This window comes from Bufo bufo, chromosome 1 (assembly GCF_905171765.1).
Source record: "Bufo bufo chromosome 1, aBufBuf1.1, whole genome shotgun sequence".
Classification (NCBI taxonomy): Eukaryota; Metazoa; Chordata; class Amphibia; order Anura; family Bufonidae; genus Bufo; species Bufo bufo.
This window is the reverse complement of record NC_053389.1, coordinates 518091040-518379397: the sequence shown is the minus strand read 5'-3', so window position 1 is coordinate 518379397 and position 288358 is coordinate 518091040. Positions and strand designations below refer to the sequence as shown.

Here is a 288358-nt window from a genome sequence, read left to right as displayed (position 1 = left end):
GCCCAGTATCGAAAAAACGGAAATCCCGGTATCGTATCGATACCGGGACAAAAGTATCGATTGGGTATCGAAATTTCGATACCCGCAACAACCCTAGAAAGAACACGGATGCACACAAGATTGGTGTCCGTGATCCGTGGCCGTAGGTTAGTTTTTATACAGACGGATCCGAAGATCCGTCTGCATAAAAGCTTTTTCATAGCTGAGTTTTCACTTCGTGAAAACTCAGAACCGACAGTATATTCTAACACAGAGGCGTTCCCATGGTGATGGGGACGCTTCAGGTTAGAATATACTAACAGAACTGTGTACATGACTGCCCCCTGCTGCCTGGAAGGTGATGCCAGGCAGCAGGGGGCAGCCCCCCGCCCCCCGTAGTTAACACATTGGTGGCCAGTGTGGCCGCCCCCCCCCCCCCCTCCCTCCCCTGTAGTTAACTCATTGGTGGCCAGTGCGGCCGGCCCTCCCCTCCCCTGTAGTTAACTCATTGGTGGCCAGTGCGGCCGGCCCCCCCCCCCTCCCCTGTAGTTAACTCATTGGTGGCCAGTGGGCCCCCCCCATCCCCTGTAGTTAACTCATTGGTGGCCAGTGGGCCCCCCCCCTCCCCTGTAGTTAACTCATTGGTGGCCAGTGCGGCCGCCCCCCCTCCCTCCCCTGTAGTTAACTCGTTGGTGGCCAGTGGGCCTTCTCCCCTCCCTCCCCCTCCTAATTAAAATCTCCCCCCTATCATTGGTGGCAGCGGAGTGTACCGATCGGAGTCTCAGTTTAATCGCTGGGGCTCCGATCGGTAACCATGGCGACCAGGACGCTACTGCAGTCCCGGTTGCCATGGTTACTTAGCAATTTGTAGAACCATTATACTTACCTGCGAGCTGCGATGTCTGCGTCCGGTCGGGAGCTCCTCCTACTGGTATGTGACAGGTCCGGCCGGGAGCTCCTCCTACTGGTAAGTAGGAGGAGGAGGGAGGGGAGAAGGCCCACTGGCCACCAACGAGTTAACTACAGGGGAGGGGCGGGGGCTGGCCACACTGGCCACCAATGTGTTAACTACGGGGGGGGGGGGGGCTGCCCCCTGCTGCCTGGCAGCACCTGCCAGTCATGTACACAGTTCTTTTAGTATATTCTAACCTGAAGCGTCCCCATCACCATGGGAACGCCTCTGTGTTAGAATATACTGTCGGATTTGAGTTTCACGATGTAACTCAAATCCGACAGTATATTCTAACATAGAGGCGTTCCCATGGTGATGGGGACGCTTCAAGTTAAAATATACCATCGGATTGGAGAAAACTCCGATCCGATGGTATATTAACTCCTGACTTTACATTGAAAGTCAATAGGGGACGGATCCGTTTGAAATTGCACCATATTGTGTCAACGTCAAACGGATCCGTCCCCATTGACTTGCATTGTAATTCAGGACGGATCCTCCAAAAATCAAGGAAGACCCACGGACGAAAAAACGGTCACGGATCACGGAAAAACGGAACCTTGTTTTGCGGACCGCAAAAAAATACGGTCGTGTGCATGAGGCCTAAGTGATCAGTGGTGGTCTGTCTCTCGGCTATTTGTTGAGCTGTCTCTTCCTAGGCCAGCGACATCGTGTTTATTGTTACAGATATATTTAGTGTGTGCAGCTGAAGAAATGATCTGCTCTGTTTAGTCTTGGGCAGAATACCGGTGTTCACTATATACCGCGGTATTAAGAAACGGCAATATGACGACATCACTGTATGGAATACCTCTGTATTTTAGTGACATCACTTGCGCTGACCACTTCTAAAACGTCTGCGCACATTACCAGTCAGCCCCCTCTTCACTCCTACTTCACCAGGACTCCGCCCACCGGCCCGATAGCTGCGACTCGTCAGCCAGTCTGATGTGCTCTGACATACACAGCCAGGGCGACGTTAGCAGCCAATGAGAGAGGCGAAAAGACGGTGGCATCCTCACAGGCCAGTATCATTGTCCACGGCGGACTGTAGACGTCAGTACCAAGGTTCTGAGGAAAAAACTTGTGGTAACACTATCTCCTATTAACATCTGTTACCAGGCTCATCGTTTTTTCAGTGGCCCCTGCACATGGCAGTGCCATCTCTAACATTGGCCAATAGCAGCTACTTACAAAAGTGACACTCTAAATGGAATATACTACTTACTGCCCCCCCATATACATTAACTACCACCCTCCCTGTATACAGTGTACAACACCCGACCGACTCCCCCTGTATATAGTGTGCACTTGACCCCCCCCCCTCCCCTATACAGTGTATAGTGCACATAGATGTGGGGGATGTACTAGATCCTAGGGGGTTACACAGGTCATGAGTCCCATCAGTATAACACCCATACAGGAACAACAAGGAGACATTACTGTATACTGTCTGCGAGGCATTATACTTTATGGTGTACTCAATACAGTATAATGTTTCCTAGTGACTCCTCATACAGTATAATGTCTCCTTGTGGCCCCCCCATACAGTATAATGTCTCCTTGTGGCCCCCCCATACAGTATAATGTCTCCTTGTGGCCCCCCATACAGTATAATGTCTCCTTATGGCCCCAATTGTTTTTTCTTCTAAATGGGTATTTATTGTGATATATATCGTTATTGCGATAAATTTCTTCATATTTTTGTTGAGGGAATATTTTTTTATTTGGCCCAACCCTAGTTCTGTTGGGTGCTGGGGCCACAAGTACATAGGAGGACTGTGAAGTGTGACGGTCCCACAGCTGTCACTCAGAGAAGAGGGCCTGTGATGCATCTGAATGCAGAGAGTACTTCACAGTGAAGACAAGGATATCAATCAGTAATGGCCAAACTCTGCGTCTCATCATTATGCAAAATTCACAAATCGCCAATGAGCCGGCGCCAGGTCAAAACTTCGCTTAGGTCCAAAACGATTAAAAGTCCATATATCATGAATGAATCCAAGAGCACAATTGTATGTGAAGAGCACTCGCTAAAAAAAAGCTCCATCATGTGATCTGAAACGCGTTGCTGTGGAGCGTTTTTTTTTTTTTTTTTCAGTGAGTGCCCTTCATATACAATTGTGCTCTTGGATCCATTCATGCTGTATGGACTTACTTTTGGAATAAAATGAGGTTTTAATGTGGCGCTGCCTCACCGGTTATTTATGGACCTCAGTGAAACCCCACCTCGTGGGCACTTGCAGCCCCAGCGCCTGTCAGATATCATTCACTCTGCTGCACTTCATACTATAGCTGCTTGTATGTGTGTATAGAACAGTATATACATTTAATATACTTGATTGTAGTTTTCCCTTCTATCTTCTAAGGGTACTTTCACACTTGCGGCAGAGGATTCCGGCAATCCGGACGCAAAGAGATGCATTTGTGAGACGTATCCAGAGGCAATACCGGATACGTCTCTCCAGTGTCATCCGGAAAAATGGATCCAGTATTAATTTTTTTGCATTTTTAAAGGTCTGTGCAAACCGGATCCGTTTTGCTGGAACACTTAATGCTGGATCCGGCACGAATACACTTCAAAGTAAATTAATGCCGGATCCGGCATTCCGGCGAGTGATCAGTATTTTTGGCCGGATAGAAAACTGCAGCATGCTGCGGTATTTTCTCCGTCCAAAAAACGTAAGAGGCACTGAACTGATGCATCCTGAATGGATTGCTCTAAATTCAGAATGCATTAGGATAAAACTGATCAGTTCTCCGGTATTGAGCCCCTAGGGCAGAACTCAATACCGGAAAAGTTTAACGCAAGTGTGAAAGTACCCTAAGTCTTCAGAAGTATACAAGTATGAATCGCCATTTTCATAAGCAAATTCAGCTTTTCCACATTTTTTATGTGTGTGTGTGTATATGTATGTATGTATATGTATGTATATATATATATATATATAATTATAATATATAAAAAAAAATTAACAAATGTCAGCCATGTGGAGACAAGCCTGTAATTGCTTGCATCTTGTTTGTTAACTAAACTTCCCTTGCTTATTTTTCTTGGTTTGCACATGTCTTTTGGAGCTCTAGATCCAATCCTCCTCTCTTTGCACATGCACGTTACAGCATTTTTCTTTAAAGTGAAAAGCCTTATTCAGACCTCCAAGTAATGTGCAGTCTAAATACCTGCACTTTGTGTTCTACCTCGCTCGTGCTGAACAACAAATGTCTGACAGGGCTGAGCAGAGCAAACCAAGGTGGTGGAGATCTAGAGTCCACTTACTGCTTCATCTTGGTTCTCCACAAACCTGCAGTATCTTAGGTTTGATATCAAGCACTTCATAACATTTCTAATAAACTATATGGAAAATAAATGGGGGAGGATTTAGATGTGGCGGTTTTGTTTAGTAGCGTGGATTCCGCATAGCACACCTACAGAAAATTCCAGTAAACCTACCGTTTCACCACTTGGTTGTATAGCTGGGAAATTGGCAGGGACTCCATATGACATGCAGATTTTGTTGTGAAATTGCTGCCAATTAGCCTCACGCTTAGTGAGGCTCAAAGATGATCCCAGATATACTTATTACATAGAGTGTATAAAGCCCCTGCATTTCTATCCAACATAGGTCTGCGGACTGACTCAGACTGTCCCCGTTGTGAGGGGACGGACGCTTCCTTGCTGCACATGTTCTGGGGGAGTACTGGAGATTATTTCTAAAATAATTAGGTCTGTATATTAGGTCTCTTAAAGGGGTTGGCCGAGTTATATAAATATAGGGCCAATCAGCATTATAACATCTACTATTACCTTTGTAAATCACTCTCTTTATCTATAATGTCTTGTTTCTTCTGTGCTGATCTGGGTCATGTGACCCGCGACGTCATCCAGCAAGCTCCCTGTGCTGATGTTGTGTACAGGCTTATCCCTGCCTTAGGGAGTGGCCTGGCTCTGTACACGAAACGTCAGAGCCTTGTGTGGCCGCCCCCTCCCTCTGCGTCTGGCTGCCGCGGCTCCTGTGACGGATCACGCATGCGCGATCCTTACCAGTGTCGGCAGCCTTGTGAAAAGATTCACTGGACTGGTGTGCCCGTTTCCCTGCCTGTGATTCATCGGTGTGCCCGTTCCCCTGCGTCTGGCTGCCGGCCGGCTCCTGCGCAATCATTACCAGTGCCGGCAGCCTTATCAAATTAGCATTGCCCTATTCCACTGGCCATCAGAACTAAAAGCCACCCCCAGGAACAAAACAAAGTATAGCTAAGATATTCTTATATATTAGATATAGAGCTATATCTAAGCTGTACCTAAGCTATATCTAAGCTATACCTAAATTGACTGAACTCCACGGCACTTCCAAAATCAAACGTGTGTTCCCCAAGTGACAGCGACGTTATGGTCCGCTCAATGGAACATTTCTCAAGTAGTGATGACGATAAACTAGTGCTCAGTGCAGGTATGTCCACATTAGGGATCGACCAATATTGATTTTTTTTAGGGCCGATACCGATAATTTGTGAACTTTCAGGCCAATAGCCGATAATTTATACCGATATTCTGGGAATTTCCATTTTTGAAAGAAAAAAAAATTCCTACACGAATCTGCTGAAAATTAATATGTTTATTGTTAACGTGTATTTTTTTTATTTTTTTTTTGTAAATCTTTCTTTTTCATTTTATACTTAATATTTTTTTTTTTTTTTAATTTATCTTTTTTTTTACTAACTTTTAGCCCCCTTAGGGACTAGAACCCTTGATCTCTATCAGGGTGAATAGGATCTCACACTGTCCCTGCTGCTCTGTGCTTTGTGCACACAGCAGCATGGAGCTGAACATGGCAGCCAGGAAGACACGGCTTCCTTCTCCCCTGTGCTGCTGAGGGAACATGGAGAGCGCTGAGAGCAGCGCGTTCTGTGTTCCCAATACGTTATCGTTATATCGGCAAAATAAATCCTGTATATCGGCCGATAATATCGGTAAAACCGATAATCGGTCGATCCCTAGTCCACATGATCATAAGTATCATGATCATAAGTAATTAAGACCAATTGATCAATAATTGTGTACAAAGTATCTAAATATCCAAAAAACATCAATACAATTCATATTGTGTATAGCCATCTATTATAAAAAGATAAAAGTGCATCCATAAATATACAAAAAATTCATAAAATCAAAGTGAATCCTAGAGTTTTGAAATATACCTAGACAAACAATAACACTGGGCAGCACAGCAGTTTCAATGTGTAGATGTGGAGTGCCAGCAGCTGATATATATTAGTATATATAGATATATATATGTATATAGAGACATAGATCGATCTGCAATTTGACAGGAAGATCTTCTGCCTGTGTGAGCTAGGAGATGATCATGTGACTGTGTTTGTATGCTAGGTTAGGTTGTGCAGTGCAGGGGGCGGGGAAGGGCAGATTATATATTCATGATCCACAAATATTCATGAGGGAGAGCTCAGGCATTATTGTTACACGCCCCCACAGCTTTGCTGCAGCATGTAAACAAAGCAAGAATGACAATCATCCAAAGGTGTAAGTATGGGTTTTTCTCTTAAGAAATCAGGCTTAACTAATGTATATGTATGTCCTGCTGAGTTTTAGAAGTTTTTTTTTTTTTTATATATTTTTCCATCACTTGGATAACCCCTTTTAAATTCACCGGGTATAGATGATAAACTATCCCTGTATATTCAAAGATTGCTTTTCCAGACCAGATTGTTGAAAGCCAAACATTGGACACTTTGAAACCCGCCTACCAGGCAGGAGTTCGTGCATCGTCTGAACAGTGTACTTGGATTTGAAAGAGGGAAGTATTTGAAAGAGGGAAGTTCCCTGCTAAATTTATGGCAATATGGCAGGGATGGTTTTACGGTCCCTGGATTGTCGTCTGACTAGCGATTGTGAGAGAGGACAGATGTCCATGTTGGGGCAAGTGACCTGAGTCCTTGGTGTTCCTCAGTGGACCTTGTCCTGATGCAATTGACACGCCTGATTGCATATTTCTTCTACACCCTAGCATAAAGCTTACTCTTACAACGTGCTTGTCATGAAACAATGCACTGCGAGCGTGTCTGTCTGCAGAATTATTATTTTGTGGGGGGAAGGGGGTTGTATTTTGTATATGCACTGTAAGACTTGTGTAACCTACTTCTTATATGGATATTACTGTAGAAATTAATCTAAAAAACTTTATTTCAATTTAAAAAATTGAAAAAAAAAAATTCCTGCCAATTTGTGGTGAAATTTATTAGCAGAGAAATCCTGCCACATGTTGAGCTGGCCTGTCTTTTAGAAACTAATGGGGGGTATAGTTGGGGGAAATAATTAACCATTAGCTGAAAGCCCCTAGCCTGCATCGCCTGTTGTAAGATTCATACTTATCTGTACGCTGGCTCCCGTCCCTCCATTTTCCTGTCCATAGCTTCTTTTCTTCCTGCTAGGGCATGGACATGATCACCCGAATGACATGTTACCATTGAAGCCAGTTATTGGCTACATGTCACGCGGGGTAGGATACAAGATACAAAAACACACAGAAAACCACAAAACAAGCGTCTAGGCCAGAAGCTGGGAATAAAGGTCACCTCCTGACAATTCCCTACCAGCTCTCTCTGGACTTCTGTGCCCACGTTCAGACCCTAAAGGTGAGAATTAACATGCCCCAGTGCCTAAGGCTGTAGATTCCCTAAGATGGGGGAAAGAGGCAACCTGCTTCCTCAGGACCTGGAGGAGGCAGGTGTCTCTCTAACAGCCTAGACAGAACACACAAAAAGGAAAACAAAAACCAACTTATCTTGTAGCTGAGCAGAAACAGCAAATCCACCTTTCCTCAGAGCAAGATAGAAGCTATAACCAGCACACGACACTGGGAAGGGGCGTAATTTTAACTCACACAAACGACCCCACCCAGTGCACCTGAAGGGAGGCGGATACAGCTCAACTCCAAACAGAAAACAAAAACACTACACACGTGCTGCTAACCTGGCAGACCTCCGGACATAACCTGAGCAGGGCATGACAGTCGTCGTCGTCGTCCCCCCCCCCTTTTATGGGTGACCTCCGGACACCCAGGCCCAACTTTATCCGGGTGGGCCCTGTGAAAGGCCCTCAATAGTCGGCTGGCACTAACATCCCCAACCGCAACCCACATCCTCTCCACGGGGCTGTATCCCCTCCAGTGTACCAGATACTGTAGGGAACCCTGAAGAACACGTGATTCGAGAACCCTAGAGATCTCGAACTCTAAATTGCCATCAACCAGAACAGGGGGAGGAGGCAATGGCGATGGTTCCACCGGTTTCACATATTTCTTCAGTAAAGACCTGTGGAACACATCATGGATCCTCCAGGTCTGCGGAAGATCCAGATGAAACGCCACTGGATTGACAACCGCAGATATTTTGTAAGGTCCAATAAATCTTGCACCCAGTTTCCAAGATGGTTCTCTGAGTTTAATATTTTTAGTAGATAACCACACCAGATCACCCACACACAGGTGCGGACCAGTTATACGTCTCCTGTCAGCCATTCGCTTATACCTCTCACCTATCTTCTCCAAATTCACTTGGATCCTCCGCCAAATAGAAGACAAGGCAGAAGAAAATCTCTCCTCCTCTGGCATCCCAGAAGAACCAGTCCCAGAAAAGGTACCAAACTGAGGATGAAAACCGTATGCGCCAAAAAATTGCAACTTCCCCGTGGTCTCCTGCCTACGGTTATTCAAAGGAAACTCTGCAAGGGATAAGAATGAGGACCAGTCCTCCTGATTCTCAGCCGCAAAACACCTCAAGTAGGTCTCCAGCTTTTGGTTAGTACGCTCTGTCTGCCCATTCGACTGCGGATGAAAAGCCGAAGAGAACGAAAGTTGAATACCAAGACGAGAGCAGAACGCCCTCCAAAACCTGGAAACAAACTGCGTGCCTCTATCAGAAACCACATCCGAGGGTATGCCATGTCATTTCACGATGTTATCAACAAAAACCTGAGCAAGAGTCTTAGCATTGGGCAGACTAGCTAACGATACAAAGTGAGCCATTTTACTAAAACGGTCCACAACCACCAAAATCACAGTTTTCCCGGAGGAACTCGGCAGATCAGTAACAAAGTCCATAGACAAGTGCGTCCAAGGACGAGATGGAATAGACAAAGGAAGAAGTGAACCAGAAGGTCGAATGTGAGCAACCTTTGACCGTGCACAGGTCTCAAAAGCTGCTACGTAATCCTCAACACTTTTACGTAACCCGGGCCACCAGAACCTCCGGGGAATAAGATCAAAGGTGGACCTGCCACCAGGATGTCCAGCAAGGACAGTATCGTGATGTTCCTTGAATACCTTGTATCGCAGTCCAGCAGGAACAAACAACCTCCCTGGGGGAGAAGAATCAGGAGCCCCCTCCTGGGCTCCCAACACCTCCATCTCCAACTCGGGGTGGTGGTCTTGGCTCTGTACCCAATCAGCCAAAATTGGAGCAGGATCCTCTGAATCACTTCCCCCAGGAAAACTACGAGACAATGCTTCTCCCTTGACGTTTTTAACCCCTGGGCGAAAAGTAACCACAAAATTGAACCTAGTAAAGAACAGTGACCATCTAGCATGTCTAGGATTCAGACGCTTGGCAGATTGCAGGTAAGCGAAATTCTTATGATCAGTATATACCGTAACGGGATGAGACGCCCCCTCCAACCAGTGACGCCATTCCTCAAAGGCCAATTTGATGGCCAGCAATTCCCTATCTCCTACATCATAATTCCTCTCGTCGACCGAGATCTTCTTGGGAAAAAAAAGCACACCGACGCCATTTGCCAGGAGATGAACCCTGCAACAACACTGCACCAACCACCACCACCTCTGATGCATCCACCTCCACTATAAATGGCTGAGACACATCGGACTGCATCAGAATGGGAGCAGACGCAAAACATTCCTTAATAGCCGAAAAGGCCTGCAATGCCTTATCCGACCAGACAGAGAAGTCGACTCCTTTCCTAGTCATATCGGTCAAAGGTTTTACAATGGTAGAGTAGTTCAAGATAAATTTTCTATAATAATTGGTAAACCCCAAAAACCGCATCAAAGCTTTCTGATTCTCCGGTCGGTCCCATTCCAGAACCGCTCGGACCTTTTCTGGGTCCATACGTAAACCAGAGTCACAAAGCAGATATCCCAGAAACTGAAGCTCCTGAACAGAAAACACACATTTCTCCAATTTACCATATAATTTATTCTCCCGAAGGATCGACAAAACCTGTCTCACTTGATCCTGATGGGTCTTCAGATCAGGAGAGTAAATTAGTATGTCATCCAAGTAAATTACAATGAACCTTCCCACAATATGATGGAAAATGTCATTGACAAATCGCTGAAACGCCGCTGGCGCGTTAGTTAACCCAAAAGGCATAACCAGATTCTCAAAATGACCCTCGTGCGTGTTGAAGGCCGTTTTCCACTCATCCCCCTCCTTGATTCTGATCAGATTGTAGGCCCCGCCTAAATCTAACTTGGAGAACACCTTGGCTCCAACAATTTGATCAAAAAGGTCAGAAATCAAAGGAAGGGGATATGGATCACGGACCGTAATGCGGTTCAATTCCCGGAAATCCAGACAGGGTCTAAGCGATCAATCCTTTTTCTTTACAAAGAAATAACCAACTGCGACTGGAGACTTAGATGGCCTAATATGACCCTTTGCCAAACTCTCGGCAATATACTTCCGCATGACCTCTCTTTCGGGTTGAGAAAGATTGTATAGCCAAGACTTTGGCAACTTAGCCCCTGGGATGAGATTAACCGGACAATTATATTTATGATGAGGAGGCAACTTCTGAGCCCCACCCTCCGAAAAGACATCCGCAAAATCTGGGAGATACTGAGGTAGAACCGTAGTAGACACACTTGAGAGAGACGCACTAAGACAATTATCCGAACAAAGTTCACTCCAACCAATGATCTGCCTTGCCTGCCAATCTATAGTTGGGTTATGTTTTATCAACCACGGTAAACCTAAGACCATAGGAGCGGGCAAGTCCTTCATGACAAAACAAGAAATGATCTCAACATGTGAATCACCCCCCCCTAACTGAATACCATGAGCAATATGAGTGAGACTCCTTTGAGAAAGAGGGGAAGAATCAATTGCGAACACCGGAATCTCTCTTTCTAAAGTGCAAGTACTTAAGCCCAAATTTTGAAGAAAAAGAAAATCAATAAGATTTACCCCAGCACCACAGTCAATGAATACTTCAAAATTTAATTTTCCTGAGTCTAGTGCCACCATAGCTGGAAGGAGAAAACGAGTATTGCAGGGAGATTGCATACCTGTTGCTCTGACGCCCCATTCACACTACCAAGAGTCAGGGATTTTTTTTTCTTCTTTTATGTAAACCTCTTTGTGGTTCTTTATCATCAACATGCGGTTTAACAAAAGGACAAGCATAAACAAAATGACCACTTTCTCCACAGTAATAACATAGCTTATGCAACCTCCTAAAGTTCCTATTACCAGAACGGAAAGACACCTGACCTAGCTGCATGGGTTCCTCCCCTACCCCAGAATTACATGTCATATTACCCTGGGGAACCAGTGAGACGGATCCACTAACAGAAGGGATCCCTCGCGCGGAAGGAACCTTTCACCTCTCTCTAATGCGTATTTAACCGTACAGCTAAAGACATAGCATTCTCCAACGTATCAGGATACTCATGAATAGCGAGGGCATCTTTCAATCTCTCAGACAACCTCTGACAAAACTGACTACGTAGCGTGGGGTCATTCCACTCAGACTCCGTAGCCCATCTCCTAAACTCAACGCAGTACGCCTCTGCAGTATATTCTCCTTGTAATAAATTAGGCAACTTAGATTCTGCCATCGAGACCCGATCTGGGTCATCATAAATTAATCCCAAGGCTTTAAAAAATTCATCCACCAACCGGAGAGCCAGAGAACCGGTCGGCAGAGAAAAGGCCCAGGACTGCGCGTCCCCTTTAAGCAGGGATATGATTATCTCTACTCTCTGATTCTCATCACCAGATGAAGACGGCCGCAGCCGAAAAAAAGCTTGCATGTCTCTCTAAAGCGGATAAAGTCATCAACACCCCCTGAAAATCTATCAGGGAGCGCGACTCTAGGCTCCCCATAAATTTGACTTCCTCCTATCGCACCTGATGCCAGAGCATTCTGACACCGTGCGACAGAATTACGCAAATCAGCAACCTCTAGGGATAATCCCTGCATGCGATCAACTAATGCATCAATTGACTCCATCTTAAAGCAGCTGAGAAATGGCAGTCTAGGTATTGGCGGGTTATAATGTCACGCTGGGTAGGATACAAGATACAAAAACACACAGAAAACCACAAAACAAGCGTCTAGGCCAGAAGCTGGGAATAAAGATCACCTCCTGACAATTCCCTACCAGCTCTCCCTGGACTTCTGTGCCCATGTTCAGACCCTAAAGGTGGGAATCAAAGTGCCCCCGTGCCTAAGGCTGTAGATTCCCTAAAGTCCCTAAGATGGTGGAAAGGGAGAAAGAGGCAACCTGCTTCCTCAGGACCTGGAGGAGGCAGGTGTCTCTCAAACAGCCTAGACAGAACACACAAAAAGGAAAACAAAAACCAACTTATCTTGTAGCTGAGCAGAAACAACAAATCCACCTTTCCTCAGAGCAAGATAGAAGCTATAACCCGCACAGGACACTGGGAAGGGGCGTAATTTAAACTCACACAAACGACCCCACCCAGTGCACCTGAATACAGCCCAACTCCAAACCCAAAACAAAAAACTACACACGTGCTGCTAACCTGGCAGACCTCCGCACATAACCTGAGCAGGGCATGACACTACAAGTGGCCATACCCTGGCCAGAGGAAAACAAGCCGGGGACCAAAAGATGGAGGAATGGGAGCCATTGTGCAGGACCGCAGTGGCAGGGAGCAGATAAGTATGACTTGTTCAATAGACAATGCAGACTAGGTCCTTCAGTTAAAGGGATTGTCCCACCAAAAATTTTCTACAGTTCTCAAATCAGCACCTGAATTTGAATACTTTTGTAATTGCAAGTAATAAAAATTTTTGTATAGCTGCTGATTTGTTCAATAAAATGTTCCTCTAAAGCGCCACCTGCAGTTTTGTAATTTATCTTATTTCCTGCTCACTGAGAAGGCCGCACATGCTCAGTTTCATCCTTCAACTGCCTCCTGAGCTGTGATAGGGAGAGCTGAGACACGCCCCCTTAGCTGCAGTAGAAAAGACCCTCCCATTGACCTGTCAGCTTGATATAAATCTAGCAGAGCAATGAATGGGGAGATCTCTGGATCCATGTGAGGTACAGGTCTGGTTCTATCCTTGTTAATAAGGCATGGTCATGTACTATTTTATGTCCGATTTTTCATTTTTTACGTAATAGTTGATTATTCCCAGAAAATCCCTTCGTTACAGTGCCCTCTGGTTACAGTATTTGCTTTTTACAATGTTTTTTCCCAGGCCATTCTAATTAAAACCACATTCTTCTAAAGCTCTGCTCACATCCGTGTCATGGTTTCTGTTTTTATAATGCGAACTAGAAGCTGTGTCAGATCAGTTTTCCAAATGGGACATTGGTAGACTCCACAGATTTTATTGCGACTTCTGTTTTTCCGTATCACTGTGGACTGTGAGATTCTTGATGGAAACCCAAATGTGAATGTGATCAATCCCTTACAAGGCTACAGACAAGGTGTGGAAATCTTTCCTTGAAAAGGCTGTCCAGCCTAGGAGCCAACAACTATAGTGGTCGTAACCTGTCCCCAATAAAAATAAAAACTCCTTTAACCACAGTCCTGCAGTTCCAAGGCACTTCCAGTCCCTGACGGTCTTCAAGGATTCTTGGTCCCATGACCACTGTGGCCAATCGCAGGCCTTAGCAGTCATGTACAAGAATAACCTCTACAGAGGAAACTTTTTAATTGAGACTTTCTGTATGTTCAAGCTTAAAGGGTTTCTGTCACCCCATTAAACCGTTTTTTTTTTTTTTCCTTTACTAATAATCCCTATAGTGCGATCTCATGATACATAAGCAAATTAATCATTTTGGTTCAGTAGAATTTGCTAAAAATCGATTTTTAAAATATGCTAATTACCTTGCTACCAGCAAGTAGGGCGGCTACTTGCTGGTAGCAGCCGCATCCTCCGATGGTAATGACGCCCCCTCGGCATGCTGATTGACAGGGCCAGGGAAGGGAATCGTTCTCTGCTGGCGCTGTTAGAATTTGAAATCTCGCGCCTGCGCCGTACCTGTCTTCAATCGGCGCAGGCGCACTGAGAGGTGGCCGCTCTCTCGACCGCTCCATCCTCAATGCGCCTGCGTCGATGACGTCATCAAGTACACCCGGAAGAGAAGACGCCGGCATCACTGGAAGGAGGCGGAGAGTCTGGTGACGTCGCTGGATGCTCGAATCAGGTAAGTATGTACATAATAAGCATGCTGCCACAAAAACCACCAACGAAATGGGAATAAATAATTTTATAAAAATGACAGTTATTAACACTATACCACCAACGATTATTAATAACAAATCTCTTCCGGGTGTACTTGATGATGTCATCGACGCAGGCGCATTGAGGATGGAGCGGTCGAGAGAGCGGCCGCCTCTCAGTGCGCCTGTGCCGATTGAAATCTCGTGCCTGCGCCGTACCTGTCTTCAAATTCTAACAGCGCCAGCAGAGAACGATTCCCTTCCCTGGCCCTGTCAATCAGCATGCCAAGGGGGCGTCATTACCATCGGAGGATGCGGCTGCTACCAGCAAGTAGCCGCACTACTTGCTGGTAGCAAGGTAATTAGCATATTTTAAAAATCGATTTTTAGCAAATTCTACTGAACCAAAATGATTAATTTGCTTATGTATCATGAGATCGCACTATAGGGAATATTAGTAAAGAAAAAAAAAAAAACGGTTTAATGGGGTGACAGAAACCCTTTAAATCATGCTTCCCCCATTGATTAAACAGGATTTAATTCTACATTACTAAATAGTTCCTATTTTGGAGATTGTCATGTATATTTTTGTGAAATGCGTCAGCGAGATGTAAGGCCTGGTTTGTACCCATCATTTTGTAGCTTCTTTTTAACAGGGAAGAAATAAAACTGAATGGATTTTACCAACAGCGGTGGCTGGAAATCGTTTACATTTGTCGCATGTGACCACTGCAGCTAATCGCTGGCAGCCGTGGTGACCTGCTCCCCTCGCGTCACATGCACATTTGCGGTGACACAAGAGGAGCATGTCGCCGCTGTGACAGTGTACGAATGAGATGAAGAGCCGGCAGCTAGCAACAGAGAATGAACCCAGCGGGGGGACTAGGTAAGTCACCACCATGTGTCGGTGACTCTGTGCGGTCTGATATAATGTTGGATACCCCTTTTAAGAACTTATCTGGACCGTTTGGCTCATGTACTATTATGGCAAATGTAGATTAGTAGATAACCATTACAATTCGAATGCTATTAATTCATGTTAGACGATAATCGTGTAATGGGAATGTATGTAGCGATCTGGTGGGTGGTGTGTTTGGGTTCATTATCATGTTGGAATACTGCCCTGCGACCCAGTTTCTGAAGGGAGGAGAGAATGCTCTGCTTCAGTATGTCACAGGACATGTTGGCATTCATGGTTCCCTCAATGAACCGGAACTCCCCACAGCCTTCAGCACTTATCAGACCCCAAACCATGACACTCCCACCACTATGCTTGACTGTAGGCAAGACACACTTCACTTTGTACTCCTCACCTGGCTGCCACCTCACGCTTGACACCATCTGAACCAATTAAGTTTATCTTGGTCTTATCAGACCACAGGACATGGTTCCAGTAATCCATGTCCCTAGTCCTCTTGTCTTCAGCAAACTGTTTGTGGGCTTTCTTGTGCATCATCTTTAGAAGAGGCTTCCTGCCTGTGCCTGTTTTACTATGCAAGCAGTAGCCCGCTCCGCTCAGCTAATCCTGGCATAGTACATGGTTACAGGGTACCCATGTGCTATGCCAGCATTTAGTAAACCTCTGGGGGGGAACGGGCAGGAGCAGCAATGTGCGCTCCTGCCTGTACTCCCTGCGCTGTATGTGTACTCCGTACACCGTTGAGCAGTCAGTAGATTTTAAGCACACAGGGGATGGTAAAGTGTATTAAAAAAATACAAAAAACATTAATAAACTATATTACAAAAACTGTTATTAGGGACATGTTCACAAAAATGTATACAAATTTTTAGTTACTCTTTAATGGCTGTGTTGAGTTATTTTGAGGGCACACCAAATTTACAATGTTATACAAGCTGTACACTGACTACTTTAGGGTACTTTTACACTTGCGTTGTTTGATTCCGGCCAGTTGATCAGTCTGACAAATGCATTGTAATACCGGATCCGTTTTACTGATACACTTGATACCGGATCCAACATTAATACATTTCAATGGAAATTAATGCCTGGTCCGGCATTCAGACACGTGTTCCGGAATTTTGGCCGGAGAATATACCGCAGCATGCTGCAATATTATCTCCGTCCTGAAAAGGCAAAAAGACTGAACTGAAGACATCCTGATGCATCCTGAACAGATTTTTCTCCATTCAGAATGCATTAGGATAAAACTGATCAGTTCTTTTCTGGTATTGAGCCCTCAATACCGGAAAAGAAAAGCGCTAGTGTGAAAGTACCCTTACATTGTATCAAAGTGTCATATAGGGTTGCAGTATAGCCAATTTTTGTAATTGAGTATTCTATCGATTAATCCAACAGTTAATCAAGTACTCTAATAACAAAAAACTAAATAAAAGAATGTTTGCCATCAGGCTCCCTCCCCAGTGCCATCAGCTGCCCCCTCAGTGCCAAGATACCAGATGTAGCAGGATTAGCACTGAAACTCTTAACACGATGATTTAAGAAACTTGAGTTATCTTGAAACAAAAGCCATTGGAACGCAATTTAAAGGTGTTTGCTTAGTTTAGATAACACATCTCAGAAATCTCAGCATGAGTGTTAACTCTACTACATCCGTATAATAAAATATTACAAAAATATGAGGGGTGTACTCACTTTTGTACATTACAAAATCTATTAGATCCGTGTGTAAAGCTCACGCTCGCTACACAGAAATCCAGCCCCTACTCCGTGATAGGGCCAGGGCAGGACAGGCACGTTTGTCGGTATTTCATTGTGGTAATGTAACGGTGCCTTGTGGGATCTTTCAGCAAAGCGGGCGTGCTACCAATTATCCTCTGCTACTACCCATGTCTGAATTCAGTCAACAATCATCGTTTATGCGAGTAAACAATCGAACGATAATCCTTGCATGGAAATGCTTGTCTGTCATTGACGTTAAATTGGTAATGGCGATCCTGTCATTAATCGCCTAAACGATTATCCACCCGTCTAAATCCGCCTTTATGATCTGTCTCGGAGTCGTTGAAAGTCAGGAAACCTGCATAGCTTTCTTGGCGACAATAATAGCCCCCATTTTTGTTCTGTGCTTGACCACTTTTTCAAGTCATTTGGGTGAGACATTTACTATTTAGGGTTTTTTGTGATTCCAAAATCGTTAGAGGAAAGTTCTGTGTATAAATGTTTTACCTGTTTACTGGATGTCAGAATGGCAAATAGACCTTTTTACCGTTAGTTTAGCACAATTCAGTCCAGATGATATGGCATCAAGGGGATCGGTGACTAAAAGGATGTAGCACAGGATGTGTTGAAATTACACGTGGCTAACTGTTGGTGTGCTTCCTGCTTGCTGACGCTTCGAAGCATCTGTGCTTGCTTATTTGCCTTCACTCCTGTAGTAAACATGCAGTTCTCAGGCAAAATATAGGAAATGATGGTTTAAAAGGAATTTGGAATGGATCTGCTTTTTTACTTTTAAATAATGGGTGAAATCTGGCATTAAGAAGAATGTATGCTTTAATTTCAGCGTTCTTTTTTTAAATTACTTTTTATTGCTACCTTAATTGGTATCTTTAGGGTACGGCCACAGATAGAGGAATTTTTACCGCGAAAGGTGAGATCCTCAGAAGGATAGCGGCATCATAAATTGACATGCAGCGGATTTAAAATCCGCACTTTGTTAGTTTACGTTGCAATTTTCTTTTTATGAAACAGAAATACAGAAGATATTGGTTGCTCCCTTCCGTCGCTGGATGTTTTGATCTGTGCGACGGGGAGATGCAAGGATCCGGAGCGACGCAGGTGCCGGGAAGCATGTATGTATAATGTATACTAGGGACCTGGGCATTGGGGGGGATATTTTAGAATTCAGATAATCTTTTTAAGTGTCACAACTTGTGGGAGCCTAGGTCTGAGCCAGTGTCTAAAAACACAGATGCAATCTATTTAAATATATGTAGAGGCGCACAGAAGTTGTTCTGGCCATCAGACTCGCCAGCACAGTATGGCGGTAGCGGTCATTTAAGCTGGTATCCACCAGAGGGTTCACCACTATTCAGAGTGCACCTACGCTACCAGTATATGCATAACCTATCTGAATTCATAATTAACCCTTAGACTTCCAGCGCTGTACATGTACAGCACTGGGAGGGTCTTTTAAATACCTCACTCTTGAGTGTGGGGGTGCCATAGCAAATTGCGGATCCGCAAAACACAGAAGCCGCCTGTGTGCCTTCCGCAGTTTGCGGAACGGAACAGGCGGCCCATTGTAGAAATGCCTATTCTTGTCCGCAAAACGGACAAGAATAGGACATGTTATATTTTTTTTGCGGGGCCATGGAATGGAGCAACGGATGCGGACAGCACATCTTTTGCAGCCCCATTGAAGTGAATGGGTCCGCACCCGAGCCGCAAAAACTGCGGCTCGGATGCGGACAAGAACAACGGTCGTGTGCATGAGGCCTAAATCACTTGTTTAGAAAGAACATAATTTTTAAAGAGGACATGTCACCGCTCCTGACATATATGTTTTAGGCTACATTCACACGACCGTATGTGTTTTGCGGATCCGCAAAACACGGATACTGGCTGTGTGAATGTAGCCGGCCCCATGATAGAAATGCCTATTCTTGTCCGGACAAGAATAGTACATGCTCTTCTTTTTTTTTTTTTTTTTTGCGGGGCCGCGGAACGGATCTACAGATGCGGACAGCACATTGTGTGCTGTCTGCATCTTTTGCGGCTCCATTGAAATGAATGGGTCCGCACCCGTTCCGCAAAATTGCGGAATGGATGCGGAGCCAAAAATGCGGTCGTGTGAATATACCCTTGGAAACTGTTTGCACCCCCTTGTAAGCACAATTCTGGAGCATGGAATAGGCCGTGCATCTATTATTCCTATTAAAAGTTTGTCAGTCTGCAATAAACCCCCCCCTTTCTCTTCCTTTCCCCAACTGGTAACTGTAGACTGCTGGCAAACCATTTATAACTATACTATACTATACTACTTCAGAGAACCCGCTAATTTTCATGTTTTAGTTTTTTCCTCCCCACCTTCCAAGAGCTATTACTTTTCTGTTCACATAGCATGATGTTTTTTAGTGGGGCAAGTTGTATTTTTTTTTTATGACACTAGTTAATTTACAATATAGTTTATTGAAAATAGGAAATAAAATTCTTTTTGGGGTGAAATTGAAAAAAAATTCTGTAGGTCAGTATGATTATGGCAATACAAAAAGCTCTGAAAAAATCCAGATTTTATTTGTATCACCCATATCTTTTTATATTTCCATCTACAGAGCTTTGTGAGGGCTTGTTTTTTTGGGATACATACAACTTTTTGATCACTTTTATATTACGGTATGTTTTTTTCAGCGGGTAAAGTAACCAAGTAAACAGTGATTCAAACTTATTGATTTTTTTTTTTGCTATTATGGTTTTCAACTTGCAGGATAAATAATTTAGTATTTTAAGAGTGTAGATGTTTTTGGATGTGGCAGTATCAATTATGTTTATTTTTTATCGGTGAAATTGAGAGAGGGGGTGATATAAGTTATTCGTTTTTTAGTTGTGTTTTTTTTTTCCATATATTTTTCCAATCGGAAGTTAAAGGGAGACCCCTGTCTTTGATTAACCTCTTAGGTACTATTGACTGTGGCTGACCAGGAGTTCTCTTCAATCCTGGTCATTGCCTGCAGGTGTCGGCTGTATTATACAGATGGCAGCTGTCATGTATCAAGCAGGTTTAGCTCATGAGCTCGCTGCATACACCCCTCACACACCTCATGCATTATGCGTCAATTGTAATTCGCATGCAACAAGTATGACCCAGAACAATGTAGGCAAGACAAGAATAGGACATGTTCTATATTTTTTACTAGGCCACGGAACAGACATACAGATGCAGACAGCACACGGTGTGCTGTCTGCATCTTTTGCAGCCCCATTGAAATCCGCTAAATGCGGACCCGTTCATACGGTCCTGTGAATGAGCCCTAACTGTGCTTTAAGCTGCCAGCTCAGGGTGGGCCTGAAATCGGCTGCTCTTGGGGCTTGAGTCAATAGGAGCCAAAGAGTCTAAGAGGAACATTTATCATCCCCTCTGCGCCACAAAGTCGCAAACTGCGTGCAAAATCTTGCGACTTGTTAGTACCATATCTATAGTATGTTGTAAACTATAGATATGGTAGATTTCCAGTTGAGCATTTTATTGCCGGTGAGATAAGGCATGTACACAAGCTGACACAAATCTTGACGTAGTCACATATTTTTTAAAGTACATATGTAAACCGTTGGACTTCTCCATTCTTGTGTGAGTACTGGCCAAGTGTAAGGGTTGGTCCAGAGTTCCCATGCAGATATCCATAGTCATAGAATATATGGATAATGCTGTGGCTTCCACACCCTTTCAGGCTTCTTCTAGACTAGCCTTAAATGCAATAAAATCTGCAGATTGACATATAGTTTATGGGAAAAGATTAATTAAACTTATTTATTTATTTAAATGTCTGCTTTGTCTGAGTTCATTTGTACAGGGGGCCGTCGCTGTATACTCACTTAACCATGTTTTAGACTGCTAGATTGTCTGCCAGATCATTGCTAATGAGCGTCTGTATGACTGCTCGTTAGTGATGATCTGGCAGTGTAATACTTAGATTTACACGCCCCTTGGAAGAAGCCGTGTGGCGAAACGCGCGTCGGGGAGTCACAGGTGGCAGCACCACTTGCGGTATATATTTCCTGATCTCCTTTCTATTATGTACTCTTGTTGGCCTGCTGTCGTATGCATTGCATTTATGTCATTCTATGGATTTCCTGAATTATTTATAGACATAAGACTGGGGTTTTGGGAGTGTACAGGATTATTTCAGGGATAATGTACCGCATGTGAGTGTTCCCACCACGTGTTGTTAGCGTGGGGTCCTTTATAACCGCATTGACATTGTGTATATTTAGGTAATTTTGCTCATAAAGTTTATTGATTTTCTATGAATTATTGGTGCGTTTGGTTATATTGGTGTTGTGTGGCTCATGTTCCACGCACTTTTTCCATACTCTTATGAGTATAGGTGTATTATTAGTGTAATACTGCCACTGATTACCCGGTGAACGAGCAAATGGTCATTCGTCGGGCAATCCCAATCTTTCCACAGGTTTAAAAATCATTGTTTGCCATGGGCAGATCTTGCTGTTTAATCATGATCTGCTGCGGGCAAACAATGATTCAGTATGGGGATGAGCGATGGAATAATGATCGCTGCTCCCTATACTGAGGACGACACCACTGCATGTAATACTGTAGCAGCGTTCTCCTCCACTAGCGAGCAGGCAATTGCCGGGAAGGAACGCTTCCCTCCCTACAATCGCCTGCATAATCTGCTGGACCGCAAGTCACTTTCTGTATACATTCCTATGAGACTCTTAACCCCTTCACGACCGCAATCTGTATATATATGTGATAGCTGCACATGCCCTGTGCAGCTACCACGTGTATAGATGTCATGGCAGCTCTGTAATCCAAGCGCTGCAAAGCGCTTGGATTAAAGCTTCTGCCCCTGACCTGCTGCTGTCACGGACAGCATACAGTTCAGTAATGCCGGCTAGGGACCAATCAGAGTGGCCCCTTGCCGACAATCGATCCGATTGGTTAGTCTGTGCAGACTAACCAATCGGATCGCGGCAGTGAAAAAATGCCGGTTTCAGGCTCTGATCTGCGCTCTGCAGATCAGAGCCTGAAATCAGGTAATGTGTCCTCGTCCCGTCCCCCCCCGATCTGTGCCCCCCATCTGTGCCCCTCCAAGCCCCCCCTTGTGTTCGCCTGCCGCTGAAGCGCTTCTCGTCCTGCCTCCTGCCCTGATGCGGTCCGCCACCTCCCCGCCCCATACATTCCTCCTGCCCCCTCAATGCTGGCCGTGACACCCCCCTGCCTTCCAGCGCTGCCCCCGATGCGGTTCGGTCCCCCTGCTGTGTGTGATGGCGCCGACATCAGCAGAGAGTGTCAGCTGATGGCGCTGCAATCGCAGCGCAGCAGCCCCGATGGTGGAGAGAGGGAGCCCCCTCCATCTATTGACCCCATGGATGCGGCAGCGGCATCCATGGGGTCAGTAGAGGGAGGGGGCTCCCTCTCTCCACCATCGGGGCTGCTGCGCTGCGATTGCAGCACCCGACGGTTGCCATGGCAACCGGACGCTTTGCAAAAGCGTCCGCTGTTGCCACCTTCAGGGCATCTGATTGTATTATACTTTGCAATGCAAGAGCATTGCAAAGTTTAGTACAGCCATCAGCCCCACTGGATCTTCAAGATCCAAGAGGGACTTGATAAAAAAAAAAAGTGAAAATAATAAAAGTAAAAATAAATAAATAAAAATGTAAAATTAAAAAAAGAAATTGCTACACATATTGGGTATCACCGCGTCCGTAACGACCGTCTCTATAAATATATCACATGATAGACCCCGTCCGATAAACACCATAAAAAAAAAAAAAAAACTGTGTAAAAAAAGCCATTTTTGGCACCTTACATCACAAAAAGTGCAACAGCAAGCAATCAAAAAGGCTTATGACGCCCAAAATAGTACCAATCAAACCGTTACCCCATCCTGCAAAAAATGATACCCTATTTAAGACAATCGCCCAAAAAATAAAAAAGCTATAGCTCTCAGACTATGGAGACACTAAAACATAATTTTTTTGGTTTCAGAAATGCTATTATTGTGTAAAACTTAAATAAATAAGAAAAAGTATACATATTAGGTATTGCTCTATAAAACTGTCACATGACCTAACCCCTCAGATAAACGCTGTAAAAATAAATAAATAAAAACTGTTCCAAAGAAGCCAATTTATTGGTCACCTTGCCCCATAACGTGTAATAATGAATGATCAAAAAATCCTATGTACCCAAAAATGGTACCAATAAAAACCTCAACTCTTTCTGCAAAAAACGAGCCCCTGCACAAGACGATCGGCAGAAAAATAAAAAACATCAGAAAATGGACACACAAACATAATTTCTTTTTCAAAATTGCTTTATTATGTAAAACTGAAACAAACAAAGAAAGTAGACATATTTGATATCATTGCGTCCGTAACAACCTGCTCTATAAAAATAGCACATGATATAACCTGTCAGATGAATCTTGTAAAAAAAAAAAAAAAACGGTGCCAAAACAGCCATTTTTCAGTTACCTTGCCTCACAAAAAACTTAATATAGAGCAATTAAAAATCAATAAAACTGGCACCTTATCCCCTAGTTTCCAAAATAGGGTCACTTTTTGGGAGTTTCTACTGTATGTGTGCATCAGGGGGGCTTTAAATGGGACATGGCATCTAAAACCAGTTTAGCAAAATCTGCCTTCCAAAAACCATACGGCGTTCCTTTCCTTCTGCGCCCTGCCGTGCGCCCTTACATCAGTTTACGACCACATGTGGGGTGTTTCTGTAAACCGCAGAATCGGGGTAATAAATGTTGAGTTTTGTTTGGCTGTTAACCCTCAATGTGTTAAAGAAAAAAATTTAATAAAATGGAAAATCTGCCAAAAAAGTGAAATTTAGAAATTTAATTTCCATTTTCCTTTAATTCTTGTGGAACACCTAAAGGGTTAACAAAGTTTGTAAAATCAGTTTTCAGTAACTTGAGGGGTGTAGTTTCTACAATGGGGTCATTTATGGGGGGTTTCCACTATGTAAGCCCCACAAAGTGACTTCAGACCTGAACTGGTCCTTTAAAAAGTGGGTTTTGGAAATTTTCTTAAAAATTTGAAGAATTGCTTCTAAACTTCTAAGCCTTCTAACGTCCTAAAAAAATTAAATGACATTTCCAAAACAATGCCAACATAAAGTAGACATATGGGGAATGTTAAATAATAAATATTTTATTAGGTATGACTTTCTGTTTTAGAAGCAGAGAAATTGAAATTTTGAAAATTGTGAATTTTTCTATTTTTTTTTTTATAAATTTGGGATTTTTTCATAAATAAAGGTGAAATATATTGACTCAAATTTATGACTATTATGAAGTACAATATGTCACGAGAAAACAGTCTCAGAATGGCTTGGATAAATAAAAGTGTTCCAAAGCAATTACCACATAAAGTGACGCATGTCAGATTTGTAAATTTTGACCTGGACATTGGGGCATCAATGACCCTTGGTCATGAAAGGGTTAATGTGAGTGTCATAGGAATGTATAGAGACTTCTGGTCCAGCCAGGAACACTGTAAGCGATTCGGAGTGCCGATCCCGTGGTGCAGAAGGGGCAGATACAGTAGGTGTTTGTGATATTGTGCTTTTAGCACGACAGCGTCGCGCTGATACTCGGCGACATGGTGCCGAGATCTCGCACTCACTGGAATAGTGACAGCACATCCCAGCAAGCGCGTCATAGAAGCGACGGGAGATCCGACTTGGATTCCCGCCAATTCTACACGTGTGCGGCGTTTGTTATGAATCCTGAGGGGGAAGTCCCCGCCGGATTTTAAATAAAAATCCGGCATGGGTCCCCCCCTCAGGAGCATACCGGGCCCTTAGGTCTGTTATGGGTTGTAAGGAGAGCACCCCCTACGCCGAAAAAAACGGCGTAGGGGGTCCCCCTACAATCCATACCAGACCCGTATCCAAAGCACGCTACCCGGCCAGCCAGGAAGGGAGTGGCCAGCCAGGATGAGGACAGGGCCCCTTCCCGACAACCCTGGCCGTTGGTTGTCGGGGTATGCGGGCGGGAGGCTTATCGGAATCTGGGAGCCCCCTTTAATAAGGGGGCCCCCAGATACCGGCCCCCCACCCTAAGTGAATGAGTATGGGGTACATCGTACCCCTACCCATTCACCTGCAAGAAAAGTGGTAAAAACACAAATAAACCACACAGTGTATTAAAATATTTTATTTTTCTGCTCCGGAGGCCGCCCCCTGTCTTCTTTATTAGCTCTTTTACCAGGGGGGGCTCTTCTTCTTCCGCTATCCCGACGGGTCTTCTCCGCTATCCGGGGGGTCTTCTCAACTCTCCGGGGTTCTCCTTCTGTCTTCGCCGCTCTCCGTTGTTGACTCGGCGCACCCCGGTTCTTCGTCTCGCGAGATCTCGGATTTTAAATAAAAATTTAGCGAGACGAAGAACCGGGGTGCGCCGAGTCAACAACGGAGAGCGGCGAAGACAGAAGGAGAACCCCGGAGAGTTGAGAAGGCCCCCCGGATAGCGGAGAAGACCCGTCGGGATAGCGGAAGAAGAAGAGCCCCCCCTGGTAAAAGAGCTAATAAAGAAGACAGGGGGCGGCCTCCGGAGCAGAAAAATAAAATATTTTAATACACTGTGTGGTTTATTTGTGTTTTTACCACTTTTCTTGCAGGTGAATGGGTAGGGGTACGATGTACCCCATACTCATTCACTTAGGGTGGGGGAGCCGGTATCTGGGGGCCCCCTTATTAAAGGGGGCTCCCAGATTCCGATAAGCCTCCCGCCCGCATACCCCGACAACCAACGGCCAGGGTTGTCGGGAAGGGGCCCTGTCCTCATCAACATGGGGACAGGGTGCTCTGAGGTGGGGGGGCCGCAGTGCGCCCCCTGCCCCAGAGCACCCAACCCCCCCATGTTGAGGGCATGCAGCCTGGTACGGCTCAGGAGGGGGGGGGGGGCGCTCGCTCGTCCCCACTCCCTTCCTGGCTGGCCGGGTAGCGTGCTTTGGATACGTTTTTTTCGGCGTAGGGGGGGCTCTCCTTACAACCCATAACAGACCTAAGGGCCGGGTATGCTCCTGAGGGGGGGGACCCATGCCGGATTTTTATTTAAAATCCGGCGGGGACTTCCCCCTCAGGATTCATAACAAACGCCGCACACGTGTAGAATTGGCGGGAATCCAAGTCGGATCTCCCGTCGCTTCTATGACGGCTCTGTCTCCATCGCGGCAAGCCAGCTCGGCGCTGGCTCCCGCGATGGGGCTCGTAGGTGCTCAATCTCGCCGAGAAAGAGAGCGAGATTGACACAAAATCGGGTTCACCTACTGTAAAGGTTCCAGCAAAAACAATTATTTACCCCGCCATCTTACTATCCGGAAGGCGTTTTTTGGGAGTCCCTTATAGAGGTCTGCAGCTTTTCTATATTGAGAGTAGGTTCTATTTTTTCTTTGAGTGTATTTGATGTATTTTGACTACTATGTTCCATAGTAATGTACAGTTTCTATTGTCCATGTACATTTTATTCTGCTTGTTTGCAGGAAGAAAATGACTGCGGTTATGCTTGCTGCTTGTGAAGGTCACACAAAAGTAGTTACACAACTGGTTGCCCATGGTGCAGATATAAATGCACAGGATGAGAATGGCTTTACAGTAAGATGAGCTTTTATTTACTTCACTATAGCCAAGTTTTATGTAGAACTGCCCGTGGATATGCCCGTGATCTGGAGTGCGATTATGGGAATGAAGGCCCTCTCTGCTCCACAGCTTCTTCGACTTTTCCAGGCACAGTGGGAGTCATAAAATAGTCACAAAGAACATTTTTGGGACTATTGTAACATCCTTTCGACAAAACACCAAGTGTCACAGTTTGGCGGGATGGCGGCTAGATGGTCATAGTCCCCCCGATGGGGCCAGGCATAGAAGAGCTAGTCTGCCCATCTGTTCCCCAAAAACCTAATTATCGTAAAAGTAAAATGCCTCAAAAATGGAGCAACGGATTGCTACAACACAGGGACATTTTGTAGTATGCATGTTTTAGTCATGCATCAAAAATACTCTTTAAATCTGGTTTTAATACTAGCCGGGTCTTCGACTTTTCCAGGCACAGTGGGAGTCATAAAATATTCACAAAGGACATTTTTGGGACTATTGTAACTTCCTTTCGACAAAACCCCAAGTGTCGGGATGGCGGCTGTGCTGGAGCGAAAAAGTAAACTAAAAACTACAGCTGCCAGGGGCTGGCATAGTCTTTCTGACAGGCGCATGGATTGCCATACATGTGCCTAAATTATGAGGAGGAGGCATAAATTAGCCATGTACTACAGCAGCGCAGGGGGGACAGCTAGGACTGGCGTAAAAAGGCATCTTAGTAAATGTCCCCCAATATGTCTGACATCAAAGCTCGGCTCCATTGATGTGAAATAGCTGCTGTACCAGGCACAGTGACCTATGAGTAGCGTTGTGTCTGGTCTGAGCACTGCAGCACTTTTAGGTTTTACAGGTACCAAGGCCCCGTTAATTTTGTTGACTGAGTTTCCCATTGGTCATAGTCCCACCGATAGGGTCAGGCATAGATGGTCATAGTCCCACTGATAGGGCCAGGCATAGATGGTCATAGTCCCACTGATAGGGCCAGGCATAGATGGTCATAGTCCCACTGATAGGGCCAGGCATAGATGGTCATAGTCCCACTGATAGGGCCAGGCATAGATGGTCATAGTCCCACCGATAGGGCCAGGCATAGATGGTCATAGTCCCACCGATAGGGCCAGGCATAGATGGTCATAGTCCCACCGATAGGGCCAGGCATAGATGGTCATAGTCCCACCGATAGGGCCAGGCATAGATGGTCATGGTCCCACCGATAGGGCCAGGCATAGATGGTCATAGTCCCACCGATGGGGCCAGGCATAGATGGTCATAGTCCCCCTGATGGGGCCAGGCATAGATAGTCATAGTCCCCCTGTTGGGGCCAGGCATAGATGGTCATAGTCCCACCGATAGGGCCAGGCATGGATGGTCATAGTCCCCCCGATGGGGCCAGGCATAGAAGAGCTAGTCTGCCCCTCTGTTCCCCAAAAACCTAATTATCGTAAAAGTAAAATGCCTCAGAAATGGAGCAACGGATTGCTACAACACAGGGACATTTTGTAGTATGCATGTTTTAGTCATGCATCAAAAATACTCTTTAAATCTGGTTTTAATACTAGCCGGGTCTGGACACTCAGTCTGGGATCTTTTAACTCCTGTGCCTGGTGTATATGGACAATTTTTACATGCTTAACATGCAAAAATAAAACCTGAATTAGAAAATTAGAAAAATCATATTTTGGGTCCACGTCTGATCTGCATTTTTGTAGATCACATGCAGACCCTTTAATTTCTGTGAGTCCACAAAAAATGTGGACAGTGCAGGGATGTCATCTGTGTGCTGTCCGCATCCTTCTGGCCTTTCCGCAAATTATAGAACATGTCCTATTCTTCTCCATTTTGCGGACAAGAATAAGCATTTGCAGCATGCATATGGCTGGTATCTCTATTTTGTGGATTCTCGATTTTTGGACCACAAAATGGATACGGTCGTGTGCTGAGGTTTAAATTAATAAATTATAAAAAGTTATGGCTGTGAGAATATGGTGAGGCGAAAATCTGCCTGCTGACCTTATAAAATAGCAATTTTGGAGCATCTTTTCTTACAGCTACTGAGGGTTGTTACTAGGGATGAGCGGATTTCATATTTTGAAGTTCGTGTGCGGGTTTGTGTTGTGGCATTTACTGAATTGCGTTATGGATTCCGTTACCAGGGACCATAACGCAATTCCATGAAGGCATTCCGTTATTCATTCCATCCTAATAGAAGTCTATGGGCTGCATAACAGATCGGTCCGGTTTACGTTATGCTGGAGTTCTCTCCTGCAGGCCATAGACTTCTATTATGACGGAATGCCTCTAAAGGCATTCCGTTATGCATTCTGTCATGGAATTGCATTATGGTCCGTGGTAACTGAATCCATAACGCAATTCAGTAAATACCACAACACGAACCCGCACACAAACTTCAAAATATGAAATTTGCTTATCCCTAGTTGTCACGATACCAAAATTTTGATTCGATTTCGATACCATAAAAAAGTATTGCGATACTCAATACTATTTGATACCACACGAAAAAAAATAAAACACCAAAAAATCCGCGTACATTCCGCATTTTATGGAATGTTCCGCCCATAATAGAACTATCCTATATTATTTTTGGGGGGGGAAAGGTGACTAAAAAATTGCAAATTATTTTTTTTCTGTTAAGGTGTTACGGTATTTTAATAGTTTGGACTTTTTCGGACGTGGCCATATGTAATAGGTTTATTTTTTTATTATTGTTTTTATATGTAAAATTGAGAAAGGGGATGATATAAACTTTTAATATTTTGGTGTTTTTTAAAGCCATCAGAACAATAAAGGTTTATGCTTACCATCCTGAACCCCCTCTGTGCCAATCACTGGCTTCATTGTTCTGGGTATATACGGGCATGTCTCTGCTGCAGCTAAAAACTTTCACCAAGGCTGCATTGATGGGAGAACAGGAGTGGTAGCGCAGTACCGGAAGGGGCTCAGGGAGGTAAGTATAACATAAACCGTATTATTCTGAAAGCATCACTTCCTTTTGGATAAAAATTAATACATTGGACAACCGCTTACAAAAAAATCTGTTCCGGAACAGCCTGCTGGATCTCTCTGCATTCTGGCATCGACGTCCGTCCCCATACACTATAATGGGTACCAGCGGAGATCCAATCGCAACCCAGAAAATATGTCGAGAACGCAGCGTTTTCTGTCTGTCTGGTTCTCGGCATGTTTGCCAGGTTGAAGCCGCATGTCCACCAGTCCCCATTACAGTGAATAGAGCCGGTGGGAGTCGGTTAACGTCTGGCAGTGCCTGATCCAGACATCTCCGGTCTGGATCAGGCACAGATATCTATATTCCCCATTATGGCTGGTGCTGGAGGGGCACAAGGTGTCATACAGTTGTGTATAAAGCCTCATCCTTAAGGGATTAGGACATACGTGTATCCGTGTGCTCTCCATTATGGTTGGCTCTAGGGTTACTCTCTCAAGGGCTCATTTGTCTGCGTTAATACCAATGCCACTTTGTTGCAATGAATTGTTAAGTCGTTGTGGTTGCTTATTTAGAGGTGCTCATTAGAGATGAGCGAATTTCAGGTTATGAAGTTCGTTCACGCTTCGTATGTTGGTAAAAGCAGAATTGCAATATGGATTCCGTTACCCAATACCCTAATGCAATTCTATGATGGAATACATAACAGGATGCCTTTAGAGGCATTCTGTTATTCATTCCGTCATAATAGAAGTCTATGGGATCCGTCCCATTTCCGTTATGCAGGGGAGTCCTCCTTATGCATTCCGTCATAGAATTGCGTTATGGTCCGTGGTAACAGAATCCATAACGCAGTTCTGCTTTTACCACCAAATAACACGAAATTCGCTCATCTGTAGTGCTCATGATCTGGGGTACAATGAGGCATTCATTACCTTCTTTATGTTGACCTTATGTTAATAAGGTATGTGTCGTAAATCTGAGAAATGTCTTCTCTTGAACCTGGTGCCTGTAGTTGACACTGCTTTTTAAGATGAATGACGCACATTAATATAAAGCTCTTATCAGACCTGCCATACAGTAAATAACTTTTCTGACGATCTGTGAAATATGGAAGCTCTTTGTTTCCTGTCTGCAATGAATTTGCGCTTACAGCCCCATGTCATAGATTGTTAATCACTGCACCTTTCTATGCAAATATTGCAGACAGTTTAGTATGTAGTGGGAATGGACTGAGGCTAATTTGCAACACACTAATGGAGACCTATAGTTACCAGTTCACAGAACTCCCAGTAAATGGCTCCACTTGGACACTGATGTAGTCAAATTTACAGTACATTGCTTATGGGTCCAAATTTTCATTTGTAGCTTGAACTTTAAGAGGACTTGTCACCTCTCCTGACATGACTGTTTTAGTAATTATTTGCATTCTCCAAGTAATGACTATTCTGGAACATCTATTCTTATGAGTTATGAATTGCTCGAAGTTTGCAATGAAGGTCCAGATGAGTGTTACCAGTTAAGGTTTGTCCCTTCACAGTCTGACACTAGCAGCACTGATTGGATAGTGTCAGAGTGTACAGGGTAACACCCTCTGGACCTAATTGCAAACTGCTATTAACTCATTCAGAACTTCTAGAAGGATTAATAAAGGAATCGCATAACATATAGCCATGTTCCTGAATAGTCATTACGTGGAGAATGCAAGTAGTTACTTCAACAGACTTGTCAGGAGAGGTGACAGGTCATCTTCAAAATGGTTGTTTGAAACCTGCAGTAAAGGCAGGCAATGGTATAGAGCAGGGATGGCCAACCTGCGGCTTTCCATCTGTTGCAAAACTACAACTCCCAGCATGCCCAGACAGCCTACAGCAGGGCATGGTGGGAATTGTAGTTTTACAACAGCTGGAGAGCCGCAGGTTCGCCAGCCCTGGTATAGAGCTATGATGGCTAACCTCTGGCACTCCAGCTGTGGTAAAACTACAACTCCCAAGATGCACACTTATTGGCTGTTCTCAGAACTCCATACCAATGAATGGAGCATGCTGGGAGTTGTAGTTTCACCAGAAGTTAGCCATCACTGGTATAGAATAACAAAAGAAGCATTTTTCTTTGATTCCCCCAGTGACCTCACAGTACCCCACTGCCTTAACAGTGACCTCACAGTACCCCGCTGGCCCTTTAACCCCTTAGTGACCAAGCCTGTTTGGGCCTTTATGACCAAGCGTTTTTCTTCCTTTTTTTATGGTCTCGTTCCAAGAGCTATAACTTTTTTATTTTTTCATCTATATAGCTTTATGAGGGCTTGTTTTTTACGGGACAAGTTGTAGTTTTTAATGGCGCCATTTTGGGGTACACATAACTTTCTGATTAACTTTTATTAACTCTTTCTGGGAGGGAGATGGGGAAAAATAGCAATACTGCCACTGCGTTTTTACATTATACATTTTTTGGCGTTCATTTTTCGGTACAAATAACATAATATCTTTATTCTCTGGGTCAGTACGATTACAGTGATACTAAATACTTATAATTTTGTTTACGTTTTACTACTTTTTTTGCAATAAAACACCTTTTATTAACCCAAAAAATTATTTTGCATTGCCACTTCACAAGACCCATAACTTTTTTTTATTTTTTTATATGGAATTGTGTGAGGGCTTGATTTTTGAAAGACGACTTGTATTTTTCATGGGTATGATTTTGGAGTAAATGCCGCTTTTTGATCGCTTGTTATTACGGTTTTTTTCGGTGGAAACTAAGAATAAATTCGAAATTCTGTCTTTTTTTATTTTTTATTTTTTACGGCGTTCACCATAGGGGATAATTTATGTAATATTTATGTAGTCCCGGTCGTTAGGGACGCGGCAATACCAAACATATGGGGGATATTTTCTTTTTGCAATTTTTTTAATTGAAAAGCGTATTTTCAATGGAAAAAAAGGCATATTTTTTTATTTTATGGAATTTTTTTTATTTAATAAATGTGTATTTTTTTTCTATTTTTTTTACTACTTAATAGTCCCACAAGGGGACTATAATATACAGTATTTTGATTGCTTTTAAAATGTAATGCATTATCTCTATAATGCATTGCATTTCAATAGCAATGCTATTCGAACATTGACCAGCAGGCTGCGCCAGAGAGGCACAGCCTGCTGGAAGTAACTGAAGACAGGCTCGGGCCCTCATCGGAAGCAAGGTAAGCTTCCCAGCACATCAGCACCCCGCGATCGCATTTTCGGGGTGCTGATGGGAGACAGAGGGAGTCCGCTCCCTCTATCACCACTTTACATGCAGCGGGCGCCATTGCGCCCGGCATGTAAAGGGTTAAACAGCCCGGATCGGCACTCCTGCCGTTCCGGGCTGTTAGAGCAGGGACCCAGCTCTCATGTGAGAGCCAGGTCCGCACTCCCCGCTGCACGGGGGAGCCGCGCGGCGCTTAAACTGGGCCTAAGGCCCCTTAGTGACCGCCGTAAAAACACGTATGGGTGGTCACTAAGGGGTTAATAGTGGCCTCCACAGTCCCCTCTTCCCTTTACAGTGACCTCCACAGCAGTCGGCCCTTTATTTGTGACCTCCGCAGTACCCCGTATCGTTAACAGTGATTTCCACAATAACCGGCCCCCTTAACAGTGACCTCCACAGAGCACCGTTACCTTAAAATTTTACCTCCACAGCACCCTCCCCCTTAACACTGACCTCCATAGCGGACCATCCCCTTAACTGTGACCCCCACCATTCCCTGTCCCATTAACAGAGACCTCCACAGCGCCCGCCCTTTTATTAGTGACCTCCACAGTACCCTATCTCAGTGATTTCCACAACACTGCGCTCTCTTAACAGTGGCCTCTACAGCAATCTGCCCCTTAACACTGACCTCCATAGCAGACCGTCCCCTTAACTGTCACTTCCACAGCAGGCTGCCCCCTTAACTGTGACCTCCACAGCACTCCGCTCCCTTAACAGTGTCATCCACAGCGCCCTGCCTCTTTAAAGCTGACCTACAGCAGTGAAGACAAAAAGCTGGATTGTCTGTGACGGTTCTCATTTATCCAGGTCATGGTATATCTGTAAAGAATAAATCAAGGCAACTGGACTTACTGTAGATTTCTTGAAAACGTTTCACTCGTTCTTCCAACAAGCTTTCTCAATTCTGAGTGACTGTACAAGAATTCTCTGGGAATAAATATGAAACTGAATCAACATCTGGTAATTATACCCAGCATGGGGTCAGAGGTCATTATAACCAGCATGGGGTCAAAGGTGTTGATTCCATTATCCTAATTGGAGTCAGTAGGTGACAATGACCTCCCAGAAAAAGGTGTCAAGACAGCATTGTATGTGGCAGACAATAGATGTCTAACCCCTCCGCCTCTATTCAAGCTTGGCTTCTCCATTTTTACGTAGATGGCCTCCTTCACACCTCGTTTGTACCAATCGGCCTCCTTATCCAAAACACGTACTTGACTGTCTTCAAAGGTGTGACCTGTTTCTTTTAGATGTAAGTACACGGCTGAATCTTGACCAGAGGTTTTGGCTCTTCTATGCTGAGCCATACGCTGATGTAGTTGTTGTTTTGTTTCGCCGATATACAGTTCTGAGCATTCCTCATTGCACTGGACTGCGTACACAATGTTGTCCATCTTGTGTTTAGGCGTTGGATCTTTTGGGTGAACCAGTTGTTGCCTCAGTGTGTTGCTGGGTTTAAAGCAGACAGGGATGTGATGTTTATTAAAAATCCTTTTGAGTTTCTCAGACAACCCAGCTACATATGGGATAACCATATTCTTGCGTCTGTCATGCTTCTCGCCCTCACTGGTAGTCTTAGTGCTCTTTCTTCTCATTCCTTCTGTTTTGACAAAAGCCCAATCTGGATACCCACAAGTTTTAAGTGCCCCTCTGAGGTGTTTGAATTCCTTCGCCTTGGCCTCTGTGCTGGTGGGGATTTTCTCTGCCCGGTGGTGTAGAGTTTGGATGACTCCCAGTTTGTGGTCTAGAGAATGGTGGGAATCAAATAGCAGGTACTGGTCTGTGTGTGTTGGTTTTCGATAGACCTCTATTCCCAGCTTCCTTTCCTCTTCCACTGTTATAAGACAGTCCAGAAACGCCAGTTTGTTGTTCTGCATATCTTCCCGTGTGAAATTGATGTTATGATCCACTGAGTTGATGTGGTCGGTGAAAGCCTGTAACTCTTGTTTATGAATTTTAACCCAAGTGTCATCCACATATCTGAACCAATGACTCTGTGTAATTCCCATGAAAGTGGTCAGGGCTTTCCTTTCTACTTCCTCCATATACTTGTCTCTGTAGTGGGTATGCAGGTGAAGAGGGATGTAACATCATAGGAGACCATTGTTTCTTCCGTGCCCAATACCAAGTTCTGGATTTTGGTGGTGAAACCCTGAGTTCTGTATGTGATGTGTGTTTCCAGCCAAGGGTGCTAGTATTCTGGCTAAGTATTTTGCCACATTGTAGGTCACAGAGTTGATGCTGCTGACAATTGGCCTGAGAGGGGTCCCATCCTTATGTATCTTAGAAAGTCCATAAATACATGGAGGGGCTTCCCCAGGGTAGAGGCGATGATACATGGCCCGATCAATGATTTTGTCCTTTTCTAGTTGTAGTAGTTCTATAACCTTCTTCTTGTAGCCACTGGTTGGGTCTTGTCTTAGGACCTCATAATTAGGATAATGGAATCAACACCTTTGACCCCATGCTGGGTATAATGACCTCTGACCACATGCTGGGTAAATTTACCAGATGTTGATTCTGTTACATATTCCAAGAGAATTCTTGTACAGTCACTCAGAATTGAGAAAGCTCGTTGGAAGAACGAGTGAAACGTTTTCAAGAAATCTACAGTAAGTCCAGTTGCCTTGATTTATTCTTTACAGATAAAAAGCTGGGTTGTTATAGAAACCTGATGTAAAACTGTGTGTATGGGGAGACTACGGGCCTGCGAGCTTCTATTGGCTGATAAGGGACATGTGACCATGTGTATGGCAGTTGGGATATGAGGAGAAAGACCTGCAGACTTCTATTGGCTAATGCATTTTTGGGCAATATCTTAGGAACTGTATGTCCTAGAGAGCTGAGACCCGGTCTAAAACCTGTGTGATGTACCTGTGTGCCAAATTTTGTGATTGTAAATGCGACGGTGCGGATTCCTTTAGCGGACATACACACATACATACACTCAGCTTTATATATTAGATTTGATACTATGTGCCTGGTTTCCAGCAGGTGGCATAGGTCTGGCAGAGTCCTCGAGACAAGAATGGAACTAACCATTCCATTCTTTTTCACCCTTTGGGCAGAAGTGGGCTGTCCTGTTTCCTACCAAGGGAGGGCTTTTTCAGGAAGACGTAGTTAGTTCAAGTTGGAGTCCTAAGGGACAAGACATGGCGCAGCGATGGGATGCGTTTCCCCCCTTTTCTGCTTCAGACTGAACTATAGACTTTATTTACTTGAGAGGGAAAACTGACCAGAGACACCCTACTCATTGAACAGAAAACAGACTTAAGCTAGATAGGAAGGAAAGAGAAGCATTTGGACCAACTGCCGCCATCTTGCGCCCTGCTGGTACCAAGTGGAGTGAATTCCATACAAGTAAAGAAACATTTTTGTATTACCAAGTTCATTCAGTAAATTACGTTCAAGTTTTCCGGTCTGGACTACTTTGTCTACTTCAGCTCAATTATTGCAGGGAACCACCCCCAGGCAGTGATGGCCTGAGGCAGGACCATCGTGACACGAGCACTCTACACTAGACCATGTTATACCACTTCTTGCAGACCTCAACACTAATATACTGAGGCTCCCTGGGGCCTGTCAACTCTATCACCCTTCTTTAAAAAAAAAAAATATGAAAAAAAATCTATTGGTTTACATGTTTTAAGAATTCACATCTATCTACCTTCTTTTCTTGCATAGGGAATGACATGGGCTGCCCATACTGGACATAAGAACACAGTTTTAAAGATGTTGGAACTGGGAGCTGACATAAGGCTATCAACTAAAGGTGGAAATACAGCAGCTGATATAGCTAGGCAAAACAACCATTTAGAGGTATGTTGTAAGATGTAATTCCTGTTGTTTGCTATACAAAATATTAAATTCTTGTGTAAGTTTATTTACCCCTTCAAGACCAGGCCATTTTCAGTTTTTTCATTGTTTTCTACTCGCAGCCTTCCCAGAACCATAACATAGCCATATGAGGGCTTGTTTTTTGCAGGACAAGTTGTACTTTCTAATGGCACCATTTACTGTTGTATACAATGTAGTGGGAAGCTGGAAAAACATTTCACGTGGGGTGGAATTATAAAAAAAAATGCTCAATTCTGCCACAGTTTTGTTTATTTTTACAGCATTTCATATGTGGTAAAACTGACTTGTTCTGTAATTTCTCCGGGTCAGTATGATTAAGACAGTACCACATTTATATAGTTTTGTGTTTTTAAAAAAAAAAAATGTTTTCTTTGCATCGCCATATTATTCGATCTGTAGTTTTCATTGATAACATTTTGGAGTGTGTATTACTTTTTGATCTCATTTTATTAAATTTTCTCGCCCATTTTCATTGGGTGACACAGGAACCGTGGGTATAGCTATGTCCTCTAGGAGCCGTTGACACTAGTAACAGCTGTTAGCTCCTCCCCTGGCAGCTATACCCCCTAAAGCCTGGGGAGAGAGCTTCAGTTGTTTCTAGTTTCAATAGGAGGCAAGACCTCCCTGAAGATGTTTTTATAAAAAAAATATTATTTTTATTTTTTTCAGGTGGGAAACAGTGGTCGCATCGCCTCCCTGTTCTCCCGGGGGAGCATGCAAACTTTGGTCCACCACGTTGCCTCCTCCCCCACAAAAAGACAAGGTGGACCAGGGCAGCATCGCTCCCCTGCATCCCGCCAGCAGAAGGGTCACCCATTCAAGTCCCTCTTCCAGCGTCCTGCCACTACGGTGCCAGTAGCTGAAGGGGTGATCCTGTTGGTGAAGAGGAAGGGTGAAGATGGCGGCTGGACAGAAGGGAGGATGAAAATGAGGTGAGTACACTGGACTAGGCAAGTATTACCCTCTTTCCCCTCCCTCCCTCTTGGCATAGTTTTCAAGGGTTAACTGAGGGGGACACAGCAAGGCACAAGGCTGCCTGGGGCATTTATTTATTGTACACAAGACCCCTAAGGCAGTACCTCTCATCCCCTCCCCACCCCCCAGGCCAACGGCTTCCAGGCTCATAGGGGTTAATAGTTATGGCCTCTGGGGAGAATCTTCCTCCTTTAGGCGGACTGCTCACTCCGCGGGGGAGAGAGGAGTGCAGCGGCTTCTGCCCCCCGCTACCCAGCACCATATTCCGCCCCTTTCGTGAGCGGGCGCCAAGCGCGCTGCTCCGAAAGGGTTAAATGCCGGCACGACCATATCGCGGATGCCTCGTGCGCCGCTGAGAGTTTTTAGGGCATGGGGGACTCCGGCTGCGGGGTGGCTACCTTTGCCCGACTCCGGGTTCCAGCGGCAGGCGGCAGCATCTGTTTCTTCCCGGGGGCGGGCACCCCCGGCCGGTGTGGGCGGTTCGTGCGGAAGCAGGATGCTCCATTCCAGGCCCCTTTTTTTCCCCCGGCCGTCCGACAGTGTTTCCCAGGTGGGGGCGCTCTTTTCCCAGTCGGCCGTGTATTAACTTAGGCCCGGCTTTGCGGCATACTAGGCCGCACCTTCACCCCCTGGTTCGGGGGGGGGCGGCGGGCTGGCGCGAATTCTTCCCGCCTAGCTGTCCCCTCCCCCAGAAGCCAGCCGAGTACCGCCCCTGGTCTTAGGCACTTTTAACCCTTCCTGGCCACCCATTTCTTATTAGGATGGCACAGGGTTATCAAGGGGTTAGATAAACAGTACAGTTCTTATTATTCAAGGATTAACCCTTCCACCACTTATTCAGTCATATAAAAAAAAAAAAATTTGAACATTTAATTCGGGCCCCCGCCCCCCCTCAGCACACATCATAACCGTGCGGTACCAGACTGGGCCTGTGCCCTATCCCGGTCACAGGAGGACCTCTCATAGTCCCAGTCCGCCCTACACGGCCGCTTGGTTGATAATTCTGCATGCACCTTCGCAATACAGGGACCCCTGAAGGATTCCCAATACGCCCTCCGGGGCCGTTGGCTGACAATCCTCCACCTGCGCAATCAAGGAGGATCTCTGACATTCCCAATCCCCTCTCCTGGGTCGTTGGTTGTTGATTCTCGACCTGCGCAATCCAGTGGAGAACCTTTGGAACTTCCCAATCCACCCTCCGGGGTTGTTTGGTTGATAAGTCCCCACCTGCGCAGTCCGTAACAGTCAGGGGCGAGATTCAGAGGGGTAGATCTGCGCGCAAGCGGATCACAGCAGGACATCTTTCTCCTCGAATATCTCTGCACTTCCTCCCTGGGTCACACTCAGACACACCCTCCCTCCCAGAGAGCGTCAGTCTGATTGGGGGGGGGGGAATCACTGATTCAGGCCCTGACATGAATCTGAAGCAGTCTCCCAGGATTGCGTCTAGGGTGGCCAGCAGTACTTGTCGTATGCATTGCCCCCTTCCATGGACAGAGTAATCACACCTCTTCGGGATGCAGTTCTTGCCCTATACATTGTCTCCTACCAAGGTGGACTAAGTACAATAACACTGGTTTCGGTGCCGGGCGTATACATGCCCCCTTCTGTAAGTGGCGGAATTGCATCTCCACTGGGTTCAGTACCTGCCGTATGCATTAGCCCCTTCCTTAGGTGGCACAATGACATTTTCACTGTTACATTGTGTGCGGTATGCATTACCCCCTTACTTTGGTGCAATAATTGCACTCCCACGGGGTACAGGACTCGCCATATGCACTATTCCCGCTGTGGGCATTAACCCCCCTTCATAGGTGGAGTATTTCCCTACCACTAAGTACTTGCCGTATGCATTCCACCTTCCATAGATAGAGTAATTGCACTACCATTGCATATGGTCCCGACTGTCGCACTATCCCTTTCCATGGGCGGAGTGTTGCACTTCACCGTGCTTCCTGTTGCATTAACGGCTTCCGCAAGTGATCCACTAGCGGGGAATAACTAGACATCTTGGGATGCTGCAATTCAACTACGCCACGGCTCTAGGTGTCTTCCCTATTTCACAAGGGTGCGTGGCAACTGTTGGTACCCGCGGGTGCCAGGTACTCTTACTCTAGTGGTATACGGGTGCCGACAGTGGATACGTGGCTATCCTTCTTTCTTTTGACACTGTTTTTGGACATGCTTATAACATCCTGTCTTCTCAGGGGGTTGCCTAGCATCACTTATGTGTCCCAGAGACCCCCCATATCCATGGGCCTCCACCATTCCTGTCAGTCATCATATTGTCCGCTTCAATGCGTAGTGCGTACACCTTTGCACATATATGGTGAGTATGTTCCAGCGAGTCGAGTGTTTCACTGCCTCTGTATTCTCTACCCACCACTCCTCCTTCTCTAGGAAGTGCCTATGCTGGCACTCTCCACAGGTGCAGCTTTGTTGCTAATGCTTGAGTTCGTAGTCGCTGCAGTGGGACTTCCCCCCTCAAGTAGGGGTCCTACCCTGGCGCTGGCTGGGCAGTTGCTCCTGTTCAGCGCTCTTCCAGGTAGAGTTTTTAAGTTGGCTCTACTTCTCTGGGGCAGTATGGTACGTGGCTTCTACGGATAGTCTTAGGCCCCCCCCCTCAGTTTTGCGCTGACGGGGCAATCGCTGGCTACTATTGTGGGAGTGGTAATTGCGTTACCACTACATACTTCGGTTCTTCTGTACAGCTCATTCGTCAGGTGGTGGACTCTTCTAGCACTGAATTCGGTGGCCTCTGCGGGTGGCCCCCTCCTCTGCTGTGGTATGGGGCTAGCGATACAGTGTGACTCCCTTTGCCTGACTTCCTCCTCAGGCGGAGTTTTTTTGCACAGCCACTTAATCCTTGGCTACTTCTGTATAGCGCCGGTCTCAAATGGGGAATGGGCTTTAGACCTAGCCTATTCTTCTCCTGTCTTTTCCTCCTCTGGCTCATGGTTCATAGCCACCTCGCAAGCCTTGGTAGCTCCTACGTTACTACCTTTCTGTCATTTGCATTTTGTGGTGCTCCGGTCCCGACTGGTGGGCTGTGGTGCCCACCACATCCCTCCTTCTACAGGGATTCCTTCCATTGGTCCCGGGTGTGCTAACGGTATCTACACGAAAGTTTCCCACCTTCTCTCCCGAGCAAGAGATCCAGAGGCACGCAGTGTGGACACCCTGATATCTTCTTCATGGGAGTTCTCCCTCCTTACGTGTTCCACCCCCCGCTCCTACCCAGGAGGGCATTCCGACAATCCTAATTGCTCCGGATTGTCCCTGTCACGTGTGGTACGCTGACCTCGTTCTCCTTCTAGGAGACGTCCCTTGGTCACTGCCACTCAGAGACTACCTTCTTTCTCAGGGTCCGGTCTTACATCAGCATTTACGGTCTTTTCGTTTAACGGCGTGGCTTTTGAATCCGCCATTCTGACTCAGAGAGGGTTTTCGACGGACGTCATCCGCACTATGATTCAGGCCAGGAAGCCTGCATCGTACAGGATCTATTATAGGACCTAGAGGTCCTTCCTGGGCTTCTGTGGAAGACGGGACATCCTCTCACTCAGTTTTTTCTCTCCCCACGGTCCTATCCTTTCTACAATCAGGGTTGGACCTTGGTTTAGCCCTTAGTTCCTTGATGGGTCAGGTGTTGGCGCTTCTATCCTAGGGGACACAGCTTTCCAGCGTCCCCTGGCTCCCCTGGTGCCATGAAAACTTTCCTTCAGGGAGTGGCACATACGGTTCCTCCGTACCGTCCTCCTCTACCGCCTTGGGATCTGAATATAGTCCTCTCAGCGCTACAGACTTCTTCCTTTGAGCCCTTGCTGGAGATCTCTTTCCGACTCCTGTCCTAGAAGGTACGGGCACTCGGCAGGGTGCAGAAGGAAAGGAATGACATACAATTTTGCTGGACTGGTATTTTGACACCATGTCCCATTTGAAGCCCCCCTGATGCACCCCTAGAGTAGAAACTCCAAAAAAGTCTGATCAGACTTCTGCCGGTTGCCATGGTAACCACCACTCGCTGCCACAACAGAGCAGCGGGTGATGGGGAGGAAGGGGGGCCGCTTCCCTCTCCCATCGGGGGCTGAAAAGGCACAGCAGCCCCCGATGGGAGAGGGAGGGAGCTCCCTCCCTGTTAACTCCTTCCATACAGCGGTTCCTACGGACCGCGGCATGGAAGGGGTTAAACGGCTGACATCACAGCACAGATGTCAGCCGTTTCAAGCAGAGTGTCAGCAATGTGCTGACACTCTGCTTGATAACCGCTCGACCATCCTGAAAATGAGAGGTGGCGGGCAGGATGATCCACCGCCCGCACCAATCGCCGATACGGGTCCCAGAGTGCCTGCCTGCGCGGCGGTGATAGGTAATACATCAGGGCGTACCTGTATGCCCTGTGTCCTTAAGAGGTTAAATCAGCAGGCACCTACTACTTTCACAAGCGGGTGCCATATTTAAATACCTGACTTCCGCTGTAAATGTATGGTGGGTGGTCGGGAAGGTGTTATTTGCACAGTAATTAGGCTAGTGTCTAGCATACTGTTTCAATCTCTTGCCACTTTCACATGTTTAACCTCTTAAGGACACATGACGTACCGGTACGTCATAATGTCCTGGTACTTAAGGACACATGACGTACCGGTACATCATGTGTTGTTCCGATCACTGCCGCCCGGCCGGCGGTGATCGGAACAAGGTGCCTGCTCAAATCATTGAACAGGCACCTAGGCTAAATGCGCGGGGGGGTCCCGTGACCCCCCCATGTCGGCGATCACAACAAACCGCAGGTCAATTCAGACCTGCGGTTTGATGCGCTTTTTGCAGTTTCTGATCGGACCTCGGGGATCAGAAACTTTATAATGCCCAAAATATATATGTTTCACCCCCCCCCCCCACCCCCTGCACCCCTGAATGTTTTTATGGCGGCGGGAGGTGCAGGGGGAGAGTTGCGGGCGGTGCGGGTCGTTGTTGGTTAGTGGGTACACCAGGGTGCCAGCACATTGCTGAAACCCGGATATATACGGCTGACATCGGTGATGCGATGTCAGCTGTTTAACCCTTTCCATACAGCGGTTCGCTGTATGAAAAAGGTTAACAGCTCAGGGAGCTCCCTCCCTCTCCGATCGGGGGGCTGCTGTGCCTTTGCAGCCCCCCGATGGGAGAGGGAGAGAGCTCCCAGACAGCCCCCCGACAGCCCCGTCCTTACCCTTCCCCGTCTGCGCAGCCCCGTCCTTACCCTTCCCTTCTCAGGCATCCTGCCGTCCATGGTGCTGAACAGATCTGTGCTAAAGGCATAGATCTGTTCAAAGTGTAAGTAAAATACAGACATCAGACTCACTGGATCTTCAAGAACCAAGTGGGTCTGGGTAAAAAAAAAAGTGAAAAAAAAGTAAAAATCAAAAAACACATTTATCACTGATTTTAAAAATGAAAAAAAAAAATAAATTCCCTACACATGTTTGGTATCGCCGCGTCCGTAACGACCTGATCCATAAAACGGTCATGTTACTTTACCCGAACGGTGAACGCCATAAAAATAAAAAATAAAAAACTATGATGAAATTGAAATTTTGCCCACCTTACTTCCCAAAAAAGGTAATAAAAGTGATCAAAAAAGTCGCATGTACGCCAAAATTGTAGCAATCAAACCGTCATCTCATCCTGCAAAAATCATACCCTACCTAAGATAATCGCCCCAAAACTGAAAAAACTATGGCTCTTAGACTATGGAAACACTAAAACATGATTTTTTTTTGTTTCAAAAATGAAATCATTGTGTAAAACTTACATAAATTAAAAAAAAGTATACATATTAGGTATCGCCGCGTCCGTATCGACCGGCTCTATAAAAATATCACATGATCTAACCCCTCAGGTGACCACCGTAAAAAAATTTAAACGGTGTAAAAAAGCCATTTTTTGTCATCTTACGTCACAAAAAGTGTAATAGCAAGCGATCAAAAAGTCATATGCACCCCAAAATAGTGTCAATCAAACCGTCATTTCATCCCGCTAAAATTGAGACCCTACTTAAGATAATCGCCCAAAAACTGAAAAAACTATGGCTCTTAGACTATGGAGACACTAAAACCTTTTTTTTGTTTTCAAAATGAAATCATTGTGTAAAACTTACATAAATAAAAAAAAAAAGCATACATATTAGGTATCGCTGCGTCCGTGACAACCTGCTCTATAAAATTACCACATGATCTAACCTGTCAGATGAATGTTGTAAATAACAACAAAAAACGGTGCAAAAAAAGCTATTTTTTGTTACCTTGCCTCACAAAAAGTGTAATATAGAGCAACCAAAAATCATATGTACCCTAAACTAGTACCAACAAAACTGCCACCCTATCCCGTAGTTTCTAAAATGGGGTCACTTTTTTGGAGTTTCTACTCTAGGGGTGCATCAGGGGGGCTTCAAATGGGACATTGTGTCAAAAAAAAAACAGTCCAGCAAAATCTGCCTTCCAAAAACCGAATAGCATTCCTTTCCTTCTGCGCCCTGCCGTGTGCCCGTACAGCAGTTTACGACCACATATGGGGTGTTTCTGTAAACTACAGAATCAGGGCCATAAATAATGCGTTTTGTTTGGCTGTTAACCCTTTCTTTGTAACTGGAAAAAAAATATTAAAATGGAAAATCTGCCAAAAAAGTGAAATTCTTAAATTATATCTCTATTTTCCATTAAATCTTGTGCAACACCTAAAGGGTTAACAAAGTTTGTAAAATCTGTTTTGAATACCTTGAGGGGTGTAGTTTCTTAGATGGGGTCACTTTTATGGAGTTTCTACTTTAGGGGTGCTTCAAATGGGACATGGTGTAAATAAACCAGTCCAGCAAAATCTGTCTTCCAAAAACCAAACGGCGCACCTTTCACTCTACGCCCCGCTGTGTGGCCGTACAGTAGTTTACGGCCACATATGGGGTGTTTCTGTAAACGGCAGAGTCAGGGCAATAAAGATACAGTCTTGTTTGGCTGTTAACCCTTGCTTTGTTAGTGGAAAAAATGGGTTAAAATGGAAAATTAAGCAAAAAAATGAAATTCTCAAATTTCATCCCCATTTGCCAATAACTCTTGTGCAACACCTAAAGGGTAAGGGCTCTTTCACACCTGCGTTCTTTTCTTCCGGCATAGAGTTCCGTCGTCGGGGCTCTATGCCGGAAGAATCCTGATCATCCCAATGCATTCTGAATGGAGTGAAATCCGTTCAGGATGCATCAGGATGTCTTCAGTTCCGGAACGGAACGTTTTTTGGCCGGAGAAAATACCGCAGCATGCTGCGCTTTTTGCTCCGGCCAAAAATCCGGAACACTTGCCGCAAGGCCGGATCCGGAATTAATGCCCATTGAAAGGCATTGATCCGGATCCGGCCTTAAGCTAAACGTCGTTTCGGCGCATTGCCGGATCCGACATTTAGATTTTTCAGAGTGGTTACCATGGCTGCCGGGACGCTAAAGTCCTGGCAGCCATGGTAAAGTGTAGCGGGGAGCGGGGGAGCAGCATACTTACCGTCCGTGCGGCTCCCGGGGCGCTCCAGAGTGACGTCAGGGCGCCGCAAGCGCATGGATCATGTGATCGCATTGGACACATCATCCATGCGCATGGGGCGCTCTGACGTCATTCTGGAGCGCCCCGGGAGCCGCACGGACTGTAAGTATACCGATCCCCGCTCCTACTATGGCAACCAGGACCTTAATAGCGTCCTGGCTGCCATAGTAACACTGAAAGCATTTTGAAGACGGTTCCGTCTTCAAATGCTTTCAGTACACTTGCGTTTTTCCGGATCCGGAGTGTAATTCTGGCAAGTGGAGTGCACGCCGGATCCGGACAACGCAAGTGTGAAAGAGCCCTTAACGAAGTTTGTAAAATCAGTTTTGAATACCTTGAGGGGTGTAGTTTATAGAAAGGGGTCATTTTTGGGTGGTTTCTATTATGTAAGCCTTGCAAAGTGACTTCAGACCTGTAGTGGTCCCTAAAAATTAGATTTCTGAAAAATTTCAAGATTTGCTTCTAAACTTCTAAGCCTTGTAACATCCCCAAAAAATAAAATATCATTCCCAAAATAATTCAAACATGAAGTAGACATATGGGGAATGTAAAGTCATCACAATGTTTGGGGGTATTACTATGTATTACAGAAGTAGAGAAACTGAAACTTTGAAATTTGCAAATTTTTCCCAATTTTTGGTAAATTAGGTATTTTTTATGCAAAAAAAAAATTGTTTTTTTACTTCATTTTTCAAGTGTCATGAAGTACAATATGTGACGAAAAAACTTTCTCAGAACGGCCTGGATAAGTCAAAGCGTTTTAAAGTTATCACCACTTAAAGTGACACTGGTCAGATTTGCAAAAAATGGCCAAGTCCTTAAGGTGAAATAAGGCTTTGTCCCTATGAGGTTAAAACCCATTGTAATTAAGGTTGATTTGGTCGTTAAGTTGTTTACTTGATCTGAGCTATATGACCTACTCTCTTTTTCTGCAGGTCCTGGGCTCACCTTGGGTCATTCTTTCCCCAGGTCCTTCCTTCCCCTTGTTTTTCCCTTTCCTAGCCCTTGCCCCCAGGCCCCTGGTCACTTCATCTTCCTCAGCCTCCTTACTAATTTAGTCCCTGGCTTCTCCACCTTTTCCTGTCTGTTCCCGAGCCCCGGGACCCCCTCTTGCCCCCTGGGGGTCTCTTCTCCCAGGGTGGCTCCGCATCTAGTTATTTTTCTTCTGGAGGTCCCTTGTTTTACCGCGACATCACGTAATTTCTACTTGCCAGGAAAGAAGCACCAATAGGCCAGCGTTCGAATTGAGGCCCTGACATGTCTGTTTAGGTAAATAAATGGGTTCCACATGAAATGACAATTCTGGGGCATTTATGTTGTCTCTATGACTTTATTGTGCTATTCTCCCCTTTATTGCTGCTCAATAGTAACAGAAGAGGTGTGGGTGAGACTCAGCCCACGTGACGCTAACACTTCTTTTTGCACAATTTTATGACCACGGGATTAATAAGATTATCTTTTTATTTCTAAGAGATGACAATGCGTTTGAGAGCAACAGAGCTCCTTTTTCAAGTCTTTAAGCCAGGCAGGAGAATGAGCAATGCAGCTACAAGAAGTTTATGGATAATGGTACAGATGGGTGTTACCAGTTGGGGTGTTTGTGCCTGCACTGTTTCACATTGTCCATTGGGAGCTGGCAGTGGCAGACTGAGGGACACACACCCAACTGATAACTCCCATCTTTACCTTTATCCATAAACTTCTAGCAGGAAGAACAGAAGAGCAGCACAACATAGAGTTAGAAGAATAGATACCCTAGAATTGTTATTACGTGGATAATGCAAGTGGTTACCAAAACAATCCTGTCTGGAGAGGTGATGAGTCCTCTTTAAAGAGGACCTGTCACCACAAAGTACAGCAGCCAAATACATGTTATAGAGCAGGAGGAGGTGAGCAGATTGAGATATAGTTTGTGGGGAAAAAATGTAATTTATATCTCCTTTTTCTAACTTAAGATCACCCCTGTGAACAGCTCTCGGTACAAAGGGGAGGTGTTATCAGTGACTGATAGTTATCTACAGAGGATTATCTCCTTAATACATGAGTAGTACTGCAGATATGGAGTCCAGATCACTATTTATTTTTTTCCTATCGCCCCCCATTCCCCCACTGTCTGTGTTTAGATCTGCATTGAAATATATTGTCAGGACTTCCGTCTGCAGGAGTCCTCTCTATTAGAAGAGCACAGGCGACTGGACTTTGTATTTTCAGTGCAGGATGAGTGCTGTCAGTTAGTGAATGGTGGACAGTAGGAAAATAAAAAAATAATGATCGGGACTCCTTATCTGCAGTAGTACACATGTTACTCTAGATAGTAGTCCAAAATCGGGGTGACTCCCTTTAAAAGGGTTTTCCGAGATAATAAAATCCTCAGGATAGGTCATCAGTATCTGTACGGTGGGGGGTCTGACACCCGGGACCTCCACCGATCAGCTGTTTGAGAAGGCAGCGGCACACCTGTGAGCTTACGGCTGTGCTTGGTATTGTGCTCAGCTCCATTTACACAAATGCTCCTGGGCCACGTGACACGTGAACGTGATGTCATTGGCCTAGGAAAAGCAGAGAGAGGGCCGTGGTGCTCACAAGAGCACCAGTGCCTTCTCAAACAGCTTGTCGGCTGCGGTCCCCCACCGGTAAGATATTGATTACCAATCCTGAGGATAGGTCATCAGTATAAAAATCTGGGAAAACACCTTTCTCGTGCATGGCATTGGGGGACACAGCACCATGGGTATATGTCCAACTACCACTAGGAGGCACTAGACACAAAAAGTGTTGGCTCCTCCCCGTTGGGCTATACCCTCTCCGCAGGCACAAGGCTATTCAGTTTTTGTCTAGTGTCCGTAGGAGGCAGACCTGTCCTGCTTTTTTGCAGGTCCTGCTGTTTATTTTTTATTTTATTTTTTATTCTTTTTTTCTCTCTTCTGCAGGTCTCGGTGATCTCCACCGTTATACCTGCTGCAGGCTGGGGCTCCATCGTGTTCCACTTTAGTTGCCCCCCCTGCGGGCGCGTACTTCTGTACCATCGCCGGTCACCCAGTCCCCACAGACTGCATCCGCAGTGGCTTGCCGGCATTCCCACGGTTCCCGTGTTGAGTCTGCCGAAGGGGTGACCCTGTGGCGCCCGAAGACATCAGATGGTGAGTATAGTGAGTATATAGGAGACCTGCTCCCTTCTCCCCTGTCCCTGCCCCAGGGTTAGGTTCCCTCCTGTGGCCAGGGGGGTGGGATCCACCTTAGCTGGGGGTCCTGGGAAGCTTCCATATTCCTCCACCTTTCTCTTCCCCCTTGGTTGGTCTTTTCTCTCCTCCCTGGCCACACAGTCCAGGCGTCGCTTCTTCTGGGCCTTCCCCGCTACTTTAGTCCCCGGTTTTTGCAGGGACTAGGCCTCATCTTCCATGGCCCGTTCCCGGCTCCCAGGTGCTCTGTTTGCCCTGTTCCGCCCACCCCCAGGCGTCGCTCCCCCCCCCCACCCTCCTCACCTAGTTTTGTGGGTCCGGAGGCCCCTCGGTCGGCCGCGATTCGTCCCGCCCCCCTCGCTCCATTCCCGGCCGCCTCATAAATCGAGGCCCCGGCTTTTGGGCCTGCTAGGCCGCGATCTTCCCGGCCCCTCCTCCTTGCTTCCCGGGCTTTTCAGACCCCGCCCGGCCCTCGGGAGGGGCTATCTCTCTCCTCCCTTTACTGGATCTAACGTGGGTTATCTATCCAGTGGATAGATCCTCAGTTTAAAAGAACTGCAGACCCCCTTTAGGTCATTGTCCTATGTACTTGTGAAGGCAGCTAATGCTGTACATAGGGATCACTCAAGTCGTCCCCCCCCCACCCCTCCTCAATTGCTTCATTTCTCCTGCAGCCTCTATAGCTGCTGCAGCACCTCTTTGGGGAACATGGCATCCGGGTCCAGATATGACAGCCTCTGCTGGCTGCTCTATGAGGGTCTCCTCTCCCAGCCTCTCCTCGGATCGCCACGTCTTTTCACGTGCGTCCGCTGTCTACGAAGGCTGCCATGCTGTCGGCCTGTCCCTGCTTGTGTGCAGTACCTCTTTCCAGACCCCATTGTGTCCCCTGACCAAATCCTTTTGTGTAGGTCCCTTCTGAATGGTCTCCCTCTTTGTCAAAGCCATGGGAACCTTGTCCGACTCTCCCAATCCCTGGCGGAGTCGCTGGACCGCTACCTATCCAATTGCGGCCACCTATGCCCTCCCAGGGTCCTCCCTGCAGATGAGGCATGCTCAGATACCGGGTCTGGCAAGGGGTAGCTCACAGTACAACCTCGGGTGGTCTCAACAGGATTCCACCCCTCCTCGGGTCCTCCCCAGGACAGGCCTGAGGCTGGTGACGAATCCTTTCCCGTCACCCCATCCGTTGCCTCGGGGGACACCTCTGCACCGATTCCCTCGGAACAGAGCATCAGGCGGTCTTCCTCCATACAGAAGCCTCTGGGAGGTCAAGACTAACGTGCACGGAGGAACCTCTCCTACCCAGGGTTGGTATCCCCTCTAGTGGATTTTCGGATGGCGCTCCCCTGACTGCACAGGTATTCAACCGCACAGGTAAGGCAGCCGCCCCCGTGTTTAGCATAATGAGTCACCTACTTGGTGTCTCTGGTACGTACGCCTTCTCCTTAACAGGGGGGTACCTGCACCACTGCCATAGGCTGTACCTGACAAGCCTTCCTGGTTCCCCTATACCAGGGGCTATGCTCTACACATTTGAGAGTGTTTCCACCGGGTCCCCATTCTGGTGCTGGTGTTCGCCACTCTACCTCATAACGGGGGTCCCTGTTCTTGGCAAGCGCCTCCTGTTGGTTGGTAAGGAAAAGCAATTATATATGGCTGTTTCCATCCGCCTTGCTCTTTTTCATAGGTAGAGTACCTACACCTACTCCAGATGCTGAAGCCATTACTCCTGGCTGGCTCTATGGTGTTCCATGCGGCACTATTTCTCCCTTTCGGGCGAGATACACAGGCCGCCTTCAATTGCCTTGGCAATTGCACCTGTCTGTTCCCAGCCACTTTGCTCCTTTCATAGGTAGAGTACCTACACCATCTCCTGAGGCTGTAGCCGATACCTCTGGCTGGCTCTATGGTGTTCCATGCGGCACTATTTTTCCCTTCAAGGGCGGGATATACAGGCCGCCTTCAATTGCCGTTGCAATTGCTCCTGTCTGTCCCCAGACTTTTTATACTTTTTTTTTTTTTTTTGCTCCCTTTCATAGGTAGAGTACCTACACCATCTCCGATGCTGTAGCCAATACCCCTGGCGGGCTCTATTGTGTTCTATGCGGCAACATTTCTCCCTACGGGCGAGATATAGAGGCCACTTTCAATTGCCGTAGAATTGCCTCTGTCTGGTTCTAGTCGGCACCAAGCTGCCACCTTGGTCCCTTCATAGGTAGAGTACCTACACCATCTCCTGATGCTGTAGCTGTTGCTCCTGTGTGGCTTTATGGTGTACCATGTGGCATTTTCTCTCCCTTACCGGACGAGATATTGAGGCCTCCTCCAATTGCCGTGGTCATTGCACCTACCTCATCATAGTGTGCACCAAACAGCCATCTTACTCCCTTCATAGGTAGAGTTCCTGCACCGTCTCTGATGCTGCAGCCGTTACACCTGTCTGGCTCTATGGTGTACTATGCGGCCCTGTTTCCCTTTTTTTCAGGCGAAATAGAGGGCCTCCTTCAGTTGCCATTTCACCTACCTGATTGTAGTGTGCACCTGTCTTGTTCTTTGTGGTACCGTGCGGCCCTATTTTCCCCTTCCCGGGCGGAATATAGGTACCATTGCTAACGCGGTAGACGTTGCACCTCTCTGGTTCTAGGGTGCACCATGTGGCCACATTGCTCCGATCTTAAAGGTAGTACCTCTACCATCTCCAGATGCTGTACCCATTACACCTTTCTGGTCGTTTTCTGCACTACGCAGCCATATTTCTACTTTACAGGTTGAGTACCTGTACCCTCCAAATGCAGTAGCATTCCCAGATTCTGTGGCTATGTTTCCACTCTCCTTAGACATGCAGCCACTTTCCCTATATTTTAAGCGTGTGGTTGTATTACTCAAGGTGCTGGGCCCTATGGTGCAATCTGTGGCCCATACAGTTTCTGTATTACTGGGTGCTTTCTGCCCCCAGGTTCTAATCTGTGCTGCGGATGTTGGTTTCACCCTTTTGGTTCTTCCATACATCTCCACTCCGTTTCTGTCGTACTCAATGGTCTCCTTGTACTTCTCAGGGCACTGTCTACAACAGGCCATCCTGGTTCTGCATGTGCATGGTTTCCATATCTGGCAGGGGTGGGCCAGCCCAACCCCCACCTTGTCGGTCTAGTGCTACTTATTGTAGCTCCAGTATATGGCTGATCTGTTCTGATCTGGCGGGTGGTCCACATTCAACCATGCTCCCTACACCATGGCCAGGTGGTTGTTGGCCTTTGTGCTAGGGTTGCTCTTGCCATCTCTATAAGGTACTACGGTTTGCTGCGCTTCGCGTTACCCCATGTTATAGAGGAGTACTCGCGTTGTTTCCTATTACAGAGTGGCCCATTCCTGGTGGAGTACAGGGATCTCCACTGGATCTTCTACCTTGTTGGGGCACGTAGCTGGTGTGCATCGGCCGCTGCAGCAGTTTTCGGTCATCGCTGGATGTCCTCTGCCACATGGAATCCTTCTGGGGTCATCAGCATTTTTCATCACTGGACGTCCTCCCTGACGGGTCAGGGACAGGACCACTGAGCGCCACACACCTGCCTGGTAGGTAATTTTTCAGCTGGTTGCTCTGGCATCGGACAGGGTCCCGTAGTTCCTTCTGGGTCCAGGTGTTCTCTGTATTCCCTTATATTCTCTGCTTAGTTGTACTACATGACAGAGGGGCAGTCCCCTTGGACCTTGCCGTCGTTTGCACCTGTCAGGTACTTTCTCCCCCCTGGGAGTTTTCAGTACGCCGGTCGCGACTGGTTTCTACATTTCTGTGTAGTCTCACCCGGCTTTTTCATGGCGACTTCTGCATTCCTTATGCATATGGATGTCTGTCAATTTAGTGGTACATCCCGAGCTGCTGTACTTGTCCTCTCTGGGACAATGTATACAGTTTGCTAGTCACTGTTCTTGGAACGGGTAGTTGTCCATGGCCAATGTCCCTTCCCCTATGGTAGTTTCATCTCTCCTTTCCTGGATATTCTGGCTTGCGTTGTCTTCTGGTGGTTCAGCTCCTGGTTCCTTGTGAGCCCATCCCGGGTACTCCTTCTGGAGTCCCTGGTCCCCGTTTATTTGACCACTCAGGTTCTGCATGGCAATCGTTTTTTTGGGGGGATCGGGGCCTGGGTTGATTGTTCCCTTTATGGGTTCCAATAGCCTTGTGGTCTTCTTGGGATTCGTGTCTCTTTTCCCATCCTCCCACGTCAAGTACCTTGTATTGAGTGGTTTAGCACAACGGTTTGCAATTCCGCCGTATGGTCTCCTTCGGGAGGGACCTCCTCCTGTTGTAGAACCTTTCCTCCTTCGGCGGTTGGAGTACTCTCCTTCTACTTCCATGTCTTTCAGTCCAGTGTGTCCTGCTGAGATTTCCTGGGCCTGTATCTGGTTCCTTTTTTCCCCTGATGCTTCACATGCCCAGAGTTTCCTCTGGTCTTACGCTTCACAGTGATATCTTGTTTTCCGAGGCTCGGGCCTCATCTCCTGTTTTTGGGACGCAGGTCTTACTCTTTTTTCCTGGCTTTTACCTACAACCCCCTCCTTCTCCAAGGGTTGGCGGTTTCCTCTAGCAGCCTTGGGTTTTCGCCTTTTAAATAGGGCGCATAACTTCATCATCTGCCTTGCGGTGAGGGGAGACCTGCTCCCTTCACATGTGAGCCTTGCTACGGCTTCACTCACTCGTTTGGCTTACAGTACTTCCTTGTTTCCTTTCTCCCCTGGCCTGTCAGGGGTTGACCACAGGTTTTTTCGCTCTTTGGGTCTGTGACAATTTAGAGCGTTAGGTAGTCTCAACACGCGGTGCTGTCCTAATTTTTTCTCCAGCCCTTGGCTGAGCTCGGTGTTCCCTTTTGCCGCCTTCTTGCATTTGGGATTTTCTTCCAGGCATTTTTCCTGGGGTGCTGACAGTCTTCTCTGATTCTTCCTTGAGGCTTCTTCCTTGTTATGGAACCTCTTGCCCATTCCGTGTTTTCTACTGTTGGGTCACATGGTTCTCCTGCACCTGTATACCCAACCGGTGGCATGGCTGTTCTTTTCCCACCCTCGGGGACTGCTTTGGGACGTCCCATGGTGCTGTGTCCCCCAATGCCATGCACGAGAAAATTGGATTTTTTGTACTCACCGTAAAATCCTTTTCTCGTAGTAGGCATTGGGGGACACAGATCCCACCCTATGTTTTTACTTCCGATTTTCCGGGCTGGTCTCTTGATCTTTCCCGGTACGGGAGTTGTTGGTTCCTTGCTTTTTTTCTCTCTCCTACTGCTTTTTGTACAAACTGAATAGCCTTGTGCCTGTGGAGAGGGTATAGCCCAACGGGGAGGAGCCAACACTTTTTGTGTCTAGTGCCTCCTAGTGGTAGTTGGACATATACCCATGGTGCTGTGTCCCCCAATGCCTACTACGAGAAAAGGATTTTACGGTGAGTACAAAAAATCCAATTTTTAAGTTAGAAAAAGCACAAAACTATATAACGCCCGCCCCCCTGCTTCTCCGGCTATGTAACTGTGCCGCCTGCAGATGGCACTGCATTTTGTGCTGCCTGGTTCTCTTTCAAAAATAAAGAGCTATAGTTTGAAAAAATGACTTTTTAAAAACGTTTTGCAGTTTTCCCAAATAAAACTAAAAAAGTTTAAAAAAACATTATAAAACCCTATGTGTCACTTTTTAAAAAGTCTGCAAAATAATTTGGGTAGTCCAACAAATAAAGTTACAACTGTTAAGCCATCACTAGCTGATCGGCGGAGATCCAACACCCTGCACCTCCTCTCCTCCAATCAGCTGGTCTGCTTAGCTGCAGGAGCTCACTACTACAACGCTGCTCCATTGACTTCAATGCTGTAGTAGTGAGCTCTTACTGCTACAGTGTTGCTAGTGATGGCTCAGGATAGGCCATCACTTAAACCCTGGACAGCTCCTTTAAATGTCATTGGGATACCCCTTTGAATGAAACAGTTGCTTTGTTCAGGGGTACAAATTATTAGCGTGGGCCATTACTTGCAAGTCACAAATATCATGTCATAATGTCATTGCAAATTGAAATATATAAAAGCAGGTAAAACAGATTTCAGAGGCTCTACTGGCAGCAAATCACAGATAGGTGCTCTCTCCACAGTGGCAGTACCAATTGCCAGAAATGGGTATATTGTATAAAGACAGAGGGTGGAGGGCACTCAAATGGATGGGTGTATATATAAAAGGAGTCAGTAGTAATAGATATCCATAAATTTATTTAACATTGCACAGAATTGAGTGACTCAATCGTTGTGGTTGGTCACAATTATATCCTTCTATATTAAAAGGGTTAAAATTATTCACAGAATTAAACTTACACAGAGTTCTAAAAATTATTATGCGGATTGATAAGGTACCTACTAATGCAGGTGATCAGTCTGCATGTAGGCAATAAGACAGTGTACACTGTAATAGAAGTCAATAAAAGAAGTAAGATTTGCACTGGGTGCAGTTGGTGTTTGTCCCAAGGAGCGGTTATGGACAGGAGGATGAAAAAAGTCAGGTAGTCTTACCCCGTGTAGCCGGATTCCGAGTGGCTATTGTAGGGGAATACCTCTCTTAGGCAGCACTCCGATCCTGTGTATCGTCGGTGCGCACGTGTTCCTCGGCGTTCTCGAAGTCCTCGGCGTCCTCGGCGTGTTCCTCTGTAACCGGAAGTGACGGTGTAACCGGAAGTGACGATGTATTGGTCCGGTCAGCTGACTGTTGCGTCAGTAAGATGAAAAAATGAAGAATCGCCTATAATGTCTTTCTGTATGGGCGATCTTTGTTAGGTCCAGGATCCATGTACTATACCAAACGCGTTTCGGTGCACTCTTGCACCTTCATCTCCACTGATGAAGGTGCAAGAGTGCACCGAAACGCGTTTGGTATAGTACATGGATCCTGGACCTAACAAAGATCGCCCATACAGAAAGACATTATAGGCGATTCTTCATTTTTTCATCTTACTGACGCAACAGTCAGCTGACCGGACCAATACATCGTCACTTCCGGTTACACCGTCACTTCCGGTTACAGAGGAACACGCCGAGGACTTCGAGAACGCCGAGGAACACGTGCGCACCGACGATACACAGGATCGGAGTGCTGCCTAAGAGAGGTATTCCCCTACAATAGCCACTCGGAATCTGGCTACACGGGGTAAGACTACCTGACTTTTTTCATCCTCCTGTCCATAACCGCTCCTTGGGACAAACACCAACTGCACCCAGTGCAAATCTTACTTCTTTTATTGACTTCTATTACAGTGTACACTGTCTTATTGCCTACATGCAGACTGATCACCTGCATTAGTAGGTACCTTATCAATCCGCATAATAATTTTTAGAACTCTGTGTAAGTTTAATTCTGTGAATAATTTTAACCCTTTTAATATAGAAGGATATAATTGTGACCAACCACAACGATTGAGTCACTCAATTCTGTGCAATGTTAAATAAATTTATGGATATCTATTACTACTGACTCCTTTTATATATACACCCATCCATTTGAGTGCCCTCCACCCTCTGTCTTTATGCAAATTGAAATATATATTCTATTTTTCTGTCATTGGCAGTGTGCAAAGTTTTTTTGTTTTTCAATGAATAAATCTTAAAGATTATTGGGGTAATTTACTAAATCTGGAGTTTTAGACGCCAGTCTTAATACCCCTTTAGCTGGCGGTGGATCCTCCTGCTTATCAGAGGGGAAGAATGTCATTGTGTTCTCAGCTTCTCCTCTGCAAAGGAACACATATTCTGCAGAATCAGTGGGCAGGTATCCCTTCGCATCACTGGTAAGACTGAGCGGAGAGCTGAGAAACTTGTATGCCTGTCCATCTTAGGCGTTTCACTAAACTGGAAGCAATAATGGGTGTAATGCTTAAACAGTTGGTGGTGATCTAATAATTGTATCTCTAGAATTGGTTTGTGCAGTGCCAGGTTATTAATGAGCTGTCATCAATATCAGATTGGCGAGGATCCGACTCCCGGCACCCCCACAATTAGCGCTGCGTCCTCTTCACTGTATAACTGCATGTCGTCTCCCTTGTAGCGGCGGTGCAGTGTAATTACAGCTTCCTCTCCTATTGATTTGATGAACAGTTGTAATTGCACTGCTACAAGGGAGACAGCATGCAGCTAAACAGTGAAGAGGACTCTGCCCTCCAACGAGTCACTACTCCTCAGACCGCTGATCGGCTGCTGTCAGGTGTCGGACCACCACCGATCTTATAATGGTGACTTATCCTGAGGATAGGACATCAGTATTAGAGATGAGCGAATTTCATGTAAATTGAATGAATGTGAAATGAAATTCGTTCACGCTTCGTTTGGTGGTAAAAGCAGAATTCCGTTACCACGGACCATAACGCAATTCTATGGCGGAATGCCTTTAGAGGCATTCTATTATTCATTCTGTCATAATAGAAGTCTATGGCCTGCATAACGGATCCGTCCCGTTTCCGTTATGGAGGAGAGGACTCCCCTGCATAATAGAAACGAGACAGATTCGTTATGCAGGCCATAGACTTCCATTATGACGGAATGAATAACGGAATGCCTGTAAAGGCATTCCGTCATAGAATTGGCGTTATGGTCCGTGGTAAAGGAATCCATAACGCAATTCTGCTTTTACCACCAAACGAAGCGTGAGCAAATTTCTAAATATGAAATTCGCTCATCTCTAGTCAGTATCGTAGCACTGCACAAACCTTTTAAATACAAAATACGATTTTGTGAATTATTTAATGAACAGCATTTTGTGAGATAACCCCTTTTACACGTTTTTTATAACGTTAGTTGGCCTTGAGAGTTTTGTGCACAATTGAGAGTCCATGTTCTATCTGAATGATAACTCTTTCCTTTTTTAAGATTTTTAACATCCTTTCATTTTCTGGAAATCTAAGTAATGGAAAATTAAACTTGAGTAAAGAGGAGACGATGGGTAGATATCTGAGAGAACAACCCAAGACCTCAGTGAACATTAGGCAAGTGTTCTTATGTTCTTCTATGAAATCTACTGTAGAATGGCTTTTAGAAATGTGAAATGCAGCCATTATCTTACATTGTGAGGCCGCCTGCAGATTTTTCCATGGCAAATCTCATGGCAGATTTTACTGTAAATGTGCACTAAAACCTGTATCTATGCAGTTTTTGGTGATTTTAGTTTACTCCTTCTCTATTAGAGGGGTGAAATTGGCTGGGAATGTCCACAGAAAAACCGGCATAATGCCAATTTTAAAATCCTCAATATGTCAATTTCCAATCTCTACAGCCTGTGGATAAGGTGCTTTGATATCTTATCTACGTGGCTGGTTCTGTTTGAAAATGCACAGCAAATATGTTACATGTGCCATTTGTCTCTGCATCCGTTCCACCATTTTGCAGAACAGATGTGGACCCATTCATTTCAGTGGGGCTGACCGCATCAGTACTTCTGTTCCATGGCGCCACAAAAAGGCGAATAGGCATTTCTATCATAGGGCTGACTGTTCTGTTTTACAAAATGCGGAACACGCACGGCTGGATCTGCAATTTGCAGACCGCAAAAACGGATACGGTTATCTGAATGAACCCTTATTATGAGAACATGAAATGTTGGGTGCAACGAAGGTCACACAGTTCATACGTAGAAATCAGTGTAAGTTGTGGCTCCTCTGTTCTTCAGTTCTAAAATCACATTTGTCCTTTCTATTAACTTGTTTTCTATTTCTTTTAACAAAACATATATACTTTCCTAGAATTATTTTTATACTCTTATGACGTTAGAAAGGCTAGTGAGGCACAGTAGGAAATGGTGTGTATTTGACTTGACAGTAAAGTATATGCCTACCTCCACCATTAACATTCCACCTCTAGGTGGCAATAGTACTCTCTAAATATGGTACGTGTGATGCTGGTGCACAGTGTGATGTGTTACATGTATACTTCCTTGCTGTAATCTTATAGATTGCGTATGTGCTAGATGTATCCTACTTCTAGGTTCCTTAGAGTTCCTTTGGAATACAAGTTTAAAATAAAGTGTTCGCTGAGGGGGACTAGAAAAGTGTTGTAAGACATTGCAGAATAACAATTTGTTTTATACAACAGGTGATGATTTTTAATTTTCTAAATGTCAAAAAATGTGTGTATTCACAAAAAAAAAAGATGAAAACAGATATATAGTAGTGAAGAAATGAATATCAGTATGTGTATATGAATATCTCCAAAATAAATATATCAAATTAAATTGACACCCTGACAAGCAGTCAGTCTTATGACAAAAAAAATACATATCTTTCTTAAACTCATTCAAAAATGTAGAATTGGACAAAAATAGACTCTCACACCCAACTCACTCAAGTGCAACAGAGAGATATACAGTAGAGCAGGGTTTAGCAACCTCCGGCACGCCAGGTGTTGTGAAACTACATCTCCTATCATGCACACTTGCTTGGCTGCTCTCTGAACTCCCACAGAAGTGAAAGGAGCATGCTGGGAGTTGTAGTTTCACAACAGCTGGAGTGCCGAAGGTTGCTGATCCCTGTAATAGAGGGTGCACCTTGTTGAGTTAACAAAGAGCAAGATGACCCCAGTAAGTGGTCGGGCAAATAACCTTATATATTCACATTTTGCTGCTAGGGTAAAAAATACCCAGTTATCAATTTACTTTAATATTGTGTTCAAAAGTTTGTGAAGATTTAACCCCCTAGTGACCAGCCTGTTTTGGACCATACTGACCAAGCGTTTTTTTTTTTTTTTTTTTTTTTTTCATTGTATCCTTCCAAGAGCTATAACATTTTTATTTTTCCGTCTATGTAGCGGTATGAGAGCTTATTTTTTGCAGGACAAGTTGTAGTTTTTAATGGTGCCATTTTGGGGTGCACATAATTTACTGATTAAGTTTTATTAACTTTTCGGGATAGTTGAGAAAAAACAGCAATGCTCCCTTAAGTTTTTACATTATAATGACACAATAACTTTATTCTCTGGGTCAGTACGATTACAGCGATACCAAATACATAATTTTTTATGATTTACTACTTTTGCACAATAAAAACTCTAACTTTTTTTTCTTTTCAGAGTTTTGTATGCGTTTTCATTGGTATCATTTTGGGGTATATAACACTTTTGATAGCTTTTTATTCCATTTCTTTGGCAGCAACTAAGCAAAAAGCAAATCTGGCAATTTTTTTAAACTTTTTTTTAACCATTTAACCACAAGGGGACTATAGCAGGCAATCTTTTGATAGCTTCCAAAATACAATACACTATTCCTATAGTGCAGTGGTGGTGAACCTATGGCACGTGTGCCAGAGGGGCACTCAGAGCCCTCTCTGTGAGCACGTGCGCCGGGCCCGGTTGTAGAAAGACACTCTGCTGCGCTTCTGGCTCCACACTTCCCCCCCCTTCCCCGCAGTCTCAGCACGCGGTGGACTCCCATACAGTTTGGGACCCCCAAGTCAACGTAGGTAGGCCTCAGGACTGTATATAGATTCCATATTATGGAGGTCATCCATTGGAGGATGTATTTAAGGAGATGATGAGCTATGTATTATACTGTATAACACTGTATAACAAGGATATATGTATTATACTGCCATGTATATGGAATGCATTTACAGAGCAATGTAATACATAGATCATCATCGTGGCACAAAACGCTGTGTAGCCATTTTATGTTTGTGGGCTGGTGAGGTTTTTTGCAGCCCACTTTTAAGTCCTGTCCTGCCCATGTTCATGTATGAGTTGTTTTTTTTGTAAACTAAAACCTCAGTATTCAGGTTAAATTGCCGTGTTGGCACTTTGCAATAAATTTGTGGGTTTTGGGTTGCAGTTTGGGCACTTGCTTCTAAAAGGTTCACCATCACTGCTATAGTGCATTGTATTTTAATGTCAATGATGTACTGACATTGACCAGCAGACTGTGCCAGAGAGGCGCAGTCTGCTGGGGAACACTCAAGGCAGGCTTGGGGCTTATGCTAGGTCCTGGCCTGCATATACACTCATCGGCACCCCGCAATCTCACTTTTGCCATTTCCAATGGCATGTAAGAGATTATGCAGAAAAAGAGAGAGAGTTTGAGGGTTAACAGGGATCCAAATGGAACGGGTGTCCAGGGGACCCGAGGTAACTGGAGGCGCCAGGGGATGATTGAGGGGGGGGGGGGGGTGAGGGTGAGGGGGGGGGGGCGACCCTGCAGGAGAGTCCGCAGGTAAATGTAGATAAAAAAGGTGGCAGGGGGGTAGGGTGTGTGTACACTCCCAGTCCCTCTCCAAGTGGACCCTGGAAATAGCGCCAATCCAAATAACGGGTGATGGAAAAATGGGAGGTGGGGGGTAGGCTAGGTCACAGATGGTGGCAGGATGGGTTGTGGACATTAAAGGGCAATGTCCACAACCCATCCTGCCACCATCTGTGACCTAGCCTACCCCCCACCTCCCTTTTTTCCATCACCCGCTATTTGGATTGGTGCTATTTCCAGGGTCCACTTGGAGAGGAACTGGGAGTGTACACACACCCTACCCCCCTCACACCTTTTTTATGTAAGAGATTAAACAGCCTGGATCGGCGCTCCTGCAGGTACAAGCTCTTATAGCCAGAGCACAGCTCTCATTTGAGAGCCGAGCCCCCGCTGTCCGCTGCACAGGAGACCCGTGCAGTGCTTAGACTGGGCCGCTGTAAAAAAAAAGTTTGGCTGCCCAGCCTAAAATGCATATTGGTAGTCACTAATGGGTTAAAATAAACTTTTTGGTATTCCACTAAAAGCGGTTTTCCTCAGTCACCAATATCAGATTCTGCCAAAAGGTGATCAATGGGGGGGGGTCCAACTTTTTATGACACCTCCCAAGTACTCTGGTGCTGGAAGTCAGGGCTGGAATTCCACTGGTCTGTCCTTTTGTGTACTGATGGTTTTTGCAATGCTGTTCCCATTCACATGAACTCTGCGCAGGAGCCATAGCAGAACAGTTGATCGATGGTGGTGTGGAGTGTTAAACCCCTGACAATCAGATTTCGATGGCCTGTCCTGAGGATCGGCCATTGCTAGTAAAGTCCGGGAAAAACCCTTGAAAGTCAGTAAGAGATAATAAAAGCCAAGCTGTGCTTGCTCAGCTCTCTCTGTAACTTCAGTGGTCACCTGTGAAAGTAAGCTGGATAGCTTGGACAACTCTGGAGTATACGTGAATCTAGAGGGTTGGCATCATTTCTCTTCTAAGGATTTTTTGAGAAAGTACTGCCATTCGTATGATTGATATTTATATTGTGTGTGTGTGTATGTATATATATATATATATATATATATATGTATGTGTGTATATATATATATATATATATATATATGTGTACACATACACTTTACTACTCACAAAAAGTTAGGGATATTTGGCTTGTGGGTGAAATTTCAGGATGAACCTAAAATGCACTCAAACCTTTACAGGAGAACTTAATGTGCTCTTCTCTAAACTTTTGAATGCACATGTCCAATTGTTCAATGTTTCAGTACTTTTTACAAAACTTGCTGTTGCTCTAACAAGGAGCTTAACGGCAAAATTCACAACAGGTGTTTGATACGTGAACAGGGGAGGGCTGGCAGCCTTAGTCCTGGGGGGCAAATCCAGTCAAGTGGCCCATTTTTAGCCCCGCCCATTATTAGAAGCCCCTCCTACATATAATAGGCCACTCCCAACACACACTGTACAGCTGACATTCTATAGTTGCGGCCTGTCTCTACACATCATACGGAGAGGGGAGGGTCTGTCCTGGCTGCACTGCCTGCTTATACAACAAGCTACAGCCAGGAAGCTCCTCCGCTCTCCTCCCTCCCAGATCCTGCTCAAGGCCTGTGGTTCCCCCCCAACATCTGCCACCCGCCCGTGGCCTGCTGCCCCCTTTCGTCGTCCTCACCCAGCTCTGAATCCTCCTTCTGCAAATGGCAGGGGGAGGAGCCAGAGCATCTCCTCTCCTACATAGGGCCCCCTACCTCTTACATCCAGTGATGTCACCTTTGTTGTAGACGTTCTCTTTCCTCATCTTCTCCATTCAGACCAGACTGCCATGATGATTTTTCTGCCATCTCCCGTCTCTGCAGAGATTGAGAAACAGACATTAGTTTCCTGCCACCCCCAATACTATACTGCAGAAACAGTACCCCTGGGAATACTACTACCACACAGATAGTGCCCCCTTAAACAATTATTGGCATACAGTGCTCTAAAAAATAACTGCGCTCAGACACTAATAGTATAAAGATAATGTCCCCCAAAAATAATTGTGCTAAGCTGATACTATGCCAGGGTGCCCCCAAAGTAACAGTGCCCCCAAAGTAACAGTGCCCCCGAAAATCCCACCAATAGAAATAATTCTCTGCCAGAGCACACTTAGTAGTAATAATGCCCCTATAGTGCCCTAGTAATCATGTTCCTCATAGCCCCCCAGTAGTAGTAAAGCTCCCCATAATACCTCCTAGTAGTACTAATTTTCCCTATAATATGACAGTACATGAAATACCCCCGCTTAGTGCCTGCAGTTGAGCTAATGTCCCCATAATGTATGCCAGTATAAAATACCCCTATATAGTGCCCCAGTAAATGCACTCATACTGCTCCTCTCCCCCTTCCCCATAGTGTCCCCCATAATATGCCAGTAAAAAAATGCCCCTTAGTGCCCCCAGCAGATGCCCCTATAGTGCTCCTCTCCCCCACAATGTGCCAGTAAAAAAATTCCCCTTCTTAGTGCCACCATATGCCCCAATAGTGCCCCCAAATAATGCCCCATAGTGCCGCTCTCCCCTATAGTGCCTGCCATAATGTGCCAGTAAAAAATGCCCCCTTAGTGCTACCAAATGCCATAGTGCCCCCCATAATGTTCCAATACAAAAGGCCCCTTTAGAGCCCCCACTTCCCCATAGTGCCCCCAAATAATGCCCCTATAGTAACACCAGATGCCCCATAGTGCTGCTCTCCCCTATAGTGCCCCCCAGAATGTGCCAATAATAAAAAAAAAAGCCCCTTTAGAGCCCCTAGATACCCCCATAGTGCTCCTCTCCCCCATGGGGCCCCCCATAATGTGCCAGCAAGAAATGCCCCCATAGTGCCAGCTCCTCCAATAGTGCCAGCTCCCCCCATAGTGCCAGCTCCCCCCCCATAGTGCCAGCTCCCCCCCCATAGTGCCAGCTCCCCCCCCATAGTGCCAGCTCCCCCCCCATAGTGCCAGCTCCCCCCCCATAGTGCCAGCTCCCCCATAGTGCCAGCTCCCCCATAGTGCCAGCTCCCCCATAGTGCTAGCTCCCCCATAGTGCTAGCTCCCCCATAGTGCCAGCCCCCCATAGTGCCAGCCCCCCATAGTGCCAGCCCCCCATAGTGCCAGCCCCCCCATAGTGCCAGCTCCCCCCATAGTGCCAGCCCCCCCATAGTTCCAGCTCCCCCTATAGTGCCCCCCCCATAATGCTAGCTCCCCCATAGTGCCAGCTCCCCCATAGTGCCAGATCCCCCCCTATAGTGCCAGATCCCCCTATAGTGCAAGCCCCCCCCCCCCCCATAGTGCCAGATCCCCCCCAAAGTGCCAGCTCCCCCAAAGTGCCAAATCCCCCCCATAGTGCCAGCCCCCCTATAGTGCCAGCTCCCCCTATAGTGCAAGCCCCCCCCATAGTGCCAGATCCCCCCCCCCATAGTGCCAGATCCCCCTATAGTGCAAGCCCCCCTATAGTGCCAGATCCCCCACATAGTGCCAGATCCCCCTATAGTGCAAGCCCCCCTATAGTGCCAGATCCCCCACATAGTGCCAGATCCCCCCCCATAGTGCCAGATCCCCCCCCCATAGTGCCAGATCCCCCCCCCATAGTGCCAGATCCCCCCCCCCCATAGTGCCAGATCCCCCCCCCATAGTGCCAGATCCCCCCCATAGTGCCAGCTCCCCCCCATAGTGCCAGCTCCCCCCCATAGTGCCAGCTCCCCCCCATAGTGCCAGATCTCCCCCTATAGTGCCAGATCCCCCCCCATAGTGCCAGCCCCCCTATAGTGCCAGCCCCCCTATAGTGCCAGATCCCCCCCATAGTGCTAGATCCCCCCCCATAGTGCCAGCCCCCCCTATAGTGCAAGCCCCCCTATAGTGCCAGATCCCCCCCCCATAGTGCCAGACCCCCCCCATAGTGCTAGCTCCCCCAAAGTGCCAGATCCCCCCCATAGTGCCAAATCCCCCCCCATAGTGCCAGATCCCCCCTATAATGCCAGATCCCCCCCCTATAATGCCAGATCCCCCCCATAATGCCAGATCCCCCCCATAGTGCCAGCCCACCCCCATAGTGCCAGCCCCCCCTATAGTGCCAGACCCCCCCCCCCCCCCATAGTGCCAGCCCCCCGCAAAGAAGAAAAAAAAACACTAATACTTACCTCCATCAGCAGCGATGCAAGCCTCTTCTGGCCTGTGTCCCTGCTGTGTGCTGCCGGGCTCAGGCGTCGCGATGATAATGACGTCATCGCTCTGCCTGAGCCGGCCTCTGATAGGCTGCAGGCATTAGTGCCTGCGGCCTATCAGAAGAACAGGGGAGGGACACGCCTCTCCCTCCCCTGCCCCACAGCACACACACAGCACGGCCGCAATGACATCCAGGGCCGCGCCGCCTGTGGTGATGATCGGCGGTGCGGCCCTGAAGAAAAATAAAAAATAAAAAAAAATAAAATTATTTTTTTTTAAGACGGGCGGCCCAGCGGCCGTTTATTTAGGGCGGCCTGGGGGGCAATTGCCTCCCTGCCCCCCGGCCCAGCCCGCCCCTGTACGTGAATCGCCCAATAAATTTCTTGGTTCAATTAGAATTGGCATTTAAACAGTCCTCCTCATCACTTTGATATCATGAGACCAAGACAACACCTAACAATTGATCAACAGTACCTCACCATTGCTAGGCTTCAAGCAGGATGTTCTCAGAAGGAAGTGACCACTGAGCTTAGAGTGTCACAGAGCGTCATCAGCAGGTTGCAACAGAGAACAGAGAGACTGGAAGAGTCACAGAAAGGCATAGAAGTAACCGTCCCTTGGCCACATCCCACACTGATACATTGTGAACAATGCCCTGGGGAAGCGGATGATGAATGCCACACAACTCCAGGCACAATTAAGGGAGGTGAAAGGCACCCAAGTGTAACGTCAGACCATTCAAAACCGTATACATCAGCGTAGTCTGCGTACTAGACGGCCTGCAAGGGTACCTGACCACACCACCAGGCACAGGCAAGGCGTCAGTCGATTTCACGCTGTGCAGAAATGATGGCCACCAACGATGTTTAAGACATCAAGGAGAGCGCTATGCCACTTTTCTCCAGACAAGTCTTTGGTAGTGGTGGTGTTACAGTGTGGGTAGGTGTGTCTAATCAATACAGAACTGCCCTACACTTTGTGAAAGGTACAATGACAAGCCCATACTACTTGAATAACCTCAATAATCCAGTGATTGTGCCTCTGCATGAACAACACGGGCCTAATTTCATCTTCATGGACGACAATGCACCAGCTCAACGAGGTCACATCATTAGGGAACAGCTGCTGGAGACTGGGGTACCTCAAATGGGGTGGACTGCACTTTCTCCACACCTGAATCCTATAGGATCAGCTGAGTCGCCAGAACTTTGACACTTCAAGAAGTGTGGGATGCCATGTCTTAGCAGACAAGAAGTCGACTTGTGAACAGCATGAAACGTTGTTGTCAGGCTGTAATTGATGCTCAAGGCCATTGAGACAATGACATTTTTGTGGGGGTATACCCACTAGTGTTGTTGGCTTTTGTTTCAATAAGTTGTTTGAGATGAGGAAATCACCATTGCATGCTTCTACTTAAAAGCCTTACTTTCATGATATAATATCACTGTAGCATGAACTTTTTACATTTTCCATAAATTTCACTTGAAAGCCAAATATCCCTAACTTTTTGTGAGTAGTGTATGTTTGATGGTTTCCCCAACATACTCTACATGAGACGGCAGAGATATTTCAACAGATACACTACAAGTTAAGATATATATATAAAATCTCTTATTGAAAAATAAGTTATAAAATCACACTTGAATACTGTCCGCATCCTAAACAACGTGCCAAACCATAATGTTTTGAAGAATTGCGTGCAGCTGAAATAAGACTGCCCACATCCTTCTTTACCAATTGGTCACTGATATTGATCACTTGATAAAGGAGGAAATTTAAACTTCTCTACCTCTGGATAAAACTGGCCTCATGTTTATTTGATCTTCGCTTTGGGACTTGCCCTGATTTTGTAATAGCCCACATTCATTGTTTAGCAAAGGGTGGAGGTATCCCCTACATAGTTTGAATGTGAACTTGGGAAAGTTCTCAACAGCTTGGGGGTGAGCACTGCTGATATACAATGAACTGTTCTGGTCAGTGGGTTTATTGCGCAAATCAAACGTAAATGATGACAGTGTCTCACACAGTGTGCGTTACATACTCTTGTCTGATGCCTGAGCCTTTCAGTAGACTAGGTATTGTACTGGCTATGTCACTCCATCTGTTGGCTGCATATTCCTCCAACAGCCTTGCCATAGCAGCTTGAAACTGGTGGGCAGTCACATCACTCTGGTAAAATTGAAGCCAATGTTATTGCTAGAAAAGATATTGGACTACTTTGCCTTAATAATGATTTTTCACATGCTTTTGTTGTTACTTAAACTGCATTTCCACTTCTTTATGTGAATTTTAATAAGCAATCAATGCTATTTATCTGGTTTTAGTTACTCGGCCTCCACTGATCTAGAACTGTTTTTGCATGGCGTGGGCTTGGAGCACCTGGCAGAATTACTGAAGGTAAATATATTTGCTTAAAAGATCGCAATACAAAATGTACAAAAATAAATATTCCATCTCTTCCTCCTTCAGTCCTCCTCCTCGCCTTTCATCCTGTTTTGTCTCTTGTTACAAATAATACAGAGAAATATATAAAGGATAGTTCAGTGTCCCTGGAGATCAGCCACTTCAACAATTGTTGGCTGAACCTGCTGTTTGTGACGGGATCGGCCGACAATCTACTATGTATGGGGAGCTCCAAACTCTCCCCCAACAGATGATGGGGAAGAGAAGGATCGGGAATATTGAATTTGAATATCCAATCCTTTTGTTCTAAAGGAACATAAGCTGCTACCAGAGGTGTCCAGCAGCTATTTTCTCCTCTCGCCCAATTGTAAACACATACGTGCTTGACCGAGCATTTTATGTGTATGGTGAAGTCGAGAGATATAGCTGTAGCCTTGCAACTGTTGAAGGGATTGTGGACACCTTTGGACAGTTGACTGGAGTAGGAGCCTACTTCTCATGCCCTGCCTTCAGTACATCAATAGATTGTTAGTTCATTATCCAGGCAGTAATGGAGCAGAAGATGAGACACAGTGTTCTGTGCAGGATTTCAACAAGACTGTTACTTTGCAGGCTTTCTTCCTGTTTCTGAAACAGTGTGGGGCAAGATTATATCTCATTTTCTTTTATCATTCAATCTAGGTTTAGTGTTTAATTTTTAAAAATGATGTGATCACTTAGGCCAAAATATTAGTTTTAATGTAAAATATTTCACCATTAAAATCCACAAAATGCTGAGTAACTTTGGAAGTACTGTAAATGTACTTAGGCCAGGTTCACACCACGTCTTTTTACTGTACTTGCACTAAGGTACCATTTAAAAGGTTGTGCAAAATGATCCTGTTGCTGTAGACTTCTATTTTATTGAACAGAGGATCCGTCTGGGTCCTGATCTTCATCAAGACAGAAAAAAGCCTACATCATTCTTGTATCTTTATACATCCAATTTTCACAGCAAATTTAACCACTTCACATCTGGGCCATTTGCCCCCCTTCCTGACCAGGGCTAATTTTGCAAATCTGACATATCTCACTTTATGTGGTAATAACTTATCCAAGTCATTCAGAGATTGTTTTCTCGTGACACATTGTACTTCATGCTAGTCATAAATTTGAGTCCATATATTTCACCTTTATTTATGAAGAAATCCCAAATTTACCCCAAATTTAGAAAAATTAGCAATTTCATAAATTTTAATTTCTCTGATTTTAAAACAGAAAGTGATACCTCATAAAATATTTATTACTTAACATTCCCCATATGTCTACTTTATGTTGTCATCATTTTGAAAATGTCATTTTATTTTTTTAGGACTTAGAAAGCTTAAAAGTTTGGAAGCAATTCTTAAAATTTTTAAGAAAATTGCCAAAACCCACTTTTTAAGGACCAGTTCAGGTCTGAAGTCACTTTGTGGGGCCTACATAGTGGATACCCCCATAAATGACCACATTGGGGGGGCGTGGCCGAGCCAGCATGGAGTGAGGAAGCAGGATTGCAGTGCTCCTACAAAATCCTGTGAAATATCCTTTATACACCTGGCATAATCAGGGTTTTTTGAGCGCATTCACTATATGTTGGAACCCTTCATACTTGGGGACACTCTGCCCGGAGCTGGATTGCTGAGTTTTGGCTGTGGTGCTGTGGATGCCGACGGATTGAGGGAGAGGAGCAGAGGGACGCAAACTGAGGAGAGTGTGGAGTGAGGCCGGGACACGATCTGCCGCAAGGTACACAGTGCAGGTACGGCTTGCTGAAAGTTGCTAACAACTTACCTTGGACTGCTGCCGATACCTGCTGGAATCTTGAGCCGAAGACCGAGGCGGGAAGAAGCCGCGCGGTGGGCGCCATCTTGCCGTTAAGTGTATGTGCAGCGGCGCTCCTCTCTGCCCCAGCAAACGGAGTGGATCGGTGAAACGCTCTGTATCTCCCTACTTCCACTATTATCCTGAAGTCCTGCAGTGGTAATCCTGTTAGGAGTCCTTATATATGAAAGCTGCAGAGTTCACCACAGTTTATATGAAAGTTTAGTGGTGGTGCTGGTGTACTTATCCCCCTCCCCCCTGAGGAATGTAAAGATATCTGGCAGTCTACTTGGCTGTGTGGCAGGACTTGCTGAATTTAATAAAGCCTCATCTTGATTTGCTGCATGAGTGACAAACCCCAGCAGATCTTTAATGTGTCTGTGGACTATTTCTATGGGCCGCAAAACTTCTTCTGTGGCTCCATCATCTGTTAAACGATTCATGGACGCCATGAGTCAAACTGAACAGGAAAGTGAGGGGTCTCCTGTCCCTGGTTCCTCTGCTGAAGCCTCTCAAATTATGAAAGCTATAGCTGCCTGTCAAGCTGCTCTTACATCAAAGATAGACCATTTACAGTCTGACCTTAGCTGTTTGCGACACGATTTTGACAAAATACGTGAAAGAACATCTGCAGTGGAGCAAAGAGTGAGTGATGTGGAAGATGCGTCCAGAGCAGCTGGAAATGACACCAGGCAGCTGCTGCAACAGGTACAGATGCTGCAAGCCAGGGCGGAGGACGCTGAGAACCGCAATAGACGTAACAACGTCCGTATCCTGGGCTTACCGGAGCGAGCAGAAGGGTCTACCCCAGAAATTTTTGCGGAACAGCTCATAAAAGAAGTGTTACATCCCATCTCACTTTCCAGTTGCTTTGTTATAGAAAGGGCACATCGGATTCCAACCAGGCCCTTACCGCCGGGATCCCCTGCTAGACCTTTCATCATGAAGATCCTAAACTACAGGGACAGAGACGCTATTTTGCTAGCTGCTCGGCAGAAGGGGAATGTCAGCTATGAGAATGTCCGTTTGTCCTTTTACCCGGACTTTACTGCAGAGGTCCAGAAGAAAAGGAAGCGGTTTACTGAGGTCCGAGCGCGGCTGAGGGACAAAAATGTGAAATATGCCATGATCTACCCTTCTCGCTTGAGGGTGCAAGATGGTGAAACAGTCCGTTTTTTTTAGTACTCCTGAAGAGGCTACTGAATGGATTGAAAGAAATCTAAATGCAAGGCCTCACCGCTGATGGTTTATACTATAGTGTTGGCAGCTGAAGCATATAATACTTGATTAAATGTTAAATTGTTTTGCTGACAAGATGGTTGGGGGAGGGGGGGAGTATCTGGTTTAAATGCACCATTATTACTCCTGTTAGATTCCCTGTTCTTTGTCTATTGATCAGATGTTTAACCCCATATTGGTATGCTGGGTGGCAACACCCTGTATGACTATGCACTGTTGTGGGTAGACGTATATACTTGCTTCCTATCACCAACGTACCTATATGGTATATATGTTCTAATGAGTTAGGGTAGGTTATCGTACCCAGGAGTTGCTAGTTTGGGGTGTCAGGCTCAACCATGTTAGGAAGGTTTGGGCAGGGTGGGTTAGGGAGGTTGAGAATGGGTGGGTTGGAGAGGGTTTCTCTGTTGAGGGGTTCTTTGATGTGGATTGTATGTGTGCGTGAATGTGCCTTCATTGGTCGGAAACTATGGAGATGTTATCTTTGGAAGAATAAATGGCGGTAATTAAGCTACTTTCGTGGAATGTTCGGGGTCTGAATGATAAGATTAAACGGTCTTTAGTGTTCAATTATCTGAAGAGGTATAACCCTGACATAATGTTATTGCAAGAAACGCACCTGCAGGGCCAGAAAGTACTAGCTTTGCGGCGCCCATGGATAGGCCCCACATATCATGCGGTTTACTCAAACCACGCTAGAGGCGTGTCTATTTTAATTGCTAAAAGTCTTCCATTTCAAATACTATCTGTGCAGCTAGACCCATATGGTAGGTATGTGATTTTACATGCTTGTGTCAGAGGCCTGCAGTACCTATTTGTGGGACTATATATTCCTCCGTCATTCCGCAGAGAGGTCCTAGACTTAATTACAGCTAAAATAGCAGGATTTCCAGCAATACCTTATATTATTATGGGTGACTATAATGCCACTTTAGATCCTATACGGGACAGAAGGGTTCCCCAGGCCTCACACAACAATGTCCTATCACATTGGGCTAATACTTATGATTTAGTAGAGGCGTGGCGCTATTTCCACCCCACAGATGCGCAATTCTCTTGCTATTCAGCTTCTACTGGCTCACTCTCTCGTATAGATCTGGCCTTTGTCAGCAGAGACTTATCCCCCTATATCAAGTCTAGTGATTATCTACCGAGAGGAGTTTCAGACCATGCCCCCCTCCTTCTGATACTGTCACAGCCGCTGGCTTCAACTGATAAGCAGTGGCGGTTAAACCCTATGTGGCTCGAGGTATTACCTGTGGTGAGCGAGAGTCTAGATGCAATGGGGAACTACTGGGCAGAAAATGAAGGGTCTACGAATCCTCTGGTAGAATCGGATGCTTTCAAATCAGTAATGAGAGGGGCATTGATTGCTGCTATTGCAACTCATAGAAAGGAACTGAATATCAAACGGATAAAACTAGAGACGGAACTAGCTGATAAGGAGAGGTTATATATACTAGATCCGTGCCCTGAGAAGCAGACTTTGTGGCTTGAGGCGCAGCGTAGGTTTACTTTGCATTTAACTGATTATACTGAGAAGAAACTTTTAAATCAGAGGCAAACTATTTTTTCAGATGGTGATAAGTGTGGCAGGGCCTTGGCGTACTTGACTAGATCTGAGACACAGCAAACGGTGGTGGCGGGAGTTCTGAATGACCAAGGGATCTTATTGAGGGAGCCTAGAGATGTCTGCCGACAGTTTGCCTCCTATTATGAGACATTGTATGCCCCCAAGATCACGTGTACTTCGGAGGAAATTGTCAATTTCTTAGCAGGTATTAATATTCCTTCTTTGGACAGAGATGACAGGGGAGCCCTGGCGGCAGACATATCTGACCTGGAGATTGAAACGGCCATTAGTTCCTTAGCAACCAAGAAAACCCCGGGACCCGATGGATTTCCTGCTGAATGGTATAAGCGATTTTCTAAAGACCTGGTTAGTAGATTTGGGAAGCTGTTGAGGTATGCACTGGAAAGTTGTTCGTTGCCACCGTCCTTTCTGGAGGCAACGATAGTAGTGATTCACAAGTCGGGGAAACCATCTGACCAGTGTAGCTCTTATCGACCTATCTCACTTCTGAATCTTGACGTCAAAATCTTTGCGAAGGTACTGGCGTTAAGATTGCGGGGGGTAATTCTCTCCTTGGTTGGGGTAGATCAATCGGGTTTTATGCCAGGGAAAACCACAGATATTAATTTAAGGCGATTGTTCACTAATCTTCAGGTCAAACATGATAACAGAGGTATGAGGGCTCTTGCGTCCTTAGACAATGAAAAAGCATTTGATTCAGTAGAATGGGAATTTATGTGGGCAGTGCTGACTCAAATGGGCTTTCTGGAGAAATTTTTGTGCTGGTTACAAATGCTTTATAGATCCCCTTCGGCTAGAGTCAGGGTGAATGGGTACACATCGGACTCCTTCCCCTTGAGTAGAGGCACTAGACAGGGCTGCCCTCTCTCCCCCCTGTTATTTGCATTAATTATGGAACCTTTGTCGATACTCATATCCTCTAATTCAGGTATAGAAGGCTGGGAAATAGCTGGAATATCAGAAAAGCTTTCATTATATGCTGATGACATGCTGGTTTACCTAGCAGATTCAGGGAAATCCTTGGATACCCTTTTAGGTGTTGTTGATCAATTTGGGGGTTTCTCGGGTCTCCGTGTGAACTGGGCTAAGTCTAGTCTATGTCTGGTTGATGATGTTGACCCAGCTCGCATTTCGGTGAACAATAAGCTTCAGATTGTGGAGCAATTTACATATTTGGGGATTATTGTTCATAAAGAAGTGGCAAAATTTTATGATTTGAATGTTGCTCCTACAATGCAATCCATTACTCGAAAGCTAGAGGCTTGGGAAAACCTTCCTTTAACTCTGATTGGGCGTATCAATGTGGTAAAAATGATTCTTCTCCCAAAATTGCTATACTTATATAGGGCTGCCCCAGTGTTACTCCCCAAGAGACATTTTGCTACTTTGGATAGAATAATCGCTCCCTTTCTATGGAATAAGTCTTCTCCCAGAATAGCGAGATCCACCCTCCAGGCGTCTTACCTGCGGGGGGGTCTTGCCTTGCCAAACCTGTACATGTACTATGTAGCGGTGCAGCTGAGCTATGTGGCGTGGTGGGTACGGGCTGACTCAGGTAACCCGGCGGTAGTGTTGGAGGCAGCTTTATTGGGGTCCTATGAGGCACTTACGAACTTGGCGTATAGGAGGGGGGCTAGGTCTACAATACACTACACCCAATCGATGGCTGCTGCAGTACAGATGTGGGTCAAATGGGGTCAGAAATGTAACCCTGATGAGAATGATATTACTTGGTCGCCATATTTGCCTTTGTGGAGAAACAGAGTGCTTCCGGAGCTGTTCTCATTACTGGAGTTTGAATTTTGGCCTCAGAGGGGGGTGCGTTACCTTACCCAACTATATGATAAGGGCCTATTTAGAACCTTTAATAGTTTGAAACAGGAGTTTAATTCGCCCCAGCGTTGTTTGTATAGATATCTTCAACTCAGGCATGCCTGTCAGGCTCGGTTTGGTAGAGAACCTTTAAAGCTGGAGTGTGGTACAGTTGAGGCAGCGATTAGGAGGGTTCCGTTGGTCAAACCAGTGTCGACCCTGTATGCGTCGTTGATGGCGTTGCAGGACTCCCCCCTAGACAGGGCATTTGTTAGGTGGAAAAGGGACATTGAAGGTTTGGAAGATGTTCATGTTAAAGAATCTAGCTGTACATGGAGATCTACAGTGGTAAGTGCTAGGGATCAGTTGATTCAAGTTAAATGGCTTCATAGGATTTATTATACTCCTGTGAGACTATTTAAAATGGGTAAATTGCCGAACCCTCATTGTACAAGATGTGGACATGAAAACGGTTGTCTTATACACATGGTTTGGCAGTGTCCGATTATTCATGGATTCTGGGAAGAGATCCATAAATATTTTAATGACAAACTAGGCTTTCCTAACGTCTGTACTGAACTCACTAGTCTGTTGGGAGTAGCCAACGAGATTGTTCCCACCAAATTTGGCAGGAAGCTGTATAGAATACTCTTATATTATGCTAGGAAAACTATCCTTCTCAACTGGAAACCTCCTAAGAATCCTACTGTGCAACAATGGGTACATCTAGTTAATGCTGATCTTGAATTATACAAGTTTGTGTATGAGAGAAGAGGGACCCCTGATCGCTTCATGAAGATATGGGACCCCTGGATTGGAGCCCAGACTCTAGTACCATAGATGACTGAAAGACTGTTCTGACCAATGAAGGCGTGTGTGAATGTGTGTGTGTGTGTGCAGTACTTTTAATCTTCCTTAGGATTGATATGTTGGGTACTGTTCATCCTGAAAGTGATATCTTTTTCTTCTGTCCCAAACTTGGGTCATGAGGAACTGTTATGATTGATCCCATGTATTTGATTTGTACTGGACTCAATTGATTGTCTGTATTTGATCTGTTTGTTATGCTTTTTGCTAAATTAATAAATAAAAAGATACTATTAAAATAAATGACCACATTGTAGAAACTACACCCCTCAAGTTACTTAAAACCGACTTTTTTTGACAGTTTTTATTTTTTACGGTGTTCACCCGAGGGGTTAGGTCATGTGATATTTTTATAGAGCTGGTTGTTATGGACGCGGCGATACCTAATATGTATACTTTTTTAAATTTATTTCACTTTAACACAATAATAGCATTTTTGAAACCAAAAAAAACTGTTTTAGTGTCTCCATGTTCTGGTGACTGTTTTATTGGTACCACTTTGTGAGACATACGCCTTTTTGATCACTTGGTGTTACACTTTTTGTGCCCGGTCTCAGAGGGCATACGGTCATGTGCAAGGGCCCTAAAAAGCACTTTTCTCGCCCATATTCATTGAGGGACACAGGAACCGTGGGTATAGCTATGTCCTCTAGGAGGCGTTGACACTAGGCAAAAGCTGTTAGCCCCTCCTATGGCAGCTATACCCCCTCCAGCCTGGAGAGAGAGCTTCAGTTTTTTCTAGTGTTGATAGGAGGCAAGACCTCCCTGCTCCGCAGGGTGGCTCCTTGAAAATATATTTTTATTTTTTTTATTTTATTTTTCCTTTTTCAGGTGGGAAACCTGGTGAACCCGCCAGTTCACGGCAATCACATAAGCGTCCTAGAGCAGGACATATTTCCTCCTCAGACGCATTTCCCTCTCCACCCCGTGTAAGGTCTCACTCAGGTTTTTCTTCCCCTGGGGACCTGCCATCTGAAGGGGAGGTAGAGAATTCTGATTTGAACATGGATACGGAGCAGCCTTCCAAAAATACTGGCCCCTCTTCTCACCCTGCTCCATTCCAGAGGCATCTTCCTTATGCCTTATCTGGATGACATCCTCATCAAGGCGCCTTCTTTCACTCAAGCGTCGAGCAGCGTGGAGATCACGCTGGAAGCCCTTGCACTCTTCGGGTGGCTGGTCAATCTTCAGAAATCATCTCTGACTCCCTCCAGACAACTTATGTTTCTGGGCATGCTTCTGGACACGGAAGCTGCACATATTCGCCTTCCTTCAGACAAGCGCCTGGCTTTACACCGTTCCGTGAGATTTCTTCTCAACTGCAGGCTTCCATCCATTCGCCTCTGCATGAAGACGTTGGGGAAGATGGTCGCCTGTTTCAAGGCGATTCCCTTTGCCCAGTTCCACTCTCGCACGTTCCAGAGAGCGATCCTGTCCTCCTGGGACAAATCGTCCGAGAGTCTGGACTGTCCCATCCGCCTCACTCCTCAGGTGAGGTGGTTCCTCTGTTGGTGGCTGTCAGTTCCAGTTCTGGGAAGGTCCTTCCTTCCAATGTCCTGGACGGTTGTTACCACTGATGCCAGTCTGCAAGGTTGGTGAGGATTTTTCCCTCCCAGGACAGTCCAAGGCACATAGTCTCGGTCAGAGTCCAAGCTTCCGATCAATATCCTGGAACTCTGGGTGATTCTTCTATCCCTCCGGCACTTGACCCATCTTGTAAGGGGTTGCCCGGTCAGAGTCCAGTCGGACAACACTACGGCGGTGGCGTACATCAACCACCAGGGGGAAACGCGCAGCTTCACGGAGATGCAGGAATCTGCCAAGATCTTGCGGTGGGCGGAGGCCCACATACTGGCACTTTCAGCAATCTACATCCCGGGTGTGGAGAACTGGACTACGAACTTCCTCAGCAGGATGACAATAGATCCGTGCGAGTGGTCCCTGCACCCGGAGGTGTTTGAGGCGATCTGTCTGCGTTGTGGTCGCGCGGACGTGGACTTGATGGCCTCGAGACTCAATCGGAAGTTTCCCACCTTTCTCTCCCGAGCAAGAGATCTGGAAGCTTGCGGCGTGGCCGCCCTGATCTCCCCTTGGCAGGGGTTCTCCCTCCTTTACGTGTTTCCCCCTTCCCCCTCCTACCCAGGGTTCTATGGAAGATCAGGATGGAGGGCATTCCGACAATCCTAGTCGCCCCGGATTGGCCCCGTCGCGCATGGTACGCCGACTTCGTTCTCCTTCTAGGAGACGTCCCTTGGTCACTGCCACTCAGAGACAACCTTCTTTCGCAGGGTCCGGTCTTCCATCAGCATTTAAGGTCTCTTCATTTGACGCGTGGCTATTGAAACCGCCAATCTGACGCGAAGAGTGTTTTCGGCAGATGTTATCCGCACTATGATTCAGGCCAGGAAGCCTGCATAGTCCAGGATCTATTACAGGACCTGGAGGTCCTTCCTGGGCTTCTGTGAAAGCCGGAACATCCCCCCCACTTTGTTTTTCTCTCCCTACGGTCCTATCCTTTCTACAATCAGGACCTTGGTCTAGCCCTTAGTTCTTTGAAGGGTCAGGTGTCGGCGCTTTCGACCCTTTTCCAGCGCCCTCTGGCCCCCCTGGGGCCTGTAAAAACCTTCCTTCAGGGAGTGACACATATGGTTCCTCCGTACCGTCCTCCTTTTACCGCCTTGGGATCCGAATTTAGTCCTCTGAGCGCTCCAGGCTTCTCCCTTTGAGCCCTTGCGGGAGATTTCACTCCGAATCCTGTCCTGGAAGGTAGTTTTTCTTTTAGCCATCACATCTATCAGTTGAGTGTCCGAGTTGGCGGCGCTCTCTTGTAGAGAACGCTTCCTGGTTCTTCATAAGGATAAAGTGGTTCTCCGGCCCGTTCCTTCCTTTCTCCCAAAGATGGTCACTGATTTCCATATCAACGAAGAAATTGTCCTTCCCTTACTGTGTCCCTCTCCTGCACACCCTAAGAAAAGGGAGTTACACCATTTGGATGTTGTTAGGGCTCTGAAGATTTATTTCGCAGCCTCCAGTTCCTTCCGTCGCACAGACTCCCTTTTTGTCATTCCGGAGGGTCCTCGAAAGGGATTGGCGACCTCCAATGTGGCAATCGCACGTTGCATTCGGTCTGCAGTTGCTGAAGCATACCGCTCCTGGGGCAGGGTTCCGCCCTTAGGTGTCACGGCTCACTCCACCAGAGCGGTGGGCGCATCTTGGGCTCGGAGGAATCGCGCTTTGGCTGCGCAGTTGTGTAAGGCGGCTACTTGGTCCTCCTTACACACATTCACAAAATTTTACCAGGTGCATACTTATGCATCGGCGGATGCTGCCTTGGGCCGCATGGTCTTGCAGGCGGCAGTTTCTTAGATGCCTGCAGGGACGCTTGCTTCCATGAGTCTGTGTCCCCCAATGAATAGGGGCGAGAAAACTAGATTTTTGTAAAACATACCAGTAAAATATTTCTCGCTCTTCATTTTGGGACACAGCACCCACCCAGTGTTGTTGTTCGGCCACAGTTGCGGCAATTGCTGGTTAGAACCCCGTTGGGTCCTTTGGCATTGTTGGTGTTCCACGTTTTTTTCGTTGGTTGACTTGCTTCTCCTACTGCTTGTGCACAAACTGAAGCTCTCTCTCCAGGCTGGAGGGGGTATAGCTGCCATGGGAGGGGCTAACAGCTTTTGCCTAGTGTCAACGCCTCCTAGAGGACATAGCTATACCCACGGTTCCCGTGTCCCCCAATGAAGAGCGAGAAAGAGATTTTACTTGTAAGTTTAACAAAAATCGTGTTTTTTCTCGTATGCTAATGATGCCAGTGAGCTGTCCAGTTCACATAGGACAGGCCCTAGATGCTCGCTGCACCTTTTGTTCCAACCCTTGGACAAGAAACCCTCCGTTCCTTTGGTGAATAACAGGGCCAGGTGTCTGAATTCTGCTCTCACCTGGCCCCATAATCTCATGCCTGTGCCATGCCCCACAGTTTTGGCACACACTCAGGACAGCATCTGGTTCCTGCCTGGGAGAGAACAGTGATATATTTCAATATTTCAGATTCTGAGATATTTTCTTCTTTTTTGAAATTGTGAACCTCAGTGTTATATGGTACTATATGACATGGATCCATTTCTGTATATGCTTATATTTTCTTAGTTTGGTTTCCCACTTATCATAAAATATAAAGGAAAACATCTACCGTATTTTTCCGACTATAAGACACACCAGACTGTAAGATGCACCTAGGATTTGGAGGAGGGAAATAACAAAACTAAATATTTTCCATCAGACCTTAGAGCAGACCCCCCATTCTTCCTAAAACTCCCAAGCTTCATCAGCCTCAGATCAGCGTCCCATCAGACTCCCCCAGCCTCAAATTGGACCCCCTTCCAGCCTCCATTAGCCTCAGATCAGACCCCCCCTCCCAAGTCCCATCAGACAGATCAAACCTCCCAGTCAGCCTCAGATTGGACCCCCACAGCCCCCAATCAGACCTTATCATCCTCTGATCTGACCCACTCAGCCTCTGATCTGACTCATTCAACCTCAGATCGCACATCCCATCAGACCTCACATAAGACATTTCAAAAATAAACTAACTTACCTGCTTCATGGCTTCTTATGGGTCCCACTGTGTACTGTGATCTGACAGTGAACAGCGTCAGGTCATAGTGTGTGTCTATGTGCGCTACGACCCCCAATCAGCCCCCATTTCCTATCATTAGCCCCCCATTACCTCTTGTTAGCCCCCAGCAGCCTCATATCAGCCCCATTGCCTCTCACCAGCCCCCAGCCATGTTATATTAGCCCCATTGCCTCTCACCAGCCCCCCAGCCATGTTATACCAGCCCCCCGGCCATGTTATACCAGCCCCCCGGCCATGTTATACCAGCCCCCCGGCCATGTTATACCAGCCCCCCGGCCATGTTATATCAGGAGCCTCTCCTCCAGCGCGATCCTCTTCCTCCTGCTGTTGGCTGTGCTGTGAACTGGTGCGCACAGCGTGAGGTCACAGAGCGCCCTCACGCTGTGCGCAGCCACTGCACTGCCGACAGCTGAGGACCAGGAAGCGGTGAGTACAGAGCTTTCACCGCTTCCTGGTCCTCCGGTATTAATGAGTAGGGTTGTTTCGATACCAAAATTTGGATTCGGTTTCGATACCATAAAAAAGTATTGCGATAATCGATACCATTCGATACCACGCGGAAAAAAACGCCAAAAAAAGCCGCGTGCATTTGCATTTTATGGAACGTCTGGGCCATAATTGAACAGTCCTATCCTATTTTTTGGGGGGACAAGGTGACATAAATAAATAATGTCGAATCGTTCAGTTTTTTCTTTTATTTTCTTTTACAGTGTTTACCGCATAAGAAAGATATGTAATATTTTATTTATTTATTGTTTATATATTTTATATGTTAAATTGGGAAAGGGGTGATTTATACTATTTTTTGGTTTATTTTAACTTTTTTTTTTACCGTTTATTTAATAACTATTTTCCCCCTTAGGGGCTCGAACCTGGGATCTTTTAATCCCTTGTCCTATTCACCATAATAGAGCTCTGGGGCGAAAAATACGGTACTTCCATAATGGAGGTGGTCACTAGCATTCTGACTATAAGAGGCACTGTCACTTTTCCCCCATTTTTTGGGGGGGAAAAGTGTATCTTATAGTCTGAAAATATAGTATATGGAAAGATTCCTGTAAGATAATCCTTTAACCTCCTAACAGTCACTTTAAAATTGGAAAAACCCTCACAAAAATGTCACTTTTTTAATACGTGTCTGCAGTAAATCTTGTTGGTGCACAGCTCAGGGGACACAATTGCATTTTTAGCCTCTTAGTGACATCATTAATTTTAGCCTGAAAAACCAATAATCTTTTCCCACTTTGTGTTCTAGCAGTCATACCTTTTTTTATTTTTAGTTAACTACATTTCCCATTGCCCGAGCTGGACTCGGGCAAAACAGTTAGGTGTTTAATCGCCATCCTATTGTATGATACTGTTTATGCTACCATCCAATCTACAATTGGTTTTGTCTTTAGAATGCTGTAGCTGTTTTCTTGACCTATTGTCATTAATATGCTAACCAAAAAATTCTCTAAAAAGGACAAAGCAGCATGTTTCACAGGCTCATAAACTAAATTCCCTATCTGAAGCATGCACACAGGCTTATTTCCTAGCATGCCAGTTTAGCATACCACTATGTTTGTTTGTAATGAGTGTGGAAGAGCACTGGAGGACACTTAGTAAAAAATTGTCTCTTAAGCTATTTATACAACATTTTCAATGCATTTGTTTTTTTTAGGAAAATGATTTGACTTTGAGGCAACTTTTGTGTTTGGAAGAAAGAGAGCTTAAACAATTGGTATGTATGCCTTATATGTATCAGATACTTTAGAGTAGACGGTTTTAAAATGTTTGTACATTTTTGAATAACCATTATTAAAACCTGTTCTAAATATGAATTTTGGTAATATACAAATTTTCCTTGCGAAATAGGCACCTGGAGTTCAGGTGCGTATAACGCTTTGGAATCTACACTCGTACACTGCTGACATGTTAGCGGTGTACAGATATCTCTGTGGGGCCGCAATGTACAGGCAGGAGCATACATTGTTGCTCCTGCCTGTGTCTGAGATGCTCTCTAAAAGCTCTGCTATGTCAGTGTTCAGTGGGGCGTGTGCAGGCAGGCACAGCAGTGTGCTATGTGAGCTCCTACTCTCGCTCCGCTAAAAGTCTGTTGTGGTATGCAAGGTACAGTAAAGCCTGACACAGCACATTCAATATGTTATCCTAGGCTTTAGCAAACGCGGGGCTGGCAAGGGCAGGAACAGCGATTCGTTTTCATTGTCTATTTTGCAAAAAAATAAAGAGTAACTAAACTTTTGAATACATTTTTGTTAACATATCCCTAATGCCCTAATAACAGTTTCTGTAATATACTTTATTAATGTATTTTATAGTTTTAATACATTTTTCCCTTCCGAAAGGGCACCTTTCCCTGAGCACTTATAATGGACTTTTCAGTACACTGTTGATTTCTCAGCGGTGCACGGAGTACACATTTTCTCAATGGGGCCACAGCGTATAAAGTACAGATAGGAGCGCACATTGCTGTTCCTGCCCCCTGGAGTTTTACTAACTCCTGGAATAGCATATTGGTACCCTGTAACCATGTGCCATGCCAGGATGAGCAGAGCGAGCTCCTGCTTCGGTAAGCTAAGAGCTGACATGCAGGACTATCGGCTGTTCTGCAGTAGCCCCAGGGCCATCCATTGTGTGTAGTGGATGAAGCTGGTTCACTTTGATGGGAGCAGCTCTGCAGTAACCAACTCCCTCCACTACATACAGTGCACTGTGTGGTACTTCTAGAGCCACTGCAGAACAGTTTACCAGCAGTGGTACAGGGTGTCAGACCCCCGACAGTTGGATAATTAAGGCCTGTTCTGAGAATAGATAATCAGTATAAAAAGACCTGAAACCCCCTTTAATCATGAGCACTCTATTACCGCTGTTTACTTATTTTTCCATTTATTTTACTTTATACAATCAATATCTGTTGGTACCTCAAAGCTACTTTTTGCTATGGCCTCATTGCTCTTATTTGTGCTATGGGTTATATATATTTCAGTATCCAGAGCGCCGAGCATTTTCCTTTTTGATTTACTTGTCGTTTTTATACTGTAAGTGGCTTATGCAACACTTCACAGTATGTGTGTGTGTATATATATATATATATATATATATATATTATATAGTCTTTAGAGAATTTGATGTTTGGTTCATGTATTTTATTTGGCTATAGTTAGATACATTCTAGCCATTTTTCATGACAATCACCAGCTCTGTAAATAATCAAGGGATATAATAATCATTTATCATGAGCACTCATACTTTCTTAAAATAATTGATGTGGTACACGCTCAATGCAAATATTTTACTATGTCAGGCTTTGACTATAAAATTGCTAAAACTTCTGCCAATTTTTAGTGCAATTTTTACAGTACAAATGCATAAATCAAATTTTCAAAATGTGCTAAATTAGCTAAAACTTATTTCAGCAGGGATGTTCTGTTTTGTGTAATACTCTTCTTGTGATGCAAATACTTCATAGCTATTGAATTATTTCATTGTCATTTTCAATAACTTGACACATTTTGGGTTTTAAGACATTCTTATTACATTACGGGGAGCCCCCTACCTCCATAAAGTCACTAAAATGCTTTTGTCACTATTCACCATGGATAAGGTGGGATTGGAGTGACTTCTGAACCCAGTCTTTGTAGAGGGATAGTAGCTGTAACAATATGTATGCCATAAATGGTCACAAGTTTGCATAAATTATTAGTACAGGTGAATACAAAAAACTTTGTAATATCTTATCAGAGAAACATTTCTCACTCACTTATCAGCTCTTTTACTCTGCTTTTTAACTAACATTTTCCAAGAAAAAGAGATTGTCAGCTCACTCCCCCCATAGGCTTTTATGAACAGCATGTAATCTGAGCATTTAGCAGGCTGACCGTTCTCTCCATCTCAGATCATGTTAGCTTAGGAGGGGGAAGTAAATGAGCTGATAAGTGGTGAAAGAGGTATTTTGTCTGATATTACAAAGTTGGTTTTATTCACCTGTACTATTTATTGTTTTGTGGAAAATTGTGTGAAAAGTACATGTACCGTAAGTAAAAAAAAAAAAAAAGTTTAAAATGAATTGTTGAAATCTTCGGCTGCGTTCACATCTCTGGTACAGATCATCCGTGCTGGCTGCACAAAAAAAACGCTGCATGCAGCGGTTTTTGTCTGGCCAAAACTTAGCAATTATGCCAGAAAACGGCTGGATCCCATTAAAGTCAATAGGGATCCGTAGGTGATCTGTTGAATCCAACAGTACCGGATCCGGTGAACGTCGGCAGGCTGTTCTCTGCTGGAAACGTTCACTGGAGATGTGAACATAGCCTAACTCGCGATGTGAAACTCCCCATTCATCGGCGTGGAGGAGAGTCTGTGCTTGTGTGGCCATGTCTTCACTGAAAATAACACCAAGAGTTGATTTTGAGCTGCCACTCTCAGTTACTTATGAAATCATTATGGGAAGACCCCTTTGAAAGCTTGTTTAGTCCTAGTAATTATTGTAAAGATCCAATTGATGGATGTTCAAATTATACCCAAAAGGTCCGTAATTAACTATAAAAATGTAACTAATCGTTATCTCTCTGCTGGATGCAAGAAAAAGCAGATTTCAGTTTAGAAATGAGCCATAAGATCTATGTCCTGAAGTTTGTTCCTGAAACATTTACATATGTGTGACTGACTTATTTTATTAGTCTCCACTTAAAGCTGTAGTATAGCCTAGGTATATTGATCATTGCTTGTCTTAACACAGGCAGAAATTACAGATGAAGACTGTAAAAAAATTATGGCGGCAATGAAAGAAGTTCATGCTGAAGAGAGAAAACTTGAAAAGTTGCCATCACTTTCAAAATTGGAATCAAGGTATTCCCTCATAAAGCTTCCTGACATGTTGAGTTGTATAGCCAGAACAGATTCAGCTGAATCATTCTTTACCACAAAAGTTTGCTTGATTTTCTTACATTTCTAACCAAATCAATTCAGATAATTAGTGGGTAGGACAACTTAGGACCTTAACTTGGAAACCCAGCCAAGACTGTTCTGGCATGTCATTGATGTCTCCTAAGAGTCTATTTAGGCATCCACCGATTTACATACAGCAATACTGCACATGTCATAAGGTACCGCATGAGGCATCAGTAGAGATGAGCGAATTTCATATTTTAAAATTTGTGTATTCTTCGTTTGGTGGTAAAAGCAGAATTGCGTTATGGATTCTGTTACCACGGACCATAACGCAATTCTATGACGGAATGCCTTTAGAGGCATTCCGTTATTCATTCCGTCATAATAGAAGTCTATGGGCTGCAAAACGGATCTGTCCCGTTTCCATTATGCTGGGGAATCCCCTCCTGACGGATCCGTTATGCAGGCCATAGACTTGTATTATGACGGAATGAATAACGGAATGCCTCTAAAGGCATTCCGTCATAGAATTGCGTTATGGTCCGTGGTAACAGAATCCATAACGCAATTCTGCTTTTACCACCAAACGAAGCGTGAACGATTTTCATAACCTGAAATTCGCTCCATCTCTAGTCATCAGGTTAAAGTAAAAAATTAAATCCCAATGATATATTATACATATTATTATATGTATCCAATTATAGTGATTGCTATTTGTAATGACCTGTGTAATAAGGGGCAGCACGGTGGCTCAATGGTTAGAACTGGTGCCTTACAACACTGGGGTCCTAGGTTTGAATCCGACCAAGGACAACATCTGCATGGAGTTTGTATGTACTCCCTGTGTTTGGAGTGTGGGAGGAAACCCACACAAAGGGCTCATGCACACAAACGTTTTTTGTGTTCAGTATATTGGCCGTTTTTAGAGTTCAGTATGCGTTACTTATACTGAACCATTTATTTCAATGGGTCAGCAAAAAATACTGAAGTGTCTCCGTGTGCATTCCATTTCCGTTTTTTCCGTTCCGTTCAAAGATAATGTCCTATTATAGCCCGCAAATCACATTCCGTGGCTCCATTCAAGTCAATGGGTCCGCAAAAAAAAAACGGAACACATACGGAATCTACTCTGTATGTCTTCCGTATCCATTCCGTTTTTGCGGAACCATCTATTGAAAATGTTATGCCCAGACCAATTTTTCCTATGTAATTACTGTATATGGCATACAGAAAAACGGAACTGAACCGAAAACACTGCTGAAACAAAAAACGGAAAACGGATCCATTAAAAACTGCCCGCAAAACACTGAAAACGCCATACGGTCGTGTGCATGAGCCCGAAGACATACTGATAGAGAACTTTTAGCTTGTGAGCCACATTGGGGACAGCTTGATGCTAATGTCTGTAAAGCGCTGCGGAGTGTTGTAGCACTATATAAGTGCATAAAATAAAGTTACAATTATTTTTATACTGCATGGTCATTGACTTAAAATGCCTTCATACAGTTACTTCTATGGAGAAATAAAACTAGTTGATGATGTGGGGAAAATTGTCAAGAAGCAAGGTGTGATGGACATGTTCAGATGTGGCGCATATGCTGCAGCTTTGTGGTGTGGATTCTGCACTACAGATCTGCAGCAATTGACAGTACAAGACAAACATGAAGATGACGTGTCACTCCAACAAATAGTGTAGATTTATGTAGCTATGTTCACTGGCAAGCTTTAAACCCCTCATTGGAGCCATTTTCAAGCTTGTGTTCTTTTTTGTTTGTTTTTTACACCATGTTTTTTTTTCTACATGTTATACCTGCAGTAGTACTATATATATCTGAGTTTTTATTTTATTCCAAAAAGAAAATGCCACTCCACCAAACTCCAGATAAAGATCAAATGTCCACTTCATTCCATATACAGTAGATACACATACAGTGAAAGCAACATTTCAGCCATAAAGTGACCTTTCAAGCCATTTGGCTTTTTGTTTTGTTTTTGAAGGGGTTTTGAAGAGATTTTTATTATGTTTTATTGAACTTAAGATGAGTCTGTCCCAAGTTTTATAGTGTGTTCTCTGAAGGCAGCATAATTTGGTGAATTAACCAAGTTATTTTGCTAAAATCTTGTATTGTGACATTCTTGTATTGTGATTCCTCATATTCAGGAGTTTGCAGCTCTTCCACCCCCTGACTCTGACATTTGTTTTCCTATTGCAATCATATGTGTGGGGCGAGTGAGGAGCTCATGAATATTAGGACTCACTTGTGCAGAGTGTTGAGTGGACTTCAGCAGTCAAGTTGCACTGGAGACGCTCAGTGCAAAACGACTGGGTCACTTAGGGCCCTGGCACGCAGCACTGTTTTGACATGCATTCAGGATGCAGTTTTTTATTATAGCAAACTGAAATTAATTAAATCATTCCCACTATGCAGAACACCAGGGTTTAACGAGGCTGCCAAAATGGCTGAATTGAAAACTGCACCCTGAATGCATGTCAGAACTGCACTGTGTACCAGCTCCCTTTAAAGAAGCACTCCCACAAATGTTTTATTCTCTGACCTGTTAGAAAGGTGCATGATGTAATCTGTAGTGAAGGTAATCTTCTTACCAGTGACTGTATTTGTGAGTTATAACCTCCCTTCTGATCCATAGCTATCTCACATGACCAACGCTCTGTATTTTGTGTGGACAGGAAGTCAGTTTCTCTATGGATTCCTATGGGAGCCTCAATGTCAGTCTCATAGGAATGAATAGAGAAATTGACTTCCTGTCCTGTGTCAATTGGAAAGGCAGAGTAGTGGTCACGTAGCACAACTAAGCATCAGTAGACAGGTTATAACTCACAAATACAGTCACTGGTAAGAAAATTACCTTTACTACACTTTACATCATGGTCAGAGAATAATATTTTTTGTGAGAGTGCTTCTTTAAAGTAAAGTGGCCCAGCATTTTGCTCAGGGTCTCTGTCACCAGTTTATGTTGCCGTCTGGTGGCATATTCTCTTTAATTTCACTTCCTCTTTTTTGTCCCACTAGGGGACTAGAAGTTACTATCACTTAGATAATGCTTTGCCTATTGTATGTTCTAATCGGCCTCTGGTACACATGGGGGCGTTTGGATGCCCATCGTCACTTTGCAATTTTGTTGTGGGGCACTGACAGAGAGAATTCTGTGTCACATTCCTTAGATGCTGCATATACTCCTTAAGGGGGAATAAATGGCTGAGAACGGAGATAACCTCCCAGCTGTTGCTGCAGAATATTGGTTGTGGTAATTAGGGTTCAATAGTACGTCCATATTTGGGAAAGGGTTAAAGAGCTCTTCATAAGTATAAGGTTTACCATACAAGAAAGGCAAGTGTTCAGATGCAGAACTGGAAAAAACATAGGTGCAGCAGAACTCCATTGGCACTGACATATGCTTGTATTAAATATTCAAAGCCGGACATTCCGAACGGTCCACACACACCCTTCTCTCTAGACCTACTGAACCGGGGAACCACCTCTATCCTGCACTTATTAAAACCAGCCTGGGACAGATGGATAGACTAGTGGTCAGGGCTCTCCTCCTCTGTAGCACCCAGTTAGGTCATGCTTATTGTACTTGTTTATGTATGTAAACGTTTTTTCATATGTATAAATAAGTGCGACCATGTGTGTTTCTGATGACGTCTAAAATTAGCTTTTTTTTTTGTTTTATTTATTTTTTTATTCCCCAAAATCCAAACTGCGTTACATCACTGTTTGTTTCCTTTTTTTTTTTTTTTCCCATGACAGTGATGAGCTGTTCACATTTCTCTTAAAGCTGAATCGTCAGTGTAATGCTATAACTCAAGCAGTGGTAACTGTAAGCAACCAAATGCCTTCGAATCCTCAAAAGGTAAATACGTTGTTCTGATAGAAGCGCATGTAGCCTTGGGTGGTCCCTATAAACAGCGGACTAAATGAAATGTGTAAGGGAGGGAATTTTTGTTTTCCATTAAAATGTCTCTAGAGCTCACACAAACATTTTTGAAATCTTTTTTGAGATGCAAGTTGTCATTATCAGTTTTGCAATCTTTTAAATAGCTGTTGTTTTTTTTTTTTTGTATTTTTGCTTTCCAGAAATGGCAGTTTTAGTTTACGTTGTTTGAGTGGCTTTCCATGTCGGGGCAGTATCACATTGTATTAGTCATAGCGGCATGCCGCAGTAATTGTGCATATGCCGTCTGGCCATATTAGAAGTAAAAGAAAATATGTACACGTTGTTACAAAAACATAAAAATTACATTTCACAATATTAGATGACATTTTACGATACAGTAAAATATACATACCATTTTCATCAGGATATAGCATAAGAAAATTGCGATAGAATTGTATGTTTTCTGGAGCACTCCCATTTACTGAATATGAATAATCTTGACAACAATATAAAAAGTTTAGTTTTTTTTAACAAAAACTGCTCCTGGATGCAATTTTTAATGATGACATCTGTTTATCTCCTGTCTATTTATCTCCTGTCTGTTTCTCTCTTCGTATCTGTCTGTTTTTTTATTTTTTATTATTATTATTTAAACTATTAATTTTCTGCACACTTTTCATCATTAGGAAGTCTTGGAGTGGGATTCTTCTCTAAATTTTTGTACTGTTTGTGAAGACATTCTCACAAGCGTTACTGAGCTGAATAAAGAGATCAGCAGACTTCAGGATCTTTTAAATAAGGTTTGTGTGTGTCCTTTGTCCTGTGGGCCTTTTTTCTTTTGGAGAAAAGTGAAGGTGCATACTGCAGTGTATGATAAAGTAAGATTTTTTTAGAAGAAACATGACAGAGGAAGAAGGTGGGAAAGTTAAGATTTGGTGTTAGCACCAAATCATTCACTTACAAACCAACAACACAGTGACAAGCTCTTGTCTAGAAGGTCACTTTGAGTAATGGGCTGGAGGGGAAAAAGTGACAGGATAGGATTCACTAAATTGAACTCTAGTGTCACCGAGGAATTTGTTGCTGAATGATGCCATGTGGAAGTTAGAAAGCAAAAAGATTTTACAACACAGGATTCTGTAATTCTGGAATTGAAGAGAGTATAAAAATACGTCAGGGACAGCCAGAGGTTATAAATATTGTGCTGCAAAAGAGACGTACTTGTGACCTTAAGAAAATATATAGTATGTATTAGGTAAGCCCACACAGGCTGTAACGGAAGACGTTGTCATCTCTTTCTTAGGAAATGTAAACTGCAAAGCTAAACTAACATTTCCCAAAAAATAATAAAACTGGGGAATCTAATTCATATTCCCAGATCTTGATTTATGTAATCTTGTACTGGACACACTTAAGGATTCCTGGCTGCGTAGAATGTGTGTTCAGATTCTATAGATCTTATGGAGCATCTGGCAACTGTTTTGTAGGGTTGATCCTGCTGATAAAGCCTATACCTACCTTCGTAAAATCTGTGGCCCCTTCATAAGAATCGTAAATAACTATTTGAAAGTACCCTTATGGGAATAAATTCCTCAGTGGGTGTTTCTGGGGGGAAAAAAGAGAGAGGGGGAAGGAGGAAAAAATGAGCGCCAATATTCTATGTAAAGCTATATGAGTGAGAGTGTAGGACTATACATCTATGACGGTGAATTCATATTGTATTTTGAATACCCTCATAGCCCAATGGTATACTTCAAATAAATTCCCGGATTCATGTGTAAGTTGTGTAATTAAAATATATCTTGTATAGCTAAAAATTAAAACATTAGGAATAAATAATAAGTATCAACTCACTTTACCGGGGAGGAGGCCTGAAGGATAAACTCAAGACACCAACAGGTTGCATCCTCCCCCAACGAGATCGCTTGTAAGGTATTAGAAATCAATGTCAGCCTCAAGTATTAGCATCTTCATCAATGACCTTTAATAAATCAGCTCAACGTGTTTCGGTGGTTACAATCTCCCCCTTCAGGAGCAATACAGCAATAGTAAAACATATATATGTTATATATAGCTTTACATGGAATATTGGTGCTCGTTTTTTTCCTCCTTCTCTTTCTTTTTCCCCCTCCCACCCCAGAAACACCTACTGAGGAATTTATTCCCATAAGGGTACTTTTAAATAGTTATTTATGATTACCCATGGACACCAATTCCATGTAACTGAGCAGCCTCTGCCTATTCTATCCTTTTCTTATACATTTGCTACACCACAACTGTAATATACCTACATTTTATGCTAACTCCACCTTGATCTAATTTCCATCTAGAGGTCCATCTAATCACATTTCCCCCCCTCCCCCCCATTGGCGCCTTTCCTTTCTTCCATTTTGGGAAAATTTATTTCCCAAAATACTGAATTATAACCCTCTAATTTTTATTTTTTATTCTATACCCATTCATGAGAAATCGGCCATTTAATAATTATGTTAATGAGGTATTCAGTGCACCAGAGAGTGGACCCTAGTTCCTTGGAGCACCTGAGCTCCTCCACTTTCTGCCCTTAGACATTCACTCCCCCCCCCCCCCCCCCCCCCCCCCCTTGACTGAAAAGGCCAGGCATCCTAACTGTCCTCTTGCCTGGCCCTGTAATCCCACGTGTGCCCCGCTAAATCTTCTTTCAGCACATGCGTAGTACATCTTTGTTGGCTTTCCACGATACTGAGATACTAATTGCACATGCACTGATTGTAGATTCAATGCAGTATGCATAAGAGAGGATAGTCAAGGGAAGGGGAAGTCAATAAGGGTGGAAAGACAATGGGCTGCAGTGCTCCAAGGAGCTAGGGCCACCCCTCTGTACTATAGCCATCATTAGCATAATTAAGAAGTAGCTTATTTCTCAAGTGCGGGGCCATGGTTTTTAATGAGAGGTATAATTTTAATCAGCAGGATTGACCCTATTACACAGTATACCTAATTTAATAGGGTTGATCATGTTGACAGATGCTCTTTGAAGGGGCATGCACTTAAATGGTTTCTGTCAGCAGGAAAATGGTTGTTAACCTGGCTGACATTATTGATGTACTAATGTCAGCTGAACATAACTATATTAGTGCCATCTCACTGCCTGAAGCCTTTATTGAGAAAAAATAACTTTTATAATATGCAAATGAGCCTCTAGCTGTCATAGCGGTCAATGCAGTTTTACACAGTAGTCACAGACTACTCCGATCAGACATTTAATCCCACAGATGCTGTAGTCAGTTACAGCCAATGCATTTTAGAGGTCATTTGATGGGAGAGGACTCTACAGTTGCAAGAAAAAGTATGTGAACCCTTTGGAATTATAGGGATTTCTGCAGAAATTGGTCATAAAATGTGATCTGATTTTCATCTAAGTCACAACAATAGACAATCACAGTCTGCTTAAACTAATAACACACAAAGAATTACATGTTACCATGTTTTTATTGAACACACCATGTAAACATTCACAGTGCAGGTGGAAAAAGTATGTGAACCCTTGAATTTAATAACTGGTTGAACCTCCTTTGGCAGCAATAACTTCAACCAAACGTTTCTAGTAGTTGCAGATCAGACGTGCACAACGGTCAGGAGTAATTCTTGACTATTCCTCTTTACAGAACTGTTTCAGTTTAGCAATATTCTTGGGATGTCTGGTGTGAATCGCTTTCTTGAGGTCATGCCACAGCATCTCAATCGGGTTGAGGTCAGGACTCTGACTGGGCCACTCCAGAAGGCGTATTTTCTTCTGTTTAAGCCATTCTGTTGTTGATTTACTTCTATGCTTTGGGTCGTTGTCCTGTTGCAACACCCATCTTCTGTTGAGCTTCAGCTGGTGGACAGATGGCCTTAAGTTCTCGTGCAAAATGTCTTGATAAACTTTGGAATTCATTTTTCCTTCGATGATAGCAATCCGTCCAGGCCCTGATACAGCAAAGCAGCCCCAAACCATGGTCCCCCCACCACCATACTTCACAGTTGGGATGAGGTTTTGATGTTGGTGTGCTGTGCCTCTTTTTCTCCACACATAGTGTTGTGTGTTTCTTCCAAACAACTCAACTTTGGTTTCATCTGTCCACAGAATATTTTGGCAGTACTGCTGTGGAACATCCAGGTGCTCTTGTGCAAACTGTAAACATGCAGCAATGTTTTATTGGACAGCAGTGGGTTCCTCTGTGGTATCCTCCCATGAAATCCATTCTTGTTTAGTGTTTTACGTATCGTAGATTTGCTAACAGGGATGTTAGCATATGCCAGAGACTTTTGTAAGTCTTTAGCTGACACTCTAGGATTCTTCTTCACCTCATTGAGCAGTCTGCGCTGTGCTCTTGCAGTCATCTTTACAGGACGGCCACTCCTAGGGAGAGTAGCAGCAGTGCTGAACTTTCTCCATTTATAGACTATTTGTCTTACCGTGGACTGATGAACAGCAAGCTTTTGGAGATACTTTTATAACCCTTTCCAGCTTTATGCAAGTCAACAATTCTTAATCGTCGGTCTTCTGAGAGCTCTTTTGTGCGAGGCATCATTCACATCAGGCAATGCTTCTTGTGAAAAGCAAACCCAGAACTGGTGTGTGTTTCTTTTAGGGCAGGGCAGCTGTAACCAACACCTCCAATCTCATTTCATTGATTGGACTCCAGTTGGCGGACACCTCACTCCAATTAGCTCTTGGAGATGTCATTAGTCTAGGGGTTCATATACTTTTTCCACCTGCACTGTGAATGTTTACATGGTGTGTTCAATAAAAACATGGTAACATTTAATTATTTGTGTGTTATTAGTTTAAGCAGACTGTGATTGTCTATTGTTGTGACTTAGATGAAGATCAGATCACATTTTATGACCAATTTGTGCAGAAATCTATATCATTCCAAAGGGTTCACATACTTTTTCTTGCAACTGTATATGGTGATTGAATGGACCCCCTCATTTTGAGATCTTAGGAGTCCTTTAGTTGCTATGGCAGCCTATGGCCTTGTGAAGCCTCTGAGACCCACCATAATAAAGTTCCTGTTAAGCTCTGCCTCTTAATAGAAACATTGTGATTTTACGTAGACTGCATTAGGAGTGAGCAAATCGAGCTTTGGATCCAAGATCTGAAGTCGATTAGTTCAAAACTTTATTTTAATGCTCTTCGGAGACCTGTCTCCGTACACCATTAAAATGTATGTGCTTTGGTGAGGCAAAATTTGTGTTAATCCTGAAGTCGCGCTAGACTTCAGTAAATAACATCAGACTTCGATTCTACGATTTTAAAAACCATTTTAAAACCTGAATCATCTGTACTAAAGCCTATTTCGGACTCCTGTTTTTAAAGTCATAGAATCGAAGCCTGAAGTTATTCACCAAAGTCTCGCGCGACTTCAGACTTGACTAATTTTGCCTTGCCGAAGCACATACGTTTTAATGCTGTACAGACAGGTCTCTGTACAGCATTAAAACGAAGATTTTGAATGAATTGACTTCGTATCTTGGATCCAACACTCGATTAGCTCAACCCTAGACTGCATTGATAACCCAAGTTAGTCATTGTAAGGTTACATGCACATGACCATTGTGTGTTTAACGGTCCGCAAATTGCGGATCTGCAAAACACAGATGGCGTCCGTGTGCGTTCCGCAGTACGCGGAACGGCACGGACAGCCATTGATATAACTGAGTGCTATCCGCATCTTTTGCGGTCCTATTGAAGTGAATGGGTCCGCATCCAAGCCACAAAAACGGTGTCTCGGGTGCGGACCAAAACAACGTTCGTGTGCATGAGGCCTTATAAGCAGTTTGGCAATTGCATGTTCAAGTCCCCATGTGGGGACTGAAAATAAAGTTTCAAAAAAAGCTGTTAACATTTCAAATCCATCCAACTTTTTTTTTTTTTCTAATCCAAATTTTGCAAATCAAAACTGACACTTGGTGAGTTATTACATCTAGTTATGACTGTGACTTTTAACTCTGCCACATCTGTAATAAAAAAAACATCTTTAGTATTACCTCCTCTTAATAGAAATTTATTAAAAAGTCATACATACCCAAAACGGCAAAACAAGGGGAGACTTAATTCTTTAAAGCGATTAAAATATCCAATGACACAGTACAGGTACACAGCGTTGGCGTCTACACGTTTCAGATCTTAAAATGTGACCCTAAGGCCGAATGCACACGGCCGTGTTCCGCGGCCGAGAGCGGTCCGTGGTATGCCGGCCTGGATTCCTGTTCAGAGCAGGAGCGTACGGCGTCGTATAGTGTATTACTGTAGTGCAGCGGCGGCATGAAGCGCATGGCATCATAGCAACCAATGACGCCGTGCGCTCCTGCTCTGAACAGGAATCCAGCCCGGCAGACCACGGACCGCTCTCGGCCGCGGAACACGGCCGTGTGCATTCGGCCTTACTCATGACAATGCTGTGGTAAACATTACATCCTTATATACCCCCCCAGCAATCATAACACATGTGAAGATAGGGAGACATTTGGAAATATTCAAAATACGGAATTAAAACTCCAGAATAACATGAGAATTAATTCTATTGCAGAATCAGGTCATATTTTTTTTAGACCAGTTGGGATACAACTATCCAGCAAGAAAATCCAAAAGGATTCCCGGCTGAGTAGTTTTTTACGGTGGTCTCCCCCTCTAATGGGGGGGACTGACCCGTTCTACACCTTGGGCTACAAATTATATAGTGTCTCCTTTATGAATTGTGGAAAAATGCAAGGTAGGTGCAGACACATTCGTGGTATGATCGTGAGAGATGTCAGACAAATGTTTCCTTATCCGCGTCTTGATGTCATTTGTAGTGCACCCAACATATTGCAAGGAACATGCACTGCAAGTGATTAGATATATTGCATATTCAGTGTTACAATTTAAATACTGTTTAATAGTAAAAGTCTTTCCACTTGCAGTATGTCACCTTTTGAGAGGGTATCGATAAAAACTTCACATCCCGCAAAAATAAAAGCCTTCACAAAGATCTGTAGATAAAATATACAAACATTATGAGAGTTATTAGTATATAACAATGCAAATAAATGGTTTTCCAAAGTTTTTTTAACTTTATTTTTTAAAAACAGCAAATATACAGCAAATATTAATTTGGTATGGCTGTAATAGCACTGACCCACAAAATAAAAGTAATGTGTGATTATTTTTTTTTTTTTTTTTTTACCACACCGTTAATACAATAAATGTAATAGCCATAAAATTGTGGAGAAATAGTATTTTGTCCCAGTTTCATCTTAAGATTTTTCAGCTTTGCAGTAGGCTGTGTAGGTTATTAAATGGTGCTATTAGAAAGTACAACATGTCCCACAAGAAACAAGCCCTCATATGACTATGTGAAGGGAAAATATAAAGTTACAGCACTTGGAAGGCAGGGAGGGAAAAAAAAATGACATTTGTTTACGATGCCAAGTGCATAATATGGCATAGGAACGGTTATCTACTTTAAGACTACTTTCGGTTTATATACATAATAGCAGATTGCATTAAAGCTTTTCTCATTTTTTGCTTCCCAACTTTGACATTTGTGCTTTGCAGTTGTGAAGCTTCTGATTTGTGGGTCTTGCATATGTGGGTCTTTATTTAGGCCTAGTTCACACGAACGTGTGTGATCCGTGGCCGTATTGCGGGCCGCAATACACGGCCACAGTTCCGTGTGCATTCCGCATCACGGATGCGGACCCATTCACTTCAATGGGTCCGCAAATCCGGAATTGCGGAACGACCGCACGGAACGGGACCCCTCGGAAGCACTACGGATAGCTTCCATGGGGTTGCGTCCCGTACTTTCGTTCCGCAAAAAGATAGAACATGTCCTATCTTTTTGCGGAACGGGCGGATTGCGGACCCATTAAAGTGAATTCCGCGATCCGATGCGGCTGACCTACAGCCGGGCGATCGTGCATTGCGGCCCGCAACACGGGCACAGGTCACACACGTTCGTGTGAACTCGGCCTTACTCTGGATTTTCTTTTTTTGTAATTTTTATTTTAGGCTCTTTATTAATCATTATTCTACAGATTATGAGATAAATAGCATTCTTTTTAGACTGAAATGCACAAAAGTGAGGGAAAAGTGGCAGTGCGGCTTATAGTCCGAATGCTATGCAGGAGCCGCGGTCTTCTTCCAGGCCTCGCTCTGCACTGTGTCCTGGCGGCGCACAACATCAGGGCGTAGTGCTGGTAAGCGCACAATGTGACCTGACACTGTGTGATGTTTCGGGGTCTAATATGAGGCTGATGGGCTGTTTAATCTGAGGCTTATGGAGGGTCTGAAGATCTGAGGCTCATGGATCTTGGGGGTCTGATCTGAGGTCTGCTGAAGAATAGATTTAGGGTTTGATGAAAAATACTGTATTTGTAATTCTAAGTACTATCTCCACTCAAGTGAGTAATTACACTGCGCTTAGGAGATGACGGGCAGTGTAATCAAGGGGAAGTAGTGCTCGCATTGAGCGCCTCCTCCTCTTCAAACGGCTTATCGTTGGGGTGTTGGACTCCTGCAGATCAGATATCATCAATAAATACTGCCTGTACAACCCCTTTAAGCACCAGCCTATTTTGGGCCTTCAAGGGCTTTTTTCTCATCACATTCCAAGAACTATAACCCTCCCCCCCCCCCCCCCCCCCCCACCCCATCAACAAAACTATCAGGGCATGGATTATTTTTTTTCTGCACAGAAAGTTGTACTTTTTATTGGCTTCATATAATTTAAAAAAAAAATTGGGTTGGGGGCGTCATCAATTGTGATGTTTTGTTTTTTGTGTGTTTTTGTTTCTTATATGCCATGCACTGTGAAATATAAATAGTATGTAACATACTATACTATTTATATTTCACAGTGCATGGCATATAAGAAACAAAAACACTAAAAAAACAAGTTGGTACAATTGCAGCATTAGTCATTTACATAAATCTCTTATGTTTTACTTTTGCTGAGTGGAAGCATATTTTATGGGGATTTTTTTTTAAATTTTTGTAGGGTGCCATTTTCCGATATACACCCGCAGACACCTCTGTAGATAATGGGGAACACAAAAAAGTTAGTTAGAATATGGCAAAACAAAGCTAATTTTCTTCAAACTTTATTTTTTTAAGTAGTAAAAATGATAAGTTTGGTACTGCTCTAATTGTACTGACCTGCACAATAAAGGTGGCATAGTTTTAATATATAGTGAAGGCTGTAAAACTAAAACCTTAAATACCGGTATCATGGCGGAATTGCATTACCCCCAGAAGCCCCCACACACACACACACACACACACACACACACACACACTCCCCCCCCCTCCCTTTTCTCAATACATGATATGTTAAATTAAATGGTGTTATTAAAATCCAACTTTTTCTACAAAAAAAAAATATTCAAAAAAACAAAAGGCTGTGTGTCTTGGTAAGCGGGAAGAAAAAACTAAAATTGGCTGAAAGGAGTTAAAAAGTCCTTCCAAAAAAATTGTAAATTGTCCGTTACTGAAGGGATGATGCAAGTTTTCAGTCTTGAAACCACTGTAAATCATTGGTGACTGTAGAAACATGTACCGATTCATGATTTTCTCATCAGTTTCAGCATGGCCAGAAGAGCATTCCGAACCGTCTTTTGCCATTTGAAGAAAAGCAAAACTGCAGATGGTGGAAACCTGGGAGAATGGCTTTGGTGGCAATGTTAGGTTTGGGGTTTATCTCAGTCTTTCAGATTGCAGCAAGGCATAAAAATGTACTGTAGTGCAGTAATGTGATAGAATTGTATTATACTTGTAGTTTAGAATGTTTGTTTTTCCGTTTGTTTTAGCAATGGTAAAAGGTTTTCTTTAGCCCCTTGCACTAAAAGTATGTAAGCAATATTTTCATGTAAGAGATTATGTCATCTTAATTCACACAATAAACTGTGTAAGGGACGATAATGTTATGAGCTTCTGAAAGTGGAATCACTTCTCGGACTGGTTGGTTTGAACAGTTTCACCCTGAATAAACGTAAATGTGTTCTGGAATTATTCTTAAAAAGACAAATGCCACACAATGTGTTCCCATGCCTGGTATATGGCCAATCTCATAAATTGCCTACTCCAGGTTTTGCTTAAAAAGAATAATATGAAAAAATAAGGTTCTGTTGAAACATTTAAATAACTTCTGTCATGTAACGGAAGTGTCTGTGATGCAATAATCCAGATAGTCCAGATCAGAATTGCAGTGAAATTCAGAATTTATCAAGACAGAAATGGGAAAATGAGCAAAGATAAATAATTAGGACATTCTTCAAGTAGTCCTTAAAATGCATCATCAGATTTTGTCTCCATTTTAATATTGGACTTTTACACTTACTGTTGAGCATTATATACTTTCCTCTGATGGTCCAGTAATCCCGAATATTCTATTGATGCTGGATAAAAGCAGTTTTTTCTGTAATGACAGTATTAACACGTCTATGTCTAGAGATATTTATGTAGTTCACGACCACTGCTGATTCAGAACAAAGTTTGTCTTTTTGCAATGATTTATTCTAGGTGATTCGTATTTGCTCAACCCCAACATAAGCTTTGTTCTAACAGACTGGAACCAGTGGGGCATATTATATTAATACCAGCACACAATATAAACATGGGGAATCATGCATTAGATCTCTCCCAAATGTAGAGAATCGTTTTTGGTATAAGCAGATGTCTGTTGGTCCGGGAGCTCTCCATTTTCTGGTATTAGTGGGGAATTAATTTACCTCAGTAGAAAAGTTTATTTCCTCAGAAGTGAGCCATGCAGTTTAGAGAATGCCATTGTGTCACTATGGGCTTATTCACACATCACATGTGCTGTTGTGGATCCATTGATTTGTATGCGCTTAGTCACACGTGTGGTCCATGAACTCCAGCCAACTGAGTGGGAAAGCAATACTTTGCCATAGCGAATGAGGATAGGTAAGTGCAACCTTACTTGGTCGCCTTCAATTGTTGTTTTCCCTGGAACATTTTCCATGTTATTCTGTTCACGTAGTATATACAGTATACTGTTCCCCTGCTGATGCTGAAGGTACTTTATATGGGCCCTATTCACTATTGTCGCCATGTCCATTTGCTCACACTGCATTTTCTGTGTATTAAAGAATGGAGTACAGCGCACTGTTTTGCACTTCCCGATGCCAGCAAAGACCCCATGGTCATCCAACAGTAGTATAAATATGCGGCACACAGAATATTCTTTGCAATTTAAAGGTAATTTTATTTAGTGACTTTCACAATAATGATATATTACCTTTAAATTACTAAGAATATTCTGTGTGCCGCATATTTATACTACTGCATGTTCTGTGTATGGTCCCCTTTTCCCTATGAGGCTTCTTGCCAACAATATGGCTGCTACTTGCATGATTTTTTTTTGTTGGACCTGTTTGTTTTTAATGCTAGTGTTAAACAACCCCTTGTTTTCTGGCCGGTATGTTTTTTGTTATGTGGTGTACTATACCTTCCTACACATCTCAGGGCCTCTCTCTATCACAGTCCCAGCCTCCCAATGTGGGTTGTGAGTACTAAAGTGTTGGGCAAACTGGGGATGAGGACATTCTCAACTTGTAAATGATTGAGTTACACTTTATTTTAATTAGTGCTTTATGCAAATTTATCCCATTCTAACCTTTTTTTTGTTGTTGTGAATTTAAGTAGAACACAATCCATATTCTTGTATGTTTACAGTTGGGCTGGGAACCAGTAGATCCAGGAATAAGACAGGGTCCAGGGAAGCTCAGTTACTTTGAAGCTACTGCCTTATTTTGTAAGCCCTGAAAATGTGCTGCAAACCAGTATTTACTGTGAGCCAAGGCCAAAGGCATTACCAAGAAATATGGTTTATAATTACCCCCTTGCAGATGAAGTGATTTTTCCATTGTTAAGTTTTCCTTTTTTTTACTCCCTGTCTCCTTTTGGAGTCCTAGGTTTTTTTATTTTTCTATTCACATAACTGTTTAAGGACTTGTTTTTTGCTGGACAAGTTGTACTTTCTAAGGGCACCAATATTGCATAGAATGTAGTGGGAAGCTCGAAAAAAATTCACTATGCAGTAAAACTGGTCTGTTATCTTCATTCTCATTCTATAGTTGTTCTTGTGTTTTAAATAGTGAACAAAAAAAATAATAACTTTGGATAATTTTTTTTTCCCTTTACATTGCCATATTCTGACCCCCATAATTTTTTTTATAGTTAAGTCTACGGAGCTGTATTTCAATTATGTCAGTCACCTTATGGGATAACTTTTTTAATATACAGGGTGGGCCATTTATATGGATACACCTTAATAAAATGGGAATGGTTGGTGATATTAACTTCCTGTTTGTGGCACATTAGTATATGTGAGGGGGGAAACTTTTCAAGATGGGTGGTGACCATGGCGGCCATTTTGAAGTCGGCCATTTTGAATCCAACTTTTGTTTTTTCAATAGGAAGAGGGTCATGTGACACATCAAACTTATTAGGAATTTCACACGAAAAACAATGGTGTGCTTGGTTTTAACTAGGGATCGACCGATATTGATTTTTTAGGGCCGATACCGATAATTTGTGAACTTTCAGGCCGATAGCCGATAATTTATACCGATATTCTGGGAATTTTCATTTTTGAGAAAAAAAAAATTTCCTACACAAATCTGCTGAAAATTAATGTTTATTGTTAATGTGTATTTTTTTTGTTTATTGTTAATGTGTATTTATTTTTGTTTTTTTAAATCTTTTTCATTTATACTTAATATTTTAGTGTTTTTTTTTATACTAACTTTTAGCCCCCTTAGAGACTAGAACCCTTGTCCTATTCCCCCTGATAGATCTCTATCAGGGTGAATAGGATCTCACTCTGTCCCTGCTGCCCTGTGCTTTGTGCACACAGCAGCATGGAGCTTATCATGGCAGCCAGGGCTTCAATAGCGTCCTGGCTGCCATGGTAACCGATCGGAGCCCCAGGATTACACAGCTGGGGCTCCGATCGGAGGAGCAGGGGAGAGGGGACCCTGTGGCCACTGCCACCAATGAGTAATACTGGGTGGGGGGGGGGGCGCACTGCGCCACCAATGTTTTTACTATTGGGATGGGGGTGGGGGGTGCACTGCGCCACCAATGATTAATACTGGGGGGCTTGGGGGGGGGGCGCACTGCGCCACCAATGAAGATAAGTCTCTCAATCATTCATATACAGGAGGCGGGAGCTGGCTGCAGAATCACATAGCCGGCTCCCGACCTCTATGAGCGGTAGCTGCGATCCACGGCACCTGAGGAGTTAACTACCGCGGACCGCAGCTACAGTTCATAGAGGTCGGGAGCCGGCTATGTGATTCTGCAGCCAGCTCCCGCCTCCTGTATATGAATGAATGAATGAAAGGCTTATCTTCATTGGTGGCGCAGCGGCCACAGCCCCTCCCCTCCTCTTATGTTCTCTCCTCTCATTGGCGGCAGCAGCAGCACAGGGGGAGGGAGACACTGCTTCCTTCTCCCCTGTGCTGCGGAGGGAACACAGAGAGCGCTGAGAGCAGCGCGTTCTGTGTTCCCAATACGTTATCGGTATATCGGCAAAATAGATGCCGATACCGATAACGTTCAAAATCCTCAATATCGGCCAATAATATCGGCCAAACCGATAATCGGTCGATCCCTAGTTTTAACGTAACTTTATTCTTTCATGAGTTATTTACAAGTTTCTGACCACTTATAAAATGTGTTCAATGTGCTGCCCATTGTGTTGGATTGTCAATGCAACCCTCTTCTCCCACTCTTCACACACTGATAGCAACACCGCAGGAGAAATGCTAGCACAGGCTTCCAGTATTCGTAGTTTCAGGTGCTGCACATCTCGTATCTTCACAGCATAGACAATTGCCTTCAGATGACCCCAAAGATAAAAGTCTAAGGGGGTCAGATCGGGAGACCTTGGGGGCCATTCAACTGGCCCACGACTACCAATCCACTTTCCAGGAAACTGTTCATCTAGGATTGCTCGGACCTGAATCCCATAATGTGGTGGTGCACCATCTTGCTGGAAAAACTCAGGGAACGTGCCAGCTTCAGTGCATAAAGAGGGAATCGCATCATCATGTAGCAATTTCGCATATCCAGTGGCCTTGAGGTTTCCATTGATGAAGAATGGCCCCACTATCTTTGTACCCCATATACCACACCATACCATCAATTTTTTTGTTCCAACAGTCTTGGAGGGATCTATCCAATGTGGGTTAGTGTCAGACCAATAGCGGTGGTTTTGTTTGTTAATTTCACCATTCACATAAAAGTTTGCCTCATCACTGAACAAAATCTTCTGCGTAAACTGAGGGTCCTGTTCTAATTTTTGTTTTGCCCATTCTGCAAATTCAGTGCGCCGATCTGGGTCATCCTCGTTGAGATGCTGCAGTAGCTGGAGTTTGTAAGGGTGCCATTTGTGAGTAGCTAATATCCGCCAAAGGGATGTTCGACTAATGCCACTCTCCAGTGACATGCGGCGAGTGCTACGCTGTGGGCTCTTGCTGAATGAAGCTAGGACAGCCACTGATGTTTCTTCATTAGAGACAGATTTCATGCGTCCTTATTTTGGCAAATCCAACACTGAACCAGTTTCACGAAACTTAGCAAGCAGTTTGCTAACTGTAGCATGGGAGATGGGTGGTCTCATAGGGTGTCTTGCATTGAAATCTGCTGCAATGACCTGGTTACTGCGTTCACCAGACATCAACACAATTTCTATCCGCTCCTCACGTGTTAACCTCGGCGACATGTCAATGGCTGTAAACAAAGAGAAACTTGTAAATAACTCATGAAAGAATAAAGTTACGTTAAAACCAAGCACACCATGGTTTTTCGTGTGAAATTCCCAATAAGTTTGATGTGTCACATGACCCTCTTCCTATTGAAAAAACAAAAGTTGGATTTAAAATGGCCGCCATGGTCACTACCCATCTTGAAAAGTTTCCCCCCTCACATATACTAATGTGCCACAAACATGAAGTTAATATCACCAACCATTCCCATTTTATTAAGGTGTATCCATATAAATGGCCCACCCTGTATATGTGTGTATTAATAGTATGGGCATTTTCCAACGCAATATTGCCTATGATATTTTTATTTTTTATTTTTTTGGGGGGGAAAGGAGGGCGATTTCAATTTTTATTTTTTTTATTACTGCAGTTGGACGCCTTCCCTGATCTCTGCCCGAGAGAGGCGTTCCTGCCCGGGAAGCGCGCGTTTCCGGGATTCCAGCCTCTCAGATGTCATGGTCACATTTGACCATGTCCTCTGGGGGTTAAATGTCAGCAATCAGCATTACCACCGGTTGCGTACATTATGTCCGGGTGTCTGCTGTGTGAAACAGAAGACACCCTATTGCTATGGCTCCTGCTCCGCTCCGGAGCAGACATCATCTCTAAAGACCCAACATGTGATGTAATAGTTACATGTGAAGAGGTTAAAGAACTGGTACCCTGAATGCAGCAGCTTCTTCATACCGATATGTTTCCCATCTGTGGCCTCAGCGTACTTTGGAAATTGCACAGTTGGGCAATGTTTAGGCATAGGCTTCAGTGGATCCCAGGCAGTGTCACAAGTTTCTGAGACAATATGGTTTCTGTTACAATTTGAAATTCAAAATGCAGAGGCATGAGTTTCCTTTGTCCAGAAAAACGGGTATGGGGTATGCCTTTGCTGGCATTTTGGGAGACCGTGAAATAAACCCATAGCATCTTCCACTTCAATGGTTCTTCCTCCAGCATCTGACATTTACTCTTCAAAATGTCTACAGAGATGTCAGGCAAGTGCAAGATGGTTAAAAGAAATGGTGGGCATGTTTGCAGTCAAACAGCCACAATTCCAAAAGACAGGTGAAAAGCCATTTTATCTATGCAAAAAAAACACTGTAGAAAATGGCATGTGGGCATTCACTGACCTTCTTATGTATTTTCAGTGGGTTTAGTCCAAATGGACTTCCTTAAATTTTATTTTTATGTCTGATAAATGTGGATGACACAGGGACCAAAATGGAGGTTTCACAGGAACGAACACAGATTAAAAACAGACCGTGTTCTCATGGACTTGTGAGTAAGACCTAGGATTACAGATCACACCCTATAAACTGAATGGCCAAAGATAAAGGGAAGAATAAGAGATTGGCTGGGTGGTTTTCAGCCTTGCTGGACATTGGGGGACATTTATCAATAATGGCGTATTTTGTTCCAGAAAAATCCTTACATCATGAATCAGAAGTGGTGATTTATTAAACCTCATTTATCAAAAGGCACATGCTATTTTTAAAATGTATTTTTTAATTGTGCTCAACTGATTTTGAATGGGTGACTCTTTTAAGGTCGATTTATATAAGACATTTAATTGCTAGAATTGCGACTTTTTTAATAAAAGTCGCATCTATCTGCTCTTCCGTGCGCCTTTTTAACAATTTACACTACCACAGAAGCAAGCTTAATCTACCGCTATATTTTGCACCTTTTAAGCCGAGCATAAGTTGAAAATAAGGCATAATATATGCTAATTTGGTAGCCCCACCCACTTTGATATTCAAAACACTTTTCTGGCACAAAAACTAAATTTTTGCCTTATTTTACAGCATAATTCTGGAGCAACATGATTAGTAAATGTCCTCCATTAGGTTTTATGTAAAACGGCACCCATTTTCTCAGCAGTGCCTTGTGGTTGCATTATCACTTGTGTACGGTTTATGGGCACAAGGTGTTCCTTCCCACAATTCTGAGCAGAGAGGGGGACAGAATGTAAAGCAGTGACTGAAAAGGTGTCTGACGGTGTATGTACCCCACCTAGGTGTCACCTTTATTTTTTACCTAATAAAACAAGTGCTATCTTTTTTATCTTCTAATCTATCTTTGTTTTCTAATGGTAGTTTTTTTTTTTTATTGTGTTTTCTGTGCATGTTTTTGAGAAGTATCCATTTTGCACCATCAGCTGTTAGTAGCATTCAGACACATGGACCATAGCCCTGGAGCTGTTCATTGAATTTTATGGGAGAGTGTTCTAGGCATGCTCCTGTGTTTCCTGTAGATAGGTGTTACCTTTCATTGTAATCCTGTCTGAGATAATGAGATGACAGCTGAAAAGATTTGTCAGTCTGTTAGGCTTCCTAGTGGATTGAGGCTTGCAATTAAAACATTTCAGGATTTTTTTTTTAAATACTTTTATAGTGACCTGGAAAATTGACACTTCCAGTTCCATGATGTACTATTACTTGGTGAGCAGGAGCTTGTTTAATATGCCATGCCGTAATAAAACATCATGGTAATGGTGCAGACACTGGAACTGGCTGTAACTAGCAGCCAACATCCTGCTGGCATGCCTGGATCAGAAATAATGCTCCCAAAAATGTAGTTGCTGTTTTTTCATCCCTTCCCGAAAACAACATATTTTCAATACATGATATGTACTCCAAGATGATGCGATATTCTAAGTAAGACAGAAATATAAGTTATTATGCACAGTTATTTGGGTAAGCAGTGTCTTGTAACCTGTATATGCAGGGGCGGATTGGCCCTAGACCCTACAGGGAAATTTCCTGATGGACTGATGCCCAGGGGGGCCACTCAAGTCTCTTGATGGCCACAGGCCAGGTATATAATGATCTGATGCTCAACGGCTACAGGTGCCCTCCTAAACTCAACATACAGTTGAATACTGTGGTTGGGGCGGCAGTATTTTGTGCTGCCCTGTGGTATTCGGTTCTGTTGGGCAGTATTCTGTGCTATACTACGGTATTGCAGGCACTGCCTACTTCTGTTGTCCCATTGTGTCAATTTGAACCCACCTACAACATGGGGCCACTTTTTGTTTTTTTCCAGGGCCACTTTAAGTTTCCAATCCACTCCTGTGTATATGTGTTGCATGTATATACTATATAGTGTACTCTGCCAATATCAGCGTCAGTGGTTGAATAAAGCATGTCAAAGCAAGTCCAAATTCGATGTTGGTTGTTTTCTTCCATGCCAAGGGTGTGATTTTAGATAAATCTGCTACGGTAAACCAGAATTGCTGCAAAAAACTCCTTGGAAAGTTGAGAAGAAAAGGTGAAGAGAAAGAGGACAGAGTTGGGCCAATGGAATTTATTCAGCATCAGGACATTGCTCCAGCTCACTCAGCACTGTCTGTGATGCAATTTTTGCCCAAGATAGGGATTAAATTACTAGAGCACTTTTTTTTAAATGTTCTTCTTGCTGCTTATATAGATTCAACATATTCCACAGTGCTTTTACAGACATTATCTTCACTCGCTGTCCCCATCGGGGTTCACAATCTAAGTTTCTTATCAGTATGTCTTTAGAGTGTGGGAAGAAACCAGCGTACCAGGACAGGGCTTCAGATGGCGACCAAAACGGTCGCCAATGCGCCTTAAAATTTGCAGATGGCGACAAGACTTTTTAGTCTTGTCGCCATTTGCGACTGTACCGTCGCGCTCCTGCGCAGCCTAAGTTCTCTTCAGTAGCACAGTGGAGAAGAAAGGAGTCCCTCCCTCTCCACTGTGACGCGGCCGCCACTACCACCAATGGGGAGATAGCAGGGAGGAGGAGGTGAGGAGCTGTCGCCACTGCGCCACCAATGAATGTAAAACATAAGTATAGGCAGCGGTATCACAGACCCGGCACCCGGCCTCAATAACAGGGCATGCGATATGCGGCAATTAACCCCTCAGGTGCCACATCTGAGGGGTTAATTGCCACTGATCGCATGCCCTGTTATTGAGGCCAAGTCTGTGATACCGCTGCAGACAATTGTATAAAGGAGTTAAAGAGGACCTTTCATGGGTCCAAAGAATATGAACTTAGTAGCAGGCTGCATAGAGCGGCGCCCAGGGATCTAAGTGCACTTACTATTATTCTTGGGCGCCGCTCCGTTCACCCGCTGTGACCCCCGGTATTTTCAACATTCAGAGCAAGGAGGAGGAGAGTCCAGTGTCTCTCCGTCTCCATGACAGCAGCGCTCCCTGGCTCTGAGCTCTGCGCTGTGATTGGACAGCGCTGCTGTCAGGGAGAAGGAGAGACACTGGCGTCTCCTCCTCCTTGCACCAAATGTTGAGAAATTACCGGGGGCCACAGCAGGTGAACGGAGCGGCGCCCAGGAATAATAGTAAGTGCACTTAGATCCCTGGGCGCCGCTCTATGCAGCCTGCTACTAAGTTCGTATTCTTTGGACCCACGAAAGGTCCCCTTTAATTACATTCATTGGTGGTGCAGTGCGCCCCCCCCAAAGCCTCGTCGTCGTCCCCATTATCACTTGCCACAAGTCCCCCTATGGTGGCCACAGGGTCCCATCCCCTCCATTAGTGGCAGTGGCAGATTACACTGCTGGGGCTCAGATCATTACCATGGCAGCCAGGACGCTACTGCAGCCCTGGCTGCCATGTTCAGCTCCCTGCTGCTGTGTGCACAAAGCACAGGGCAGCAGGGAGATGTGTGAGATCCTATTCACCCTGATAGAGCTCTATCAGGGTGAATAGCACAAGGGATGAAAAGATCCAGGTTCTAGTCCCTAAGGGAAGAAATGGTTATTAAATAAAAAGTTTAAAAAAACACCAAAATACTAAAAGTTTAAATGGCCCCCTTCCCAGTTTTACATATAAAATTTACAAACAATAAAGAATAAACATATTACATATCTCCATGTCCCAAAAAGTGTGAGCTATTAAAATATTAAAAAATATTTCCGCTCGGTGAAGGCCGTAACAGAAAAAAAAACTAAACCACGCAATTCGCCATTTTTAGTCACCTTGTCCCCCAGAAGATGTCCCTGGATGTGAGAGGTATGTGGTGCTGTTTTCTCCTATATGTAGGCGTCTCATCTTCTCAAACTCCTTTTTTTTTATTATATGCATTTAAAATTTGGCGACTAAAAAATGTAATTTGGCTCCTAAATTTTTTAGTTTAGGAGCCAATGGCTCCTGGTCATTTTTATTTTTTTGTCTGGAGCACTGCAGGAGAAAATGCACGTAAACACAGTGAGAAAATATAAACTCCATGCAGATATTGCCATTCTCCCTTCTTTATAGACTATATAGCACTTTACAACTTTTTTTTCTATCCCAAAATCAAATCTGTGCTCCAATATGTTTTGCATCACTTACAAATGTAAAGATGAAAAAAACCAAGCTCCTAAAACAGCTAACTGAAAATGACCTTAAAATATGTCTTGAGCAATGTAAAATAAGGGGAGTATATTGAAGGAGAAAAGACAATGTAAGAATGTATGATTAAAATTAAGGTTAGAGCATCAGTCATGCTATTTAATAGACACACCTTGTACAGGAGAGATGTAAATGTATATTATACCTTTGCTCATTGTGGCTAAAGAGTTCTATTTTAACCATGGTCCAGGCTTGTTTAGATGTTCTTTTTCAAACTTCTGATGCTGAATTTTGTGGTTCGCAGGAGAGCTCTTATTCTAATAACTCTTCCATGAATGCCATATTTCTGCAGGAGTCACTGAACAGTAGAACAATGTACCTTAACTCCAGAGTCTGCTAAATCTTCCTGAAGGCCTTTTGCAGTCAAGCGGGGTTTCTGATTTGCCTTTCTAGCAATCCTACAAGCAGCGGTCTCTGAAATTTTGTCTTGGTCTTCCATACCTTCTTTTGACCTCCACTGTTCTCTTTAACTGACATTTCTTAATTACAACTCGGACTGAAGAAACAGTAACATTAAAATGCTTTGCTATCTTATAGCCTCCTCCTGCTTTATGGGCCTCAACCATTTTCAGAGTGCTAGGCAGCTGCATAGAAGAACCCATGGCTACTGTTTATGCGCTAAGGTTAGAGGAGTCTGGTTATTTATAAAGCTTTGAAATTTGCATCACATGGCCTTTCCTAACGATGATGGTGAGCAAGCCTTAACCCTAACTTAAAGCGAACCTTTCACCTGGATTTCACTTAATAAACTATTACCAGTACCTTATAGATTATCCTCATTCTGTTTCAATGCATTCTTTCAATGCATGCGCCGTCCGTCCCCGATGCCTGCCTGTCTTCTGTTCCTCAGGCGCAGGCATCGGGGACGGACGGCGCATGCGCGATTCAGTTACAGGATCGCGCTTGAGTCCGCGCGATAGACGGGATCGCGCTGCTACTGAGGCCGATGGCGCATGCGCCACCTGTACAAGCGCGGTCCCGGCGACTGAGCCGGGTGTCAGTTACACTCCTTAGAGGAGGGGTTAGGGCAGGGGAGTTAAAGCCCGGAGTGAGGGAAGGGCTACCCCCTTGACTTCTAGCGTGACTTCAGGAGCTGGAGACGAGGACTTTATAAGTCGTTTTTTTCATCAATATACATCCCAGGAAAGCGGCACAAGAATGCATTGAACCAGAATGAGGATAATCTATAAGGTACTGGTAATAGTTTATTAAGTGAAATACTGTACACTGTAAAATTTTATGCCTTTTGGATATCATTTCATATGTAACTTACTGTACTATCTATTCGCAGTAACAGTAATTTTCATCAGGGGGTGATCAAACCTTTGCATGCCACTGTATATGCAGATGAACCAGGTATTAACATTACTGTCTGTGTAACTATACAATGATATTTATTTGCATAGCTGTTCTCATAGTAGAAGCTCATTCAGACGGCCGTATGCTATCCGCAAAAATGCGGATCCGTTTTTTTGCGGATTAGATGCTGACCCATTCACTTCTCTGGGGCCCTTTTCTACTACACGGTTCCGCAAAACAAATGAAACATGTCCTATACTTGTCTGTGAAAATCAGGACATGGCCCCATTGAAGTCTATGGGTCTGCAAAAATACTGAATGCTATCCTAAAAACTGATAGCTTTCAGTATTTTTGTGGACAACATACGGCTCTAAGTGCAATGTTATTGGTGTAGCATGCCACACAGTTAATTTTAAGGCATGCAACACTTGTACATTGATCAGCCATGACCTTAAAACCACTAACGGGTGAAGTGAATAACATTGGTATCTTATTTCAACAATGGTATAAGCAAATTTTCTGCTGGGAAATCTTGGATCAGCATACATGTGGATGTTTCTTTAACATTTACCACCTACCTTAACATTGTTTCATACCAAGTATGTACAGTACAGACCAAAAGTTTGGACACACCTTCTCATTCAAAGAGTTTTCTTTATTTTCATGACTATGAAAATTGTAGATTCACACTGAAGGCATCAAAACTATGAATTAACACATGTGGAATTATATACACTGCTCAAAAAAATAAAGGGAACACTTAAACAACACAATGTAACTCCAAGTCAATCACACTTCTGTGAAATCAAACTGTCCACTTAGGAAGCAACACTGAGTGACAATCAATTTCACATGCTGTTGTGCAAATGGGATAGACAACAGGTAGAAATTTATAGGCAATTAGCAAGACACCCCCAATAAAGGAGTGGTTCTGCAGGTGGTGACCACAGACCACTTCTCAGTTCCTATGCTTCCTGGCTGATGTTTTGGTCACTTTTGAATGCTGGTGGTGCTTTCACTCTAGTGGTAGCATGAGACGGAGTCTACAACCCACACAAGTGGCTCAGGTAGTGCAGCTTATCCAGGATGGCACATCAATGCGAGCTGTGGCAAGAAGGTTTGCTGTGTCTGTCAGCGTAGTGTCCAGAGCATGGAGGCACTACCAGGAGACAGGCCAGTACATCAGGAGACGTGGAGGAGGCCGTAGGAGGGCAACAACCCAGCAGCAGGACCGCTACCTCCGCCTTTGTCCAAGGAGGAGCACTGCCAGAGCCCTGCAAAATGACCTCTAGCAGGCCACAAATGTGCATGTGTCTGCTCAAACGGTCAGAAACAGACTCCATGAGGGCCCGACGTCCACAGGTGGGGGTTGTGCTTACAGCCCAACACCGTGCAGGACGTTTGGCATTTGCAAGAGAACACCAAGATTGGCAAATTCGCCACTGGCGCCCTGTGCTCTTCACAGATGAAAGCAGGTTCACACTGAGCACATGTGACAGAGTCTTGAGACGCCGTGGAGAACGTTCTGCTGCCTGCAACATCCTCCAGCATGACCGGTTTGGCATTGGGTCAGTAATGGTGTGGGGTGGCATTTCTTTGGAGGGCTGCACAGCCCTCCATGTGCTCGCCAGAGGTAGCCTGACTGCCATTAGGTACCGAGATGAGATCCTCAGACCCCTTGTGAGACCATATGCTGGTGTGGTTGGCCCTGGGTTCCTCCTAATGCAAGACAATGCTAGACCTCGTGGCTGGAGTGTGTCAGCAGTTCCTGCAAGACGAAGGCATTGATGCTATGGACTGGCCCGCCCGTTCCCCAGACCTGAATCCAATTGAGCACATCTGGGACATCATGTCTCGCTCTATCCACCAACGTCACGTTGCACCACAGACTGTCCAGGAGTTGGCAGATGCTTTAGTCCAGGTCTGGGAGGAGATCCCTCAGGAGACCGTCCGCCACCCTTTTCAGGAGCATGCACAGGTGTTGTAGGGAGGTCATACAGGCACGTGGAGGCCACACACACTACTGAGCCTCATTTTGACTTGTTTTAAGGACATTACATCAAAGTTGGATCAGCCTGTAGTGTGTTTTTCCACTTTAATTTTGAGTGTGACTCCAAATCCAGACCTCCATGGGTTGAAAAATTTGATTTACATTTTTGTGTGATTTTGTTGTCAGCACGTATTTCAGAAGAATATTTAATTAATTCAGATCTAGGATGTTTTATTTTTGTGTTCCCTTTATTTTTTTGAGCAGTGTACATAACAAACAAGTGTGAAACAACTGAAAATATGTCATATTCTAGGTTCTTCAAAGTAGCCACCTTTTGCTTTGATTACTGCTTTGCACACTCTTGGCATTCTCTTGATGAGCTTCAAGAGGTAGTCCCCTGAAATGGTTTTCACTTCACAGGTGTGCCCTGTCAGGTTTAATAAGTGGGATTTCTTGCCTTATAAATGGGGTTGGGACCATCAGTTGCGTTGAGGAGAAATCAGGTGGATACACAGCTGATAGTCCTACTGAATAGACTGTTAGAATTTGTATTATGGCAAGAAAAAAGCAGCTAAGTAAAGAAAAATGAGTGGCCATCATTACTTTAAGAAATGAAGGTCAGTCAGTCAGCCGAAAAATTGGGAAAACTTTGAAAGTAAGGGCTATTTGACCATGAAGGAGAGTGATGGGGTGCTGCGCCAGATGACCTGGCCTCCACAGTCACCGGACCTGAACCCAATCGAGATGGTTTGAGGTGAGCTGGACCGCAGAGTGAAGGCAAAAGGGCCAAAAAATGCTAAGCATCTCTGAAAACTCCTTCAAGACTGTTGGAAGACCATTTCAGGGGACTACCTCTTGAAGCTCATCAAGAGTGTGCAAAGCAATAATCAAAGCAAAAGGTGGCTACTTTGAAGAACCTAGAATATGACATATTTTCAGTTGTTTCACACTTGTTTGTTATGTATATAATTCCACATGTGTTAATTCATAGTTTTGATGTCTTCATAGTCATGAAAATAAATAAAACTCTTTGAATCAGAAGGTGTGTCCAAACTTTTGGTCTGTACTGTATATAATGACCTCTTTCAGAGGTCATGCCAAACTGCAAAAAATTGTTTAGGAATGGTTTGAGGAACATGACAGTGATCATGATGTTGACATAGCTTCCAAATTATCAGATTTCAATCAAATCATCTGTGAGTTGTGCTGATCCATTGAGGCCCCATCTTCCAACTTGCAGGGTCTGATGCTAAAGTTTTGGTGCTAGATGCAAGAAGACATCTTAAGAGATCTTGTTGAGTCCATGCCTCAAAGGGTCAGAGTTGCTTTGGAGGGCTGAGGCAGGTGGTTTTAGTTTTATTACTTTTCGGTTTCTGTGTTTAAAAAAAATAGCAATTAATTGACTTTCTTGGTGACTTCCAAAGTTATTATTGTGACCTAATATCATGCTGTGATGTGATGTGATATTAGAACTGCTCCATTTGAGCAAAAAGCTGTGAACCAGATATGTATTTAAAAAAATATGGCAAACTTGAGCCATACAGCCATCTGTGGAACTCTATATTTTTGTGAGCATGCGGCTTTATACAGTAAGAGGAGCTTGTGAAGTACAGTATAATTATTGGAAGTAATTTTAGTTTAGATGAGTGATATTTTAATGTTTCTGACAAAAAAAAGATAATGCACCAAGAAGAAGGAGTTCTATGTGTGAATGTAATGATGATGTAAGCAGGGGCGCACCGACAGGGGGGTTCCAACGGGTCTGGACCCCTTCCTAGAACCTGGTTCTAATTGCGGGCGGCGGTGGGGGGGGGCATTAGGAGATGAGCGCTTCCATTGAGGAAGCGCTCCTCTCCATATTCATCTGTATCGCAGCCTACAGATGGCTGTGCTGCAGCAGGGGAGGGAGAGGCGCCTCCCTTCCCCGTTCTTCTGATCAGAGGCCGGCTCAGGCGACGCGATAAAGTCATTATCATGCCACCTGAGCCGGGCAGCACACAGCGCGGGACACAGGCCGGAAGAGGCCTGCATCGCATCGCTGACAGCCGCATGGAGTTATGTGTTTTGTTTTTTTAATGGCACAGTATAGGGGACTCTAGGGGCATTTCTTACTGCCCCATTTGGGGGGGGCACTATGGGACATCTGGTGGCACTATAGAGGCATTATTTGGGGCACTATGGGGGAGTGGAGTACTATGGGGACATTTGAGGGCTCTAAAGGGGCCTTTTTTATTGACCTATTATGGGGGGCACTATGGCATCTGGTGGCACTAAGGGGGCATTTTTTACTGGAACATTATGGGAGGCACTATAGGGGAGAGCGGCACTATGAGGCATTTGGTGGCACTATAGGGGCATTATTTGTGGGCACTCTGGGGCAGTGTAGCACTATTGGGGCATCTAGTGGCTCTAAACGGACATTTTTTTACTGGCACATTATAGGGGGCACTATGGCATCTGGCACTAAGGGGGCATTTTTTACTGGCACATGGGAGGCACTATAGGGGAGAGGAGCACTATGTGGGCATCTGGTGGCACTAAGAAGGGGGATTTTTTACTGGCCCATTATGGGGGCATCTGGTAGCACTAAGAGGGGGGATTTTTTGCTGACACATTATGGGGGGCACTAAGAAGGGGCATTTTTATTGGCACATTCGGGAGAGGAGCACTATAGGGGCATCTGCTGGGGCACTAAGAAGGGGCATTTTTTTACTGGCATATTATGGGGGGCACTATGGGGAAGGGGGGGAGCACAATGGAGGCATGTGCTGGTGGCACCAAGATGGGGTATTTTATACTGGCACATTATGGGGGCACTATGGGGAAGGGGGAGAGGAACACTATGGGGAATTTACTTGGGCACTATATAAGGGTATTTTATACTGGCATACATTATGGGGACATTAGCTCAACTACGGCCACTAAGCGGAGGTGTGGCGAAACCAACCTCGCCACTGGGTTTTGGAGGCCTCATTTGTTCACAAAGGACTTGGACTAACTTGAACTCTCACCCCCACGAATTAGACCAAGGTTCAAGTTAGTCCATTACGTTTGGTAATTGTATTTTGTGGATTGCGTCTCAGACAATGCTCATTGTGTTAGTTAATTGTGTCTCAGACAATGCTCATTGTATTTTGTTTATTGCGTTACAGACAGAGGGAAGGGGATTTTGTGTACAATTGCTGGGAAGGTTGAATACTGTAAATACATGTGATTGGCTGTTTTTACAAAACCCTGTGGGTGGTAACATTGTTGGAAGATGTGTATAAATCAATGCTTGTGTTAAAATAAAGAGAGTTCCTGTTTTATACCTTCATGAAGTCTTGGCTCATGTTTGGGGGATGGAATAACTACTCTCTTGGGGATTGCTATATCACAATACTCCCCTGAGTATAAGCTCTTGTAAGAGCTTGCTCCTGGTTCATGTCTCTGGATTTAGGAGAGGTTCACCCGCCGGAGCCTTGTCGTAGATCCAGGGTTGGTAGGAGACCGCGAGACCTCCACCAAGCTTCGGCGGTTCGTGGGGTCTGCAGTGCTGACGGTGTCAAGTGGAGTGCTTGGAGTTCTCTGGAAGCACTAGGAGCAGCTATCGACGGAGGTACCCGGTCGGGGTGCTAGGCGTTCTGTTACAGGAGGTATTTCTTGTACTGTCATATTATAAGAAGAATTATTACTACTAGAGGGCATTATGGTGAGCTTTACTACTACTGGGCGGTATGAGGAACATGATTACTATTATGGGCACTATGGGGGCATTATTACGACTGTGTGTTCTGGCAGAGAATTATTTTTATTGGTGGGATTTTGGGGAGCACTGTTACTTTGGGGGGCACCCTGGCACAGTATCAGCTTAGCACAATTATTTTTTGGGACATTATGTTTATACTATTAGTGTCCGGGATACCATTTACTGGGTGCAGTTTTTTTTTTTTTAGAGCACTGTGTGCCAATAATTGTTGAAGGGGGCACTATCTGTGGTACTAATATCTTTCAGGAGACAGCTTCTGCAGTATAGTATTGGGGAGCACAGCGGGCACAGAATTGGGGGTGGCAGGATAGGGTGTTAAGAAGGTGGAAAACTAATGTCTGTTTGTCGATCTCTGCAGAGACGGGAGATGGCTGAAAAATCATCAGGGCAGCCTGGTCTGAATGGAGAAGATGAGGAAAGAGAACATCTACATCAAACTGGCATCACTGGATGTAAGTCACATCACTGGATGTAGGAGGTATGTGGCGCTATATAGGAGAGGAGATGCTCCTTCTCCTCCCCCTGCCATTTGCAGAAAGAGGATTCAGAGCTGGGTGAGGACGGCCAAAGGGGGCAGTAGTCCACGGGTGTGTGGCAGATGATGGGGAAACCACAGTCCTTGAGTAGGATCTGGGGAGGGAGGAGAGCCGAGGAGCTTCCTGGCTGTAGCCTGCTTTTGTCTATTGTATAATGTAAAGCAGCCAGGGCAGGTCCACCCCTCTTTGTATGATGTGTAGAGCCGGGCCCCCACCCGGACCTACACAGCTTCAATATCGCAAAGCTCCTCCTCCACACCTCTTTTGGCGCCTTCAGGACTAGGAGGGAGGAAGTGAAACTGCAACAGCTGCTGCCACGGAGCTACGTGGGGGGCAGTGTGAGTGTGCGTACAGGAGCTTTGTCGGGGCCCAGAGTATTGAGTATAGTGCGTCAATGTAGGATGAGGGTGAAACTCTTACCTACATCCTCAACCATATAATTTCAGCTGTACAGTGTTTGTTGGGAGTGGCCTATTATATGTAGGAGGGGCTTATAACAATGGGCGGTCCCTGAAAGATTGCGCAGCGCACTATGCATCACGCTTTTTTTTCTTTTTGGACCCCCTCCCCCCAGACTAAATTCCTGGATGCTCCCCTGGATATATGTAAGTGATTACAATGTTAGAGTCAATGTATAGGTTAATTAGAGAAAACTGTACAATTAAAAGGAGCCTCTAGTACTTTGTCGTGCTGCCTTTAGCCTAGATACAAGATGAGATACAGCCTCTAGCCTTGACACAAGATGGGATATGGTTGGGCATGGAGGTATACAGGTTCCGTCTGGTATGCTGAGGTACATTTGCCCACAGCAGTTGCAGCTGGGTCTGTAGATCTTGCACACTCGTAGAATGCCAAAGCTGGTGTCCCACTTGGCCCCATAAATTCTCATTTGGCGATCAATCTGGTGAGCGGGCAGGCCAAGGAGACATGTGGGACCTGCTAGTTCTTGTCTGATCAAACAATCAGTTTTAGTGCTGGTCCATCTGGCCCGTCCAGAGCCTGTTTGCCATGTGTGCATGCCCTTGTGTAACCACTGCTTCCAATACATCCTAACAGCTAGGTCAAAAGGGTCTAGATGGTGGGTGCAATCCAATGATGCACCCCCTCTCAGTTTGTCAGCTGGGCAAAATGTCGTAGAGGCATGTGTAGTAGTCAGTGATCTCTTACCAAGAGGTTTACTAACCAAAAAATAACTTCTGTGAGCCTTTTTATTGGGAGGGGGGAGCATTTGTATGACCTCTTGTGGCAAAGCTCATTGTCTAATGATACCAGACCTGTAACCATTTAAATATCTGCCTGACCTAACTGCATGCTGAGTTTTGCACCAGTTCATCATTTCTATATGGGGGCATTATTTTTTGTTATTGAGTATATTGCATAAGAAAGCACTCTACTGTGAGGTCATCTGAAACTAGTCATAACCTCATGACTACTTTGACGGATCGCTTTTTCACTGGATACGTTAACGCTTTCGCTACCAGCGCCTTAGAGACCCACAGTTAATTACCGCGATTGCCAATAATGCCGATCGTGGTCATTACAGCCTTTTAGATGCCGTAATCAAGTGAGATCATTCTTACCGGCATCCTCTGCGGCCAATGAGGATACCGGTAATTAATTCAATGCCCTAGGTCTCGCTGAAGATACCAAGGGTATTGAGCTGCAATTCTTATTTTGGCCAGCATAGAATTAAAAAAAAATACATAAATAACAAAAAATACTCTTAAAATATAAAAATATTTTTCCAATATGGCGAATGCCGTAAAAAGGGTCAAAATGACCAATTTGCCATTTTTTCATTGCTTTTCTTACCCCAAAAAATGTACTAAAATTCACACACGCTTCAAAATGTTACCAAGAAAAACTACAGATTGTCCCTCAAAAAAATTTGCCCCCACACAGCTCAGTAGATATAACTATAAAAAAGTTATGGGGGTCAGAATATGGTGAAGTAAAAAAAACAAAAAGTTGACATTTATTTTTACACTATTTCAACATTAAAACCTTACATATGTGGTACTGTTGTAATTGTACTGACCCAGAGAATGAAGGGCACGGGTCAGTTTTGCCGCAAACGGAATGCCATGGAACAAAACCCGTAAAACTGGAGGAATTGCGTTTTTTTTCCAATTCCACTACATTGTATGCATATTAAATGGTGGCATTAGCCATATGAGTCTAAACACTGTAGTGGGAAGCTGGAAAAAATTCAAAATGAGGTGGAATTGTAAAAAAAAAATAACAAAAACCCACAATTCTGCCACAATTTTATGGGTTTTGTTTTTACAGCGTGCCCTTCATTCTCTGGGTCAGTACGATTAGGCCTCATGCACACGACCGTTGTGTGCATCCACGTCCGTTCCGTCATTTTTCACAGTTTAGCGGAGGTCCCATTCATTTCTATGGAGCTGTGAAAAAAAACTCCTAGTCCTCCGTTTTTTCTCCGCATCCATGATCCGTGATTCAGTCCGTCCAAAAAATATAACCTGTCCTATTCTTATCAGTGGAAAACGGAGGACGGACCCAGTCAAGTCAATGGGTCCATCAAAAAAAACAGATGCACAACTGGTATGTCATCAGTGACCGCGTCCGTGTCCGTTTTTTTTCTACATGACCTTGGTGCAATAAAATTACATTTTTCATTAACCTTCCTTTTTTCAGACCAAAAAAAAGGAAGACACAAGGAAAGACAACTGAAGCAAAATCGGACACGGACCACTGAAGCCAAATCACTGACGGTGAAAAAACACTGTTGTGTGTGTCGTCGCAATTCATGCGCTTCTCCTTCTTCTTTGTGTGGTGCCAAATTAATTAGAAGAATAAGTATGTGTACACCATACTGCTTTATAATGAGACCAGACACGCTAGGTGGTTTCATGAAAGCATATTCTCATCTTCCCTGAGCCATGGTAGAAGAGAACCCTTTATTCACAGTACATTCACTTAAATAGCAGACATGACATCACAAAAGGGGTGTTCCTTAAGAAGAGACTATTGGCTCCTTAACCTGATAGGAGTGGTTTCAGTAATCCCCTCTTCCCCCTCCCTTATTGACCTTCTCATACATATGGTTTGCGGCCATCTAGTGGACAAAAATGTGTACTACAGAATGTTCTAATTATATATGTATAAAATAGTAAATCCTTCTCTCACAAATCCCTCCTTTTGCGGGAAATAGACTAGAGGTGAACAGGCAAAGTGAGGTACTCTCCCAACGCCCTAAACAGCGAAAAGCTGGACTTTCCTTATTGCTTCACCAGGTCCCCTCAACTCCCTTTCGGGTTTGCCTTCACCTTGTCCTATTTACCCCGCAACCATCAACAAGGTTTTATTTACTTCAGGATGGAATAATCTTTGTCTTTGACAGGGGCACAGCACATATACATAGTGTGGGCATGGATGTATTATACATTTTCAAAAACAATTTTCCTAAAATGTAGAACTATATGACAGCCTGTTAAAACCAAATTCTAATAACATTGTAGTCGCTGAACCAGTTCCCAAAACATTATTCTGGCCATGATATTAATTTCAGAGTTTTTCCCATCAGTTCATTTGATAAAGTTCATCAGTTTCTTCAGATCCTTGGTGATCCTTCCATCAGTTTCTTCAGATCCTTGGTGATCCTTCCATCAGGGGCAGTGTTGTCCGGGATGTAGATGCAGCAGTTCCTGTAGACCCCTCCTTTTTCTGCTGTCAAGGACCAGTCTGTTCTGTAGAGTCATCACTGGAAAAGAGCTCAGTTGTTCCACCATTCTCTGCACAGCATCACAGATATAATTCACAAATCTCTGTTGATGACAATAGATATGTTAATCCAATCAAAAAAAAAATATTATTTTTTATTTTTACTAATCATGGGAGTTAATGACTCAAATCCTACAACGATCTGACTTTTTGCTTTAAATTCATCAGAAACTCTTCTGCAGATTCCTATGGCATCCATGTATAAACGTGAGTCAAAGGATGTAGGGAGTGACCTCCTTAGTCGTGACCAGACATTGTTTTCTGATTTGATCCCACTCAGGAGGTGAGAATAGAACAATGGCATCAGTACCCGATCAGGACTTGATCAGGGTACATTGACCACTTCATTCCACCTGCATCCTGGGTTGGAGTTTCAAATCTCCACACAATCACCAGATATCTGCGTTTTGATAATTTTGGTTCATGAATTATGTAAGAACAATATCCTGGAGGGAAAACACCAAAGGGCTTTCCTGTATAAATCCTGTCTCTAAGGTCAGTTTGTCATTATATTTTAAATTTGGCCAAATATTTAATGTCAATTATAGGTAAGGATGTAGGAGCCACAGAAGCAACTGAACTTTGAGGTTTCTCTCTCTTACCAACATTCTAAATTTTCCTAGGGGATCTTTGTCACTTACACATGCTCCTAACACATATATCCCCGAATCCTGTTGGATAGGATTTCTAATGGACAGAAACAGAGGATTACATTCATCATGTTTACAACTGTTTGGTGGGGTTCCCTTCAGGATAGTCATTCTTTGCGACAAACCTTCACCTTTACTGACTCTAGAGGTAGTTTCCACTAGTTTATATTCACAACACTTCAGATTAGTACTCCATTCTGTTAATTTCCAATATCCACAGTTGGTATGGTCATATTTAAATACAATTACCATAGACTGGGTCAGTCCCCGTCACACAGATGTACTTATCAGACCAAAACCAAGTGTCCTATCTATCATCTGTCTTACAGTCCACTATACTGCAAAAGTCAACTTAGTTGTTCCTGACTCATCTTGATAATATAACACCGTTGGAATTTGATTTGACTGTGATTTCCCCTTTGTACAATATGGAACAAACAATAAGGCATGAAACAACATTATGGCTCTTATAGTCCTGGCACTTGATTGCAATACGATCAGTTTCTCCTTGCAATTCGACAGCAGTGGCGGCGGTTATCAGGACTTGATGTAGATCTTCAAACTGTAGCTCTAGGACTTTCCGCCCGTCTCTTGTTTCACCACTATCCAATCTCCTGATTGTGAAGAATGAATCGCTTCTATACAGTCTGGATTCTAGGAAACAACTAAAACTTGGAAATACACATTAGACAATAACTTGTGCAACAGACAACATAATTTTGGAAAACTACTATGCTGCATCTGGAACTATTGGGGAAATAGACACCTAATCCAGGAGCATTCCCAAAGAGTACTTCATAAGGATTTAGGCCTATCTTCCGGTTAGATGTACACTGCTCAAAAAAATAAAGGGAACACAAAAATAACACATCCTAGATCTGAATTAATTAAATATTCTTCAGCATTCATTATTGATGGGCTTAGCCATGGATCAAACAAAATCTCTGCTTCACTAGATTAGACCATAATAATGAGTGATACCGAAGGCATACCTGGATGTTAGTAGTCTTACCCTCAGCCATCTTACCAACCTCAGCGAGTGTCTTCAGCTCTGTCTCCTGCACTACCATTGCTGGACGGAGTGGTTCTTTCTTGACAACATCAGATTAAGTAGGAACAGCATATCCTGTCCAAGATGATCCATCTTCCAGGAACCTGAAATGATCTACCAGAAACTCAAAAATGTGGTTATTAATTGTTGATATTAAATTTGAATTTGAATTTTTATATTTTTATTTACAGAGGTGGGAAAGTATTTGTATTTACTACTCCCAACCTCCCCCCTTCCAGATGCAGCAGAGTAATCGGATCTAATTTTGCACACCCTTAAGACGGTGATGAATTGGTGAGAGGAGTAGGAATTGCATTACTAGATGCTCCTACACATGTGATACTACCCTCAGTCATGAGAGATCATGGAACATGTTTGCTATGAGGCAATATAATTAGATCCCAAGGATTATATAAATAATAGGGATCCAGTATTTGATTCTGGGTTGTTAAATTCCCTATGGGTGTTTCATTTGAAGGGGCTGAACATTTGTCTTCCTCCCACAGGCGAGGAAGTGGGCAAGTACATACAAAGTCTTCCCCCCCCCCCCCCCCCCTTGTGGGGAGGACTGATAGGCAGCCACCTCCGCCTTAGGTCTTTGTTTGATTTAACTTTAACAATATGACAAAATAGGGACAAAATGAACTTCTCTCAAGCCTAGCCAACACTAGACCTTTCTAGATGATTCTCAAGATCATACACAAAGGCAGTACTTAGGATTTTCTCATGCATAGATAAAATAAGCTCAAAAATCCAAATCCACCCAACTTTCCTGGAGTCTAGTGAAAACTTTCTCCACACACTCTGTCCTGATGACAATGTGACTGACTGATGATCTAAACACTTCCTCCTAGACTCACTGATCTTCCCTATGCATTGAATCCCCAGCTCTACATTGGACTCAATTTTCCAAATCTCATAAATAATATGAGAGAACTCTCCATATTTTAACTAACTTTCTATAAAGCAGCATAAGTAAGTCCTCTGAATTGGGAATTCTATTCATCATGGCAAAATTGATGTTACTACTGGGTGTAGTATATGTCATACATCATATAATGATGCAGATATCCCTACACTTTCACTCATACCTGAATAAGGACTTAGAATGGGTGCAATCTAGATTGAGTAGACTGGCCTGGAATATTTCTAGTAGGCATCATAGGGGCAATTACTGCAGGTACATTTTTAACTGATGGGACATACAATTGGGAAGGGTTATTTTCAGACATCACTGGATATAATCCAGTGTTGGAAACTATGATAGAAATTGTGTCCTGTCTCTGAGATCCACAAACAAACAACATGTTACTCGCACACACACTCCCATCCCCCATAAGGCCTAAGGAAAGAGTTTTTGGGGGGTGGGGAAGGGCTAGAGGGAGCAGAAGGCACAGTGGGTGGTGCTGATTAGCACATTCCAGCACCTGGTGTAGAGGAGGGGCTGACAGAAGAAGCAATAGTATTCTTCTTTGATGGACCACAAGACCCAGGATTACTCTTTTTTTTTTACAAGTTACAATACATGTGGGGGGGGGGAGGGAATGCCACATGGCAAACTTCTTTGTTCTCTGTTCCTTGTTCCCTATCACACCCAAATCCTCCATTTTACTATCAATTACTTTCAACTTTCCATCTACAGTTTTCCACAAACTTTAATTTAATCTATCTCCTACTGCATTTGCAACATCTAGGGGGAACTTTTACACAAAACTGCATATTTCCGGATAATACCGGAAATCGCTGCTACTTAGTATGACAGAATGCTTTCAACTTTTATTCCTAACTGAAACTTTTCCTTCTCTTTCTCTCATCAACTGAGCCGCTGTTAAAATCTTTTCACTCTGTCCTGCAACATTCGAATTTCCCATTATTGTAGTTACATGAAGCTCAAACAATTGCTACTTATCAAACCCGCAAACTTAAGCGTAGTTGCACAAAGCTCAAACGGAATCCGATTACTATAAGTAATCGCCACCGAACCCACAAACTTAAGCGCAGTTGCACAAAGCTCAAATGATATAATAGTATTGAACCCACAATCTCTTAAAGTGAAGACCCCTAGTCAATTCACCGGGATACAAAATCTTAATAACTTCCAATTGCCTATGACAATTGGTATTAACCCTTTCCTCAAGTTCTCGTCAGAATCTTGGCCTGGGATCCAATTCTACGTCACAGGATATCCGGCTCAGCCGTCTAACAACTTCCGTTTAGTTCCAGCATGTTCTACCACACAAAGAAGGAATATTTCAACAGGTTCTTTCTAACAGACAGATCAGCTATAATTTGAACCCTTTTATCGCGATAACACCAATTCAACTCTTGAGAACCCACAAAAGCGGAAGTTACAGAGGAGATTCGTAAGAAATAAAGCTTTCTTACCTTGCCGGCATGTGATCTCGTCTGATGGTTCCGTTTAAGTCGCTCTCGTGGCGTTTGAATCGGAAGTTACGCAAGCTGTCTGCCCCACGCTCGGCGCCATTTTGTCGTCGCAATTCATGCGCTTCTCCTTCTTCTTTGTGTGGTGCCAAATTAATTAGAAGAATAAGTATGTGTACACAATACTGCTTTATAATGAGACCAGACACGCTAGGTGGTTTCATGAAAGCATCTTCTCATCTTCCCTGAGCCATGGTAGAAGAGAACCCTTTATTCACAGTACATTCACTTAAATAGCAGACATGACATCACAAAAGGGGTGTTCCTTAAGAAGAGACTATTGGCTCCTTAACCTGATAGGAGTGGTTTCAGTAATCCCCTCTTCCCCCTCCCTTATTGACCTTCTCATACATATGGTTTGCGGCCATCTAGTGGACAAAAATGTGTACTACAGAATGTTCTAATTATATATGTATAAAATAATAAATCCTTCTCTCACATGTGCATGAGGCCTTACTGTGATAGCACATTATATAGTTTTTTTCTTGTGTTTTTAATGCTGAATAAAAATAGAAAATTTGGAAAAAAAAATAAAAAATTCTCTTTAGCACCTGTCAGGATCACAACTTAAAATCTGGGTGACCCTTTAAGCTTACATCTAAGGGTACTTTCACACTAGCGTCACTGGATTCCAGCAGGCAGTTCCGTTGCCGGAACTGCATGCCGGATCTGGCAATCTGTATGCAAATAGATACCATTTGTAGACTGATCCGGATGCGGATCCGTCTCACAAATGTATTGCAATACCGGATCCGTCTCTCTGGTTGTCATCCGGAAAAACTGATCCGGTATTTATCTTTTTCACCCGGATCCGTTTTTCCAGAACACTTAGGGTCGGATCCGGCATTAATGCATTTCAATGTAAAATAATGCCGAATCCGGCATTCCGGCAAGTGTTCTGGAATTTTGGATGGAGAAAATACCGTAACATGCTGTGGTATTTTCTCCGTCCAAAAAATGTGCAGTGACTGAACTGAAGACATCCTGATGCATACTGAACGGATTCCTCTCCATTGAGTATGCATTAGGATAAAACTGATAATTTTTTTTCCGGTATTGAGCCCCTAGGACGGAACTAAATACCGGAAAAGAAAAACGCTAGTGTGAAGTACCCTAAGTTTAACGTCAACCTCACCTCCCACTGCTACTTTGGGCCACAAAGTTACACTAAATTTTCTACCTTTAGCAATCTGACAACTCACAATTACCCACTCAAATCCACTACTCTTTCTAGCATTCACAGGGTTAATACACCAATATACATAATGCTTCTTCTGGGGTTGTGATATTATGATATTTAGAACCCAAGAAGGCTGTTATTAAACTAAAGCTTAAATATCTAAAGGGCAATGCTTACAAAAAATACAGTTAATGGTAAAATTACGAGGACATACAAATACAATGCAAAAAAAATAACAGTTTAAAAAAAAAAAAAAAAGGGATAAAAGAAACTGAACTTTACGTTGCGAAACGGTAGAATACCAGTTGCCTGGGGGGTAGCAGGAAAGTCAGCCAGTTCATCAAATGAGTTGTCCTCCGAAGAAATGACAACTTGCTACAGTGACACACATACCTTTCCCCCACTAGCCCCCCTGCCTGTGATGTCAGGACTGAGGCTAGGGTGTTTGCTAATGGCCTTTTATGACCAAGTTTCAGGAGGTCAGTGCTTGGCTCAGAAGCTGTCCACTAAGGCTACTTTCACACTTGCGTTTTGTGCAGATCCGTCATGGACTGATCCGTTCAGATAATACAACCGTCTGCATCCGTGCTGAACGGATCTGTTTGTATTATCTGTAACATAGCCAAGACGGATCTGTCTTGAACACCATTGAAAGTCAATGGAGGACGGATCAGTTTTCTATTGTGTCAATGAAGACTGATCCTTCCCCATTGACTTACATTGTGTGCCAGGATGGATCCATTTGGCTCAGTTTCATCAGACTGACATCAAAAGGCTGCAAGCAGCATTTTTGTGTCCATCTCCAAAGTGGAATGGAGACTGAATTGATGCATTCTGAGCGGATCCTTTTCCATTCAGAATGCATTAGAATGCAAACAGATCCGTTTCGGACCGCTTGTGAGAGCCCTGAACGGATCTCACAAACGCAAAGCCAAAACGCGAGTGTGAAAGTAGACGAAGATAAATTTTCTTGTGGGCATCATAGTGACTTCCTACCACTTTCATCCAACCTATTATAATGTTCAGCATACGTGCATATCAAACATGGAGGGGTTAGAGACAGTATGGGGTGTTTTCTTTAATTTCGCCTCTTGCAGAGCCCTGATTGAGGTGACACAAGTTCACCCAGGTGATGCCAGTGGATGGCCTAATTCCAATCCTGAGCAGCACACAGCCAAGTTATAAAGTAGGTCCAGTATTTCTGTGACCCGCACTGTAAATAATGGTATCCTCTACCTGACATTTCAAATGCTTCCACCAGGTCTAGGGCTCTGAGGAATGCTACAGTAGGGTTTATGATGTGTGCTATATTTGTTGAGTGAAGTTGTTCTGCTCCCCTGGTTTTGTTTCGACAGACCTTGTGTTCTGGTTTTGAAAATGAGGCATCAATGATTTTATGGCCAGCCACAGGAATGCCAGGGAGGTTTCTCCTACTTTGATATCTATATCCCCATACTTTTTTATATTTATGTCTATGGAGCTGCACGAGGCAAATTTTTTGCGGGATGATCTGTAGATTTTACTGATACCATTTAGTTTTTTTTTATCACTTTTTATTAAATATTTTCTGGGAAGAGAAGCAATGAAAAAATGGCACACAAATCATCCATTTTGATTCAATTCATTACATTCCAATGATGTGCTGCCACCTGCAGGCTTGCATTGGAATATACCAGTCATAGTCCTGGAAACCTTGTACAGGCTTAGGTCGATTTCTGCTTGGGAACTCCTTCCCCGATCTCAACGAAAGGAAGGTGTTTGGGCCCCAGGCGTTTGCAATCCCAGGTTTTTTAGCTCTTAGAGGGGTTAAATTGACGTTATCGCCAATTGCAGATATTAGCCCTGGGTCTGCTACAGCAGAAACCTGGCAACTCTGGCACCCTCTGCGCTTGCAAGCAGGCGCCATCTTTAAAAACCCGACTTCTGCCGTACATGTATGGCAGTGGGTGGGACGCGGATATCGTAGGCACAAAAGAGCTAAGCAAGAGATTGCTGTGGTTAGAGTATCCAAGTGGTTTCTTCCTACTCTACTGGGAATGAAATTTGCTTGCAAATTCTAGGAATTCTCTTTATCTTGGAGATATTAGCTTTTACTGGTATATTGCCTTAGAATTTTATTTTCTCTCTCATGCTTTTTATTTATATGAGGCATAGTGGTATTACAAATCTTGACACACATACATGTCGTCAGCATTCAAAGAAATGTTTTATATATAAGACTCAGCACCTATTAATTTATTCATAATTCTCTAATAAGACTATTCTGTGTATAGGTAATATTTATTGTACAATAATATATAACCTGTAGTAAAAGTGTTCATATAGTCCAACATCACCCTTATAAAATATATCTTTTTTTTTTTTTTTTGGCACCACACTGGATTCTGCTAAAAGAAAGGACGTGAAATACTAATGTCAGATTTTAGAAACTTTGGGTTGCAGTTATTGCTACCTGGCACAAACTATCTTTAAAGTGGCTTTCCCAGAAAAAAAATTCACCGTAGAGACCATTGGAGAAATGGTTGCATATTTGCAATCACACTCTCTTAGGGTTCATGTCATAAATGTCCCTAAGGCTTCTTTGTAAACCTCTGAATGCTTTGTATTTCCATGTAAGTTTTTCCAGTCAGTGCCAGTCAGCTATATGCAAACTTTAGTACACTCCATCAGAAGTAGCATTACTTTTAGAGGAGAACATCTCCATACATATGGCATCCCATGGAGCTGGTAGACGTGGAGACCATTCAGTGGCCATGCACTTGGCTATAGTTTTACTTTATAGTAAAAATATATATTTTTATTTTTTATTTTAGGGCTACACTAAAGTCTATCGCCCTACAATGTTGTGTGCACTAAAAGAAATGTATTGTGAAATACTGTTTCTTTGTCTTCAAAAACTGCATCAAAACAGTAACAACTCCTGTTCTGGTTCAATGATGTGTTATATTGTTGCACATAAATTTTTAATGACTGTTTCACCTAAGGCCTCTTGCACACAACCGTGTGTCCCCCGTGGCCGTATTGCGGCCTGCATACGGCGGGTCCGCAATACAAGGAACACTGGCCGCATGCATTCCGCATCACTGATGTGGACCTATTGACTTGAATGGGTTCGCAAATCCGGAGATGCGGTGTGGAACGGAAGCACTACGGAGTGCTTTCGTGGGGTTCCATTCCATGCTTGCATTCCGCAAAAAGATAGAACTTGTCCTATCTTTTTGCAGGGCGGACCCCATGTGGCAGCCCCACGGTCAGTGCCCGTGCATTTGCGGTCCGCAACACAATTTTGTATGCAAGACGGCTCACTTTCTTGCCTTTCTTGTGTGAACGGTCCCTAATCTTCCAGTAGAATAAGAAAATTAAAATCTGTATCAAGTTCAATCAGTTAGTTTGGATGTTCATGTTTGTTTTTACACCGTGCTAAGGAGCAAAGATATGTCTAGTGGTCTTGGAAAAGCAATTGGTTATAACTGTCTGTCTGGGAAAGGTTATAAGGCCATTTCCAAACAAACTGAAATCCATCATTTCACAGTGAAACATTTACAGGTGGGAAGCATCTAGTTGCCAATTTTCCAAAGTTTGGGTATCTCAGCAAATTTACACACACATAGGATTGCCTATAGAATTAATATCTAGAATCTGTAGTGTAAAAGTCTAGATGTAGTAAGGCCGCATTTACACTGTGAAACTTGGTGAAATTCATGCATGATATTTCTACATCTATAATTAAGAGTTAATGCTAAAGAAAGGGCTTGTATCTGTTATTCACTGCAGCTTATCACTCAGTGGAAAAAGGTGCCCTGGCTACAACATTTGGATTAGACCTTTGGTAGTGATATGCCGGAAATTCTACATCACTGCGGGATCGGAAAACTCCACATTACTTGTAATTTACACTATATTCAATTTTACTGCCTGTAAAATGTTTAAAAAATAAGCAGTTCTAATTCAAACATTTTCAGAACACCTTGGTACAGCCTATATCTTGGCATGCTCAGTGTGTAAGTGTGCCTACTCACAAAGCACGTCGGTCAGAAAATGAACTGGCGTCCCAAAAATACTGATTTGCAAGAGCACAATTTCACATGCCCAAAATTCAAAATGTAAAGCGCTTGTCTAAGTAAATACTAGCACTAGTTTCATGAAAATTATTATATGCCCCTGTAATGTAAAGTAGGAATGAGCGAATCGACTTCGGATGCTTCATCCGAAGTCGATTCTCATAAAACTTGGAACCGAACCCGAGTTCGGTATCAAGGTTTTTTACAGGTTTTAATAATTAATTCACAAAGTTATTACACGAAGTCTCGTGAAACTTTGCAAAGTAATAATTTCAGCTCATCGGATGAAACATCTGAAGTCGATACACTCATCCCTAGTGCTAATCTTCTAAAGTGTAGTCCCTGTGATGCATACATAACCTGTTCTGTTATGTAGACATACTTCCGAAACTATCCTGAAATAAAACTCTGCCGATCACAGACATTTAATCCCTCATATGCAGTGGTAAGTTTTGTCGACGGCATCTGAAGCAGCTTTCCTCGGGAGCACTGCGTTACTGGGGCCTGAACAGCTCCCCCGCATGTCGATTAGGGGAGCCATTTGTTGTATGTGAATGTTCTGGTGTCTCTGAGGAAACCAGGGCTTTTACAGCTGTAGTTCCTATGCAGCCCTGCAATAGCAATTCATTACAGTGTATTGGAGAAGCAATCTAATGATTGTTTATCATAGTCATTCAGGGTGACTTAAAAAAAAAAATGGTTTTAAAAAATAAAAAAATTGTAATAATGGACAATTTGCTGTGTTTTTTTTTTTTTGTTTCTTCACCTCACAAAAATTAAATAGAAAGTGATCAAAAAGTCTTACACACTCACCCCACACAGCTCAACAGATAAACTATAAAAAGGTTATGGAGGTCAGAACATGACCTTAAAAAGTAAAAATGAATCACGGTCATCGTACTGAACCAGAGAATGAATGTAGTTAGGCTACTTTCACACTGGCGTTTTGGCTTTCTCTTTGTGAGATCCATTAATTTTTGCCCTAATGCATTCTGAATGGCAAAGGATCCTCTCAGAATGCATCAGTTTGCCTTCATTCCGCTCTGGAGGCGGACACCAAAACGCCACTTGCAACATTTTGGTGTCCGTCAGACGAAACTGAGCCAAACACACAATGTAAGTCAATGAGGACGGATCCGTTTCACTGACCCAATATGGCACAATAGAAAACTGATCCGTCCTCCATTGACTTTCAATGGTGTTCAAGACGGATCTGTCATGGCTATGTTACAGATAATATAACCGGATCTGTTATTATCTGAACGGATTCGTCTGTGCAGATCTGCACCAAACACAAGTGTGAAAGTAGCCTTCATTTTATTGCATATGGAATGCCATAAAAACTATACCCATAAAACTATGGTGGAATTGCATTGTTTTCCAATTCCACCCAATTTAAAAAAAAATTCGAGCTTCCTACGTTGTATGCAATATTAAATGGTCCCATTAGAAAATTCAGCAAGCTCTCATACAGCTATGTGAACAGAGAAATAAAGTTATGGCTCTCGGAAGGCAGGGAGAAAATGGAAAATCTTAGTGTGCTGAGGGGGTTAAGAAGAGAAAACTGCCTATTTTTTTTTAATGTGTAGGTCATACCTTTTATAGTCCCACATAATCTTTTAGAGAAATTTAGGTTAGATTTTGCAGCATCATTTGTTCTGTAATGGTTCATCACTTACAGGATTGTGTTTAGTTACATAATACCGCACCTCAACAATAAAGTTCAATTACTTTTCGATTCTAAATTAATTCCTTTCATTTAAAGAATGTTTCTTTTTTAACTTTCCACTTTAAAAAGTTTATATATTTTTTCCTAAACATTACCAGAGGGTAGGTACACACAGGTTTTTAGTGGTATATTTGTGAACTTTTGTAATTTTAGTGATTTTTATTTATTTTTTGCTGTGATAATGCCAGCTCCAGAAGGTAGCTGAAAGTCTATGGGAAATATGAAATGCAGAACATACAACAAGCATTTTTGATGCTACTGGTCTTTGTTAATTGGGGGGGAAGGGAGCGAGAGAGAAAAAAACATGGCTCATCAGTTGTTCAGAAAAAAAACACTGCCTAAAAAAAAACACATGGCATGGAAAATAAATTGTAAGCCGTTTCTATGGTATTTTTTTGTAGCATTTATATATTTTTACAAATTTTATCTGTAAGATTCATTTAAGTTTTTGCTGTAGATATCACCTGGTGCATAGCAATAGATCAAATCCGTGTAAATCCAGAGACAATAGTTACATAGTTAGGAAAAAAGACCTGTCTATCAAGTTAAACCAAGGATGGGTGGAGATGTGAATTTTAGGAAAGGGGAGTGAGTGCCAGACTACACATTTACATAAACATTAAAGGGGTTGTCTGGTTTCTGATATTGATGACCTAACATGGCAGGGGTGCTGCGAATTGGACCGCCACCAATATTGGAAACCGGGCTACCCCTTTAATCTTATTCAGTTCTAAGAAATCATCTAAGCCTTTTTTAAAGGGAACTTGTCACATTGAACATGCTAGTTGTTATACTGAATCTTTTCCCACTAAACTATATATCAGTCTGCTAACCTCCTCCTGCTCTATAACATGCTGCCCCCAGATTGTACTGCATTTTTATGGTGACAGTTTCCCTTCAAAAAAGGCTTTGTCGCCTCTGGAGACTGAACTTTTTCTTCTCCAGACAGAGGCAGTGCCCCTTTGTCTTTTCAAGGAACAGCTTTTCACCTTATTCTTTGTATGGGCCATTTATACATTTAGTTACATGGTTTGTAAGGCTGAAAAAAGACATACGTCCTTCTGGTCCCACCTTTTATCCTGCAAAGTTGATCAAGACTAAATAAATGTAATTATTTTACTCTTTCATCATAACTAAGACCCTCCAATGCCCCTTATCAGTTCACTTTCTATGAACTGGTGCCCAGAACTGAACTGCATATTTCAAATGAGGCCACACCAAAGTGGGGGAAAAATGGTAGTGGAACAAATACTAATGTGTGATTCAATTATAGAAGATCTCATTAGTATGCAGGAGGAGTGTGGAGTGCAGCGCTGGCTGTACTCTCCACTCCCTGATCATCCTCCCGTCGCCTACAGTGTGCATATAGCCACACACTAAGGGCTCGTGCACATGAACGTATTTTCTTTCCGCTTCCGTTCCGTTTTTTTTGCGGCCCGTATGCGGAACCATTCAATTCAATAGGTCCGCAAAAACAACAGAAGGTACTTTGTGTGCATTCCGTTCCGCAAAAAAGTAGTGCATGTCCTATTATTGTCCGCAAATCACGGTCCGAGGCCCCATTCGAGTCAATGGGTCCGCAAAAAATATGCAACGCACATGGAACACATCCGTATGTCGACCGTATTTAATCAGTATTTTGCGGATCCATACTGTAGAAATGCTATGCCCAGCCCATATTGCTCATGTGTTTAATAAGTTTCCGTTTCCGATCCGCAAAAATAGAATCGCATACGGAAACCATACAGATATGTTTTGTGGAATAACGGAATGGTAGAGGACTTAAATCAGAAAAAAAAACAAACTCAGATACGGAACAAGAGATCCCTGAAAAACGGACCTCTAAACAACAACGGTCTTGTGCATGAGCCCGAAGACCTGAAGCTGTCTGACGTCAGGTCACAGTTCAGTGCAGGCTGGTAAAGATCAGGGTGCAGTGCAGGAGAACTCCGCAGATTTGCAGGGGCATTCGGAGCAGGATCTGATTGATTTTCATTTTTTACATAAATCATGGGAAAGCCCCTTTAAACTTGCAAGCTAGTGCTTTGAAATTATTTTTAAAGGGGTTGTCCGGGTTCAGAGTTGAACCAGGACATACCCACGTTTTCACCCAGGCACCCCCCTAATATGAGCATCAGAGCATTTCACGCTCCGATGCTCTATTTTGCCCTGTATCGCGTAGGGCAAAGACATTTTTAGGGGATCTGGTGATGTACCCGGCTCTACAGAAACAAAGGAGAGCATCGGAGTATGAAATGCCTGAGTGAAAATGTGGGTATGTTCAGGTTCAGCTCTGAACCCGGACAACCCCTTTAACCCCTTAAGGACCGGGCTCATTTTCACCTTTTTGCAAATCTGACCAGTGTCACTTTATGTGGTGATAACTTTAAAACGCTTTGACTTATCCAGGCCATTCTGAGATTGTTCTTTCGTCACATATTGTACTTCATGACACTGGTAAAATGGAGTAAAAAAAAAATCTTTTTTATTTATAAAAAAATACCAAATTTGCCAAAGAAAAATAAAAATTTGCAAATTTCCAAGTTTCAATTTCTCTACTTTTATAATACATATTAATACCTACAAAAATAGTTATTACTTTACATTTCCCATATGTCTTCTTCATGTTAGGATCATTTTGGGAATGACATTTTATTTTTGGGGGACGTTACAAGGCTTAGAAGTTTAGAAGTAAATCTTGAAATTTCTCCGAAATTTTCAAAAACCAACTTTTTAAGGACCAGTTCAGGTCTGAAGTCACTTTGTGAAGCTTACATGATAGAAACCACCCCATTCTAGAAACTACACCCCTCAAGGTATTCAAAACTGATTTTACCAACGTTGTTAACCCTTTAGGTGTTCCACAAAAATTAATGGAAAATAGAGATACAATTTAAAAATTTCACTTTTTTGGCAGATTTTCCATTTTAATATTTTCTTTCCAGTTACAAAGCAAGGGTTAACAGCCAAACAAAACTCATTATTTATGGCCCTGATTCTGTAGTTTACAGAAACACCCCATATGTGGTTGTAAACTGCTGTACGGGCACACGACAGGGCGCTGAAGGAAAGGAATGCCATACGGTTTTTGGAAGGCAGATTTTGCTAGACAGTTTTCTTTACACCATGTCCCATTTGAAGCCCCCCTAATGCACCCTTAGAGTAGAAACTTCAAAAAAGTGACCCCATCCAAGAAACTACACCCCTCAAGGTATTCAAAACTGATTTTACAAACGCCGTTAACCCTTTAGGTGTTCCACAAGAATTTATGGAAAATAGAGATACAATTTCAAAATTTCACTTTTTTGGCAGATTTTCCATTTTAATATTTTTTTCCAGTTACAAAGCAAGGGTTAACAGCCAAACAAAACTCATTATTTATGGCCCTGATTCTGTAGTTTACAGAAACACCCCATATGTGGTCGTAAACTGCTGTACGGGCACACGGCAGGGCGCAGAAGGAAAGGAATGCCATACAGTTTTTGGAAGGCAGATTTTGCTAGACTGTTTTTTTTGGACACCATGTCCCATTTGAAGCCCCCCTGATGCACCCCGAGAGTAGAAACTCCAAAAAAGTGACCCCATTTTAGAAACTACGGGATAGGGTGGAAGTTTTGTTGGTACTAGTTTAGGGTACGTACGATTTTTGGTTGCTCTATATTACACTTTTTGTGAGGCAAGGTAACAAGAAATAGCTTTTTTGGCACCATTTATTTATTTTTTGTTATTTACAACATTTTTCTGACAGGTTAGATCATGTGGTATTTTTATAGAGCAGGTTGTCACGGACGCGGCGATACCTAATATGTATACATTTTTTTATTTATGTAAGTTTTACACAATGATTTCATTTTTGAAACAAAAAAATCATGTTTTAATGTCTCCATAGTCTCCATAGTCTTCATAGTTTTTTCAGTTTTTGGGCGATTATCTTAGGTAGGGTCTCATTTTTTGTGGGATGAGATGACGGTTTGATTTGCACTATTTTGGGGTGCATATGACTTTTTGATCGCTTGCTATTACACTTTTTGTGCCGTAAGATGACAAAAAATTGCTTTTTTTACACCGTTTTTATTTTCATTTTTTTACGGTGTTCATCTGAGGGGTTAGGTCATGTGATATTTTTATAGAGCCGGTCGATACGGATACGGCGATACCTAATATGTATACTTTTTTTTTTTTATTTATGTATGTTTTACACAATGATTTCATTTTTGAAACAAAAAAAAATCATGTTTTAGTGTCTCCATAGTCTGAGAGCCATAGTTTTTTCAGTTTTTGGGCAATTATCTTGGGAAGTAAGGTGGGCAAAATGTCAATTTCCTCATAGTTTTTATTTTTTTATTTTTATGGCGTTCACCGTGCGGGGAAAGTAACATGACCGTTTTATAGATCAGGTCGTTACGGACGCGGCGATACCTAATATGTGTAGTGTATTTTTATTTTTTTATTTTTATTCAGTGATAAATGTGGGGGTTTTTATATTTACTTTTTTCACATTTTTTTTACATTTTGTGACCCAGACCCACTTGGTTCTTGAAGATCCAGTGGGTCTGATGTCTGTATAATACAGTACAGTACACTATATACGTACGGACCGCGGTATGGAAAGGGTTAAACGGCTGACATCACAGCACAGATGTCAGCCGTTTATACCAGAGTGTCAGCAATGTGCTGACACTCTAGTATACCCACTGGACGCCAATGAATATTCAAGAGGAGGCGGGCGGGGGGGCGTTGTGACAGGATGCCCGCTGAATGATTTCAGCGGGCATCCTGTTCCGATTAACCCCCGCCGCGCCGCAATCGCGTTTTAAACCCATGACGTACCGGTACGTCATGTGTCCTTAACCCCTTAAGGACACATGACGTACCGGTACGGCATGTTTCCCGAGTCGTTAAGGACACATGACGTATCGGTACGTCATGTGTCCTTAAGGGGTTAAGGACTCCCCACCTACCATATATTGTGTCAATGTGTCCAACATGGACCACCTACCATATATTGTGTCAATGTTTCCAACATGGACCACGACAGTTGGGTCATCACCAGCCCCTCCCAGTAATTTATAAACCCGTTCCACCACATGCCGAACCTTGGCAAGGAGACAACAAACCGTTCTGTTGAGTCAGTCTCAACGACAAATTATTCTCTCCGTCTTCCTGATTTATAGAATCTCCTACTACTAACTGTCTAGGCATACCTGGACCACAGTCTCCCTGCTTTATGAGACCTTTGGTGAGCACTGCTGCCTCCTCACTGCTTACCAAACACAGCATAGTATAGTGGTTGTGCTTGGTATTGCAGCTTAGCCCTATTCACTTGGATACGACTGAGCTGTACCAAGCCATGTGACTGATGAATGTGATATCACGTGGCCTTGGAAGAGATCTAAGCATTCATGGAGCTCTGCAGCCTCTTTGTACAACTGATTTGGTGGCAGTGTCAGGAGTTGGACTGAGGATAGGCCGACAATATCATAATCCCAGAGAACTCCTCTAATGCATTAAAATATAAAACTGTTGCCTAGACCAGATACAGTGATAACCACCTTTTACCGTGAGCAGAACTTTGTTATGCAATCATTGTTCTTTTGTAACTGTACATAAGACTCGAACATTCTAAATATGGAACTATGATAAATGTCTAAGTTTAAAACAATATTAACCCACTCTCAACATGCGCTGTACATGTACAACGCTGCGGGAAGTGAAGACTTGCTGATCGGGCAGGCACAGGAACAGTGGTCTGGCTGTTACTGACAGCCAAGACCCTGCTTTATCCTTAGCAACTCTGAAAACTCTGATGCCCAGTGGATTAACCACTTCTAAGAGGTTTACAGAGGAATGGCGCTCCCTCTCTCCACCCATCAGCTTCCCGCTATGCGATTGCGGGGTGACAATAGGTGCTATGGCACCCAGAAGACTTACAGAGGCCTTTGGGCCTGCCATGTGTGGAAGCCTATGAGGTCCAGCCACCAGGCTGTCTCCTAGGCAACTGTCAGTGTGAAACTGACAGTTTCAATGCAGTACAATACAGCATGCATTGTTCTGCTTTTTAACAGCGATCAGACCCTCAAAAGTTGGAAATCCCATAGTGAGATTAAAATAAAAAGTTAAATAAAAGTTTACAATGTGTTTTTATAAAATAAAAGTGTAAAAAAAAAAAAGTGCCCCTTTCCCCTAATTAAACCATTTACAATTGTAAAAAAATAAAGAAAATAGACATATCGCAGGTATTTCAGCATCATTAACGACCGGCTCTATAAAATTGTCACATGATCTACCCCATCAGGTGAAATTCGTAAGAAAAATGTAAAAAAAACTATGCCAGAATAGCCGTTTTTTGATCACCTTGCCCCCCCCAAAATCATATCAAGCGGTAAAAAAGTTGTGTGTACCCTAAAATGGTACCACTGAAAGAGTCACCTCATCTTCAAAAAATGAACCCTCACACATGACCATCACCGGAAACGTTTTTCAGAATATGGTGACAAAAACATTTTTTTATTCCAAAAATGCTTTTGAGTAAGGCCTCATTCACACGGCTGTGCCGTTTTTTGCAGGCCACAAACCGCGGATCCGCTAAAAACTGAAGCCACCCGTGTTGCCTTCCGCAATTTGCGGAACGGAACGGGCGCCGGCAATATAAATGCATATTCTTGTCCGCAAAGCGCGGACAAGAATAGGACATGTTATATTTTTTTAGCAGGGCCGCGGAACGGAGCCACGGATGCGGACAGCACACGGAGTGCTGACCGCATCTTTTGCGGCCCCATTGAAGTGAATGGGTCCGCATCCGAGCCGCCAACAATGATCGTGTGCATGAGGCCTGAAGTTGAAAAAAAGGTGAATGCCGTAAAAACAAATGAATTAAAACTATGCGAGAACAGCCATTTTTTGGTCCCCTTGCCTTACAAAAAAAAAAATCTATGAAAAAATCTTATGTACTCCAAAATTGTATCTAAAAATGTCAACTCATCCTTCAAAAAAATAAGCCCACATATAAGACCATTGCCAGAAAAATTTAAAAAATATGGTTCTCAGAAAATGGCAATATGGCAAAAATGCTTTGTGTAAAAGTAGCAAAACCTAAAATATATATATATATATATATATATATATATATAATTGGTATTTAAAATTGATATCTCTGTAATCATACTGACCAGCAGAATAAAATGTATGTCATTTTTCCCCCACGGAGTACCCCAGCAATAACAAAACACAAAAAGCAATGGCAGAATTGCTGCCTTTTTCCCCCCAAAAAAGCTAAATAAAAAGCGATCAAAAAGTTTATGTAGCCCAAAATAGTACCAGTGATAATGGCACCTCATTCTGCAAAGAAATAAGCCCTCGCACAGCTACATAAATAGAAAATGTAAAAAGTATCGTTGTCAGAGAATAGCTGTACTGGTACACAGGGGCTGTTTCAAAGCTACTGTACATGGCACCTGTAAACCAATCCATCAAAATAAGTGCCGCAAAAGCTAATTGGTGGTCTTTCCCTTCTAAACCCTGCAGCATACCCAAACTGCAGTTTACGTAGTTATTTATGGCATTACCAGTAGAACCTACCTAACAATTTAGGGATGTAGTGTTTCTCAGTTGGCACAAGCTGGGCACAGCATATTGGGTACTGAAATGGCATATCTGTGGAAAACTCATCTGCTCATTAATTTCTGCAAAATACCTGTGGTGTCAAAATGCTCACTCACTGTATTTTGCAAAATTAGGTAATTTATTGGGGGTTGAGGGGTGGAGTTTCCTTCTCGGGGATTGCATCCCAGAGCCTCTACAATTGTCAGCACAAGCCTTGTAATTCACCACATTGGGCCTCAAATGCGCATAGTACCCTTTTAATCCTGAGCCCTATTGTATGTCCAGCCAAAAAATTAGGATGTTTCTAAAAACAGGAAGCATAGCATAATAACAAGATGGCTGACTTTTCATACTGGCACACACTGCACACAAAATATTGGGCACTGAAATAGCATATCTGTAAAAATTACAATTTTGACTTTGCACCAACTACTGTGCATTCATTTTTGAAAAACACTTTTGGGGTGAAAATGCTACACTACACTAAATTTTGTAATGGTTGTGGTTTCCAAATTACGGTCACTTTTTGGGGTTTTCTTTTTTATTTCACTTCAGAGCCTCAGCAGTTGTCAGCCAGTGCTGTATAAATCACCAAACTAGGCCTCAAATGCCCATGGTCCTCTTTCTCTTCTGAACCATACAGTGTGCCTAAACAGCAGTTTACATAGGGGTTATTGTCATACTTGGGGAAAAATGATGTAACAAAATTCAGGGTGCTTTTTTCATATTACCACTTGTGAAAATGAAACTTTTGTGGCTGCAGCTACATATAATTGAAATATAACGCAATTTTTAATTTCATGTTCCAATCTGAAAAAATTATATGAAACACCTGTGTGGTCAAGCCAATCACTTTACGTCTAGGTTAATTGCTTAAAGTGGTTATCCACCCCTATAATGACCCCACTAATGCCCGGGCTCCTTGGCAACTACGTCGCTCCTGATGCCCGCACAGCCACTGCTGCATCTCTGCTAGGGAGGATTGTCCCCACCGCAGCCTGCTATTGGCTGCCTCCCAGCCCCCAAATCCTACTACACCCCCCCTTCCCCTTCGGTTCCGTATGTTTTGGTCCACGCTACGGGAAGATGCAGCTTTCGCCTTGCAGGCGTCAGGAGCGATGCAGGTACCGGGGGGCGGGGTAAGTGTAACCTGTATGAGGGGAGCGGGCATTAGTGGGGTCATTATAGGGGTTCGATAACCGCTTTAAAGGGTTTAGTTTCTAAAATGCGGTAACCTTTGAGGTTTTACACCGTACTGGTACCTCAGGTGTTCTGCAAATATGACATGGCCCTCACAACCATTCCAAAGAAATCTGCCCTCCAAAAGGCAAATGTTTACAACATATAGGGTGTTGCCATATTTATGAAAAATGCTTAACAAATTGTGGGGTGCTTTTTCTCTTGTTACCTCTTGTGAAAATGCATTTGGGGAAAAAGCAACATTTGGTTGAAGAAACAAAATTTTTCATTTTCACAGCCAACTGTCTCTAAATTCTGTGAAACGTCTGTTCCTTGATGGGTGTAGTTTCCAAAATATTGTAGTACAGATGTAGTAGAGTTAACACATGTTTTATGAGACGTGTTATCTAAACTAAATGCGTTAAGCACCTTTAATTGCTTTTCAATGGCTTTTGTTTCAAGATAACGCGATGAGTTAAGAGTTTGTGTGTTAACCCTGCTACATCTGTATTTACTGTAGGCGTACTTCAGGGTCTCTTCAAGAAAGGGTTGTTGAGACATTTCTGCAGTGTCCTGAAAGCCGACTATAAAATGTTAATCCTGTTTAGTGTAATTAATGCATTTTCTATACTCATGTTACAAACTCACCTGTCCAGGCTCCAGCGGCGCGATCTCCAGCTTTGGGGCGCTGGCGCAGGGAGAGACGTGCTAAGCCACGCCCCACTAGTGACACTACAGCATCCTTAGCAGCAGGATGCAATGCTGTGTTTCTCCCCATGGCGGGCGTGTGCTGGAGATGATTAGCAGTCGGCTGATTGCTCGGCTGCTTTATTCCTGTGTGCTAGTGTTCTGACTAATGGAGTGTTGAGCCATGACCTACCGGGTTCTGATCCTAGAACTCTGTGCTCTATTTAAACCCTTTCATGGGCATACACCAGTGCCAGTGATATTCTCTGATTAGCTGTGTTCCTGGTTCCTGCGCTTATTGGCTTGCTCGCTCCTCTGACCTCAGCGTGTCTTCTGACCACTCTCTGTCTCTCGTTTGGTACTGCATAGTCTTTGTTTCTTACCCATTTATGTACGACCCTGTTTTTGTGTTGTTTTGTCTCTTGGTGTTTGTGGTCTTGCTACCTAGGACTTGTACTGCAATTAAGTAGGGAAAACGGGCTTGTCAGGGCTCACTGTCCATGTCTGTCCCTATCTACAGGCGTTTCAACTCAGACTGTATGGAAAAAGATAGATACCTAGTTATGTAGTTAGGGGGAGCTAAGAGGAAGTGGCTAGTCAGTCTGGAGTTTGCTCTCAGAAGTTCACTCTACTAGAACTAGTTCCCTGCCCTGTGCATCACAAAGCAGCAAATCTGCCAGCCCTTGAGGGAACAGAGTTGCTGAAGGCAGCAGAGTGTTTTGCCAGAGAAGGTGACTGCCTACACTGAGGTTACAGACATCTCTTCATGTGGTGGGAGCAAGCTACAGGTCTCGAAAACATAGCCAAAGAGCAGAAAGGTGCCCCTGTTCAGAGAATGTTTCCACTGTGGATACTTTAGAGCTGTTACATAGCCAAAGTGAGACAGGTCAGTTGCATCCAATGGTCTGGTTGTGTAAAGGATTGTAAAGATTACAAGAAAGGCACTCATCTCTTCATCTTTCATACAAATAGGATATATATATATATATATATATATATATATATATATGTAGGCAATATAATAATAGCCTATACCATCTGTGGAAACTGCATTTGATGTACAGTGCCTGTGTGACTTATCCACTGACTGCTACATTAGAGTACAGTGAAGTTGTTGCAACTAACCTGGTGTCCTCATTGCATCCTGCATCACTACTACTACGCTGCAAAGTGTTGGTATCACAACAACTGGGATTCTGCTTTGGACCTCAAAACTAACAACACCAAGAGCACTACAACCGTCATCAGGCAGGAGGACCCAAAGCGAAGAAGAGGTGCGCCCTTCCCATCACTGCACACCAGCCCAGCCAGCTTCAGAACCGTGAGTACAACTACTACACCCATCTGGCCACAACAATCGAAACATTGTTCCTTTGATTCCTTATCAGAATGTCCACCCAATGTGTCCAGCGTTGGTAAGGAGAAGCTGCTTACAGTGCGCTGATCCTGGCCTGGACAATAGGCCTAGGAGTACTGAAAAATAGAAGGTGGAATCTAATTGGTTGCTGTGGGCAGTCAGATTCCTTCTTTTATTTTTCAGAGCTCTTCTGGAAAATGAAAGGTGAAATCTGATTGGTTGCTATGGGTAACTAAGCCATTTTTGTCCATACCAGTTTTGAGAAATCTACCCCTATAAATTCTGTGATGTAACAGTCTAAGTCCGTTTTTATTTGTGGGACAACCCCTTTAATAGTTGGAAAATGTAGCATATATTTTGATATCATGTTGAGGAATAGTATAATTTTAAAAGGCATTCATGTTTATGTACCATTGCTTATGAAAAGCAGTGGAGTTGTGGATGACTGTGATAGGTTAGATCAAAGATATAATAATGTAAAGTTAACGGAAAAGCGCTAAACTAAGTTGGTGACACTGTGAGGGAAGTGCATAGCGTAGAAATGATGCAGAATTGCTATATACAGCTCAAGAAAGACTGACCAGCTAATGATGTGATGTTTCCTGTTGCCTTAGTGAGTTCACCATTAAATGGCATAGCCATCTCTGAACAACATTTTTATATACAGATATAATCTACAGTATATAAAAAGGCTGTTTTTCCTATGTTGATCTGAGGCTCTGTTTCGAGTTATGATACTTTTCTTGATATGCAAATTAGGCTTTTGGTGCAATGAGGGCATCATCATTGCTCTTGTTGCACCCAAGTTCCATTCCTTTTTGTGGCCTGTCCCTCTCTGGCTGCTTTGCCACTGCCTCGCTCTGTCAATCAAAGCAGGGAGGGAAGTGCTAGCCACAGAAATGAGTGGAGCATGGGTGACTCCCTCATTGCAAGGTTTAATTTGTATGTTAAGAAAAAGTATCAAAACTTGGCAACACAGCCTCGTTTCCACATAAAAAGGAAAAAAAATTAACCCCAGTAAAAAAAAACTATAATGTCCCTACTCTTGCCCTTCCTGAGAGCAAAACTGAAAAGGGCAATCCCACTGTTATCTTAGCTTTCCCTCTATTGCCGTGAGACCACTGGGGTCCAAGAAGGCAGGAGGTCGTCAGCTAAGAAATTGATCACAATTGTTCCACCAGTCGTGTCTCGACAGTGATATATACGTACTGTATTTTAGTCAGTCACTGGTGCATAGGTACGTAATATTCATAGGGCATCATAGGGAGAAATATATACATAGTCCAGCATAAAATCCTCATGTCTATAGACAGCTGTAGGGGGTTAATTTTTTCCTTTTTTAAGAATACCAATAAAGGTTACGTTTTATCGGGAAATTTTTGTTTCTACTGTGACGCCACTAATTCTTTACCTCTGACATCCTGACTTTACTCACAGTTGATTGGTCAGATCTGTAGATTTGTATCCACATAAGAAAAACAGTATTAATCAAATGAACTATAGCTGTGTCTATGCAACCGTTTGGATCAGGTGGTCGTTAGTGATATATTCCCTTTAAGTACTGTTGGGCTATGATCACATTACTGCTCTTTACATTATTTCTGCTGTTCTGCTCGTTCATGGAAGCAGGACAATGAAAATAACAGAAGCACTGTTTGTCAATTGCGGCACTATTTTGTCCTGCATTTTTAATGGCATCTGCGACTGAGACCACTGTATTTCTGTGTTTTATTAAATTTTTAAGCACATGCTGTAAATAAGTTGTTTAATTTATCTTTTTCATGCAAGTTTTTTATATTTTGGGGTTATCTAACATGTAACGTAAAGAACAGTATTTTACTGTACAAGGTGCTGCAATATCCTCAGTAACATACATTTTTTCATCATTAATATTATTATTATTATTATTATTAAAACTCTATATTAATGTACCAATGCAAATATACATGTCAAATATTGGGGTAAGAATAAAGAATGGCAAGTTGAGAAAACATGCCGATGGAAAATTTATAGTGCTGTTACACGCTATTGGAACAAATGAGGTTCTAAAATAAGCCCTTGTATAATAAACCTACGGAATTATTCTATGTACTTTAGAATTTTGGTAAATTACCTGCTAAATCTAATTTATGAATTTCAGTTGTGGAATCTGATGCACACAAAAAGGCATTTTTAGAAAGTCTAATGCTGTTTCAATGTCAGCGTAGCATCAGCCTCAAAGCTTTGGTGAAACCTACCTTACAGAAGAAATACTAAGATGAGTACTTACTGTAGTTACTTTAAGTTTTTATGAGCTTAAAATATGAGAGGGGTTCATTCTCGACTCCTAAAACTAAATTCTAGTGTGTTAGATACAAGTATCTTGAAGCAGCAATGAGAATACAAGTTTCTACCACATTTAACCTTCACTGTATCTTTCACTGCCTTTACTGGTGTCTACTCCATGTACAATATATCTACCATAGAAGATGTAGTAGAATCTATAATGAATCTTAAGCTTTACTTGTCAGAGAACCATATACATCTTGAAAGTCACCAAATATGTGTTTACATTATAGGGATGTTGAACCCAATGCTTCATGTCTCACCTTACCTTCTATTTCTGTAACACCTATTATCTTATGTTCTTGACCTTAAAGGTGCCTTCCTTTTTACCCAAGTTCATCTTGGAAGTCATTTATTTTTCTTTGTTGGCTGTGCTTTTTGGTTGAATTTTGTAAGACATTGCCAGTAAACCCTTTGAAGTTATTTGATTTTGAAATAACATTTGCCACAACATATTGGGAGATATCTTTTTTGGGGTCAATCTACTAACAGATCTAGATGGTGAGTCTTATGTATAATTTGCTGCATCCCATGTCTTAGTCTTATGTTAATGAGAGTACTTTGCATTAATTTCTGACCATGATGAATATCGAGGAGTATGGCGGATATGCGTAGCACAAGAAAATGATCTCAAAGTCCTAGCAATGTTACCAACGATCTTGAATTTAATTAGTCTGTACTTGGCTCTGCAGTCACATTTGCAGCATAAGAGGAGAGCACTATAATTGCTATTCGGTATCACAAGTTGTTTCTCTATTTTTCTGTGACTTTGACATTTGCAGGAATGTGAACAGTGAAACACAGCTTAGAATACATTTTCAGCTTTCAAAGGAGGAGGACACATGGATCATATTAATATAGTATTTTTATACACTTTTGTTTGACTGGATACTGTTTAGGTTTCAGGTTGCTGAGAGGTAACTTCAGAGTTTCATTGTCAATCAGAGGTGTTCTTTGTAGCCCTCCCTTCTCTTACCCCTCTAGTCTTTTGACATCATTCCATCCATCAGTGTTATGCACCCACCCATTCTGCAGGCAACGTCCATCAGCTCCAGAACGGTACTTCCACTGCTCAGGAGAGATGAAATAAGCTTACCTCTCGTTCTCTTCTCCACTAACCATTTAATTCAGAGACGGAGCTGAAGTCATTTGAGAATGTTCCAAGTCATTTTTTTATTTTATTTCATATCACAGTAGCTGACCAGAGCCTGACAAAGAACTGTAGGCTTTCGGTACAATAGAAGGCTTATTTCACATATTTAATGGTGAAGTAGTAACCTTTTTAACCTTTTATTCTTCTCATCTCTCATGGGATTTTCTATGCTGATATTGATATGCAGTGAGGGATTTTTAATATGAGCACCTTGTTCGTGGACATCTGGTTTGTTGCTCCTGTCATCCTGCTGTTTGTGACACCTGAAGCAACTACTTCATGGTGGTAAGTCCTGAGTTCTCTTGTTACCTGAATCTTTCCAAAATATAGTGTTATAAGCCATAGAATATAAATTTTTATTATAACATATAACATTTGAAAAATAAATGATGTTGTATTATTTTGGAAAGTGTGAACCATTCATTAGTCCAGGTTGTCTGGGAACATATTGGTTAACTTAGTTTCATGGCAGCTGTATGTCTTATTTCTACCTTTATGGTAATAAAATATTCTGTAGTAAACCTTTTCATCTTTCGGTTAGGTGGTGGTAGTGGGGGGGATTCTTGTAATATACTTGCAAGCTCTATAGCATATAATGATTTTAACCGTAATTTTTTTCTATTTTTGTACACCTAGAGAACATACACATTACTTGTCCCTTTAAGCATGTACTTTGGCGTGTATACAACCCAAGCAGTATCATTTATCTGGCTCAGTAAAGTAGAATCTAGAATATGCAGCAGAGCTCAGCATTTTAATGATGGTTTTGTGTAAGACAGATAGTGCTATAGTCATCTCTTACAGCTGACCGAATGTAGTGCCATCTAATGTCTGTACTTATGTTTTCCAATGCTAATGAAATAAACACTTCACAACTGGTTTTACAATCATGCTGTGGCTGATCAGCAGATATTATCCTAGGTACAGTATACCTAGATTGCTCCATATACTGAAAGGGTCAAACTGGTTTTAACAGTCACACATTACCAGAAAATTATGAATCATTTCCTAATTTGTTACCCTGCATGAACTGTTACCATTTTCCACTGCATAAACCTAATAGGCACACTCCCTCCCATTGAATGATTTTTTATATATATATATATATATATATATATATATACATACACACACACACACCATACAGGTCATTACATTTCCTTTCCCTTTCTACTAATTACCTACAAATAGGGTATATGGAATATTTTACTAAACATGGTTAATAAAAACTCTGGGTGCTTGAACTATGTTTAGTCTGGATGCATATAAAATAATGAGACAGATAACAAAACATAAAAGATATGTAGGACCCCACCACTTTTAGATGAACTTGTAAGGGAATGTATTTGACTTTTAAGGTGCCTTTTCAAACTTTCTTAGCTAATAGGGAACATCTGGGCACAGATGATGTAATCTCCTATTTAAGATTTGTCTATAATAATATGCTTCTACAGTGGATACTGCATACTGAGTTTTTTATGTATTTAATTTTTTCGCTTACTTTTTCAGTTTTATTTCTTTCCCATCTACCTTGAGTTTCTTTGCTGTCATTGGGAGTAACATCATATAATATCCCAGCCAATGAATTGCTAGTGACCTTACATGACTCTGTGTTTTTCAAGCCATGTTATTTGTACATAAAACTTAATTTTGTATGTTTGTTATTTTTGTTTGTGTATATATCGGTACATATTTTTAACTAAGGCACCATGTTTGTTTGTTTTTTCAAGAAAAATGCAAGTGCAATTAATAATTAAGAACAAATAATAAGAATGTTGGCCTTCTTCAGCCCTGGTGTTCATTTCTGAAGATGTCAAAGCTGACAGAAGCTTGGACAGTGCACATAAGCTCAGCTTGTGGGAACATAGCCTATACATAATACTGGCTGCCATAAACAGTGCGTATTATGCGAAATGTTCCTGCAAGGCAACTACAGGACCTTACAAATTCAACACTGGCTGACTCCAGGTTAATGATTATACTTGAAGGGGATGCCCATGTTTTTTTGTTTTTTTTAAAGCTGAAAAATAGGACTACCCTTGTCCATAGGCTTTATCTGGCAATTACCACTCTGCTACATTAACTTGATGAATTCATTATTTTAATCTAATTATGGTTAAGTTTATAGCATTTCATCATGGGTCAGAACAGGTATTGCTCATGCTTTAAAATGTGCCTTGCCCATTATTAGAAAATGCTAGGATTACTGCTGTTTAGGAAAAGTGCATGTCGAGAAAAGCAAAGTTGTGATATTTTCCATGATACAATCTTTGTGTTAGCGCCATTCCTGACAAGTGTTGTGGACATGCATCTTATTGGAGGAAAAGCTTCACATTAATGTCTAGCTATATTCTTGTAGAGGCACTATCTTTACAATCCTACTTTAAAAGGAAACCGTTGTGGTTACTTGCAGTTGTCATATATAAAGTATTGGGACAATCATAAATGATATGATGTGCCTTCAGAGAACTGTACATACTGTAGTTTACTGGAAAATATAAAGTTACAGTAGTTTAGAAGTAACTAAATTCATTAAATGCTGATTTATAAAATGCTACACACAACCAGCTCACTGATCTGTCCTGTACTATATAATTAACTTTATGTAGGAATATATTTTGTGGCTGTTGGTGGAAAATCAGACCGTTCAGTAGTCACTTGAATATCTGCTGACTTCTATTATAATCCTGTTTTCCATACACACAATCCTAATGGTATAAAGTATATCCATCAGTCATCCTACATTAGCATTGAAAGGTGCCTACGTTGGCCATATATCAGTGGAAAAACTGGTATTTATGTTGTGGTTAAAAATGATATTGGACACAAGATTCACCAGATTAGCAGGACACCTGTAGCAAATAACTGGAATCTGGTAGCAATACAGGGCCTATTTAAGTGCTTTAAATTTGTCCTACTTTTGAGAAATCGACAAGAAGAAATTCTACTAGAAACAACGATCATACAACACAACACTCAATGTTGTAAATGACGAGTGCGTATTCAGCGGGGCGACAACTTCCCTATCCATAACTACCTCTTGGGGTTTTTGATACAATGAACAATTGCAACGGTTTGTGTTAATGCCCTTCATCAGGCATAAGAACAGGAGTTTATTCCAACCTTTTCAAATATGGCACTAAACGTGCAGGTATGGATTCTACAGCTTTACAAACACATTTTGTCAGATTGAAAGTACTTCTGTGCATCTGTTGAGGTTGAGAAGCAAAATTATCTCAACTTTATGTAAATATTTTTTACCCTTTCATCGTAGATCCTTGTTAATTTTGCATACATTCAAGAAATGTAATTGTGCCACAGGTTACAGACTACAACCCTAAATATAAAAACTTGCTGATGTGCATAGTGCTTCAAATATGTAGCTTTATTCTGTGACCATTTCAGTGTGTTTGGTAACCAAGATGTCCATGCATGTGGACAGACAGATTTGGCAGGCTGTATATGTCTTTATCCTATATGTTTGTACATTACCTTCTACAGTTGCTGCTGTATTTACTCTTTAGGGGCACGGACACACGTGGCAAGATAAATGCTGCAGGTCTGCTTTGGATTTCATCCTTTGCATTAGAGGATGAAATCCACATTATGAGTTGACATGCTGTGGATTTGACCACATGTCAAGTTATGTGTGAACTTGATTGCGGAAATTTTTGCAGCATGTGGTTGAGATTTTTTTAAATCTCATTTAGTTTGCTGCTGCTATAACTGCTGTGGATTCACCTCACGCAGCTTGGCTGCGGAATACCTGCAGCGTTTACTGTATCCTTAGGGTGGTATTAGTGGACTGATCTTCCGGCAGCACGAACACCAATGGAAGCACGAACACAAGCACATCCCTGATTACGCATAGATATGTGCTGCTGATAATCTGGCATCTTTATTACTGATGAATATGCCGATCGGCTGATGAATGAGCGTTGCTTAGTTATACGGGCCAGTTAGCAGGAATGAGAGTTTGTCTTCCTGATAACTGGCCCAAAATTATGCAGTGTAAGGGTCCATTCACACGTCTTTAATGTGTTTTGCGGATGCGCAAAACACAAACATGGCAATGTCCGTTCCGCATTTTGCGGACCGCACATCGCCGGCACTAGTAGAATATGCCTATTCTTGTCCGCAAGACAATGCGGACAAGAATAGGACATGTTCTATTTTTTTCGGGAACGGAAATGCAGTCCCGGAAGTGCGGAACGAAATTGCGGACGTGTGAATGGGGCCTAATAGGGACTTTACTGCAGTTGGAAGATCACTGTTCACAAAGTTTTTTTTGTTTCATGAGTTTGTAGCGATCTTGAAATATTTAAAAGAAATTGTGAAAGTTGGATTGTGACTCCTCGAGAACATGCCTGAAATGTTAGACTGATATTCAAGCAAATAAAGTGATCTGTCTAATCTGTAAAATATCTATGCAGTGGCGTGCCTAGAGGGGGAGGGGGGGTCCGCCCCGGGTGTCAGGCTGTCAGCCATACAGGGGGGTGCTGCCGTGCCTGCCTGCCTCCAGGCAGTTAACTGTGAGAGAGTTCAGAAATGGCGCATCCTGCCATTACCATTTATTGAGTAATTTAATGAATGGCTCAGGCGGGATGAGCAGCAGCGCCCGACCCAATGTCTCTGCAAGGAAGGAGAGATTCTCTTAGGAGAAAGGACCTTTGATGACATCATCACCATGTGACCAGTAATATATTGATATTACTGGTCACATGGCTATGAGGTAATCAAAGGTCCTTTCTCTTTATCAGGAGTGTTGCTGCAGGAGAAGTTTGCCATAATTGTGGAGCTTTTTTTGTGAAGATTACATCAGGAAAAGGTGACAGGGGCTGTTGCGCTATTATACTGTAAGCTACTGTATAGTGGGGTGCTGTACTGCTCTTCTGTATACTGTGGGGTGCTGTATACTGTGGGGTGCTGTATATTGTGGAGTGCGATACTGCTCTACTGTATACTGTGGGGTGCTGTATACTGTGGGGTGCTGTATACTGAATACTGTGGGGTGCTGTATACTGTGGGGTACTGTATACTGTGGGGTGCTGTATACTGTGGGGTACTGTATACTGTGGGGTACTGTATACTGTGGGGTGCTGTATACTGTGGGGTACTGTATACTGTGGGATGCTTAACTGCTCTACTGTATACTGTGGGGTGCTGTATACTGTGGAGTGCTGTATACTGTGGGGTGCTGTATATTGTGGGATGCTATACTGCTCTACTGTATACCGTGGGGTGCTATACTGCATACTGTGGGGTGCTGTATACTGAATACTGTGGGGTGCTGTATACTGTGGGGTACTGTATACTGTGGGGTACTGTATACTGTGGGGTGCAGTATACTGTGGGATGCTTAACTGCTCTACTGTATACTGTGGGGTGCTGTATATTGTGGGATGCTCTACTGTATACCGTGGGGTGCTGTATACTGTGGGGTGCTATACTGCATACTGTGGGGTGCTGTATACTATAGGGTGCTATACTGCATACTGTGGGGTGCTATACTGTATGCTATAAGATGCTATACTGCATACTGTGGGGTGTTATATTATGTATTGCATACTGTGGGGTACTATATACTGTGGGGCGCTGTATACTGTGGGGTGCTATACTATATATTGCATACTGTGGGGTGCTTTATACTATCGGGTGCTATACTGCACACTGTGGGGTGCTGTATATTATAGGGTGCTATACTGCACACTGTGGGGTGCTGTATATTATAGGGTGCTATACTGCATACTGTGGGGTGCTGTATACTATAGGGTGCTATACTGCATACTGTGGGGTGTTGTATACTGGGCGATGTTATATACTGTGGGGTATTACACTGTATACTGTGGAGTGTTGTACGCTATGAGGGGCTGGGGGTGTTATATGATAGACGTCAATTCAACAAATCTGACCTAGATAAATGAAGGATATTAGGTTCTCCTAAATAAAAACTGCCCCCCCCCCAAGGATAATGGCCCCAAATTTACATTTATCCTATAATCTGTAATAATAATTTCACTCTATTGTATTAAAAGTCCTCTGACCACTAAACACCGGCGAGCTATTGTAGTGTATTATTCTGTGTTCACTCCTACACCACTCGTCCCTCTATTGCTTCCGATTCATTGATTAATCGCATTGATTTTAATGTTTAGGGTCAGCACTGACAATAGCCTTCCTCTAAAATCGCTTCATACGCTGCCCCCATAATGTTTGCCTGATCCCTGGCATCCTCAGGGGTAATGGGCAATGACACTTTAAACGTGGCATAATTTTCTTTAATGTTTACCAGAAAAAAAAATCCGCCCCTGCGTGCGCGCCCTCACGCCTATCTCACTTGTATGCTCGCCATCGACCGCCTCTCACCTTCCAGGCGGGATAACCTCCCATCTTCCTTGTAGCCGCTTGCTCCAGTGCTCCTGAGCAAGAAAACGACTGTGCTGTGCGGCCTCTGCCTCACCAGTGTTGTGTGTGTCTGCAGATACACTGCCGCCGAGCTGAGCCTGCAAAAAGTGGTGTGTGGCAGTTAGAAGTGGTGTAGTCACAGTGGCACTGTGGTGTGTGGCAGTTAGGAGTGGTGCAGACCGTCACAGTGGCACTTTGGTGTGTGGCAGTTAGGAGTGGTGCAGACAGTCACAGTGGCACTTTGGTGTGTGGCGGTTAGGAGTGGTGCAGACAGTCACAGTGGCACTGTGGCAGAACAGAACAGTGAGCAGGCAAGAGGCAGAAGACTAGACAGACTAGAGAGGTATTTTTTCATTTAAGGGCCTTGCTGCCTTGAATTTTCAATGGGGGGGGAGGGGTGTTGAGGAGTCACAAGACTGCTGCCAGCCAGTGCCAGGGCAGAAATTTACAAGGGGCCCAAATATGGATGGGAAATGACCAGGCTTATTAACCTGTAGGATACCAGTGCCGTACCTGTACGGCGCTGTAGGACGTGACTTGAGTCCCAGCACTGTACAGGTATGGCGGGCTGATCGGGCAGATGCAGGAGCTGTGCCTGTCTGATCAGCGGCATGGGTCTGGCTGTCACTGTCAGCTGAGCCCCTGCTATCAGGGCAGGGTGCACCGGCATCAGTGAAAACTCCATCCTGCTCTATAAAAATATAACATGATTCGCCTGTAAAAAAATATATATAACAGCTGTGCAAAAACAGACATTTTTTCTTTACCTTCCCTCACAAAATGTGTAATACCAAGCTTACATTGTATTTTCATGGTGACCGATTCCCTTTAAATTCTCAATTACATGCAAAAAATGTTATTTCAAACAAAATAAATATTTCACTATATTTAAATGTAAAAATAAAGTTTCTTATGGTTTCGGCGGGGGGAAGGGGGGTGCCAGAGAAAGTACCTGCCCTGGGTGCCAAATACTCTAGGCACGCCACTGTATCTATACAGGGTCAGACTGGGGTTCCTTTGTATCGCTAGAGGAAATTATTCTCGGGTGCTAACTCCCATATCATCAATAAAGTCTAATAGGCTTTGAGTCAAAGAAATACATCCTATTAACAATATATTGTCTCCAAAGACAGCCCCAAATGTTTTTTTTCTCCTGGGCCAGTCCGACGCTGTTTCGCAGTTGATCATATGGGAAATGTGCTTTATGGAACCCAAAATGATTAGGGGAATTACTAAGACTATACCATGGCTACCATTTCAGTGAAAATTAAATTTTTTGAGAATTTGTGGTGTCTTGAGTGATTATAGATACTGGTGATGGGATCTGAGCGTATGCAGTTGCCAATGACAATGTCTGGTCTCCACAGGTAAAACTCCAAACTTTGCTTTATGCAGCCCAATGACACAGTTCAGTAGTTGATTGTGGACACTAAAGCCTGAGATCTAACTGTAACAGCTGTTGCTGACCGCCGATGTTCCCCTACTTACTGCCACGGTCCCGAGCTCCGTATTCGCCGTTTTTTCCCCATTCACCGCCGCAGTACTGGGCTCTGTCCTTGCAGGCATCATTTAAGGGCTGGCGTGTGTCACTTCCTGGGATTTATTGGTTTAGCATGTGACTGAGCTGACCAATCCTAGCCCTTTTGCACCTATGTAAGTAGTCCAGCCCACTTCACAGGTGCCTGAGCATCAAAGGTCCTTGTGTCCTGCAAAGGTTGCTGTTGTCTGTGCTGATGTTCCTGTATACCTGACCTGTTGTTGTGTTTCTGGACTCTATCTGTTTGATCCTTACCTGCACTGTCTCGACTCTCCTGTTGTTGACCCGGATTGCCTGACCTGTACCTGTGCCACCTGACCTGACCCATTGCTTGTTTGACCTCGCCTCTGCCTCATTCTTTGGTCTGAAATCTATGAGGTAGGCTATAAACAGTGACAGTGGTTGCAAAATTATGAGTTGCAGGTAGTACAATGACTGCAGGTATTTCATTTCATATTTTTTTTCTTCAGCCACTTAGGGGACATAAGAAGAGGACACTAGAGAGGAGATTTTATATTATTACTGGGGGCACAACAGAGATATTTTTAATACTGGGGCACTATATTGAGTATTACTGGGAGCAAAAAAGAGGGTATTATTGCTGAAGGCATTATAAGGGCATTATTATTAATATTGGGGCACGAGGGGCATTTTTTACTGTGGCACTATAGGGGTATTATTATTGATGGGGACATTATAGGTAGCTTTATTACCACTGAGCGCACTGTAGGGAGATTTATTACTACTAAGGGCAGTTTAGGGTGCTTTATGAGTATGGGAGGGGGAGCATATTAATACTGGGGCCAGTATAGGGGACACTATTACTACTGGCGGCACTACAGGGGGTATTATTACCAACAGGGGCACTATTTTTTCTGCAGTATAGTATTTGATGCCATTGGGAAGAACAGGAGGCACAGTATTGGGATAGCAGCAGAATGACACTGTTGGGGCACCAGGATGGTGAGTTTGTGATAATTTGAGGTGAATGATGGAAAAGTGAGGAATCTAAAATGTCTGTGTGGCAAACTGCAGAGACGAGATGTGACTGAAAGAAGGTGGCTTGGGCAAACTGGATAAGATGCCAGTGGATGTAATAGGTATTTAATGCTGTATTCTCCTGAATGTTTAGTAGTGCTGAAAAATGAGGTAGGGCTGGCTTAGTACTTTGGCCTGCATCTCATCCTCTCCAGTATATCTATTAGAGACAACAGGGGGAGGTCAGAACGTGTCAGCTGATGCGGACAACCACCGTGGGGAAGCTTCTGGGCAGCTATTTTGTGCTTCTGGGACAGTATTTTGTACTGCACTGTAGTATATCGTTCTGCTGTAGCACTGTTTTGCACTGCACTATAGTATTGCTGACCCTGCCTACTTGTGTTGGTCATGTCTACTTGAGTTGATCCCCATGTATGTCAGTTTGGACCCATCTACCACACAGGGACACTTTTAGTTTTTTCCAGGACCACTTTAAAGGGGTTGTCCAAGATAATTAATCTCAGACTAGCCCTATAATTGTCCGAGATCATGGTATAGTCACCATACTCACCCCTTTCTCCATCAACATTTTCTGAGAAGTTGGTCCGATCCTACTGCCGCTGCTTGTTTACAAACTACAACGGGGATGTGCTTGTATATGGTATGTGGCTGCTTTAGCCAATCACCATCCTTAGCATTCGATCACTGAGAAGCCAATAAAGACAATAGAAAAGCAGGCGGCACTACTAGACCACTCCTTTGTGGTTACTCAGTCCTACAAACCCCGTAACACTGTGTACGTGGTGCACTGCCTTGAATAGTAGTAGTGATACTCGATGAACAAATTGCAGAAATACAGGCGGCACTCACTACTGGAGAAGAATCTTCTTTTTTTCAATTACATCAATAAAGGTAAAATAAAGAAGATTCTTCTCTAGTGGTAAGTGTCGCCTGTATTTCTACAATTTGTTCATTAGATTACTGAGGATAGTAATTGGCTGCAGAAGTCACATGACACATAATGGCACATCCACTTCCTTGCTGCAGTTTGTAAGAAGCAGCAGAAGGACCAGCCAGCACTGGGAAGAACCGCACTGGCAAAAAGCTTGAGTATGCCACAGTTATTTACATTAAGCAATTGTAGGGCTTGTCTGAGACGCTTTCAGTTTCCAATTTGTCCCTGGACCTCACTGTCACTCAAAGTCTGTGCCAAAATTTTCAAAGAAAAAAAATAATTTCAATATGTGATAAAATTTGTCTTCTGAAGCCAATAAAACCTTAAAATATAAGCACAAACTGATTGTCGTCAAACCAGAGATTTGTGCAAACATAATGTTTTTGCAATTTAAAATCACTTTTGTCAAATTTGCCTCTCCGCTGAGCCCTACCAACAACTGAGAGTTCCGTTACAGTTTGAGAAGCTCTGCTTCAAGTCCTGTGATTTGTGAGGTTTAGCGTCCATGGATCAGAGTTGTTTTTACTGTTTTATATTTCCCAAAGGTATTTAATCAGATTGAGAGCTGGGGAATTTGGAGGCCAAGTCAATATCATGAACTCTGTCATGTTCCTCAAACCATTTGTAACCTGTTTTTGTGGTGTGGTAGGTACTGTGGAAGGGCTATAATGATTATCAGTAATTTGAAAAATGTTGCACATGTGCATAAATGAAGTTGCACTACTCTCTGTAGTCACATTGGACTTCTAACTCCCTTTTCTGGTTGTAATCCTAACTCCTTCCCTGTTGTGGGAGCAGATTTCTCTGTGAAGCATGAACTGATATTGCATCTTACACTCAATTCCTGTGTGGGCCTGGCTGGCCTTTTCTAGGCTCTTGGATGTCTCTTTCTTTCATAATTCTCCTAGCATCCCACCATCATTAGTCTATGACAAATTCTATGACAATATGTTGTAGGGATAGACAGACAGATCTCCTTAAGTAAAAAAGAAAATCTACTAAGCAGTAGTGACTGCCACCACTACCATCCATCCTTTTTGCATGTAAAATAAGTGTGTGCCACAAAAGCCACATCGTCAGTTATTTTCACAGAGACTACAGTGGTAAATGGGCAGCAAAGAGGGCTATCTAAAGTCTAATGAGATCTTTGCAGCTATTGCTTTTGCTGCCAGCTGCAACAATGCATACAATATCAGACAATTGTTTGCTAAGAATTTTATAATATGTAAGGGTATGTGTTTTTTTAAAGAAAAAAAGACAGTTATTTGTTCCCCCATTTTTACCAGTGAACGCCACAAAAACGTTACTAATTGAACATACTAATATTGACAATACTCTGTATGAAGTCACCACCCCAAATCTACACCCCCTTTTATTTGTATATGCCTGCCCAGTGCTTTTTGTTGAAAAAGATAACAAATCTACTACCACCACTGCCTGCCAGAGAAGGACAGGGGTGTGATGAGCAGTATGGAGGAATGTTATTGCAAAACATAATTTTTAGCTTTGCATGGTTCCCTGATGTAGAATCAAAATTACCATCATGGTGTTGCTATGCATCTTTTTCTAAAAATGATGTGGTAGGCCAGTGTTCCTCAACTCAAGTCCTCAAAGTCCACCTGTCGGTCATGATTTGAGACTATCCCACTGAATGAATACCTGTGGTAAGCCCTGATGCATTGACAATAACTATATCAACTGCTCAATACTAAGAAAATCCTGAAAACATGACCAGCAGGTGGGCCCTGAGGACTGGACTAATAGAGAAATACTATGGTAGGCCACACTGAGCAACAGCGTGTGATGTATATCTGTTTTACACACTTTGCGGGAAACACAGTTAACGTCTCCTAAAAGGAATGCACAATATTTGCATCCCATACAGAAAATTAGAAATAAGGTAGGGATAAATGTCCTTACACATACCATACTAAACATATATTGTAGATATTGTAGGAGGGTTCAAGGGATGATCGTGGATGATAGATATGTGTCATCGAGGTTCCTGGCCTCGGTGAAGTAAGAGCCGGTTTGATGTGTTAGCAGCAGTTGCTGTTTGACACGTTGCTATTTAGTATGGCTGTAATAGCTGATCCGGGATGGCTCTTACTGGGAGTAGTCAAAGTGCTGGGTGGGTGACTATTCCCCACGTTCCAGGCCGGGTCTTGGTTTTCGGCTATAAAACACAGGCAGCACTGTCAGGTGGTGTGGATTACTCCTCTCTGACAGTGAAGCTCTGTCAGTCTCTGTGTTGGGACCTGGGAGTTTGGGCCTGGATTAAGGCCTGCTACCTTGTTGGTGTGAAAGCAGGTGGATTGTGCTTTGTCCAAGGACTTCTTCTTTGCTGCATATTGTGAACGAACACCAGAATCACAAGGTGACTGTTTTCCTTGAAACTGACTTTTTGTTTTGTCATTTACTTAATGTGTGAATAAACACAGAACTGTTTAATTCAAAGACTTTGTTGTTGCCTCTATACTGCGTCCGCTAACCTACCTATCAGAGCGAATCCTGTGAGGTAGAAGCCAATTTTCCCCACTTAAGTAGCTATAGCCTGTAATATTATTACACTCCAGAAATACCGTATTTATCGGCGTATAACACGCACTTTTTCCCCCTGAAAATAGGGGGCAAATCATGTATGCGTGTTATACGCCGATATTCATTGCGCTGTATGAGCCGGGAGAGAGGAGGGGCTGGAGTCCGTAACTAGGGGCGGGGCCCGGTGCAGTCACTGTACTCTTACACCGGGCCCCGCCGCTCACCAAAGTATTTATAAACTTGAATCCTTATCCTGTTATTAAGCTGCCCTCTCCCATGTTCCCATGTCCCCCCTGTATCCCCACAGCACTTACTTAAGCTTCAATAGCAGGCAGAGCGGACGGCAGCAGTAACGTCACTCACTGACGTTGAGCGCCTGCTCCGCCCCCTTTATGAATGAAGCAGTCGGAGCAGACGCGCGACGTCAGTGAGTGACGTTACTGGTGCCATCCGCTCTGCCTGCTATGGAAGCGTGTGAATCGTAAGTGCTGTGGGGATACAGGGGAACATGGGAAAATGGGAGAGGGCAGCTTAATAACAGGATAAGGATTCACGTTTATAAATACTTCGGTGAGCAGAGGCCCGGTGTATTGGGGGACACTGTTATGAGGGGGATCTGTGGATGACATATAGCAGTGTCATCCACAGATCCCCCCATAACAGTTCCATCCACAGATCCCCCCACCCCATAGCAGTACAATTTGAAATGGACACTGTTATGAGGGGGATCTGTGGATGACATATAGCAGTGTCATCCACAGATCCCCCCCATAACAGTTCCATCCACAGATCCCCCCACCCCATAGCAGTACAATTTGAAATTTAATTTTTTTTCCTGAAATTTCCCTTAAAATGAAGGGTGCGTGTTATACGCCGATAAATACGGTACATCCAGGCTCCTCTTGAATTCTTTTATTGTACTCACCATTACCACCTCCTCGGGCAGAGAGTTCCATAGTCTCACTGCTCTTACCGTAAAGAATGCTTTTCTATGTTGTGTACAAACCTTCTTTCCTCCAGACGCAGAGGATGTCCCCTCGTCACAGTCACAGTCCTGGGGATAAATAGATGATGGGATAGATCTCTGTACTGTCCCCTGATATATTTATACATAGTAGTTAGATCTCCCCTTAGTCGTCTTTTTTTTTCTAAAGTGAATAACCCCAATGTTGATAATCTTTCAGGGTACTGTAGCTGCCCCGTTCCAGTTATTACTTTAGTTGCCCTCCTCTGGACCCTCTCCAGCTATGCTATATCTGCCTTGTTCACAGGGGCCCAAAACTGTACACAGTACTCCATGTGTGGTCTGACTAGTGATTTGTAAAGTGGTAGGACTATGTTCTCATCACGGGCATCTATGCCCCTTTTGATGCAACCCATTATCTTATTGTATAAACCTAAAAAGTCGTTCCACAAACAACAATTGAATGCCCAGTATATAAAAGTATATTTTATTTCATAATAGTAAATAGTACATAATAATAAAAATATAACAAATAACAAAAAAGTGATGAATTTTAGAGAGTCAGCGGAAAAAACTCCGGATGCCGCAGTCCCCCGGGCCTGTGTCTCTATAACCCACCACAAGATGGAACACATGTAGGGCATGTATTGGATACACAATGTGGTGATGGGACAGAAAAGTAGGGAATATAAATATATATACCATTATCTTATTGGCCTTGGCAGCAGCTGCCTGACACTGTTTTTTACTGCTTAGTTTGCTGTTTATTAAAATTCCTAGGTCCTTTTCCATGTCGGTGTTACCGAGTGTTTTACCATTTAATATGTACGGGTGATTTGCATTATTCCTTCCCATGTGCATAACCTTACATTTGTCAGTGTTAAACCTCATCTGCCACTTATCTGCCCAAGCCTCCAATCTATCCAGATCCATCTGTAGCAGTTTACTGTCCTTTTCAGTGTTAATTACTATACACAGTTTAGTGTCATCTGCAAAAATTGATATTTTACTGTGCAAGCCTTCTACCAGATCATTAATAAATATATTGAAGATAATAGGGCCCAATACTGACCCCTGAGGTACTCTAGTGACAGTGACCCAATCTGAATGTGTACTGTTAATAACCACCCTCTGTTTTCTATAATTGAGCCAGTTACTTACTCACATACAGACATTTTCTACCAGTCCGAGCATTCTCATTTTATATACTAACCTTTTATGTGGTACAGTGTCAAATGCTTTGGAGAAGTCCAGATATACGACATCCATTGATTCACCACTGTCAAGTCTAGAACTATTTGCTTGTTTTCATTGAGATCCTCCAAGATAGCATCTCTTAGAAAACCTTCAAACAGTTTACCCACAACAGATGTTAAACTTACCAGCCTATAGTTTCCAGGGTCTGTTTTTGCACCCTTTTTGAATATTGGTACCACATTTGCTATGTGCCAATCCTGTGGAATACTCCCTGTCAGTATAGAGTCTGTAAAATCAGAAATAAGGGTCTGGCTATGACATTACTTAATTCTCTTAGGATACGGGGGTGTATGCCATCTGGTCCTGGCAATTTGTCTATTTTAATCTTTTTAAGTCGCTGTTGTACTTCTTCCTGGGTCAGACAGGGCACTTTTAATGGGAATTTACTTTTACATTCTGCATTTCATCTGACAGTTTATTTTCCTCAGTGAATACAGTGGAGAGAAAAAATATTTAATAGCTTTGCTTTCTCCTCGTCGCTCTCTGCAACTTCCCCCTGCTCTGTAGAGGGCCGGCACCTTCAGATTTATACTTTTTACCATTTATATAATTGAAGAACATTTTAGGGTTAGTTTTGCTCTCTTTGGCAATTAATCTCTCGGTCTATAGTTTTGCGTCTTTTATTTGTTTTTTACATATTCAATTTTTTTCCTTTTATAGTTTTTCAGTGCTTCCTCGCTACCCTCCTGATTTAGTGATTTAAATGCTTTCTTTTTGTCATTTATTGCTATCTTTACAGTTCTATTTATCCACATTGGTTTCTTCTTGTTCCTTAACCCTTTATTCCTATAAGATATGTACCTCTCACAATTAGATTTTAGGATGCTTTTAAAAATATCCCATTTTGTGGCGGTGTGTATATATATATATATATATATATATATATATATATATATTTTAGGACTTTATCCCAGTTAGTTCCACCTATGGCCTCTCTTATTTGGCTAAATTTAGCTTTCTTGAAGTTTGGTATTTTTGTTCCTCCCTGTAGAAACGCTTGTTTGAAGGATAATTGGAAGGTTATTACTTTATGTTCACTATTTCCCAGGTGTCCCCCAACCTGCACATCTGTTGTTCTGTCAGGTCTATTGGTTAATACTAAGTCAAGTATGGCCATCCCTATAGTCAGGTTCTGAACCAGTTGGGAAAGGTAATTGTCTTTGGTTATTGCCAAGAACCTGTTTCCTTTATGAGATGTTGTACAGCTTTCAGTTTCCCAGTTTATATCTGGGTAGTTGAAGTCCCCTATAATAACCGCCTCGTCTATCTCGTTTAGTAGTAGATTTTCTGTGGACTCTGGTATATTAGGTAGTTTATAATAAACTCCTATTAGTAATTTATTATTATTTTTGCCTCCATGTATTTCTACTCACAGTGACTCCACATGTTCATGTCCCTCACTTATATCTTCTCGGACTGTGGGCTTTAGACATGACTTTACATAAAGGCAGACCCCTCCCCCTCTCTGGTTTTGACGATCCTTTCTAAACAGATTGTAACCTTGTACATTAAATGCCCAGTCATAGTTATCATCCAGCCATGTCTCAGGTATTCCCACTATGTCATAGTCCTCCTCACACATCACTAATTCCAGTTCCCCAGTTTTATTAGTCAGGCTTCTGGCATTAATATACATACAATTAAAAGGTTTATGTATATTGTTTACCCTACACCTTTCCTTCTGAACTGTTCTAGTCCCTCCTTCCATTCTTCCCCCAGTCCCCCTACCTTGCCCCCGGTCTCTATAACGTAATTACCCTCCCCAGTCCCTAGTTTAAACACTCCTCCAACCTTCTAGCCATCTTTCTCCCCAACACAGCTGCCCCTTCCCCATTGAGGTGCAGCCCATCCCTACGATAGAGCCTGTAGCTGACAGAGAAGTCAGCCCAGTTCTCCAGGAACCCAAACCCCTCCTTCCTACACCAGTTCTTGAGCCACTTGTTAACCTCCCTAATCTCCCGCTGCCTTTCTTGTGTGGCTCGTGGAACAGGCAGTATTTCGGAAAACACTACCTTTGAGGTCCTTGCCCTAAGCTTTTGACCTTAATCCGTAAAATAATTTTTAAGGACTCTCCACCTTCCTCTAACTTTTTCATTGGTTCCGATATGGACCATGACTGCTGGATCTTCTCCAGCCCCTCCCAGTAATCTGTTAACCCGATCCGCGATGTGTCGAACTCTAGCGCCAGGAAGACAACACACTGTTCAGCAATCACTGTCTTTGTGACAGATTGCCCTTTCTGTACCCCTAATAATGGAGTCTCCCACTACCAGCACCTGTCTGGCCTGCCCTGCTCTCCCAGTCCCCTGCTTACTGGAGCTGACATTCCCCTGACTGGCAGAGGAAGTGTCCGGCTGCAACAGTGCTGTCCCTGAACCGACATCCCCCTCATCTGCCAACCGTGCACACTTGTTGGGGTGTGACAGATCAAGGCTAGCCTCCTTGGCACTGTTCCCTCTACCCCAGTTTCTAACTGTTACCCAGCTAGCTGCCTCACTTTCCTCAGCCTCCTCGCTTTCACCTTCCCCTTCATCTACCCCATAGAGTGCTTGCTCAGTGAGCAGCAAACTTTTCCAAATTGTTAACACCTGTGTTGAAACTCACCCATTCCACCCATAGCTTCCTTGCTATCTTACGATTAGGAAGTCACAGCTAAGACAATAGGGCGGCTATTCCGTTTTGTAGGCAGGGCTTAAATATCCTAGGGTCACACCTAGGGATAGGCCCTACTCTATAGCAGCTATCCTGCCTACAAATCGACTGCTCTCCAGGAACCATACTGCCTGTCAACTAACCACAAACTGTCTCCTGGAGCACCAGACGTACGTCCAGAAATAAAGTGTTGATTTTAGTTTTTGTTTTTCTTTTCTTTGTGTGTTTTGTTATGGGAGTTAGTTATTTATGTGTATTATAGAATAAAGGCTACGTTTTAATGCAGGTGGTACCCTGTGATTACATATCTTACTTTTAGACCTTTTTTCTATGCCTCAAACAGGCGTAGAAAATGGTAAATGAGATGGTGCTGGCCCGTCCCACGCCACGCCCACAATTTTAGACATGGCGTAAGTGGGGAGAAGTCGCATTTTGCAGAGCAACTAACTGTTGCGCCGCAATCTGCATGTGAAATATGTCTAATTTAGGCGTATTTTAGTTTGATAAATGACCCTCATAGTAACTAAGTTTGACCCTGGTGTTCCAAAATCTCCTGTGAAATCAGAATTTAAGGCTATTTGATTCTGGGGTGAATTTCTCAAAATTCTTTCAGACAATTTTAATAGCAGAAGACAGGAAAGATTAAGAAGTAGGATCACATGACTCTAGGTGGTATGTGCGTACAGGGAGTGCAGAATTATTAGGCAAATGAGTATTTTGACCACATCATCCTCTTTATGCATGTTGTCTTACTCCAAGCTGTATAGGCTCGAAAGCCTACTACCAATTAAGCATATTAGGTGATGTGCATCTCTGTAATGAGAAGGGGTGTGGTCTAATGACATCAACACCCTATATCAGGTGTGCATAATTATTAGGCAACTTCCTTTCCTTTGGCAAAATGGGTCAAAAGAAGGACTTGACAGGCTCAGAAAAGTCAAAAATAGTGAGATATCTTGCAGAGGGATGCAGCACTCTTAAAATTGCAAAGCTTCTGAAGCGTGATCATCGAACAATCAAGCGTTTCATTCAAAATAGTCAACAGGGTCGCAAGAAGCGTGTGATAAAACCAAGGCGCAAAATAACTGCCCATGAACTGAGAAAAGTCAAGCGTGCAGCTGCCAAGATGCCACTTGCCACCAGTTTGGCCATATTTCAGAGCTGCAACATCACTGGAGTGCCCAAAAGCACAAGGTGTGCAATACTCAGAGACATGGCCAAGGTAAGAAAGGCTGAAAGACGACCACCACTGAACAAGACACACAAGCTGAAACGTCAAGACTGGGCCAAGAAATATCCCAAGACTGATTTTTCTAAGGTTTTATGGACTGATGAAATGAGAGTGAGTCTTGATGGGCCAGATGGATGGGCCCGTGGCTGGATTGGTAAAGGGCAGAGAGCTCCAGTCCGACTCAGACGCCAGCAAGGTGGAGGTGGAGTACTGGTTTGGGTTGGTATCATCAAAGATGAGCTTGTGGGGCCTTTTCGGGTTGAGGATGGAGTCAAGCTCAACTCCCAGTCCTACTGCCAGTTTCTGGAAGACACCTTCTTCAAGCAGTGGTACAGGAAGAAGTCTGCATCCTTCAAGAAAAACATGATTTTCATGCAGGACAATGCTCCATCACACGCGTCCAAGTACTCCACAGCGTGGCTGGCAAGAAAGGGTATAAAAGAAGAAAATCTAATGACATGGCCTCCTTGTTCACCTGATCTGAACCCCATTGAGAACCTGTGGTCCATCATCAAATGTGAGATTTACAAGGAGGGAAAACAGTACACCTCTCTGAACAGTGTCTGGGAGGCTGTGGTTGCTGCTGCACGCAATGTTGATGGTGAACAGATCAAAACACTGACAGAATCCATGGATGGCAGGCTTTTGAGTGTCCTTGCAAAGAAAGGTGGCTATATTGGTCACTGATTTGTTTTTGTTTTGTTTTTGAATGTCAGAAATGTGTATTTGTGAATGTTGAGATGCTATATTGGTTTCACTGGTAAAAATAAATAATTGAAATGGGTATATATTTGTTTTTTGTTAAGTTGCCTAATAATTATGCACAGTAATAGTCACCTGCACACACAGATATCCCCCTAAAATAGCTAAAACTAAAAACAAACTAAAAACTACTTCCAAAAATATTCAGCTTTGATATTAATGAGTTTTTTGGGTTCATTGAGAACATGGTTGTTGTTCAATAATAAAATTAATCCTCAAAAATACAACTTGCCTAATAATTCTGCACTCCCTGTATATACACACACAACAGCAGCATTTGACACCAAGAACTGATTTTTATTGTTTTTTTTTTTTAAATACTGTATCAAAATCCTACAGTGCAGTTTGTTTTTAAAGTGACTGTTACCACCTACAGCCATGCATTTACCCATAGCCATATAGGTCACTATAAGATTACTAATGCCTACTTGGCGTTAAAGACCGTGAAATGAGTCCTAGAGTCCTAGAATGACTCCAGAATGTCATCCAAAACTTTTCAGGGTACTTTTCAGCACTGTCTGAGAAGGCAGCGGCGCTCCAGCAGCGCCGTGGCCTTTTCACTGTTTACCGCAGGCCCAGTGACGTCACGACTAGTAACAACTTGCCTGGGTGAGGCTAAGCTCTGTTCACTTGAATGGAGCTTAGCCCTGCCCAGGCCATTGATACTAGTCATGACGTCGACACAACCAAATGAAGAAATACCACAACTAGACCGCACCTCCGAAGATAAAAAATAATTTATTGAAACACACTAATTAAAAACATCAATTCATGGAACAATCCCCACTAGTGGGTAAGATCATATGCGTAATGCATCCGGTACCACCACCAAGCAATAAATGCATTAAATGATCAAAGATATGACATGCAAATGCACAAAATACATCTAGTAGTATACTTACCAGATAGACAGTGGTGGCACATGGGAAATAAGAACCCACGTATCGCTAGTGCATGTACTAGCTTCCTCAGAGGTCCATGTGAATGTGCATTTGCGTTTTGACATTATATATCCTATTAAATCAATCACTTATCAATTACAGCTGTGGTCAAATACATGAAGCAATAGAAGAAGGGAGGGAATGGGGAGGGCATACATGGGTAATACCTGGATTCTCCCCGGTGCATGGTCTAAGCGCGAATGATGCCGCCGGTGGAAGCCAGCATGTTGGAAAAACAAACGCGTATGCGCAAGATGGCGCCCGGGCGGAAGTTGACGCCGCAATGCGTTCCAAAGTACGGAAACACATCACGGCTTCACAAACGCCGCAGAGCGCCAATCCGCACAAGTGCATCCCTGAATGGATCGCCGAAACCCATCAAAATAATATTAGTTCCGATATGAAGACAAGATATAGAGACAATACAAATCAAAAGCCCATAGTTCCGCTATATTACCAAAATATGTGAATAATACAATTCATAGACTCACAATGATGCAGTGCTATCAATATCGTGCCAAAACATGATTCAATACTCAGATAGTGACAACAGATATAAAATTAATAATCTAGACAGTTGGGGCAAATCCATAGTCCTTTATAGAGTAGAAGATTACATAAGTAAAATGTGCAATTCAGAAATAAATAAAAAAAATACAGGGTGGGCCATTTATATGGATACACCTTAATAAAATGGGAATGGTTGGTGATATTAACTTCATGTTTGTGGCACATTAGTATATGTGAGGGGGAAACTTTTCAAGATGGGTGGTGACCATGGCGGCCATTTTGAAGTCGGCCATTTTGAATCCAACTTTTGTTTTTTCAGTAGGAAGAGGGTCGTGTGACACATCAAACCTATTGGGAATTTCGCACGAAAAACAATGGTGTGCTTGGTTTTAACGTAACTTTATTCTTTCATGAGTTATTTACAAGTTTCTCTTTGTTTACAGCCATTGACATGTCGCCGAGGTTAACACGTGAGGAGTGGATAGAAATTGTGTTGATGTCTGGTGAACGCAGTAACCGGGTCATTCCAGCAGATTTCAATGCAAGACACCCTACGAGACCACCCATCTCCCATGCTACAGTTAGCAAACTGCTTGCTAAGTTTCGTGAAACTGGTTCAGTGTTGGATTTGCCAAAATGTGGACGCATGAAAGCTGTCTCTAATGAAGAAACATCAGTGGCTGTCCTAGCTTCATTCAGCAAGAGGCCACAGCGTAGCACTCGCCGCATGTCACTGGAGAGTGGCATTAGTCGAACATCCCTTCGGCGGATATTAGCTACTCACAAATGGCACCCTTACAAACTCCAGCTACTGCAGCATCTCAACGAGGATGACCCAGATCGGCGCACTGAATTTGCAGAATGGGCAAAACAAAAATTGGAACAGGACCCTCAGTTTACGCAGAAGATTTTGTTCAGTGATGAGGCAAACTTTTATGTGAATGGTGAAGTTAACAAACCAAACCACCGCTATTTGTCTGACACTAACCCACATTGGATAGATCCCTCCAAGACTGTTAGAACAAAAAAATTGATGGTATGGTGTGGTATATGGGGTACAAAGATAGTGGGGCCATTCTTCATCAATGGAAACCTCAAGGCCACTGGATATGCAAAATTGCTACATGATGATGTGTTTCCCTCTTTATGCACTGAAGCTGGCACGTTCCCTGAGTTTTTCCAGCAAGATGGTGCACCACCACATTATGGGAGTCAGGTCCGAGCATTCCTAGATGAACAGTTTCCTGGAAAGTGGATTGGTCGTCGTGGGCCAGTTGAATGGCTCCCAAGGTCTCCCGATCTGACCCCCTTAGACTTTTATCTTTGGGGTCATCTGAAGGCAATTGTCTATGCTGTGAAGATACGAGATGTGCAGCACCTGAAACTACGGATACTGGAAGCCTGTGCTAGCATTTCTCCTGTGATGTTGCTATCAGTGTGTGAAGAGTGGGAGAAGAGGGTTGCATTGACAATCCAACACAATGGGCAGCACATTGAACACATTTTATAAGTGGTCAGAAACTTATAAATCACTCATGAAAGAATAATGTTACGTTAAAACCAAGCACACCATTGTTTTTCTTGTGAAATTCCCAATAAGTTTGATGTGTCACATGACCCTCTTCCTATTGAAAAAACAAAAGTTGGATTCAAAATGGCCATTTTGAAAAGTTTCCCCCCCTCACATATACTAATGTGCCACAAACAGGAAGTTGATATCACCAACCATTCCCATTTTATTAAGGTGTATCCATATAAATGGCCTACCCTGTACAATACATGATTGAATACATAAATAAAAAATAAATAAAAAAAGGGGGTGAAGCACTAATAGAAAGTCACTATCATGATTACATCAATAAGACAAATCTTGAATTTATTCCCACGATTTTTATTATTATTGTCCCTTACTATTATCACTTTTGAGGCTTTTTATTGCATGTCTATTTCTCATTCCTTCCTTAATACACCGTTCTTATGCTTGTCTTATTACCTAGTTATTAGTCTGTTTATCATTATTAATAATTTTTAGTCAACTTATAATTTTTGGATTAATAAAAGGTACAGATTGAATCCAGTACCAAGCATGACTATGACAGAAATTGCAAAAAGTTGCCACAAACCATATCATTTGTGAATTAATAGAAGGTACAAATATTCAATCCAGCACCAAGCTTTTTTGCAAAAAGTTGCAACGAACCAAGGGGATGATGGACCATGCACCAGGGAGTAAAGAGGGCCAGAAAGCAAGCGCAGGATGGAAAGAGAGCAAGTCAGTACATATATAAGGATCATATAAATAATATACAATGTATAAAAGAGACAAACATTACATCATCATAATATATAACAATGCATATTCGTGGGACATCAAATGTACAAAGGAAGGTATAACAAACCATAAAATTGTGTGTGTGTGTGTGTATATATATATATATATATATATATATATGTAAATAAAAAATGTATAAAGTGCTTAGTGCCATCCTGTGCAAAAAAGTGAAAAGGTCCAATCAGACGTGTAGGTCCTCCAGCCATGTGTCACCAGGCTTTCAAACCTTCATGGCAGTCCAAGAAATGAGCCGCCACTGATGTTAGAGGTTTGTCCCCTTTGCTTCTATCTCGTGCTGCCAGCCGAATATTGGATGTATGCTGTTGTACTCTCTTCCTTAATTCCTGCATGGTCTGACCCACATATATCCTGTTACAGGGGCACAATAAAACATAGACTGTATTCCTGGAGCGACAGTTGACATAGTGTTTCAGTTCAATTCTACGATTGTCCCAATGGATAAAGTTGTCTGAGTTCAACATAAATTGACAGATATTACAATGGCCACAGGGATATGTGCCTTTCAAAATGCCACTACTACCCGTGGTCCCTCCTGGGCGTTGGAAATGACTGCGCACTAATGTATCTTTTAAATTGGGGGCCCTCCGCTCTATGATCCTTGGTTCATTGTCGACATATTAGGCAAGTTTGCCATCTGATGCGAGTAGGAACCAGTGGGTATTTAAGATTCTATAGAGGTCCGACCACTGGTTATTGTATCTAGTGATCACTCGTATTTTGTTATCCCGTGATTTGATCCTTGGTTTGAACAAGTTCTCACGGTTGGATTCCTTGGCTCTTTCAAAAGCCTAGGATATGACCTTTTTGGGGTACCCCCTCTCCTGTCGTCGTGATGACTTGAAATCAGCTAAATTAGTACAATTACGTCGTAAACGCAGGAACTGGCCCCTAGGTATACCTTTCTTCAAATGAGTCGGGTGGAAGCTTGCATAATAAAGTAGGTTATTGGTTGCAGTACTTTTTTCGGAAAAGGGATGTCACAATTTGAGAGCCCTTCAACCCAATTCGGAGATCCAAAAAATCAACCTCCAATTCAGAGATTTTATGTGTCAGGAATATATCAAGCAGGTTCTCATTGAGATGGCTAATAAATTGCTCACAGTCCTCCCTTGATCCCAAAAAGGTGTAGTGGGCTGGATCGCCAGTGGCAGAGTTGGACAAAAAGGACTTAGCAGCAGCTATCCCATTGCTATGGGAGATGTTGGAATATAGTGACTCGACATCACATGTAACCATCAAGGTACCTGACAGCAGAACAATGTCCTTTAATTCCTCCAAAAATTGAAGTTCCCGCTTAGTGATAATCCTCATGTCAAAGGCCCTTTTTAGAAGCTGATCCAGTTTTTTCTTAAACGTAATGGTGGGATCTTTATCCGCTTCCTTGATTACAAAGGATTTATTTTGTTGTAGTTGTCGAATAATGTTGAACTCTGTTGCAGCCATATTTCTACCCCTAATGGTAATTAACTTGTAGGACTGCTGTGCCACTCTCATTTTCTCTCATGACTGCTGTGCCTCTCTCATTTTCACTAGTCATGACGCCACTAGGCCTGCGGTAAACAGTGAGAAGGCCGCGGCACTGCTGGAGCGCCACTGCCTATGTGCCTTATGAATAATACAGTTGTATGGTGCGTATTGTGCTTACCGGATGCTGTTGTGAGGAGTCACAATAGCTGTATATGCCTTAGCTGGTATCTATCCCCACCAGCATCAGGGAATGCCGTGCTGCTGCCTGGGTCTCTTCCTGTCTCAATTCCAAGAGTTCCAGGATAAAGATTAGCAGAGAAAATCGTAAAAAGTGTGAGACTACTTGTTCAGTGCTGCTGGCATATGGATAAGGCCTCATGCACACGACCGTATTTTTTCACGGTCCGCAAAACGGGGTTCCATTGGTCCGTGATCCGTGACCGTTTTTTCATCCGTGGGTCTTCCTTGATTTTTGGAGGATCCACGGACATGAATAAACAGTCGTTTTGGTGTCCGCCTGGCCGTGCGGAGCCAAACGGATCCGTCCTGAATTACAATGCAAGTCAATGGGGACGGATCCGTTTGACGTTGACACAATATGGTGCAATTTCAAACGGATCCGTCCCCCATTGACTTTCAATGTAAAGTCAGGAGTTAATATACCATAGGATCAGAGTTTTCTCCAATCCGATGGTATATTTTAACTTGAGGCGTCCCCATCACCATGGGAACGCCTCTATGTTAGAATATACCATCGGATTTGAGTTACATCGTGAAACTCAGATCCGACAGTATATTCTAACACAGAGGCGTTCCCATAGTGATGGGGACGCTTCTAGTTAGAATATACTGAGAACTGTGTACATGACTGCCCCCTGCTGCCTGGCAGCACCCGATCTTTTCTAGGGGGCTGTGATCAGCACAATTAAGCCTTCAGGTGCCGCACCGGAAGGGGTTAATTGTGCGTATCATAGCCCCCTGTAAGAGATCAGGGGCTGCCAGGCAGCAGGGGGCAGACCCCCTCCCTCCCCAGTTTGAATATCATTGGTGGCCAGTGTGCGGCCCCCCCTCCCCCCTCTATTGTAATTTCATTGGTGGCCAGTGTGCGGCCTCCGTCGCCCCCCCTCCCCCACTCTATTGTAATTTCATTGGTGGCCAGTGTGCGACCTCCCCTCGATTCCCCCCCCCCGCCTGATCATTGGTGGCAGCGGAGATTCCGATCGGAGTCCCAGTTTAATCGCTCTGGGGCTCCGATCGGTAACCATGGCAACCAGGACGCTACTGCAGGCCTGGTTGCCATGGTTACTTAGCAATATTACAATATTAGAAGCATCATACTTACCTGCTGGCTGCTGCGCTGTCTGTGTCCGGCCGGGAGCTCCTCCTACTGGTAAGTGACAGATCATTAAGCAATGCGCCGCACAGACCTGTCACTTACCAGTAGGAGGAGCTCCCGGCCGGACACAGACAGCGCAGCAGCCAGCAGGTAAGTATGATGCTTGTAATATTGCTAAGTAACCATGGCAACCAGGCCTGCAGTAGCATCCTGGTTGCCATGGTTACCGATCGGAGGCCCAGAGCGATTAAACTGGGACTCCGATCGGAATCTCCGCTGCCACCAATGATCGGGCGGGGGGGGGGGGAAGGGGAGGCCGCACACTGGCCACCAATGAAATTACAATAGAGGGGGGAGAGTGGGGCCGACGGAGGCCGCACACTGGCCACCAATGAAATTACAATAGAGGGGGGAGAGTGGGGCCGACGGAGGCCGCACACTGGCCACCAATGAAATTACAATAGAGGGGGGGAGGGGGTTTGCGGTCTATCTGCCAGTTGGAGCCTGCCAAGGACTGCCGTCTTTCAGAAAAGGATGGAGAGAGCATGACAGATGCTCCCATCAAGAACTTTGCTACCCTGACTGGCAAGCTATTTTCTGGGCACCAAAACTTGTCCAAAACAATCACTATTATTGCTTCTCCTACTGGTAAGTGACAGATCATTAAGCAATGCGCCGCACAGACCTGTCACTTACCAGTAGGAGGAGCTCCCGGCCGGACACAGACAGCGCAGCAGCCAGCAGGTAAGTATGATGCTTCTAATATTGTAATATTGCTAAGTAACCATGGCAACCAGGCCTGCAGTAGCGTCCTGGTTGCCATGGTTACCGATCGGAGCCCCAGAGCGATTAAACTGGGACTCCGATCGGAATCTCCGCTGCCACCAATGATCGGGCAGAGGAAGGGGGGGAGAGGGGAGGCCGCACACTGGCCACCAATGAAATTACAATAGAGGGGGGCCGACGGAGGCCGCACACTGGCCACCAATGAAATTACAATAGAGGGGGGGAGGGGGGCCGACTGAGGCCGCACACTGGCCACCAATGATATTCAAACTGGGGAGGGAGGGGGGTCTGCCCCCTGCTGCCTGGCAGCCCCTTATCTCTTATAGGGGGCTATGATATGCACAATTAACCCCTCAGGTGCAGCACCTGAGGGGTTAATTGTGCGGATCACAGCCCCCTGTAAGAGATCGGGTGCTGCCAGGCAACAGGGGGCAGTCATGTACACAGTTCTCAGTATATTCTAACTAGAAGCGTCCCCATCACTATGGGAACGCCTCTGTGTTAGACTATACTGTCGGATTTGAGTTTTCACAAAGTGAAAACTCATCTCTGAAAAAGCTTTTATGCAGACGGATCTTCGAATCCGTCTGTATGAAAGTAACCTACGGACGCGGATGCCAATCTTGTGTGCATCCGTGTTCTTTCACGGACCTATTGACTTGAATGGGTCCGTGAACCGTTGTCCGTCAAAAAAATAGGACAGGTCCTATTTTTTTGACGGACAGGAAACACGGATCACGGATGCGGCTGCAAAACGGTGCATTTTCCGTTTTTTTTTTTTTCACGGACCCATTGAAAGTCAATGGGTCCGCAAAAAAAAACCGAAAACGGCACAACGGCCACGGATGCACACAACGGTCGTGTGCATGAGGCCTAAGTCCTCGGGATTAATAATATTCTTTTATTGAATTCAAGTCAACGTGTTTCAAGGGCGGAATGCCCCCTTCGTCACTACTGTTGCGATTTATCTATTTATTTATCTATTTATTCATTGTACATGAGATGTTTCTAATTTAGTAATAATTTTAATTATTTCTTTAATGCCTTGTATTAGCTCTGTCCTCTTGTGTTGCTATACACCATTGACCGGAGCTTAATTCTAATCGCAAGAATGTTACATATGTTTTTATGCCTACTCCCATCACGCATCCGGATTCATGACGCACATAAGAACTGTGCCGCGAAATGCCTAAATATTGCCAAAGATATGAATTTTACCTTCGGTGCAGACTGGTCCCACACCTCACAGGATTGCCGCACGCGCGCTCTTGCAGGGAACGGGAACTGATGTGAGCGGCTTCAGTGCTGCACAGGGTGGCTGTGTGCGCTGCGATACTGTGAGTCGGGACACCCTGCGGTGCTGGGACCTCACAGGATCGCCGCACACAGTCTCATGCAGGGAGCGTGAATTGACATGAGCGGCTTCGGTGCTACACAGAGTAACTGTGCGCAGATATGCTGCTGGGAGGCCAGCGCTGGGAGGAGACATTCGTTTTAATAGATGGGTAGAGATAGGAGATGAAGCGCTCGTTGCAGCGACCCTGAAGCTTGGAATAAAACAAAATACCATGTATTCCTCGGTGTGCAACTCTTAGCACATATGTTTCTTTCACCTCCCAATCAGTATAATAGAGGGTAATTGACGGGTTCTGGTAATGAGGTCCACAGACAAGGAGCCCCATTATGCTAAACACGCCCGCTCCTGCCTCTGAACCTCCCCCAGATTAACCCGCCAAAACTGTCTTTTAAATTGTCTAGCAAAGAGCAAACTTGTATTCTGAAAATTGTCATGACGAAGGGGGCATTCCGCCCTTGAAACGTGTTGACTTGAATTCAATAAAAGAATATTATTAATCCCGAGGATTTATCCATATGCCAGCAGCGCCGAACAAGTGGTCTCACACTTTTTATGATTTTCTCTGCTGATGAGTACCATTTTGAACATAACGCTGCATACACAGAGCAGCAGTGCTGTTTAAATAAATGTGATTTTTTGAACTTGCAATTGAGCAGTACCCTGAATCACAGGCACCCCACTACATGCAGTGACTACACACCGACTTTGTAGTAGAAGGGGATGTTTCTTTGGTTTTAAGAATTGGTAATAAAGAATTAAAGTTTTGATAATATATTGGTGGGAATTTGTATATAGTGTATTTCCCTGCCCTGCCTAACTAATAAGTGATATTTTTGTACATTTAGCTAGAACAGAACCTGAGAAACAAGGTGGCCTCATGTATAGTTGCAACTTGCATTGGTATTGTAGATTAGAATAGAATGAAAACTGAAGGAACTTGTTGGCTGCCTGGTCTCATCACACCTGGTAAGATTTTTTTTTTCCTGGGAGACAGAAAAAAAAGATGCCAACAAGCATGTGACAAGCCTGATCCAGTTTGCAAAGAGGTTGGATCATCCCACTGTATTCCCAGGGCCGGCGCCACCTGTAAGGCGACCTAGGCAGCCGCCTAGGGCGCAATTTAGCAAGGAGCGCCGGCCCCATGTGGTTTAAAAAAAAAGCGTTGGTTATGTGGCGGCTGGGCCGGTCCTGCCGCAAGTTTTTTTTTTTTTTTTTAAGTACGGCGGCGGGCCCTCCCCCGCAACGGGCGGCTGCCGCACTGCCTGGGCTGGCGCGTCTATGATTGTGCATCGCCTGGGCGCAGCCTGAAGAGAGGGGGACTGACAGGAGGGAAGCGCCTCTAATGTAGCGTGGCCGAGCTCTGTTCGGACCGCGGTACAGGAGCTTTTGTTTCCTGTACCCGGCCGGACTGACAGGAAGTGCTCACTTAGTGTGCACTTCCTTTCAGTCCGGCCGGGTACAGGAAACAAATGCTCCTGTACCACGGACCGAACAGAGCTCGGCCACGCTACACTAGAGGTGGGAGGAAATGAGAGTGACAAGGGAGGGGGGGAAGAAAAGAGAGTGACAAGGGAGGGGGGGTGAGGAAATGAGAGTGACAAGGGAGGGGGGGAATGAGAGTGACAAGGGAGGGGGAGAGAGTGACAAGGGAGGGGGATAAGAGTTACAAGCAAGGGAGGGGGGAGAAGAGAGTGACGAGGGAGGAGGGAGAAGAGAGGGAGGAGGGAGAAGAGAGGGAGGAGGGAGAAGAGAGTGACGAGGGAGGGGGGGAGAAGAGAGTGACAAGGGAGGGAGGGGGGGAGAGAGTGACAAGGGAGGGAGGGGGAGAAGAGAGTGACAAGGGAGGGAGGGGGGAGAAGAGAGTGACAAGGGAGGGAGGGGGGAGAAGAGAGTGACAAGGGAGGGAGGGGGGAGAAGAGAGTGACAAGGGAGGGAGGGGGGAGAAGAGAGTGACAAGGGAGGGAGGGGGGAGAAGAGAGTGACAAGGGAGGGAGGGGGGAGAAGAGAGTGACAAGGGAGGGAGGGGGGAGAAGAGAGTGACAAGGGAGGGAGGGGGGAGAAGAGAGTGACAAGGGAGGGAGGGGGGAGAAGAGAGTGACAAGGGAGGGAGGGGGGAGAAGAGAGTGACAAGGGAGGGAGGGGGGAGAAGAGAGTGACAAGGGAGGGAGGGGGGAGAAGAGAGTGACAAGGGAGGGAGGGGGGAGAAGAGAGTGACAAGGGAGGGAGGGGGGAGAAGAGAGTGACGAGGGAGGGAGGGGGGATAAGAGAGTGACGAGGGAGGGAGGGGGGATAAGAGAGTGACGAGGGAGGGAGGGGGGATAAGAGAGTGACGAGGGGGGGGGGGGAGAAGAGAGTGACAAGGGAGTCCCCAGAGCCAGACCAAGAGGCAGACTGCAGCCAGAGACCAGATCATCTTATTGTCCTGGTGGTAAGTATGCAATATGTTTATTATTTAATTGTTTAGTTATTAATACTACATTGGAAACTAATTTACCTCACATTAAAAGGACACTATAGTCCCAGAACCACTACAGTTTAATGTAGTGGTACTGGTGTCTATAGCCTGTTCCTGCAGAGAAAAGACACTGTGCAGTACTGGTGTTAAAGGAGCACTATAGTGCCAGGAAAACAAACTCATTTTCCTGGCACTATATAGTTGTTAGGAGTGGGGCACCCTCGTGTCCCCCTCCCACTGGGCTGAAGGGGTTAAAACCCCTTCAGCCACTTACCTTTCTCCAGTAACTTACCTTTCTCCAGGAACTCTTCTCCCCGATCCTCCTCTCAGCTGCGAATGCGCATGAGCACGCATTGAAAACTATGTTCCGCGTCTTCTCACTGTAATTTTCACAATGAGAATCACGGAAGCACCTCTAGCGGCTGTCAGGGAGACAGCTACAAGAAGCTTAAAGGGTTTCTGTCACCCTGCAAAACTCTTTTTTTTTTTTTTTGGATAGTTAGATTGCTCATAGTGCGATATAGCAGAATATAATGCTCTTACTTACTTTCATGCGGCCGATTCTTTATAAAACGAACTTTTATAATATGTAAATGAGGGCTCTACCAGCAAGTAGGGCGTCTACTTGCTGGTAGCTGCTGCAGAAATCCGCCCCCTTGCCGTGTTGATTGACAGGGCCAGCCGTGATCTCCTCCTCCGGCCGGCCCTGTCAGTAATTCAAAAATCGCGCGCCTCGCGTCATTCGGCGCAGGCGCTCTGAGATGAGGAGGCTCGTATCCTCAGCACTCCCTCAGTGCGCCTGCGCCGATGACATCCCCGAAAGAGAAGACGTCATCGGCGCAGGCGCACTGAGGGAGTGCTGAGGAGACGAGCCTCCTCATCTCAGAGCGCCTGCGCCGAATGACGCGAGGCGCGCGATTTTTGAATTACTGACAGGGCCGGCCGAAGGAGGAAATCACGGCTGGCCCTGTCAATCAACACGGCGAGGGGGCGGATTTCTGCAGCAGCTACCAGCAAGTAGACGCCCTACTTGCTGGTAGAGCCCTCATTTACATATTATAAAAGTTCGTTTTATAAAGAATCGGCCGCATGAAAGTAAGTAAGAGCATTATATTCTGCTATATCGCACTATGAGCAATCTAACTATCCAAAAAAAAAAAAGAAGAGTTTTGCAGGGTGACAGAAACCCTTTAATTAACCCTAAGGGAAACATAGCAGTTCTTTTAATTTAAATGCTGAGAAAGGGGTGGAACATATGTGATGTCATGATTTGGGCAGATCATCTGATAAGGGGGGGTGGTAATTTTTATCTTGCCTAGGGTGGCAAAAATCCTTGCACCGCTCCCTGTGTATTCCATGAAAAAGCATTTGACAGGGTACACTGGAATTTCCTACACATATCTTTGGAGAAATATGGCTTTAAAGGCTTGATACTTACAGTGGCATCTGAACACTGTGTTCAGCACTGACAATTTTGCTATTATGAGGGTATGTCAAAGCAGTTTAGTATTACAAGCAGTCTAGACAAGGTTCAGCATGGCAAAGCAGTTTAGTATTACGAGCAGTCTAGACAAGGCCTCCTACCTTTAACTTGGTACTAGTATCAAGAACCGACAAGAATGTTTACCTTGAAATTATAATCCTTATTTAATTAAATTTAATGAGGATGATATTATAATTTTGAACCTAGATTTTGTCAACTTCCTATCATAATAATGTAATATATTAAGATACTGCGCTGAAGGACAATTTTATGCTGATGAATATTGCTATATAGGTATTGCAACTGAACACAGACTGGCATGCGAAGATGTATCACTATACAGGTGTTGAACCGGTTCAGAGACCGCTTACCTGTAGTGAGAGCTTCAGTTTGCGTGCTTCTGTCTGTGTCCCTGTAGTTTTGGTAAGGCGATTTTTTCTTCTTTTTTCTTTCTTTTTTCTTTTTTCTCTCTTTTCTCTTTCTTCCTTTCTTTCTTTTTTACTTTGGTTGTCAGTTTGTTTTTTCTTTCTTCTTTATGCTTTGAATCAGATGAGATAATCCAGCTGCAGGATAGGTCGGCGTGCTGCCTCGTGCCCCGGCCGGTGGCGCGCTGCCGCCGCAGGTGGAGGTGTGTAAAGGGGAGTGGTTGGCGCTCACTTGGAGTTAGTTCGTGACGTCAGGTACCAGGTATCTCTCCAACGCGTTTCGAACAGACGCTCAGGCAACACTCCCTGAGGAAGAACAGCGTCTGTTCGAAACGCGTTGGAGAGATACCTGGTACCTGTTGGTCGTTGTATGACCGCTGTAGTGACGTCACAAACTAACTCCAAGTGAGCGCCAACCACTCCCCTTTACACACCTCCACCTGCGGCACACCTCCAAAAAGATTTGATTCGATCCAAATTTATTTGTGACGAATCGCGTTAAAAAACTGCTATTTCCTGGCTGTAGAGAGCCTGTATAGTGGTGTAGAACACTGTGCCTTGCTGAAACATGCATAGGAAGTCTGAAACAATGCTCTGAGTCAGTATGACACGTAGATGACAGGCGTCGCTCTTAGAATCCCTGCAGAGTGCAGAGGCTGTCAGCAGTAAGTTTCTGTTGACGTCACTGATTATTTTGCCCTTCCTCTGATCTGTCAGAACAGTAACTCCCAAAGAACGGATCCTGTCTGTTGAGCTTCCACCCTTACTTGGTCAGCATTTGGTCAGTAATCCATCAGTATTGCTAATGTCAAAAACAAACAGAAGTGGATCCAAAAAAGAATATTTGCATGTCTTCTGTGTTTTGTACCCACTCCTGCTTTTGGCAACCAAATCATAAGCCAATTTTTGATGCAAAATAGGGACCATATCATACAGGCCTTACAGCTGCTACCTACACAGGATCCATGGTGTGTCTCATTTTTCCTTCCTTCTGACAGTTCAGAAGAAGGGTCAAATAAATGGTGATGTCAAGCAAGCCAAAAAGGAAAAATAGTGGCCCAGTCATGGAGTGGGGAGGGTGGGAACAGCATGAGAAGTCCACAGAGTGGCCGAGTGACACAGTGGTGAGGTGGCAGCATCCTGAGGAGACCACAGAGTGGAGAGGTGGCACGAGCATGAGTAGACCATAGAGTGGTGAGTTGACAGCAGCATGAGGAGACCACAGAGTGGCCCAGTGACAGTGTTTAGTTGGCAGCAGCACCAGGAGACCACAAAGTGGTGAGGTGGCAGCAGCATGAGGTGACCAGAGTGTCCCAGTGACAGAGTAGGGAAGTGGGGGGCAGTACCAGCTGGAGATGGTGGGTGGCATCAGCCGGGTGGCAGCATCATCAGAATAGTAGCTGAAGCAGGTAGCCAGAAGAAACAGGTCTCTTTTGACAAATTGTAGGTGTGGCACCATGGATGATCTAGTCTGATGCATCAGGCACTGGTGTTTGAAAATTCTGGATGATCCACGCCTGATTCATCTTCACAAAGGTCAGTCTCTCCACATTTTCGGTCGACAGGTGAGTTTTCTTTGGGGTAACTATGGCCCCGCCGCACTAAACACCCGCTCTGATGCCACACTGCTGGCTGGGCAGGAAAGCTTGTCCAGGGCAAACTCGGCCAGTTGCAGCCACAAATCGAGTTTGGCTGCCCAGTAGTCCAGGGGATCTTCGATGTGGGGTGGCAGGGTGCAGTCCAAGTATGCCACCACCTCCATGTCTAGCTGCTGCTGGTGAGTAATTTCTTCACTAGGCGGTTGAAGAAAACTGCTCCTCAGAGACTCTAAACTTAAGTTGCTGCTGATGGAGCCGGTACTGCTCCTGCCCCACCCCACCGCTCCCCAGCAGCCACGGCAGTGGAACATGAGTGCAAAGGGCCCCCCCAGTCAAACCTTCATGAGGATGGGCAATGGCACACATAGACAGCGGCCAACTGACTACATAGGATGTCTCGATAGTAGTTCTTTTTGTCCTCCCTCTCACCAGGTGGAAAAAAGGCCCCCATTTTGGACCGGTAATGAGGGTCTAACATGGTTGAGAGCTAGTAGTCATCCCTCTGCCGAATGGTGATTCGGCTGTCACTACGCAAGCAACTGAGCATGCATTGAGCCATTTATGCAAGTGACTCGGAGGGACTCCCTGCCTCTATATCCACTGCATACTGCCACGCTTGTGTCTGGGTCCTCTGCCTTGTCTTCCTAATCGCCCTGTAGCTCCTCTGGCTGCTGCTGTTCCTACTCTCTTGTCACCTGTATAGAAAAACCACCCATTTCTCTACACATTGCTTGTGCTCGAATGTCATCCGACTCCTCTAGTTCAGTTCCCACAGGGCTCAAGTGGCTGTGAGATGTAGTCGCCACGTCTCCTGTCCCCTGGCCAGACAGATTTAGCAGCATCTGTTCCAGGACATGAAGCATTGTAATGACGTTGTTTATCCCGTAGTCCTGGTGACTGACAAATAAAGTGGCCTCCTCACAAGGCCCGAGCAAATGGCAGATGTCACACATGAGCTGCCACTGGCTAACATCGAAGTTACACAGGGGAGTACCTCTGTCAGCCTGTATCATCAAGAAATCGTTTATGGCCTTTCTCTGTTCATATAATCGGTCCAACATATGGAGGGTGGAGTTCCAACGGGTGGAAATGTTGCATATCAGCCGATGTTGGGGAACGCCATTCTGCCTTTGCAGCTCAAGGAGTGTGTGCTTTGCAGTGTAAGAGTGCCCTGAAGTGCATGCACAGTTTTCTGGCCATTTTCAGGATGTCTTGTAAATTGCTGGAAGACTTCAGGAACCTCCTTTACAATCAGATTGAACACATGCACCATGCAGGGCGCATAGTTCAGACCTCCTTGATGCAGCGCCGAAACCATGTTCTCCCCGTTGTCAGTGACCATGGTTCCAATTTCGAGTTGTCGAGGAGAAAGCCAGGATTCGATTTCTTGATAAGGACACGGAGCAGTTCCTCCCCTGTGTGATTCTGTTCACCCAGGCAAACTAGGTGCAGAACAGTGTAACGCCTTGCCCTGCACATGTGGTAAGCTGGAAGAGCACTGTGAATTGTCCCTGCAGTGGAGGATGAGGAGGCAGACATTGTCGCAGGACCAACGGCGTGAGAACGTGGAGGCGGCAGCAGCGTCACCTGTCCAAGTTGCTGGTGTGGCAGGGCAGGTACCACATTTACCCAGTGGGCCGTAAAGAACATACACTGCTCAAAAAAATAAAGGGAACGCAAAAGTAACACATCCTAGATCTATAATAATTAAATATTCTTCTGAAATACTTTGTTCTTTACATAGTTGAATGTGCTGACAACAAAATCACACAAAAATAGAAAAATGGAAATCAAATTTTTTAACCCATGGAGGTCTGGATTTAGAGTCACACTCAAAATGAAAGTGGAAAAACACACTACAGGCTGATCCAACTTTGATGTAATGTCCTTAAAACAAGTCAAAATGAGGCTCAGTAGTGTGTGTGGCCTCCACGTGCGTGTATGACCTCCCTACAACGCCTGTGCATGCTCCTGATGAGGTGGCGGACGGTCTCCTGAGGGATCTCCTCCCAGACCTGGACTAAAGCATCTGCAACTCCTGGACAGTCTGTGGTGCAACGTGACGTTGGTGGATAGAGCGAGACATGATGTCCCAGGTGTGCTCAATTGGATTCAGGTCTGGGGAACGGGCGGGCCAGTCCATAGCATCAATGCCTTCGTCTTGCAGGAACTGCTGACACACTCCAGCCACATGAGGTCTAGCATTGTCTTGCATTAGGAGGAACCCAGGGCCAACCGCACCAGCATATGGTCTCACAAGGGGTCTGAGAATCTCATCTCGGTACCTAATGGCAGTCAGGCTACCTTTGGCGAGCACATGCCACCCCACACCATTACTGACCCAATGCCAAACCGGTCATGCTGGAGGATGTTGCAGGCAGCAGAACATTCTCCACGGCGTCTCCAGACTCTGTCACGTCTGTCATTTACATATTATAAAAGTTCGTTTTATAAAGAATCGGCCGCATGAAAGTAAGTAAGAGCATTATATTCTGCTATATCGCACTATGAGCAATCTAACTATCCAAAAAAAAAAAAGAAGAGTTTTGCAGGGTGACAGAAACCCTTTAATTAACCCTAAGGGAAACATAGCAGTTCTTTTAATTTAAATGCTGAGAAAGGGGTGGAACATATGTGATGTCATGATTTGGGCAGATCATCTGATAAGGGGGGGTGGTAATTTTTATCTTGCCTAGGGTGGCAAAAATCCTTGCACCGCTCCCTGTGTATTCCATGAAAAAGCATTTGACAGGGTACACTGGAATTTCCTACACATATCTTTGGAGAAATATGGCTTTAAAGGCTTGATACTTACAGTGGCATCTGAACACTGTGTTCAGCACTGACAATTTTGCTATTATGAGGGTATGTCAAAGCAGTTTAGTATTACAAGCAGTCTAGACAAGGTTCAGCATGGCAAAGCAGTTTAGTATTACGAGCAGTCTAGACAAGGCCTCCTACCTTTAACTTGGTACTAGTATCAAGAACCGACAAGAATGTTTACCTTGAAATTATAATCCTTATTTAATTAAATTTAATGAGGATGATATTATAATTTTGAACCTAGATTTTGTCAACTTCCTATCATAATAATGTAATATATTAAGATACTGCGCTGAAGGACAATTTTATGCTGATGAATATTGCTATATAGGTATTGCAACTGAACACAGACTGGCATGCGAAGATGTATCACTATACAGGTGTTGAACCGGTTCAGAGACCGCTTACCTGTAGTGAGAGCTTCAGTTTGCGTGCTTCTGTCTGTGTCCCTGTAGTTTTGGTAAGGCGATTTTTTCTTCTTTTTTCTTTCTTTTTTCTTTTTTCTCTCTTTTCTCTTTCTTCCTTTCTTTCTTTTTTACTTTGGTTGTCAGTTTGTTTTTTCTTTCTTCTTTATGCTTTGAATCAGATGAGATAATCCAGCTGCAGGATAGGTCGGCGTGCTGCCTCGTGCCCCGGCCGGTGGCGCGCTGCCGCCGCAGGTGGAGGTGTGTAAAGGGGAGTGGTTGGCGCTCACTTGGAGTTAGTTCGTGACGTCAGGTACCAGGTATCTCTCCAACGCGTTTCGAACAGACGCTCAGGCAACACTCCCTGAGGAAGAACAGCGTCTGTTCGAAACGCGTTGGAGAGATACCTGGTACCTGTTGGTCGTTGTATGACCGCTGTAGTGACGTCACAAACTAACTCCAAGTGAGCGCCAACCACTCCCCTTTACACACCTCCACCTGCGGCACACCTCCAAAAAGATTTGATTCGATCCAAATTTATTTGTGACGAATCGCGTTAAAAAACTGCTATTTCCTGGCTGTAGAGAGCCTGTATAGTGGTGTAGAACACTGTGCCTTGCTGAAACATGCATAGGAAGTCTGAAACAATGCTCTGAGTCAGTATGACACGTAGATGACAGGCGTCGCTCTTAGAATCCCTGCAGAGTGCAGAGGCTGTCAGCAGTAAGTTTCTGTTGACGTCACTGATTATTTTGCCCTTCCTCTGATCTGTCAGAACAGTAACTCCCAAAGAACGGATCCTGTCTGTTGAGCTTCCACCCTTACTTGGTCAGCATTTGGTCAGTAATCCATCAGTATTGCTAATGTCAAAAACAAACAGAAGTGGATCCAAAAAAGAATATTTGCATGTCTTCTGTGTTTTGTACCCACTCCTGCTTTTGGCAACCAAATCATAAGCCAATTTTTGATGCAAAATAGGGACCATATCATACAGGCCTTACAGCTGCTACCTACACAGGATCCATGGTGTGTCTCATTTTTCCTTCCTTCTGACAGTTCAGAAGAAGGGTCAAATAAATGGTGATGTCAAGCAAGCCAAAAAGGAAAAATAGTGGCCCAGTCATGGAGTGGGGAGGGTGGGAACAGCATGAGAAGTCCACAGAGTGGCCGAGTGACACAGTGGTGAGGTGGCAGCATCCTGAGGAGACCACAGAGTGGAGAGGTGGCACGAGCATGAGTAGACCATAGAGTGGTGAGTTGACAGCAGCATGAGGAGACCACAGAGTGGCCCAGTGACAGTGTTTAGTTGGCAGCAGCACCAGGAGACCACAAAGTGGTGAGGTGGCAGCAGCATGAGGTGACCAGAGTGTCCCAGTGACAGAGTAGGGAAGTGGGGGGCAGTACCAGCTGGAGATGGTGGGTGGCATCAGCCGGGTGGCAGCATCATCAGAATAGTAGCTGAAGCAGGTAGCCAGAAGAAACAGGTCTCTTTTGACAAATTGTAGGTGTGGCACCATGGATGATCTAGTCTGATGCATCAGGCACTGGTGTTTGAAAATTCTGGATGATCCACGCCTGATTCATCTTCACAAAGGTCAGTCTCTCCACATTTTCGGTCGACAGGTGAGTTTTCTTTGGGGTAACTATGGCCCCGCCGCACTAAACACCCGCTCTGATGCCACACTGCTGGCTGGGCAGGAAAGCTTGTCCAGGGCAAACTCGGCCAGTTGCAGCCACAAATCGAGTTTGGCTGCCCAGTAGTCCAGGGGATCTTCGATGTGGGGTGGCAGGGTGCAGTCCAAGTATGCCACCACCTCCATGTCTAGCTGCTGCTGGTGAGTAATTTCTTCACTAGGCGGTTGAAGAAAACTGCTCCTCAGAGACTCTAAACTTAAGTTGCTGCTGATGGAGCCGGTACTGCTCCTGCCCCACCCCACCGCTCCCCAGCAGCCACGGCAGTGGAACATGAGTGCAAAGGGCCCCCCCAGTCAAACCTTCATGAGGATGGGCAATGGCACACATAGACAGCGGCCAACTGACTACATAGGATGTCTCGATAGTAGTTCTTTTTGTCCTCCCTCTCACCAGGTGGAAAAAAGGCCCCCATTTTGGACCGGTAATGAGGGTCTAACATGGTTGAGAGCTAGTAGTCATCCCTCTGCCGAATGGTGATTCGGCTGTCACTACGCAAGCAACTGAGCATGCATTGAGCCATTTGTGCAAGTGACTCGGAGGGACTCCCTGCCTCTATATCCACTGCATACTGCCACGCTTGTGTCTGGGTCCTCTGCCTTGTCTTCCTAATCGCCCTGTAGCTCCTCTGGCTGCTGCTGTTCCTACTCTCTTGTCACCTGTATAGAAAAACCACCCATTTCTCTACACATTGCTTGTGCTCGAATGTCATCCGACTCCTCTAGTTCAGTTCCCACAGGGCTCAAGTGGCTGTGAGATGTAGTCGCCACGTCTCCTGTCCCCTGGCCAGACAGATTTAGCAGCATCTGTTCCAGGACATGAAGCATTGTAATGACGTTGTTTATCCCGTAGTCCTGGTGACTGACAAATAAAGTGGCCTCCTCACAAGGCCCGAGCAAATGGCAGATGTCACACATGAGCTGCCACTGGCTAACATCGAAGTTACACAGGGGAGTACCTCTGTCAGCCTGTATCATCAAGAAATCGTTTATGGCCTTTCTCTGTTCATATAATCGGTCCAACATATGGAGGGTGGAGTTCCAACGGGTGGAAATGTTGCATATCAGCCGATGTTGGGGAACGCCATTCTGCCTTTGCAGCTCAAGGAGTGTGTGCTTTGCAGTGTAAGAGTGCCCTGAAGTGCATGCACAGTTTTCTGGCCATTTTCAGGATGTCTTGTAAATTGCTGGAAGACTTCAGGAACCTCCTTTACAATCAGATTGAACACATGCACCATGCAGGGCGCATAGTTCAGACCTCCTTGATGCAGCGCCGAAACCATGTTCTCCCCGTTGTCAGTGACCATGGTTCCAATTTCGAGTTGTCGAGGAGAAAGCCAGGATTCGATTTCTTGATAAGGACACGGAGCAGTTCCTCCCCTGTGTGATTCTGTTCACCCAGGCAAACTAGGTGCAGAACAGTGTAACGCCTTGCCCTGCACATGTGGTAAGCTGGAAGAGCACTGTGAATTGTCCCTGCAGTGGAGGATGAGGAGGCAGACATTGTCGCAGGACCAACGGCGTGAGAACGTGGAGGCGGCAGCAGCGTCACCTGTCCAAGTTGCTGGTGTGGCAGGGCAGGTACCACATTTACCCAGTGGGCCGTAAAGAACATACACTGCTCAAAAAAATAAAGGGAACGCAAAAGTAACACATCCTAGATCTATAATAATTAAATATTCTTCTGAAATACTTTGTTCTTTACATAGTTGAATGTGCTGACAACAAAATCACACAAAAATAGAAAAATGGAAATCAAATTTTTTAACCCATGGAGGTCTGGATTTAGAGTCACACTCAAAATGAAAGTGGAAAAACACACTACAGGCTGATCCAACTTTGATGTAATGTCCTTAAAACAAGTCAAAATGAGGCTCAGTAGTGTGTGTGGCCTCCACGTGCGTGTATGACCTCCCTACAACGCCTGTGCATGCTCCTGATGAGGTGGCGGACGGTCTCCTGAGGGATCTCCTCCCAGACCTGGACTAAAGCATCTGCAACTCCTGGACAGTCTGTGGTGCAACGTGACGTTGGTGGATAGAGCGAGACATGATGTCCCAGGTGTGCTCAATTGGATTCAGGTCTGGGGAACGGGCGGGCCAGTCCATAGCATCAATGCCTTCGTCTTGCAGGAACTGCTGACACACTCCAGCCACATGAGGTCTAGCATTGTCTTGCATTAGGAGGAACCCAGGGCCAACCGCACCAGCATATGGTCTCACAAGGGGTCTGAGAATCTCATCTCGGTACCTAATGGCAGTCAGGCTACCTTTGGCGAGCACATGCCACCCCACACCATTACTGACCCAATGCCAAACCGGTCATGCTGGAGGATGTTGCAGGCAGCAGAACATTCTCCACGGCGTCTCCAGACTCTGTCACGTCTGTCACATATGCTCAGTGTGAACCTGCTTTCATCCGTGAAGAGCACAGGGCGCCAGTGGCGAATTTGCCAATCTTGGTGTTCTCTGGCAAATGCCAAATGTCCTGCACGGTGTTGGGCTGTAAGCACAACCCCCACCTGTGGACGTCGGGCCCTCATATCACCCTCATGGAGTCTGTTTCTGACCATTTGAGCAGACACATGCACATTTGTGGCCTGCTGGAGGTCATTTTGCAGGGCTCTGGCAGTGCTCCTCCTGTTCCTCCTTACACAAAGGCGGAGGTAGCGGTCCTGCTGCTGGGTTGTTGCCCTCCTACGGCCTCCTCCACGTCTCCTGATGTACTGGCCTGTCTCTTGGTAGCGCCTCCATGCTCTGGACACTACACTGACAGACACAGCAAACCTTCTTGCCACAGCTCGCATTGATGTGCCATCTTGGATAAGCTGCACTACCTGAGCCACTTGTGTGGGTTGTACAGTCGTGGCCAAAAGTTTTGAGAATGACACAAATATTAGTTTTCACAAAGTTTGCTGCTAAACTGCTTTTAGATCTTTGATTCAGTTGTTTCTGTGATGTAGTAAAATATAATTACACGCACTTCATACGTTTCAAAGGCTTTTATCGACAATTACATGACATTTATGCAAAGAGTCAGTATTTGCAGTGTTGGACCTTTTTCAGGACCTCTGCAATTCAACTGGGCATGCTCTCAATCAACTTCTGGGCCAATTCCTGACTGATAGCAACCCATTCTTTCTTAATCACTTCTTGGAGTTTGTCAGAATTAGTGGGTTTTTGTTTGTCCACCCGCCTCTTGAGGATTGACCACAAGTTCTCAATGGGATTAAGATCTGGGGAGTTTCCAGGCCATGGACCCAAAATATCAACGTTTTGGTCCCCGAGCCACTTAGTTATCACTTTTGCCTTATGGCACGGTGCTCCATCATGCTGGAAAATGCATTGTTCTTCACCAAACTGTTGTTGGATTGTTGGAAGAAGTTGCTGTTGGAGGGTGTTTTAGTACCATTCTTTATTCATGGCTGTGTTTTTGGGCAAAATTGTGAGTGAGCCCACTCCCTTGGATGAGAAGCAACCCCACACATGAATGGTCTCAGGATGCTTTACTGTTGGCATGACACAGGACTGATGGTAGCGCTCACCTTTTCTTCTCCGGACAAGCCTTTTTCCAGATGCCCCAAACAATCGGAAAGTGGCTTCATCGGAGAATATGACTTTGCCCCAGTCCTCAGCAGTCCATTCACCATACTTTCTGAAGAAGATCAATCTGTCCCTGATGTTTTTTTTGGAGAGAAGTGGCTTATTTGCTGCCCTTCTTAACACCAGGCCATCTTCCAAAAGTCTTCGCCTCACTGTGCGTGCAGATGCGCTCACACCTGCCTGCTGCCATTCCTGAGCAAGCTCTGCCCTGGTGGCACTCCGATCCCGCAGCTGAATCCTCTTTAAGAGACGATCCTGACGCTTGCTGGACTTTCTTGGACGCCCTGAAGCCTTCTTAACAAGAATTGAACCTCTTTCCTTGAAGTTCTTGATGATCCTATAAATTGTTGATTGAGGTGCAATCTTAGTAGCCACAATATCCTTGCCTGTGAAGCCATTTTTATGCAACGCAATGATGGCTGCACGCGTTTCTTTGCAGGTCACCATGGTTAACAATGGAAGAACAATGATTTCAAGCATCACCCTCCTTTTAACATGTCAAGTCTGCCATTTTAACCCAATCAGCCTGACATAATGATCTTCAGCCTTGTGCTCGTCAACATTCTCACCTGAGTTAACAAGACGATTACTGAAATGATCTCAGCAGGTCCTTTAATGACAGCAATGAAATGCAGTGGAAAGGTTTTTTGGGGATTAAGTTAATTTTCATGGCAAAGAATGACTATGCAATTCATCTGATCACTCTTCATAACATTCTGGAGTATATGCAAATTGCTATTATAAAAACTTAAGCAGCAACTTTTCTAATTTCCAATATTTATGTAATTCTCAAAACTTTTGGCCACGACTGTAGACTCTGTCTCATGCTACCACTAGAGTGAAAGCACCGCCAGCATTCAAAAGTGACCAAAACATAAGCCAGGAAGCATAGGAACTGAGAAGTGGTCTGTGGTTACCACCTGCAGAACCACTCCTTTATTGGGGGTGTCTTGCTAATTGCCTATAATTTCCACCTGTTGTCTATCCCATTTGCACAACAGCATGTGAAATTGATTGTCACTCAGTGTTGCTTCCTAAGTGGACAGTTTAATTTCACAGAAGTGTGATTGACTTGGAGTTACATTGTGTTGTTTAAGTGTTCCCTTTATTTTTTTGAGCAGTGACTATTGTCCTTGACCATAGTTACAGCTTCACACGTCGGCGCTTTGGCGGACATCGACAGGCTCAAGGACTGGCCCACCTTCTGTTCTACATATGTGTGCAGGGCTGGTGCTGCCTTTTTCGCAAATAAATTACGGTTTGGGACTCTCTCCACCTCGGCTCGGCACAAACCATCAGTTCTCTGAAAGGTGCAGAGTCCACCACTTGGAAAGGGAGGAACTGCAGCACCAGCAACTTGGCCAGGAGCACATTCAGCTTCTGCGCCTTTGGATGAGTGCACGCATACTGTTGTCTCTTGACAATCGCTTTGATGATAGATTGCTGACGGAATAACTGATGAGGAGCATCAGGACCAGTCGATGATGAGAAGGACAGACAGCTCCCTTCAGCTAAGGGGGTGGAGCCTTGACTTCAGGAAACCGGACGCGTCTTACTGTATGATGCAGTGGTTGCTGCGGCAGGCTGGACCACCACATTGGAGCCACTGTTCTCCCAGGCCACTTTATAGTGACACTGCATGTGTTGACACAGGGCTGTGGTGCCAACATTGTCACCCTGGCCACGTTTCACCTTCTGCCCACAGATTCAGCAAATGGCCATGTTCACCTCTTCCGGCGGCTTGACAAAAAACTGCCACACAGCCAAGTAGGTGATTTTCCCCCCAACACTCCACACTGACTGCCTGCTACCACTGCCTCCATGAACCTTTGCACCGCTACTTTCCAGGCAGGTAGGCGGCTGCGAAGCGGGTGGTCTACCCTGGGCAATTTTGGCTCCCGACCTCCCACTGCTGCCACTCTGACTCATGGCCACAATACCACCTTGCTGGTTTAGCTGCTGCCTCACGCGCAAGCTGCCACCCTCTTTTGATTATGATGAAGCCCGTGCTTCACCCGACTCCCAAGTGAGATCGGCTACATCATCATCCCCTACTTTCTGCACGTCACTGATGTCCCCCTCAATGATCTCAGGGCCAGGAGCCTGACCGCTCGCAACACCAGCTCCCACGTGACTCTCATCATCATTACTTGCCCGCCTACCGGAGGAAGCGGCGGATCTCTCCTACAGATCTTGGCTGGGCAGTAGCTGCTGACTGCCCTCTAGTAGCTCGTCCTTGCTGAAAAGTGGAGCATGTAATACTTCTAGAGCTGAGGGGACAGAAAATGACAGGCAGGTTGAGGACAGGTGAGGGCACAGGGCCTGCTCCCGAGCCATGCCAAAAAAAGCGTTGTGTCAGAAGAACTCTTGGCTGGGGTTATTTGAGATCACTTGCGATGAAGTAGAAGACAGAGTCAACTACTCAAGTACCGCTGGGTTGCTGGTCAAGACACGACCGCTAGATGACACTGGGAGCTCAGGCCTCTCGTTGCGACTCCTGCTTCTACCCCCCTTCTCCTGCTGCTATTTGTGCCTGCGCCAAAAACATTTGGGCCACTGCCCGTTCCCTTTGAAGGGCCTGTCACTTGTCTGTCTGTCTGACTTACTGCAAAATAAAATAATTAAATTAAAAGTAAATTAATACACCCCAAAAATGGCAGTAGAACAATGTAAGTTCACCGCAAAACGGCTAATAAGATGTAGTTTTTTTTCTTATTAATACACCATAAAATGTTTATAAAGAAATGCACGTTCACAGCAAAACGGCTAATAAGACGTATTTTTTTTTCTTATTAATACACCACAAAAATATCTCTTAAACAATGTACGGTCACCGCAAAACGGCTAATAAGACGTAGTTTTTTTCTTATTAAACTCTTCACGACCACCCATTGACTATAAACGTCCTATGGGCGGTCGTATATCTCTGAAAGGACGTTCTGGAATGTCCATTCAGAGATGGCAGCTGCACTCTAATTGTACAGCTGCAGAGCGGGGGGCCCGCTGTCCCTGCCTTCTAGATTGCTGTATACACAGCGCTCAACGAGCTATGCGCTTCCTGTCCCGACCTTGTGGTCATGTGACGCCGGGGCCTGGAGAGTGCAGGAGCTGTCGGGTCTTCCACAGACCTCGATCAGCCCTGCACTGAGGTTGTACAGCTCTGTATACTGCTGTACAGCCTCTCTGGGGGGTGTATTTCCCCTGTAACTGGGGCTACTATGTCAGCCCCAGTTACAGGAGAAATAAATAGTGGGGGAAAAAAAGTGAAGTTAAATGTCCCCCAGAGGTCTTTTATGACCTTTTGGGGGACTCAAAGTGTAAAATAAAAATTAAGTGTTTTATAAAAAAAATTAAAAAAAAGGTTTCACATGTAAAAAAAAAAAAAATCCCCAATTAAGTAATTAAAAAAATGTTTAAAAAAAATAAATACATATTTGGTGTTGCTGCATCTGTGACGGCCCACTCTATAAATATATCACATGATCCACCCCGTCCGATAAACACCATAAAAAGAAAACTGTCAAAAAAGCCTTTTTTGTCACAATAAGTGCAACACCAAGTGATCAAAAAGACGTATGTCCCACAAAATGGCACCAATAAAACAGTCACCTCATCCTGCAAAAAATGAGCCCCTACATAAGAAAATCTCTCAAAAAATAAAACAACTATAGCTCTCAGAGCATAGAGACATTAAAACATCTTTTTTTTGTTTCAAAAATGCTATTATTGTGTTAAAGTGAAACAAAAAGTAAACGAATTGGGTATCGCCGTGTCCGTAACAACCAGCTTTATAAAACTATCACATGATCTAACCGCTCAGGTGAACACTGTAAAAAATAAAAAGTGCCCAAAAAAAACTTTTTTTGTCACCTTACATCACAAAAATTGCAACACCAAGTGATCGAAAAGGCGTATGCCCCCCCAAAATAGTACCAATCAAACCGTCACCTCATCCCGCAAAACATGAGACCCTTACTAAGACAATCGGTTAAAAAATATAAAAACTATGACTCTCAGACTATGGACACACTAAAACATCATTTTTTTTGTTTCAAAAATGCTATTATTGTGTAAAACTTAAATAAATAAGAAAAAGTATACATATTAGGTATTGCCACGTCCATAACGATCTGCAAAAACTGTCCTAAAACAAACCCATAAAGTGTAATAATGAATAATCAAAAAATCATATGTACCCAAAAATGTCAACTTTTACAGCAAAAAACGAGCCCCTGCAAAAGACGATCGGCAGAAAAATAAAAAACTATGGCGTTCAGAAAATGGATACACAAAAATATACATTTTTGCTTTATTATGTAAAACTGAAACAAAGAAAGAAAGTAGATATATTTGATATCATTGCGTCCGTAACAACCTTCTCTATAAAAAAATACCACATGATCTACACTGTCAGATGAATGTTGTAAAAAATAAAAACAGTGCCAAAACAGCCATACCTTGCCTGAATTTTTTTTTTTTTAATATAGAGCAATTAAAAATCATATTTACCCCCAAAATAGTACCAATAAGACTGGCACCTTATCCCCTAGTTTCCAAAATGGGGTCACTTTTTGGGAGTTTATACAGTAAGGGTGCATCTGGGGGCTTCAGATGGGACATGGCATCTAAAAACCAGTTTAGGAAAATCTGCCTTCCAAAAACCATATAGCGCACCTTTTCTTCTGCGCCCTGCCTTGTTCCCTTACATCAGTTTACAACCATGTGGGGTGTTTCTGTAAACCTCAGAATCAGGGTAATAAATATTACATTTTGTTTGGCTGTTAACTCTTGATGTGTTAAAGAAGAAAATGGATTAAAATGGAAAATCTTCCTTTAACCTGTTGGGGACACATGATGTACCGGTACGTCATGATGCCCTGATACTTAAGGACACATGACGAACCGGTACGTCATGTGTATTTACGATCAGCGGTGATCGGAACATAGTGCCTGCTGAAATCATTCAGCAGGCACTCTGTCACAGTGCCGAGGGGGTCCTGTGACCCCCCCCCCCCCATATCGGCAAACGCTGCAAACCGCAGGTCAATTCAGACCTGCGGTTTGCGGCGTTTCCGGGTGGTTCGGGCGGTGACTACAATGGCCATCGGATCCCCGTGCTGCTGTAATGGGGACCCGATGGCATGGAAGGCAGCCCGATGCCTTCCTTAGGCATCGGGGCTGCCTTCCGGTGAAGAGCCTGTGAGATCCAGCCCCCTGGATCTCACAGTCAGGAAGCTGTATGAGTAATACACACTGTATTACTCATACAACCAATGCATTCTAATACAGAAGTATTGGAAATGCATTGTAAAGGGGATCAGACTCCAAAAGTTGACGTCCCAAAGTGGGACAAAAAATAAAGTGAAAAAAAGTTGATAAAATTAAGTTTCCCCCCCAAAAAATTTAAAGTTTCAAGTAAAAAAACAAACGTCATTTTCCCCAAATAAAGTAAAAAATATGGAGAAAAAAAAGTATGCATATTAGGTATCGCCGCATCCGTATCGACCGACTCTATAAACATATCACATGACCTAACCCCTCAGATGAACACCTTAAAAAATAAAATATTAAAACGGAGCTAAATAAACCATTTTTTTGTCACCTTACATCACTAAAAGCACAACAGTAAGCGATCACCAAAATAGTACCAATCTAACCATCACCTTATCCCGCAAAATATGACCCCCTACCTAAGACAATCGCCCAAAAACAAAAAAAACTATGGCTCAGAATATGGAGACACTAAAACATAATTTTTTTTGTTTTAAGTAAATTAAAAAAAGTATACATATTAGGTATCGCTGCATCCGTAATAACCTGCTCTATAAAAACATCATATGACCTAACCCCTCAGGTGAATACCGTAAAAAAAAAAGTGTAAAAAAAGCCATATTTTGTCACCTTACATCACAAAAAGTGTAATAGCAAGCGATCAAAAAGTCATAAGCACCCCAAATCAGTGCCAATCAAACAGTCATCTCATCCCTCAAAAATCATACCCTACCCAAGATAATCGCCCAAAAACTATGGCTCTCAGACTATGGAGACACTAAAACATGATTATTTTTTTTGTTTCAAAAATGAAATTATTGTGTAAAACTTACATAAATAAAAAAAAGTATACATATTAGGTATCGCCGCATCCGTAATAACCTGCTCTATAAAAATATCACATGACCTAACCCCTCTGGTAAATGCCGTAAAAAAAAAACTGTAAAAAAAAGCAATTTTTTGTCACCTTACATCACAAAATGTGTAATAGCAAGAGATCAAAAAGTCATACGCACCCAAAAATAGTGCCAATCAAACCGTCATCTCATCCCGCAAAAATCATACCCTACCCAAGATAATCGCCCAAAAACTCTAAAAACTATGGCTCTCAGACTATGGAGACACTAAAACATAATTTTTTTTGTTTCAAAAATGAAATCATTGTGTAAAACTTACATAAATAAAATAAAAAGTATACATATTAGGTATCGCTGCGTCCCTAATAACCTGCTCTATAGAAATATCACATGAACTAACCCGTCAGGTGAATACCGTAAAAAAAAATAAAAAAATTATAAAACAGCCATTTTTTGGTCACCTTACATCACAAAAAGTGTAATAGCAAGCGATCGAAAAGGCATGCACACCCCAAAATAGTGCCAATCAAACCTTCATCTCATCCCAAAAAAAATGAGCCCCTACACAAGACAGTCGCCCAAAAAATAAATAAAACTATGGCTTTCAGAATGTGGAGACACTAAAGAATAATTAAAAAATTTAAAAATAATGCTTTGTTATGTCAAACTGAAACAACCAAAAAAGTTGTTAAATTTGGTATTGTCGCGTCCGTGACAACCTGCTCTATAAAAATATAACATGATCTAACCTTTCAGATGAATGTTGTAAATAACAAAAAATAAAAACTGTGCCAAAACAGCTATTTCTTGTTACCTTGCCTCAGAAAAAGTGTCATATAGAGCAACCAAAAATCATATGTACCCTAAAATAGTACCAACAAAACTGCCACCCTATCCTGTAGTTTCTAAAATGGGGTCACTTTTTTGGAGTTTCTAATCTAGGGGTGCATCAGGGGGGCTTCAAATGGGACATGGTGTCAAAATCTGCCTTCCAAAAACCGTATGGCATTCCTTTCCTTCTGTGCCCTGCCGTGTGCCCGTACAGCAGTTTATGACCACATATGGGATGTTTCTGTAAACTACAGAATCAGGGCCATAAATATTGAGTTTTGTTTGGCTGTTAACCTTTGCTTTGTAACTGGAAAAAAAATTATTAAAATAGAAAATCTGCCTAAAAAGTGAAATTTTGAAATGTTATCTCTATTTTCCATTAATTCTTGTGGAACACCTAAAGGGTTAACAAAGTTTGGAAAATCAGTTTTGAATACCTTGAGGGGTGTAGTTTGTAAAATGGGGTAATTTTTGGGTGGTTTCTATTATGTAAGCCTCACAAAGTAACTTCAGACCTGAACTGGTCCTGAAAAAGTGGGTTCTAGAAATTTTCAGAAAAATTTCAAGATTTTATTCTAAACTTCTAAGCCTTGTAACGTCCCCAAAAAATAAAATGGCATTCCCAAAATGATGCAAACATGAAGTAGACATATGGGGAATGTAAAATAACTATTTTTGGAGGTATTACTATGTATTATAGAAATAGAGAAATTGAAACTTGGAAATTTGCAAATTTTTCCAAATTTTTGGTAAATTTTGTATTTTTTTTATAAATAAAAATGTATTTATTTTTACTCTATTTTACCATTGTCAAAGTACAATGTGTGTCGAAAAAACAGTCTCAGAATGGCCTGGATAAGTAAAAGTGTTTTAAAGTTATTTACACATAAAGTGACACTGGTCAGATTTGCAAAAAAAAGGCCTGGTCCTTAAGGTAAAAATGAGCCCGGTCCTTAAGGGGTTAATTCTTGTGGAACACCTAAAGAGTTAACAAAGTTTGTAAAATCAGTTTTGATTAACTTGAGGGGTGTAGTTTCTACAATGGGGTCATTTATGGGGGTTTCCACTATGTAAGTTCCACAAAGTGACTTCAGAACTGAACTGGTCCTTAAAAAGTTGACTTTGGAAATTTTATGAAAAATTTCTAAAATTGCTTCTAAAATTCTAAACCTTCTAACGTCCTAAAAAAAATCAATTTCATTACCAAAATGATGCCCACATAAAGTAGATATATGGGGAATGTTAATAATGAATATTTTATGAGGCATCACTTTCTGTCTTAAAAGCAGAGAGATTCAAATTTAGAAAACAGTGAATGTTTTAACATTTTCATAAACTTTTGGATTTTTTATAAATAAAAGCAAAACATATTGACTCAAATTTACCATTAACATAAAGTACAATGTGTCACGAGAAAACTATTTTTAAATGGCTTGGATAAGTAAAAGTGTTCCAAAGTTATTACCACATAAAGTGACACATCAGATTTGCAAAATAGGCCTGGTCAGAAAGGGGGTAAAAGGCCCAGTCTGGAAGTGGTTAATACACCACAAAAATGTCTATAAAACAATGTAAGTTCACCGTTGAACGGCTAATAAGACATACTTTTTTTTCTTATTAATACACCACAAAAATGTGTATAAAGAAATGCACGTTCACCGCAAAACGTCTAATAAGACGTACTTTTTTCTTATTAATACACCAGAAAAATGCCTGTAAAACAGTGTACGTTCACCGCTGAACGGCTAATAACACTTTTTTTTTCCCCCCCTTTTAATACACCACAAAAATGGCTGTAAATTCACTGCAGAATGGCTAATAAGACGTACGTATAGGTTCTGTTAGTACACCCAGTAAATGGTTGTATCACAAAGCACTTGCACCCCAATAACAAGCAAGGTTTGCTGGAATTACTGAGCGATCATATAGTGCAAACCTAAAAACAACAGTATAAGGCCTCATTCACACATACGTGGATTTTCACTGGTTGCTATGGCGCAGTGCGCTTTATGCCGCCGCTGTACAGTAATATACTCGTATAGATCACACGAGTGTATTACTGTACAGTGTCGTAGGCACAAAGCACACAGCGTCATTGGTTGCTATGACGGCGTGCACTCAGCAGGATGAGTTTTCACGGACTGTGGTCCGTGAAAATCCAAGTATGTGTGAATGAGGCCTAACAGCAATTTGGGTCCCCAATTAGTGCAGCGAAGTGTAATAGAATCGCTCCTATTACCCAGGCTGTACACTCCCCTATTGCACCCTGTTCTCCTTTTATAGTGTAGATAATGCCTCCCTATCCTTTCCCTACACCTTGAATGATCTTTCCCTGAACTTGTAAATTGATTTTTCAGCACAATAAAGTCTTTCCTAACACTGTCCCTAGCGCCTGCTGACGTCTCTCCCTGCACTAAGTACACTGGAAAATGGCTATTTATAGGGCTGTGACATCACAGGGGCTGGCTGCTGATTGGCTGCATGCATGGCATTGTGGGTGTTCCCTCGTTCCCAGAGTTCTTTGCTCTATATCCTAATATGTGCAGCAGCCATTTTAGGAAAAAATGCGATTCGTTACCACGATGCGTGGGGAAATTCGACTTCGGTGCGAATCAAATTTTTCCTGAAATTCGGATCAAATTCCACTTCGTCAACTTCAATTCGCTCATCTCTAATAATAAGCAAACTATTGTTATTCTAAAATCTCCCAATATAAACTCAATTTGGAAAATAAGTGACAAATAGAGATGGCCTTGCGGTTCGCACGGCGGCCGTTTCGCGGCGAACTTTGCTAATTTGCGATTTGCCGAACATGTGAACATATGGAGATGTCCACCAGCGCCATATTCTTTTACATTGTGAAGAACTTTGACCCATGACACATCCATCAGGTGGTACAGGACAGCCAATTGAGACGTTTCAGCACATGGACATACCCCCTAACTTATAAATAAACCCGATCTGGCCGCCATTTTACATTCAGTCATTTGCCAGTGTAGGGAGAGGTTGCTGTGTGGAGCAGGGACAGGCTGTTAGGGACACCAAATGCTAGCTAATAGAGCCACAAAAGTCCTTTTAAGGACTGGTATAGGTGTGCAATCGATAGGTGTGACTTACTGAGGGGTGTAATATACTGATAATATACTTTCTAACATAGAAAGTATATTATAGTGCATTTGTATTGTGCAGAAGTTGTGTGCGGTTCTGCTGCGATACTGCAGCTACACAGAGTGCCAAACACTATTGGAACAAATCATTTCTCCTGGTGTGATATACCAGTTGCCCCCCAAAAAAACTGATTGAAGGAGGGGTGTTATATACCAATAATATACTTTCTATATAGTGCATTTGGGTAGTGCAGCATTTGTTTGCGGTTTTGCTGCGTTACCTCAGCTACAAATAGTGACAAACGACATTAAAACAGCTTACTCCCGTGGCCTAAAATTTAATTTTTCCAGGCTCCAACAGGACACATTTCAGAGAATTTCCCTTTTAAGACGCATAAAAATGTCCCCTGATTAAGATACATATTTTTTGCTGGAATTTTTGTCATTGATCCCCCTCTAGTATGTCACTGTCCATGTTGTGGGACTATTTGTACACTTCTAATAAGTATTTGGTGGCTGCAAATATGAGATTAAGGTTTTTCATTAAAGTGAATGTGGCCCGCCGCGAACTTGCGGTTCACAAACATTTGATCGCGTTCGCAAACCGTCCTAGTCGATGTTCGTCCATCACTAGTGACAAATACTTCCAATTAATCTGCCGGAACAGCACTAAGAAACAATTAAGTCCAAATGTTATTTTCAATAAACTGCTGCAGGCTTAACATAAGGTCCCTTTACACTGGACAATATTACAGCAGATTGACGGGAAGGAAGAGTTCCTTCCCAACAATCTGCTGATCGCTAGCGATCTCCTCCACAGTATGGGGAGGAGCGAACGCTAATGCCATCACTCTTCCCCATAAGGACTCGCTGTTTGCAGGCAGGAGATCATTTATTACACAGTTCAATCTGCTGCTGGTAAACGATCAGTTTTGTGTGCGCACAAACTATCCAATTACCCGATGAACAAGTGTTTTGCTCGTTCATCGCGTAATCAGCGGCACATTTACATTGCCCGATCAGCACTAACGAGCATTACTATGAACGCTTGTTAGCTGTAATCTGTACGATAGTCGCCCCATGTAACATAGTAACATAGTATATAAGGCCGAAAAAAGACATTTGTCCATCCAGTTCGGCCTGTTATCCTGCAAGTTGATCCAGAGGAAGGCAAAAAACCCTGTGAGGTAGAAGCAAATTTTCCGCACTTAAGGGGGGAAAAATTCCTTCCCGACTCCAATAAGGCAATTAGAATAACTGCCTGGATCAACAACCCCTCTCTAGTAGCTATAGCCTGTAATATTATTACACTCCAGAAATTCATCCAATCCCCTCTTGAATTCTTTTATTGTACTCACCATCACCACCTCCTCAGGCAGAGAGTTCCATAGTCTCACTGCTTTTACCGTAAATAATCCTTTTCTATGTTTGTGTACAAACCTTCTTTCCTCCAGACGCAGAGGATGTCCCCTCGTCACAGTCCTGGGGAAAAATAGATGATGGGAGAGATCTCTGTACTGCCCCCTGATATATTTATACATAGTAATTAGATCTCCCCTCAGTCGTCTTTTTTTCTAAAGTGAATCACCCTAATGTTGATAATCTTTCAGGGTACTGTAATTGCCCCATTCCAGTTATTACTTTAGTTGCCCTCCTCTGAACCCTCTCCAGCTCTGCTATGTCTGCCTTGTTCACAGGAGCCCAGAACTGTACACAGTACTCCATGTGTGGTCTGACTAGTGATTTGTAAAGTGGTAGGACTATGTTCTCATCACGGGCATCTATGCCCCTTTTGATGCAACCCATTATCTTATTGGCCTTGGCAGCAGCTGACTGACACAGTTTTTTACTGCTTAGTTTGCTGTTTATTAAAATTCCTAGTTCCTTTTCCATGTCAGTGTTACGCAGTGTTTTACTATTTAGTATGTACGGGTGATTTGCATTATTCCTTCCCATGTGCATAACTTTACATTTGTCAGTGTTAAACCTCATCTGCCACTTATCTGCCCAAGCCTCTCATCCAGGCATGGCCAACCTGAGGCTCTCCAGCTGTTGTAAAACTACAACTCCCACCATGCCCTGCTGTAGGCTGATAGCTATAGGTAGCCTGGGCATGCTGGGAGTTGTAGTTTTGCAACAGCTGGAGAGCCTCAGGTTGGCCATCCCTGCTCTAATCTATCCAGATCTATCTGTAGCTGTAGTGTTCTCTTTAGTGTTAATTACTTTACACAGTTTAGTGTCATCTGCAAAAATGTATATTTTACAGTGCAAGCCTTCTACAAGATCATTAATAAATATATTGAAGAGAATAGGGCCCAATACTTCGCTAGTGACAGTGACCCAATCTGAGTGTGTACCATTAATAACCACCCTCTGTTTTCTATCATTGAGCCAGTTACTTACCCACTTACAGACGTTTTCTCCCAGTCCGAGCATTCTCATTTTATATACTAACCTTTTATGTGGTACAGTGTCAAATGCTTTGGAGAAGTTCAGATATACGACATCCATTGATTCGCTGTTGTCAAGTCTAGAACTTACCTCCTCATAGAAACTGATTAAATTAGTTTGACATGACTGATCCCTCATGAAGCCATGCTGATATGATGTTATTTGCTTGTTTTCATTGAGATCCTCCAAGATAGCATCTCTTAGAAAACCTTCAAACATTTTATCCACAACAGATGTTAAACTTTTCGGCCTATAGTTTCCGGGGTCTGTTCTTGCACCCTTTTTAAATATTGGCACCACATTTGCTATGTGCCAATCCTGTGGAACACTCCCTGTCAGTATAGAGTCTGTAAATATCAGAAATAAGGGTCTGGCTATGATGTTACTTGATTATCTTAGGATACGGGGGTGTATGCCATTTGGTCCTGGCGATTTGTCTATTTTAATCTTTTTAAGTCGCTGTTGTACTTCTTCCTGGGTCAGACAGGACACTTTGGGGAATTTACTTTCATTCTGCATTTCATCTGACCATTTATTTCCTCAGTGAATACAGTGGATAAAAAAATATTTAATAGCTTTGCTTTCTCCTCGTCGCTTTCTGCAACTCCCCCTCATTGCTCTGTAGAGGGCCGACACCTTCAGATTTATACTTTCTACCATTTATATAATTGAAGAACATTTTAGGGATAGTTTTGCTCTCTTTGGCAATTAATCTCTTGGTCTCTAGTTTGGCGGCTTTTATTTGCTTTTTACATATTCTATTTTTTTCCTTATAGTTTTTCAGTGCTTCCTCGCTACCCTCCTGTTTTAGTGATTTAAATGCTTTTTGTTATTTATTGCCTTCTTTACAGTTCTATTTATCCACATTGGGTTCTTCTTGTTCCTTAACCTTTTATTCCCATAAGATATGTACCTCTAACAATTAGAATTATAGGATGCTTTTAAAAATATCCCATTTTCTGGCTGTATTTTTATTTTTGAGGACTTTGTCCCAGTTAGTTAGGCCTATGGCCTCTCTTAGGCTACTTTCACACTTGCGTTCGGAGCGGATCCGTCTGGTGTCTGCACAGACGGATCCGCTCCTATAATGCAAACGATAGGATCCGTTCAGAACGGATCCGTCTGCATTATATGAAAGTTAGTCAGACGGATCCGTCCAGACTTTGCATTGAAAGTCAATGGGGGACGGATCAGTTTGAAATTGCACCATATTGTGTCAACTTCAAACGGATCCATCCCCATTGACTTACATTGTAAGTCTGGACGGATCCGTTTGGCTCCGCCTGCTGAGCGGAACGGAGGTAAAACGGTGCCAGACTGAGGCATTCTGAGCGGATCCGCATCCACTCAGAATGCATTGAGGCCGTACAGATCCATTCGGGGCCGCTTGTGAGAGCCTTCAAGCGGAACCCCGAACGCTAGTGTGAAAGTAGCCTAAGTTGGTTAAAGTTTGCTTTTTTGAAGTTTGGTATTTTTGTTCCTCCTTGTAGAAACGCTCGTTTGAAGGATAATTGGAAGGTTATTACTTTATGGTCACTATTTCCCAGGTGTCCCCCCAACCTGCACATCTGTTGTTCTGTCAGGGCTATTGGTTAATACTAAGTCCAGTATGGCCATCCCTCTAGTCGGGTTCTGAACCAGTTGGGAAAGGTAATTGTCTTTGGTTATTGCCAAGAACCTGTTTCCTTTATGAGATGTACAGCTTCGTTTTCCAGTCTGTATCTGGGTAGTTGAAGTCCCCCATAATAACCACCTCATTATGATTTGCCGCCTCGTCTATCTCGTTTAGTAGTAGATTTTCTGTGGACTCTGGTATATTAGGTGGTTTATAATAAACTCCTATTAGTAATTTATTATAATTTTTGCCTCCATGTATTTCTACCTACAGTGACTCCACATGTTCATGTCCCTCACTTATATCTTCTCGGACTGTGGGCTTTAGACAGAACTTTACATAAAGGCAGACCCCTCTCTGGTTTTGACGATCCTTTCTAAACAGACTGTAACCTTGTACATTAACTGCCCAGTCATAGCTATCATCCAGCCATGTCTCAGTTATTCCCACTATGTCATAGTCCTCCTCACACATCACTAATTCCAGTTCCCCAGTTTTATTAGTCAGGCTTCTGGCATTAGTATACATACAATTAAGAGGTTTATGTATATTTTTTACCCTACACCTTTCTTTCTGAACTGTTCTAGTCCCTCCTTCCATTCCTCCCACAGTCCCACTACCTTGCCCCGGTCTCTATCTGCACTATCTTCCCATCCTATAACGTAATTACCCTCCCCTAGTCCCTAGTTTAAACACTCCTCCAACCTTCTAGCCATCTTTCCCCCCAACACAGCTGCCCCTTCCCCATTGAGGTGCAGCCCATCCCTACGATAAAGCCTGTAGCTGACAGAGAAGTCGGCCCAGTTCTCCAGGTACCCAAAACCCCCTACACCAGTTCTTGAGCCACTTGTTAACCTCCCTAATCTCCCTGTGCCTTTCTTTTGTGGCTTGTGGTACAGGCAGTATTTCGGAAAACACTACCTTTGAGGTGCTTGCCCTAAGCTTTTGACCTAAATCCCGAAAATAATTTTTAAGGACTCTCCACCTTCCTTTAACTTTGTCATTGGTTCCGACCTGGACCATGAATGCTGGGTCTTCTCCAGCCCCTCCCAGGGACCTATACTTGAATATTTATATTGCCTATGATGTTGAATAAATTATGAACGTGAGCTGTGCATCAATTGGAAGTAGCAGTGATTTAGTGGACAGAGGATGAGAAGGCTGTCTGGGTTCAAATATAGCATAGGGCTTTTGGGAAATGGGCGGTCATTAAAGGAACCTTTTCGAGAGTTTGGAGTGCTAGGAAATACTGGGTACAACTTAGGTTATCAGATGTAAAACTTTTACTTTTCATCATGTTATCTCCAACTTCCAAAGTTCTCAACAGGTATTCAGTCACTGACAAATTTATGGATTATTTTGGTTAATGCTTCTTTGAGGAGTAAGTATTACTTATGTTTGTTATAAATGTTTTAGCTTTACAACAGACTGAGTGCTATTCTTGATATTTTTTCCAAAATGTCATACATAAAAGAGTATTCTGGTTATTGCAAGTTATTCCCTATCCACAGGATAGGCATGAACTATTAGAACTCCACCTCCATCTACTAGAACTATTGGAATCCCACCAATCATGAGAATGATGACCCTGTACCTCTTGGAGACCACTTAAACTAATAGAGCAGTAGGTCGAGAATGCACACTTCATACTAAAGTTCCAGAGACAGCCAAGTATATTGCTCGGCTATTTCCAGAACTCCTGTAAAGGTTAATGGAATGGCCGTGCACGTGCTTGACCTGTCGCTCTGTATATTTTGCAGGGTCCCCAAGAGGTTCGGGGTCCCCGTCCTTGTGATCGATGGGGTCCCACTGATCCAATAGTTATTACAAGTTTGCCCCTATCCACAGGATAAGGGCATAACTTGTAATAACTGGAATTCTCTATAAATAATTGCTAACCAAAATATATGTCCATTTTTAAGGAGTAGTCTGAAAGTTAAAGGGAACCGAAACAAAAAGATAAAATCTAGGAGAAAAAATTAAAACATCCCCATAAATGAGGAAGTAGGGACTGTAAGGAAAATAGAATTAGGGGGACATCATTATCCCATGACATTGACAGTTTGCACCAAATTAGTTAATGCTTTGTTGAGCAGTCATGGGAAATTGGAGTACCTTATACTTAATTGGTGGAATTTTCATAGAATTAAACAATTCTAGTTATTCTTAAGAATCTGTAAGGCTTTATTCACACATCAGTGATTGTAAGTAAGTAAAATCATATGAGATGGAAACCTTTACATTACACTTTCCTTTCCTGGTTTTTGCCTAAGTCACTGATGGAAATCCCTGAACAAACACTGATGTGTGAATAAGGCTTTAGAGGTGCATTATTCCAGCGCTGGAAATTGCTATGATTAGCCTTAGTTTACTCCTGAAAAAAAGCCAGATGGATAGTAAATAAAAAGTGATGTGCTGTGTGGACACAAGTACCCTCAGAGATGATTGGAAAGGTGATCTTTTGGTAAAGTCCTTTTGCATACCATAAATGTAAGAATTTTTTTTAAAAATAGAACCTATGGGGGAGATGAGTTTTTCAATATCTTAATTTCTTAATATGTCTTTGTTGCCCATAGCAGCACGTCTTTCAATGTAAATATGTGGTAGTAGAGATTCTAACTAAGATACTCAAAGGAAATCTGTCAGTAGGTTTGACAATGCTAAACTGCTGACAGTTCCAGGTAGGGACTGGGGAAAGCAGTAATATTATACCTTTTGTTGACTTCCATATTTTGTTCCTAACCTGCACTGGAGGCAGAGCATCACTGTGAAATGCTCTCCGCATTGAGCTGGTTACCACCCACTTCCTTATGCTCTGAGTGACAGCTGTAGCGGTTGTCTTGTTGGATGCTACAGCTATCATTCTGAGCAGAAGGAAGGGGCTGTGAAGCAGCTCAATACAGAGACCATTTCATTGATCTTCCCAACCCTTATCTAGTGCTGTCAGCAGTTAGCATAGGCAAAACTGCCGACTGATTCCCTTTAGAGTAGAACATTTTGTTTTATACATCACTCAGTGTGAAAGTTTAACCGGACAATTATTTGCATATTTAATTTATGTTTTTTCCTTTTTTGGGCAGGTATATGGGTGCTGTTGGTTCCTCTTCTACGTCATCACGAGTAATGTGCAATAATATACCTGGTTTGGTAACTCGTCAGAGGCAATTGTGTCAGCGCTATCCAGAAATCATGCATGTTATTGGTCTAGGGGTGAGTGAGTGGACAGCAGAGTGTCAGCATCAGTTTAGACATCATCGCTGGAATTGCAACACTCATGAACGAGATCAAAGCTTATTTGGAAAATTTATTTTACGAAGTAAGTTTGATGCTATGAAATTTGTGTAGAATTTGCACTTTAATGATAAACCAAGAATAAAAATGTGTGCACACACAAAAACCTATGGTGATATGAAAGGAAAATTGAACTCTTTCTGCTGGTTTCCCTCACAAATTACATCTGACCGTTGGAGGCTTAGCAGTTGGACACCTTTGGTATCCTACTAACAAAACGTGTTTTTCTACATAGGACAACCTCTTAAATTTAGAGAAACAACACCTAATGGTGGTATAGTGCAGTATATTAGCTCTGTTCTTACACATGAAGGTAGGTGCAACTGCTAACTACTTCTCCATTGTGACTGGCATATTTTGTTATAAATGTTGCTTAAATTGGTACTGCGCTTTGGAAAAACATCTCATATGTCAGTGACATATCAAAAGTTTTGATCAGTGGGGTCTCAAAAGTCTATAGGTCCTTCTCTATTCCATCTCCTGCAGTGAGGAGAGAGGGTACGGTATGTGAGTGCTTCTATCGCCGCGTTCTAGCAATTGGCGGGAGTCTTAGCCATTGAACCCCACCGATCAAAACTTTTTATATGTTACTGACGTATCAAATGTTTTCACAAAAAGCAGTGCCACTTTTTACAGCAAAACTGTGCCCAAACAATAAAATGTGTTAATGAATATTTCTCTTCTGGTAGTCTGCACAGCATTTTGACATTTAAGAGTAACTTAGTCAATTGATTTGACTGACATCTCTCTGACCTGACAGAAAATGCATCTGACTAGGTTTTACTTGCAATCCCCATTATTTACTATGTAAATTGAAACTGAAAGACCATTGGTTAGTACATTATTTAGCTACGATGAGAACAAAAAAAGAACAAATTTTCCTTAAAGGGGTTGTCTCATCATGGACAATGGGAGCATATCGCTCTTACAGGTGTGGGCCCCACCGCTGGGACCCGCACCTATATCGAGAACGGATCCCCGCAAGTGAAGGAAGGTGCACTGCTCATGCGCAGCCTCCCTACATTCATTTTCTATGGGGTCGGCTATTTCCGTCGGCCCCATAGAAATGAATGGGAGCGGGGGCTGCGCATGCGCGGTACACTCCCATTCACTTCTATGGGGAGCCGGCTTGGTGGTGGCCGGACTGGAGTCCTCCAGACATCACCTTGCGGAGCTCCGTTCTCGATATAGGTGCGGGTCCCAGCACCTATAAGACAATGGGGGCATATCCTAGCAATATTCCCCCATTGTCCATGATGAGACAACCCCTTTAAAATGTATTCAGTCATAACAAAATATATGTGTTTGTGGATGGACAACAACAGACCAATCAGATATTAATATTGGTCTCATACCTGTGGGTTTACATCAAGCCATGTACAATGACCCGTTCACTTTTTTTCAAATTTTATGTTGCAGCATTGTGCAAAAATAAAAAACAAAACAAGTTTTGCCCCATCAATCTGCACTCAATACCTCATAATAAGAAAATGAAAACAGAATTTTATATATTCTTTACAAATTTATTAGAAATGAAAAACTTAAATTAGTATTTAGACCCTTTGCTATGACATCATGAAATCTAGGTCTGAGGCCTTCCATTTCTCTTGATCATCTTTGAGATTTGGAAACACAAACCCCTGTCTATATAGGGTCTCAAAGCTGCATATAATAGCAAAAACCAAGCCGTAAGGAGGAAAGAACTGCCTGTAAAGCTCAAAGACAGAATTGTGTGGAGGCACAGAGCTGGAGACTGGTACAAAAAAATATTCTGTTACACTGAAAGCTTCCAAGAGTACAGAGGCCTCCATAATTCTTAAATGTAAGACATTTGGAAGAACCAGAACTCTTTCTACAGCTGGCCGCCCCACATAATTACGTAATCGCAGGAAAGTGCTTTGTTAAAATAGCTGACCAAGAACCGATTGGCTGAGCACCAAAGATCCTGCGTGCAGATGGGAAAAAAAATCAAGAAGGTTAACCATCACTGCAGCTCTCCACCAATGTGGAGCTTTATGGCACAGTGGCCAGAAATTACCCTCTCCTCAGTAAAAGACACATGAAAGCCCACCTGTAGTTTGCAAAAAATGCCTAAAGGACTCTGAGGCTGTGAGAAACAAGATTCCCAAGTCTGATGAAACCAAGATTAACTTTTTGTCATCAATTCTAAGCATCATATTTGGAGGAAACCAGGCACTGCTCACCTGCCCATCCATAGATTGAAGCATGGTGGTGGCAGCATCATTCTGAGGGGGTTCTTTTCAGTGCCTAGAACAGGGAGACTGGTTATGGTTGAGGGAAAGTTGAATAGAGCAAAGTACAGAGATATCCTTAAAGGGGTTATCCAAAGTTGTTAACACCCCCACACAATGCCTAGGCCGCTCTTACAGACAATACCTGGTCCCCCACGCCTGTGTCCTCCCGGATCCATGGAGGTTGCTGCATCTTTCCATTACGCAGATCACAACATCCGTTGATGGGGGTGCAGCGAATAGCAGGCCATGATGATGACCTGCCCCCTTGCATCATATGTGACGTCACGCGTGACGCAAGGGGAGTGGGTCAATGCCCACGGCTCTGCTCTCCTCTGGACCTCAGACTGGGCTGAAGGTTGACTTTTCAACAAGACAATAACCCTAAGCACACAGCCAAGACAACACATGAGTGGCTTAGGGACAACTCTGAATATCCTTGAGTGGCCCAGCCAGAGCCCTTACTTGAACCCAATTGAAGGTCTACGGAAAGACCTGAAAGTGGCTGTCCACCTACAGTCCCTATCCAACCTGGCAGAACTTTGAGAGGATCTGCAGAGAAGAATGGCAGTCATACTCAAGAAGACTAGAGGCTGTATTCACTGTCAAAAATGCTTCAACTCAGTACTGAGTATGTAACAGCGGCTGCTGTGCGCCGCTGTTCCCCTGCTTACCACCGCGGTTCTGGGCGCAGTGTTCAGCGGTGATCTGCGGCTTGTGCTTCCGATTTCACCGCTGCAGTCCTGGGCTCTGTGTGAGTGCTGTTGTTCTGGATCCGCTCCACAGTTTGCTCTCAGTTCGGCCACAGCATGCTTGCTGTTTGTTCCTGCTGCACTTCCTTAAGGGCCAGCGCTTGTCACTTCCTGTGCTTTGTGGCTTAGGTCATGTGACCTCGCTGACCTATCCTAGCCTTCCTGTGCATATATATAAGTAGCTTAGCCCCCTTCCCAGATGCCTCAGCTCCAAGGTCCTTGTGCTCTGCTAAGGCTCCTGATAACCCCTTGTGTTCCTGACTCGTATTTGTGTTATTGGATTCTGCTACCCGTCTGATCCCTGCCTGCTAGCCTTGACTCTCCTTTTGCCAACCCGGATTTCCGTACCTGTGCCGCCTGCCCTGACCTTTCGCCTGTCTGACTACGCCTCTGCCTCATCCTTCGGTCCTGCACTGTTGCTCCTGTTAACGACTCCGCCTTTCTGACTGCCTGTACTTCTGGTACCTTTCCCTGGTACCTCCTGGTCTGCCTGGACCAGCTGACTAGGGTGCCTATTATCCTCAAGAAGTAGCGACCTGGTGTTCCCCTCGGGAAAGTCTATCCCCACCATCAGGGGTAGTGTGAATAATCAAGGGGTTCACTTAGACAATGCCCTTAAAGGAGGTAGGACATGTGGCACAGTGGGTTCACACCCACTGCTCGTGACAGAGTAAAGGGTCTAAACACTTTAGTTTTTCCTTTTCAAAAAATTTGTAGTTTTACAAGATTCTGCTTTCACTTTGTTATTATGAAGTATTGAGTGCAGAATGACAGGGAAAAACTTGAATTGTTTTTACTTTAGCACAAGGCCGCAACACAACAAAATGTAAAAAAGTGAAAGGGTCTGAAGACTTTCTAAATGCATTGTATATATGCCTCTGAGACTGATTGGATTAGAAGACAAAGGTAAGATATTCCTGCATTGAGGTAGGAATGCCCTCATGTTAGTCCATATGCATTTCCAAGGAACTTAGAAAGCTGTATCTTCCTTATAGGGTAAGTTCCGATATTGCAGATTTTTGGTGTGGAATCTGCATTCTGCACCAAAAATTTGCAGCGCTTTTCCTTAAAATATTCAAGGATAGGGTTCTCAACACCTCATCCAAACAGAAAAAAACATTAGTCCACAGTTTAGGGCATGATGTTGATTTTCATATTTGAAGCACCCTCGTTATGTCATGGAATAGTCACAGAGTTTCACCTTTTACAGTGCAAATGATAACACATGTATTTTGACACACATTCAATGTGGAAAATTTGACACAGAAAAACATCTCAGCAACCTGTTAACCCATTCTGAGAGTTTCAAGTCACTTTAAAGGGGTATTCATATCTGGACATTTATGGCATATCGATAAGATATACCGTAAATAACCAATAGTTGTAGCTCCCACCTCTAGGACCCAGTCATATATCAAGAACGGGCCCTGAAGTGAATGGAGAGCAAGTTACTCATGTGAGGCCACCCTTCCATTAACTTCTAGGCAACTTCCTAAAAATAACTGAGTTGTCTCAACTATATTCGGAAGTCCCATAATGATGAATTGAGAGGTGGCTGCATGTGTGGCTTGCTCTCCATTCACTGCTATGTGACTTGTGAAAATAGCTGATCATACTCGTTTGGTTATTTTTGGAAGTCCCATAGAAGTGAATTAGGAGAACGTCATGCTTGCATGGTGAGCTGCCCATTCACAACATGGTCCCGTTCTAGAGATAGGAGCAGCCCAAAAGGTGAGACCCACACCTATCTGACATTTATGGGATATCTTATTTTTCATAAATGTCCAGATGGGACAACCCCTTTAATGGCTTGCTCAGGTTCAGTACTCATTTAGAAGTTCAAAATATAACATACTTTTGTTTAATATTCAATCTGTATCCTTTTGGCTTCTGTAACTATTGTCTAAATGTTTCATTTTGTGCAATATTTTCCACTTGCAAATCTATATTGGGAGTTAGTTTTTATTCATTTAAGTCAGTGGGCATGGCCCTAGCCCAATAGTGTTGTTAGAGATTAAAATACTTTATTTGTTCACAGAAATGGATTTTTGAAAATCCACAAGTCACGTAACACATCATTTGTCTAGGTTGTGCTTTGCTCTCATGTTTCCTATATTCAATATGTATTACAGTTTTGGGTAATATATATTGTGCATGCAAAATGTATCCTTTCAGTCCTTTTCCCCACTCAACTGCTTTCTGGAGTGACTTTCATTTTACTTGGCACATAGGAAGCCAAGACAAAGGTCCTCAAATCTTAAATTATGTACATTATATACCATGTTTAATTAACTTATGTGGAAAACATGTTCGATCACAATATCTCCCTCCCCCACCCCCCAAAAAAAAAAGAAAAAAAAGAATTAGGTATCCTATTTGTTAATGTAGTTGTGTGTTACGTCTCTCCCATCTTCATATTGAGTTAAGGACACATTAGGCTAATGACTGTAAATGACTGGCCACAAAATGGTAAATTTTTGGAGAAAAGGTAATAAATGCTTGTGTGTTTGTTGGACCATGTGGCCAGAACTGAGGGGGTTTGTCTCTTGGCTAATGTAAATTGAGAGATGTGATAAATAAGCCTTGTTTGTACAAGGTTAAAATAATGGGCAAATGTACCTCTGCTCATTCCCCAAAAAATGCACCATCACATACAGTGAGGAGAATTAAGGAGCAAAGTACAATTTACTATGCAAGGTACATTGAAGGGATGCATAAAACAGGTTTGAAGCAACAAAGTAGTGTTCATGTTTTTGAGGACCAGTGAAGGCTGATGGATAAATCCATTGCTCTGCTTACCCTCAAGGCATCAGAAGACTTGTACGTGTTATGCATCCTGTTATTTTCTCCCTTCTATTTTATAACAGTTTTGCCTCGTTGTATGTCATATTATTTTGTCGATCTGTAGGAAAAAAAGACATGGATTGCACATTCACATATAATGTATTCATCTATTGCTTCTCAGCATCATTTATAAACTGTACACAAGGCACTTTGTATATGTTTTGATCAAAATACATAGGCCTACTCACCACATCAAGATGGCCTCTTTTGCGTGGTTCCCCTGGACCCCACTATACGCTCTAACAGATACTAACTGTCGATTTCCTGGATCGAATGGAGTGGTTTATATCTCTGCTATAACAACACTTACGCTTTTACTTAGTTTAGCCTCTCTTTCTCTGTAATATTCGGTTGTTTGTTACGTTTCGAAAAGTTGGCCACAGTTTTATGCCTTTGATTTATGTTGCATGAATTGAACTTCCATTGTCACGGCCATGCCCTCGACCGTGACTCCTTTACCGCATGCAGTTGCCTGCGGTTTTGTATGGGTGTTCAACCACGGGTGAGGGCCATTTGTCTGTGGCCTCACTTGCGGTTGCTGCGGGCAACCAGTGTTGTATTTTGCAGCAGAGCAGCCTGAGCGTCGCTAGGCAGCTTGCTGCCCTGGCATGCGGTCACACCTAGCAACCTTTATGTTAGGTGTGTGTATGTTATGCACGTTGTATGTATTGTGTGCACTTCCCATTTATGTGTCTTTCCCTTCTGTGGTACTGGAAGGGTTAACTTCCTTCCCAGTGTGTGTGTGTGATGTCACTGGGTGTGTCCAACCCTTGGGTGTGGCCACTTGGGCCTATATAGACCCTCTCTCTAGCAGGGCTCAGTAGGTTGCTTCAGTCTTGCTAGCTGAAGCAGCCTCCTGTGTTTTCCATCCGCCTGTGAGAGCCACCACTGTGGTCATAGTTTAAGTTTATGTTTTCCTGTACTATTTAGTGCTGCCATGTATCTGGGTTCCGGTGTGTGGATGAGTTTGTGCTGACGTCTGTCTGCTATTTGTGGACTTCAGCTTTCCTGCACACGGATCTAGTCAGCAGGGCTGTGGCAGGTGGCTGAAACTAGTGCAGCACCTGCCATATACATAGGCTGTTTATGTTTCCCCTTTTCCAGCAGCTTGGCCGTTGAGACTCCTGCTCCTCCGTGCTTAGGAGGAGTGGGTTGTCTTACTCAGCTCCTAGCTTAGGGCCATCTTGAGGGCTAGCAGGGACTTCTAGGTTCCGGAGCATGAGCCCTCCTACTATCAAGGTTGGCTCATGTAGCTAGGAGTCAGGGTCAGGTTAGGGATGCGTTTAGGAGGTGACCTGCTCCCTAATCCTGTCTTCTTGGTCAAGCAGCCATAACATCACCGGGCTCCACACGGCTGAGGATTTCCCCCATCCTCAGCCGTGACATCCATCTTTTCCTTAGGTCGTGCATTAGTAAACGTAAACTTTGGTCACGTTGTTTGATAGGGTGGTAATAAACTTGGTTATTATGCCCCCTAAAATTCGGAAATCTGGGGGTGGGGTAAGCCCTCCAAAAGGCGGTCTTGGGACCAGTCCCCAAGCACGTTTAGATAAATTTCTGTGGTCACCTACGCCTAAAACTAGGGGGGGTCCCAAAAAATGGGAGGCCACCTTGACGCAGCCGGAAACAAGACAGCCGCGGCAATGTTCGCCTCCTTCGGATCCTAAAGAGGTTGAAAGGGAAGGACTGGAGGGTGTCAATAATAAATTTGCTGAAATTTTGGGAGCAGTGAATAAGACCAATAGCACTGTATCGCAATTAACAAGTACAATGGCGGCCGTACAGGGGGACATCACCATAATTAGGGATGAAATCACAAAACTAAGAGCAAAAATGATGATTTGGAGTTGGAGACAGCGGGTGTGAATAAGGAGTTGGGTTTAACAAAAAATAGGGCGGGTAATAGGGAGGGTAAGGGGTGGGGGGGTTAGCTGCTGTCGCTGGGCCTAGGGGACCTCCTTCTCCCCCCCCTGCCAGTCTGTAGAAGGTTTAGTTCTGTGATAGCTTATAATGACGTGTAGGGTTTTGTGTTGGAATGTGCAAGGGTTGGGGAATAGAATTAAAAGGACAGTGGTGTTTGATGTTATGGCCCGGCACCTCCCGGCAATAGTGGCTTTACTGGAGACGCATGCAACGGTTGAGAAGCTCCCCCAATTAAATAGGCGTCGGGCGAAATTGGAATAGCACTCATGCCTCTCATCATACTCGAGGGGTGTGAGTGTGTATATCTATCATGGGGTAGACTTTGGTTGTTCGAGTGGATAGGGCGGGTCGTTATGTTTTCCTTTACGGTCAGTGGAACGGACAGGAGACTATTTTAGCTTTCATCTATGTCCCTCCCCCTTTTGCATCCACTGTTCTATCCTTGTTGTCCACTTTCATTTGTAGTAAACCCCCGTGCCCGATGTTGGTAGGTGATTTTAACACAGTTCTGGATCTGGCGCTGGATAGGATATCTCCCTCCTCTGAGCAGAGGCAGACTCTGTCTCTGTTGGGCACCATCACTCAGGAGTTAGCCTGGGTTGATGTTTGGCGCTATTTGTATGGGGAAAAAAGAGCGTATTCATGCTTTGGCCGGTCGTACAGGTCAATGTCAAGAATCGACTTAGCCTTCGCAAATGCGGCTATGTCTGATCAAGTTGTGAAGATGAAATATAAATTGCACGGAATCTCTGACCACTCTCCGTTTCTGCTTCTGCTCAGGGGGGCGGGGTTAAATACGCGTCCCAATAGAGCCTTTAGACTGAATACTTATTGGCTGGAGGTTATTGGAGAGCGGGATTTGATCAATGAGGAGATCCTGGAATTTTGGCATCGTAACGAGGGCTCCACCCATATCCATTTTGTATGGGATGCCTTGAAGGCTTATATTAGGGGCCTCTATTGTAGTAAAATTAGACAGTAAAAAGACAACGAGCGGAATTCTATAAACAGGAAAACACAATGAGGGAGATAGTTAGGAGGTTGCAGGGAGCGCTGACTAAATACGGCACGGATGCACTTCGCACACAACTGAAAGAAGCCAATCTACAATACATGTCTTTTATGGTAAACAAGACCCAACACAAACTCTTTTTTTCAAGGACAAAGATGTTTTAGGGAGGAGGGGAAAACAGGTAAATTGTTAGGCGCATTGGTTGCCAACCAAAGGGGCACGGCCAAAATTAGGTATATTAGAAATATTCGGGGCCAGATAGTGAAGGATCCGGATCTGATTAGACAGGAATTTGTCAACTATTACTCTACTATATATAGATCCGAAACGGTATGTACCTCTTCTAACATCGATGACTATTTGAACCAATTAGAAATGCCCTTCCTTTCCCCTCAGGAAACTGGAATGCTTGATCACCCTCTACAACAGGCAGAATTAGAGGATGCTCTTCGGTCGCTTAAACATAACTCATCACCTGGGGCCGACGGTTTGCCATTCGAACTATATAGATATCACGCTAAAGTACTTCTCCCTATTTTGTTGCAGGTGTTAACCGAATCCCACAGATATGGTTCCCTCCCTCCATCTTTTAGGGAGGCAATCATTATCTTAATTCTAAAAAAAGATAAGGACGACTGTGAGGTTGGGTCTTACAGGCCCATATCACTCCTTAATACTGACTATAAGATTTTCGCAAAGTCTCTAGCAAATCGTTTGAAACGGGTGATTGCAGCCCTGGTTCACCCTAATCAAACGGGATTTATACCCGGGAGACAGATTCAGGAGAATCTGTATGGGGCGTACTTGAACCTATCGGTAGGGGGGGGGGGGGGGTCCGGACCACTCTATCCTGTCCCTGGACGCTGCTAAAGCGTTCGACAGGTTAGAGTGTTCCTTCCTGTGGCGGACTATGGCACACTTTCGACTGGGGTCTACCTTTTATTACAAGGCTTGCAGGATCCGCCTGGATGGTCAGATTTGGGGGTTCGGGGTAGCGGAAGAGAGTGATAAAATCAGGCTCTATGCAGACGACGTCATCCTTTTTTTGGATCAGGGTTGGAAGGCTGTCCCCTACGTTATGCAGGTGATAGAGGAGTTTAGTGAACTGTCCGGTTATTTAATTAACTGGGCTAAGTCCTCACTCCTCCCGCTAAACCGAAAGGCCCCCGACCGAAGCTCCCGGGTTCGGATTTTGTCTAGGGATGACTCCCTGGAATACCTGGGGATAAGGATAGGTCTTCCCATAGGTAGATTTTATGAGTTAAATCTTTCCCCTGTAATAGATAAAGTGAAGGGGAAAATTAGAGCCTGACAAAAATTAGCAATATCCCAAACTGATCATCTGGCATTAATAAAAATTATCATATTACCGCTGGTTTTGTATCCGATCTGTGCTTCCCCCATCTGGATAGAAGACGCCTTTTTTTATAGATTGGAAGTTCTAATAAACGATCTAATCTGGGGGAGGAAGAGGGTCCGCATAAAGCAGACATATTTGTGGCTGGCCGAGTCAAATGGGGGATTATCACTCCCTTTCTTTCAAGGGTATTTTTTCTCTGCACAGTTACAAAGATGCTGTAATGCTGGCGAGAGTGCTCTAGGGCAGTACTTACCGTATTTTTCGCCCTATATGACGCACCGGCCCATAAGACGCACCTAGGTTTTTGAGGAGGAAAATAAGAAAAAAAATATTTTGAACCAATAGGTGTGCTTTTGGTGGGTTTTGAACTAATTGTGGTCTGTGGATTGCGAACTGTTATGGGGGATCTGTGGATGGCGAACTGTTATGGGGGATCTGTGGATGGCGAACTGTTATGGGGGATCTGTGGGTGACGCACTGTTATGGGGGATCTGTGGGTGATGCACTGTTATGGGGGATCTGTGGGTGACGCACTGTTATGGGGGATCTGTGGGTGACGCACTGTTATGGGGGATCTGTGGGTGACGCACTGTTATGGGGGATCTGTGGGTGACGCACTGTTATGGGGGATCTGTGGGTGACGCACTGTTATGGGGGATCTGTGGGTGACGCACTATGGGGGATCTGTGGGTGACGCACTATGGGGGATCTGTGGGTGACGCACTGTTATGGGGGATCTGTGGGTGACGCACTGTTATGGGGGATCTGTGGGTGACACTTATGGGGGATCTGTGGGTGACACTTATTGGGGTCTCTGGATGGCACTGTTATGGGGATCTGTGTATGACAGTTATAGGGGGGATCTGTGGATGACACATATATAGCATCTTATGCTATGTGTCATCCACAGATCCCCTCCATAACAGTGTCCCTGTAGTGAATGACCCTCAATACAGGGGGTGGGGATTGCATCTGCTTTTATAATGACAGCGGGGCCCGTGCAGTGACTGTATTCTACTACATGGGCCCCGCTCACTGTATAATCGTATCTGTAATAGTTAATTATGTATATACCGGTAATTGCATAATCAGCGCCTGTATTCCTTACAACTTCAAGCGCTCGGTAGGGAGCAGAGAGGAGGGAGGAGGCAGGCCGGGAGGACGGGCGCTGGCAGCGTGAGTCACTACGTCATGCGCCTGCGCCGCCTGCTTCATTCATAAAGTGGGCGGCGCAGGTGCGTGACATAGTGACTCACGCTGCCAGCGCCCGTCCTCCCGGCCTGCCTCCTCCCTCCTCTCTGCTACCTACCGAGCGCTTGTAGTTGTAAGTAATACAGGCGCTGATTATGCGATTACCGGTATATACATAATTAACTATTACAGATACGATTATACAGTGAGCGGGGCCCGTGTAGTAGAATACAGTCACTGCACGGGCCCCGCTGTCATTATAAAAGCAGATGCAACCCCCACCCCTTCTCCCTCACAGCAAATACACCCGCCGTGCGGCATCGCGGCAGGTGTATCATTGAAAATTCGGCAAAATCAGCAGCATTCGCCCCATAAGACGCACTGCTATTTTCCTCCCACTTTTGGGGGGGGGAAAAGTGCGTCTTATAGGGCGAAAAATACTAAATAGGGTATCAGGTAGGTCACTTGACAATATTTTTATGCATTTAGAAACCGCACACTTCCTTACTTTGGATACTAGATGTTCAATTGTGAGAACACTACAGAGGGTTTGGGACACATTGAAAACGATTTTGCAGGTGCGTCACGTTTTTCATTTTACCCCGTTGTGGGAGAACTGGAATTTAGGGGAATTTTGGAAAATAACTGATTACACTTATTGGAGTTGTAAAGGTATCACTAGAGTGGCTCATCTGTTTGTTGCAGATCGTTTCAAAGCTTTAGGGGATTTTAATTTCACAAACACCTTTTTAGATCAATTGATGTATGTACGGTTAAAACATGCCTATGATGCTACACTTAATAAAACATATATGATTACTGAACAACAATTATTCTTTGATTAAGTTTTTCTTCACGCAGGGAAAAAGATTAAAATGGCACAGATTTACTCAAAAATGCGAGATTCACTGTCCACGGTGTTTCCCCTTAAAAGTACATTTAAATGGGAACAGGAATTAAAAACCTCCCCCCTCCCCTTGCCACAGATTTTCAAAAATATAAAAAAGGTATCATTGGCTGCCAGCTATAGATTGATCCAATTTAAGATTTTACATAGGCTATACTATACACCACAAATGCAGGCTAAGTTTCTTAACCCTTTCATGACCAAGGGTCATTGATGCCCTAATGTCCAGGTCAAAATTTACAAATCTCGCATCCGTCACTTTATGTGGTAATAGCTTTGGAACACTTTTACTTATCCAAACCATTCTGAGATTGTTTTCTCGTGACATATTGTACTTCATGATAGTCATATATTTGAGTCAATATATTTCACCTTTATTTATGAAAAAATCCAAAATGTACCCAAAATTTTTAAAAATTCACAATTTTCCAAATTTCAATTTCTCTGCTTCTAAAACAGAAAGTCATACCTAATAAAATATTTATTACTTAACATTTCCCATATGTCTACTTTATGTTGGCATTATTTTGGAAATGTCATTTTATTTTTTTAGGACGTTAGAAGTTTAGAAGCAATTCTTAAAATTTTTAAGAAAATTTCCAAAACCCACTTTATAAGGACCAGTTCAGGTCTGAAGTCACTTTGTGGGGCCTACATAGTGGATACCCCCATAAATGACCCCATTGCAGAAACTACACCCCTCAAGTTACTCAAAACTGATTTTACAAACTTTTTTAACCCTTTAGGTGTTCCACAAGAATTAAAGGAAAATGGAGATGAAATTTCTAAATTTCACATTTTTGGCAGATTTTCCATTTTATTGCATTTTTTTATTTAACACATTGAGGGTTAACAGCCAAACAAAACTCAATATTTATTACCCTGATTCCGCGGTTTACAGAAACACCCCACATGTGGTCATAAACTGCTGTACGGGCACACGGCAGGGCGCAGAAGGAAAGGAATGCCATACGGTTTTTGGAAGGCAGATTTTGCTGAATTGGTTTTCTGAACGCCATATGTTTTTTATTTTTCTGCCGATCGTCTTGTGCAGGGGCTCGTTTTTTGCAGAAAGTGTTGAGGTTTTAATTGGTACCATTTTTGGGTACATAGGATTTTTTGATCATTTATTATTACACTTTATAGGGCAAGGTGACCAAAAAATTGGCTGTTTTGGAACAGCTTTCATTTATTTATTTTTACAGTGTTCATCTGAGGAGTTAGGTCATGTGATAGTTTTATAGAGAAGATCGTTACGGACGTGGCAATACCTAATATGTATACTTTTTCTTATTTATTTAAGTTTTACACAATAATAGCATTTCTGAAACCAAAAAAAATATGTTTTAGTGTCTCCATAGTCTGAGAGCCATAGCTTTTATATTTTTGGGGCGATTGTCTTAAATAGGGTATCATGTTTTGCGGGATGAGGTGACGGTTTAATTGGTACTATTTTGTGGGTCATAAGCCTTTTTTATCGCTTGCTGTTGCACTATTTGTGATGTAAGGTGACAAAAATAGTTTTTTTGGCACGTTTTTTTTTTTTTTTTAATAGTGTTTATCGGACTGGGTCTATCATGTGATATATTTATAGAGATGGTCGTTACGGACGCGGTGACACCTAATATGTGTATTTTATTTTTTCATTTTTTTATAGGAAAAGGCAATTTCTTTTTTTAATTTACATTTTTATTTATTTATTTATTTTTCATTTTTATTATTTTCACTTTCTTTTTTTATCAAGTCCCTCTTGGATCATGAAGATCCAATGGGGCTGATGGCTGTACTATACTTTGCAATGCTCTTGCATTGCAAAGTATAATACTATTAGATGCCCTGTAGGTGGCAGCACCGGATGCCTTTGCCATGGCAACCGGACGCCTTTGCAAAGCGTCTGGTTGCCATGGCAACCATCGGGCGCTGCTATCACAACGCTGCAGCCCTGATGGTTGAGAGAGGGAGCTCCCTCCCTCTATTAACCCCATGGATGCTGCAACCGCGGCATCTATGGGGTTACAGCAGAGTGTCAGCATAGAGCTGACACTCGCTGCTGATGGCGGCGGCTCAGGAATGGAGCCGCCGCCATCACATACAGGATCGGGGGCAGCGCTGGAATGGGGGGGGTATTGGGGTACGGTGGCTAACATTGAGGGTGAGGGAGGCTGGGGCAGGAGGGGCGGGGAGACAGCATGGGGCGGACCGCATCAGGGAGGGACTACATGAATATGGATCGGGCGGGGGAACTACTTCATCAGGGACAAGCACGGACAGGGGGGTGTTGGAGGCAGATTGGGGGCCACAGAGACACTACCTGATTTCAGGCTGTGATCTGCAGAGCGCAGATCAGAGCCTGAAACCGGCATTTTTTCCACTGCCGCGATCCGATTGGTTAGTCTGCACAGACTAACCAATCGGATCGATTGTCGGCAAGGGACCACTCTGGACCACTCTGATCCCTTGCCGGCATTACTGAACTGTATGCTGTCCGTGACAGCAGCAGGGCAGGGGCAGAAGCTTTAATCCAAGCGTTTTGCAGCGCTTGGATTAAAGAACTGTCTTGACGTTTATAGACGTGATAGCTGCACGGGGCATGTGCAGCTATCACGTATATATACAGATTGCAGTCGGGAAGGGGTTAAAAACCGAGGACGTGACTTTCCCTGTCGAAAGTGCAACAGACCCAATGTTGGATATATCCATCTTTTATGGGAATGCAGTGCGATAAAGCGCTTTTAGGAGCAGGTATTTACAGCAATGCAGGCGGATTCTCCCCAAGCTTGTGTACCAGATATGATTTCCGTAATTTTGGGCTATCATACACCTGACAATCCTAATCCTTTTGATCATCGATTAGATTGGTTAAGGGGCTGTTTGATAGCAAAGGTTCTGATAGTTAAGAGATGAGGTTCCCCCATTTCCCCGGTATTTGAGGAGTGGCGTCGGATCATGTCCCAAATAAGGATGAGGAGGTTGAGAGGCGAAGTAGGTGAGGTATGCGCGATCGTGCTGCTGTGCAGAAGTGAGGTGTATTGTCTAGCTTGGCCTGTGGGGTGGAGTAGACGAACGGGTACGGGGAGAAGGTACAGGGTCCGGGCCATCTGCGACAGCAGCTAAGGGTAAGAGGGGGAATTGCGGGGTTTAAAGGTACTATACTTGTGTATACAGTGTGGGATTTAACGCTACCATCTATGTTAATGTGGAAATTATAGTAACATCTATGGCATATGTATATAAGCTGTGTTTACTCCTCTGTTTTTTTGGCTTATCTCCACCTTTTTCAGCGCTGTTCATTTGTCTTCTTTTTGTAACTATTATTGGGGGGGAATTTTTTTTTTTATTTAATAAAAAAAAAAGAAAATAGGCTAATCTTGGATTGTGCAGCCACATTTTATGCACTGATCTATTGCTTCTTAGCATAAATTATAAACATGTACACGAGGCAGTTTGTATACGTTTTGATCAAAATGCATAGGCACACTCACCACATCAAAGTGGCCTCTTTGATGAATATTGCATCACTTTATTGTCTTTTTATATTTTGTAATCACTGTGCCTTTTTGTATTAAAAAGAACCTGTCAGCCTGAAATGCAGGGCAATCTGCAGGCAGCAAGTCCTAGAGCAGAAGGAGCTGAGCAGATTGATATATCGTTTTGTGGGAAAAGATTTAATAGAACTTTAAATGGTGTCACGGTGCGGTTCACTGTGACAGTTTGGGCTGTGTAGGCTGGCTGTATGCTCTCCAGTGTACTGGCTGCAGGCCGACACCTGTGTATTCTGGCTGCTTGCTGGCTGCGGTGTCTTGTGTGAACTATGCCCGTGTTTGTGAGTACTCCCCATGTCTGCATCTCTGTGCAGTTCCTATCACTGCTGGCTGCAGGCTCCCTTATGTACTGGCTGCAGGCCAATACCTGTGTATGCTGGTTGCTTGGGACTGCATGCTGGCTGCGGTGTAGTGTGTGAACTGTGGCCTATGTTTGTGGATTTCCGTGTCTGCATCTCTGTGGTTCCTGTCTCTGGTGCCGTGCAGGCTGGCTGCATGCGCTTTGTGTACTGGCTATGGGTGTTCTCATGCTTGCTGGTTCTGGCCTTAAGTGTGAACAGGGAATGAATTTGGATATACTTGTGATTGCATGTTCTGTGGTTCTGGTACTCCTGTTCTGATGGGGTTAACGTCCCCTAATCTGTTCCTGGGTGTGGCTTATCAGGTGCTCTTCTTATCGCAGCTATATCCATCTGTGAGCTGTGGAGCTAGTAGTCAGTCTATCTTATGTCTTGCTAGGTGTAGCACCTTGCTGCTCACCCAGGAGGTCAGTCTGTATTGTGCCTTACTGGGTGTAGCCCCTTGCTGCTGACCTAGGGGTTTTTGCCATCTGCCCTTGTTTGTGGTGTCTTCTGGTAAGCTTTAGTGGTGTTGTTGCTTTGTCTGATCTTCTGTACCTTTCCTGTGATGATGTTGTTATCCTTTTCCATGCCTTGCCTGTTCTCCTGTACCTGTTCTCTGCCTGGATCCACTCTGTTCCATGTCTAGCCTAGCAGTGCCCTAACTGCGTCTGATAGCCTGGCAGTGATGAACTGCTTCTGATCCTGTCCTATGCCCAGCCTGGCAGTGCTAAACTGCTTCTGATCCTGTCCTATGCCCAGCCTGGCAGTGCCTACTGCTTCTGATCTAGTCTGTCTTGCAGTGCCTTACTTCTTCTGTTCCTGTGTTTGTCCTGCCTTCGTGAGAGGGTTCCTGGGTTCTCTGGAGGGAGGATCTCTAGTCTGTATGCAGCTCTGCTTGTAACCGCTATGTTTCCATTCCACATGGGGTCCAGGCATCTGCTTCTGTGCTGGTTCCCGTTTGTCTTGTCCATGTCCATGGGATCCATGTCCTGTGTTTGATTGGGTTCCAGTTCTGTTGTCTGTTCCACTGGTGCTTGCACCAGTGTGTTACCTTGCAGGTAGGGGCCATGTGTACCAGGACCTTCTTGGAGGTGCGACCAGTGAGCACTCAGCCCAGTACTACCCCACCACCAGGGCCTCTGTGAAGAAAGGGGCTCACTGGCTCTCCACCCTCTGGGTTTTGCCTCTGGTCTGCCGGTGCACTTGGTTCTGTGGTAGGTCTACCACTATTGCCTAACCTGTATATATTGTACTGTCATGTTCTTTTATTACATGTGTAATAAAGTACTGTTGTGGTAAATATTAATAGTTGTAATCAGCTCGCATCAAAGTTTGTGTAAGGAAAAAGGTGAATCCCTTCTCTCAGCCCCAGTCAGAGAGAGACACCAATGTTACCATCTTGATAGAAAATTCTGAGCAACTCCTCCCGCCCTGCTCAGTCTGCTAACCTTTATTTACTAACAAAAGGTATAAAAGGGGCTGGCCCAAGACAAGGATAAAAACAAACATAACAAACTTCAGTTACAGACAGTCCTGCTACATACATTGAGATTCAGTAAAAAGTTTATTTTACCTTAACCCAAAACGCATACAAAAACTAAAACCTCAGGAACACATACAATTGTATAGGACTGAATTAGCAAATCGATGTCCTGGAGGGTTCCCCTGAAACCGTACAGGAGAAATTCCTACCCACCCAGTAATTGAAATGTTAATTTGCCCAGCCCCAAACAGCTTCAGATTCATTTTACCAGAGAAGCAGGATTCAACATCACAAGGTCCCAAAACCGGTTTCTTTCACATTTTAACCGTTCATATTGTGATTTAAAATCCGCTTCACCGATAAATGACCTCGGCTGTCCCTGGGGTCTCTGCCTTTGCAAAGAAGCATGTCTGGGACCATTACCCCATCGTGCTGAATAAACCACTTTACTTCTAGGTGTGGTTCTGGGGTACTTAACAAACCTGTGCCTGTTGCCATTAGCAACTTTACAATATCGTGCAATGTGCCCGTATTCCCTGCATGCAAAACAAAGGATAGCTCGCCTCCCTGCATAATACCTTGTCTGGGCACATGGCGATTTGATTTGGCGCACAACATTAACCATATTGAGTCCACTTACCACGGACTCATCTGAGGAATCTTCTGGCCTTGTGTTAATACGCCCAACTCCAGGGTCAGACACATTGTCCATCTCCATCCCTGAGTCGGTTCCACTATCTGAATCACAATCCTCAGACTTATCCATGCTTACAGTGCATACATTGCCTCCAATCCCAGACACATTACTCTCCAACTGTTGTTTCAATAACTCTGGCAATTCCCTTACAGCACCCTGTGCTTGGGTCAGGCTTTCAGCATTTTCCTTCCGCAGCTCAGTATTACACCTCACAGTGCATTCATAATTAGCGCTAGCTTCAGCTGCCTGCTGGACAAGAGTTCTCAATTTAACAATTTCCACTTTTAAATCTTCCACTTCTCCTTCCAAACTCAGCTTCAGCCTATAAGACTGTTGATATTTATCCGCTATCCACCCAGCAGCAAAAATCAGAGCATACTTGCCTTTCCTTTTGCGCCATTTTTTGGTACCGATCAGGTTTGCTACACAATTCTGGGCCTGCAGCCATGGATCAGTAGATCCCTGCATAGCCTGAAGAATGGCCGCCGTGTCCTTCAACTTTGCTACTTCTTTAAAAATACTTTCCATTGCACAAAAACAAACACCCCAATGGTTGCTACAAAAAACAAAACACTAGTACCAATTTCTAGGAGTTGTTCCAATACTTTTGGCACAGAACCTTTCTACACTGTAATACCCGTATTAATTATGCCAAACAAGTCTACAATTCAGTGTAACAACCACAGATATACAAACATTAAGCAGAATCATCAACTATAGGACGATTTCACCACTAAACTGCCACTAATGCTCACACAATGATTCCTGTATCAGACTGGTCACTGCGCTATACCATAACCGAACACTCAACTGATATCCAGCACAAAACTTATCAAAACAAAATAAAACTGTACATAGAAAGTTTACAAAAAGACAAGATAATTATTTGACAAAACTAACATTTCAGGCAAAAACAATCAGATCGCTTTCCATAGTAAACTGACTAAAATGGGCCGACAAGCACATGGTAAAGATGGCCGAAAGATGGCCGACAAGCACATAGTCATCACACAAAGGAAATCAAGATGGTGTCTACAATATCCAACAATAAAAACAGTTTCTATATTTCCTGTTCCCTTCCCCTTGAAACCAGAGCAAAACCTCCACTCTGGGTGATTTACAGGTTAACAATATAAAAATACTCTCTAAATGCTGTCTCTATAAACACATGTATATGTACAAACACTAAAACCAATTGCTGCCTCTATAAACCTCTATAAAATTGCCTCTTACAAAATCAAAGTAACATAAAAGTTAAGAAGTTCCAAAAAAACACAATACCCTGTACTACTCATCATACAATCTCATCATACAACCTCTGTACAATCAACCCACCTTATCCTCACACCCCTTGACGCAGCAGACAACAACCATATACACCAAAAGGTTCTTTTTAAGTAGATTTCTTTCTTGATATCAGCAGATTGGAGTACACAGATTTAAATTCACAAAGAGCAAAACTTTCTCAACAATGAGAGTAAGGATTACCTTATGCCGGCCTTTTTTGCTTTTTGAAAATTAAGCTGTGTCTCCTTTAAGTTCTGCTGATAGCGGGGAAAAAAAATAGCTTTCTAATTCGTGGTCACCAACTGTTGTGGTAAATATTAATAGTTGTAATCAGCTCGCATCAAAGTTTGTGTAAGGAAAAAGGTGAATCCCTTCTCTCAGCCCCAGTCAGAGAGAGACACCAATGTTACCATCTTGATAGAAAATTCTGAGCAACTCCTCCCGCCCTGCTCAGTCTGCTCACCTTTATTTACTAGCAAAAGGTGTAAAAGGGGCTGGCCCAAGACAAGGATACAGGAAGTTATAACATGCACGAAGTGATGTCAAAGGACAGGGCGGGGCAATCAATGTGGCTAGGCAGACAATGCACACGCCCCATCCCTGTATAAGGAAGGATGAGTCATGTCCATTGTCTGATCAGCCAGGTGGCCGCCCACCCCCCATCACTGTCAGCGTGGACCTCATTCAACACTGCTCAAAGGTGATCAGTGTCTAATAAAGATCATTCTACTGGTTCCCATAGGTTTGAAATTATCTGCGAGGCATTGCTACGGCTATTGTCCGTATACGGTACTAGTATACCGACAAGGCAGATATGCATGTCTTAAAGGCAGATATGTCTCCAAGCCAATGAGAAGGTTTTCATACTGACGGTTTTACCACTGGTCCTGATTCAGCCAAAGTGCCCTCTGCTAGAGCGCTCCCTGGCTAAATCAGACACAGGGAGACAGATGACGAACTATAAAAACACACACACATCCTAAAGTAAAATGTCCGCATAATAAAATTTCCACAACAGTACTATGTTGGTCCCTGGTCTGTTTCTGCCCGTGTCCTGTTTGCAAGACGTCCCGGAGGTCTGCCTTGGGCCTCCGGCATGTGAGAAATGTATTCATTTTGAACTCTTTCTTAATTCAGTAGCCAAGTAGACCTGTCTTATTAGTGACTGACAGCCATCTATGTACACACACACACACAGGGAATGTGAGCCATCACAGGGAATGTGAGCCATCACTGATAAGATCACCAACTGAGCTTATAACAGCAGAGATATAAATGTATAAACTACAAGTTTAGCAGATTTTTTTCCACAAAACGATATCTCAATATGCTTCGATCCTCTTGCTTTATAACACACTGCCTTCAGATTTCATTGCATTTCATGGAGACAGGTTCTCTATAAAGCTTTAAACTTTAATGCTTAGTCCTTATATGCACTAATAATCTGTAGCCTTTTTAAGAGTGTTTTGTCTGAAAGCACTGTGTGCTTGTGTGATGGCAGTGTGTATTTGGGATGTGTGGACTGTGTGTGATTTATGCTCATTTTGCAGCCTGAATGTAACAGCAGTTGCTGTGCGCCGCTGTTCCCCTGCTTACCGTCGCGGTCCTGGGCACCGTGTTCAGCGGTGATCTGCGGCCGGTGCTTCCCATTCACTGCTGCAGTCCTGGGCTCTGTCTGTCTAGGTACTGTTGTTCTGAGATCTGCTCCACAGTTAGTTCTCAGCCCTGGCCACAGCATACTTACTGTTTGTTCCTGCTGGGCTTTATGGGTTTGGTCATGTGACCTCGCTGACCTATTCTAGCCCTCCTGCGCATATATAAGTGGCTCAGCCCCCTTTCCAGATGCCTCAGCGTCAAGGTCCTTGTGTCCTGCTAAGATTCCTGTTTTCAGCTTGTATTCTTGTCTTCCTGACTCATATCTGTATTCCTGGACTCTGCTACCTGTTGTATCCCTGCCTGCTTGCCTTGACTCTCCCGTTGCCAACCTGGATTGCCTGACCTGTACCTGTGCTGCCTGCCCTGACCTTTTGCCTGTCTGACTACGCCTCTGCCTCATCCTTCGGTCCTGCATCTCTGGTACCTTTCTCAGGTACCTCCTGGTCCGCCTGGACCAGCTGCCTCGTGTGCCTATCCTCCTCAAGATGTAGCGACCTGGTGTTCCCCTCAGGAAAGTCTATCCCCACCATATCCAGGGGTTCAATTAGACAACGCCCTTAGAGGAGGTAGGACACGTGGCACAGTGGGTTCACACCCGCTGGTTCGTGACACTGAAGTGAAAGGTAAATGCAAGACTGTGTGAGTGGAGATAGACCAATCCATACATCACTTGCTGGGATGTGCATATATGACACTGTCATTTTCAGCAGGACCAGTTGACAGTCTAATGTGCGTGGGGAGCTCCTGACTATCCCCCAACAGATGACCTTAAGGGAGAGAATAATGGCTGCTTTGAATTTCAATGCCTGATCCTCTAGTTCTCCTTAAAGATAAGCCACTGCCAGTGTTATCTGGCAACATCTTTCTCCCCTGTCCTCATAGGAAACACATACATGTTTGGCCATGTAGGGGAGAGTCGTGACAGATGGCTGTTGGTCAGTCCGGTGTTTGGTTGACAGTTTTTGTAGGTGTACGGTACGGGCACCTTTTGGAGATGATAGAAGACGAAGTAGATGAAAAGTAATACGAGATCTAATTACACTTTGTTTTATTCAATATTATGTATCAAGACAAGTGAATAATGATGCCATAGCTCTGTGAAAGCAAGTAAACACTTTTCTTTTTTAATTTATGATTTTTAGGCAACCGAGAGTCAGCCTTTGTTTATGCAATGTCTTCTGCTGGAGTGGTGTTTGCTATTACGAGGGCTTGCAGTCAAGGAGAACTGAAGTCTTGCACCTGTGATCCAAAGAAAAAAGGTTCTTTTAAGGACAGCAGAGGAAGCTTTGACTGGGGTGGCTGCAGTGATAACATAGACTATGGTATCAAATTTGCTAGAGCATTTGTGGATGCAAGAGAGAAGAAAGGAAAAGATGCAAGAGCCCTAATGAATCTTCACAACAACAGAGTTGGAAGAAAAGTAATCAAATCATGTTTTTGTATTCCTTCTAAGATTATTAACATTCTCTTCATCAATTATATTACTGTATGTCTACATAATGCTGTCTGGGGATTGATTTACCTGTAACATCATTGATCATCTTATACATTATTATCAATTAACTGTTGCGCCAGAGATTGAGATATTATTTGACGCAAATTAATAAAGTAACTGTATGCAGTTTGTAACTAACTCCAATAGCATACAAATTGTGAGGCATCTCATCAGTATCTGAATAATCTTATATTCTGTCTCCCCATACAGGCTGTAAAGAGGTTTATGACACAGGAATGCAAGTGCCATGGAGTCAGTGGGTCTTGTACTTTACGGACATGCTGGCTGACAATGGGGGACTTTCGTAAATCTGGAGACTTATTGAGAAAAAAATACAATGGGGCCATACAAGTTGTTATGAATCAAGATGGTACTGGTTTTACAGTGGCAAATAAAAGGTTTAACAAACCAACTTCCAATGACCTGGTGTACTTTGAGAACTCACCTGACTACTGTATCAGGGACAAAGATGTTGGTAAGTTTTGCAGTTATTAAAATATCACAAGGACATGTATATTTTTGGAGCATTATAGGCCAAAGTCTTACGGTCTACAAATTAGATTAATATCACGGATAACTGGAGGCGCTAAAACTAATATACTTTATTAATACTAGTTAAAATCATGGGATTGTGTCAACACACATACATAAAAGTACACAAACAGTGTTGCCTAATATGTCAACTGGATTTGATGTTTAACCAAGTCGCCTAAACATTGCAACAAAAAAAATCACTGGGTAGGAGGTGTTTGCCTAGCAAATTGCTCCTGATGAGTCCACAGTGATGAAACGCATCGAGCCCTAGACGCTACATGTGGGAGCTGTAGTTAGTGGTGAGTGGGAGGTGTAGGAGTCTGTGAACCTTTTGAATTGTTGAGAAACAATCACCAATTCATTACAGATTATGATAAGAATCAGATCCTGTTAGCTGGTGCGACTCCAGCATTTGTGAGACACTGACCATATTATCAGTTACAACACCTCCGACCCAGTGATTTCTTTTGTTGCACCAATTGTTGCAATATTCATGCAACTTGGTTAAACATCAAATCCAGTCGACATATTAGGCAACACTGTTTGTTTGTGCACTTTTATGTATGTGTGTTGACACAATCCCCTGATTTTAACTAGTATTATTAAAGTATATTAGTTTTAACGCCTACAATTATCCGTGATATTAGGTCTGTGAAGGTTCTCATTTATCCAGGTCATGGTATATCTATAAAGAATAAATCAAGGCAACTGGACTTACTGTAGATTTCTTGAAAATGTTTCACTCGTTCTTCCAACGAGCTTTCTCAATTCTGAGTGACCGTACAAGAATTCTCTGGGAATAAATATGTAACTGAATCAATATGCTGGGTATAATTACCAGATGTTGATTCAGTTACATATTTATTCCCAGAGAATTCCTGTACAGTCACTCAGAATTGAGAAAGCTCGTTGGAAGAACGAGTGAAACATTTTCAAGAAATCTACAGTAAGTCCAGTTGCCTTGATTTATTCTTTACAGATATCCGTGATATTAGTTGTAGTTGAGACGTTTACCTGATTTATTCTTAAAGCAGTGATTTATTTATTTTTTCTTTCTACAAATTAGATTATCCAGTACTGTGCTGTACTGGTATCTCTTCTGGAGAGAAGCAGCCTGTTCATATTGCTGGGAGTCAGACCCCCAGAGATCTGAAACTGATGACCTATTCTAAGGATAGGACATCAATGGAATAGTCCCCAAAAAAACTTAAAGTGCTAAGGTTATGTTGCATGAATTTAAACTCTTGCTGACCGCCCATTGACTATTTACATCTATGCAGATGACATATAAGCAAAGCTGGGCACGGATTGTGCAGCTGCGGGAGCAGGGAGCGCACTGTCAGTGACAGGAGGGCTCCACATACAAAAGGCAAGGATGGTTTTTCATTCAATGAGCACTGCATTTAAAGATCAGGAAGTGATGCTGCTTCCTGCTCCCGTCTAAATGGTCTTGTGATCGCCAGGGTGTGGGAGTCTGTGGAAGCTGCTAGTTGTTAGTAGACCCAGATCAGCTCTGCAGTGATGCTGGTGAGGCTGTACAGCCCTGTACAACCTCTCTGGGGACTGCATTCCCTCTATAAGTTAGGTTACTATGTCAGTCCCAGTTACAGGAAAAACCTATAAATAAATATATATATATAGAGAGAGAGAGACAAAATAAAAATATTTTTTTTAAAAAACACCATACTGCTGCTAGCTCCACCTGTAGCAATCATAACCCATACAGTACATTCCATATATCAAAGCAAACATTATAGAAAGGGGACATAATAGTAAGTCGTGTTATGACTAAAAAAAAATGAAGAAAAAACCCAACAGACTTTTTTTTCCCATTTTTTCCCTGGTTGTAAAAAATGAAAACAAAAAATAGTATAATAAAAATTATGTAAAAATAAAGCCCTATGTGTCACTGAAAAAAGGCGCAAAAAGGATTTACATAAAAAAAAGTTATAACTTTCAAAGACTGATGTACTAAAAATCGGGATATGTGTCTGGTCAGGGAGCGGGGTAAATGGCCCAGTCTTGAACTGGTTAAAAAAATGCAGTTCAAAATGAACAAGCAGATTACATCATCTGCTAGAAAACTAAATAGATAGCACCATGAAGTGCAGCACAGAATGAAATTGTAAATTCACATTAAGTGGATATTACTATTCACCATGAGATGCTCTGACGTAATGCCTGTTACTCAGTGGATCTAATTTTAATGAACCGCTCAAATACACAAAATCATTTTTTTTCTGTTCAGATGATGTGACGTATTTCTCGGCACTAATGGAGATAGCTGCTTCCATTGTTAGATAACACTGTGGTGACTTCACTCAGAATACACGTTTTTCTGTATATAAGGCCTTGAAATGTATTGATCACGATGTCAGATTTACATGGAATGAGCTGATGTAAAGAGTGCACTTAAGGAATGAAATAAGCAAAGATGCACTTAACCTGATTTTATAATGTTCCTCTCAAACTGTGCTATTTTCTCTGAATTTCAATTCTATGTCTGGTATTAACTGTTCACTTAAGGTCACATTGAAAGAAATGACGTATTGTGAAGATTTAAATGAATTGCCTGATTTTAACTGCGGTTCGAATACATTATAATGTTTCCATTTTACATTTGTATGCAGCAGTGGCCATCTTGTGTTGTCATCTCCGTCTGAGATCTTAGCCCCCTTATAAGGAGATTTATTGTAGAAATTTCTGCAACTGAAAGTCCCTTCCATGCCTATGAATGAGGTTGTTTCTGCAGCAAGCACATGAACTTCTAAATGCCTCATTTTGATGCAGTTGCAACATTTTTTGCAACAAATATGCCGTGTGTGAATATACCCTAAGAGTGCTAGCTAACTGTGCCGACGTTATGAGCAATCGGTGAGCTAGTTGGAATGAACAATCATTTCACTTCAACCTACATTAATTTTGCTCACTGATTAAGGGTCCATTCACACGTCCGTGTGTGTTTTGTGGATCCGCAAAACAAAGACACCGGCAATGTGCGTTCCACATTTTGCGGACCGCACATCGCCAGCACTAACGGAATATGCCTATTCTTGTTTGCCTATTCTTGTTGCAGACAAGAATAAGGCATGTTCTATTTTTTCGGGAACGGAAATGCGGACCCGGAAGCGTGGGGTCCCATAGAAATCAATGGGTCCGCAATTCCGTTCTGCAAAATGCGGAACAGAATTCGAGACGTGTGAATGGACCCTAAGGCCTCTTTCATATGAGCGTCACGTGTGAGGGTCGGATAGGATGCGGGTGTGTCGCGGTAAAATCGTGCGATTTTTTTATATTTTTTATTATTATTATTTTTTTTGTATGCGATTGAGTTGCGTTCTTCAGTTTTTTCTGCGCGAGTGCAATGCATTTTGCACGTGCGTGAGAAAAAACTGAATGTGGTACCCAAACCCTGTTTTCACTGAAGTTCGGCTTTGGGTTAGGTATTCTGCAGATTTTAATATTTTCCTTTATAACATGGTTATAAGGGAAAATAATAGCATTCTTAATACAGAATGCTAAGTAAATTAGCATTGGAGGGGTTAGAAAAAATAATAATTAACTTACCTCATCCACTTGTTCGCGCAGACCGGCTTGTCGTCTTTCTTCTTCTTTGAGGACCTGGGAGAAAAGGTCCTTTTCTCCCAGGTCCTGAAAGAATACAAGCCATGCTGTGCGAACAAGTGGATGAGGCGAGTTTAATTTAAAATTTTTATTTTTTAACCCCTCCATCCCTAATTTAGCATTATTATTAAGAATGCTATTATTTTCCCTTATAACCATGTTATAAGGGAAAATAATAAAGATCGGGTCCCCATCCCGATCGGCATCTAGCAACGATGCATGAAAATCTCACCGCATCCGTACTTGCTTGCGATTTTCACGCAGCCCCATTCACTTCTATGGGCCCTGTGTTGCGTGAAAAACGCACAATATAGAGCTTGCTGCAATTTTCACACAACGCACAAGTGATGCGTGAAAATCACCGCTCATGTGCATATCCCCATTAAAGTGAATGGGTCTGGATTCAGTGCGGGTGCAATGTGTTCACCTCATGCATTGCACCCGTGCAGAATTCTCGCCCCCGTGTGAAAGGGGCCTAAGTGTGAGTTTAGTAATGACTGCAACACTCTACCCTGTAGAGTTGCATTAACACGTAACATTAATATAAAACATATAAATATATATATATATATATATATATATATATATACACTCACCTAAAGAATTATTAGGAACCCCATACTAATACGGTGTTGGACCCCCTTTTGCCTTCAGAACTGCCTTAATTCTACGTGGCATTGATTCAACCAATCTCCTGAACTCCAAACTGAATGTCAGAATGGGAAAGAAAGGTGATTTAAGCAATTTTGAGCGTGGCATGGTTGTTGGTGCCAGACGGGCCGGTCTGAGTATTTCACAATCTGCTCAGTTACTGGGATTTTCACGCACAACCATTTTTAGGGTTTACAAAGAATGGTGTGAAAAGGGAAAAACGTCCAGTATGCGGCAGTCCTGTGGGCAAAAATGCCTTGTGGATGCTAGAGGTCAGAGGAGAATGGGCAGACTGATTCAAGCTGATAGAAGAGCAACGTTGACTGAAATAACCACTCGTTACAACCGAGGTATGCAGCAAAGCATTTGTAAAGCCACAACACGCACAACCTTGAGGCGGATGGGCTACAACAACAGAAGACCCCACCGGGTACCACTCATCTCCACTACAAATAGGAAAAAGAGGCTACAATTTGCACGAGCTCACCAAAATTGGACTGTTGAAGACTGGAAAAATGTTGCCTGGTCTGATGAGTCTCGATTTCTGTTGAGACATTCAAATTTGGCGAATTTGGCGTAAACAGAATGAGAACATGTATCCATCCTCTGATGGCTACTTCCAGCAGGATAATGCACCATGTCACAAAGCTCGAATCATTTCAAATTGGTTTCTTGAACATGACAATGAGTTCACTGTACTAAAATGGCCCCCACAGTCACCAGATCTCAACCCAATAGAGCATCTTTGGGATGTGGTGGAACGGGAGCTTCGTGCCCTGGATGTGCATCTCTCAAATCTCCATCAACTGCAAGATGCTATCCTATCAATATGGGCCAACATTTCTAAAGAATGCTATCAGCACCTTGTTGAATCAATGCCACGTAGAATTAAGGCAGTTCTGAAGGCAAAAGGGGGTCCAACACCGTATTAGTATGGTGTTCCTAATAATTCTTTAGGTGAGTGTGTATGTATATATATATATATATATATATATATATATATATATATACAGTACAGACCAAAAGTTTGGACACACCTTCTTATTCAAAGAGTTTTCTTTATTTTCATGACTATGAAGGCATCAAAACTATGAATTAACACATGTGGAATTATATACATAACAAACAAGTGTGAAACAACTGAAAATATGTCATATTCTAGGTTCTTCAAAGTAGCCACCTTTTGCTTTGATTACTGCTTTGCCTACTCTTGGCATTCTCTTGATGAGCTTCAAGAGGTAGTCACCTGAAATGGTCTTCCAACAGTCTTGAAGGAGTTCCCAGAGATGCTTAGCACTTGTTGGCTCTTTTGCCTTCACTCTGCGGTCCAGCTCACCCCAAACCATCTCAATTGGGTTCAGGTCCGGTGACTGTGGAGGCCAGGTCATCTGGCGCAGCACGCCATCACTCTCCTTCATGGTCAAATAGCCCCTACTTTCAAAGTTTTCCCAATTTTTCGACTGACTGACCTTCATTTTTTAAAGTAATGATGGCCACTCGTTTTTCTTTACTTAGCTGCTTTTTTCTTGCCATAATACAAATTCTAACAGTCTATTCAGTAGGACTATCAGCTGTGTATCCACCTGACTTCTCCTCAACGCAACTGATGGTCCCAACCCCATTTATAATCCCACTTATTAAACCTGACAGGGCACACCTGTGAAGTGAAAACCATTTCAGGGGACTACGTCTTGAAGCTCATCAAGAGAATGCCAAGAGTGGGCAAAGCAGTAATCAAAGCAAAAGGTGGCTACTTTGAAGAACCTAGAATATGACATATTTTCAGTTGTTTCACACTTGTTTGTTATGAATATAATTCCACATGTGTTAATTCATAGTTTTGATGCCTTCAGTGTGAATCTACAATTTTCATAGTCATGAAAATAACGAAAACTCTTTGAATGAGAAGGTGTGTCCAAACTTTTGGTCTGTACTGTATAGAGATACATAATGAATCATTTGCATATGTCATAAATATAGCAGCCTATAATAACATAGCTTGACTAGTGACATAGGTAGAGATGGGTGTGGAAACCACATCCATGCCATACCAGATGATCAAAGATCATGTGACTATTGAGTTTGCACTATATACAGATGTAGCAGGATTAGCACTCAAACTCTTAACTCAAATTTTTTAAATCATCGCATTATCTTGAAACAAAAGCCATTGAAAAGCAATTGAAGGTGTTTGCTTAGTTTAGATAACACATCTCAGAAAGCATGAGTTTTAACTCTACTACATCGGTACACAGCACATTACTTTGTGGTCACAATACATCGATAATGAACAGATTTTTTGGGCGGCACTGGATCTTTCTTTTTGGATTTTGTCGAGTTGCTCAATTTCAGTCAAATTGATCTAATATATACTTCAGAGATTAATGAGGAGTCTAAACTTACCATCTGGAAGGATGCAATTAAACAAATATTAACCAAGATCTATTGTAAAAAAAATGGCTGCTAATATAATTTCTTGAATTGGGAAAACTATCACCCAATTCCATTGAGACAAGGTATTCTAATCGGTCAATACCTATGTGCACAGTGCAACTGTTCTACAGATTCTTTTTGGCAGAGAGTCAGGCTAAGTATAGGTATTTCAGAGAATAGGTTTATATCCAAAAAGCCCTTAAAAAAGCTTTCTATAGATCATGTGGTCTGACACCTACATGATACAACTGACTATACATCAGCCATAACAATTAAACCTAAAAGGAGAAATGAATAACATTGATTATCTTGTTACCTGTCAAGGGCTGGGATATACTGTATTAGGCAATGCGTCAACAGTCAGTTCTTTAAAGGGGCAAGTTTAAAGAGGTGTCTCAACTCAACATATAGCATTTATTACGTAGATTAAGTAAATACAAGGCACTTACTAATGTATTGTTGTTATCCATATTGCTTTCTTTGCTGGGTGGATTCATTTTTCCATCATATTATATACACTGCTCGTTTCCATGGTTACGACCACCCTGCAATCCATCGGTGGCCGTGCTTGCACACTATAGGAAAAAGCACTAGCCCATGGTCCCGGCTACCAGAGAGGTCGACACTTTTTTTCCTATGGTGTGCAAGCACGACCACCACTGATGGATTATAGGGTGGTTGTAACCATGGAAATGAGCAGTGTATAATGTGATGGAAAAATTAATAAAGCCAGCAAAGAAGGCAATATGGACGATCACAATACATTAGTAAGTGCATTGTATTAACTTTCTCATGATAAATGCGATTTACTGAAGTGAGAAACCTCCTTTAAGGATCTGAGCAGCTATGCCAAGGCCAAACTGTGATGGCTAGATGAATGCGTCAGAGCATCTCCAAAACAGCAGTTCTTGTGTGGTGTTCCACGTATGCAGTGGTTAGTACCTACCAAAGATGGTCCAAGGAAGGACAACCAATGAATCGGCAACAGGTTAATGGGTGCTGCAGTCTCACTGGTGTGTTTTGGGAAAAAAGGCTAGTCTGTCTGGTCTGATCCCACAAAAGAGCTTCTATAGCACAAGTTGCTGAGTTAATTTTGGCTATGATACAAAAGTATCAGAACAGACAGCCCATCGCAGCTTTGTCTTAAAATTTTATGTACATCATGTGTCCAGACAGGTGCATGTATATTGCACAGGATGCACTATGAAATGAAGGCAAGTCTGCGAAGGCAGTGTCATGCTCTGGGCAATGTTCTACTGGAAAAACGGGGGTCTTTGCTTTCTCTTGGATGTTACATTTAAACTTACCACCTACCCCTTCATGCAAATGATATTCTCTTAAGGCAGTGGACTCTCTCAGCAGGAAATGTGGTCTGCCATACTGAAAAATTGTTCAGCAATGGTTTAAAGAACATTAAGGCCCAGATCTCCATCTGATTGAGCATCTGTGGGATGTGCTGAAATACACTTTTTTAGAGGCCCCAACTCAAAACTTTAAAGATTAAGGCCTCTTTCACACTTGCGTTGTTGGGATCCGGCATGCACTTCCGTTGCCGGAGGTGCCCGCCGGATCCGGAAAAACGCAAGTGTACTGAAAGCATTTGAAGACGGAACCGTCTTCCAAATGCTTTCAGTGTTACTATGGCACCCAGGACGCTATTAAAGTCCTGGTTGCCATAGTAGGAGCGGGGAGCAGGGGAGCGGTATACTTACAGTCCGTGTGGCTCCCGGGGCGCTCCAGAATGACGTCAGAGCGCCCCATGCGCATGGATGACGTGATCCATGCGATCACGTGATCCATGCGCTTGGGGCGCCCTGACGTCACTCTGGAGCGCCCGGGGAGCCGCACGGACGGTAAGTATGCTGCTCCCCCGCTCCCCGCTACACTTTACCATGGCTGTCAGGACTTTAGCGTCCCGGCAGCCATGGTAACCACTCTGAAAAAGCTAAATGTCGGCTCCGGCAATGCGCCGAAACGACGTTTAGCTTAAGGCCGGATCCGGATCAATGCCTTCCAATGGGCATTAATTCCGGATCCGGCCTTGCGGCAAGTGTTCCGGATTTTTGGCCGGAGCAAAAAGCGCAGCATGCTGCGGTATTTTCTCCGGCCAAAAAACGCTCCGTTCCGGAACTGAAGACATCCTGATGCATCCTGAACGGATTTCTCTCCATTCAGAATGCATTAGGATAAAACTGATCAGGATTCTTCCGGCATAGAGCCCCGACGACGGAACTCTATGCCGGAAGACAATAACGCAAGTGTGAAAGAGCCCTTAAAGGGGTTGTCCAGCCACCAAATTAAAAAGAGAAAACGCATAATGCTATGTAATAAAAAAAAAAAAAGAAGTGACTCTCACTTTACCAATCCATGCCACTCCCATTTGAAACATTCGTGGTCCCCTCAGTTGTCTGTCTCTCTGTTTTTCGTGTTCTAGTGATGATGTGTTGACATGACATGTGACCATGTCAAGTATTGGATGAAACATTCAGATGTATAGCTATGTCATTGCTATAGCAGGAATAACAGAGATTGGCAGGTGAACCTAGTAAGGTTTGGCACTGGAGCAGCAAGGGATAGGTAAGGTATTACTTATTTTATAGCATTCTGAAAAATATGTTGATTACTACTAATGGTGCCAAATACCACTGGACTCCTTTTCTCTAGTCCATGACTCAGTGAGGTGCACCTACACAGTATTAGGCAGGTGTATACATTAATCAAACCCTCATCTCATTTACAGTATATTATTTAACAGGCTGTGCAGGTACAATTGTTGTTTGACAGCCTTTCTGTCCCCCCAATAATAGGTATAATGTACAGTACTTGGGTGTTGGTGTGTTAGTCATGTTTGCAATAAAACATAAGTTTCTGCAGTCCATGCCTACTTGACAGCTCAGTTTTAACCAATCTTTTGGATCAACTTGCAGGATAACAGGTTGGACTAAATGGACAGATGTCTTCTTTCGACCATACAAACTATATGTTACTATGTTACTGTGGCTGTTGGTGAGCTGGTTATGGAAAGCGCTGGTAGCTTGCAACTTCCAGAGATGAAGAAGACTCGAGGAAAATAATTCAATGACTAACCCTCCTTCTCCTCCCAACATGAAGGATAGGTGAAGAGGTGGTTAGCTGGGGCAGTTACTGCATGCTCTTCCTACGAGCCCTGATATGGTGTGCTCTAGCACCATTCCACACTCACTCCCTCCTCAAATGTTGCCTGTTAGTAAGTTGCAATTTTTTGCAAACTTTTCTACCCCAGAAGGCTGGCATACAGTGCATTTGAAGTCTACAGACCCTTTCACTATTTTAACATTTGGTTATTTTGCAGCCTTGTGCTAAAATAAAATAAAAAAATCATGTTTTCCCCTTAATAAAAAAAAAAAGACAAAAGATACTGGGTTGGGATGGACCAATGTGGATCTACCCCAAATAATAGGCTCGTAGGCACAAAACACGACCGTTGTAGAAGCAGGTGGCTGGACGGAGCTATTGGACAGTCTGGAAGTGCTTGTGAAAGCAGCCTACATAGACCTGTCTGCGTTTGGCTGCTGTGAGGATGCCGTATGTGACATATATGATGTCACAAACGGTATGCTTACAGCAACCGAACACAGATAGGTGTATGAAGGATTCTTTAACAAGCGCTTCTAGAGCATCCAATAGCTCCTGACAGCCACTTGTGACACCTACAACTGTCGTCTATTCTTTAAAAAAATCTAAGACTTGAAAAAGGGGTCCCAGAACTCTGAAATGCATTGTCCACTTGAAATATACTTACCAATAAAGTAGCTCTGCTTCTATAACAGTCGTGTTTTGACCCTGCGAGTCTATTATTTGGGGTAGATCCGCATTGGTCAATAAATCAATAAATCCCTATCCTTTATCTTTGAAGACCTCCGGCAGCACCGACCCTTCACCCTGACACTACAGCTCACATCGGTTAAGCAGTATTCACTGCACTTTACAGGTGAGCACAACAGATCTAGGCGGCAACCATTATGCCTGACGTATTTACCCTATAAGCGCGTCAACTCTCTGCCTTTTTACTGTAAAAAAAGAAAAACAAACAAAAAAAACGGAATTTTAGAAATGTTTTCAAATTTGTTCAAAAGGATCTAAAATTTTGTATAGTCATCAGTATTCAGACCCTTTCCTATGACACTTGAAATTTAGCTCTGGAGACCTCCAATTTCCTTTGGAATACACCCTCTTGTCTATATAAGGTCTCAAAGCTGACAATGCATGTCGGAGCAAAAATCAAGCCATGAGGAGGATCCTGTAGAGCGCAGAGATGTGATTTTGTGGACGCACAGATCTAGTGAAGGCTACAAAAAATCTCTGCTAGAACAGTGGCCTCCATAGTTCTTAAATGGAAGATATTTGGAACAATCAAAACTCCGGAATGGGGAGCGGTACTTCACAGAGAAAACAAATGATTTATGTTGATTCTGTTGATTCTTTCATCTTAGTGCTGCTTCTCATGTCTCCTTATCACTAACTTTGTAACAAATATCTCGTCGGGAAGGCGGAGTAAGAATTTGATCCCTGGACTTGGTGCTGCCATTAACAAAAGTGAGTGATTAGAAGACATAAGAGTAGTCAGATAAGGAGAAAAGTGAGGCCAGTGTATGGCCCATATGTACATTGCCAACTAGCAGAGAAGATTTTCTGCCTGTCACACAGCATAACCCAAACACTGAAATGAACTGACCGTATCATAAATTTGTATAATACTGTCCGTTTGGGTCAGGGGAGCAACAGTCAGCTCGGGAGATGCATCCGAAACACGGATCTTGGGACGATCATGGTTGTTTGCATGAGCCCTTATATTTTACTGGCAGCTGTGTAAGGGTATATGTAGATGAGATGTTTTTAATGACACAGTCAAATTGCATTAAAGACGGAATTTAACCTGTTCAGGACACACCCATTTTTCACCTTCCTGACCGTCTATTTTTGCACATCTGACATGTCACATTATGTGGTAATAACTAGAGATGAGCGAATTTCTGCTTATGAAATTCGTTCACACTTCGTTTGTTGGTAAAAGGTGAATTGCATTATGGATTCCGTTACCACAGACCATAATGCAATTCTATGACGGAATGCCTTTCGAGGCATTCTGTTATTCATTCCTTCATAATAGAAGTCTATGGGCTGCAAAACGGAGTCCTCCCCTGCATAACGGAAACGGGACGGATACGTTTTGCAGCCCATAGACTTCTATTATGACGAATGACGTCCATGTGCATTCTGTATTTTGCGGAACGGAACAGCTGGCCCCTAATACAACAGTACTATCCTTGTCCCTAATGCGGACAATAATAGGATATGTTCTATTTTTTTGCGGAACGTAAATACAGACATGCAGAAACAGAATGCACACGGAGCACCTTACGTTTTTTATGCGGACCGCGCAGACCTTTATAAATGTGAAAAAAATAAATACCTGATCCGTTTTTCCGGATGACACCTGAAAGACGGATCAGGTATTTCAATGCATTTGTCAGACTGATCAGGATCCTGATCAGTCTGCAAATGACATGCGTTTGCACACAGTTTTCCAGATCAGGCAGACCGTTCAGGCAACGGAACTGCCTGCCCGAATCCAACAACGCAAGTGTGAAAGTACCCTTAGATTTTTAGAAGCAAATTTTCACATTTTTAAGCAAAATCCACTTTAGAAACTACCATTCAAATCTGCTTCACAAGAATTAAAGGAAAATGGAGACAAAATTTAACTTGCATATTTTACATTTTAATCTATTTTTAGATTACTAAGGCAGCAAGGGTTAACAACCAAACAACCCTCAATATTTATTACCATGATTCTGTGGTTTACAGAAACACTCCATATGTGGTCGTAAACTGCTGTATGGGCACACAGAAAGGCTCAGAATGAAAAGAGAGCCATATGGTTTTTGCAGGATTTTGCTGAAATGGTTTTTGGGTGTTGTGTTACATTTGAAGGCATACTAAGGTACCCCTACAGTAGAATTTCCCAAAAAAGGGACCCCATTTTGGAAACTTCACCTTTAAGGAATTTTTTTGAGGGTTGTACACACTACTTTGACCCAACAGGCTTTTAATTGAATTTAGAAACACTCGGCTGTAAAAATTAACATTTTCATTTCTTCCAATAACATGTTGCATAAGCTCCCTATTTTTCATTTTCACAAGGAGTAACAGGAGAAAAAGCACCACAAATTTTGTTAAAGGGTTTCTGTCACCCCGCAAAAATTTTTATTTTTTTTGGATAGTTAGATTCCTTATAGTGCGATATAGGAGAATATAATAGTCTTACTTACTTTCATGCGGCCGATTCTTTATAAAACAAACTTTTATAATATGTAAATGAGGGCTCTACCAGCAAGTAGGGCGTCTACTTGCTGGTAGCTGCTGCAGAAATCCGCCCCCTCGCCGTGTTGATTGACAGGGCCAGCCGTGATCTCCTCCTCCGGCCGGCCCTGTCAGTAATTCAAAAATCGCGCGCCTCTGGTCATTCGGCGCAGGCGCTCTGAGATGAGGAGGCTCGTATCCTCAGCACTCCCTCAGTGCGCCTGCGCCGATGACATCACCGAAAGAGAAGATGTCATCGGCGCAGGCGCACTGAGGGAGTGCTCCTGCGCCGAATGACCAGAGGCGCGCGATTTTTGAATTACTGACAGGGCCGGCCGGAGGAGGAGATCACGGCTGGCCCTGTCAATCAACACGGCGAGGGGGCGGATTTCTGCAGCAGCTACCAGCAAGTAGACGCTGGTAGCTGCTGAATCGGCCGCATGAACGTAAGTAAGACTATTATATTCTCCTATATCGCACTATGAGGAATCTAACTATCCAAAAAAAAAAAAATGAGTTTTGCGGGGTGACAGAAACCCTTTAAGCATTTTTTCCTGAGTACAGCAACACTATATGTAGTTGTAAATTCTTGTTTTGGCACATGGCAGGGATCAGAAAAGAAGGAGCACCATATGGTTTTTGGAGGGCAGATTTTGGTGGAATGGCTTACAGACACCATGTTGCTATTAATGAGCATACATTATATTTTTCGCAAATTCGTTCTATTTTGGGGTACGTATAACATTTTGATCACTTTTTATTTCACTTTCTGGGACGCAGGATGAATAAAAGGAGGTAACTCTGCCATTGCTTTTTGGGTTTTGTTATTGTGGCGAACACCATGCAGGAAAAATGACACAGGAATACCAATTTTATATAGTTTTTTTCATGTTTTACTACTTTTACATAAAACATTTTTGAGAAAAAAAATCCTATTTTTGAGTCATATTTTATTTTTTCTGCCGATCATCTTGTGTGGGGGCTCATTTTTTGCGGAAAGAGTTTATATTTTCATTTGTACCATTTTGGGGTACATAGTACTTTTTAATCGCTCGCTATTATGCTTTTTGTAAGACAATATGACAAGGAAATTTATTTTTTGACAGTATTCACCTGAAGGAGTAGACCATTAGATATTTTTATAGAGCAGGTCAGCACAGATACAGTGATACCTAATATGTCTATTTTTTTTATTTTTGTTTTCAATCTTGCATAATAAAAGCATTTTTAATTTATTCTGAGAGCCATATTTTTTTTTTTTGTCAATCGTTTAGTGTGGGGGCTCTTTTTTTGTGGAATGAGTTGATGTTTTCATTGGTACCATTTTGGGATACAAATGAAAACTTTTTGATTACTCGCTATTACACTTTTAAAAAAACACTTTTCTTAACTCCTTAAGGACACAGCCTTATTTCACCTTAAGGACCAGGCCATTTTTTGCAAATCTGACCAGTGTCACTTTAAATGGTGATAACTTTAAAACGCTTTGACTTATCCAGGCCATTCTGAGATTGTTTTTTCGTCACATATTGTACTTCATGACACTGGTAAAATGGAGCAAAAAAATATATAATTTTTATTTATAAAAAAAATACCAAATTTGCCAAGTTTTAATTTTTCTACTTCTATAATACATAGTAATACCTACAAAAATAGTTATTACTTTACATTCCCCATATGTATACTTCATGTTAGGATCATTTTGGGAATGACCTTTTATTTTTGGGGTCGTTACAAGGCCTAGAAGTTTAGAAGTAAATCTTGAAATTTCTCAGAAATTTTCAAAAACAAACTTTTTAAGGACCAGTTCAGGTCTGAACTCACTTTGTGAGGCTTACTTAATAGAAACCACCCAAAAATGACCCCATTCTAGAAACTACACCCCTCAAGGTATTCAAAACTGATTTTGCAAACGTTGTTAACCCTTTAGGTGTTCCACAAGAATTAATGGAAAATAGAGATACAATTTCAAAATTTCACTTTTTTGGCTGATTTTCCATTTTAATATTTTTTTTTCCAGTTACAAAGCAAGGGTTAACAGCCAAACAAAACTCAATATTTATGGCCCTGATTCTGTAGTTTACAGAAACACCCCATATGTGGTCGTAAACTGCTGTACGGGCACACGGCAGGGCGCAGAATGAAAGGAATGCCATACAGTTTTTGGAAGGCAGATTTTGCTGGACTGTTTTTTTTGACACCATGTCCCATTTGAAGCCCCCCTGATGCACCCCTAGAGTAGAAACTCCATAAAAGTGACCCCATCTAAGAAACTACACCCCTCAAGGTATTCAAAACTGATTTTACAAACGTTGTTAACCATTTAGGTGTTCTACAAGAATTAATGGAAAATAGAGATACAATTTCAAAATTTCACTTTTTTGGCTGATTTTCCATTTTAATATTTATTTTCCAGTTACAAAGCAAGGGTTAACAGCCAAACAAAACTCAATATTTATGGCCCTGATTCTGTAGTTTACAGAAACACCCCATATGGGGTCGTAAACTGCTGTACAGGCACACGGCAGGGCGCAGAAGGAAAGGAATGCCATACAGTTTTTGGAAGGCAGATTTTGCTGGACTGGCTTTTTGACACCATGTCCCATTTGAAGCCCCCCTGATGCACCCCTAGAGTAGAAACTCCAAAAAAGTGACCCCATTTTAGAAACTACGGGATAGGGGGTGAAGTTTTGTTAGTACTAGTTTAGGGTACATATGATTTTTGGTTGCTCTGTATTACACTTTTTGTGAGGCAAGGTAACAAGAAATAGCTGTTTTGGCACCGTTTTTTTTTGTTATTTACAACATTCATCTGACAGGTTAGATCATGTGGTATTTTTATAGAGTAGGTTGTCACGAACGCGGCGATACCTAATATGTATACAATTTATTTATTTATGCAAGTTTTACACAATCATTTTTGAAAAAAAAAATCATGTTTTAGTGTCTCCATAGTCTGAGAGCCATTTTTCAGTTTTTAGGCGATTATCTCATTTTTTGCGGGGTGACATTAAGGTTTGATTGGCACTATTTTGGGGTGCATATGACTTTTTGATCGCTTGCTATTACACTTTTTGTGATGTAAGATGACAAAAATTAGCTTTTTTTCTACTGTTTTTATTTTAATTTTTTTACGGTGTTCACCTGATAACGTCATATTTTTATAGAGCAACTTATTACGGACGCGGCGATACCTAATATGTATAATTTTTTTTATTTATGTAAATTTTACACTATCATGTTTTAGTGTCTCCATATTCTGAGAGCCATAGTTTTTTCAGTTTTTGGGCCATTATCTTGGGTAGAGTATAATTTTTGCGGGTTGAGATAACTGTTTGATTGGCACTATTTTGGGGTGCATATGACTTTTTGATCGCTTGCTATTCCACTTTTTGTGATGTAAGGTGACAAAAAATGGTTTATTTAGCACAGTTTTTTTTTTTTTTTTTTTTTACGGTGTTCATCTGAGGGGTTAGGTCATGTGATATTTTTATAGAGCCGGTCGATACGGACGCGGCGATACCTAATATGTATACTTTTTTTTATTTATGTAAGTTTTACACAATAACAGCTTTTTTAAAACAAAAAAAATGATGTATTAGTGTCTCCATATTCTGAGCTATAGTTTTTTTGTTTTTTTTTGGGCGATTGTCTCAGGTAGGGGCTCATTTTTTGCGGGATGAGGTGACGGTTAGATTGGTACTATTTTGGTGGGCGTACGCCTTTTTGATCGCTTTCTGTTGTACTTTTTGTGCTGTAAGGTGACAAATTTTCTTTTTATTTAGCACAGTTTTTATTTTTTACGGTGTTAATCTGAGGGGTTAAGTCATGTGATATGTTTATAGAGCCGGTCGATACGCACGTGGCCATACCTAATATGTCTATTTTTTCCCCCTATTTTTTACCAATTTTTTTAACTTTATTTGGGGAAAATGACGTTTTTGTTTGTTTTTACTTGAAACTTTTAATTTTTGGGGGGGAAACCTTTATTTTTTCAACTTTTTTTTCACTTAATTTTTTGTCTCACTTTGGAACTTCAACTTTTGGGGGTCTAATCCTTTACAATGCATTCCAATACTTCTGTATTGGAATGCATTGGCTGTATCAGCAATACTGTGTGTATTACTCATACAGGGGGCTGGATCTCACAGGCACGTCACGGGAAGGCAGCGACGATGCCTCAGGAAGGCATAGCGCTGCCTTTCATGCCCTCGGGTACCCCCTACAGCCCCATGGGGACCCGATGGCACTGCCGCCTGCAATATGAAAAGGCGCAAACCGCAGGACCCCCCCGCGCATTTAGCCGAGGTGCCTGTTCAATGATTTGAGCAAGCACCTTGTTCCGATCACCGCGCGACGGTGATCGGAAATACACAGGGCGTACAGGTACGCCCTGTGTCCTTAAGTACCAGGACATCAGGGCGTACCTGTACGCCCTGTGTCCTAAAGAGTTTAACTTTTTATTTTTTCCCACCGTGGGACATTAACTTTTGGGGGTCTGATACCCTCTGCAATGTATTACAATACATAGTGTATTGTAATTCATTGACTGTTGGTGTATTACCAGCGTATACAGCAGGGGCTTGGCTGTCAGAAACAGCCAGACCCCTGCTGCTGATTGAGCGAGCACAGTTCCTGGAACCGCCTAATCAGCGGCCCATACCTGTACGCCGGCTGACGGGAAGTCACATCTCACTGCACCGTACATGTACAGCGGATGTCTGGAAGGTGTTAAAAATGCACTCTGTTTGCAGGGTTTGCTGTGGTTTTATGATGTGTTTCTTTGTATTTTTTTCTAGGTTAAAAATGTAACATACATGTACGGATGTAGCAGGGTTAACACACATGCTTTATGAGACATGTTATCTAAACTAAATGCGTTAAGTAATTGCTTTTCAATGGCTTTTGTTTTAAGATAACGCGATGAGTTAAAAAATTAGAGTTAAGAGTGTGTGTTACCCCTGCTACATCTGTAATTCACTGGTATACACTGCACACCCAATAACCACACCATAAAACCACAGCATTCACGGTAAAATTGATTGCATTTTCAACACCGTTTTTTACTGCATGGTCAAAATAACTTTATGTAGCTACTGTATACCCTCAAGTCAATAGGCAGCTTTAGCTGAATTAATAGGGGGCGTGAACACTAAACGTGCCAATGGCAGCATAAACTATAAATACAGCCCTGGAGATGACACGTCACCAATGTAGCATTGCTGTGTACTAGAAATGTGAGTAAATTATTATGTGTTATTTTAATCCATGTCCAATTTTTTAAAAGCTTGGAATTTTTTAATGAATTGCTTTTACAAATGTTTTTTTGCTGCCAAAAAAGTTTTGTTTCTTCCTATTTGTCCAATGTTACTTTCAAGTGTTCGAACAATAAATGCTTTAATACTGGTAAATTTAAAAAGGTTAAATCAATATTTTGTTGAGCTGCACGTTTTCCAAAGTCAGTTGGAGCATGAATTACTTTGGGTAGCATACTTTTTTTGTGATATTTATACAGATATGTCGATTTGTGGGAAACAGGGTGTGGGCTTTGTGCGAATATGTACATTTTTTTTATGAACTGTAAAGTATTAGGTGCCAAGTCCTTCTGTTAAATCTTTTAAATACATTCTGCTGCTTTCCCTCCCACAATTTTGGACAGGATATAGCTGTTAATTGTCTGAGTACATCACACTGTATGGTGGTCCTATTTCAGCAGCTAGATGATTGTGTTAAACAGCCCATGATACTTTGCAATTTGTACCGCTGGGGCCTCTGCATAAGACTGAAAAATATATAAATAGATAAAAATATACCAGTTAATTGTTCAGGATAGAATACATAGTTTAGTATACATATAAAAAACCTTCTGAGGATTAGGCTTGTATTTAAAGTCTGTCTAGAGGGAAAAGATAACCCATTTGGTAAACCACTTAAGTCACTTCATTATCATGGAAAAATGGTTTTGTGGTGTGCCAATAAATATAGGTCAGTATCCTATAATTTACAGTATTTATTGATTTAATGTTTTTTTATTGCTTTGTTCTGCCTTATTAATTTGGAACTTGCTGCAGGGCATTCTTCTCGACCTTTGAAAATGAATCCTAGGACAAATTGATTATTATCACTGAAAATTTCCATGCCGTTCTGTAAAACTTATGTCCAAGAAACTTTGATACAAAGGAAAGCAATAATTTAATGAAATACTCTTACCAACCCTACGTCATTACTTTGTGTTTTAAGTAGTAGTATCACATGACAAAATGATGGGCAGTTTTAATTATTCATTGTTTTCTATGAGTTCTCTGGTTTCATAATGAATTACTTTTTATCTGCCCCAGACACTACATATTTTTACCCATATACTTGTTTTTCATGTCAACACTTTCCTTCCCTTGATTTTTGCATCATTTATCTAGACATTTGCTCTGTAATGTTTCTCAGGGCTTTCTCTGTCTTCCACACCATTCCCTTTGCAGTATAGACACCCCATACACCTCCCAGCTCCATGTTAGCTAGTTGGAACAAGCCCTGTAAAACATTACTGGGAAAACCATGCTGGGTTTGCTTTGGTAAAGTTGATGAAAACAGGTAGTTCTGCATGTAAACGTCCTGCAAGGATGTTGTTAAGCTGAGAAAAGGGGAGGGAAGGTTCATATATGAAAAATAGGTATACGGGGCAAAAATATGCAGTGTTTGGGATACTCTAGACAGGTAAAAAAAAACATAAAATCAGAGCAATTGACTAAACAAGTTAATAGAGGAATCTTTTTAGACATGTGAATTTAAGATTTTGAAATGATTGTCATCTTGCCTAACGTTAATTTGCTTAGAGTAGGAGATAAAAAAAATAGTTATAGGTTCTGGTTGTCAGTGCTAACTTTTAAACATAAACTTTAAACATTAAGTTTGATGCAGAGCCGAGAAAATGGCCATATTCTCACAGCATAGGTTTTCCATAGGCAAATCTACCTTGGATATTTTAGAAACTTTGAGACTAAACTAGCAGCTCCATTATTAGAATTAGGCTATGACTGGACACACATGTACACCTATCCACCACATATAGAATTGCTGGTTTAATGAGTTCATGTGAGCATTGAATTGTTGGTTTGACTGTGCATAGTTAAGTACTTTAGGGTTATTCTGGTTGTTTCAAGGCGTCCCATACTCCTCGGAGCCCCCCCCCCCCCCCCCCAACAAAAAAATAAATTTACGGAATGGCAAGTCATGCATACACACTGCTGCTTCTGCCACTCCATTTATTTCTAGAGGAGTTCCAAATATAGACAACTACAGCACCTGACTATTTCCACAACTCCCATAGAGATGAATTTCAGGGGGTTCCAAAGATTACAGGATCCCTGTTCTGGTTATTGGTGGGGGACCTACCGCTAGATCTAATAGTTAACCCCTGGGTTTTATTTTACAGTGTTGACCGTGGACTAACATTTTTTATTAATTTGGAATTTTACAAGAACCAACAAAAACCAAAGACCAAGAAATGGCTTGGGCTTATAAAAATTTATAGCATAAAATAGAATCAGATTTTTTATAGAAAAAATCAGATTGAAATATAAAATTGCTCCTGGGAGAAAAAACCTGTAGATCCTACTAAGGTGGTAATACATTGATAGATGAGCCTCTAATTCCAAGGAATGTCAAACAAAGGAAATCCTAGATAATAATCGTAGAGATACCAAAACGTTAAGAGGGAGAGGGAGGGTGTGTCGGAAAGGTTGACTAGTGGAAGCGGATGGGGGGCACTTACAAAAGTGATACCAAATTTATATAGTTTTTCTTTGTTTTAATACTTTAAAAAACTTTGAAAAAAAATATTTGCATCGCCATATTCTGACACCCATAACTTTTATATTTCTTATCTATGGAACTGTGTAAGTGCTCTTATTTTGCAGGCCAATATATAGTTTCTGTATGGATATCATTTTGAGGTATGTGGGACATTTTGATAATTTTTTTTATTAAATTTTTTGGGGAGGGAAAGCGGCCATTTTTTATTTCTATTTTCTTTGTGTTACACTGTTCACCATATGGGATAAATGCTCTTAGATTTTAATAGTTTGGGCATATTCAGATGCAGCAATACCAATTATGTTTATTTTTTTATTTGTAAAAGGGGTGATTTGAATCTTTAATTCTTTTTGAGGGTTTTTTATGTTTTTTTCAAACTTTTTTTTTTCTTTCATTTTATAACATTTTTTATTCCTTCCAGGTGATTTATAGACTGGTATGGTTTACCTTAACAGTCTATGGTAAAATCACTATGTGCCTGTTAAGCCCTTCCTGCAGCAGAGCTGAAATAAAATCTTGATATTGTTGGGAGCGTAGGCGACCAAAAGACATCCAATGATTTTGCTACTGAGAGAAAAACATGTCATTTATACTAAAATGAGCACGCTGATTCCAAATATGAACTCTGAATTCGCCTGACACTTTTAGATTTTAACCCCTTAAGCACCCTGGGATTTTCCATTTTTGCATTTTCGTTTTTCACTCCCCGCCTTCTCATAGTGCTAACTTTTTTATTTTTCCATTCACATAGCCTTATGAGGGCTTATTTTTTGCGGGACAAGTTGTACTTTCTAATAGCACCCATGTAATAGGAAGCTGGAAAAAAATTCCAAATGGGGTAGAATTGGGAAAAAACGCAATTCTGATAAAGGTTTTTATTTTTTTACACTGTACACCATGCAGTAAAATGTACCTGTTATCTTCATTCTCCAGGTCAGTATGGTTACAACGATACCACATTTGTATAATTTTTCTTGGGTTTTAATACTGGAATTTTTATTTAAAATCCTTTGAAGAAATTATTATTATTTTTTTTTTATAACCATAGCAAGGTTTGGTGGCTCACTCACTGATTACTAATAGAATAGGTGCACTGCCACACAGCACTCCCTGTTGCTGATAAAGTAAGCGATTTGAAACAAGGTTGGGCGTCACTCAGTATCGGGCATCAAATAGACAAAGGCAGAAATGGATGTCTGAAAATATTATTTATCTCATATTGCAACATATTATATAAGAATACACATAAAATACATAAAATACTCTAAAAACACATATAGCCTCCTGGGAATCGCATATGCTGGACCGCTAAAATAAATTGCCAAAGTCCATATTGCGTCAGTGTCCTTAAAGTTCATATACCAATCATAAGGTGGAGCAAAGAAAGATTAATTGTATAGTTCACAGGGTACTTTACCGCTCCTTCAGGCTGTTTGTTCTTAGAAGTGCGGCTGCTCTACTTTGAGCTGTAAGGACCTGTGTGTCCGGTCTTTTTCATAGGAAAATCCCCGTTCACTGGATGTTGCTTTAAAGTGTAGTCTGTAGCTTTGACCTTCCAGGACCTTCCGGTGGCGTCCCACGTGGTTTCACTGAATAGGTCAGGTGACTTACAATTTCCAGGCGGGGTTTTCAAATTTGTACAGCGTCCGATCGTAGTTTTCAAAGTCTTCCTTATATTGTCCCACACTGTCTCTTAGCCATACGCGTTTCGGGGTCAATGGCCCCTTCCTCAGGAAGGGGCCATTGACCCCGAAACGCGTATGGCTAAGAGACAGTGTGGGACAATATAAGGAAGATTTTGAAAACTACGATCGGACGCTGTACAAATTTGAAAACCCCGCCTGGAAATTGTAAGTCACCTGACCTATTCAGTGAAACCACGTGGGACGCCACCGGAAGGTCCTGGAAGGTCAAATCTACAGACTACACTTTAAAGCAACATCCAGTGAACGGGGATTTTCCTATGAAAAAGACCGGACACACAGGTCCTTACAGCTCAAAGTAGAGCAGCCGCACTTCTAAGAACAAACAGCCTGAAGGAGCGGTAAAGTACCCTGTGAACTATACAATTATTCTTTCTTTGCTCCACCTTATGATTGGTATATGAACTTTAAGGACACTGACGCAATATGGACTTTGGCAATTTATTTTAGCGGTCCAGCATATGCGATTCCCAGGAGGCTATATGTGTTTTTAGAGTATTTTATGTATTTTATGTGTATTCTTATATAATATGTTGCAATATGAGATAAATAATATTTTCAGACATCCATTTCTGCCTTTGTCTATTTGATGCCCGATACTGAGTGACGCCCAACCTTGTTTCAAATCGCTTATTTTATAACCATATTCTGACCCCTATAACTTTTTTGTAGTTATGTGTACGGAGCTGTGAGGGCTCATTTTTTGCGGGACGATCTGTTCTTTTCAGTGATACCAATTTGAAGTGTGTGTGACCTTTTGATCACTTTTTATTAAAAAATTATTGGGTAGTTGAAGTGAAAGTATTTCAATAGTATGGGCATTTTCACATGCGGCGATGCCCATGATGGTTTTTTTTTTATTGTTTAAGTATTTTTTATTGAAACTCTTATTTTTATTTTTATTTTTTTATATTTGCAACTTTTTTAAAATCTTTTTTTTAAATCTTTTTTTAAGTCACTAGATTGCCTATTGTGTTAATTGATGTCTATATAGACACCATTGAACACTTAATTTGCACTATTCCAATACAATGCTGCCACCTAGTGGCCTGTGGTATAGACCAATATCAATATTGGTATAGTCATCTAATAGGCACCAAAGCCTGCTTGAGGCTGCAGCCTATTAGATCAATGTAACAGGTTCCCCGATCTCAGCCGGGGAACACTGTTACCGGAGCGGAAGTGCGCGACTTCCTCTTCCGGTCTGCGCAGATGCCATGGTCACCTTTAACCACAGCATCTGAAAGGGAAAATGTATGAGATCAGCCTTATGGCTGATCACATACATGTGCCGCGGGTCTCTGCTATGGCATGTTTGGGGAATGGACTTCCGCCGTACATGTACGGCAGAGGTCCTTAAAGGGTTAAGTTATACATGCAAAGCCTATACAGTTATAATATTAATGCCTTATATATGAGTTATTCCAATGGACATGTTCAGACCTGTTCGGACACACTCAGGCTGATGTCAGCAGTAAGTATATAAGGCAAGCTGGACAGATTTTGATAAAGTGATATGTTATGGTGCTTTCAGTTTTGAAACTTAAGATGGATAAACGCAAATGTGTTAACGATCCAGACAATTTCTGTTACATATGTGGCAAATACACTACTTATGATCAGCGCAAGAATCTGACAGAGCGAGTGCGTCTTGCAGGTTGGAATGCATTTGTGCTAGTAGTGCAGAACTTCCTTGGGAACAGACGAGCTGCAAACTATGCTGAATTAGTAGACAACATGCTTACAGCATATGAACAACTTGGCTGCCGAATGTCATTGAAAGTGCATTTCTTACATTCCCATCTTGACTTTTTCCCCACCCAATTTGGGACACGTAAGTGATGAACATGGAGAGTGGTTCCATAAAGAAATTTCTACAATGGAGAACAGGTATCAAGGCCGCTGGAATCCCAACATGATGGGAGACTACTGCTGGTTTTTGCAATGGGAAAATATGACCATTCACAAATGCAAAAGCAGATGCCCAGTACTTTTAACAGTACTGGGCCTTGTTCAAGTAAGATTTTTAAACTGAAAAAACAAGACTTTTTGAAATGTTGTTATTCCATTACATTTTCATACACTGTTTACTACGCAAACTTTGATGTAGATCAGGGAATTTTGGAGTAAAACTCGTTCTGTTCAAAATTATTCAATGCTTTCCAAGTGCTTCATTCACTTAGGAATACTTATGCATAGCAAAATTTCATGATGTGTTACAACAATTCTGACTTCGGATTTGTAAGGGTACTTTCGCACTAGCGTTATTTTTTTTCGCCATTGAGTTCCGTCCTAGGGGCTCAATACCGGAAAAGAACTGATCAGTGTTATCCTAATGGATTCTGAATGGAGAGCAATCTGTTCAGGATGTCTGCAGTTCAGTCTTTTTGACTTTTCAGGAAACTGCCTGCCTGAATCCTCTGCCGCAAGTGTGAAAGTACCCTAATCTGCACGCTCGATTTAGTATAGGACAAATGTTTTTTGCCCAGTAGCAGATTAAATATTTTTTTTTTTTTTTTTTTGCGTGGTGCTATTATTAATTTGGGATAAATCACCATATGGGATAAATGGTTTTATATTTTAATAGTTTGAGCATTTTGAATGCGGCAATACCAATTATGTATTTTTTTTGTTTACTTTTATATGTGAAATGGGTAAAAGGGGCGATTTTAATCTTTTATTTCCTTTTTTTAAAATATTTTTTTATATTTCCGCCTATGGAGCTGTGTAAGGGCTTGCAGGACAACATGTCGTTTTTATATTGATATCGTTCTTCTGTATAGGTTTAGAGTTAGGTTCCCATCTGTATTGAGGTCACCTTGCTATTGGTGGATGGGCACAGATTTTACTAAGCTCCTTAGATATGGTATTAGTTCATACAGAATAATGCCTTGTTTCTCCTCTAAGTGCAAAAATAAGCAACTTTCTAAATATTCATATAAATTTCCTACCATTTGCTACAGTAAGGTTTGTGTAACTCCTTCAAATAGTTGGCTGCTTCTGACATACTGTAGATCTGTCACTACACTGGCTAATGTTTGATATAGCAGTAGGGAGGGAGAGGAGATTATACACGGTGGATAACATTGTGGAGCTAAAGGAAAGCATTTAGGTTTTCAGATATGGGAAATTACCACAGACTGTAGGTAAAGATAAAATAACAGGGGAGGAGAAGCTGTGTACAAATGAGAGAAAGTAGAGCACCCTGGAAATTTTGCAGAAGGTGGGAGAATCGCACTCTTCTTTGTATCAGTGTCTATCACCACAAAGCAGAAGCAATTCGCATGGGTTGCAGGAGAAATCAGTCCAGGAATGAAACTCTGGTAATAGTTGAGAGCAACAGGGGCGTTGCTAGGTTAAAACATTTGGGGCCTGGGCCCCTGATGTTTTGTCCCTGCCTGCGTGGTAGATACAACTGTAGTGCCGTCCTCAGGACAACAATATAATTGAATCTAATGCACTGGAAGAGCTGAAGGACCTGTGGTATCATCACAGGTCATGTGACCAGTAAAACAGGCAGTGGTTGAGAAGGACCTGTGATGATGTCACCATCATCTAACCAGTGCAGGAGAGGACGGCAGTGAAGAGGATAAGTCCTGGGTGAAGAAGCTATGGTGATGTCTGCTACATGAGGAGAGGTAAGTGAAGAGAGAGGCAGAGCAATGCTGGTAGTTGTGGTTATTTAACTGGGACTGTATGTTAGGGCTGAAGGGAGTGATGTTATTTACATGGGACTGTGTGTTGGAGGGGGCTGTGGGAGGGAGAAATTTTACTTACATGGGACTAAATGTTGGAGGGGGCTGGGGCAGGGTGATATTATTTACATAGGACTGTATGTTGGATGCAGCTGTGGGAAGGAGTGATGTTATTTACATTGGACTGTATGTTGGAGGGGGCTGGGGGAGGCAGTGATGTTATTTACATGGGACTGAATGCTACAGGGGTCTGAGGGAGTGATGTTATTTACATGGGACTGAATGTTAAGGGGGTGATGTTTACATGGGATTGCATATTGGAGGTGGCTGGGGAGGGGGCGACTTAGAGAACTGGGCCATATTCATTGGGGCTTGGGCCCCAGATCTTTTGATACCCTAGCAACGCCCCTGGATAGCAACATTCTGGACTTCTGGACCTTGCATCCATTTTGTAATGTACTGAAGCCTAAAACTTATAGCAGCATTTTAACTCTAGGTAACCATTTACTGTACATGCGTAAAATTTGATTCGCTTCATGTATATCAGTTGTGTCCGGCCAGCTATTTTAGGTTGGGAGCCAGACAAAAAAAAAATGGAGTAGTGTTAAACAGGCAAGAAGTGCTCAAACTCATATGCAGTTGTACATGTATATACAGGGGAGCCAGACACAACTGATATATCTGCACAGCAGTTCAGTACACAGATCCGCCATCTATACACTGATAGTGCCGGACAGAAAAACTCATTCTTTTGTCTGGCGCTATTTGGCATCCGGCATCACAACCGATGTGCCAAATGTATGAGAATGATCCCATCGGAAACTATGGTATCCGTTCTAGCTTCAGTTCCCCTCTGGCATTTTCTGCTTCATGCTAGAGGGGAAATAAACTGGATCGCTGGACATATGTGAAAAGGGCCTTATTTTTTTACATGACAAATATGTTTGTTTCCATGAGGAATAACAAAGGAAAACATAACGCAAAAGATGCTCCAGAATTCAGATTTCACAGTGAATACAAGTATTTACGAAAGCAGGCATGTGGAATTTTCTATTTTTTGAAAATATCAAAATAAAGATTTGATTAAAGAGATAGCAGGTCTTCTTTAAGATGGAGACATTTTTAATCACCATAACTTTAATAATTCTTATAATTTACAAACCAGAAAATTGTCACGTGAGGTATTCTAAAAATATTGTTCCTACGTACAATATAAAAACATGTATTTTTGTAAATATGATTGTGGGAAAATATCCTTAAAATATTTTCTACTTTTTTTTCCCTTTTATATATTGCATATAAGAAGTGTGACCTTCATGCTTTCTTTGACTTTGTTCTCATTTCGTGAATGCCAAATTTTCTTATATCTGCTTTCAGTTTTCAGTGTTTCCCAATTAACGCTGATAAAAGCCATATGAGAAGATGAAAAGCGACTATGAAATATTTCCTTTTACAAAAGTACACTTGTTATAGGGCTAAACGTTTGAACGCCCAGTAGAAATGAGAAATCATTATTTTTAAAAATTGACTAATATTTTTCCAGTTCCCAATAGTTGAACATTTACTGGAGGACACTCCCAGTTCTCCAAAGCATTGCATTACTATTGTATTTGAATGCAGTATTTCTTTCCAGACAGGTCTCCTTCTCATTTCCTGTGTATTCAGCAGGGTCAGTTTAAAATAATACACTCAATGAAAAATGTATTTTCTATTTAAAAGCAAAAGAATTGAGCTGACCAGAATCTCCAGCTATTGCATTCATTTGTGAGTATCCATGTGTGCTCTCACTGAAGTATATAACAGCAGTTTAAATTCATGTTGCACCGAAAAGCTATGATTTATTTCATGGAATTCTTATTGTCATCAACCAAAAGATTGTGGCTGAACACGTTACAATACAGGTTAGCTGTTCTGTAACAACCAATGTTTTATCATTTAAATCATTTCAAATAAAAAAAAAATGTTTAAAGGGGTTGTCTGGGCTTTTTCTATTGATTACCTATCCTCAGGATAAGTCCTCAATATACGATAGGCGGGGGTCAGAGACCCGTACCATCTCTCTTCCTGTTCACCACTGCCATCTATGGCGAAGACCATAGACCACAGCAGCAAACAGGAAGAGAAAAGGGAGATGGCACTTGTGCACGGCGAGCGCCGTCTCCTCGTACAGTTGATTGGTGGGGATGCCGGGTTTCAGACCCCCACCGATCTGATATTGATGACCTATCCTGAGGATAGATCATCAATAGAAAAAGCCTGGACAACTGGGTTCCTTACAAAAAGGGCATGCTCACCTGGTACTGATCATTGTCCCACAAGCCAACTTTCAAATGTATGGATTTATATTATGTTTAAACTATAGTCTGTAGAAAGAAGTTATATTAATTTATGTATACTGCACAGTTTTCTATGAAGTTTTAATTAGATTCCTCCTTTCATTTTCCAAAGGAGCTGTCCAAAATGAAAGGTGGAATCTGATTGGTTTCTATGAACAACTAAGCTAGTTCTACTTTACACCAGTTTGATAAATGACCCCCGATATTCATATGAAAGGCAGACCATATAATGTATGGATAGACCTGTAAAGACTTACTCTTTGTGAGAGACTCTTTGTTTTGATTCAAAAGGAGTCCTGAGTGAGAGGACTTCTATATATCCTAATAGGTTGTGCAGGTTGTTCAAAGATCGACCTTCTCTCTTGTCATAGCAAGCCTATAATATAAGAATAATGTAGCAGATCATATGCTTTTATCTATTTGATCTTGATTTCATTGTCTTGTATCATCTGTAGAATTTCCCCAACAAAAATAGTGTCTGAAAAATTGATAAAATCACCTACAGTAATATCATTATGCATCCTATTAGAACTGCCTCTTAAAAAGATAAATGATCCCTTTGTGCGTACTGCATATCCATACACCATACACCTTTGAAGAATAATGAGGCTAGTATGTGTGTCTTCCATTCCTTTTGAGGATTGCCATAGTCCATGAAATACAATTTTTTCCCCTCAAGGTAGTCTGCCAATTTTTTTAATGCTAAACACCCCGTCAGCTTCTCCCTGTCTGTGGGTGATTTCTTTGTTTCTCATTTTACCTTAAAAATAAAACTGTTCTGCAAACAATTAACTTGTAACATGTGTTTTTACAAGAAAGTTCTTTGGACATACGGAATACTATACCCATTTCAGAACAAGCTGTTTTGTTCTGGCGTTCCTGTTGTTGGACACCATAGAATTGGCTGTATTAGTGTATTGGACTGGGTTCAGTGAGTGGATGTTGTCCAACCTTGCCAGTTTTGCATAAAGTTCTGTCACTGTAGGCACACAATTCTCCATGTTTTACTCACTAGGGTGACTAGTAAAGCTAAGCAAAATTCTGAAAATTTGCTTCACTGTTCTTCTGTAGATGGGGGAATTTATTACAGAGTGTATGTCACGTAGAAGACAATGGCACCCAAAATGTTTCATTCTCTCACAGCTCTGTAATAGGAAATTTTTCAAAGTAACATAAGTTTTGCTGATCTCTAAATTATAAGTAGAAATAGCACCATCTGCCTACTAGACAAGGCTCTAGGCTGCAGGCCTTAATGTAGTTGTCTGATGACCTACCCTTAGGATAGGTCATCAGTAGGGATGAGCGAATCAACCTCGGATGAAACATTCAAAGTCAATTCACATAAAACTTTGTTTCAATAAAGGATGGAGCGAGTGCTCCGTACAGTATTAGAATTTATTGGCTCCTATGAGCCAAAGTTATTTCTAGTGGTACCTTAGAACCAAACCAGAGTTCGGGTAATGTTTTTTTACAGTACAAATCAATTTATGAAGTTATTACACAAAGTCACGCGATTCGCGAAGTAATAACTTCGGCTCATAGGAGCCAATAAATTCTAATACTGTACGGAGCACTCGCTCCATCCTTTATTGAAACAAAGTTTTATGTGAATTGACTTTGAATGTTTCATCCGAGGTTGATTCGCTCATCCCTACTGATGACCTATCCTAAGGGTAGGTCATCAGACAACTACATTAAGGCCTGCAGCCTAGAGCCTTGTCTAGTAGGCAGATGGTGCTATTTCTACTTATAATTTAGAGATCAGCAAAACTTATGTTACTTTGAAAAATTTCCTATTACAGAGCTGTGAGAGAATGAAACATTTTGGGTGCCATTGTCTTCTACGTGACATACACTCTGTAATAAATTCCCCCATGTCACGTAGAAGACAATGGCACCCAAAATGTTTCATTCTCTCACAGCTCTGTAATAGGAAATTTTTCAAAGTAACATAAGTTTTGCTGATCTCTAAATTATAAGTAGAAATAGCACCATCTGCCTACTAGACAAGGCTCTAGGCTGCAGGCCTTAATGTAGTTGTCTGATGACCTACCCTTAGGATAGGTCATCAGTAGGGATGAGCGAATCAACCTCGGATGAAACATTCAAAGTCAATTCACATAAAACTTTGTTTCAATAAAGGATGGAGCGAGTGCTCCGTACAGTATTAGAATTTATTGGCTCCTATGAGCCGAAGTTATTACTTCGCGAATCGCGTGACTTTGTGTAATAACTTCATAAATTGATTTGTACTGTAAAAAAACATTACCCGAACTCTGGTTTGGTTCTAAGGTACCACTAGAAATAACTTTGGCTCATAGGAGACAATACATTCTAATACTGTACGGAGCTCCGCACAGTATTGAAACAAAGTTTTATGCAAATCGAATTCGGATGTTTCATCCGAAGTCGATTCACTCATCCCTAGTCATCAGCATCTGATTGATTGATGGGGATCTGACTTCCAGCACCCCCACTGATTAGCTGTCTTTGAAGAGGGCGCATTGCTCCGGCTAGTACTACAGCCTCTTCCCAGGCCAGGGACATCACATTCATCGGTCACGTGGCCTAAGCACAGCCTAGACCCATTAAAGTGAATAGTACTGAGCTGCAATAAACACAGCAGTTATGTTCTGTATTTGATGACACTGTGCTTGGTGTGCTGCAAGGAGACTGCGATCTCTTCAAACAGCTGATCGTTGGGGGTTTCAGGTGTTGGAACTGTCGACTGGAAGTCCAGTGAAGACAGATTGGAACTAAGCCATGAAACTGGAACAGAGAGATGGCAAGCAGGTGAGTATAGATTTCTTCAAGGTACTGCTGGGGTGAGATGAATTGGAAAAAAAAATCCTAGACAGCCCCTTTTAATTAGGCCAAGAGAGAGTTCCCTCTAAACGGAATAATCTAGAAAGATGAAGGTTAAACTAACATTCAATAAGGTCAGCGAATAACAGCTATAAAGCACAGAGGGAACATTAGCCACAAGGTTCAGGAGCGTTGTTATTCTAAATTCTCTTTGGTTCTCACAGTGCGCTGCACCCAAAAAAGTTATCAGTACAAGTCACGTGTGGATTTTTTATGGTGCTCGAAGGCTAGATTTACATATTTATGTTCTAGATGTATTATATGTCCATATTGTTCATATGCTTCATGATCTATGATGCTGTGAGTTTTGGTCGGTTGAAACCATGGCTGGACTGTGGCACATGCAAGTAACATGGATATATAATAGATCCAGGGCGTGGACATGTGAATCCTGTCTTACAGTAGAAAGGCCTCAATGAACACATAATTCAGCTGCAATTTATGTGCAACATTCAGATAATTGGAATTCAGAATATCAGAGTTACAATTAATGGAATGAAATGTTGGCCAAAGCAATCCTAATTTTGTGGACATCAGTTCTTTATCATTTGGTCATAAAATAATAAAACAAGATGGTGTAAACACCTCCAGTATGACGTATACAACCATTTCTGGGCACTCCTTAGTAAAACTTATTTACTGATTAATATACTGAAAATGTTTAAGAACCACTGGGCAATATCGATTTATCTAGTGGAAGAGCATAAATCATACCATTCCTCCTGTTCTGTATAATCTTCTGAAAATATGGACACTATTTCACTATAGACAGAAATGGTGGCCAAAAAAAAGTCATCATAATCACTGTAATAGATAATGTGACATTCTGTTATATCTTGTAACCTCACTACAGAGATCCATCAGCCACTTTAAGCGTACGCTTCCGATGGTTGCATCTGACAGGTTGAGCAAGTGACAGGATGACGTTAGTGTTCCTGTCTCATTATATGCAGGGACTTGTTGGGATACTGATGCAATAGCGAGGTGTGAAGGCGGCAGTTGTACCATGTTTGTCCTTCAAGTAATATTCAGTTTCCATGGGATTAGTGGAAGTAGTAGCAATCCCACACAAATGGCTCCACTCAGACTTTCATGATATCCTCCATAAGTTGCAGCAAGTGTATTTTTTACTGTGGGTATGTACATTAGTGTGTTCATATGTGGATGCCCGAGGGTCTGAACAAGTTAGTGAGAATACTCCCCTTGCCTTGATGTCTTGAGTAATGAACACTTTGTACAGGGTATCCTACTAAGGAAGCCATAACCATACTTTTGGTTATGCACTGTTTGGCACTATTGTCTGGATGTTGGGATGTTATTTGGTGCATTGTACTGCACTGCTGTGCTATTATTTGTGATTATACGTACTGTGCCACTCATTTAGACACTGTTTGGAATTATTGTAAGGCACTATTATTTGCACAGGTTGGGTCTTATTTGTGAAAACTAGTGCAGGCAAAAGGTTTTCTAGTGTTAAAAGTTAGAAAATGTAAAGCTGTGGTTGCATTGGACAACTTCTTATTTGCAGTAATATTATAAATGAGGTCCGGTATTTATATTATATGTCCTTTGATTTTGGCACAGTGTGGCAACATCACGTTAGGCCTTATTCACACGTCAGTGTTTTGGTCAGTGATTTTCATCAGTGATTGTGAGTCAAAACCAGGATTGGAGCTACACAGAGATAAGGTATAAGGGAAAGATCTGCACCTGTTCTGTGTTTGGAGCAGAACTTTATTTTGCTTCGCAATCACTGACCGATCACTGACATGTGAATAAGGCCTTACTTTATGTTCAGGAAATCGTACTAGGATAAAAAGTAATGATCATGTTGTGGCAGTATTAACATATAATAAAAAGAGTACAAGGCCTCTTGCACACGAACGTGCACTGTTTTGTAGTCCACAAATTGCGGATCCACAAAACACGGATGCCGCCCGTGTGCCTTCCGCAATTTGCGGAACGGAACAGATGGCCCATTATAGAAATGCCCATTCCTGTCTGCAAAACGGACAAGAATAGGACAGGACTCATAATTTTTGCGGGGCCACGGAACAGAGCAACGGATGCGGATAGCACACATAGTGCTGTCCCCATCTTTTGCGGCCCCATTGAAGTGAATGGGTCTGCACCTGAGCCGCAACAAATGCGGCTCGGATGCGGAACCAAACCACGTTCTTGTGCAAGAGGCCCAAGTTTTACCTTTAACGGAAGGCTTTGACGTATGTCACTTTATGGCTCTAATTTTAAAAAAGTTTACCTTGCAGTTTGCTGTGTTTTCTTATGCAGTGAAAAATAAAGGTACAGTATTCTGAAATAATATTCCCCAACAGAGGCAAAAATGACATTTTGGATATTCGTAGATTGTCAGGTGAATAGCGCACTATGGAAATGTTTAAAGGATACGTCAGGAGATTTTCTCAGCATGTACACCAGATGTAATGCGCAGACACAGTGTGCCAGAGGTTTATTCCACAATTACTACACTAGGGCAGAAAAATTCCTTATTACCCAATACTGTAGGTCATATGCAGTGTTTTGCTAGTTAACTTACTCCCCTTCTGGTCTGTGACAAAAATGAGCTGCTACACTTGCTGGAGCATCATTTAGAATGCATTCAATATGATATGTTAGGTGCCAGTGATACACATCTTGCAGTAGAGGTGTAATTCATAGTGGTATTGGGTGCATATAGCTGCCACTTTCCACATTTTTTAGAAGCAGTTGTAAGAAATGTCTATACAACTTCTATACAAAACTACCTGCAGAGTCCTTCATCATTGTGGACCGGATTTCCTGATCCTGTAGATGGTGTAAGCTTAGCCAGGCTGTCTAGACCTGCAGCAGGTTTATCACAGGGGCTCAGGCTGGATGATAGATGTGGTGGGGGGACAGACGCTTCTCTCGGACTCTATAATAATGATGATGATGTTATGTTAGAAAGAAGAAAGTGTGATGAATAGTGGCATCTTGTATAATGTGGCAGCCAATAGCCTGGGCTATATCATGGCTAGTATTGGCAGTATGGCTGCCATAAATGGTTATGGAATGAGGTGTGACTATACAGAAGAAAGCTAAATGAGAATTTAGTGACTTGTGCTAGTTTTCTGCTGTAAAATAAAGTTGCAACTTTTGACTTACATCAGATTTGCACAAAAATGTGTTTTTTTTTCAGCTTTACGCCACTCTCGCCATGTTTCTAAAAAGTGGGTAGGATTTAGCAGGAGGGGTGAGGCCTCCCTTGGCTTGAGGGATTTACCATAATATACCAGATACTGGCATAAATTATAGTGCAAAACTATGCCAGCTGATAGCTGGAGTGCACTGTAAATATGTATGCACCGCATACACACATCCCCATATATATATATACACATATATCTACATGAGAGGGACAGGAAATATATACTAACTATAAGGGGACACATATAAAGGGGGGCACAGATCATATAAGGGGGCACAGATCAACCAGGGACCACATATTTCCCACAGGGCCCAACATGAGCCCCTGTGGGCCACTAAGGGCAGATGTGCGCAGATGCTTGGCACATCCGCGCACATCATCCTATGAAGTGACCATTAATGCATGTATATATATCATACATGCATGCACGTGTTTGCATGCATATATGTATATATATGCATGCGTCTCAACCCTTCCTCAACATGCACCATTTAGTGCATCTTATTCCAGCCCACTTTTGTTTAAGGCCAGTCTTAGTAAATTCCCCTCCAAAATCTCTTCAAGGAAGTGTTCCTTATAATCTACCAATGTTTCCACGCAGAATAGTAACTGAAGTTCACAGGGCCCTCACACTTGGCAGTAGTTTGAACTTAAAGTATTTGGTAGCAAATAGTAGATAGTAGTACGTGTGACACAGTGAGAGGTTTGGTCTTGGAAGACAGGTATTTTCCTCCCAGCATGTGCTGCTGGGCTGATTTACAGCCAGGTGAGGTCAAATACAGGACCGGATTTTAAATGCCAATACGGGTTTTGGCAGCACCTGGCTGTCCTTAAATAGGCAGCTGGGCTCAGAAGCCATGTCTGTGTGCTGGGATCTGAGAGCCTTGTGTCTGGATCAAGGCTTTCTACCTGTTTGGCGTGAAAACAGGTTGGTGCTGCTATGGTCAAGGACTCTTTGGGCAGAATTGCCGCATGGTGTGAATTACCACCAATACCGCAAGGTGACTTTTGGTTTGAATATGACTGTTTGTTTTGTCACTCGCCTAAAGTGTGAATAAAACACTGAACAGTTTGATCCAAAGAACTTGTTGTTGCCTCTATACTGCATCCGCTAATCTTGTCTACCAGAGTGAGTCCCCACATACGGTATTACAGAACATTGCAGTTAGTAGCCACATTATCCATATAGTTGCCCATTTGTAAAAGGTACCAGATAGTAGCAGCATATACTAGTGCTACATGCTAGAATGTATTCACAAGGAAGCACCATTTGCTGATATGTGCTGTATATTCTTTATGGCAATACCACTAATGTAGTGCAGTATAATAATAATTGGGGAATAATGGCTGCAGACATTTCTATAACTGGTCCATAAATCTGAATAAGGTTTACAGAAATCTATGCATATGATGCACAAACAACCCCATTCACATGTATGGAATGGATTTTCAGTCACAGACGTTTTTGCAGCACAGATCTGCCATGCCAATATATCCCAACAGGTACAGTAGTATCATGCAGCTGCAACTCCATGGGGAGATACCATTTACATACATACTAGAGATGAGCGAAGTTTTGAAAAATTCTATTTGGCAGCTTCGCCAAAGTTCACCAAGAAATTTAATAAGTTAGGAATTCATTCATCATGAATCTCTATAAGGCCTCATGCACACGTCACTGATTTGGCTTCAGTGGTCCGTGTCCGATTTTGCTTCAGTTGTGTTTCCTTGAGTCTTCCTTTTTTTTTGTCTGACAGGGGGGGGAAAAGGAAGGTTTATTAAAGTGTAATTTTATTGCACCAAGGTCTTTTAGAAAAAAACTGACGCGGACATAGAAACATAGAATGTGTCGGCAGATAAGAACCATTTGGCCCATCTAGTCTGCCCAATATACTGAATACTATGGTCACCCACCCAGTTAAAGGTAAAAGGATATATCAAGGAAAAGAGCAGGCACACCACCTTCTGGAGAAGAATATAACAACAATTTAATCAAGATAAAAGTGTGAGTGAATACTCAATACATAATATTCAATACATAATAAAAACTCGATACATAATCGGTGAATCCAGTATAATACCATATGGTAAAAAACATAAAAGGATAAAAGTCACAAAATAAAACTCTAAATAAAAACTCTAAATAAAAGTGTTCAGAGGTCCAGTGCCCTCATCTTGTGTGGAATCCAATATATACAGTCTCCTAAGATGGGCCACACCGTGACCTAAGATGGAAAACGACCGTGACGGTGAAAAAAAGTGTCCAACTGTTAGAAATGTAGATTCGCAATACAGAAGTCAGTACCACTGCTCTCATAGGCCGCCCAATATAAGGAGTCACACAATGTAGTATGATCAATGATTTCTGAGTTATCTCAGTGAGACTCTTACCATTCTGTAGTAATTGGGGTGTCCGTTGGTGTATCGGCAGAATCGCCTACTCGCCTGATCTGTTCACCAGGTTCATCTGACCTCGACACGCCCCCCAAGGCAACGGAACTCCTACCACGTGAAGTCAGCGTCCTGGTGAATGGTCCTTGCTTTTCGCTCTCTGGAATATGCCCGTGCAGACACGTGAGTAGGCGATTCTGCCGATACACCAACGGACACCCCAATTACTACGGAGCGGTAAGAGTCTCACTGAGACAACTCAGAAATCATTGATCATTTCTAACAGTTGGACACTTTTTTTCACCGTCACGGTTGTGTCCCATCTTAGGTCACGGTGTGGCCCATCTTAGAAGACTGTATATATTGGTTTCCACACAAGATGAGGGCACTGGACCTCTGAACACTTTTATTTAGAGTTTTTATTTAGAGTTTTATTTAGTGACTTTTATCCTTTTATGTTTTTTACCATATGGTATTATACTGGATTCACCGATTATGTATCAAGTTTTTATTATGTATTGAATATTATGTTTTGAGTATTCACTCACACTTTTATCTTAATGAAATTGTTGTTATATTCTTCTCCAGAAGGTGGTGTGCCTGCTCTTTTTCTTGATGTAGGAATAAGTAAATAAAACTGACGCAGAATAAGTCTCCCTGCACTCTAGCTTCTCCAATATTCTTCTATTAGTCGTTTTCAGGAACACTGTACCTAGCACATGAGCACTTGCCACGTCTCTCCCTATGCTGAGCTCACAGGACAATGGCGGAGACCTCGTGGGATGAGGGTTTTATAGGGCTATCTGCAGATTGGCTGGCCGCAACGGTATTATGGGTGATCTTGTGTTCCTAGGCTTGTCTCCTCTACACTTAGTTTTGCTTTGTAATACGTGCAGTCACCATTTTCCCTTCGCTGAACACTAATATATATTTCCTAATGTATTTTTTAATTTGAGCACATTATCATAAAACTCATTACTGAAATATCAGGTAGGCAACAACCTATTGACAACTCAAAATCTAGTGTATGTTCCATGGCTGGGCAAGGGTTGTCTACAATCTCGGCTGCTCATTAAATCTGCAAATACCTTTAGACTCAGGTAATCCTGAATTATGCTTCCAAAGCTTGAAAATCTTTAGCTTTTTCTCACATTTTAAAAACTTTATAATGTTACTTATTCTAATGGCACATAGTTTATTAACTCAGCAGAATCCCCAGATAGATCTAAAATGTCACCTTTTGAGACACCTTTCATAAACTGCTGTAATATTTTTCAAATTGAAAGCTCTTAACACTTGTGCAATTTTTCCAATATAAATCATTTTGCAATATTCATCAGGTGTTGAATTTAAAGCAAATGTAATGATGTGAATGAAGAACGTTTTACGGACACAGACCTCATCCCCAATGCTCAGTCTTGCCAACATTTTCATATCCTTCAATTGCTCACAGAGTTTAAGATGAAATCTTCCATCATTTTACCTTTTTAGAACGATGAGTCATTTTATGACCAAGTCTGTTTATAGTAATTGATGTCTAGCAGATTGCTTCACCACAGAACGTCCTTCCCCAGAGAAAAGTAGGAGGGAGGGCAGCCATACCAGTTTTGTATCGAGCACTGAATAACACACAACATAAAAGTGTCAACAATTATTATTGGCTAGTAGACCTCATCAAGGGTATCCTTCACAAATGTGGTTCCTGCAGTGATGTGATGCGTAATGTTGACTGTATGTGCTTTATAAGTGCTTAGTTCTTAACCAGTATTAAGGGTCCAGGTGACAGATGCTCCGTACCTGTAGAGTTTTCTGAGCACAGGCTTCCATAGATATGAAGTATGGACTGTTACTTTACGGGCTCTTATGGCAATTATTTTGACTGGCAGTTTACAGCATTCTGCCAAGACTATGAATGTAGGCTTTTAATTTTCTGTGACATCGCAAGCTGCGTACATGCTTATTAAAATCTATATTTTAGCATTATTTAGGTTTTTATCTTGATTTATTTCATGATTTAAAGCTGTGAATCATTGCAAGAGGTGCACTTGGCACGTGCTGCTACCTTTCAGCAGCTCAATAATATAAGGTAGTATCTGGTCTGACAACCCAGCATTTAAGTGGAACCATTATCAAAGTTGCCAAAAATTTTCAGTGTGAAACCATTTACAATATAAGCCAGAAGATAAGTCAAACATATAAGTAACTATACGATATTGACACCAGAATATTCAGCAAATGTGATTCTACAAAACCATGACCGTACAGCTCCAGTGCAGGTCTTACTTGCTAGATGTGGCACTACAGCTAAAATAGTACCTGGACCCTACAGTCATAGAAGTACCACATGGTAGTGTATATTATTGCCCAGATACTGTATATTATATTAATATATTGTCATCCAGTGATCTGACACTACTGGACATGTGTTTATGACATTTGGGAAATGTTTAGTCAATTAAAAAGAAATGCTAGGTTTGTGCTCAGCATTCGGTGGCTCGGTTACAGTTTCCACTGCCCATTCTGGGATATTTGACAGGTAGAATATTGCAGTCTGCAAATCATTTGGGTCTGTGGTGGTTCACTGTTTAAAAACTGATCTGTCATTGCTCTGTTAAAATGCAGGTCATGATACAAATTATATTTAAGCCTGTGTAAAAAAAAATGGGCCAAATGAACTTGTAAAAGTGATTATCCGACTATTATTTACAATTCTGGTACCACTAAATGATTCAGTGCTTTAATTAGTAAAGTGTACCTCCGATTATAACTATTTTCCCGAAATCAGTAGCACAAATGAAGATAGGAAACTAATATTTCTTAGTATTGGAAAATGCCTCCTTCTCCACTTATTGGGCTTCTGTCCTTCTCCCTACCTCCTACTCCAGAGGTCAACAACCTTCCGCACTCCAGCTCTTCTAAAACTACAATTCTCCATTGCTCCATTTGATTTCTTTGAGAGTTCTGAGAAGAGCAGAGCAAATATGCATGCTGGGAGTTGTAATTTCACAACAGCTGGAGAGCCGGAGGTTGCCTACCCCTGTCCTAATCTGTTTACTCACTGTGAATTCACTGATTAAATCCACTGCCTGAATGGAGACCGTGTTTCAGCGTGAGAAATCAGGTTACAGCCACCCATAGAAGTCTAGGGAGTGGGGAGGAGGAGGCAAGAGCATTAGGTTAGCTGCTATGATGTCTCCCATATATAACACACGCACAGAGGAGAACCTGCTCCTGTATCTCTCTGTAGCATACCCTCAGAAGTAGCAGCAACATGGAGGACATTATATAGTAGTACAGGGATCTTCAACTTCTGGTACTCCAGCTGTTCTGAAACTACAACTCCCAGAATGCCCTATTCACTTCTCTGGGAGTTATATGGACAGCCAAGCAAGTTTGCATGCCGGGAGTTGCAATTTCACAATAGCTGGAGTAATTGCTGACTCCTGTAGTAGTACTAGAGCATCTCTGTGTACGTTACTCTGCAGCTACTGACCGCTCTACTGCCCTTATCTGTTACTGAAAAGTAGTTTCTTCTGGGAATTCTACAAGTGAGTTCAGAGCGAGTGAATAGTTTAGAAGGCGAGGGAGAAAGGAGCCTCATAAGCGGAGATGGAGGCTTTATTCTCTGATAAGATATAGTACAAAGATTCTTTCCTTTGCTTGCCCTTTTGATATATGGAAAGTTGTTTATAATCGGCGGTACACTATAATCCGTGTACCTCCTGTTTTATGTTAGCAGTAATTTTTAAAAGGAAAGTATATGCAAATATATAATACGGACTCAATACCAATGCTGAATTGAGTACAGCTATATAATGTAGATGTTGTTACAATTTATGCATGCTGCATAGATGGACTCTGCTATATAGATGTCCGAGTGTTGGCACCCACACATAAAGGGGAAAAATGAAAATGCGTGAGAATTCTGGAACAAACTGCACCACATAACTGCCCAACATAATCAGCTCTTGCTTTGTACAACATTTATTAAGTGTTTTAGACACTTTTCGAGCCTTTTCTCAATTCATATGACAAGGAGGCATGGCTTAGTGGCAAAGGAGCCTGCAGTAAAAAAGGGGCTTGGTTTAAGATGCGCCAATAATAGAAAGCCAGCTAATAGGGGATGTAAAGTTAGATTACAGAGTCTAAAGGGGCAAAAGATTTATCATCCAGCATCAGACACTGAGATAATCCTGGCACATTATTACACTACCTAAGTTTATCCTATGTAAGGCCTTTTTCAGATGAGCGATAAAGAACACGAATAAGGAATAACACTCAGCATCTCCTAGCAACCTCAGTAAAAAACAGACATTCCTTCAGTGTGGTCCATTTTATTCATTGACCCATTGACTTGAATGGACCAGTCCTGCATAGAAAAACGCATGGAGATAGGACATGTTGGGATTTTTCCTAAATGAACGAATGGCCATTGAAAAACAATGATATCCTTGAAATGAATGGGTCAGTGTTTAGTTCAGCTGCTATCCTTTGTAAGAACTACTGCATCCGGAAGGAAACATCGCTAATGTGTAATTAGCCTTAAAGGGGTTCATTGCTTTTGTTATATTGATCACCTATTCTAAGAATAGATCATCAATATCAGATCGGTGGGGGTCTGACTGCTGTCACACCCTCCCCGATAAGCTGTATGAAGAGAATGCAGTGCTCATACAAGAGCTGTCTCTTCATTGTTTACTAGTGATGAGCAGCAGGGGCAAAATTCGAATTCGCAATATTTTTGGTAGAATATTCGTCATATATTTGAGAATTCGCAAATATGGTCTTGATTGTGAAAATCGCCAATGTAATATGCGCGTAATGCGCGCGCAATACAGGCGTGGGTCACTATAGCTACATTTTTCAAGCTGCTAGAAGTTTCCTGAGACTGGAGAAAATGGTTGGCACGGCAGAACATTACAATAGCTTTATATGCAGATAGAGTGCTCCAATATATTCGCAACTGCAAATATTTTGGCGCAATACGTGCAACTTCACATTTTAACAGGTCTGACTAGATATTAGTATTGTTGTGAACTTGTGACATCACAGCACTATGTAGTATGTATGTATGGACAGCAGAACCTATCAGCTACACTATATCACTATCTAACCTACACTGACTATCTCCCACTAACTATCTGTAATATATATATATATAAACTAACTAACTAACTATCTAATGTAATGACACACAGGAAAGCAGAGAGCACAGCAATGACACTGCTGTCTCTCTCAGATCTGCAAAATACTGCATACAAGGGCTGCTGGGGAGGTTCTTATATAGTAAGGGGGAGGCAACTTTCCTATTGGTTTCTAGGGATGTTGCTAAGCTCAGACAAAGACATTGCAGCCTTCTCATTGGCCCACAAGCAAGAAGGGAGGTTACTGATGAAAATAAAATCTAGAATATTCGGAATTACGAATATATATCACTATTTATAATTCTCGAAGTGCCGATATTCGCGATTCGAATATTCGCACACAACACTATTGTTTACCCGCTCGCTGTCAACAGCACAGCGGCGGTAATTTCAGCTCCTCTGTCCCCATTCACTTTAATAGGACAGCTCCATCATATTCATACGCCAGTCTAATTTGTGCTGGAGTTACATGTGGACAAAATTGTTGGTACCCTTCCATTAAAGAAAGAAAAACTCACAATGGTCACTGAAATAACTCGAAAATAACAAAAGTAAAAATAAATAAAAGATTTAAATTGTGGTTCAAAAACCGTTGGATGTTTTTATATCAAGATCTCAAGCTCACTTCATTTTTTAGATGCAAAAGAACAATAAAAATGGTTGAAAAGGTGAATATACATTGTATAGCTAAATAGCAGTGTCACACAATCACGTCTAAATAATACCACTATATAGCGAACATTAATAGTGGTGTACAATGATTTACATGGCTATTGCTCTGCAGACCACCTCTGATTTTAATTAGTGAAAGTATGAAGCTGTGTACTGCTCTCCCTACATTTATTGGAGGCCAGTTAGCACCAGGAGAGGTATAGAGTGGGCTCAGCATGCATGTGGAACCTGCATCCCCTGAACATAACAGAGGTTAGTGTGTCACCAAAAAGGTATCATATTATGTGGGCTCGGCATGCATGTGGAATCTGCATCCTCTGAATTTAATGGAGGCTGCTATGGCACTCAGTGAATGCAGTATTTAGTGTTAGGTTCCCATCTTAAAGAGATCGCCTTGATGCCGGCAGACGGGCACAAATAATTTTGTGCAAAAGTATTTGCCAAGAATCTCACATTTACAACATAGCATTAGTATTTTATATAGTGAGTATGACATTATTATACGTACTTAGTTTATTGTTTCTGGTTGCAGAGTGCTGTTGCATTTTGTTTGTCCATTACTACTGTACTGCAGATACTATGGAAGCCTGAATTAGGATGCCCATTGCCTTGCACATGATGAGGACTGGCTAGTGGAGGTCCCAGGCCAATTGCTTCCTTGGTACTTCCTGTAATCCAACCGTGAGCAGGCAAACATTTCTACTAGAATAAAAAGTAATTTTGATATACAGGGTGGGCCATTTATATGGATACACCTTAATAAAATGGGAATGGTTGGTGATATTAACTTCCTGTTTGTGGCACATTAGTATATGTGAGGGGGGAACTTTTCAAGATGGGTGGTGACCATGGCGGCCATTTTGAAGTCGGCCATTTTGAATCCAACTTTTGTTTTTTCAATAGGAAAAGGGTCATGTGACACATCAACCTTATTGGGAATGTCACAAGAAAAACAATGGTGTGCTTGGTTTTAACCTCATTTTTTTTCTTTCATGAGTTATTTACAAGTTTCTAACCACTTATAAAATGTGTTCAATGTGCTGCCCATTGTGTTGGATTGTCAATGCAATCCTCTTCTCCCACTCTTCACACACTGATAGCAACACCGCAGGAGAAATGCTAGCACAGGCTTCCAGTATCCGTAGTTTCAGGTGCTGCACATCTCGTATCATCTGAAGGCAATCGTCTATGCTGTGAAGATACGAGATGTGCAGCACCTGAAACTACGGATACTGGAAGCCTGTGCTAGCATTTCTTCTGCGGTGTTGCTATCAGTGTGTGAAGAGTGGGAGAAGAGGGTTGCATTGACAATCCAACATAATGGGCAGCACATTGAACACATTTTATAAGTGGTCAGAAACTTGTAAATAACTCATGAAAGAATAAAGTTACGTTAAAACCAAGCACACCATTGTTTTTCGTGTGAAATTCCTAATAAGTTTGATGTGTCACATGACCCTCTTCCTATTGAAAAAACAAAAGTTGGATTCAAAATAGCCGACTTCAAAATGGCTGCCATGGTCACCACCCATCTTGAAAAGTTTCCCCCCTCACATATACTAATGTGCCACAAACAGGAAGTTAATATCACCAACCATTCCCATTTTATTAAGGTGTATCCATATAAATGGCCCACCCTGTATATTAAATACAATGGTGACTTTGATAACATAAAGCGCAGTAAACAGCAGCCTTGTCCTGGACTGTGCTATATATCTGCTGATTTTCCTGCTAGTCTGGCCTTGGTTTGCAAGGTAATACATTCCTTATGTTATGTAACAAATGAAGTTAGTAATCCATTTTATATGTTCCATTTTACAATAGCGTGTAAATCTGACAAGTGAACGTTCTTTTATCACCTTCAAGAAGGAATGGGATTAAGCATTGTGTTGGCCATAATCAGAACTGAGAGAAGCACATGTTCTTGATTTACTGCTGATGGATGAATGATACCTGGTTGATATCTACAAAGAGCAAGGTATCAAGTATCAGCATCTTCTCAGGCAATTGTTACAATGCTCAGAAAGGCTCACTAGGAAATATGCGATCAATTATACCTGTGGTAGATGGCTATAGGAAACTTACCAGAATGATGGAATTTCAGTGTGCTGGTGAGGTGAAGAAAGTTTATGTCCGGAAGCGTGTGTACACATGTCCTTGATACACATAGATGTCTACGTCCATTGTTAGGAGTAGGTATCCAAGGGGATTAAGTAGCAGGGAGGTAAAATAACCGAACGGTTACTGGGAAGTTATTCACACTTCTATTATGGCGGATCAAAACGGAATGCCTCTTAAAGGCTTCTGTTTTGCATTCTGTCCTATAATTTCGTTATATTCCTTTACAAACAGAACCTATAATGGAATGCTTTAACACAAGTTTGAACCCACCCTAACACAGGTAGGTGACTATTTTATAAAAGGCACGAAAGGCAAAACTTTGACAGCCCTTGCTGTATACACCAGAAAAGTGTTGTCTTGAATTCCCTTCGATTTTAAATCCTCCCTCCCCAACACATAAATCAGAGAGACATGCCTTTTGCCTGGCAGTGCCTACTGCTTCTGATTGTAGTCTGCCCCATGTCCTGCCTGCTAGTGCCTACTGCTTCTGATCCTTGTCTGTTCTTGTCTGCCTGTAGTTCCTTTCTGCTTCTGTTTTTATCCTGCGTTTGTCCTGCCTTCGTGAGAGGGTCCATGGGTTCTCCGGAGGGAGGATCTCTAGTATGTGTGCAGCTCTGCCTGAGACTGTCATGCTTCCATTCCGCATGGGGTCCAGGCATTTGCTTCTGTTCTGGTTCCCAATCGTCTTGTTGTCTGTTCCATGTCCTGTGTTTGTTTGGGTTCCAGTTTTGTTGTCTTTCCGCTGGTGGTTTTACCAGTGTGGTTCTCTGCAGGTAGGGGCCAAGTGTACCGGGACCTTACTGGAGGTGCGACCAGTGAGCCCCCAGCCCAGTTCATTCCTACCACCAGCGGCTCTGTGAAGAACGGGGTTCACTGGCTCTCCGCTCTTTGAGTTTGCCTTTAGTCTGCCGGTGCACATGGTTCTGTGGTAGTGCTACCACTATTGCCTAACCTGCTTCCTGTCATGTGCTTTTATTACACTTGTAATAAAGTTCTCTGTGGGTCCTTGGTCTGTTTCTCCCTGTGTCCTGTTTGCATGACGTCCCGGAGGTCTGCCTTTGGCCTCCGGCACGTGACTCAGCGACTCAGTATAAATTATGACAAACCTCTTATTAAAATAGATTAGTCACACATAGATAGGCAGTGGCTGGTGCAGAGAGAGCAAAGTCAGGCTGAGAAGCTGGCTTCTGCATCTTACAGTAAGCCACATTCAGTGTTTAACAGAATGCTCCAGATTCTCCTTAGCAACCCTTACAATCCTGCTCATTTTTCTTAAATTTTCATTTTCTCTTATCTTGGACGACATTTTGGGGCTTTAGAACCAATTACTCAGGTTACAATAGTTTCAACATACAATGGTCGTCCTGGAATCAATTAATATTGTAACTTGAGGGACCATTGTATTACAAAACTGATTAAGAAAATATTATCAGATGCTCCAGCATTTTTAAAATGCACTGGATATGTCTCTCCTCCTATACAATCAGGTCCATAAATATTGGGACATCGACACAATTCTAACATTTTCGGCTCTATACACCACCACAATGGATTTGAAATGAAACTAACAAGATTTGCTATAACTGCAGACTGTCAGCTTTAATTTGAGGGTATTTACATCCAAATCAGGTGAACGGTGTAGGAATTACAACAGTTTGCATATGTGCCTCCCACTTGTTAAGGGACCAAAAGTAATGGGACAATTGGCTTCTCGGCTGTTCCATGACCAGGTGTGTGTTATTTCCTCATTATCCCAATTACAATGAGCAGATAAAAGGTCCAGAGTTCATTTCAAGTGTGCTATTTGCATTTGGAATCTGTTGCTGTCAACTCTCAAGATGAGATCCAAGGAGCTGTCACTATCAGTGAAGCAAGCCATCATTAGGCTGAAAAAATAAAACAAACCCATCAGAGAGATAGCAAAAACATTAGGCGTGGCCAAAACAACTGTTTGGAACATTCTTAAAAAGAAGGAACGCACCGGTGAGCTCAGCAACACCAAAAGACCCGGAAGACCACGGAAAACATCTGTGGTGGATGACCAAAGAATTCTTTCCCTGGTGAACAAAACGCCCTTCACAACAGTTGGCCAGATCAAGAACACTCTCCAGAAGGTAGGTGTATGTGTGTCAAAGTCAACAATCAAGGTGGTTTCACCACAAGATGTAAACCATTGGTGAGCCTCAAAAACAGGAAGGCCAGATTAGAGTTTGCCAAACGACATCTAAAAAAGCCTTCACAGTTCTGGAACAACATCCCATGGACAGATAAGACCAAGATCAACTTGTACCAGAGTGATGGGAAGAGAAAAGTATGGAGAAGGAAAGGAACTGCTCATGATCCTAAGCATACCACCTCATCAGTCAAGCATGGTGGTGGTAGTGTCATAGCGTGGACATGTATGGCTGCCAATGGAACTGGTTCTCTTGTATTTATTGATGATATGACTGCTGACAAAAGCAGCAGGATGAATTCTCAAGTGTTTCGGGCAATATTATCTGCTCATATTCAGCCAAATGCTTCAGAACTCATTGGATGGCGCTTCACAGTGCAGATGGACAATGACCGAAAGCATACTGCAAAAGCAACCAAAGAGGTTTTTAAGGGAAATAAGTGGAATGTTATGCAATAGCCAAGTAAATCACCTGACCTGAATCCGATTGAGCATGCATTTCACTTTCTGAAGACAAAACTGAAGGGAAAATGCCCCAAGAACAAGTAGGAACTGAAGACAGTTGCAGTAGAGGCCTGGCAGAGCATCACCAGTGATGAAACCCAGCGTCTGGTGATATCTATGCGTTCCAGACTTTAGGCTGTAATTGACTGCAAAGGATTTGTAACCAAGTATTAAAAAGTGAAAGTTTGATTTATGATTATTATGTCCCATTACTTTTGGTCCCTTACCAAGTGGGAGGCACATATGCAAACTGTTGTAATTCCTACACCGTTCACCTGATTTGAATGTAAATACCCTCAAATTAAAGCTGACAGTCTGCAGTTAAAGAACATCTTGTTCGTTTAATTTCAAATCCATTGTGGTGGTGTATAGAGCCAAAAATGTTAGAATTGTGTTGATGTCCCAATATTTATGGACCTGACTGTATGTGGTCACTGATGGTGGTTGCGAAGGTGCAGGGCGGGAGAGGCATCCGGGCATGCGCATTTGACAGGGTATTGGCCAGCACGTAACATAGGGAAAGAGGAGGCAGTGGTGTGACCTGCAGACACAGATTGTGGACCCAGGCGTTCGTCCCACTTATTACGGTGCTTGGATGCCATGTGGCGGATCATGCTGGTGGTGGTGAGGTTGCTAGTGTTCACGCCTCAGCTCATTTTCGTATAGCATAGGTTTCAAACTTATATTCATTTGTCTTTCGCACTTCAAAAAAGTGCCAGACTGCGGAACATCTACCCCTTGGCAAGGGAGATTTACGCAAGGGGGTGCTCCGTGGAACAGTTGCGGGCCTGTTTGGTGTGGCCCGCCTTCTCTCTTTTGCCACCCCACTGCCTCTTCCAGCCTGTTGCGGTGCTGAAGATTCCTCCCCCTCTGTACTGCTCTCCTCGCTTGGTTTGCCACCTTCCCAGGTTGGGTCAGTGACCTCATCGTCCACCACCTCCTCTTCCACTTCCTCACTCTGATCATCCTCCTGATTTATTGACCTAACCACCACCTCAGTTGTTGCCAACTGTATCTCATCCTCTTCATCAACCTCTTGAGACATTAATTGTACTTGACTCATTGGCAACTGTGTCTGATCATCACCACCTCATTAAATTCTAATTGCCGATCACCACCGCCATGTTCTTGTGACTGTGAATGCTCAGAAGGTTGGGAATCAGGGCACAAGATCTCATGTCCCTCTTCAAGTGTACTTGGCGAGAGGGCCAAATCAAGTAATGGCACTGAAAAGAGCTCCTCGGAAAATCTGAGTGTGGGATCACTTGTTTCGCCACATTGTAAATGGTGGGATGAAGGAGGATCAGGGTGAGGATTGTGTGGACCTGGCTACTGAGACTAGACTTGGTGGAAGACAAGGTGGTGCTTAACCGACTGGAAGCATTATCTGCTACAATCCAACCGACCACCTGCTTGCACTGGGCTGACTTCAAGGATGGTGTCCTGCACTGCTCTGCAAACTGGGACATGAAGCTAGGTATCTTGGATGATTGTTTTTCTTATGCTCTGGCGGCAGGCACAGTTTCTCCACGCCCAGGGCCACGGCCTCTGCATGCACCATCAGCATCACGGCCACTTCCCCGTCCCCTACTGCTCGCCTTCTTCATTTGAAATGTGATCTATTCTTGAAAGTATGTCACACGTACATTAGCGTAGGATTTGGAAGTGTATGTGCAAAAAATTTACAACAGTATTTGTGATGAGGAAACGTTCAGGACAGGTACCACAGGTAATGTCACAGTTCGCTGTGTCTACAGAAAAAACTGCACTGGATGTCACTGATATTTTAGGGATGCGCACACTTTAAACAGGAGATGTGGTGCGGATAATTTAACTGTCCACAGCGGGCTATTACACGGTATTTGGAGCAGGATGCGCTAAAAATATATATTGTTGAAGTCACACACAATAGTCCTTAAAAGGACTTTTGGGTCTCTGAAAAGTTTTTTTGTATAAAAATCTTCCTTTTACACTCCCTACACTGCCTGAACCTTCCTATGCACAGCTCTCCCTAACACTGAGCAATTTAGCGCAGGTAGCGCTACAAAAATACACTGCTCAAAAAAATAAAGGGAACACAAAAATAACACATCCTAGATCTGAATTAATTAAATATTCTTCTGAAATACTTTGTTCTTTACATAGTTGAATGTGCTGACAACAAAATCACACAAAAATAAAAAAATGGAAATCAAATTTTTAACCCATGGAGGTCTGGATTTGGAGTCACACTCAAAATGAAAGTGGAAAAACACACTACAGGCTGATCCAACTTTGATGTAATGTCCTTAAAACAAGTCAAAATGAGACTCAGTAGTGTGTGTGGCCTCCACGTGCCTGTATGACCTCCCTACAATGCCTGTGCATGCTCCTGATGAGGTGGCGGACGGTCTCCTGAGGGATCTCCTCCCAGACCTGGACTAAAGCATCTGCCAACTCCTGGACAGTCTGTGGTGCAACGTGACGTTGGTGGATAGAGCGAGACATGATGTCCCAGATGTGCTCAATTGGATTCAGGTCTGGGGAACGGGCGGGCCAGTCCATAGCATCAATGCCTTCGTCTTGCAGGAACTGCTGACACACTCCAGCCACATGAGGTCTAGCATTGTCTTGCATTAGGAGGAACCCAGGGCCAACCGCACCAGCATATGGTCTCACAAGGGGTCTGAGGATCTCATCTCGGTACCTAATGGCAGTCAGGCTACCTCCAAAGAAGGGCTGTGGAGAACGTTCTGCTGCCTGCAACATCCTCCAGCATGACCGGTTTGGCATTGGGTCAGTAATGGTGTGGGGTGGCATTTCTTTGGAGGGCTGTGCGGCCCTCCAAAGAAATGCCACCCCACACCATTACTGACCCAATGCCAAACCGGTCATGCTGGAGGATGTTGCAGGCAGCAGAACGTTCTCCACGGTGTCTCCAGACTCTGTCACGTCTGTCACATGTGCTCAGTGTGAACCTGCTTTCATCTGTGAAGAGCACAGGGCACCAGTGGCGAATTTGCCAATCTTGGTGTTCTCTGGCAAATGCCAAACGTCCTGCACACTGTTGGGCTGTAAGCACAACCCCCACCTGTGGACGTCGGGCCATCATATCACCCTCATGGAGTCTGTTTCTGACCGTTTGAGCAGACACATGCACATTTGTGGCCTGCTGGAGGTCATTTTGCAGGGCTCTGGCAGTGCTCCTCCTGTTCCTCCTTGCACAAAGGCGGAGGTAGCGGTCCTGCTGCTGGGTTGTTGCCCTCCTACGGCCTCCTCCACGTCTCCTGATGTACTGGCCTGTCTCCTGGTAGCGCCTCCATGCTCTGGACACTACGCTGACACACACAGCAAACCTTCTTGCCACAGCTCGCATTGATGTGCAATCCTGGATAAGTGCACTACCTGAGCCACTTGTGTGGGTTGTAGACTCCGTCTCATGCTACCACTAGAGTGAAAGCACCCCCAGCATTCAAAAGTGACCAAAACATCAGCCAGGAAGCATAGGAACTGAGAAGTGGTCTGTGTTACCACCTGCAGAACCACTCCTTTATTGGGGTGTCTTGCTAATTGCCTATAATTTCCACCTGTTGTCTATCCCATTTGCACAACAGCATGTGAAATTGATTGTCACTCAGTGTTGCTTCCTAAGTGGACAGTTTGATTTCACAGAAGTGTGATTGACTTGGAGTTACATTGTGTTATTTAAGTGTTCCCTTTATTTTTTTTGAGCAGTGTATATACAGTGGCATAAAAGGCCTTTTATGTCAAGTGAATGCCTAATTTTTGGGGCCTGTACTGGCCGACAGTTGCATATTTATCCTGTGACCGTCAAATGTACCTCCAGCCACAGAATCCAAAGTTCTTTGCTGTCAAGTGAATGCCTATTGCCTAATTTTTGGGGCCTATACTGGCCGACAGTTACATATTTATCCTGTGACCGTCAAATGTACCTCCAGCCACAGAATCCAAAGTTCTTTGCTGTCAAGTGAATGCCTATTGCCTAATTTTTGGGGCCTGTACTGGCAGACAGTTACATTTATCTCTAGCCACATAATCACACCCCTGTCTCACTCCTCTGCCTCTCATTATGGTGGCGTATGAACCGCATTCATCATAATGTCACAGTGTCATGTGACTGTGCCCCCTTATACCTTGCATTGTGCCCTCTTACCACTCCCTGTGCAGTGCCCCTAGTCATTCCCTGTACTGTGCCCTCTTATACGGTCACGGTATGGCAGTGTTATCCTGTCACTGTACAGAGGTGTTATCCGGTCAATGTATGGTGGTGGTACCCATTAACTGGATGGCCATAACTCTATCCCTTTCCCTGCCCACACCATCCTTTTTTAGACCTGGCATGAGCGGGGAAAATATGCAGATTGTGGTGCTAAGGACCTTTGCGCCACAATCTGTGTCAGAAATACTTATTTTCTATATAATAAATGACCACCAAATTGTATTATGATTCGGTAGTAGGGCAAATATCTTTATATTATATAGATTCTAGTGTATTATACTGTGCCCTGTATTTCTCAGTAGAAAATGATCCTTGGGAAACACAGTCCTCATCCCTGACCACCAGGACCAGGTAGCGCTCTGTCAGTACATGGCGGCCTCCCCTCTCCACCACGCGGCTCCGCTGTGTACTGGTGCTTATTCAGACACTAGGGCTGGGTTCACATCCTATTTTTGCCACCCATTTAATGAATACCAAAAATGTATGCGTTAACAGATGCCTCAGACTGATACCGTACAGTGGCGTCTGTTTACCATACAGACCATGGAAGAAAAAATAATTACGTTAACATATGCATTTTTTTATGGACTCTGCAGGATACAAAAACGTGGAGTGCTGCACATTTGTATACATCAAACCGATAGGAAATAACATTTTGCTAGGCTCCAGCAGGGCACATTTTTGAGAGTTTGCCTTTAAGACGCATAAAAATGGCCCCTGATTAAAATACATATTTTTCATGGGAATTTTTGCCAATGATCCCCCTCTGGTATGTCACTGTCCATATTCTGGGACTATTTGTGTACTTCTAGTAAGTGTTTGCTGGCTGCAAATATGACCTGAAGGTTTTTCAGGTTCGCCAGCCATTAAAGTGAATGGGGCCCGCCACGAATGCGCGGTTCGCAAATCGTCCCGGCCAATGTTCGTCTATCACTACTGGTTGGGTCACAGCTTGCAGCCTTACCTTAATGCAGTTTTTCAAAAATTGAGTTACTTTACCGGAATACCCCTTAAATAAATTTCCCCCAAAGTGCTTTAAGAAAACCCTGCAGCTTTAATTTGTGGCTAGTACATGCTTTATAACATATGTTTCCTTTGACTTAGGTTCATTTGGAACGGCTGGCAGAGTCTGTAACCAGTCTTCACGTGGCATGGACAGCTGTGAGGTTATGTGTTGTGGAAGAGGATATGACACTGCCCGCATTACCAAAATGGTTAAGTGTGAGTGCAAGTTTCATTGGTGCTGCGCGGTGCGATGCAAAGACTGTCTAGAAACGGTGGATGTGCACACGTGTAAAGCAGCCAAAGATGCTGGGTGGAACTAGAAAACTTAAGGTTACGTCCTCCAACATTACTGACGACATTGTGTACCAGCAAGCAAACCTTCATGACAAGCTGTGTGGATCAAAAGGGTGTTCTATGCTTTGTTAAATTATATTAAGTTATGTTGTAAATGCAGTATTGTGCCTGTATTCATGGAGATATATATTTGTACTGTGCAGATATTTGAGGTGTATAATTTACAGGAAAACTAAGGGTGTTGAATGTTTTATCTATTTTGTGTGTGCTGGCATAAAGCACAGTATATGGTATTAATTTACAACATGACAGTATGCATCATAGTCTCACATTTCAGGCCGCAGAGAAGACTGTTATCCAAGTGTCCGCTTTGTATTCTGTTTGCAGTATGGGGAATGTTCATACATTGTCTGACATGAAGATATGTAAATCACTACGACATGATTCAATTAGCTAAGTTCTGGAATCTCTGACTCCTCCAGCACATGAAAAATGAGACATTTGAAGTGTGTAATTGTACCGAAATAAAAAATAAAAATAAAAAAATCTGAAGTAAAATGATTTCTTCCCTGTGTATGAAACAATGTCAGTATGCAGCAGCAGCAGACTAGCTCTTGTGTGCTGTTTCATTTAGTTTCTCTGTGGCAAGCTATTTCTTTTGCTTTCGATAGTTTTATTTTAAAATGGATTGTTCAGTCGCTCTGTATAATGAAAAGTTATATAACTCTCAAATATACTTTGTCCTATGCTGATTATACTGTCTGAAAGCAAAAAAAAAAGTGTTTGGTCTAGGAAACAGACGGTCTGATGGCTGCATTTCCCAGCCAAAACGCTGCTCCTGTGACCTGAACTCACAGCATCATAATGACTTATAATGCTGTGTGATCCTGCCTGACCAAAGGTCTGCTGTACTTTACTCGCATTATGCCATGAGTACAGTACATTCGACCCACAATCAGGGAGGAAATTACAGCATTAGCAATCATTACGATGCCTAGAGAAGCAGTTTTCAGGCCAGTAAATGCAGCCAACATGCTTGCATAAAATTAGACTTAGGCCTCATGCACATGGCTGTTGTGCGGCCGTTCCGTGCATTGGGGACCGCAATTTACGGTCCCCAACGCACGGGCAACGTGCGTGCGGCGCCCGGGACAGATCGAGACCCATTCAACTTGAATGGGTCTGTGATCCGTCCGCACCGCAAAAAAATAGTCCAAATATGTCCAATTACTTGCGGTGCGGAGGCACAGAGAGAAACCCCACAGAAGCACTCCGTAGTGGTTCCGTGCCTCCGTTCCGCACCGCAGCTCCGGTTTGCGGACCCATTCAAGTGAATGGGTCCGCATCTGTGATGCGGGTAGCACACAGCCGATGCCCGCATATTGCGTACCCGCTGTCTGCAGGCCACAATACGGCCACGGCCGTGTGCATGAGGCCTTAAACTGAGCCAGATTCATCACAGTGACTGATGCTGAAGAATAAATCTGACGCACAACTAGGCTGTCCAAGTTTACATGCATTTTTGGCATGTGGCAACACAATTAAGGGACACTGCCTAATCAGGCAAGTTGCAAAAAGGTTTCTGAAGGGGTCTAAAATGTGTTGAATGCACACCAGTTTTCTACCACATTTTTGTTAGTAAATCTCGCCCTTCGATTTCTTAATCAAGATCACTGCTGTAAGAGAATCTTGGTGCCAGAAAGTTTGTACCAAAATTCTTTCCAGTACAGCAATCCCAGATGAAATAATGGAGGTAATTTACAGAGTTCGGTTCCAAGGTTTTTTACAGTAATAATTAATTCCCGAAGTTATTATACAAAGTCTTGCGAGACTTTGAGAAGAAATAACTTCGGCTCATCGGAGCCCATACATTCTAATACTGTAAGGATCTCCGTACAGTATTAGAATTAATTTTTAAGCGAATCAACTTTGGATGTACCATCTGAAGTCTATTCGCTCATCTCTAGAGGTAAACATTGTTGGAGTTACTCTCAAGAATCCCTGTGTGAAGGGGAAAATTAACACCCGTTCTTGTATACACAAAGGATATTGATAAAGTTTCCTCTGCCATTAGACAAGCACTCGTTTTTTGTTTGGGCCAGCTTGAATACCGGAGAAGAGTAATGGCAGAGCAGGGGTTTGGTTAACAGTCGCTGTATTGTAGAATTATAGGCTCCATTCCTGGCCGCTGTTGCTCCACATGACCATCGTTCTGACTAGTGATTGACACCGCATCTTTAGGGTGGACTGAGAGTCAGACCTACTATTCATTGCTAGGAGATGGACATTGAGGCTCCCATAGGAATGACTATAGCAGGGATGGCCAACCTGCGGCTCTCCATCTGTTGCAAAACTACAACTCCCAGCATGCCCAGACTGCCTACAGCTGTGATGGCTAACTTCAGCACTCCAGCTGTGGTAAAACTACATTTCCCAAAATGCACACTTGCTTGGCTGTTCTCAGAACTCCATAGAAGTTAATGGAACATCCTGGGAGTCGTAGTTTCACGACAGCTGGGGTGCAGGAGGTTAGCCATCACTGGCCTACAGCAAGGCATGGTGGGAATTGTAGTTTTACAACAGCTGGAGAGCCGCAGTTTGGCCATCTCTGGACTATAGCATCTAAACATGTTGTGTGAATTGATTAGTCAGAGCTGGGGTCATCTAGGTGGTAACAGTGGGCAGAAACAGAGCCTATAGTTCTGATACAGTGGCCAGTAAGCAAAATCATTACGGTTTCATTTGTCTTATGTGGTATTCAAATAAAACTAACAAAAAAATTCCAGAGTGCTTCTTTAAGAACCACTGAGCTGATAACCTTATCTACATAAGCTATTCAGGTTTTTATTTAAAAGTCCCAAAAGCAAGGCTAATGTTAGTTTATGGGCTCAAACTCATTACAGTATATTCATACTGCAGTATTTTATATGCTGCCCATGTAAAAAATGAACCACAGCATTCTCCATCAGATCCATAGGCAGGTCTTTCACCTATAGAACTCAATGGAGATAAGAAAATCTTGATCTGTAAAAAATATATGGCTTCTGTTCTAGTGCTGTATTACATATAACATGTACTTGTGTGGCAATATGCTTGTAAAATTATCTTTTTTTTTCTTTAAGGATGCATACAAATTGTTGAGGTCAAGCCGCATGGAGTGCGATATGTACCATATTTCATGAAACTTTAAAGAGAAAGAAGCAACAAATGAGTTGGGAAAGGACACTGGGTGCATTTGCAGCCAGAGATAGCAGAGTAGAAGTGCTCTACTATTTCTGGCAGGACCATAGAGATGAATGGAACGGCACTGCGCATCCTCAACTTGCAGCTCCCTGCGGGGTACAAGGTCCATGTTCTTTTGATCTACAGGTGCATCTCAATAAATTAGATTATCATCAAAAACCTTATTTCAGTAATTCAGTTCAAAAAGTTAATCAAACAAACAAATAGATCATTCTTTGTATCTTTTAATGTTGATGATTATGGCTTACAGCTAATGGAAACCAAAAAGTCAGCATCTCATAAAATTAGAAGATTGTGAAAAAGTTCAATAGTGTCACACTCGAATCAGCTAATCAACACAAAACACCTGTAAAGGTTTCCTAAGCCTTTAAATGGTCCCTCAGTCTGGTTTGGTAGGCTACACAATCTTGGAGAAAGCTGCTGACTTGCCAGTTGTCCAGAAGACTGTCATTGACACCCTCAAGCCACAAAAAGTCAAAGCTAAAGAAACTGGCTGTTCATAAAGTGCTGTATTAAAGCATATTATGGAAAGTTGAGTGGAAGGAAAAAGAGCGGTAAAAAAAAGGTGCACAAGCAACGGGGACGGGATAGCCACAGCCTTGAAAGGATTCTCCGGAAAAGGCCATTCAAGAATTTGGGAGAGATTCACAAGTGGATTGTGGCTGGAGTCAGTGCTTCAAGAGCCACCATACACAAACGTATCCAGGACATGCGCTATATCTGTCATGTTCCTTGTGTCAAGCCACTCATGATCCAGAGACGTCAGAAGTGTCTTACCTGGGCTAATGAGAAAAAGGGATGTTGCTCAGTGGTCCGAAGTCCAGTTTTTAGATTGTGGCAGAAGAATGGAGGCACACAATCCAAGTTGCTTGAGGTCCAGTGTGATGTTTCCACAGTCAGTGATGGTTTGGGGAGCCATGTCATTTGCTGGTGTTGGTCCATTTTGTTATATCAAGTGCAAAGTCAGCGCAGTCATCTACCAGGAAATTTTAGAGCACTTCATGCTTCCCTCTACTGACAAGCTTTATGGAGATGCGGATTTCATTTTCCAGCAGGACTTAGCACCTGCCCACACTGCCAAAAGTACCAATACCTGGTTTAATAACCACGGTATCACTGTGCTTGATTGGCCAGCAAACTTGCCTGACCTAACACCAAGAGGAAGATGAGACACCAGACCCTACAATGCAGATGGGCTGAAGGTCGCTATCAAAGCAACCTGGGCTTCCATAACACCTCAGCAGTACCACAGGCTGATCTAGGGTTGGGCGATATACCGTTTTTTCGATATACCGCGATATTAAAAAAACGGCGATATGGCGATATCGCCGTTTCCTAATACCGCGGTATATTTCGTGACGTCACAGCTTTAAAAACTGAGTCCGCGGCGCCGCTGCCCTCCCCCATCATTATCTATATCTACCAGCGGCTCCTCCTGCTTGCTCTGAATGTGCTGTGACTGTCTCTGCCCACCGACCGACGTCTAACGTCGGAATCAGGTGACGCCCCCAGGCTGAGACTAGAGCAGCGCAGTACATACAGACTACAGCAGCGAGTGGTAAAAGGTTTGTAATGTCACTCCAGTCCACTCTGCCTATTACCCCAGTTATATGTCTTGGCCCACAGCCCACTCAGTCCTTCATGCCTGCCAGTGGCTGCATGCTCCGCAGTGAGCCATCATGAGTCCCTCGACTCCCTCCAGTACCTCCCGGCTCCCCCATGACATGATGAGCATGACCAACAAGAAAGAATTATGGTGGTGGCAGCCTGGCAGGCAGGTGACAAGTCACAGTCACACAAGTGGCCATAAGACATGGGGGGTGGGCGGCAGCTGGTGCCCCCCAGCCCCATACTCTAACTAAGTAATGTCTCCTTTTGTGGCTGCTGCAGGCGCAGCTGCCCCCATACTGTATTTAATGTCTCCTTGCGGCTGCGCTCCTTGTGGCCCCCATACAGTATAACGTCTCCTTGTGGCCCCCCCTACAGTATAACGTCTCCTTGTGGCCCCCCATACAGTATAACGTCTCCTTGTGGCTGCCCCCATACAGTGTAACGTCTCCTTGAGGCTGCCCCTATAAAGTGTAATGTCTCCTTGTGGCCCCCATACAGTGTAATGTCTCCTTGTGGCTGCCCCCATACAGTGTAACGTCTCCTTGTGGCCCCCCATACAGTATAACGTCTCCTTGAGGCTGCCCCCATACAGTATAACGTCTCCTTGTGGCTATCCCCATACAGTATAACGTCTCCTTGTGGCTGCCCCCATACAGTATAACGTCTCCTTGTGGCCCCCATACAGTGTAACGTCTCCTTGAGGCTGCCCCTATAAAGTGTAATGTCTCCTTGTGGCCCCCATAAAGTGTAATGTCTCCTTGTGGCCCCCATACAGTGTAACGTCTCCTTGTGGCTGCCCCCATACAGTGTAACGTCTCCTTGTGGCCCCCCATACAGTATAACGTCTCCTTGTGGCCCCCCATACAGTATAACGTCTCCTTGAGGCTGCCCCCATACAGTATAACGTCTCCTTGTGGCCCCCATACAGTGTAACGTCTCCTTGAGGCTGCCCCCATAAAGTGTAATGTCTCCTTGTGGCCCCCATACAGTGTAATGTCTCCTTGTGGCTGCCCCCATACAGTGTAACGTCTCCTTGTGGCTGCCCCCATACAGTATAATGTCTCCTTGTGGCTGCCCCCATACAGTATAAAGTCTCCTTGTAGCTGCCCCCATACAGTATAAAGTCTCCTTGTGGCTGCCCCCCATACAGTATAACGTCTCCTTGTGGCCCCCCATACAGTATAACGTCTCCTTGAGGCTGCCCCCATACAGTGTAACGTCTCCTTGTGGCTGCCCCCATACAGTATAATGTCTCCTTGTGGCTGCCCCCATACAGTATAAAGTCTCCTTGTAGCTGCCCCCATACAGTATAACGTCTCCTTGTGGCTGCCCCATACAGTATAACGTCTCCTTGTGGCTGCCCCCATACAGTATAAAGTCTCCTTGTAGCTGCCCCCATACAGTATAACGTTTCCTTGTGGCTGCCCCCATACAGTATAACGTCTCCTTGTGGCCCCCATACAGTGTAACGTCTCCTTGAGGCTGCCCGCATACAGTGTAACGTCTCCTTGTGGCCCCCCATACAGTATAACGTCTCCTTGAGGCTGCCCCCATACAGTATAATGTCTCCTTGTAGCTGCCCCCATACAGTATAACGTCTCCTTGTGTTTTTTTCTTTAAAACTGGTATTTATCGCGATGTATATCGTTATCGCGATAAATTTTTTAATATCGTTATCGTCTGAATATTTTTGATATCGTCCAACCCTAGGCTGATCACCTCCATGCAACGCCACACTAATACAGTAATTCATGGAACCCCAACCGAGTATTGAGTACATATACTGTACATACTTTTCAGTAGGCCAACATTTCTGTAGTAAAAATATACCGGTATATTTTTTAAATTGGTCTTATATTATGTAATTTTCTGATATACTGACTTTTGGCTTTCATCAGCTGTAAGCTATAATCATCAATATTAAAATAAATTGAATTAGATCATTCTGTGTGTAATTAATCTATAGAAGAGTTTCACTTTTTGAATCGAATTACTGAAATAAATTAGGTTTTCGATGATATTTTAATTTATTGATGCACCTGTAATAGACCCTATTCGGTGGCTAGTGTTTAACTTGTTGCAACCGAAATACCCTTTCAATGACTGAAAACCTCTACAGATTGATCTAAATTTCTTAATAACCACAAGTCATAGAATGCATAAATATTCATCCCT

At 43.1% G+C, this 288358-nt stretch overlaps 2 protein-coding genes across 2 annotated transcripts in view; both read left to right on the top strand.

The window, feature by feature from the left end:
- Positions 1-99832, top strand: part of ASZ1 (ankyrin repeat, SAM and basic leucine zipper domain containing 1) — a 131416-nt gene extending 31584 nt beyond the window's left edge. The window contains exons 5-14 of the mRNA XM_040413708.1: positions 26553-26664; positions 36563-36697; positions 57329-57433; positions 58955-58968; positions 67174-67246; positions 80906-80965; positions 83984-84093; positions 87909-88011; positions 88722-88835; positions 99743-99832. Coding sequence (XP_040269642.1) covers positions 26553-26664; positions 36563-36697; positions 57329-57433; positions 58955-58968; positions 67174-67246; positions 80906-80965; positions 83984-84093; positions 87909-88011; positions 88722-88835; positions 99743-99832 — 916 coding nt within the window. The remainder of the gene's footprint in view (positions 1-26552; positions 26665-36562; positions 36698-57328; positions 57434-58954; positions 58969-67173; positions 67247-80905; positions 80966-83983; positions 84094-87908; positions 88012-88721; positions 88836-99742) is intronic.
- A 45322-nt stretch (positions 99833-145154) lies between these two features.
- On the top strand, positions 145155-281355 carry WNT2 (Wnt family member 2). Its single transcript, XM_040413698.1, has 5 exons — positions 145155-145237; positions 204678-204913; positions 227278-227555; positions 227841-228105; positions 281135-281355. Exons 1-5 carry the CDS (start codon positions 145155-145157, stop codon positions 281353-281355), a joined length of 1083 nt encoding a protein of 360 aa, XP_040269632.1.
- The last annotated feature ends 7003 nt before the right edge of the window (positions 281356-288358 follow it).

Coding starts and splice junctions, on each gene's coding strand:
- WNT2 (XM_040413698.1), top strand. CDS start 145,155: ATGAGCACCTTGTTCGTGGACATCTGGTTTGTTGCTCCTGTCATCCTG. Junction 204,914..227,277: donor TGGAAAATTTATTTTACGAA/GTAAGTTTGATG, acceptor TATGATTTTTAG/GCAACCGAGAGTCAGCCTTT. Junction 228,106..281,134: donor TATCAGGGACAAAGATGTTG/GTAAGTTTTGCA, acceptor CCTTTGACTTAG/GTTCATTTGGAACGGCTGGC.